Source organism: Ceratotherium simum, chromosome 35 (genome assembly GCF_057802395.1).
Source record: "Ceratotherium simum simum isolate JZ-2026a chromosome 35, ASM5780239v1, whole genome shotgun sequence".
NCBI lineage: Eukaryota > Metazoa > Chordata > Mammalia > Perissodactyla > Rhinocerotidae > Ceratotherium > Ceratotherium simum.
In genome coordinates, this window is record NC_141934.1 from 14149491 (window position 1) to 14434207 (window position 284717).

The window sequence follows — 284717 nt, forward strand, 5'->3', positions numbered from 1 at the left end:
CCCACTGACTGTGGGTGGTGGTTCTGTTTCAGGGAGGTGCTGCCTGACGAGTGTTGAACTCAGGGGGCACACGGCAGGTGCTCAGGTGGCGGCGATTTGTATCTGTCTCCCATTAGTTACCCAGCTCCAGAGAGAGCCTCAATGCAGCCTCCTTCCTCCCGTCTCTCCTTCCTGCTGCTTCTGGCATCAGCGTGGCCCCTGCACCTGTGGGGCCCTGGCTGTGACCAGAGCTGTCGCCTAGAGCTGTGACTCTGACCTTGGCATTTTTGCCTTGCGTCTCTGCATACCTGGCCCCAGTTGCCTGTGTCAGGAATGGCTGTCAGACTCATGTAGGGCACCCCAGCCCTCTCCATATGGTGACCCAGCTGCTCAGGCCTCATCCTCCTGGCTTAGCACCCCAGGAGGAGGGCACCTCTGTCCAGTAGCTTTTACAAAGTCCCCAGGGTGATGCTCGTTGGCTGTGACCAACATGGCCTGGGTCACTTGCCCCCCAACCCCAACCCATCACTGGGGGCAGCCAGGGGCTGTGATGGTCTTGTTGGCCAGGCATGGGCCCCAGGACCACCGTGGAGCCAAGCCAAGGAGGGGTTGCTGGGGAGAGAAAGGCAGCCTCTCCCTGCCGCCTGCCTGGTCTCCACTGACGTGGGGCCCATTCAGCTCTTCCCGATACCACCACAGCCCCAGCAGCCCCTACACCCCGCTCCTTGCTAATCGTCGCAGGTGCGTGAATCTGGTCTCCCCTGTGAGGCTGCAAGCCACTTCCTGGGTGGGCTTAAGAGTTAGTTTCTAATCAATAGACCCTTCTGCTGTTATCTTGGGTGGCAAGTCACCTGCTTTATTCCTCTGAGTCTCAGTTTCTTCATCTGCAAAATGGGTGTAATAACTAACTAGACACACCTCTTCGGGTTGTCACGAGGGTGGAATGAGCTAATTTACGGCAGTGACCCGTACAGCGTGCTGAAAAGGCTGTGTCTCCCTCCACCTTGTTGCCTTCTCGGACCCCAGGTGTGCACCACAGCGGCAGCCCGGAGCAGCGCGGCTGAGCCCGGCTCTGGAGTCTGGCAGACAGGGACTCAGTCTCACCTCTTCAGGTGACCCCGCGGCCTGCTCCACCTCTCTGAGCCTCCACTTTCTGAGGGTAAGCGGGGTTCACATCGCTGTCTGAGATAAGGCCTGCCAAGAGCCTCGCACTGAGCGACAGTAAACAGCAGCCGTGCTGATTTTATCGACAGGGACAAACTCCTCCCCGTTTCTGGCGCGATGGGAACCTGGCATCAGAAGACCCGGGTTCAGTGTTGCTGTGGTGTTGCCTCTCTGGGCCTCAGTTTCCCCGTCTGTAAACGGGGTCTGCCCTGTGAGGGGTGAGTGAGTGGTGTTCTCCTTTACCCCCTTCCCACCTCCCTCGGAGCCACAGAGCTGCGGTTCAGCCTTTATTGACAGAAGACAGTTATTCCACACTACGCTTACATAGTCTTGGGGTCGCCCGAATGCGGGGTCTGCATTAACACAACGCAAACGTCTGAACTCATCGGGGGTCACGTCACACGAAGCAGCTGCGCAGCCCCAGGCTGCGTCTAAAGATGGTGGATGCTGGGTGGAAAGTTCCAGAACTGAGAAGGGCTTAAAGATGGGCCTTCAAGACAGGCCTAAACACCCGGCCTCCCAGGTGGCTGACTGACCTGTTGATTAATCGGAAAATTCTGGCTCTGGGTTCGGGAACTCCCAGACACAGGGGCCAAGCATCCAGCTGGTGAAGAGGGGACGGTGGTGCCAGCCACTGCTGCAGGTGCTCAGTCTCGACTGAGCTGGAAGGCCCTATCTGCCTTCTCTCTCCCCCGACTCCCTCCCAACCCAGCTGTCTGCAGAACCTGCCACTTGGAAAGTCAGTAATTGGCAATGAGAGAAAAAAACATAAAAACGGTCATCGGGCAATGAAATAGGCCAATAAATACTCCGTGTTGCAGCTTCGTCAGCCCTGCTCGCTACGTGGGTCCAGCTTCCGTGGTTCAGTTTGCTTTCTTCCCATCGCGGGTGTCTCAAATTCCAGTACAAAAAGCCCCCACCATTCCCCGTAAGCCCGTCCCGATTCGCCCTTAGGAAGCTCCCTGAACCCCAAACTGTGGCACCTCCCCTCTCAGGGGCACGTGGCAAGAACAGTTAGAAAAATATCTGGTCTCTAATTTTAAAAAAGGAAATTTCGTAGCATCAAAATACTTGTTTGTTCTAAACAGCAGCCCAAGGCTGCAGAGGGATTAAGAGCCAGTTGGGGACGTGATGCACAGATAACTGAGGCGTGAGGATTGCCGGGACGCGGGGCGGGACCAGGGAGTCGCATTCCCGGCGGGCTGGTTTGAAGAGGTGGTGTGGACGGGTTCCAATAAATATAGATACGCGTGCACGGGGCCCCCGTGCCCAGCACGGCCCAGGGATCTGCGCTGTGAAGTTCTAACTACAGGCTACAGGAGGAGCGCGCCTGCAGGCCGGCGGCACGGGCGCGCAGTGCCGAGTGCAGCCTCCCGGGTCCAGGAGGAGGTCGACAGTCTGCGGGCTCCGCTCCCGGCCTTGGGGTCTGTCGGCCGGAGGCTGAGGCGGATGCTGTGTCCCAGAATAATCAGTTACAGAGCCTCTGCCAGGGCGTTTCCGTGGCTCAGCAGTGCGTCCCCGAGCGGGCGGCAGGTCCGTGAGGGGCCCAGCGGGGAAGCAGGCTGGAGGCACCTTGTGATCAGCCAGGCCAGGCCTCACCTCTGGGGTCTCAGGGGGCAGAGGGGGAGGCCGGGGTGCGTGTCCACTCTCCTCTGCCCTTCTTACTTGGGGAGGCCTCCTGCGGAGGTGTGAGAGGGCCAGGGGGTGCCAAGGGGAACTGCTCCTCTGTCCAGCCGGCAGCCCCACCGCAGGTTCAGGGGCCTGTGGGGGGGTGAGGGGCCTTTCTTCCAGAACAGCCGGCTCGGTCAGCCCGGGCCCAGGCTCCGGGGCAGGTGAGGCCGTCAGCTCAAAGCAGGGCTATGGGCTTGTTCCCCGGGGCGCCCAGGTACTGGGAGGAGGCGGCGGCAGCTGACGCGGCCACGCTGTCCGGAGTCGAGTACGTGGCGTAGAGACCCGTTACCTGCAAGTCTGGGATGGACTGGCTGCTGCCACCAGAGACGGGGGTCAGGCCAGAGGGCCCCAGCTCACAGCCGAGTGGGGAGTCTCCGAAGGCCCCCAGCGTGTCCAGGCTGAAGCCCTCGTCCTTCATCTCGTCCCAGAGGCTCCCTATCCAAGACAGAGCATCTGGGTGAGCCGGCTTCCGGTCAGACAGACTCAGTCCCCGTCTTAGGGAAGAGGCGAGGACCACGGGCGGGGTTGAAGGTCACGTGCTGGCGGAGAAGGGCATGAGGAGCCACAGAGCGAGCCTCGGCCCTCCCCTCCCACTGGGTGTCCTTGGAATGTCGCTTCCATCTCGTTGGATCATTGGAATGAAATAGAGATGATCAGAGAAGGCACCCAGGGATGAACCAAGGAGATGTGTGGAAAGCACTTAGCCCTCATTAAGGGGCACATGAGGGTCAAAGCCAGAGGGACAATGATCCCCCATTCCTCATGGCAGATTAATTACCAACAATCCGGGGGGAGGCAGGAAAGGTCAACACACCCATTTCACAGCTATAACTAACTTACTAACTTGCTGACTGACTAACCTGCTAACTAGTCCAGTTCCCTCGCCAGACATGGAACTCCTGAGGGCAGAGGATGTCTCAGCCTCTGGCTGGCACACAGTAGGTGCACCAGTGTTGGTGACTGAATCAGGAGCTTCACTGAAACTCGAACTTCCCTTGTTCCTTCCTCCCTCCCTCCCTCCTTCCCTCCTTCCCTCCTTCCTTCCCTTCCTCCCTCCTTCCCTCCCCGTGTATTGAGACTGACCGTGTGACAGGCCGCGGGTCAGAGCGTGGCCTGGCGTGAGGGGGGCACGTGCAAGTGGACGCTGTTACCAACTGAATGTTTGGGGTCAGACAGACCTGGGTTGAAATCCTGGCTCTGCCACTTACTAGCTGGGTCACCCCAGGCCAGTGACTTCCCTTCTCTTTGCCTCAGTTTCCTCATGGTCAGAATGGGGACATGAAATGGCACTGGCCTCAGAGGACTGTTGCAGGGTGAGATGAGATGATGCCTATGAAGTGCTTGGCATGGAGCCTGGTATGCAGTAGGTGCTCATTAAATGCTTGGTGTGATTCGCTATTATTAGGTGGTTGAAGGCATGAGCTGTGGGGGAAATGCACAGTCCTCCTCTCCCTTATGCTCCCCTGTCTTTCTGGCCCCCGGCTTCTCTCTCCCCTTCTCCCTCCCCCTTCACGTCACCCCGTTCCTCCAGCCTCACCCTGCAGAGCGAAGTCCATGATGCTGGGATCCAGGGCGTCCACCTCGGTGTTCATGTCGGTGCTGATGTTGATGAAGTCCACGGGACCCCTTCCCACGGTGGGGTGCGGGCGAGGGCTGGGGCTCAGGGCCGGCAGGGCATGCAGGGGTGGGGTCTGGGCCGGGGCAGGAGAGTCTGGGGCGAGCTGTGCTTGGGGCTGGACGTGGTGGTGCAGGGGGCCTGACTGCAGGGACAGGGTCATCAGTGGCTGGGGCGGGAGCCGGGAGACAGCCAGGCAGCCGTGGGCCATGGCCACCGTGGTGGCATGGGTCAGCACAGGGGCCTCAGGCTCCCCCGGTTTGCCAGGGCGTCGGCAGCTTTCCGGCCGGTCTGAGATCAGCTTGTCTAGCTCCTCTGCAGGCAAGTGGGAGAGGTCACTCAGAAGCCACCCTGCAGTTCCAGGGCCCCAACCCAGGCCTGGGCTCAAATCCCAGCATTATCACCTGTGTGACCTTAGCAAGCCTCTTGGACTCTCTGAACCTCAATCTCTTCATCTATGGAATAGCGTCATACACTCTGCACCGGGTTGTTGTGGAAATGTAATGAAATCACAAGTTGTGTAGGGGCTTTGGGGAAGGAGAGGAGCTTCAGCTAATAACATTAGTTCCTCTTGTTGGAACAGTGCCTTATAGGACAGCACAGTCATGCACCACATAACAACATTTTGGACAATGATGGACTGCATATGCGAGGGTGGTCCCGTAAGGTTAGTACCGTATAGCCCAGGTGTGTAGTAGGCTATACCATCTAGATTTGTGTAAGTACACACTAAGATGTGCACACAACGATGAAATCGCCGAACAGTGCATTTCTCAGAACGTATCCCCACCATTAAGTGACATGTGACTATACTGTAACTGTAGGGCTGCACTTGAACCTCAGAACAGCCCTGCAAGAGGGACCTGTGTCGGGGGCTGCAAATCTCGTGAGACTGGGACCAAATTTAACATGCAAGGGGTCCTAGCTGCTCCCCACTACTAAAGAGGCATTAAGAAGTGTTACTGTGGGTTAAAAATTGAATTTCCTTAATGCTCTTGGATAGAAACGAGACTGAAATTACTCTTAAATTATTTTTGGTTGTTGGCTTGCGTCTCATTGAATGTAACACAGTTTTGAGACTGGACCACTACGGTCCCAAGGTCTATGTGGGTTACACTCATTTTAGAAACAAGGACACTTAGAATCTAGAAGGTGAAATGGCCTGCCCAAGATCTCACACTAAATGTGTGTCAGGCCTGGCCCTGGGCCTCAAGCCAGCCCCCAGGGCTCTCTGTGGGGTGGGCGTCATGTGGTCCCCCCAGTTGAGAGCCTGTTGGGCCCTGCTGTGGTCCTTCTGCCGACTTATCGAATTGTTCATCTCTGAGCTGTACTCCCATCCCCCTTCATGCCTGAATCTTAAGCATGGTGGTGTCCACAGGGCCACACAGTCCATTTCACATTCTCCATTCCTATGTCCCTGGTATGCCCTCCCCTTCACATCTCTTAATTTTTTTAAAAAAGCAGAGGCAATATTTTTTTTCTAATTACAAAAGTGATTCATGAACAGGGTAGAAGATTTGGAAAATACAGAAATATGTGAAGAACAGAACAGTTATCAGTGGTCTCTCCATGTACAGTAAAGATTTTGGTATATTTCTTCCAGTTTCTCTCTCTCTCTCTGTTTCTCTGTCTCTCTCTCTCTATATATATATATAGTTATTTACATACATGTATATATGTGTTATATATGTATATACATATACACACGTGTATACAGATAAAACACATACATACATATATATAAATGGGTGTGGACAGAGATGCTTTTTAAAACGTGATCATGTGGTGTATATTAATTCATAACCTGTCTTTTCACTTATTGTATTAGGAACATTTCTTTATATTCCAAAAATATTTTTCTAATACTGGGATAGTATGACATTATGTCTATTTAATCCCCTATTGTGGGATGTATAGACTGCTTTCAGTTTTTTACTCTTAGAAATAATTTTGTGATGGATAACTCTTCATAAACCTTTTGCTCAAATCTTTGATTTCCTCAGCATAAACTGCCAGAAGTAGAATAACGGGAGCAATAAATGGGTACAGTTTGCAGGGTTTTGGTATATTCCTTTGCCCTGGAAAACTTGAACAAGTTACATCCCCACCAATTGTATACGAAGGGGCCTATTTCTCCACTTCCTAGCCTACACTGGGTGTTATCATTTTATTATTTTTTAAAATCTCTGCCAGTGTGGTGGGAAAGGTAAGGAAGCAGTGCGATCGCGTGGTTGTTCAGTTCAGCATTGCTGTGTGAGAAACCAGGGTTTGCTAGTGAGATTCCCGGCTTTTCCTGTGTTTCTGACCAGGCCCAGCCACTAGGGAGGAGTGGGGGGTGTGTTTCACAGGAGGGAGGGAGGGGGTTCACCGGGTGCGCGCCCGTGCCCCACCGTCGTGGCTGTGCGGTGCGTGTTGGCGCGGGCCCGGGCCTCACCCGGGTTGGCCATGCTCCGGTGGATAGCGGCCAGGTCCTTCCTCTTCCACTTGTGCATCTCCTCCTCCATCTTGTCGATGCGGGCCAGGTTCAGGGCCCACAGGCAGCCCTTGCGCGACGAGCCGCCCATCTTGTTCTCCACCTTCTCAAAGCACTTGTTCAGCGACAGGTTGTGCCGGACCGAGTTCTTCCAGCCATCGGGAGCCGTCTGTGGGGAGACGTGGGCACACAGCAGACCCCTTCAGACGCCTCCCCATAAACCCTTCCTCTCCAGGGGGATCACAAACTCAGGGGGGTGGGACGCAATGGTGGCCGGGGTAACATCACAGTGTCCAACACTCGACCTCGAGGTGGGAAGACAAGAGAGAGTGGTGGGGACTGTGGCAAACTGAAGGGCCCAGGCCCTCCTTAAAGGGGTGGCTGCACTTTAGCTCCAGCCAACAGTTACTATACGAGGACGAGGCCCAGGGCTGTAGGGTCTTCCACTCCTTCTCCGCCACTCAGGGAGTAAGCAAGTGAGATGATGCTAAAACATGGATAACCGGTCACGTGTATTAAATGCCAATCATTGTTAAATGCCCTTTTACTTTATTATTATCTAATCAGATATTACACTGCACCTGATACCTTACACACACACAGTGCTGCAGTATTTCTGCTAAGGACACCGTCCAGGCCAGGGACCCCAAAGCTTGGTACCCTCTCACCTCCTGCTCCTTTTTTTTGCTTTGATGCCAACAAGGATAACATTACTAATGGCCAACCATGTGCCAGGAGCTGCCAGGCCCTTTACATACAGAATCCTCACTAACCTTGCTAGCTGGGTATTATTCTCCCCATCTTACAGATGAGGAAACTGAGGCTCAGAGAGGCAAAGGCTCTCACCAGGTCTGTGTTTTGGATTATTATGTTTTACATAGTCTGTGTTGAATAACTGGGTTGGCCTTTCTACCTTTTGCCCCCAGGATGCCTGGTGAACTCCTCTTCATCCGTCAGAGCCCAGCTCAAATGCCCCCTTTCTGAGTTTCTTTGCCCTTGTCTGTGTGAGGCACATGTGAAGGTGTCTATGGACATAACTGGGGACCCAAAAGGATGGCCCAGTTTGGCCTGGAGCCAGTCCTGGGCTCTGGCAGTGCCAGGGAGAGGCCAGAGTAGCTCCAGCACCCCTCCCCTGGGCTGGGGCCCCTCACCTTGAAGTAGGGGAAGTGCTCCTTCATGAAGCTGTAGATCTCACTCACAGGCAGGCTGCCCGTCTTGCTGTTCTTCAGGGCCATGGCGATCAGACAGCTGGAGTCAGAAGGTGGGGCGGGCCCGGCGTGAAGGCATCTCAGGCTGACAGCCCAAGGTCCCCTCTGCCAGGAAGCCTGCCCTGGTTGACCCTACAGGTACCAGCGTCTGCATACTCACAGTGTTAGTGCTGGATACCTTTCCATGGCCCCGCCCTTCTCCTTGACCCTGAACTCAGCCCTTGGGACTGACTTGAGAAGGCTTGTCTTTATCCCCTCCCCATAATGAACTCCCATGGGCCTGTAGACTCTCCCTGGGCTGCTTCCCTCTCCCAGACTCCCGTGAGGTACACGATACTATCGTTTTGATGACTTTTTCTATCAGAGGGAACTTAGGCTCAGAGGGGCCAAGCCACTTTCCCAAGGCCTCACAGCTTGTGAGTGACGGAGTGGGGCACTGGGCTCAGTGTCTGGAGTGGCTGCTCAACCCTGGGGCTCACGGACCACGTGATGCTCCTTCCTGAGACCAGGCCCCCCTGGGGGCTCCCCACTCCCCACGCCTCCCGGTTGGGAGTCTGGGCCACCACACCTGGCTGTCTGAGACGCCCTGAGGGCCGCCCTCACCTCCTCCCCGAGCCCCCACGGCCCGCTCGCCCCGACCTCACCTGTATGAGTAGATGGGCTTGGGGTAGTGTTTGGGGTGCAGTTCCTGAGATGAATGCATGGCCATGCGGGGCTGGGGGTAGGGAGGCCGTGCCCCAAACGGGGGGCCATACAGGCCCACGGGAGGGTACTTCCCACAGGCAGGGACAGGGGAAGGTGGCAGAGAGAGAGAGAAGGTGAGACAGAGCGTGAGTCACTCACAATAACCCCACCCCAGCCCTGTCTCCGAAAGCGAGATGTGGGGTTTACAACCCCAGGAGACAACCTAGTCTCCTCCCACTGCAGGGTGTGGGGAGACTGAGTATACGACCCCATGCCGTGGGTATGGTGGGGAATGTTATGGCCATGTTCCAGGTGAGTAAACTGAAGCTCAGAGAGGTCCCTGGCCAGCCCAAGCCAGGGGTGTCTGCCTCTGAGTCCTGGGCCCCTCTGAGCCCCCGGTACCTGCTGGGTGCCTGGGGGGCGCAGGAACTGTTGGGAGGTGGGAGAGTACAGCTGTGGCGGGTCCTGCAGACCAGATGAGGGCTGTCCCCCCACAGGGAACTGGCTCATCTGCTGGGTCCAGGAGAGGAGGAGACAGAGGGTCAGGGTGGGGGGGCACCCCAGCCTCGGGGACACCCCTCTTGCTCCTGACCCGTGTGGTGGCACTTACGTTGGCTCCGTGGCTGGCCGTGGGCCCCAAACCCAGCACACCTTGGGGAGTCATGCCAGCCGGGCCGTGGAGCAGGGGACCTGGGGTGGCTCCCACGTGCAGGTCCACTGCCCCAGCCAAGGCACCTGCAAGAGGGAAGCACAGAGATGCCGCTGGGCTGGAGGAACGGTGGCCGCAGGCGGGGACAGCCCAGTCCCTGGGCACCTCCAGAGAATGGAACATTCCCCACCGTTGGCGCCAGGCGCATAGTAGGTGCTTGGCACGTCATCTCCCTGCCGTGTCATGGTGGAGAGTGGGTTCCTACCAGCTGTGTAACCTTGAGCCATCCTCAGTTTCCCCATCTGTACAGTGGGGCTGCTGATATTACCTACCTATGAAGTTCTTGTGAGGGTTAGGTGGGATATGTCTGTAAAGTGCTTAGCACACTGCTTGGCACGTGATAATATCTCAATAAATAGGAGTCACTAATAAATCATCGTGATGATCTAATTAGTACTTCGGTCCCTGTCCCTCATGAAGCTAGAACACGGAGTCATTGTTCACCTCTCCTCCTCAAACACATGCCTTGTTCCCCAGAGCCTCTAGGCTTAGGTCCAAATGCCTTTGTGCCTCGTCTCCCCTTTGCCAAGCCCTGCTCCTCTGCTGAGGACTAGCTCAGGATAGCAAATGTACACACACACCCCATCCAGTGCTGGGCCTGTGACAGACGTTGCTAATCTATCTCAGATTCTCCCTGCGCGAGGCTGATTTTAGGGAGCCACCTCCAATCCAGCAAAGTTGACCTACAAGATGAGCCTGCCCTGGGGCCCTCTTGTCCAAGAAACCTTTTGGGTCCCTCAGCTTTCTTCTGAGTTCTGGCTGCCACCTGGGTTCATCGTTTGTGCCTTGTCTGTTTGCCTTGTCCTCTCTGACCAGACCTTCAGCTCCCTGACAACTGGGACAGCATCTTATGTGACTCAGTGCTCCAAACCCCCAGCATAGTGACAGGCACACAGGAGGTGTGCAGTGACTCAGTGGAGAAGGAGGCGGCTTCCTTATTTCACAGTTATCATTTATTGAACACCTACTGTGTGCAGGGTGCTTTCTGCATTGAATGCTCACAACACCTCATGAGGGCAGTTCTTTTATCGTTTTATCACAGATGAAGAAACAGGTCTGCGGGGAAAGCACGGGTCCAAATTCACACAGCTGTCCCCTGGGGGTTCTAGATCAGAGGTTGATAAACTATGGCCAGCTGGCCAAATCTGGCCCACGGCCCGTGTCTGTAAATAAAGCTGTATGGGCACACAGCCGCATCTATGCGTTTACATATTGTCTGTGCCTGGTTTTGCACTGCAGTGGCCGAGTAGTTTCAAAAGAGACTGCATCGGCTCAATTATTTCCTACCTGTCCCTTTACAGAAAAGTTTGCTAACCTCTGCTATAGATGCTTTGACCAAGAACAGTTTGTCCAATGAAAGAAATGTTCCTAGACACTAATTTTTCAACCACTGGTACTTTTAATGTACTGCGATGACTGTTTTTGTTGATTGTTTTTCTTCAAGGCTTTGTGTGTCTCTAGGCATTTAATCCACTTGCTATAACTGCAACTAGCTGCTGTTTATTGAGCACCTACTGTGTACTGGCCCTGTGCTTGGCACTTTCCACGTATTCTCTCTTTGAATCTCTAGATCAGGGGTCAGTAAACTTCTGTAAAGGGCCAGATGCCAAATATTTTAGGCTTTGCCAGCCACGTGGTCTCTGTCATCTTTGTTTTTTTACAACCCTTCACAAATGTAAAAACCATTCTGAACACAAACGCTGTACACATACAGGCCCCAGGCTGTATCTGGCCCTGGGCCGTAGTTTGCTGACTGCTCTAGATGTTCAGGGTGTCCCAGGGTAGGGGCAGGTCTGTCTGTTCTTCACTGAAACCTGAGTTCACACAGGGCCTGGCACACAGTGGTGAGCAGATGAATGAACCACATCCCTTGGAGGAAGGTAGAATTAGTCACATTAACAGATGCAGAAACAGGCCGAGAGAGAGACAGAGACAGAATGACCTGGCCACAGCCACACAGCGGGTAGGGGGCAGTGCTGGATGTCGCCCCTCCCCTGCACCACCCTCCCACCGCCCCACCTTGCCCCTGAGCCTACCTGGGTGTGGGTGTGGCACACCGGGGCTGCCCAGGTCCACGCGGGCACTCGCCATCTGCTGCAGCCGTGGCACGTCCACGGCCGTGAGCCACGACAGTGACTGCAGGTCCCCAGGAAGGTCATCCTCGCCGGTGGTGGCCAGGAGCCTGCAGGGAGGGGCAGGGGCTCGGGCGGGGAGCTCAGTCCAGCTCCTAGGGGGCTCCCCTACCCCTGGAATCACCCCTTTGCCCCTCACCTCCCCAGGCCACCCTCGCCCTCCAATCTGCCCCTCCCCAGGGCTGCACACGGGAGCCTGGTTCCAGGATCCCCATTTGGCAGCCAAATTGCTCATCCTCAGATCATCCTTCACTCGCTCATTTCACACAGCTCACTTAGCCCACCCAGAATAATCAACCCTGATGTTTGTGGAGCATTTACTGTGTGCCAGGCGCCCTGTGAAGTCTTCACAGGAATTAACCCAGTTAACACTCCCAGTCACCCCAGGAGGCAGGTAGTATTATTATTCCCTGTTTACAGATGGGGAAACTGAGGCTCAGAGCGCTGAGCCACTTGCCCAAGGACACACAGAGCAGGAAGTGGTGGGTCTGGAGCCCAGGCAGTGTGGCCTGAAGCCCGAGCCCTTCGCCACGACCCCAGGCAGCCCCTGGGGCTCCAGATAGGACCCACGCCCACCACCCCTCAGCAGATTCATGAGCAGAGACATCGCCTTCCACGGGGGGACAAAGGCTGCCCATCAAGGATACCAGACAGGGACCCCGATTTGGGGTCACCATGACTCCCTGGCCCCCTGAAGTCAGCTCTCCACATGGCTCTGAGGGCCCTGGGCCCCACAGCAGCCTCTTGTTACAACGTGGCTGCAGACCGGCCAGGAGCCCACGCCAGACCCCACTGCATCTGCCATCCCACAGGCCGGGGCGTTCTGGTTTGTGGCCCAGAGGTCCATGGTCCAAATTCTAAGGTCCAAGTTTCAAAACTGGGGGGTCTCGGGGCCTCATGGAAGGGGCGAGAGAGAGGACGAATGCAGCCTCTGGTTTCCTATGCATCTGACGGCGGATCCAGCGAGGCCCTAGCCTCTGCCCTCCTCCTGCCGTCTGCGTGGCCGCCTCAAGCTGCTGTCCCCTCTCCCCGTCTCTCTCTCCCTGTCTCTCTCTCCCCGTCTCTCTTCCCCCTCCGTCCCATCTCTCCTGCTCTCTTTCCTTCCCTTTTAGGGCCACGGTCAGCGTTGCCATGGCCACCACTGCTCAGTTGTCGCCAGGCCTGGGCCCTCAGCCACCAAGCTGGCATCAGGTGACTGCCCGGCTGTCCCGGGGATTGGCTGCCTCGTGGGAAAACAGGGCCTGGAAATGATTTGAAAACTCGGCCAGCCCATGTCAGTGGTAGCAGTTGGCCCGGCTGCTGTCCCCCCATGGCCCATTGTGTGACAAACGACTGTTGCCCCTGTGGCACGTGGCACCCATTGTCCTGGGTCTCCATGCTGCCACCGCTTCAGCCCGCTTGTAACTCATCTGGCCGAGCGACAGCTGTGGTCCAGGCCTGGGTGATGCCATCTGTTCCCTCAGGCCCAAGGAGAGCACGGAGTGATGCCGAGGGGCAGGGCCTGGTGTGCCACCTGCAGTCACGGGTACCTGGACGGCCCCCACCCACCCCTCCTCACCCCATGGCCGGCCAACCTCCCAGCGCCTGGTGCTGTGAGTCCCACTCCTGCTCAGTAACCTGCTGTAGATCCCCAGCACCCTTGTCACTCTGCCTGGTGCTGGGGCTGTAGGGAGGAGTGGAGGTGAGCCTCTGCTGGCTGGTTTCTCAGGGCAGGGGGCCCACTAGAGCCCCCTGAGTGGTGGTGGGGCTTGTAAACAAACCAAATTCCTGGGCACCATCATGGAGCAGAATCTCAGGCGGCGGGTGAATCTGATAGGCAGTCCACGTTGTGGTTAAGAGCTTGGGCTCTGGGTTCTAATCCTGGTTTCCACTTACCTGTGTGCCCTTGGGCCACTAACTTAACCTCTCTGGGCCTCGGTTTTTCATCTGCACATGGGGATGATAATGGTTCCTAGCTCATAGAGTGTGGTGAGGATTAAATGTGTTATTGCAGGTAGAGACTCAGAGGAGTGTCTGACTTCGCTGTCGTCAATGTTAATACCAATATTAATGTTAAGGGTAATATTAGCCAGGCCCTCAGAGAACTGGAAGTACCTCGAAGCTTTGGGCTCTGGGGTCGCACAGACCAGCCTCTGCAGCTGCTCCCACTGGCGACTTCCATTTATTGAGCACTTCTCCCATGCCAGACCCTGGGCTACCTGCTATCTCCACTGTACAGATAGGGAAACTGAGACCCTCAGCTGTCACTCAAGTGCTCCAGACCTGGTTGCCTGCAGAGCGAGGGTCACACTTGTACCTGCCTAGCACGAGGCAGAGTGCACAGGAGGGGCTGTGTATATGGGCCTCCCCTGACTGGTTTATTATTACTTTTTCCTGCTGTTTCTGAGCCCCGCCTGCCCCCCATTCCTGCCCCCCACTCATGTGAGGAGCAGCGGCCGACTGCAGCCGCCGGGGTCTGTCCCGCTCCGGCACACGCGAGCCCCGGCCCGCTCCCATGCCTTGGCACCAGCCAGTCCCCCGCTAGGAATGCCCTTTTGGCTTTTCCTCCCCTCCGCCCAAACTGTGCCCATCCCTGGAGGCTCACTTCTGTCTTCTGGCCTCTTAATGCCCACGTCCCCTCAGACATCACCTGACACCCCCCCATTTTACCCATGGGGAAACTGAGGCAGAGAGAGGAGAAGCAGTTTGCTCCCAGTTTCATAGTCCGGAAAAGGGCCAGGGCTGGGGCTCCTTCCAGCCCCAGAGCGGCTCCTCCTCCGGGAAGTTTTTGCCACCCAGGGATGCCCGCTGCGTCCTGACTGCTCCCTGTACCTCCCCAGGGCCAGCGAGTCCTACATAGCCATCTCTCCGTCCTCTCTCAGCCTCTTGAGCTGGCGCTGAGCCCCGTGTCACTCTGCATCCCTGCACACAGTGGTGCCACTTAAATGCCTGCTGGGCTGCTTGAGACAGGCTGACCCCAGGCCACCAAGCCGGAGAACGGCATGACAATGACTGTCGTGCCCAACACTTTTAGTGCTTACAGAGCCATCCTCTGCCTCTGAGTCCTTGCGACAGCCTCAGGACAGGGACAGGGAGCAGGCGGCCCACTGTACAGATGGGGAAGCTGAGGCCAGATCGGTGAAAGCAAAACCATGACCAGAATCATCTCCCAGGAGCTGGTTCCAATGCAGAGTCCAAGACACAGCCCAGACCCTGGAGTCCCACCCGTGGGCTGCGGCCTGAAGCTGTATTTTAGTGCCTCCCAGCAAGGCTCTGGGGGAAGGGCAGCCCCAGGAGGTGTGGCAGGGGTGTGGCCCCAGCTCAGGCCTTGACTGGACGGATCTGGGTGCAAGTCCTTGCGACCCCCTAGCTGCGACCTTGGATAAGTCACTTCAGGTCCCTGAGCCCCCATTTTCTCATCTGGAAAATGGGAGAATAACCGTCCATATATCCCTGGTGTCAGGATCAAGTGAGCTGGTGTGTATTCAACTTTGGGCACGCGCCTGGCCCCCGTTCACTCTCCTCGGGGTCTGCTGCTCATTCTGGGGGTCGGCGGCCAGGGCCTGCTCCCCCTGCTGCCCCGGGCATCCCAGAGGTGGTCTGGTCCTCCCTGCCCGTGCCAGAGTATGCCTCAGTGTGCCTGACCCGTGGCCCCTGCCCCGCCCGCTGCTCTCCGGAGGTGGATGTGGAGGCTCAGGAGCTCCGCAGGGGGCGTCTGCTAGCCCCACAGCATGGCTCCTTCCCGCGCCTAACAGGGTCGTCTGGCATCCAGGCACCTCTTCACCAGGCGTGACAGGGACCAGGAGGTGACACGCCAGGGCTAACTGGGAGTGTCGCATCCCCCCTGCCCAGCCTGGGCCCTTGCCCATCTCTGTCCCCTTCTCCTCCGCCCCCTACAAAGAGGCGCATCAGGGCAGCCCCCTCTCCATATGTGGGTGGGATGTGAAGGCCCCCAGTGCCTGGCGTTCCCTCCTTAAAGATGCCCTGGGGACCCCATTCATTCTCCCCTGGCGCTGCCTTTCAGATGGTGTAAACCACAGGGCCCATGGCAGCTGTGACATGGGAAAGACTTCTTTGTTCCCAGCCAGACCCTCGGATTCCCAGCCTCGGTTTCCCCTCTGTAAAATGGACACAGATGATAATAATAGCAGCAACACCTGTATCCCCCAGGGCTGGCATGCTGGTGGGGAGGTGAAGTGGCTTTGTGAAGCATCCTGCCATCTGCTGGGTTTGAGATGACTCCCCACTGTGCAGGTGTGTGTGTGACCCTGTGTCAGTCTCCTGAGTGGGTGTCTCCTCTACTGGAAAATGACAGGACATTTGCAATTCAAAGGAAAAGGCAAAAAGCAGCCCCACTGCCCTGGTGTCTCCCAAGACCTGTCCTGCTCTCTCTCTCTCGGCCCATCTCCTGTCTCTGGGTGAGGAGGAAATCCAGCCCCTCCTCAGCCGGGTCACCGTGTCGCTGGTGCCTGCCCGCCTGGCGTCACCTCCAGAGGAGGCGACAAGAAGAATCAAACTTCCGAGACCCAGCTCCTCTGTCCACTCCCTCCACCCTTTCCCCAGTCCCCATGTCACCCGTCTCCCTCTGTCCTAACTCTCCTGTTCTGTGTCTCTCTTCCTCTCTTCCTCTCTGTGCCTCTGTGAATGTTCTGTGCTTCTCTCTCTGTGTGAGTCTCTCTGTCCCTCTGTCACTGTGACCAAGGGGCCCTGTGATGAAGTCCTGGCCCCACTCTTTCTGTTTGGGGACATCCCATGTGCTTCCAAACCTTCCTGAGCCTCCGTTTCCTCCTCTGCAGAATGGGGGTAACAACAGCAGAGGCAGAGCTGCCACAGGAGGCTCCTATAAATATCCCCCTCTCCTCCTCCCCTTCTCTCTCTGATGTGGCATCCAGGGCCACAATCTCCCACAGGTCCGTCTCCATCCACACACTCAGCAGTCCTGTGTCCCCACCACCAGGGCTGCCCAGAGCCACTGAGTCAGGCTTTCTGGGGAGGAGACTGGGGTCCTGCAGTTAACACATCCCCCACCCCAGGTGGTTCCTACACACCTGGTGCTGGGAGTGTGGCCCCCACCCCGCCCTCTGGCCAGCTCAGGTGGCCCCATGCTCTAATGTGGGCATAGTGTGTGACGGACCCTGAGGCCCAGAGTGCACTGTAGGCCCCAGGTGGGGCCAAATGTCGACCTTGCCTCCTCCAACACACCTCCATTGTGCCTTCCTCCACATCTCCGCACCTTCTGTTCCCTGACAAAGGACGCCTTTCCTTCTCCTTCTCCGCCCCTTTCAGCGTCCCCCCATCTGAGCCCCCATTTCCTGAGCCCCAGGCAGCACCCTAAGTGGCCACAAGCCTCCACCTTCTCCTAAACCCGGCTGGTGTCCCCAGGAGGGCAGAGGCTGCACCCCCAGGTCTCGGGGGCCCCCACGTTTGGCAGGGAGGAGGCCAGGACAGGGATGAGTCCACTGCTGGGTGCAGGTGGCCTCAGGAGACCCTGACACTGAAGTGGGGACCTCACACCCTGAGGGAGGAGCTGTACCCCTGGGGCCCAGCACAGGGCCAGGCACACAGTGGGTGCTCCGTAAGTCCTCGTGGATTAGACAAATGAGCAAACAGACCAGCTTTCCAGGTGCCCCACCCCCACTCCCTGGGGCCAGGCAGGGGCAGAAGGGCCCGCTTAACTTTATTTAATTTGTGGACACAGCTTGTGGTGGGTGAGCCCTAGATATGTGCCCGGCCCTGAGCTAGAGTGGGTGACAAGATGGAGCTCGTGTCATCCTCACAAGAGCCTGAGCAGGCCGGTGATGTTATCGTTACCATCTTCCCATTTACCAGATGGGGACACTGAGGCCAGGGGGAAACAGGCCTGTCTAGGGTCCCCAGCCAGAGACTGGGTCCGTTACAGCCCTACTGTGCTGTTTCCCTGCCCTCCGAGGAATGGGTGAAGAAATGTGCTGAATTCTACAAAATCCTAGCACTGTGCTATACAATAAGTAGCACTAGCCACATGCAGCTATTTAAATTTAATTTAAATTCATTAAAATTAAATAAAGTTACAGATTCGGTTTCTGCGTCACACCAGCCGTATCGCGAGTGCTCAGTGGTTCCTCATAGCCAGTGGCTGCCATATTGGACAGCGCAGATGCGGAACATTTCCATCATTGTGGAAAGTTCTACCAGGCCACAGCAGTCTGGAACCTTCTTTTCAATGTTGATGGAAAAATCTGTGGTGTTTTTACATTACCTTAAAACAACTGGAAATTTGATCTAAGTTTGGAAATTTCAGGAACTGATTTCATGGAATCTTGAGTTTTGGTATGTTTCATTATAAAAGATTGCCCCACCAGCGAGGAAGTTACAGGGAAGGGCTCTGTAAAAATGGGAGCCGTGTCCCAAGGTGACTCGCAAAGTAGTGAGCTCTCCGTCCTGGGAGCAGCCAAGCAGGAGCCGAGGGATGAACTGTCAGGCCCCTATTGAATGAAAGAGGAGCCCAGGTCCCTCCGAGGTCCCTTTCGATGCAAAGACCCTGTAAGTCGTGGGAGCAGCTGCAGGTGGACCCCCTGGTCGCATTTCCAAAGTTCTCTCCTCTCAGGAAGCTCCCTGCCCAGGCCTCAGTTTCCCATCTATGAAGCGGTGGTGACAGAGTAGAGGTTCCCGCAGGGCCCCCCGCCTCCAGGGCTCTAGGAGGCAGAGGAGCACAGTGGGCAGGAGCAGGCAGGAGCCCCAAGGCAGGCGGGCCTGGGCCTCGACTCTTCCTGGGGGTGCGACCGTCACCTGCCCTGGGCCTCAGTTTCCCCATGTATAAAATGGGAATCATAATAGCACCTGCCCCAAGGTGCTGCTGATGAGAATATGATAGCAGTTCATGTAAGCATCAGAGCAGGTGAAGCATCTAGTCTTCTGCTGAGAGAGCAGGTTAAACTCCTAGTTCAGGGGTCCCAAGGGTGACCCCTGACAGTGCATCCTTCTCAAACCAAGTGGGGTTGATCACCAACAGGCGGTCCTCATTAGTGAGTAGAGAGCTTTTTGGGCAAAAAGAAAATGAAAAGCCCTCTCTGGCGCTCCACGGTCCCCTTCTGAATTCAGTGGTTCACCGACAGCTCCCACCCCTCACAGGGGGCCCTTCTTTTTCTTCAAAGCTGGGCCACATCCATCTTCTCCTTATTCAACACACACACCCCTAGGGGGCATCATCACCCCTTTCACAGATAGGAAAGGTGAGGCTGAGCCAGGGGACTTGCCTCAGCAGCCTCCCGCTTGAGCCTCCCCTGGCCTCGACTTCCCATCTGGAACACAAGAAGGTTGAGCCCCTTCCATCTCTGTGGGGCTGCCACTGGGATACAGGCTGCAGGGCCACGCAGGGTGGGGGACCGCTAAGGTGGGCAGCCCACCTCTGCTAGGAAGTCTGGGGATGCTGAAGGCACGGCCCCATTTTGAAGAGGTCAGAGCATGGAGTGTCCGGGAGGGAGCAGACCCTAGTTAGGAGCAAGGTGGTACTCTGGGAGAATCAACACGAGAATACTACTCTCATCAGTGTAACAATCCGGCCACCAGGGCCGAGTGCCCACTCTGTGCTTATCACCTTCTGTGTGTTACTTGTGTCCTTGTGAGTTTTGCTCTGGGGTCCTCAGAAGGCCCAGGCCCCCGCAAATGCCACATTCTGAGCCCATCTCAGCTGGGGAGCCAGGGCCACGGGGCACCCCCCCTTGCTCTCTCTCGGCATTTCAGTGCGGTGGTCAGGACTTCAGGCTCCGGGATCAGCCAGGCTGCCTTTGAATCCCACCTAGCCACTTAGTAGCTGTGAGACTTGTCTGCAGTCAGCTGCTTCTGAGGCTCAGTTTGCTCATCTGTAAAGTGGGGTGCTAACGCCTGTACCCATCTCACAGGGTGTAAGCAGCTGCTTCATTCCACAAGCGTTGCCTGAGCTCCCACGTGCCAGGCCCTGTTCTGCCGAGCAGACAAAACTCCCTCTCTCCCAGGAGATCACTTTCTAATTAATCAAGGAACGCAAAGGGAGATCTGCCCCGTGGCATGCCTGCTTTCCTGCCAGCCCTCTTAGGTCTGCACCTGCCTCATCTCCCGACAGGCCACTTGTCATAGCCGTTTCACAGATGGGACGAGGCCCAGAGAGGGGAAGTGATGCCCCTTCAGCTGCACAGTGCTTCAGTGAAAGAGCTGGGATTTAAAGCACCCACTCTGCAGCCTCTTCGCTCGGATGCTCTGCCAGTCTGGCTGAAATAAATCAAGCCGTGAGCAGGAAGGGCAAACCATCATCATACTGGTTTTAGAAGGATCTGCCAGGTGCCTCCATGGGGACAGGGCCACGGTCAGGGGCCCCCGTGGTGGCCCTGGGCAAAGCAATACACCACTAGAGGCCATGGCTGCCATCCTACACTGGCCGGGGGACCAACCCGACCAACGCTGATGAACGACGCCCTTAATTCACCAGCCGTGTTGCTGGTGGGATGGAAGGTGCGCCAGCGAGCACGGCCCTGGACGGTGGGGCAAGGGACACCTGGATTCCAGGGCCGGCTCCACTCCTACCGGGCTCCTTGGGCAGGTGACTCAGTGCCTTTGAGCCTCAGTTTCCTTGTGTCAGAATAGAGGTGATAACAGGGCCTGCCTCTTGGCTTAGGGTAGATAAACCACAGGAAGGGTGCAGTACAGTGTGTGGCTCAAGTGCTAGACAAGTGTCTGTGGAATGGGTGGCTGTAACACCCAGCAGTCAGCATGACCTTTTAAAAGGAACGTACGTACCAGTCACTGTCCTAAAACCCATCAGGGGAGTAAGAGTCCAGCTCCTTGCAATGATCGGGCCCTTGGCCATCTCCTTCCCCTCCCCTCCTGCCCCCTTCTCTCCCATCCCCTCTGCTCTAGCAAACCTGTCTATCTTTCAGTTCCTCAAACATTCTAAGTTCTCTTTGCACATGTTGTTCCCTCTGCCGGCAATGCTGTTCCACACACTCATTCACGGCTGGCTCTCTCTCATGCTTCTGGTCTCAGCCTAAATGTTCCCTCCTCTGAGAGACCCTTCCTGGCCACCCAACCCTCATGGTCCTTTGTGTGTTTGTCTGCAGAACATTTAGCATTTTGCAATGAGGTGTTCATTTACATGTGTTTCCAGTCTTTGCACTCTAGGAGGGCAAGGACTGAGAGGCTGTCTATTTTGGTCAGCACCCAGCCCAGGGCCTGGCATCCTGTGAGCATTTATTATACACCTGCCGGAGTAGGAGAGGGAGGAAGGATCCCCCAGCCTAGCCCAGCTCCAACATATCTTGCATTCCCCAATCTCTATCCATTTCCTGCCCAGCTTAGACACCACCTCCCCCCAGGAAGCCCTCCCAGACCAGTCCAGCGTCTCCCAGTCTTTCTCCCCCTGAAATGATTACGCCGTTAGTGTCTACACACAGCATAGACTCCCAAGATCACCCATTAATTTCTCTCGGGTCTGTTCTGACACACCCTGCCTTCTAGACGCTAAGCTCCTGGAGGACAGGATGACTCGGTCTTACACCTGATTACAGACCCAGAGGGACCAGCGCAGGTCTTCATTCTTTCATCTGACAAATATTTGTCCACCCGAGGTGAACTGGACCCCACGGCCTCTGTCCTTTGCTGCTGTAAAGGCGAAATGTGGTGGTGCACTTGCTAAGGAGCTTAGCAGGAGCCTGCACAGGGCCACGCATATTGGTGGATGGATGATGGTTTCTGTGGGGATCTTTGCCTACAGAGCTGAAGTCTGGAGCCCGCATTTAACCCTTTATGTCCTATCTCGGGGTTCCTTAGAGTTGATACAGCAATTGTGCAGTGGAAGGAACATCCATTTGGGGTTCAAATGTCATGTCAACCCCTTGGTAGCTGTGTGACCCTGGGCAAGTCACTTCACCTCTCTGTGCCTCAGTTTTCCCATCTGTAAAATGGAATAATAGTAACAATTACCACCACAGAGGGCAGCTGTGAGGATAAGCTCAGACAACCTATAGGACAGAGCCTGGCACCCAGCAGGAGAGGTTCTCTCCTCTTGCTTTCACGGTCACTTGGAGGGGTCTGCCCAGCAAATATTGTCTCTAGGGGATCAGATCACCATCCCAGCAGTGCAGAGGCACATCTGGCCCCACCTGGGATGTCACTTCCACTCTGATTACAACAAGGAGGTTTCAGCTGCCTTCTGGAGGTGTGGTTAGTAAGAGACTGTTACGTCACCACAAACTGTTCTTGTTTCCAATCCAACTTTGACACAAAAGGGATTAAGCATTTCACGGAGGTGTTTATTTAGCTAACATATCTTTTGTAACCGTTTACAGGAAAAAGAAAATCAAATATAACTTTGCAAGCTCAGAAATTCCCAGCTGGGCCAAAAATGAGTGTAATGTGAAATGATGTGATTAGGAATTTGGAAAAGAGACTCTTTCCTTTCTAAGACTTGGCTTGGGACTTGATGTGTGTGTGTGTGTGTGCGTGCACATGCACGAGTGGGTGTGTGTGTGCACGTGTTGCTGGGGGGTGGAACGGCAAGACCCCAAAGGAGGGCTGGCCCCGGGAAAGCCACCTCTCTTCCTTGCCTGCAGGGTAGCCTGAGGAGCTGTTCTGGCCAGCCCGAGGGTGAGGGGTGTAAGGATGTGGGGATGGTCACCGCCCCTGACAGATGGAGCCCCCCTCCCCCCTGCGAGGAGGTTACAACTGATGGGCGGAGCCACACTGATATGGGGTGAAACCCCCACACGCAGCTCAGCGGGGGGCTTCAGAGGAAAGGCAGGTGGTGTCTGCCTACCCTGGTCCACACAGCAGGATTTTGTCATTGCTTGAGCTTCATGAAGCCCTCCTGCATGTCTGGGGATGTATTATTACTCATGTGATATTTATCCAACCATCCATCCACCCAATGAATATTTATTAAGTATCTACTGTGTGCCGGGCGCTGTGGTTCCCAGAAGAGACAACCACTGTCCAGAGAGAGAAAGGGTTTTGCCCAAGGTCACCTCATTTCTTAGAGGAGGGTCTGGCACAAAGATCTGTAAGGACAACCACTGAGCAGCGTGGCCCTGGGAGAAGGTGCCTTCTCTCACCTCTCCCGGCCTCAGTTTCCCAGTCTGTAAAAGGAGGTTGTTGCACCTGACCCCCAGAATAAGTTCCAAAAGTTAGGGCAGGTGGTTAGACTCTGCAGTTCTGCCTCTCCCTGAATGTGTGCCTTTGGGCAAGGCGTGTGTCTGGGCCACAGTGTCCTACTCTGTAAGGTGGGCTAATGCCCGCACCTGTCTCACAGATCTTACTATAAAGATGAAGCGGGATGGTGCACTTGCTAAGGAGCTTAGCAGGTGCCTGGCACACAGTAGGTGCTTAATAACTCTCTTTCTCAGCATCTCAAAGAGTGGATTTCCCTCCCGGCCTTTGAGCTAAGGGGAAACCGGCTCACCCATGCGGAGCATGAGCTGTTTGCCGTTGCCTGGGAGGTCAGGGCTGCCCCCACCCCCTGGCCCCTGGCCTCAGCGTCGGCGGGCGGGGAGGCTGCTGCCAATTTGCTGTCTAGGCCTGGCCACCGACTCCTGACAGCTCCCCGGGGACAGGGCAGCCACCTCCAGCTGCTTTCCACCCCCTCCCTCCCGCACATGGCCATTGAGAGTTAACGGCCAAACCGGCCCCTGGGGATGGAGGGGCAGGCGGCCGTGTGGAAGGCTGCATGGGGGCTGGACCCAGGCTGGACCAGCCGCCCGAGTGGTCCTTGGAGTGGTTCTCTGGAGACATGGGAGGGCAAAGGAGAAGCCCATAAACTTCCCCTGGGCTATTATTTGGGGAGAAAAATCAGTGCTTGGAAGGGGCGGGGGAGGCCCTGCATAACCGTAAGAGCTCCCCCCTCCTCCACGAGAAAGTGCTCTGTCCCAGGCCCGGCTCAGCGCCTTTTCTAGATGGAGCCACAGAATCCTCCCAGCCGCCTGCGAATCGGGTTCTCTCCTTGCTCCATTTCACAGATGAAGAAACTGAGGCACAGAGAGGGGCGAGGACTTGTCCAGGGTCACACAGCTGTAAGGGGGTGGAGCAACTTGTTCTGTCCCAGCACCTGTGCTCTTCACCAGTGGGGTGCCGGGGTGGTGGCCACGATACCCTCTGGATGCGACAGCCTCAGGTTCAAGTCCCCGCTTTACCCATAACTAGCTGCGTCATCTTGTTAAGCCATTTAATCTGGCTGAGCCTCGGTTTCCTTATCTGACAAATGGGCACAAGAGTGCTACTCTCAGGGGATGGTTACGGCACGGGACAGACAAGCAGTAAAGGGTTAAGAAACCACCAGCTGCTATTATCATCATCATTATTATTATTATTATTTTGTTATTCTGCCTTCTGGATATGCTAGCTGTTTAACACAAGCAACAGCCCTGAATCCGTGCCAATAGGAAAGGTTTGTGCCAGGCCAGGTGCCCGGGCAACACTGGATCCAGTGCTGATGCAGGTCTACTTCTCCTCCCTGTGCCCTGCCCCACCCCTGCCGGCTGGTCAGTGAGCTGGGTGGGCATTGCCAGGCCCCTGAGGATGCTCCCTGCCTGCCTTGCCCTTGCTTCTGGAAAGAGGCAGCTGCTGAAGGCCCCAGACAGTTTGTGAGCTGGGCTGGCCAACACGCGTCGGGCCGAGACCCCAGGGCATGGGGCTAGCGGGAGCCCCTGTTGGGCAGTAAGGCTGTATATGGGCATCTGGATTCAGGGCTTCCCCCCACCACGATCCTCCACATCCTACCCCCAAAGCCCTGCATTGCAGAAGGTCCGCTCTTGCAGAAAGCTGGACTCGTGCATGTAACTAAGTAAGAACAACAGCAACTAGTGGTTCTGCGTCTCCTGCTCTTCAAGCTTTATTGACTTAGTCCTCTGAGCAACCACACGGGGAGGGGCTCTCATTGTGCCCATTTTAAAGATCAGGAAGCCGAGGCAAGTCACGTGACCTGTCCAAAGCTGGACTTTGAACCTGCATACACGGACTCCAGAGCAGCCGCCCTAACCACATGACGCCCTGCCTCTGGTGCTCTAATGGGGTGCCTTAGGCAACAATAAGAATCTTTGGTTTTGGGCTCTTCCAGCTGGCCCAGCTCTCTCACAGGCTTCCAGCTGGGAGGGCAGAAGGACATTCACTCTGGATACATTGAGTGCCTGCTGGGTGCCGGATACTGTTGTAGATATTCCATCTGACCCTTGCGAGGCAGCTTTTATTCCCCCCACTGTACAGAGAAGGTTCGGAGGGGAAAGTGCCCAGGATCATGCACTTGGCAAGTGGTAGAATCAGAAATTCTTATTTCATCTTTATAAGAACTCCATGCAGCGGGCACAATTTCTATCCCCATTTTTTGGATGAGTAAACTGAGGCTCAGAGAACTTCACATGGCCATAGTAGCTGGGATTATACCTGACTCCAAAGCCTAAAATCCTCACCCTTATGCCGCCCCCCACTCCACTTGCCATGATGTAAACCCTTTCAGCACTGGAAGGAAGCCCGGAGGTCTCCGGTGGTGTGATCTTGGGAAAAGCCTCTTTGAGCCTCAGTTTCCCACCTCTACAATGGGGCTCCTCAGAGCAGCCTCCCAGGCTGAGGTGAGTGATGGGGAGAGGGAGGGTGGCATACAGTAGGTGCTTACAAACTGCCACATGCCCGGCCCACATGTGGTGTCCCTGCTCCACACACACAGGCTCTCGGCAAATATCTGTTTGAATCTGTAGCCTCGTTGGGCTCTCAGAAGGCAGCCTCCAGGCCGACAGCCCTAGGGAAGCTGGCTCCTCTAATTGGGGGCTGCGGTCTGCCCCAGAAGGCACCGCTGCTGAGTGGCGGTGGCCCCGGGGGGCCAGACAGCCCCTGGGTAAACATGGCTGATCCGAGGTGACAGCCTGCTCTTCTCAGGCCAGCCCCCGTCTGTCCGCACTCCGTAATCTGGGCTGTGCACCCTCGACTCATGGACACGGTCCTTGCCTTGGGGGTGGGGCCCTGGGAACCAGGTCAGACCTCCCTGACTCAATGGAGAGAGGCTGGGAGGGGACTCCATGTCTGTCCTTTTTCTTTTCCTCTCTCCTGTTTGCTGTGTGACCTTGGACAAGCCCTTTCTCCTTTCTTGGCCTCAGTTTCCCCATCTGTAAAAGAAGGAGACTGGACTAGTTGACTCCCTAGGGGCCTTTCCAGCTCTGAGGTTTGAAGACAAAAACATGAAGGGCTCTCCCCACCCCCAACTCACTTGTATTTCATTTCATCCTGTCTCAAGAAATAATTTATTTTGGCCTCAGTCTCCATCTAATTTATTCTTCAAACACGTGAGACCTAGAAGAGACTTTAAGATCATCTAATTCAACAGCATCATTTAACTGATGGGGAAATGAGGCCCAGAGAAGGCAAGGGACTTGCTGAAAGTCACACAGCCAGGCTAAGAACTCAGGAGTTCTAACTCATAAATTTTCCAACATCCAAGAAGAATGGAAGCCAATTCTCCCCCAGAAAGCTTTTGGGGGGGCATTTCCTGGACCCCCATTAGGGCCACTGGAGAGGAAGCAATGGCCGCTATTGTCATCTTCACATTCACCAGGACGCCCAGTCGCTAACGCAGGAGGGGACCTCTCTTGGAGGGGACAAAAGATGGGAGGCATTTAGTGGTCCCACTGTCCAGGCCTCAAGTCCCCCATACCCTCAGAGAGACCAACTTTGAAATCAAGACCTTCTAGCTTTCCTGCAAAATCACAGAATTTAATTTAACAATAGCCCCGGGGCAGCTTCAGAAACCATAAACAGCACATAAACACTTTAAACGATTAAAAAATACACGGTTTGTTATTGCTGAACCCTCACCTGTATTCCTGTGGGGAGAGGTGGTGGTTTTGCCCTGAGTTGCGGATAATTCCTGACATCGTGGATGGGATGTCACTTTCTATCATCTCCTTGGGGAAAAGAGAAGCAGAAAACAAAGCTACCATCAGCCACGATGGGCAGGACAGAAACCCACCATTTTCCCACAATTCACAAGGATGGAGCTCAAACAACTAACAACACTTTTTTTAAAAAGAGAAAAAGAAAAAAAAAAAGTACTAGAGGATTCCTGGGCGTCACAGGTCACTTTCCCAGGGCAATTCTACAGAGTTTTAGAAGCAAATAAAGAGAATGGAATGAAATTCCAGGTTCTTTCGAATTAATGAGGGAAGAGCAGAGGAAGACTCTAGAATCCAAATGTCAACTCCTGGAAAATGTGGACTCGCAAAATGGGAATCAGAAAAACCGGATTTCCTTCCAAGCCTTATCGCTTCAACCGCAGCTCAGTTATGATCACTTTGAAAATAAAAAATAAACAAAAAAGGATGGCTTGACGTGTCATGGATGTTTCTCTGGGGAGAGCCAAATTCCCACTTGCAAAGGGAATAATCCCCGCAGGGCTCCCGCCCTAGAAATGCCTTCAGAAATGCCACATGCCCTTGCTGGAAAACCAATCCAACCCCCTACCCCACCCCCGCCACATACAAACAGCCTTAAAAAAAAAAAAAAACTTCCCTAAGTTTCTCAAACTCCAAGCCTGAAATGAACACACAAACCCACCAAAGACGCTCAGATCCGCCCCCAAAGTCATGCAAGGATTCCTGAGAAGGAGAAAAGGGGAGCAGAGCGAGGCAGCCCCCGCAGCCCCTGCCCCGGGTCTCCACCCTGGAAATGCAATGCAGGGCGCTGCCCGGCCGGAGGGAGCAAAGCCGACCCTGCAAGGCGGTACCTGGAGCCGATCCTCGCCGGCCGCCGCTGCAGGCGCTCCTGGGGCGGGCGGGGGTGTCGGAGGGGGGCTCCCTCGCGCTCGCCCCTCGCGTTCCGCAATTTGGCCGCCGTCGCAGCTCGAACCGTTTTTAAATTTCCCTCTCTGGAGCTGTCCAGCTCAGAGCATGCGCAGTAGCCGTGCGGGGGGCTTTTCCCCAAGGGTCAGTTACAGGGCAGGGTCAAGGGGATTGCACGGGCGTTTCCCAGCAGCCGCGAGCCTTGCACGCCCCGGAGCTCCGGGTGGGGTGGGGTGGGGCGCAGGGCTAGGGACACCCCTCTTCCAACTTTGCCAACAGTGGCAGCCGCTGAATGCCCGCGAGCATGCGTTGAGGAGCAGTGGGAGGGTGATTTGGGCCAAAAGAATTAAGTTGCAAAAGGATGCTGGGTGCGTTAAAACTTGCAATCCGTCACTGCCCAAGGGAAAAGGAGGTGGGTGGGCGCAGAGAGCTGTTGCAATCCCCTCCGTCCCCCAAAGTGGGGACGGGCCAGGAGGCCGAGCCGGGGCCCCAGGTAGACGCGGATTCCGGCCACCTGTCCCTTTAAGAGAGTTGCGCCCGCGCGGGCTGGCGGCGGGAGGGGGCTGCGGGGCCCCGAGCGCTCGTCCGGCGCCTCCACCTGCCGGGGCCGCGGGGGGCGCCCGGGTCTGCGCGCCGCGCCCCCCGGCGCGCGTGGAGAGTGAGGCGGCCCGGGGCCGGCGCAGGGGTCCCGGCGGCTGCGGGGAGGCCGCGGCGCTCCGGGGCCCGCCGGGCCGTTGGGGGCCGTGGCCCGCCGGTGCGCCCGCGCTCCCGCCTTCCCCGCCGCCCGGCCCGCGCGGCGCCGCCGCGGGAAAGGTGGCGCGGACGGCGGGCGGCGGGGCGGGGCGCGACAAAGGTCTCCCAGCCCTCGGCCGGGGCTTGGGCTACTTGGACCCCCCGAGAAAGTCTGCATTTCCGGGCCCCTTCCTCTTGAGCCTCCACTGGAGTAATTTGCTATGGTGACAACCATAATAGTCACAGTCACCCTTTATTTATTTACTGATTTCTTTCTGCCGCCTCGATTATTCTTCACACCAGCCCCCTGGGAGATAGGATGGTTCCCTTTCTGCACGTGGGAAACTCAAACTCTGAGCGGTGATGAGCCGGCCCAGGGCGCATGGGCAGAGCCGGGATTCGAACCCAGGGCTCGGCGACTCCACTGCGCCTGCGCCTGCACGTGGACATTCGCCTCAAGTGTGCGCCGCCCAGGCCCGGCACCCCATGCTTCTTGAGTTTCTGGAGCTGTCCTCGCGTCTGACCGGGCAGGGGAACCACGTTTCCGCACCTGTGGCTGGAAGCCTTTCTTCTCCGGGGTTTTGTGTTCAGGAAGGAGCCCGGGCTCCCTGCGCTGGGTGTACCTGGATTGTATTTTTCATTCAGGTGGGCTGTGACCCTGGCGCTGGTCCACGTCCTCCTGAATGGTTTTCTTGTAGCACCTGGGCTCCCTTACTCTCCTCTCTGCCAGGATGAATACATCAGCTTGCACTCTCTGGGGGCGGAAATGTAGTTTACAGATGTTAGTTAAGGTCATGGTCGTGAAAGCTTCTCAGTTTTCATCTCTCTCTGACCTGCATATGTTTAAAAATGTGTATTTTGGGGGCTGGCCCAGTGGCGCAAGCGGTGAACTGCACGCTCTCCACTGCCGAGGCCCGGAGTTAGCTGGCCCGGATCCCGGGGGCGCACCGACACACTGCTTGTCAAGCCATGCTGTGGTGGCATCCCATATAAAGTGGAGGAAGATGGGCACAGATGTTAGCTCAGGGCCAGTCTTCCTCAGCAAAAAGAGGACGACTGGCCGATGTTAGCTCAGGGCTGATCTTCCTCACAGAAAAAGGAAAAAAAATGTGTATTTTGACCCGTTATAAAGGTAGTTTACATTGCTTTGAATGTCCCTGAATGACCTATAATTAATGCACGGGTTAAGTTGTAAGTATTCAAAGCATTTGGGTTTATTTCTGTTAATCCTTAATGGAGTTGTAAGTAAACAGGGTTACTTGACAACCTCCTTTTGAAGTAACAGTCCTTTCATTAAGGTATAATTTTATATCTGTAGAGTGGTTTGGAAAGAAAATCTCTCCTCTGAAAGCTGAAGGATTCAGGAAAGCTTTTTAAATAAAAAGTATCCAGTCTGTGAGTTCTGTAGACTCATGTGCTATGGAAAAAAAGAGCAAGGACCCTTCATTAAAAGACAAAAAAAAAAAAAAAAAAAAAAGATTCAGGATGTTCTGGGCAGCCCTTGAAACCTCCCTTTTCCTTGTGAACTTGGCTTCTCTGCATGGATTTATGGCTGGCAACTGTGACCATTTCGCTAAAGAATTGAGATTTTGAGTTCTTTGCTTCAGGTTTGGTTGGTGAAAATATTGCCACTCAAACATCTATTGTTAGAATTATTCAGAAAACCCAGGTAACTTAGCAGAAACTCTTCCTTTCTTAGATTAATGTATTTTTTCCCTTTTATGAATGTATGGGATTTCTGAAGCCTGCTGAATTGTAAGTCACCTGGAGTGAAGTTAGAACCTAGAACCATAAAAGGGAAGAGCTAGGAATCCTTATTTTTTAACAAGTGTCTCAGATGAGTCTATCATCAAGAAAGTGTGGGCACCTTGTACCAGGTGATCGCCTTACCAAAGTAAAGATGGCCTAGACCCTTTTTTCTTGTTTAAATGAAAGGATGTGAAGTTCACCTGTATTCTTATCTATATAGCATCTTATCATTTGCCTCTGTGTAGGGAGAGCCTTAGATTGGTCCTGATTTTGCAGATAACTTGCTTCCCCACTAGCAAGATTTCCAAAGGATTCAACAGAAATCCAGTTCACCGGACTCTGATTATACAGGAAATCTACGACAGGGAACAAAGCAACAGGTTTATGGCTTTTCTGCTTCGTCTCTGGTTCAATGTCATGGGAAATGCTGTAATCTGGGCCTCTGTATCTGAAGTTTTGATAGTTGAGCAGAGTAGTTATTTGCCTGGTCTGTTCAAAGCTAGGGTGCCCATGGCTATGTAAGAAATATTTGTTCATGGTGTTGATAATGAGCTTAAAACCAGCTCGGTCATAAGTGGGAAGACCAGTTCCTCATATGCAATGTAGGTTCGTACTGAAGGATTAAAAACTACTAACTCACTTAGCAAGTTTAGAGCAGGTTTTGTTTGATCAAGAAGCAGCTCGATTTTATTACAGGCCACGACCATTTCTTCTCTTTTTTCCTAAGTTCTTGACTTTTGCTTTGTTTATTCTGATTTTTCTGGTAGTGAGGAGGGAGGGGGAGGGTGGTCTGGAATATATGATTCGTAGCAATAAATAATCTGTTCTTTTCTTCCACTCTGACCACTGGCTGGTATAGTGAACTGCAGGGCATGTCTATGAAGCAGAAACATCCAGGTTTTTTTCATGAACGATTATACTTGAACAGCCCCCCTAGGCCGCAGTACCCTGGGCTGTGTCTGGCACATAGTAGGTACTCTGGAGATGTACAGGCTTTTAAAACATTTTTTTTTTTTTGGTTTGTTAATTGCTAAAAACTAGTCAAGAGGCATTTTCTTATAAGAAAGTTCTCAACGGAAAGCTTACCCCGTATTGTCTCCAAGGTTCATGCCACCTCTAAAAGTAATTCCTGATTCTGGCTTCATAAGATGTCGGTTCCGAAGCACTGGGAAGCCACTGTTGAGTGTCTAAACACAGCTCCTGAAGATGGGAGCACAGACCTGGTTCTTTTCTGTGGGAGACCCTGCAAGTACGCTGGCCGTTATCTCCTCTGCTCCTGTTAGCATGACTCATCTGTGTATTATGGTTCTTTGGAAGGGCGTTTGTAGAGGAACTTCCACTTATCATGGTTATACATCTTATTTAATAAAAGGATGCTAAACCCTTGGATGTTTCCAGGGAAGGAGTACTAAAACGATTTTGTGTCTTTATGATATCCTACTGTCTCCACCCAGCTCCAGTTCAATCATCATCCCATCCTCCTCCTCAGAAAGGTGGTTGGTAGCCGTAAAATTAAGCCCACTGAAGAGCATGACCCATGAATGTGTACCGAGCGAGTTGCAGGAGCTTTTATTTTTTCAAATTTTTCTTTTTCCTTCCTTTTACAATAACCTCATTAAGTTGTTGTCAGTGTTGGCAATATGGCCGGCTGTTCCTTTATGAAAATTATTTTTTCGAGTGGCTTTTTTTTCCTTTTGCATTTTTTTTGAGTGTCAAAAGAATAAAAACCAGAGGCCGTTTTCTCTGTGAATCCACAAAACTGAGCTGAGATTACCAGGTTGTAGGTTCCAGGGCTTATTTTAATCAGCATAAGGAAAAACTTCCCAACAATTAGAGCGATCCCAGGCCAGCCTGTCTCCTCTGATGGTGGAATTGCCCTCGACCCGGCTGTTGATGCTCCAGCACACGTGAAGGGGGATTCACAAACCAGAGACAAGTTGGGTTAGATCTCTGACGCCCACCCAGTGCTGAAATTCCACGGTCATCTACGTCTCCTCTTTGAACTTCACTGCCAAGTCCAGGTACACAAATAGCACATTTTCTGTTGAGTGTGGACACTCAAATTTCTTATGCTTTAACAAATATTATATTTACATCTAATTGTGATAATGCAGAGGAGTGCAAAAAGGAAACGCTTTGAAGAAAATGTAAAACAACGCTGTGTCACTTTCAATGTGTGTATCTTGGTGATGGCCACGATGAAACTATTGGACAGTTGTCTTTCTAGTTGGCTGAAGTTTAAAAGCACAAAATAAAGAATTTGGAGACTAGAATGGGCTCCTACAGTACAAATGTTTTAAAAAGCTGGGCCATGTCTTGGCTGGTATTACTGGTTACCTACACTATATTATAATGCCAACCAACATTCATCAGGCCCTGGAGAAACTCTGAGATAACTTCTGAATCAAAAAACGCATCAAATTGTTTGGCATCATCGTAACCTTAAGCATGTCTTATTTTTGGAAAGTGAATAATCCCTATCATCTTAACATAGCTATTCCATAAGAATTAGAATATTTATTCGGAACCACCCATTCCCTGCTGCTCACAGACTCTTTAATGTGGGGACAGCTGTCTAGGAGGAGGGCTTCTCGATGGCTCTCAGGTCTCAGCGCTGTCCCTCCCCTGCTCCGCCCTGGCTGAGTGGCTTTGGGCAAAGTTATTCTCTGGGCCTTTGTTTCTCCTTCTCTAAAAAAGGAATAACACCACCCATATAACAGGGCTGTCTGAGGCTTGGAGACAGCACCTGGTGCATAGTAGGGCTGTGTTTCTGGGTGATTTTCTATTTCTAAAGGCTCTTCTCGTTCTGTAGCTAGATTCTCCTGGAGAAAGGAAGGAATCAATTGCATGACTTTGGGAAGCTGTCTCAACTTTTTAAACCAACAGAATCTGGATTGACCAAACAGCTCTCCTGTGATCTGAAAGTTTCAACACAGCCTTTTCCTGGCTTCCAAGGAGAAGTCAGCTTACCCTCCGTCAAGACAATGCTGTTCTAGGTATTAAAAAATATCCAAGGTTCTTATTTTCTGCTGCAATCCATAATCTTACCCAATCTAAGCCCTTACCTTCATTTATCCACCAGGAAATCCCATTCAGCAATCACCAGCTGGGGAAAGCTGTGATGCCCTCTGAATTCTAGAATTGATTCAATCTGGCTATTTTGTGTATCTCCTGTATTATTTTGCCGTATCGTGCAGGGCATATTGCTCCAGACTCCACATCTATGTTATGGGTGCAATTTACCTACAATTCCACATCTCATCTGAGTCTACATTATTAGAACTGTGACCATCACTGTATTGAATGTTCTGTTTTCTTTGGATGGCTTTTTCTATTAGTTTCTACCAGGGATCCTGAACCAGGGGTCTGCAGGCGGCCTGCAGCCATGGACAGGTTGTGTTTGGTTCACAGGCTTTAAAGGAAAAAACAAAAAACTTGAATTAGAAGCTAGCATTTTAAAATCCTTCAAGTTGGGATTTCCAGCTTTCCTTGAAAAATCTGAAAAGTTGGCCATGCTAGGCCCCACCATCTCATGAGGTAGCCATCAGCTGGGACTGAATGCAGTTAGAGGGATGGTCGCCTGGTCTCTAGTTGGCCACAGGCCCCACCACTCCTTATAGCCCAACCCCAATGCTTAGGTCTTTGCCATCTGTCTTTGAACATATTTTTTCATTGGTCTTGGTTGTTTTCTTATAATACAGTGAAGAAAAAAGTGAAATGTTTTTCGTGCCCGTGTTGTTATCAGAAACCTCAGAAAGATTGTAGCTAATAAAAATAATCCATTTTGAACAACTCACTCTGCTCGACAATGTGCTCAGTGCTTTGCACAGCTTTCTCCGTCCTTACAAAGCTGTGGGGTGGGTGCGATTGCACCCATACGAGAGATGAGGAAATTACTCGGATTTGGCTCACTTCATCTGTTCTACCTGAAGGTGTCAGGGGATGGAGAAGACGTGGTATGCAGGACCCCTCCCTCCTTCTTTTCTGCACCGAGCGGTTGCCTCTAGGCAGCACATTTTAGGCATCTCTCTTTTTTTTTGCTGAGGAAGACTGGCCCTGGGCTAACGTCTGTGCCCATCTTCCTCTACTTTATATGGGACGCCGCCACAGCATGGCTTGACAAGCGGTGCGTAAGTCCGTGCCCGGGACCTGAACCTGCAAACCCCTGGCCGACGAAGTGGAGCGCGTGAACTTAGCTGTTATGCCGCCAGGCCAGCCCCTAGGCATCTCTTTTTGTGACGCGTGGCTTGGGACAAGGCAGGTCCCACCGGTGAGAATGCAGCTACGTCCCAGGGGATTGCTGGTCCCCACATTGACCCATAGAGGTCACACGTTTAGTTCAGGGGGTAGAATATAATAAAAAATGAAATTGAGCAAACTGGATGCGCAGACCACTTTATAATTCTGTTAAGTAACTGGATCTAACATCTCAGCCATCTGATTCATAAAAGGGAACATTTGAACCCACCTTAAAAGTTTGCGAAAATAAAATTGCTCTATTTCAGTCTAATGGAAGGGCTTCATTCTTAGTAAAGCAGGTGAAAATATCTCAATGTTTGGTATCCTTGCTTTGGTTAGACTTGATTTCAAATGAGGTATACTCTTGCGGATCATATATTTTGAAATTCATAGAGTTATAACTTGGAGTAATACCTTTTGTGTCATCAACTAAGACATGAAAAACGAGTGCTCCGTGAAAAGAAAGAAATTCTCTGCACGCTTCAAGCCAGCTCTTTTTAATTTCACAGACTGATTTGGGGGGTTCCTCCTTTGTTAAGCGCCTTTAACATTTCTTTGCTCAACAGAGAATCCAAACTCAGATTTTTCACTGCAAGCAGCTTTATCCTGCAAACACAAAACAACCCTCAGTGATCTTAAAAGGCTGCTCAGAGAACTCTCTTTCAGTCTTATCACCACTACACGTTCAGATCCTGTTCCCAGTAGCAAAAAGCAGTGTATTTGCTTAGTAAAAGCCCCTTCCCAAGGTTCGGGACTGGGTTTTTTTTTTTCCCCCATATCTCTTTCCATTTGTGTCTAAAATGAAAATGTAAAACAGATTAGCACATAAACTTGTTTGAATGTAGCGCTCCGTGGACACTTGCCGCTTTTTATTGCAAGGTAACAATCCAGGCTGTTTGTTTTAGAAATGGTAATGTTGTATCATTGTAACAAATTATACTTAAAAATCATTTAGTGTGAAATTGCAGATTAATCCCATAGGGACAGGGTATTAACAATCACCCAGCCCTTTGGAGCATACAGATGGTGAATCTGGGATTTACAATAGGAACAATCGCTGATTACATGCATGGGTGTAACGGACAAAAAGACCTCCAGAACTTCAGCCTGAGGATCCAGTGGAGGTCCTAGTGCCTGACTTGTTTGAGACACTCGTGTCCCTAAGAATGCCTGTGTTTCATCACCTAGCCTCTGTGAGATTTTGCAGTGCATTCTGTGTGCTTTGAAACCTACCAAGGGCATATGCATATCCTCAGTGTGCTTAGCTTTAACCGTTCTAAATTCCTTTAGAATTTGTTTAAAGAGCAACTTCACAGTGGGGCGTTTAGTGGGAATTTGGCAGATGTGCCTGTGCCTAGAGAGCTCATTATCAAAACCAGTACCTACTGTTGTTCACTAATCGCCAGGAAGAAAGTCGTCCTGCGCTGCGTGGATGGGGGGCTAGGGAGGGTTCTTTGCTTCAGAAATTAATCAGCACCTGAAATGAAAAGGACTCCTAAGTACAACGTCCCTGATTTTGAAACTGTCGTTCGGCCGAGCCACAGACTGACAACCCTATGACATGCTCAATGTTGGGAATAAAAATGGCACCCTCATACACACAGTCTTGAATACAGACCATGTTACTGTAAGTGACCAGTTGGTGTGTGCTTGGGATCGGAACTAAGCAAGAAAGACTGTTTTCTTTTAAACCATTTATATTTTTTAAATAATTATTCACTAAATTTTAAGATCAGAGCATAGCCACCTCAAAGGTAATTTAAGTTCATATGCAACTTCTATATGCACCCACATAAGTAAATTCTGCCCCCGAATCTCTCGTTTAATTTCAAATGTAAAGGTGAGAAATAACTTTACAATCAGGAGAGTAAGTTGTCTCTGATGAAAACCAAAAAGCCAAATGCTTAAAAGAATTTAACAAAGTTCTCTTGGCTTTTTAGGGCTTATTTCTAAAAACAAAACAAAATGAAAAAAACTTGTATCCAACAAGTGAACTGTTGTTTATTCCAAATATTTTCCAAACACCATTTTGTTATGGAGCTCAGAGCAGAAGGAAAGTACCAGTGTATGGTATGTCTGTGTCTGATTGTAGAAAATGTTTTGAGTTTAGGCAGATGCAGCCCGTGCTGGTTTTATTGCTTTTCCTGAACCCAGGGATTTGTGACAATGAGGGGCCAGCTGAGTGATAATGATCATGTCCTCTCTGTTGGACCAATTAATCACCCTCCCAGAAGGGTTTTACAGCCCCGTCTTGAGGGGATGCTTGTAAGCTTCTCAGGATTATTCCGGAGGTGCTTTGCAACTGGTCTTTATTTCAGCCCTGTCCTGCAGGGGCTGGGTTGGGTAGCATCTTGTTCAGAATGATCAATGTGGCCTCTATTGTCACAGTTACCAATGACGTTAGTAGCATTGAGGCAACACTCATTCCTTGGGAAAAGTCTGTTTCTATCAGGTTTGAAACATACCTTAAGGTCTCAGATGGAAAATATGTAGTTGTTGATATACTGGTTAAAAAAGCAAGGAATGGCCAAAGCTGAAAATTTTGGATTATAACCCAAAGTATAAAATAAATATTCATGAGTACGTACTGATATAAATGATTGAAGAAGTACATAAATGGGAGAGAAGAGATTCCTTACAGAAGAATCTCAAATAATGTATGTAGATACTCTCTCCTCCCCCCGCTCCCCTTCACTGTTGGGTTGATCTTAGCGACTCATCGCCAAATAACAGAGTATAGAGAGGGTAACAGTAACTTTATAGTGGCGCAGCCTGGCACACACGACCTTCACCAAGTGACGAAGGTTAACATCAGCAGTGATGCGTGTGGGTCCCGTGCACCCCTGGATGTGATGGGATGAGAAGGCACAGAGGCACTTCACCTCTGTGGAATTCTTTCTAAAAATCCCAAACTTCAGTCTACTCATGAGAAGAATATCAGACAAACCCAAATTAAGGCACATTCGACAAAATACCTAACTAGTGTCCTTCAATACTGTCAAGGTCATGAAAGACAGAGAAAGAATGAGGAACTGTCCCAGACCAGAGGGGACTGGTCAGGCATGACAACTAAATGCAGTGTGGTGCCCTGGGTTTGATGCTGAATGAGGAAAAGGACATTGGTGGAAAACTGGTGAAACCCAAATCAAGTCTGGAATCTCTTTAAGAGAAATGCACCACCGTGGGTTTCTTAGTTGTGACAAATGTACCATGGCAATGGAAATACTAACAATGGGGAAAAGTAGGTGAGGGGAATACGGGAGCTCTCTGTGGAACCTTTGTAACTTTTCCGTAAATCTAAAATCATTCCAGAACAGTTTATTTTAAATCAAGTAAATGACACATCCATGTTCATAGCAGCATTATTCTCAATAGCCACGAGGTAGAAGCAACCCAACCAACCAACGGATAAATGGATAAATAAAATGTGATGCATACACACAATGAAATATTATTCAGCCTTAAAAAGGAAGGCAATTCCATCCATGCTACCATATGGATGAACCTCGAGGACATTATGTTAAGTGCAATAAGCCAGTCACAAAAAGACAAATACTGTATGATTCCACTTATATGAAGTACCTAGAGTAGTCAAATTCATGGAGACAGAAAGTAGAATGGTGGTTGTCAGGGGCAGGGTGGGGGAGAATGGAGAGTTACTATTTAATAGGTACAGAGTTTCCATTTTGGAAGATGAAAAAGTTCTGGAAATCTGTTGCTCAACAATGTGAATATACTGAACACTACTGAACTGGACACTTAAAAATGGTGAAGGTGGTGAATTTTATGTTATGTGTTTTTTACCACAATTTAAAAAAATGTTTTTAAAAAATCAAGAAAATGAATATAACTATACAGATTAGGGAAACCTTTGCTTACCATGAAAAAGGCCTGTGGCAGAGTTCTTAGCCTTGGCACTATTGACATTTGGGCTGGATGATTCTTTGTTTGGGGGCCCTGTCCTGGGCATTGTAGGGTGTTTAGCAGCATCCCTGGCCTCTACCCAGTAGATGCCAGTAGCACCCCTCCCCCCATCATGACAACCAAAATATCTCCAGACATGATAATTGTCCCCTGGGGCTCAAGGGCAAAGTTGCCTCTGGCTGAGAACCATTGGCCTATTATAAGACTAGGGAAGAAAGGAAACAGATTTTTTAAAAATAATTGTCTAGACCTTCACTGTCTGATATGGTAGTCACTAGCAATATGGGGCTATTTAAATTTAAAATTAAATGATTACAATTTAAGTTTCAGTTCCTCGTTTATTAGCTACATCTCAAGTGCTCAATGGTCACATGTGGCTTGTGGCTGCCATATTGGACAACTCAGACTATTACCATCATCACAGAAAGTTCTATAGGCCGCACCGATCTAGATGTTCAGCGTATTCATAGTACTATCTCTTATCTCATCTATTTGGTGTGTGTGCTGATCGTTTAAGTGCTTTCCAGGCTCTAAATGTGCATGATGATGATGGTGAATGACAGAGCAGAGCCGCCATTAGCCATGCCAGTAACTGTTAACCGAGCTGCCCCTTTTTACCTGCTCACAACTGCCCTCATCAGAAAAAAATGGAGGGGGACAAAAAACAAAATAGCCTGTGAGTTGAGCTTACCCACCTGTCAATGATCATAGCAAACATCACGGTCTTAGAGATCCTTTACTGTCTCTCTCCAAATGTGGCTGAGCCCCTGTGCAGCTGGAAACAATCCTGGGGAGCAGTCCCTCCCAGTTCTGGGCATCGCGGTATCTTCCCCACCGAGCTGGACGTAAGGAGCAGAAAAGCAGGTGGAAGCCAAGGTCTGTTGGGCCCCAGGGCAGAGGGTGGAAGGAATGTGCATGTAGTTGGGTGTTGCTGGTTACGTTCTGTAAGCCCGTTGAAAGGGATTCTGGATTATCTACTGTCTGTCTACTCTCCTCTCTTAGTGAGACCAATAAAAACCAGTTGTCAATAGATGAACACACCTTTAGGCCTCAGAATTGAGAAATGCAAAGACTTCCTCCTCTTTTCCAAGACATTCAAGTCGCAAAAGTAGACGCAGTCACACTAAGGAGGGTCTTTGGTGAGAGGATTTTTCCCCTGGATCTGATACTCATCGAGATCCCCCCGTGGCCTGGGCATGAGGGAGGGCCAGTTAGTTGCCCGTTTTTCTCTCCAAGAAAATCTCTGCTCTGGTTGTCAGGGGTTGGGTGAAGTCATTCTTTTATGTTCTGTCTCCTTCCTTGTTGGTGTTTTAAAATTCAGATGTTAAATCACCAATACCTTATTTAGCCATCAGATTTTCTCTGGTCTGGAACAGCAAGCAAGGATTTGACTCCTGGGGGGTATGGGGCCTAGAGGGGTAGGGATAGAGGGTAAGGAGTTTGTACACCTTTGGCTGATAAAAAGGCCACCACAAATTAGGGCTTAAAAAATGTTTTTTAAGTACACAACATCATAATAGCAACAAAAACTAAGAAGTGACCCGAAATTTAGCCAACCCTGAGGACATTATGCTGAGTGAAATAAGCCAGTCACAGAAGAACAAACACTGCATGATTCCACTTTCATGAGGCCCCTAAAGTAGTCAGTTTCATAGAAGTAGAGAGTAGAGTGGTGGTGGCCAGGGGCTGGAGGGGAGGAGGAAATGGAGAGACGCTATTCAGCAGGTGTCAAGTTTCAGGTATGCAAGATGAATAAGTTCTAGAGAGTGCTGTGCCAAACTGTGCCTATAGTTCACAATACTGTAGTGTGCACTAAAAATTTAAGAGGGTAGATCTCATATTAAATGTTCTTACCACAATAAAAATAAATAAACAAATGTTGTTGTATGCCACTAAAAAGGAAATTAGCCAAAAGAATTCAAAAGATGGGGTTTTTTTCAGCTTTTTTTTGAGGTATAATTGACAAATAAACTTGTAAGATATTGAAAGTGTACAACATGATGATTTGATATATGTCTACACTGCAAAAGGATGTCCCCAACCAAGTTAATTAACACATCCATCACTTCACATATTTACTTTTTTGTGTATGTGAGAGAACATTTAAGTTTTACTCTCACAAATTTTAATTATACAATACAGTGTTATTAACTATAGTCACCATGTTATACATTAGATCCTCGGACCTTATTCATTTTATAACTGAAAGTTTGTACCCTTTTATCAATCTCTCCCTATTACCCCCACTGCACAGCCCCTGGCAGCCACTTTTCTATTCTATGTTTCTTTGTGTATGACTTTTTTTTTTTTTTCTAGATTCCACATATAAGTGATGCCATACAGTATTTGTCCTTGTCTGACTTATTTCACCTAGCATAATGCCCTTCATTTGTGTTGTCATAAATGGCACAATTTCCCTCTTTTCTAAGGCCTAATATATTCCATTGTGTGTGTGTATATATATATATATATATGTATATATATATACATACACCACATTTTCTTTATCCATTCATCCAATGACAGACATTTAGGCTGTTTCTGTACTTTGGCTATTGTGAATAATGCTGCAATAAACATGGGAGTGCAGATATCTCTTCAAAATGGTGATTTCGGTTCCTTTGGATATATACCCAGGAGTGGGATTGCTGGACTATATGGTAGCTCTATTTTTAATTTCTTGAGGAACCTCCGTTTGTTTTCCATAGTGGCTGTACCAGTTGATACTCCCACAAGCAGTGTACCAGGGCTGCCTTTTCTCCACATCCTCACCAGCATTTGTTATCTCTTATCTTTTTGATAATAGACATCCTTGCAGGTGTGAGGTGATATCTAACTGTGGTTTTGATTTGTCTTTCCCTGATGATTAGTGATGTTGAGCATCTTTTCATACACCTGCTGGTGTTTGTGTGTGTGTCTTCCTTGGAAAAATGCCTATTCAGGTCCTTTGCCCATTTTTTAATTTCTTTTTTATTTTTATTTTTTGCTATTGAGTTGTAAGAGCTACTTGGACATTTTGACTATGAATCCTTTATCGAATATATGGTTTGCAAATATTTTCTCCCATTGCATAGGTTGCCTTTTCATTTTGTTGATGGTTTCCTTTGCTGTGCAGAAGCTTTTTAGTTTGAGGTAGTCCCACTTGTTGATTTTTGCCCTTGTTGCCTTTGCTTTTGGTGTCAAATCCAAAAGATGATCCCCAAGACCAATGTCAAGGAGCTTATCCTCTATGTTTCCTTCTAGGAGTTTTATGGTTTCATGTCTTTAATTCATTTTGAGTTGATTTTTGTGTTTGGTGTAAGATAGTGGTCCAGGTTCATTGTTTTGCATGTGGCTGCCCAGTTTTCCCAACACCATTTATTGAAGAGACTGTCGTTTCCCCATCATATATTCTTGTCTCCTTTGTCATATATTAATTGGCTCCTTTTTTGTAGATTAATAAATGCATGAGTTTATTTCTGGGCTCTCTGTTCTGTTCCATTGATCTGTGTGTATGTTTTTATGCTAATACCATACTGTTTTGATTACTGTAGCTTTGTAGTGTAGTTTGAAATCAGGACATGTGATGCCTCCAACTTTATTGTTCTTTCTCAATATTGCTTTGGCTGTTCGGGGTCTTTTGTGGTTTTATACAAATTTTAGGTTTGTTTTTTCCATGTGAAAAATGCCATTGGAATTTTGATAGGGATGCATTGAATCTGTAGATTGCTTTGGGTAGTACGGACATTTTAACAATATTAATTCTTCCAAACCATGAACACAGAACCATTTATTTGTGTTTTCTTTAGTTTTTTCATCAAAGTCTTATAGTTTTCAGTGTACAGATCTTTCACCTCCTTGGTTCAATTTATTCCTAAATATTTTATTCTTTTTGATGCTATTGTGAATGGAATTGTTTTCTTTCTTTCTTTTTTTTTGTGAGGAAGATTGGTCCTGAGCTGACATCTGTTGCCAATCTTCCTCGTTTTGCTTAAAGAAGATTGTTCCTGAGCTAACACCTGTGCCAATCTTTCTCTATTTTGTATGTGGGACGCCGCCACAGCATGGCTTGATGAGCGGTGTGTAGGTCTGTGCCCAGGATCCGAACCCACAAACTCCGAGCTGCCAAAGCAGAGCACACAAACATAACCACTATGCCGTCAGGCTGGCCCCAAGGATTGTTTTCTTAATTTCTCTTTCTGATAGTTGTTGCAAAAGAATTTGATGGAGAAAAGTTTTAAAACTTGTAAAGATCTGGAAAGAAGACAGGAATAAATGGAGAGAGATATTTTTCATGGATGGGATAATTTTTTTATGGTGGTAAAAAATTTACCATCTTAACCATTTTTAAGTATACAGCTCTGTAGCATTAAGTACATTCACATTGTTGTACAACCATCACCACCATCCATCTCCAGAAATTTTTCATCTCCCCAAACTGAAACTCTGTCCCCATCAAACACTACTCCCCATCCCCCCTCCCCAGCCCCTGGCAACCACCAGTCTACTTTCTGTCTCTATGAATTCGACTACTCTAGGAACATCGTATAAGTGGAATCATACAGTATTGGTCCTTTTGTGACTGGCTTGTTTCACTTAGCATAGTATCTTCATCCATATTAAAGCATGTGTCAGAATTTCTTTCTCTACCTTTTGGCTATTGGAAATAATATTGCTGTGAACATGGGTGTACAAATATCTATTTGAGTCCCTGCTTTCAATTCTTTTGGGGTATATACACCCAGGTGTGGAATTGCTGCATTGGACAGCAGGGGACTACTCTTTAACGATCTGAGTACAGAATCTATCTTAGTCTGCTTGGGCTGCTGTCACAAAATACCATAGACTGAGTGGTGTAAACAATAGACATTTATTTCCCAAAGTTCTGGAGGCTGGGAAGTCTAAGATCAAGGTGCTGGCAGATATGGTTCTTGGTGAGGGCCCTTGCAGAGAGCCACTTTCTTGCTGTGCGCTCACATGGCCTTTCTCTCTCTTCCTCTTCTTTTAAGGGCACTCATCGCATCATTGAGGCTACACCCTCATGCCCTCCTCTAAACCTAATTGCCTCCCAAAGGCCCCACCTCCAAATACCACCACCTTGGGGGTTAGGGTTTTAACATATGAATTTGGAGAACACACAAACATGCAGTCCATAGTAGAATCCTTCTAGATTTTTATCCTACATCTTTACAGTTTCTCCCCTTCCCTAATTTAATGGAAATTAACACCCAGGCCACATTCTCTTTCTAAGACTTATGGAGAGATGTCTGTGCACTCGAGTTTCATCAGTTTACCTGATATCAAAATGAATTACTTAATTACAATAGCAAGTTTAATAAGTACGAATAGGTTTGGGAACAAATACAGGTAACTCAAGCATTTGGCTCAACTGGAAGGGACAGAAATGCATGGATATTCTAGAGATCCTTGTTTCTCAAACTTTATGGTACATGTAGGTCACTGGGGGAACTTATTAAAAGGCATGTTCTGATTCAGTAAGTCGGGATGGGACCTGAGATGTTACAGTTCTCAGTGCTCCCAGATGGTATGATACAGCTGACCTTATGTAGCAAGTTCTAGAAAGTCTCCTCCTGCCTTCAAGAGTTCAGCAGGCATTGGTGTCATTAGTGTGTTCAACAGGGTATGGAAAGCAATGGCTAGTCTTGGGATTTGGTTCATGAAGATCAATTAAGAGTATATTCCTCATTGTTTTAGTTACCACCCCAAACTTAGTGGCATAAAGCAACCATGCTTTTATTATGCTTACCCATTCTGTGGGGGATGAATTCCGGCAGGGCACAGTGGAGCAAGCTTGTCTTTGATCCTTGATGTCAGGGTCTTTGGCTGGGAAGACTAGAAGGCTAGGGTGGGAGTGACTTGATAGCTGGGCTCAAACCATCTGACTCTTGTGTCTGGCCCCTGGACTGGGGAGACTGGAGGACCAGGGCTGCAACCAGAAGGCCTACATACGGCCTCTCCATGTAGTTGGGCTTCCTCACAGTACGGCGGCCTTAGGGCAGCCAACTGCTGTGATGGTGGCTGTGTCTTTGACTTAGCCCCAGATGCCACACAGTGTTCCTTCTGCCACATTTGGTTGGTTACAAGCAAGTCACAAACCCACCTGACTCAAGGGAGGGAATTGGATTCCACTTTTTTTTTTTTGGTGAGGAAGATTCACCCTGAGCTAACATCTATTGCCAATCTTCCTCTTTTTTTTGCTTGAGGAAGATTAGCCCTGAGCTAACATCTGTGCTAATCTTCCTCTATTTTGTATGTGGGTTGCCACCTCAGCGTGGCTGACGAGTGGTGTAGGTCCACTCCCGGGATCTGAACTTGCGAACCCAGTGCACCAAAGCGGAGCATGCCGAACTTAACCACTATGCCACAGAGCCAGCCCCGTAGGCTCCACTTTTTGGTAGCAGAATGGAAAGGTCTAGAAGAGCAAATGAAATGGGAGATACTGTTGTGACCATCTTTGGAAAATCCAGTCTGCCAAACTTAATTTTTAAACTTTATTTTCTCTCTATGATGAAGATATTTTTGATAAAGTACAGCACCTTTCAACACACCTCTTATATAGATGTTAAAGTTCTCATTTTATTAGAGTTTAAAATCTTGCTCGGGGATCCAGAGGTGAAGACAATGGGTTAACCCTGAATTCTTTCCAAATTTATCATCCTATCTGAGAGCGCCTCCATTCTTTAAGGCATACACAAGACAATGGCATCCTTGATAACTATTCTTCATCACCGGGTGAAGGCATTTCTGTGCCGTCTAGGTCCTGTCATCTTGCAGCCGCCCTTGCCTGAAGATGCTAGTTAGACGCCTTGGGCAAAGCCTGCTTGTCTATCTGTACCTGTCCAGGTGTTCTCCTCTTCTACCAGGTGAGCAGTTCCATCATTGTCCTGGTTGCCCAGGGCCCCAAGAGTTTGTGTGTTTCTGCATTACTTCCTGCTGCCCCCCTCTCCCCCTACTTCCATCCCGTCATGCCATCTTGGTCTCTCTTCTCCCATTCCCAGGCTAATGAGTCTAGTTGACAGTAATGTTAATTTCATTTCTTAGTTGTGATAAACATGCCAGATTATGTAAGATGTTCAGATTAGGGGAAACTGAGTGAAAGGTTTCGGGTACTCTCTGCACTGTCTTTGACACTTTTCTGTAAGTCGACAATGATTCCAAATAACAAGTGTGTATATGTCTACACACACACGTAAACATACACACACATATGTGAAGTCAGCCACACTTTTTCAGTATTTTTTAAGCAATCATTTAAATGATATGGTCATTGTTAAAAAGTTTTGGATATCAACAGACACACCGTTTGGCTAACAACGTAGATCTGAATGTGGCAGAGTGTGAGTGGCTGATGCATGAACGTCTTGCGGGGTTGTCCCTACTTCCTCATTTGATAACTGGATTCATAAGGGCTTCTTAAGCCTCAGTGACCCAGGCTTTGTTGTCAGGCCTACCCCAATGACCCCTACCAAGACCCCTGTCCCAATTCGTCTATCAGAGAAAAATGAATCCATTTCAGGAGCTATCAGTCCTCATTACCTCTAATTGGGTCTGGCGGCTGCAGACAGGCCTCATTATTTTTAATTGGGGCCCATCATTCTAGAACTAAACGCCACCCAGTTTCATGCAGATCATGCCTGGATATTTGCTTGCAAGTTCAAAGTGAAGTTGCATTGTGGGATTTCCAGGAAATCACACTATTTTCTAGGCTTTTGTTTCACCTAGGTTTATAGTTGTGGTCTTGGGTTGCTAAACCAAAAATAATAACTGAATTGGGGCTTTCCATGTTATGTCAGAGGGTTTTTTTTTTTTGGCTTGTGGGTAGTAGGGGTGAAAGTTTTTCTTTCAAATTAATGAATATTATAATACTGGACATAATTTGGTAGATTGCTCACTTAAGTATCATTTAAATGCTGCTTTGGGCATGGCATTGTGACATGGATAAATTTTTCCTTGTTTAAAGGGACTCACTCTTCCTAATTATTCCAATTTACCCTAAAATAGATCATCCTTCACATACCATAAGCTTTTGTGTTTCTTTATGGTTCTCCTGATGTTGCTAAATCATCAGTTGGCACCTGAAGTAGGAAATTCATTCTAGAGAATCTGCAGGAGTGTCTGTCTCCGCTATTGATTTTTAGAGTTTTTGGTTGTCCCAGCTTTCATAATATTTTCACAATGCAGGATAGAAAATAATTCCTTCTTTGACAAGCTTGTCTGGCCTTCCAAAGGCTTTTGAGGACTTGTTTCCACTGGAGGTAGAAGTTCTGAGATTCAGCATGGGTCATATCCCTTGACAGCACGTGCCCACGTGGGGTGGGGAGATCTCTGAAGTTCCCAGATGCCTTGCCAAACATCTAGATACAAAGTCTGGGCCCTCCTTAGAGCCAAGAGCTTGTGAGCAAAGCAGACCACCCTAGAAAGAACTTTAGGAGCAGCTGTTACTTGCTCTGCCTCCTCAGGGATACTTTTTAGACATTTCAGAAATTATAAAAAGGGCCAGGGCAGGCCTTCTATGGAATGTGAAATGATCCTTATGGCAGGGGTCAATTTCTTCAGTTCCCATGTGATGATTTCTCCCTCCCACACTCAGTTTTATAATGTAGCTCCCGTATTAAAGCTGGAAAAGAGTTGCTTTTGTTTAAATTGCTCTTAATGCTTTGCTATGTAGTGTAGTTCTGTAGCATTCACACAGCTTAACCTGATAGAGATTTTCTGCCACTATCTCGTGTTTGAGATTCTTCCTGAAATCTTTTTGTTTCCAGTAGATATGTCAGAACTGGTGCTATGTCTTTTGAAGACAAATTCGCTGTATAAAGTCCAAGGACTTGTCACAGATCTTCCTGAGTTATTCCTGAGCAGCTGTAGACTTATTTCCTATCTTTTAACAAATGAGAGGAACATGTCTCTTGGCACCCTTTGTTCCATGCGTACTCAATGAATATTTACTGATGAAGAAGAAAGTATCGTAATGTCAGATGGTCAATTCTACAAGCACAGACACTATTTTCCCCCCATGTATATAGAACATGTTTACAGTTCCAGAAACAAGCCCAATGTGCCTCTTGACCTCTGCTTAAAGGAGGAAATTTGCCCCCTTCCAGTGTCAAGACCTGGACTTGTGACTTCATGAACCCTCATGCCAACCCTGGGAAGTAGATATTATCCACATTTTTGCAGATGAGAAAATAGAGCTCAGAAAGGTTAAACAATCAGCAAACCTGGGACCAGATCCATCGAAAACACCAGCTAAAGCTACTACACTTATCACCACCTCAAGCTTCCTCCTGCTTTTCAGCAGGATGTTTTCTTGGCCATGCGTCTAGAAGCCTCTGTTTCATTTACAAACATTTTCCTCTCTTCTTATAGTTAGCCTTCTGGTTAGTTCCATGGTTATTTTTCTTCCCCGCTTGTTGTTAATCTCTTGTTTTTCTTGATAACAGCTTTATTGAGATATTCACACACCATAAAATTAACCCCTTTAAAGTGTACAATTCAGTGGGTTTTAGTATATTCACAAAGTTGTGCAACCATCACCACTATTCCAGAACATTTTTGTTGTCTCAGAAAGAAACCTCATACCCATTAACAGTCACTCACCTTTTCCTTCTCCCCTCAGCCCCTGGCAACCACTAGTCTACTTTCTGTCTCTATGGATTGGCCTATTCTGGACACTTCCTATAAGTGGAATCATACAATGTGTGGCGTTTGTATCTGGCTTATTTCGCTTAGCATGTTTCCAAGGTTTATCCATATTATAGCATGTACCAGCTGAATAATATTGCACTGCATGCATGTACCATATTTATTTATCCATTTATTAATTGATGGACATTTAAAAAAATTTTTTCATGCTAAATCACTTAGTCCACAATTTCTACATGGTCTTTTGGAGGTTGGCTGAATGCAGAAACTTGGTGGCAAATGAAAGCATATCTTTTTTGTTTTTTTGCTGAGGAAGATTCACCCTGAGCTAACATCTGCGCCAATCTTCCTCTATTTTGTATACGGGTTGCCACTACAACATGGCCGCTGATGAGTGATGCAGGTCTGCGTCTGGGAACCAAACCCAGGCCACTAAAGTGGAACGTGCCAAACTTAACCACTAGGCCATGTGGCCAGCCCTGAAAGCATTTCTTATATCATTATGTACATATTCCTTTCCTTTGTTGACAATATTGTGCAGAATTTCTCTTTTCATAGTGTAAAAGGAATCAACTACAAATGAGAAATAGACCTACTAACTACATAACCTTATCATTATTCTGCAATATTTTTTTCTGTCACTTCTGATTTTTTTTAAAAACCATAAGCTTTGGATTTCAGCAGGGCTGGGACTAGGATGAGGTAAGTGAGGCACTCATCTCAAATTTCAGGGATCACCAAAAACCTCAATAATCAAGATAAACAATATTTTAATGCATCATTTTAAATTATCAAAATTAATGCAAAAAATCCACAATGAGTAAAATATCAAAAATGTAAATAAAGACAGCATCAGTATCTCAGTACACCACACAGTATGACTAAGCTCTTTATTGGTAATATGATACTTCTGAATATTGATCATAGTTTAGAGAACTTCGAACTATAAAGCAATATCTTGAGATTACTTCTGTGCCTGGGACTGCACAGTTTACTGTGAAGCCAAGGATGCAGGCAAGAGCATTTGGAGAGGAAGTAAGTCTCAGGTTAGTTTTGCATGGAAAAATTGGGAAGGAGGAAGGGAATTTTTTTTGTCGCCAACAAAGAAAGATTAAAATAGTTTAGGGTCTTTAGGAATTTCTTTAGAAATGTGATCAATATAATTAGCCTTTTAATGATCAGAAACATACTGAAACTAAACCTGGGGTCAAAAGGAAGAATGACTTTTATGTATTTTTTTCTTAATTTTTAAGCTTATGTGAAAAACAAGAATAGTACAAAGAAGACCTGTATACCCTTGACCCAGATTCACCTATTGGTAACAGCTTAGCCCATTTGCTTTACCATTTGTTCTCCCTTTACCCTTAAATCCTCTTCTTCCTGGTATTTTCTCCCCTCCAGTGCAGGATTCAGTCCAGGGTCAGGTATTACACTGAGTTGTCATATCTCTTTAGCCTTCTTTAACCTGAAACTTTTTCACAGTCTTCCTTGTCTTTATAACGTTGACATTTTGGAAGAATACAATCCCTCTCACCCCATTTTATTAATAGAACATTCCTCAACTTGTGTTTGTCTGGTGTTTCCCTGTGATTCAATTCTGGTTACAGATTCTTGGCCACAACACTGCAGAGGTGATGTTGCATCCTTCTCAGGAATCACATCTGGAGACTCACGATGTCTATTTGCCCCTCATTTGTGTTGCTGACTTTTGACACCCAGCTGGGGTGTTGTCCGATTTCTCCACTGTGTAATTACCATTTTTATCCTTTTTGTTAATATGCAATCTGTGGGAAGATACCCTGCACCTCATCAAAATTTTCCCATGGATTCAGTATCCAGGGAGGATTCTGGCCTGATCCAATTTTTACGAAGATGGTTGCAAAATGCAGGCTCAACCTTTTTAAGGTATAAAGACTACAGAGCAGAAAAGAAAAAAAAAATTTTAGTTCTGATTATCTCAGGACCTGCTAAGTGAGGACTGGCTATACTCTCCAGGATCCAAGGCAGTGGTTAAGAGTACCGGCTTGCAGGTCTAACTGCTAGCAGCACTTACTAGCTGTGTGACCTTGGGCAAGTTACTTTGTTTCTCAGATCTATAGCTTGCCCCTCTGCAAAATGAGGTGATTAATATTTTTTTAAGTGTAACTAGTTGGTTATTAATATTTGACTCAAAAGATTCTGATAAGGTGTGATGGTTTATTTTATGTGTCAGCTTGGCTGGATGGAGGGATGCCCAGATGGCTGGTGAAACATTATGTCTGGATATGTCTGTGAGGGCGTTTCCAGAAGAGATTAGTGCTTGAATCAGCAGACTGAGTAAAGAAGATCACCCTCACCAATGCAGGTGGGCACCATCCAATCCACTGAGCGCCTGAATAGAACAAAAAGGCAGCGGAAGGATGAATTTACTTTTTGCTTGAGCTGAAATGTCCATCTCCTTCTGCCTCAGACATTGGTGCTCCTGGATCCTGGGGCTTGTGACTCAGACTAGGACTTACACCATCAGCCCCCTGATTCTCGGGCTTTGGACTTAGACTAGGACTTATACCATTTAAAACCACCAAAAAGATGGTTTTAGGTATCAGACAACTTGAATGGCTTTTAATTTTTTTTTTTTTTTTGTGAGGAAGATCAGCCCTGAGCTAACGTCCATGCTAATCCTCCTCTTTTTGCTGAGGAAGACCGGCTCCGAGCTAACATCTATTGCCAATCCTCCTCCTCTTTTTTCCCCCAAAGCCCCAGTAGATAGTTGTGTGTCATAGTTGCACATCCTTCTAGTTGCTGTATGTGGGATGCGGCCTCAGCATGGCCGGAGAAGCGGTGCGTCGGTGCGCGCCCGGATCCGAACCAGGGCCGCCAGTAGCGGAGCGCACGAACTTAACCGCTAAGCCACGGGGCCAGCCCCTAATTTTTCTTTAAATCCGTATCTATCCATGTATCTAAAATATAAGTAGAATCATAGAAGACGTGGTCTTTTGTGACTGCCTTCTTTTGCTTAACGTGTCCTCCAGGTTCATCCATGTTGTATCATGTATCAGTACTTCATTCCTTTTTATTGCTGAATAATGTTCCATTATATAAATACATCACGTTTATCCATTTATCAGTTGATGGACATCTGAATAGTTTCCACTTTTTGGCTATTATGAATAATGCTGCTATGAACATTCATGCATAAGTTTTTGTGTGGATATACGTTTTCATTACTCTTGGGAACATATTTAGGAAATAGAATTGCTGGGTCATGTAGTGACTCTGTTTAGTTGTTTGAGGAATTTCCAGACTGTTTTCCAAAGTGGCTGCACCATTTTACATTCTTACCAGCTGTGTACAAGTGTTCTAATTTCTCTATATCTCGTCAACACCTATTATTATCTAACTTTTTTATTCTAGCCATCCTAATAGGTGTGAAGTGGTATCACATTGTGGATTTGATTTGCGTTTCCCTAATGTCTAATGATGTTGAGCATATTTTCATGTGCTTATTGGACATTTTTATATCTTGCATATATTTAATTTTTTAATTATTATTATTATTGGGTTGTAAGAGTTCTTTATATATTCTGGATTCAAGTCTCTTATCAGATGTGTGAGTTACAAATATTTTCTCCTACATAAGAGTGTTGTCTTTCACTTTCTTTTTTTTTTTTTTTGTGAGGAAGACTGGCCCTGAGCTAACATTGGTGCTGATCTTTCTCCACTTTATGTGGGACGCTGCCACAGCATGGCTGATAAGCAGTGCGTCAGTGCACGCCTGGGATCCGAACCTGGGCTGCCAGCAGCGGAGTGTGCGCACTTAACCGATACACCATGGGGCTGGCCCGTCTTTCGCTTTCTTGATGGTATCTCATCATGGATTTTTTGCATTAATTTTGCCATAAAATGTTATCTTGATTACTACTATGGACTGAATTGTGCCCCCCTCCCCCCAACAGTGCATATGTTGAAGCCCTAACCCCAACGTGACTGCGTTTAGAGATGGGGCCTATAAGGGGGTAATTAAGGTTAAATGAGATCGTAAGGGTGGGGCCATAATCTGATAGGATTAGTGTCCTTATAAGAAGAGACACTAGAGAGCTCTTTCTCTGTGTACATGCACCAAGGAAAGTCCACGTAAGGCCCTACGGAGAAGGCAGCCTTCTGTAAGCCAGGAATAGAGCTCTCCCCAGAAACCAAATCAGCTGGCACTTTGATCTTGGACTTCCAGCCTCCAGAACTCCTCTTGTATCTCCGTAGATACAAGAAAATAAATTTCTGTTGTTTAAGCCATTCAGTCTATGGTATTTTGTTATGGCAGCCCAAGCTGACTAAAAGAAAAGACTGAGTTTTCTGACACTCTCTTAAATTTTGCACCCGAGGTAAATGTCTCACTAAGCTCACCCCAATGCTGGCCTTGCTGGACTGTGAGCTTCCCGAGGGCAGACGTCGCATCTGTCTTGTTCATTGCTGTATATGTACACGTAGGCTCTCAACTATTTGCTAGAGGGTACACGAATTATTGCACATGGGCATCCCACCTGGGCTCTCTGGCCTTTCTGACCTCATGGTAACTGTTCACACCATTCACACAAGAACGGACATCTAGCGCCTGCCTCATCCCAGAGGAGGATTCATCACCAGACATCAGTCTCTTGTGAGTTGCAGTCAATATCCAATTTACATACCATACAAGTCGCCATTTTTAATTGTACAATTCAATGGTTTTTAATATATTCAGAGTTGTACAACCATATACGTAAACATATTATAGAACTATTATGGCTCTATAAGTTTTACTATCTTGTAGGACAAAGCCCCCTCAGTCACAATCTTTGTTCTTAGCTATTAGCATCCTAACCAATTGAAACCTGAATTCTCTAAGTCAGTAGAAAGTTGGGATGCATTGCGATGATTTTCTGAGATCTTCGTGAATATACACACGGATCTCTCCATAGATGACAAAATGTTCCCAACACTTCACAAGGGTTCGATTTAGGAGCAGTCTATAGCAGAAACTGAAAAGGGCATTCAAGCTGAGAAAAAAGGGAAAATGTCCCTTAAAGGGTAAAGTGCTGAAAATCATTTAAAATATCAACCACTCACTAAACATGAGCCACTTCTAAGCACTGTACTTTAACAATCTGGAAAAAAAGAGACTCTAGGCCCAGTATCTGAGTGTCTCTTTAGAGGGAAAGATCATAAAGCTTGAAAAGACAGTGACTCAAAGGGCAAAGCAGACAATGGCCGAGGGTTGGTCTTTGACTGCCCCCCTCTCTCCAATGCACGTTTCCTGTTTTGATGGGGTCTCTCTTGGATGTCTTGATGACATTTGTCATTATCTTTTGTTCCTTCCTCCTTCATATTCTGCTTCAAGTCCATCTCTTCCTTTCTTTCTCTCTCCCCTCCCTTCATCTGTCTCCTCCTTTCCTCCTGCCCTCCTCCTTCCTTCAAACATACCGGGATCGTAAGTAGCTAGTGGGGTTTAGGGACCTTTATGGGTAGAGGGACCTGGAAGGTAGTTTTGTCTGAGCTTCATAGTCACCAAGAAACACATGGTTAGGCTTTGGGCACCATCTCCAAGTGAGGATATGTGTATACTTACAAAGAAACACCAACAGGACTGAAAAAAGACAATTGTTCAACTTACGATATTTTAACCTGTAGTGTGCTAAGAACTAGTAGATTATAAATCCTGAAATTATCTTGGTAATAGCACACTTATATTACTTTATGTTTGGTTTGTGTGTTTAAAGTTATAATTTTTAAAAAAGTAAATATTCTATTGCACTTAGTGTGTATCTACACTTAATTCTAAAAAAATCCTAGGCTCCTAGGTAAACAATCTTCTTCTGTTCTCAGTCTTGCATTCAAACTCCTCCAACATATGTCCCAGATCTTTTGAATCTCATCTCTTGTTTTTTCCAATATGGTGGCCCAGTTGAGCTGAGCCATTTTCTTTACTTTCTTCTAGTCACCAATCTTCTACTTCTTCCCTTGAGTTTTGCTAGTGTAACTGTGCAAGTGCTCATTCTGCTTGCTGCAACCTGATGCCAATCAGTTGCAAAACGAGTTGGTGGTCAAGAAAGGGATTTATTCCATTAGCTAGTAAAACCAGAAGATGGTGGACTCGTGTCCCGAAGACTGTGTTATGCAAACACAAGATCTTGAGGCAGTTATATGAGGAGAAAAGAAGAACAGAGTGGGGGGTTAGGCTATTTCTGGCATCCATTCTCCAGACTTCTCGTCTTCTGTTCTTCCCAGAAGGTCTGATGTTATTTCCTTCCTTGACAATGGGTTTCAGTCTCAGGTGGCCACCTCATCCCTTTTGGTTCCTGAAAAATAACTTATTCCAATGTCAGCAAAGTTTCATGTCAGATTTGAGAACCTGCTGAAACATGTGAAAACACGTCCCTGTGGGGGACCAGCCCCGTGGCTTAGCAGTTAAGTGCGTGCGCTCTGCTGCTGGCGGCCCAGGTTTGGATCCCGGGCGCGCACCGACGCACTGCTTGTCCGGCCATGCTGAGGCGGCATCCCGCATACAGCAACTAGAAGGATATGCAACTATGACAAACAACTATCTACTGGGGCTTTGGGGAGAAAAAAGGGAAAAAAAGAAGGAGGATTGGCAATAGATGTTAGCCCAGGGCTGATCTTCCTCACAAGATAAATAAATAAATAAATAAATAAATAAATAAATAAATAAATAAATAAATAAATAAAAAAAACACGTCCCTGTGGCCTTTGTACAATAGCTTGGTTACATTATAGGTTAATGATCAGCAACGCATGATCAGCAGTTACACGATTTCCTTGGCCTTCTATGCCTACTCCTTCCTTTCCACTGGTATAAGGCCATGCGTCCCTCAGAAACCAGATTCAGAATTCACCTATTGCACAAAGTTACCTTCCATGAAGGCTACTGAGCTCTGGTCATTTCTCTCACTGCTCCATGTGCTCTCTTAGTACATGTCATCGTATAAATTGGCCACACATCACCTTTCTCTTGTTTAACCCTCTCCTTAAAGCATCATATATTTGTGATTTGTCTCTCTTTCTGGAGGGTACATTCTAGAAGCAAAAAGGACATGCACACATGAGATTTAATAAATGCCAAGGAAAAGAATGAATGAATGACTGATCTAAGGATTGTGACCCCAATCTAGTTGAGTCATTATTTACTTGAGTGAGGGACTTCAGCTTTTCCCAACTCCATCTAACACGTTACTTACTGGGGTTTGGTAATAGGAGACAACCTGCTAAGATCTGATACATGAATATAGAATAGGCAGCATTTGCTAAATATTTAAATTAGGCTACTGGCTAAGCTGCTGAAACATAGACCCCCAAAGAGTGGAGCCTCAAAGAAGATAGAAGCTGTATCTCTCTCTCATCACAGTCCAGAGGTAGGTGAGTATTTCAGTGTGGGTAGTGTCTCTGTTCCACAAGGTCATCCAGGGTCTCAGGTTTCTTTGTCCTGTTGCTCTGCTATCTACTAGGGGCTGTCCTTGTCTCCTGGTCAAAGTCAGCTTACCTCTAGGTCTGCAGTCCAGCCCATGGGGAGGGGAAAGATGGGAGATGAGGCTATACAGTTTCCTTTTAAGGAAGGTGATGCAGAATGTGCAGGCATCACTTCTGCTCACATTCCATTGGTGAGAAGTGAGTCACATGGCCACTCCTAACTGCAAGGGAGGCTGGGAAATGTGGTTTCTAGCTGGTCAGCCATGTGCCTGGCTAACAGCTGGGGAAGGGTTCTATTCCTGAAAATGAGGGGAGCGTGCCACATCGAGTCCCTGCAGTTTGCCATGTGAAGTTAGGGGAAAAGAGAAATGTGTGTTTCTATGTTTGAAAGACCTTACAAAGAACCACAGCAGGCTGACTACAGCTTACCTGTCTAGCCAACCACTTGCTTCTAGGTATCCTGTACTCCACCCAAATCTAAACATTTGCTGATTTTTCTGCCAATATTTTAGATCCCTTTGCCTTGAAAGAACTTCTTACCCCATCCTTCAGAGACCATCTCAAATATCCCTTCCTGCACGAAGGCTCCAAATGGATCTTGTACACTGATAGCTCTTTGCTCATCTCTTTCTCTTGGCCTCCTATGTTGGTTACTTATATTCTTGCCTCATCTGATCACATTGCATTTTATGCTGCTCGGTGGGTATTTCTGTGTCTCCTACCTCCTGTATAGTAGTTTCTCAGTAAATGAGAGTAGCAGACATCATCCCAACTTCCATTTAGTGGTGTTTATGATGAGCCAGGAATCATACTGGGCTCCATGGGCTAATTGCCTCGCTTAATCCCAAGACAACCCTGGGAGGTTGGGAATGTTTGCTCCCATGTCACATTTGTAAAAACTGAGGTTTAGCAGGATTAAAACACTTCCCCAAAGTTACTCAGTCAGGAAGTGGTGGAGACAGCTCGCAACAATGCACAACAAGCTCACATCCAGCTTATCGGATTCCAGAATTCTTAGGCCTCTTACCCTACAGCCTTCCCTGATTTCTTGAAGTGAATTGGATAAAACTTTGTTCTTTTTGGGGGGGTAGAGAAGAGAAGGGGGCAATACTGTTCCTGCCATGGAGCTTATGATTATAAGAGGCTTTGAAAATCCTGTATATTTTTCCATGAAAGAGTGGTTTGTTCATAGTGAAGCTGGGTAGCTGAGGGTTACTGTAAATATTAAATAAGAACATGATCACCCTTCAATCTTGTTCCCAATGCAGACACAGATGAAAAGAAGTTAATCTTGTTAATTTGCTGTTTTCTTGTTTAACCTAAGGAGTGACTCAAGGGTCACAAGGATTTATGAGCTTGTTTTGCAGAAGAAAAAGAATGCCTTTAAGGAAGTTACAATCACCAGATAACCAGCCCCCAGCTGCCATTGATCCCAGAAGTCTGATTGCCCAAGGGCTTATCTGGAGTGAAAGAAACACAGATTTCCCCTTTGTTTCTCTGAAACTCCTCCTCTCAAGCCCCTTAGCTCTATAAAGATCCTCTGCCTCCTACTTTCATTAAGGCAGATTTGAGAGAACCTATCCTCCTGCCTTCTCGTTTTGGCCAACTCCAACAAAACTTTCTCCATCTCTGAGCACTGGTGTCTCAATGATTGGCTTATTGCCCATTGGGCACAGGAACTTGAGATTAAGAGGTTCAGTATCAGTAGCACTTCATTGCTTCATATGTAAATTTCCAGGGGGAAAGAAGGTCTTGCCCATTAATAAATTAACATTTCCACATGGGGCCATTGTTGTCCCTTCAAAGACAAGAGTGCTTAGGGCAGCAAAGATCTTGATGAACAGAATCCCAACCCATAAACCATGAAGGAAAAGACTTCTAATCAAATTTAACTATGTTAAATTTGAAATTGAAAGCAAATTTTGAGAAATTCTAAATAATCTCAAAGGGCAAGAAAGAAACTGAGATAATTATTTGCAATATGTGACAAAGAGCCAATTTCCTTAAGTTATAAAGAGCCCTTACAAATCAATTAGAAAAAGGTCCATAATCCAAAAAAAGGGAGAGAGGAGAGAGATGAGGATTAAAGATAAAGACAGTCAAATGGCTTTTAAGCATAAGAAAAGAGGCTCAACTTTCCTTACAATTAAGGAAATGTTGCTTTTTTATCCCTGAGAGATGTGACAATCAAGACTTTTGATAATATACAATGATAGCCAGTAAGCCGTGTTGTGATGGAAACAAGCATCCTTGGGCCCTGCTGGGAATGTAAATTTGTGTATCTTGAGGGACCTTGTGGTATCATGGAGCAAAATATGAAATGCACATAAACCTTGACTTAGCAATTCTATTTATAGGAATTCAATATGCTACAGTTTTCCATATATGTGTGCCTCAAAGTCAGATGTACGGTATTTATAGTAGTGAAAAATTGAAACAATCTGAACACTAACTTCTGGGATCTGGTTCCATTTTTTTTTTTTTTTCGTGAGGAAGATTAGCTCTGAGCCAACATCTGTTGCCAATCCTCCACTTTTTGCTGAGAAAGATTGGCCCTGGGCTAACATCCATGCCCATCTTCCTCTACTTTATATGGGATGCCGCCACAGCATGGATCGACAAGTGATGTGTGGGTCTGTGTCTGGAATCCGAACCTGCGAACCCCAGGCTGCTGAAGCCGAGTATGCGAACTTAACCGCTACGCCACCGGGCCGGCTCCTGGTTCCATATTTTACGGTGAATCCACACAATGGGAACCCACACGGCCATGAAGAACATTAGACAATACAGTTGTGTACCTGGAGCATCTGACACCTGTAGAGATCATTTTTAACACCTGTCTCTTCTACACAACACAATTATTTGCAGTAATCAGGAAACAAATAACAATAATGGTCAGAAAAGAAACAGAGTGAAATTTGTTTTATTGAACTTTGTATATACAAAATTATACCAGTGAAAAATTTCTAAATAAATATTTTAGTGATGGATTAGTACTTTTTAATTACATTAACATATTTTTTGACAAAAGGGGAAAAGAGTTATGCCTACACATTTGTCTGTCACAGTGATGAATAATATTACAGTTTTCAAGCCTTAACTTCTGCAAATTTGTCAATGACTTCATCAGTATGGATCTTTTTTGCATATGCGTGTTCGATAGATGTGAAGCAACAGATACACAAATAGTTAGAAAAAGACTTCAACGTAAGGATAAATTTGGTAGAGATTCGTAAAAATTCCTTTTCACAATACATTCCAGAAATGGCAATATCGTCCATGTCTTAGTTTCTTCAGATCGATTCTTGCAGCTTCCAAATGTCTCCTTAGTTGAAAATTCCCACTATAGCAATTTTATTAGAGAATTCATTACATTCAGTACAAATTTCTGAAGTTTTTCTTCTTCTGCAAAAACCAGAGAAAATGGCTGAAGGACAGCAACTGTGGAAATAAATGAAGATCACCCAAATGAGAACAATCAAAGCCTATTTATCCAGAGCTTGCTGTAACAAAGGAGTCATTTGCATTTGGCGGAGACTCAAAGGCAGGCAGAGGAGGGGAGAGAAAGGGTAAGGCTTCAGGGATGCCCTGATGGGAGGCTGTGGGCCTGCGAAGCTAGAGGTGGCTACCTGGAAACAGGACATCCTCTGTGATTGGTTAGGGAAGCTTATTCGGCTCTCTCTGGTTGGTCCTAAGTTGGAAGGGGAAAAAAACTAGGGAAGCTGGCAGTTATTAATCAACTCCTGGCCATTTTGAGCGATAGATACAGTGGTTACTGTTTGGCTTTCCTGGATTGTTATTAGAGATAGACAGCAAGCTGGCTTCCTGGGCCGTTTGTTATAGGTAATGGGTTGGTTTCCTGGGCAGGATGCTGCAGGTTACAGGTCAGAGTTCTGTTTTTATATACGGGCTGGCCATTGTCCATTTGAATAGTCAACCTCTCATGACATTGAAGGTATTTCGTCCTTTGCTTTAGAACAATCCTCCAGTTGGTGAAAATGACTGAGGCATTTAAACGGTGTCATTTTGATTTCTTCTTCTTTTTTCCATATATATATGTACCCATTTCCTTACATTTTGCTGTTGCATGGTTAATGGCTTTCTCCATAACGAAGCCATATTTGACGGCTTTCAAACAATTTCTGTATGAGGATCTTCAGGGGACGATTTTAAAGGTTGGTGTTCAAGACTGATTCTGGCTCTTTGTAAATATTTTTATGACTGATTAATTTCATTTAAAACTTCACATAAGGGGCCGGCCCCGTGGCTTGGTGGTTAAGTGCGCGCGCTCCGCTACTGGCAGCCGGGGTTCGGATCCTGGGCGCGCACCGATGCACCGCTTCTCCGGCCATGCTGAGGCCGCGTCCCACATACAGCAACTAGAAGGATGTGCAGCTATGACGTACAACTATCTACTGGGGCTTTGGGGGAAAAAAAGGAGGAGGATTGGCAATAGATGTTAGCCCAGAGCTGGTCTTCCTCAGCAAAAAGAAGAGGATTAGCATGGATGTTAGCTCAGGGCTGATCTTCCTCACACACACACAAAAAAGAAAGAAAACATTTAAAAAATAAATAAATAAATAAATAAATAAAATTTCACATAAGAAAAAGATAACTCTGAAAAGAACAATTACATAAGCTATTGTTATTTCTGCTCTACTGTTTAAGCTCAGGAATATGTACTACGATGGGGACTAGAGACATGGACAGCACCCAGAGTGATCTCCAACAATTTTAACTCTACCTGATCTTGCTGTCAAAGGGTCACATGGAGGGACTGGCCCGCTGGTGTAGTGGTTAAGTGCACGCACTCCGCTTCAGCGGCCCAGGGTTCGCGGGTTCAGATCTCAGGAGCGGACGTACACACCGCTCATCAAGCCATGCTGTGGCGGCGTCCCATATAAAGGGGAGGAAGATGGGCACGGATGTTAGCCCAGGACCAGTCTTCTCAGCAAAAAGAGGAGGACTGGCAACAGATGTTAGCTCAGGGCTGATGTTCCTCACAAAAAAAAAAAAAGGAACAGATGCAGCTGAGTCTGTGTGTGTCAGAGGATGGCTACAGAATGAGGAATTCTCCAAATTAACTTCTATGTAGAATTCAATGCTTTTTAAAGGATAGTCAACAAAATGTGCCAATATACATATACATCATTATCTTACATATACATTATTAAAACTCAACAGAAATAGTTGAGCTATAATCATTTAAAACTTCGACCAACAAAAGGTTCTTTTGGAGGAGGAGTATTTTATCATTGGCATCCAGAATTGCTGGTGCCTGGTAATGATAAAAATCAGACTGACTTTTAGTTGGTTTTATTATTATTTGTAACTTCTCTGCAGACCCCGGATGTTCCTGCCTTTCTCCACCCCGCACACCAGCATGCCCCTGGAAGTGTGTTAAGAGAATGGAATAATCACCAAGAGAGACTAAGGGAAAAATTAAAAGCTAGGAGCAGAGTGTCCCTATGTTGTGCGTTCCCAGTTACGTGTATTTTTAGTGATACGTGTGCTTCCATATACCTACGTCTTTAAGCATGGAAAAACTCTGGAACATAGAAGAAATTGTTAAAGTGCTCATCTTTCAAGAAGTTGGGAAGCTAAGGGGTGAGATGGGAGCTAGTCTCTGTCTAGTTGACTCTCTGGTGACAACTTCTGTTCATTGAGGATCTAGCTGGATCTAGGCCGGGAGGTCAGAATTTTTATTTTTGTAGCGTAGCTCACTGAGGGGTTTGTTTGTTTTTTTTTTTTTTCTTTGCGAGAAAGATCGTCCCTGAGCTAACATTTGCCAATCCTCCTCTTTTTGCTGAGGAAGACAGGGCCTGGGCTAACATCTGTGCCCATCTTCCTCTACTTTATATGGGATGCCGTCACTGCATGGCCGGATAAGCGGTGCGTCGGTGCGCGCCCGGGATCCGAACCTGGGCTGCCAACGGCAGAGCGCGTGCACTTAACCGCTGCGCCGTGGGGCTGGCCCCTACTGAGCGTTCTGACTCTATCTGAATAGTCCATGACTGGTCAGGAATGTGACTAATCAAAGATCAGCAGTGGCTGTAACGTAATCTCGAGGGAGGTCTGGTTTCAAGTTCTTATCTCTCCCAAGGAGCCCAAGTGCCCACAGGTGGGTGGCCCTAGGGTGCAGTCACTGCCTCCCACCGTGAATTATTAACGCCGCTCCGCCCAGAGAGCTAGAGTCGCTTCATACCTTGCTGCTGAGCGACGGGCGTCCGGGATCATAAGGCAGTGGGAAGCAAGTTTTGAATGCCTCAGGTGGAATAATTGTTCACAACCCGCTCTCCCTCCGTGCAAGATGGAATCCAAGGTAATGTGACTCGAAAGTGGCCTCCCTCTGGCGCCCTCTCTTCTACCAGGAGCTGTCTAAATGGCAGTAACAGTTGGGCCTCCAGTAGGCGTGGAGAGAGAACTGGGCTCGAGGATAAGATGCTGAATTTGTTTGGTGAAAATTTTATTTAAGACGATGTTTAGATGCCCCCCTTTGGTTGGTTGGGGGAGGTATGATTGTTTAGAACAGAAGCATGGGGTGTTACCAATTAATTTCAAATCCGTCTAGAGTAGAGCTGTGAATCAAACTTTCTGTGGTTATGGAAATGGTCTATATTTTCAATCCAATGTGGTAGCCACTGGCCACCTGTGACTGTTGAGTGCCTGAAATGTGGCTAGCATGACTGGGGATCTGAATTTTAAACTTTAATTAACTTAAACAGCCACATGGGGCTAGTGGCTACTGTGTGGGGCAGTGCCAGCAGAACCTTAAATAATAGACGGTGACCTAATGGTGAAGAAAATCGTAGGTAATACGTTTGCCCTTAGATGTAAGGCTATTTGTAAATTTTCTTCTTTATCCCACATAAACTGTGTTTACTTTTAGACGTGGTAACTTCAAATTGTTCCAGGTAAGGTCACTTGGAGACGCTAAAACTGAGCTATTTTCATTGGCATGTAGACAATGGAAATATTCTCCTGGGACAATGAGAGAGAATTTGAGTGTCAAACCGATTGCTTTTCTCCAGGAATTAATTAAAAGCGTAACGATATAGGCGCCGGCCCTGTGACTTAGCGGTTAAGTGCGTGCGCTCCGCTGCTGGCGGCCCAGGTTCGGATCCCAGGCACACACCGATGCACCGCTTCTCCGGCCATGCTGAGGCGGCGTCCCACATACAGCAACTAGAAGGATGTGCAACTATGACATACAACTATCTACTGGGGCTTTGGGGAGAAAAAGGGAAAAAAAAGAGGAGGATTGGCATGGATGTTAGCTCAGGGCTGATCTTCTTCACTCACACACAAAAAAAAGCATAATGATTTAGAAGGACAATTTTTTCTGGTATTTTTTTCATAACCATCTCATGTATTGTCTATTTAGAAAACATTATTTGTTGAAGGATTATCTCTCCTTTTCTAGATGGCCAAAGAGGTCATATGTAGTTAGAATAATTTAGTAGCCGGCCACAGACACCTTATGCATAATGAAGAAACTCTAGCTACAGCCTGTCATCAATCCATTCAGTCAATGATCCATTTCTATAGCACCTAATACTGTCGCCTTGGCCACTGGTTGCTCAAAATGGCAATGTCCTTGACTGAAAATGGATCTGAACGCCCAGAGGTCCTGGTTTTATGTGCCATTCCTGCATCACACCTCAGAATAGTAACTCTAGGAGGCATGATTCACTGGGAGAAATAATTTGATTGATGGGTGGAGAAGTATTCACTGTGGAACAGGTCTTACAGAGGAAATGCAACAGGTAGGCCTGTCCTCAAAAGAGGTCACCCGTGGCATTTTCTATTGTCATGGCTATATGAAATTCACATAGAAGCATACATGCTGATTTATCTATATGTAGTTATACTTTTTAGCCAGTCTTGGTGGTCTAGTGGTTAAGATTCCACGTTCTCACCACTGTGGCCCGGGTTTGTTTCCAGTCAGGGAACCACACCACCCATCTGTTGGTTGTCATGCTGTGGCGGCTGCATGTTGCTGTGATGCTGAAAACTATGACACTGGTATTTCAAATACCAGCAGGGTCACCCACGGTGGACAGGTTTCAGTGGAGCGTCTAGACTAACACAGAGTAGGAAGAAGGACCTGCCCACCCACTTCCGAAAAAATTGACCATGAAAACCCTGTGAATAGCAGCAGAGCATTTCCCGATAGAGCGCCGGAAGACGAGAGGAGGGCGCAAAAAGACCAGGCAGGGTTCTGCTCTGCTGTCTGCAGGGTCACTAGGAGTCAGAATTGACTCCACGGCACTAACAACAAAGTTATACTTTTTCAAAAATGAAGGAAGCTATCCTTCCTAACTTGTGAATTAATTCCCAGATTCCCTTGGTAAAATATTATTTGAATGGAATACTACTCTATAATAAAAAAGAAACTACTGATACGTCCAACAACTTAGATGGATCTCAAGGGCATTATGCTGAGTGAAAAAAGACAACCTCAAAAGGTTCTGTACTGTATGACTCCATTTAAATACTAGTCTCGAAATGACATGATTTGAGAGATGGAGAATAGATTACTGGTGTCCAGGAGTTAGGGAGCGGGTGGTGGGTATGACCATAAAGAGCAGCTCATCCTTAGGGGTGATGGAGCAATTCTGTATCTTGATTGCCATGGTGGTTACATGAATCCATACGCGATAAAATTACATAGAACTACACACAGACACACGCACACGAGTGCGTGTAAAAACTGGTGAAATCTGAATAAAGTCTGAAGATTGTCCCAATGTCAATTTCCTGGTACTATGATTATATTACCTTTGGGAGAAACTGGAAGATTACATGGGATCTCTCTGTACAATTTTTACAACTTCTTATGAGTTTAAATTATTTCAAAATAAAAAGTTAAAAAAAAAACAAAACCTTATTTAGAAGTATTAGAGATGGAGCCATTTAGAAAAGACCTCAGTGGGAGCTGGCTTTGATGAACGAAGCAATATGAATAATGATGCTGATATGAACTGAGCACTGGTTTCATGCCACTTGATTGGGCATCGTCCCCATGTTGGCATATTTAGTTCATGGGTGATTCATTCAAAAGCTCACTTTGTGCAAATCATCTGGGCAGTGGCCTCTTCCCTCCGAGTTAGCTGGATGGTAGGGGCTTGGTCAGAAATCAGAAAGTTTCCCTCTCAGATAATGAGGAAGAGACACAAGATTTACGTCCATGTTTAATGTTTATAAAGGGAAGCTTCCACCACGTTTCAAATAATAAGCGCTTTGCCCTGGTTCAAAGGTATTTTCATGACTTTATATATTTTTGTGACTTTATATAACACATCAAAGAGTCAAAATGCAATAGATAATTTTTTTAAAACTTTTTATTTTAAAATATAGACTCATAAGAAATTGCAAAAATAGTACAGAGAGGTCCCGTGAACCCATCACCCAGTGTCCCTCGATGGTTACCTCTTACGTAGCTATAGGACAATATCGAAACCAGGACAAATGACGTTGGTACAGTGTGTGTGTGTAGTTCCATGCCATTTTATCATATCTGTAGATTCGTGGAACAAACCACCACAATCGAAAGTAATTATTTTTTACCCCGATTGTCTTAAGTGCTAATTAATTAAGCTCATTAAGCCTCTAATAGACTCATTCTCATGTTCGGTTAGGAGACAGTTTCGCTAGAAGGTGGAGTGGCATCCAAGTACTATGTTGGTTCAGAGAATACTTGGGTTAGATCAGCTGCCTCTTGGATCTTATTTCCAATACTTCGTTTGTAGTTCTGCCCCTGATTTTGCTATGGCTTATTTTCAAAGCAAAGCTGCATCTAAACCAGGCTGGTGTGTTTTGGTATTACTTCTATAAAAACTCTTAGGAACACTTTCCTCTAAAGTCAACCTCCACTATCTTACCTTATCTTTTGACTCACAAAATAAGCATTTTATTTTGAAATCTTGAAGAAAAGCAAAATCAGACACAGTTTTACAGCAGGAAATTATGACACTATTTGAAGTGACTTCCTCATTAACCGTTTTTTATTGGCATCTGTGTAAAAGCCATTTAAAAGGTTAGGCATTGGGCCGGCCCCGTGGCTGAGCGGTTGAGTGCGCGCGCTCCACTGCTGGCGGCCCGGGTTCGGATCCCCGGCGCGCACCTACGCACCGCTTCTCCGGCCATGCTGAGGCCGCGTCCCACATACAGCAACTAGAAGGATGTGCAGCTATGACATACAACTGTCTACTGGGGCTTTGGGGGGAAAAGAAAATAAATAAATAAAATAAAAGATTAGGCATTGAATCCAGGACTGTTGTCTTGTTCACTATTCCTATAATTGTGTTTTATTTTTAAAGAGATTGTAACTCCCTGGGGATCAGGTACTTCTCATAATGCCTTGCATGCAGATGCTCAGAAAATATTTGCTGATTGGTTGATCAGCTACTGTGTTCATTGGAAAAATAAGAAGAAAGCCCCCGTAATTATGATTTTGATTGTGAATCACTCAAATTTCCAACGTGATCATTTGCTTCTTAAGTTGACAATGCAGATTCTAGGGTGAACATTTCCAACAGTAGTTCTAGCAGATTCCATAAAATTATTTCATTTTATCTCTGCTTGACTCAAGCACCATCTAACACAGAAGATTCCCTGTTGGTCGGAGAAGCGGGCTCAAATTATGCTTTTTTTCATCACTTTCATTTAGAAAAAATGAAACTCCATTTTCCCTCCCATATAGTTTTCTGGATAATCAGAATTCTGTCAGATGAGCTTTCTTCTCTTTATTTGCTTCAGAATTTGTTTTACTCATGAGTGGAAGGTACTCTCAATATGGTTCAGAAAATGAAGGTTTTTCCTCTTTTTAGGGGGCAGATCCTTTGTCACAGAAGCCTGGCTCTGCTCATAATTCCACTTTTAATAGAGTCTTTAAAAGATGACACATATTGATGAAAATAATTCCTGTCCTTAGTATTAATACTTTAATCAGGGTTACTTGACCAGAAGACTCGTAAACAATACCACCGTGGTCCATAGAATTTATTGGGAAATAAACTGTTGCCTGAATTTTTATTTCTAACCTTATAATTCTGGCTGTTTCAAATCCAGATGATTTCACACTATATGATATTTTAAAGTGTCATTTTTAATTTATGAGCATTGATCATGTTATATATATGGTTTTATATTTTTTTAAATAACATTATCCCAATATTTTTACACACACACATATGCACAGGGGTGGGAAGAACTGGAAGGAATATTCCGAAATGAAAACAGTGGTAATTTCCGAGTGGTGGGCTTAGGGATGATTTTTATTCTCTTTATTGCATTCTTCTAGAATGTCTGAAATGAATGTGTAATTCTTTTATAATCAGACAAAAAAGAAAAAGACACCATTTTTAAAGAGCTGTATCCATGGGGGACTTTTAATAGTTACTTATTTAGTAAATAAACTTTTCCTCCTCATCTCCCTACTTTATCTCATCATAAACCATTCAGTGTTAATAGCAAAATCCAGAAAAGTACATTTTAAAAAATTGTACACATTTATCTTAATTTCTTACGTATTTGTCCCCAAGGGGAGACTGTGCAAACTGTCTTTCTCTCTCTTTTCTTTCTTCCCATAAGAAGCCATATAAATCCCAGCCTGAGATGCCCAGGGTACCACTTGCCCGGGCAGGTGCTCAAGAATTTAATCCTTTGTGGAGTGGATGTTTCCAATAAGTTTATCCCATCTATGGCTAAAGAGCTTGGACACTTTTCTTTTTATTATAAATTTGGGACAGAAAATGTATGTTTCTTTAGGAAGAAGAATCTTAAAGACTGGTGGTATCTTTTTGGTTCCGACGTCTACAACCTTTTATAGATTTGAGATTAAGCCTTTTGGGTTAATCCTTCCTCCCCAGAAGAAGGAAAAAGAAGGGAGGTTGTCCTGCCTGGCAAGTTCAGTATTTGGAAAGAGAAATAACCTGGCTGGCATTTGAGATGGAAAATCTCTAATTAACTCCAGTTGTAGGAAAAGAAAGAAAATTGGACTTAACAATTTGTACAACCAACAAGCCCTTATCTCCTGGTGGCTGGGGCTGGCGGGAGCCTGTCCTGCTGGTGTTTGTTCCTGCCTCCCTCCTCTGTGAGCCCCTTTCTTAACCTACCAGTGTTTGATGGAGTTTTCTGTCCTGTGTTCACATTCATACTGCCTCAGGGGAATGATGGTTTCCTCTCACTTTCAATCTCCCTTAACTTTAAAATTTCCCCTAGATCAGGGGGTCTTACTGACATGGGTGTTACTCAAACAGTAAAGTGCACAGGAATCATCTGAGGATCTTGTTAAAATGCAGATTCTGACTCAGTATTCTGGGATGGGGCCTGAGATTCTGCATTTCTTTTTTTTTTCCCTTGAGGAAGATCAGCCCTGAGCTAACATCCATGCCAATCCTCCTCCTTTTTTTTTTTTTTATCCTTTTTCTCCCCAGAGCCCCAGTAGATAGTTGTATGTCATAGCTGCACATCCTTCTAGTTGCTGTATGTGGGACGCGGCCTCAGCATGGACGGAGAAGCGGTGCGTCAGTGCGCGCCCGGGATCCAAACCCGGGCTGCCAGCAGCGGAGCGCACGCACTGAACCTCTAAGCCACGGAGCCGGCCCATCTGCATTTCTAACAAGCTCCCGAGCGATGCTGATACTGCAGGTCCACGGACCACACTTTGAGAAGCGGGGTTATAACTATGGTCCTGGGCTACCCTCATTGGAATGGCCAGGGGTGTGGATTCCTGGGCCCACCATCTGCATTTTCCCACGCTTCACCAGGTGATTCTCCTACATGTCTAAGTTTGAGAACCTCAGCCTCAGGTTTAAGTGATTTCTAAGTGTGCTGGAAGTCACAGCCATTTTTACCTGTTATTTAAACACCCCTTTCTGGATGGGAAGTAGTTAAAAAGCCACGTTGAAAAGTTGTCTATTGTATAAAATCTGTTAATTTCCTCATTGCCCCAAAGGGACATGGGCTGGGGTGGAAAAAAAAACCTAGGAAAATCACAGGCCATACTTTTGCATTTGTTGATCTAAACAGGTTTCAGTGTAATCCATGGTCAATATCCAGTTTCTGCTGAGTCTGCAAGGCTCCCAGATCATGAAATGTCTTTCGTTCCAGGGAAAAAGAGCTGAGGATGCCAGAAAGATTCTGCTTAAGCCAAGAAAATTCCTCTGTTATAGGTTCATCTGCAAACTCAGGGAAATAGGACTTCAGGAAACTTCCATAGACTTCAGGAAAGGCTAAAAGTAATCCTCCATTTAAAACTGCTATATTGGGCCGGCCCCGTGGCTTAGCGGTTGGGTGCGGGTGCTCCGCTGCTGGCGGCCCGTGTTCGGATCCTGGGCGCGCACTGATGCACTGCTTCTCTGGCCATGCTGAGGCTGCGTCCCACATACAGCAACTAGAAGGATGTGCAGCTATGACATACAACTATCTACTGGGGCTTTGGGGGAAAAAATAAATAAATAAAAAATTATAAAACTGCTATATTGCACCCGCACGTTCATTGCAACATTATTTATAATAGCCAAGACATGGAAGCAACTTAAGTGTCCATTGATGGATGAATGGATGAAGAAAATGTGGTGTATATATACAATGGAATATTATGCAGCCATAAAAAGGAAGGAAATCTTGCTATTTACGACAACATGGATGGACCTTGAGGGCATTATGCTAAGTGAAATAAGTCAGACCGAGAAAGACAAATTCTGTATGATCTCACTTATATGTAGAATCTTAAAAAAAAAAAAAAACAAAAAAAACTTAAGCTCATAGATAGATACAGGGAACATATTGATGATTGCCAGAGGTGGAGGGATGGAGGTTGGGCAAAAAGGGTGAAGGGGGTCAGAGGTACAAACTTCTAGCTATAAAATAAATGTCATAGGATGTAATGTACAATATGGTGACTATAGTTAATAATATTGTGTATTTGAAAGTTGCTAAGAGAGTAGATCTTAAAAGTTCTTATCACAAGAAAAAAATTTTTAACCATGTATGGTGACAGATGTTAACTAGACATATTGTGTTGATGATTTCGCAATATATACAAAAACCAAATCATTATGTTGTGCACTTGAAACTAATATAAGGTTAGATGACAATTATATCTCAATTTTTTTTTTAAAAAAGGAATGTGTATGAAGGGAAAAAAACTGCTATAAACTTCCAAAGATCTTTTTTCTAATATTTATTAATTTAACTTAATTATTTATTGTTGGGAAGTAGTAAGAGAAGTCTAGGCGTTGCATTCAGTATTTTTTAGTCCTCTAAGCTGAAAAATATAGCCATGTAACTGCAAATTTTTTCTCCACCTGCAACTCCCATGGGGCAATTAAGACTCCATGAATTGTTCTAATTCTTACTAGGAGACCATCTAATCCCTAAGGTAATTTAGAAACATTATTCTGTTTGCTGATATTCATAATTATACTCATTCCGTAGTGATTAAGAGGCTGCAGTTGGATAATAAAACGCCAACAGTCTTCTTGTCGTTAGATGAAAAGCTAGTCCCTCATTTCAACCGTTGAGCTGTCAGTGTTGAGCAAATCAGATACATAAAAACTTGCAATACGAGAATGCCTTTATCACTCGAGTTTGATCCTTGTCACTTCCACGGCTAAGACCCCTTGAATCAAAGCAGCGGACCAGGCTTTCTTTCTTGACGTGCATTTGGCTTAAATTTTAGCTGCCACTGAGTACTATCACTCAGAATTGCAGATGGCACCTTCAGAAGGGCTTCTTGAGAGCAAGACATGTCTGTCTGTCCATGCAGCAAACATTCGTTAAGTTCTATGCAAAAAAACTGCTACCTGCTCTTTGCACAGTTAATTTTTGGTTTCTGTTTGGCGAGCGAGGGAGCAACAATGGGTTTGGAAAGGCGACGTCTCCACTCGACTTCTAAATGACCTCATTTTTCAACATTTAACAATGCTGGGTGTAAAGAAGATCTTAATTAAGAAGTATCCCCACTCCAAATTTGAGGGATGTGTCATAGACCATTAAACATTTATTTGGAAAGGATTATATTTGAAATTCCACTTTGTTTCCCTTGGTGTGTGCAGTTTTTAAATACCATGGATTCAGAAGTCTGGTTGCTAAGGAAAAGAGAGATGTGTGGATGCAGAGGAGGGATCTGCAAACTTTTTTCTGTAAAGGTTCAGATAGTGAATATTTTATGCTTCGTGGGCCATACGGCCTCTGTTGCAACTACTCGGGACTGTTGTGGTGCGTACGCAGCCACAGACATAATAAGCAATCAGCGTGGCTGTGTTCCAATACATGTTTATGGACACTGACATGTGAATTTCATATATTTTTCTCATGTCATGAAATATTATTCTCTTGACTTTTTTCCCCAACCATTTAAAAATGTAAAACCATTCTTAGCTTGCGACAAAACAGGCAGCTGTCTGCATTTGGACTGTGGGCTGTAATTTGCTCTTCTTTATTAACGTAGAGCATCAAAACCATTTTGTTTTTAGAATTTCGTGGACCACTGGCCAAGCTTCTACAACTGGCTTCATTATGAATTTTGCTTTCTCCTTAAGTACCCGCTGATCTTATGTAGCATGGCTGTTTGGCTCTATGACTAGATGCAGTTTTCTATAACACATCATGATAATCATCAGAAGCAAGTGTAACATGCAAACATCAGGATTGCTATAATAGGAAACATAACGATACAGTGACATGAGCCATTCTTGAGAATCTGTGAAAGCCAATGTCACTTTGTGCTCACTGGTTTCTTACCAATGTGTTTTGGAAGCATCAGTAGGTGGTACATATTCTGCATGCAGTATGCAAAGTAGAAACCACACTAGAAATGTTTTAGATCTGTCCATGTTCCTGTATGATTAGTTACATCAGTTAATCTGGTGAGACTTTCAAGATTGATTTTTTTCCCACCACTTTAGGGAAGGATCCTCCAGTATTAAACTATTTTACACTGTTGAGTACCTTTTAAAAAGTGGCTATCAGATAAATATTTCCCAACTTCTCCTGCAAATAGCCTTCTAGGTCTTTGGGTCTGAGATTTTAGTTAACTTTTGAAATGGAGGCATTAAAGGAATATATATAGAGCCCATCAGGAATTGGCATGTGAGCCCTTGCTGATGTAGCAAATGTTTCAGACTGTTGTTATTAGAGATGGTTTTTGGTGTCCGAGGGTGGGAGGTGGCTGGGGACCTGCTCTGCTAACTGCTAACTGTGGGCCGGATTTCTGGCCTGAACCCAGACGTCTGAGCGCCTCATAGCTCATCGGGAACCTGACAGGCAGTTGTATTATGAAAGGTGACGTGCTGAATGGACTGCTTTTAACGATATTCTTTACCTGTCTCTTTGTGTTAAAGTGGGGACAAGCAAAGTAGCAGAGGAGAGAGTCGACGAAGGCGGGAGGGAGATGGCAGGTGGAATGAAATATTGGGCGGTTTCATGTGCGGAGCCGATGTAGACTGCGTAACAAGAAAGGGTTGCACAGAACAAATCTCTTTTGTTCCCTGTCATCTTTAAATGAGTGTCAAAGTAGGCAGGGGGCCTTTGACCGTTAACTGCACAATTTAGCCCGCCTGTTGTGTCCTGCGGGCCCCACCTCCTTGGAGTTTCTCAGATTAGAAAAGAAGGCCCCAGCCCCTTATAAATGGGCCATCTCTTGTTATTTGTGTCCAGACTGCCCAGTGTGAAATCCACAGTGACGTTAAATGTTTTCTAATGAATAATTACTGAAAGGAAATGGAGGACTATATGTGTAATGGATTGTAGCGCATTAAAATGTTTTATTTTGCGCACAAAAATGTTGTCCTTCACAGCACCGTGATTGTTGCAAAAAGGCCTTTGTGCCGGGCCTGTTTCAATGGATTATCTGCAAGCGTTTCCATCCCAAATGGGAATCAAAGGCCGCCTTTGGCAAACGAATGTTTTTCAAGATGGCAGCCATGAAACACATTTAGTATTTAAAGTTGTGGGGTTTAAAGGAGTGTTTGAACTCAGAAGATTTTCTCACTTACTTTCCCCCTTTTTGATTTGGGAAAGTGAAGCGGCTCCCCCCGACCTCTGTGCTGTTCCAGTGGCCGGATGGTCAGCCTTTACAAGGCTCTTGAAGCCTATTTCTTAGAAACGAGCAAGAGATCCCAGGAATGGGTGTTGGCACTTTCTCTTGACTAAGCTTCATTTTTTCTTATTTTTCTGGATGTGTGTGGACAAATATGAGACTGCAGGGAATTTCAAATGCCACCTTGTTGTGAGCTTATTAAGAATTTCCCAATGGGTTTTACTGGGGAAACAATTGGGATTTGAGTGGCCATTCAATGTCTCTCTAAGTACTGAAACTCTTGGGTGTATGTGCTAGCTTTCATCGGTTTATGACAAAAGTATGTTTCTTTCCTTCTTGAGTCAGTGTGAGGATGTCAGCTTCAGAGTTTCAATGCTATTTTGTTGCCAATTAGACAACCGCCATAGCGAGGTCTTCTTTCTCTCATTCTCTCTCTCTCTCTGGAACTTTACTAATAATATCAGGGAGCTGGAGACAAGAATAGCTATGGTTTGTTAATGCTCACAGGCTAAACTTTTCTGGAAGGTATAGTTTTCCAAACTCTTTGGTCATCTGCCTTCGTGAGATAGACGGCAGATGTGATTGTTCCCTGGAAAAAGTCTTTTGGTCCTCATACAGGGTGTGTAACCCGGACCCAAAAGCATCCACAGTCTTGCTTTTCTCCACAGCATCAGTCATATTGAAGTATTATACTAAGGAAAAAAACAGATAAGCATTTCTCACCTGTGAATTAGAGATGTCAACAGAAGTAGGTCTTGCTTGCAAGATTCTGCCTGAAATGCTTGTTGGTGTTTAAGTTTTAGACATGAGACAACCATGGGATTCTGTGTTAGTGGAGAGAGAGAAACAAAAATCCACACTTTTTAAAGGAACAACAGAGAGCAGATATAGTCTCCTTTCCAATACGTGAACATAACCCCTATCTACCAAGTTCTCTTTTGATTTATCTTCTTTACCTTCTGTCTCCACGAGTCTAACTAATTTTCCAGATGACAGAAGACTTCTCAGCGACTTGGCCTCCCCAACCACAATTTTATAGAGAATAAGTGAAAAACGGAAGTGTGGCACTCCTCACAGGGACTGCTGTCCCACGTTTTTTCCTTGAGAGGAAACACACCAGAATTAGGACATGCAAGTTTTAAAAAGGCTTTTCATTGTGGATTATAACCCACATACTGAAAAGTACATAAAATAACTATGCAGCTTAATGAATTATTATAAAGCGCACATCCATGTAACCTCTTTCCTGGTCAAGACACCACGATCTGGGTCTAGCATTCCAGAAGCCTCTCATGTGCCTCCTTCATTCAACTCCTTTCATACCCACTAGAGAAAACCATGATGTGGATATTCATGGCTTCTTTTTGAATCATTTGCTGAACATTTAGAAATAAAAATTACAGCTTTCAAAAAAATTAGACTAGTTTCACAAACTAGAATCATCTAGATGATTTTAACTAGTAGAGGATGAACATAGTTAGGTCTTAATGTGTATCATGTAAGATAACTAGCAAACCCAGTAGCACTGGGTTTTCCCAGTAGCGTTGGGAAATAGCACTGAAACATCAATGCCAAAAAAAAAAAAAAAAAAAACCGTCAAACATAGAAAAGATGAGACTTGGACACAGCAAAAATCACAAGTGAAATGTGGAGCCACAGGATGCATTAATAATTGTCTTTTGAGGGGCCGGCCCAGTGGCGCAAGCGGTTAAGTGCGCACGCTCCGCTGTGGCGGCCTGGGGTTCGCCGGTTCGGATCCCAGGCGTGCACTGCTTGTCAGGCCATGCTGTGGCGGCGTCCCATATAAAGTGGAGGAAGATGGGCACGGATGTTAGCCCAGGGCCAGTCTTCCTCGGCAAAAAAAAAGAGGAGGATTGGCAGATGTTAGCACAGGGCTGATCTCCTCACAAAAAAAAAATAATAATAATAATTGTCCTTTGAATTGGGGCGGATTGCTTTCTGTTTGAGTGTGAGAAGAGCAGGCAGACGATCCAGTAGCATTTATTACTCAACTACCAAAGGCTTTGTAATTCTGTCAGCAAAAATGAGAGTTTTTACCCATAACTGCAAGCCACCAAATAATCGTTGGGGATCATCGGGGTAATCTGTGTCCTGGATTATTTCACTGAGGGAGGATGGGGCTCCATTGACTGTGAGATTTGTTGAAGAGACCTATCCTTGCATTCAACATATGGTTTTACAATTTGAGCTCTTAGTGTGAGCCAAAAAATTATCTTTTTCTTCTGAATTTAAAATGTATTAAAAATTCTATCCGCTGCATTTTGTTTTGTTTTTTCACTGGTTGCAAGCGATAGAAACAACCCTAACTTATTCCAAGAAGGAATTACTGTTTTCTTTTCTTTTGCCTTTATGTAGGTCGTGGGAATGGAGTGTCCCCAGTTCCTGTCACGCCTTGGGTCTTCGTAAAGCCTCTCTCCTGATTTGTTTTGTTCCTTTTGTCTCTCCACTATTTACCTTCCCAACTAGGGGCTCCCTCCCGCCCAGTGCATTTGGTATGCATCCTTAAATATGGCTATAGCCAAGCGCAACGTGTAGCTTTGTTTTGCATGTGAATTAATTGCATGTTAGTTAAATGGTGCATTTGTTTCTTTTTCCATCATAATGCATTTCATATCTCCCCACAGTGCTGTGAGAGTATTTCCTGGGCTGCATCTCCCAAGCTTACCCAGTCCCTGATGGTAGACACTGAGGTTGCCTCCAAACTGAGCTGTCAACAATGGCCATTTCCTTCTTTGCACCCCTGCAGTCAAGATCTGAGTTCCTGGAGAGGGAAATCTGGAATTCTGAGCTGTGTCTTCTGCCCTCCTCTTGGCTAGAGGAGATGGGAGGGTCTTGTTGGTCTTTCCCACCTGAGACCTTCCAGTGGGAGAGAGGACACACCTCCAGGGGAAGTCAGAGGAGGAGGTACGGGTGCTGTGAGGGCAGGAACAGACACCTAGCACCACAATAGGAAAAAGAAAGAAAAATACTCTTGGACTCAGTGTCTGCCTGGTCGGTGGGGAAAGCAGACAGACGCTAGAAATGGGAATGGTGTGCGTAATCCAGTGCCTGCACCTGCTGCCTCACGTAGCTGTGTCTGGCCTGCGTCCCAGTCCAGTCCGGGTCTGTAGCATCCATATGCATCCATATTCTGTCATCTAAGTGCACATATACAGTTGTATGCTGCTCTCCCTCAAGAGGGAGAGAACATTGGTTACATAATCTTCATAAGCATTACTTTGATATCTACACGTATTCTCTCCAGTTGGTGTAATATGCTTGACTATTTACTGTTGTACATTTAATGTAAATCACCATTTTAGATAATACCACAGAAACATAGATAAATGTTTTAATTGTTTGAAATATTTCCTTAGTAGAAATTCTAAGGAATCGCATTAAGGGGCCAAATGGTGTCATTGTTTTAATGACTTTTCACATATGGCAACATTGCCTTCTGATTTTAAATATTTCTTTTTTTTTTTTTTTTGTGAGGAAGATCAGCCCTGAGCTAACATCCATGCCAATCTTCCTCTTTTTGCTGAGGGAGACTCGCCCTGGGCTAACATCTGTGCCCATCTTCCTCCACTTTATACAGGACGCCGCCACAGCATGGCTTGCCAGGCGGTGCATCTGTGCGCGTCCGGAATCTGAACCCGGGCCGCAAGCAGCAGAGCGCGCGCACTTAACCACTATGCCATGGGGCTGGCCCCGGCAACATTGCCTTCTAAGGGACAGTCAAAATGGATAGTGCTATCCACAGTACATCTAGGTTTCAGTCTCACCTCAGTCTTCCCAGTATTGTGTATTCTTTTCCTTCCTTGTCATTTTATGGTAATAACACAGTGCTGCTGTTGTTTTCATTTGTGTGCATTGAATTGTTATGGATGTTGAGCATCGAAAGGTAATCTTTGGCCAGGATGCCAGGGACCACGCTGGCAATAGCAGTCACACAGCTCAACACAGGGCATGTTTCCTTATTCCAACCTTGTTGCAAAACTGAAAATGATTCCCAGGCAGATAGCAGTATCTAGGCAAAACCCGATCGATCAAGCTTCTAATTAGAAGAATGGCTTTTGGGTTTTCTTCTCAGCCCTGTTTTTCCATTTCATGCTTCTTCTCTCTGGCACCCAGAGCCTCACTGGAGGTGGTGAGCTGGGAGCTGGAGCGAGAGTTCTGGAGCCAGGCTGTTGGTGTGAGTCCCACCTCCCTCCCTCACTGCTCGTGGGTCTTGGGTAGTTCAGCCGAAGTTTTCTGTTTTGAAAAATCAAGATAATAGCACCTATCTCACGGGGGTTTTGTGAGGATTAAATGAGATGATCATTATAAGGCCATGGGCCCAGTGCCAGCACGCAGGGTGCCTTTGTGGCCCATCAGCCACCATCGGAGGGGGATGAGATGCTTCTGTGAGCCCCACCACCACTCAGATGTGCTTTACCCGGAACTTCGCGGGCTTCTCTTTTTCAATTCGCTTCTTTTTGCCAAAACTTCTTAAAACCATGTCCCATCAACTTTAAGCACTACAATTTAGCCCAAACAAAGGGGTCTACTGGTGAATTTTCAGCCAATGCTACAGTTTATCCAAGATGGGGAAAGGTTTGAAGAAGTAAGGGGTCTCTTTCTATACCCCTCAAGTCTAAGCACCTAGGAGCTCTTGAAACAGCTCTAGAACTGGCTTGAGACCATTGCAGCTGGGGGTTCTATTTTGCGGTTTAAGTAGGATGAAGCAGGCTTCTCAACATTCCAGAACAATCTCCTTGCCACAGAACTGGAAGCTCTGGATGCAGGACAAATCTGTAGTCCTTCCTCAGATGCAGATAAACCTATTTATAAATTCAAAGGGATAAAAATTGAGCATTGAAACAGATGTAGAAAGACATTTGTGGTTGCTACGTAAGAAGCCAAACTGAGTAGGGAAATAAAGATGAATTTGGAGTGACAGATGTGGGTTGAATCCAGCTCTGCCCTTTACCAGCTAAAGGAACCTCATCATTTCTCATTATTATTACTATATCTATCATTATTTTATTACTATTTACTACTTTGGGGGGAGGGGCTACCTTTTATTTGGTGCTGTATCTATAATTGCCTCAGATCCTTACCACAAATCTGTTAAAGAAATGTTATGAATACCGTATGATCTCCCTCATTAAGTAGTAGATAATAACAACAACAAACAAACACATAGAGACAGAGATTGGATTGGTGGTTACCAGAGGGGAAGTGGGGAGCGCGGAGGGCGAAAGGGATTATTCGGCACATGTGTGTGGTGATGGGCTGTAATTAGTATTTGGGTGGTGAACATGATGTAATCCATGCAGAAATAGAACTACAATGATGTACACCTGAAATTTATACAATGTTATAAACCAGTGTTACTGCAACAAACAAAAAATTAAAAAAAAAAAAAAAGAAATGTTATGACCTCGCTTTATGAATGAAGAACTAGAGGGTTATATTATTTAGTTTCAAGGAACAAAAACCCAGACAAGTGAATTTGAGAGTTGATTTGTTATTGATCACAAGAAACTCTAAGGGATCTAAGAAGAGGTAAATAGTGCTGGAGTGCTAATGGAAAAATTCATTTTTGTACAGTTAACTTTATCAGCTATTTCTCCGCAGGAAAAATTCCATAAGCAAAATCAAAAGATAAATGGCAAACTGAGAAAAATATTCACAGTATGTGGCAAAGGGCTAATCTCCGGACTTTACAAAGAGGTTGTTCAAATAAAAGACAAAAATAAGTTCTCTTTTAGAATCTAAGGAAGGATATGAGTGGGCAGATCATAGAAAAAGAAATACAAAAGCCCAATAAACATGCAAATATAGAAAACCCAATAAATTTACAAAAAGATGCTCCCTTCTGCTTGCAATTCACAAAATGCTCACATCTCCTTCTATGTGACTGGTGAAATTAAAAAGACCGATGATACTAGCACTGGAGAGATTTGGGAGGGAAACTGCATTTTTGTACCCGGTTTGTTAGAGCGAAGTTGGAGTGATCTTTCTGACCGGCGTTTGCTAGGCTGGCTCTCCAAATAGTCTCTTGTTCCAGCAATTCCTCCACTGCAAATGCTTCCTGCTGGTTCTCTCGCAAGAGATGCCAGGTTGCAAGTGAGAGGATGCCCATTACAAGAGGTTTGTGACACTAAGAACCTTCCTGCTGGTTCTCTCGCAAGAGATGCCAGGTTGCAAGTGAGAGGATGCCCATTACAAGAGGTTTGTGACACTAAGAACTAAAAATAACCTAAGTGTCCATCTGTAGAAATGCCAGCTCCTCAAGGATGGGGATATTTTTCTGGCTTGTTCTCTGATGCGTCCCGAGCAGAGCACCTAGAACAGGACCTCACACCCACAAGGAGCCCAGTGAATGTTGGGTGGATAATTGAAGGTAGTAAACAATGAGATAGTATGCAGTCATTAAAAAGGATAAGGGAGTTCTTGCTGATATAAAAAGATATCAAGGGGGCTGACCAGTGGCCTAGTGGTTAGGTTTGGCGCACTCCGCTTTGGTGGCCCAGGTTCGGTTCCTGGGTGCGGGCCTACACCACTCGTCAGCCATGCTGTGGTGGCAACCCACATACAAAATAGAGGAAGATTGGCACAGATGTTAGCGCAGGGTGAATCTTCCTCAAGCAAAAAGAGAAAGATTGGCAACAGATGTTAGTTCAGGGCGAATCTCCTTCAGCAAAAAAAAAAAAAAAAAAATCTAGGCTATATTGTTAAGTGAGAAAAAAGCAAGGTGCAGTGTGTCATGTATTATGTGATTGTGTAAATAGAAAAATCAAATACTATATATGCATAAATTTTCAGGAAGGACAGTAATAAACCTTTGGAGAGAGGGACTGAGTTTTGAAGAGATGAGAGAGGCTTTTGCTCTTTTAAAATTTCTTTTTGGACTGTTTGACATTTAAAAATTGTACAGGTATTAATTACATTAAATTTTCGAAGTATCTCTTGTGTGCACACACACCATGTTGCAAAAAGTATGGCCAGATCTGATGGGAACTAGGAAGTTATCTGGAAGTTGGTGTCTGTCTGTGTCATTGTCTTTCTAAATTTTAATTGCATTTTAATTCTAATTTCTAATTTCCAATGGCAAATTGATGTCTTTGCATCTGCGTGGGCTGACGTGGGCAGCAGCACTGTTTTCACAACGTTGCAGTTCACTTCTCCACGAGAAGATGAACTAAGCCTCATAGGCTGCCTAACCCAGATTCCCGTGCCAAATTCTGTCTCGCCAGCTTAGATCTTTTCCCTCCCCAGTTGAGGCCAAGGAAGGGCCATGCCCTGGCCGACCTGTAACCGCTTCAACCCAGCTCTTCCGCAGGAGTGGGGAGGCAGCAGATTCCCTTGGAAGGGGTGTGGGTGGAGGGCAATTCCTGACACCTCTGCCATGCTGAGGTTCAGAGGGGGCGGTGACATTGGTCAAAGTCCCACAGCTATAGCAGTGGGGCTGGGCTTTAGACTGCTCCAAATCCTGAGCCCTTTCTACAGCCTCCCTGTCACGTCACTTCTCTGTTGCAGAGCGAGGAGAATACCATCTACCTGATGAGGTGTCATGGGGGTGACATAGACTGATAACCGGAAACTGCCAGTTACCAAGCACTGTGCATAGTACAAACTCTATAAATAGAAAGGGCTATTACCCATTTTAATGTTACATTTCATTGGCAGGGGATATATGTTTGGGTAAACTAGTGTTGATTATCTTTCTTTAGTCTGTGTTTTCTCCCAGACCAATGACTTTAGCTGCAATGCCTCCTCTTCAAATTCTCTAGATTGTTTCTCATAGATAGCTTCTCCATGCAGTTACATTCAATTGCTTGTCTATGCATGTGCAAGCATACACTATTGAATTAATATAGCTTTATGTTTAATATCTGCTAAGGCTGGTACCTTCTCATTAATCTTCTTGTTTCTTTCAGAAATTTTCTGGATATTATTTATTTTTCCAATATGGACTTTAGACTCAGTTTATTTGGTACCCAAAAAATCATGGCAGTATTTTATATGGGATTTTATTTAATTTATAGATGAACTTAGTTGAATTGATATCTTTATGATATTGAATCTTCCTATCCAAGAACACGGTATGTCTTTCTATTTGTTCAAATCTTTTGTGTTCTTCAGGAGTGTGTTGAATTATATAGATCTGGCACATTTGGTAATAAGATTTTTCCTATATTTCACCTCTTTTGTGATATTTTAAGCAGAGTTTCTTCTTCCATTACATCGTCTCACTAATAATTATTTGGTTACATTAAAGTTATTGATGTCTGATTGCTAATTTTGTATTTGGCCTGAATTTGCATATCTTGTATGATTTTTGGTTGATTTTCTTGAATTTTTCAGATAAGCACTGAAACAATCTGCAAATACTTTTATCTCTTCTTCTCCAATATTTCTATTTCTTATCTGATTGCATTGGCTAGTACCTCCAGAACAATGCTAAATAGGATGATAAAGAACATCCATGTCTTGCTCCTTACTTTAATAGGTATGCTACTATGTTTACTATTAAGTATGGTGCTAGCTTTTAAAAAAATTTTTTATGATGTTAAATAAGTATCTATTGTTTTTGATAAATTATGACAAATTAAAGTTGAATTTTATCAAATGCCTTTTCAGAATCTATGGAGAGGGGCCGGCCTGGTGGCGCAAGCGGTTAAGTGCGCACGCTCGGCTGTGGCGGCCTGGGATTCACCGGTTCGGATCCCGGGCGTGCACTGACGCACTGCTTGTCGAGCCGTGCTGTGGCAGTGTCCCGTATAAAGTAGAGGAAGATAGGCATGGATGTTAGCTCAGGGCCAATCTTCCTCAGAAAAGAGCAAGATTGGCATCAGATGTTAGCTGAGGGCTGATCTTCCTCACACACACAAAGAAAGAATCTATGGAGATATGTAATTTTTCACTCTTGATCTACTAATATGGTAAATCCTTTTACTAATAGTCTTTCTAATATTGAATTCCTAGAGTAATCTATTTTATTAACAGATTTTCTAATATTGAATTCCTGGAATAAAATCCACTTGGTCATGTTTTACTATTCTTTTATTGTTCTATTGGATTCAGTTTGCTAATCACTGACTGATGAATTTAGTATTGATATACCTAGGTGAGGTTGGTCTAATTTTTTTATATTTTTATTACACAATATTATACATAGAGAAGAGTATATATAATATACGTGTAACTTAAAGAATAGTAAATACCCAAACGCCTCCACCCAGTGTAAGATATGAAGCACAATCTTTGATTTTCTTGGTAGTTTTACCACCTATGAATGTATCCTCAAGCAACATATTGCTTAATTTTGCTTGTTTGGGGCCTTTATTAAAATAGAATCAAACTATATATACATGTATATATATATTATTATGTGACTTGCTTTCTTTGAACAATGCTGTTTTTCTGAGATGGAATCATGTTGATGAGCGTAATGGTGATTCGTTTACTTTCACGTCTGCACACAACGTAATAATTGAATTAAACATCTTTGTTGAATCTTCCTATCCAGGATTTGGCATGTATTTCCATTTCTTGAAGTCTTCTCCTGTGTCCTTCTGGAGTGTGTTTAAAAACGGCGTGGATTCTGGAGTTAGACTGTTTAGGTTTGAATCTTGGTCGACATGTACTAGCTACGTGGCCAGTTATTTCACCTCACTGTGTCTCAGTTTCCCCATCTGTAAAATGGGAGCTATAGTACCTATTACCTCATAGGGTAGTTGGAAGGTTTCAAATGCATTCATACATGAAAAGCACTTAAGGCAGCACCTGGTGCATTGTAAGCTCTGTATAACTCGTTGTGGTCTGACTACACCACTACTCAATAGTAATAGCAATGTATTCTATTATTGGTGGAAATTGAGGTTGTTGCAAATAATGCTGCTTTGTACTTCCCGTGCTTGTCCCCCACTGGACATAAACAAGAGAAATGAGGTTTCTTGGTCATAGAGTATATGTCTTCAATTTTACTAGGCTATTGCTAAATTGTTTTCCAAAGTATTTGTACCAATTTACACTCCTATCCACAGAGTGTGAGAGTTTCTGTTGCCCCACATCCTTTTGAGGAACTACCAGACTGTTTCCCAAAGTGGCTGTGCCATTGTACATTCCCATCATTAATGCATGAGGGTTCCAATTTTTCTGCTTCCTCACCAACACTTGTTATTATCTGACGTTTTGATTGTAGCCATCCTAGTAGGCGTGAAGTGCTATCTCATTGTGGTTTTGATTTGCATTTTCCTCTTTCATCCCTCTTAATATAAAAGTTCCCTTGCAGTTTTCTTCAACTGGTTATCCAGAAACTGGATAGTTTGTCCTGCAGAGTTTCCCCGTCTGAATTTAGATGGTTGTATCCTGCGGCATTGCTTAAAGTGTTTTTCATTCTTTGTCATCCTTTGAATTAGAAGTTAAACCTAGACCTGTACTTTCTAAACACTAGTCACTAGCCACCTTTGGCTATTTAAATTTAAATTAATCAAATTTCAGTGCCTCAGTCTCACTCACCACAGGTCAAATGCTCGGAGGCCACGTGTGGCTAGTGGCTGCTTTATTGGACAGTGAATCTATAGAATATTTTTATCATCTCAGAAGGTTCTGTTGGAGTTTTATCCTAGGGGCTTGATCAGATTCAGCTTTGTATGACTTAAATCCTTTGAAATTTGTGATTTGCTTTATGGCCCAGGCTGTGGTCAGTTTGTGTAAAGGTTCTATGTGCTTTTGAAAAAAAATGTATACAGTGCAATTGTGGGTACAGTGTTATACTCGTGTTAGTTAATTGTGTTGTTTAGATTTTCGATGTCCTACTGATTTTTTTCTTTTGCCATTGTTTTCTGTCAGTTTCTGAGAGATTAGTTAAGATCTTCCACTACGAGACTATTTGAATAAACTGCAGTATGGTGCATACAGTGGAGTACTTTGCAACTCTAAAAAGGAACGAGGACTGTCGTTATAAACAACTTTGACGTGATCTCCAACTCTGAAGATCTCTGAAGTGATCTTCAACTCTGAAGTAGATTTCCCTGTGAAAAGGCAAGATGGAAAAATAACGTGTAGAGTTTACAAGCATGCCTAAAAAATGAGGGACACAAATCTACATATGTATTTGCTTATATTTAAGAAAAGAAACAATTTTGGCATTTTGAAGCTTTTAAAATGGTTACTTACAGAAGAAAGAAGGGAATAGGGCAGAAGCGATAGAGATAAGAGCTAGTTCTTCAACTATGCCTTTTTTTGTTCTTTGGAATCACTAAATATTTTACATGGTGATAAAACAAAATTTGAAAATCAATCTCCCCAAATAAGGAATAAAACAACAGAAATCAACCTAAATGTGCATCTAATTGCTGGTATAAATTGCCACGTGGAGATCAGCTATTTCAAGGGAGCTTAAAACACAGTCGTGTGCCTATATAACCCCACTGAAGTACACTCTGAAGACACATAATTCAAAAAATTTAGAACTGGTGTCAGTAATCGTATTGGTGATAGTGTTGGTATTGCTATTTTGAGACTATTGTGTGTGTATTAAGGAATAAAGCCAATGAATAATTGAGTATGTCATTGAACTGGAATTTTTGGATAGGAGAAAAGGGAAGAGATATAAGAAAAATAAGGTTAATTACAAACTCCTTAGTTATGTATTTGAATTGATAGAATCAGAATAAACTCATGATGTATTTTATTTTAAAAATGCTTTCTTGTTCTCTCTACTGAAAAGGCTTAGAAACAATGACCAGCCCAGTGGCAATGAGCGCCCCTAGTGTCTGATTGTGGTATCTACCACCTTTCCCCTGAAAGAAACCAGAGCTCATTGGGCAGATTCAAGGTCTGGGTTGAGAATATATAAGGTAAATCTGAGACAGGTGGCATCCTGATAAGCAAGGAAGCTATCAAAGACTATTAAGGCCATGTTAAAAGGACTCAAGAGCCCACTTAATAGATTCCTACTGGCCAAAAGAATGGGATAATTTGAGCATCAATAAGGATAATAATTGGCATGGAGTGAAACACATCAATTACATTTAAACCCATGAGCTCGTAATAGTATTCAAAACTCATTGTCACCTTTGCAGGATGCTACAGAGCCAACTCATTCTTCTGAAAACTGGTAAATCAAGCGTTTATCCTACCTTTCCTTTACAAACTGTATCTCAAGGCAACTAAATAATTGATAATGAAAGTTTCTCTTTATAGAAAGGTCCCAGCTTATAATGAAGGAGAAGCGATAGAACTAGAATATTACCATTGTTTGTAAACTCCTAAGAAAACGCGGATTTAGGCAATGTGCACGAGAGCACTGACATCCTGAAAAGACAGCCAGACCTATGTGTCTTCTGCCGGAAGTACACTTCACTGCCTATGAAATCTTTTTGCAAAAGAAGTCAATCCTGTACCTGATGAAGCCCCTAGACCAAACTACCAAGTTTTCAGGAAATGCAGGAGAAAGAGGAACATGTTAAGTGCCCGCATAAGAATGCAATCAACAAAATCCAGAGTTTGGGGAATTCTCCAAGACAAATTGTCCAATCTCAACAAATAAATTACAAGAGAAAAAGGGGAGAGCCAGCCCTGATGGCCTAGTGGTTAAGGTTCCAAGCTCTCACCGCTTCTGCAGCCCCGGTTCGTTTCCTGGGTGCAGAACCACACCACCCATCTGTCAGCTGCCATGCTGTGGTGGCGGCTCACACAGAAGAACTAGAAGGACTTACAACTAGGATATAGAACCATGCACTGGGGCTTTGGGGAGGGAAAAAATCCTAAGATAATTAGAGAAATTTGAACACTGATAGGGTGTAATAATCAATATTAAGGAATTGTGAATTCTTTATGCAGGATATTGGTGTTGTGTACATATATTTTAAAAGAGTTCTTGGGCCGGCCCAGTGGCTTAGCTGTTAAGTGTGCGCACTCCACTACTGGCGGCCCCGGTTCGGATCCCGGGCACGCACCGATGCACCGCTTCTCCTGCCATGCTGAGGCCGCGTCCCACATGCAGCAACTAGAAGGATGTGCAACTATGATGTACAACTATCTAATGGGGCTTTGGGAGGAAAAAAAAAGAAGGAGGAGGATTGGCAATAGATGTTAGCTCAGAGCCGGTCTTCCTCAGCAAAAAGAGGAGGATTAGCATGGATGTTAGCTCAGGGCTGATCTTCCTCACAAAAAAAAAAAAAAAGAGTTCTTATCTTTTAGAACTACCTGCTGAAATATTTATAGCTAAAGTGATGATGTTTGTGACTTACCTTGAGAGAATGCAGTGTTGGGAAAAGTAGTGGGGCATAGCTGAAATAAGAGAGGCCACAAGGTGGTAGTTATTGAAGCTGGGTAATGGGTACATCAAATTTGTTGTGCTTTTGATACTTTTGTGTATGAACATTTTTCATCATAAAAGATTTAACTGTATATATTTATAGGAAAAGATATTTAAATAAATATACTAAAAAATAGTCCTGGTGGTTCACAGATATGACTATAAATATAAAGGAAGTCCTCAGATAATGAAACTTGGGGAACATGATTCAGAGGCTACGCAGGGTTTGCAAACTCTCCTTAGCCCTAGGGGTTCTCCAGACTCTCCCCATGTTTCCATGGGCAACCCAGTGAGACTTTCACCTTTAATCAGAAAGACTCTGCTTTCCTTAATTTTATATACTGAAGTTTCTTATGACTTCCCTCAAGTAAAGGGTTCTGAAGCATGAAATAAAATTCAAAGCTACAACCCTAGGGCTTATCTTCTCCCCTTAGAAAAAGTGCCCCTTCTCATCTTCCAAGCTGTAGGGTAGTAGCCAAAACAGTTGGCTGAGTTTGACATGTGAGAGCTGTGGCTCACATTGCGACTACTGTTCTCCCAAAGGAAAAGCCCTTCTCAGCATCAGTATTAGTCAAGATAAGCAGCCTTAGGCTGCAGTAACAAACAGCCCCCACCCCCCGCTCTCAGAGGTTTTCCATAACAGGAGTTTATTTCTTGCTTACACAAAGTCTACTGTGGATCTGGATGATTCTTTGGGTCTGGATGATTCTTCGGGACGTCTCTCCTCCATGTGATAACTCAGGAATTGAGGCTGTTTTGATCTTGTGGCTCATCCATTCAACCAGAGAGATTCTCAGTCATGGCAGCACTGAGGGAGTCCTGATGGCCCACAGGAGGGTGTGGTACAAAGGTCACTTCTATTCATGACCTGTTGGCCAGAGTGGTCATGGGAGTCCACCTAACTGCAGGGGGAAATGTGGGGAAGCCCATGGAACATCTAGCAGACATTTCTGTCTCTGCCCAGCATCTTCCCATCTTTACACACGTTGTGCCCACTCCCCCCACTGCCCTCCACCCCACACAGTCAAACACTAGATTATGTAGAAGGTGATATGGTCAGATCGTCATTGACTATTTGATGCTTCCAAAATAATGGTCCTGGTAGAAGCATCTTGTTTAATCCCTGGACTTCAGATGAGTGAAATATCTAAACCATCCAAGACAAAGAGGGGCTTGCTTTATTTTCCAGTGTCTGCTGCAGAGGTCGCAAACTAGAGTCCCCCAAGGCTACATATGTGCTACAGACCTTCACATACAATTCTACATTTCTGACTTTTCTTGAATAATTGGAAGGTCTGGCAACACAGGCCATATATTCACTCCTAGCATCAACCAGCTGGAGCCGAACAGTGGCTGCACAGCTTAGATGGCCATTCATTCCCTAGTCTGAGTCCCCGCCACCCAGCAGCTTGACTCAATTACAGTCCCTGCCAAGACCCTGGAGGCCCAGAGTTTGTGATCCCTGCTCTGTACATTTGCATAATAGTGTCTTCTACAGTCTTGTCACCCCAAAGACGGAGTTCTTTCTTAGGTGTCACAAAGACATCTCTCTCTTTAATCCCTCTCCCCTTATTTGGTCATTTGTGGATTTAATATTTTCTTCAAGATAAAGTCTCTTAGGGGGCCGGCCCCGTGGCTTAGCAGTTAAGCTTGCACGCTCTGCTGCTGGCGGCTGGAGTTCGGATCCCGGGCGCTCACCAACACACCACTTGTCCAGCCATGCTGAGGCGGCGTCCCACATACAGCAACTAGAAGGACATGCAACTATGACATACAACTATCTACTGGGGCTTTGGGGAGAAAAAGGGAAAAAAAGGAGGAGGATTGGCAATAGACGTTAGATCAGGGCTGATCTTCCTCACAAAAAATAAAAAATAAAAAAACAGATAAAGTCTCTTAATTATCTTCTTTTTCATCAAAGCTGAACTGCTTCAATTTCTTTACTACTCTTTCCCCTTCTGCTCCAATATTCATCCCTTTGACCGTTCTTGTCAATCTTACTAGGGCTTTCTAGTTTGCACACGTCCTTTTAAAGATATTTTGAAATGAACTAGATAAAAGGAATCCGGATATTAGAATGGAAATATTGCAGCAACCAAAACCCCTGGCTATAGTGGATGGAGTGTGTTTGGCCCTTGCAAGTTAAAATCATTGTCTCATTCCTTAATCTTTGAGGTTTTATCAAATCTCTGTGGGCTGCAAGTCACATAAGGCCCTGGAGCTGATGGAAGAACGCACTCTTGTAAGCATGCTGCCCTCCTCTCTCTGGGACTCAAATAAGACAGCAGCTCTGTGGGGCCCGCCCCGTGGCTTAGTGGTTAAGTGCGTGCACTCTGCTGCTGGCGGCCTGGGTTCGGATTCCGGGCGCGCACGGACACACCACTTGTCAGGCCATGCTGAGGCCGCGTCCCACATACAGCAACTAGGAGGATGTCCAACCATGACATACAACTATCTACTGGGGCTTTGGGAAGAAAAAGGGAAAAAAAGGAGGAGGATTGGCAATAGATGTTAGCTTAGGGTCAGTCTTGCTCAGCAAAAAGAGGAGGATTGGCATGGATGTTAGCTCAGGGCTGATCTTCCTCACAAAAAAAAAAGAAAGCAAGCAGATCTGTTAGTCTTGGCGCCCTCCACCGCAGAGAGCCGACTGCAGCAATATTTGTGGGTGCAGCTCCAGACGTGATTTCAGACTCCAGCCCACTCCTCATTTAATAGGGGCTCATTGGCTACTCACCAGCGGAGTTTTTGCTTTATTATGTTTTTGTTTCTAATGGTTGTATTATTAATACAAGTGAGGACAGAAGCAAGTGCTCGGAGAGCTGGCATTGGGCCTGGCACTGTTCCAAGTGCTTCTCTTCAAACCAGCATCCCTATGAAGCGGGTACAATTATGGTTCCATTTTACAGATGTGAAACAGAGACAGGGACTTGGAAAGATTAAGAGATTCCCAAGGTTGTACCACCAGGAAGCAAAGATGGGGTTTGAACCCGGATGGGCTCATGTTCCAAAATCCTTTGCACTTAATCACTATGCTATACTGCCTCTCTTATACGAAAAAAAAAAAAAAAAAAAAAACCACAAAAATTTAAAATGAGAATATTTGGAATCACTAAAATATTGTTTGTTCTAAATGCATTGTTTTCAACCTCAGAAAGCAAGTGATTCTTTTTATTCTAGCTCCATTTGGCTAGTGTAGGGAGACACCTGGTGGTCATTCTGTTTTTCAAAACTTTTTATTAAGGGAAATTTCAAATATATACAAAGTAAACAGCATAGTATAATAAATTTCTCCTCTACCCAGCTTTAACAATTATCAACATTCTACCACCTTGTTTTCATTTATACCTCCACCCACTCTCCATCCCCTCCCCCACCTGATTAAGTTTTATGGTTCTTTTTAAAGTAAAATTTACATATCTCAAAATGCACAAAATCTTAACAGTATATCTTGACAAATAGATACACCCATGTAACTCACAGCCCTATCAAGTTCAAGAACGTTTCCATCACTCCAGAAACGTCCTTAGCCAGACAATCCCCCTAACCAGGCAACAATTGTTCTGATTTTTCACTGTAGATTAGTTTTGCTTGTCCTAGAATTTCATGTAAATGGAATCATACGGCGTGGACTCTTTTGTGTCCGAGTTCTTTCACTCAGCATAATGTCTGTGCGAGTCGTCTGTGCCGCTGTGCGTACCAGTCATTTCTCTTTCATCGCTGTACCCGTTCCATTGTATAGCTGTTCCACATCCATTCTTTAGCTGATGGCAATTTGGATTGTTTCCAGCTTGGGGCCATTATGAATCAAGTTGATGTAAACCTTCATGTTCAGGTCTTTTTGTGTACATATGTTTACATTTCTCTTATGTAAATACTTAGGGATGAAATCGCTGGATCAAAGAGTAGAGGCGTTCATTAGAAACTGCCAGACCTTTCCCCAAGTGATTCTTCTTTTTTTTTTTTTTTAATAAGGCAGTCTCCTTATTTCATTTTATTTTATTTTTTTGTGAGGAAGACCAGCCCTGAGCTAACATCCGATGCCAATCCTCCTCTTTTTTGCTGAGGAAGACTGGCCCTGGGCTAACATCCGTGCCCATCTTCCTCCACTTTATATGGGACGCCGCCACAGCATGGCTTGCCAAGCGGTGCGTCGGCGCGCACCCGGGGTTCCCAACCCGGGGACCTCAGGCCGCCGCACGGGAGCGCGTGCACTTAACTGCTTGCACCACCGGGCGGGCCCCTCCCCAAGTGATTCTGTCGCCTTACATTCCTATCAGCAACGTGTGAGAGTTCCATCTGCTCCACATCCTCGCTAATATTTGATGTTGCCGGTCCTTTCCATTCAAACTGTTCTGGTGGTTTCTCATTGTGGTTTTAATTTGCATTTCCCTGACGACTGACGATATTGAGCATTTTTCTACACGCCTATTGGTCTATCTTCCTTTGTGAGGTGTCCATTCAAGTCTTTTGCCCAGTTTTTATTGGGTTTCCCTTTTTACTATTGAGCAGTAGGGCTCTTCTATTCTGGATACAAAGCCTTCACAGGTATATGCTTCATGAATATTTTCTGCCAATCTGTGGCTTGCCTGTTCATTTTCTTAACAGTCTCTTCTGATGAGAAGTTTTTATATTTGATGAAGTCTAATTTCTTATTTTTTTTCTTTTATAGTTATTTCTTCCTGTGCCCTAAGAAAACTTTGCCTTCCTCTGGATGCAAAGCTATTTGCCTCTGTTTTCTCCTAGTAGTTTTATAGATTTTTGTATTTACATTTAGATCTAAGATCCATCTCAAGTTTATATATAATATGACTTTTCATATATGTAAAACATAAATATATAAATATATTATAAAATATATATAATATATTTTATATGTAAAATATATTATATATATTAAAATAATATATTTTACATATAAAATAATATATTTTATATATAAAATATATATAATATTTTATATATAAAATATATAAAATATATATAATATATATTAAAAAATATAAATATATAAATATAGTTCAGTGCAGAAAAGGAGATCTTTTCAACCAATAGTGCAGGAACAACTAGATACCCATAAGGAAAAAAATTTCATTTCAACTCTTATCTCATATATATATATATAAATTTAAAAATATAAACTTATATATATTTTATATATTATTATAATAATATATTAAAATGTTATTTTATAATATGTATTTTATAAAATCTATATGAGGTAGGAGTTGAAATGAAATTTTTTTCTTATAGTATCTACTTATTCTTGCGCTATTGGTTCAAAAGATTTTCCTTTTCTGTACTGAACTATTTTGGTACCTTTATCAAAAATCAACTTACAGTCTTGATTACTTAAAGTGAAGAAGTGTGAATCTTCTAGCTTTGTTTTTCTTTTTCAGGGTTGTTTTGGCTGTTCTAGGACCTTTGCATATTCATATGTGCCAGTTGTCAATTTCTTGTGTCTCATGTAAATTCACCCTTCAGTGCCTGCTCTGCAGTAACTAACTGGACTCCTGAAGCGTTTCTCTTTGAAGTGAGCATGATGCTGATCTTTGTCAGTAGAGGGCGCTGGAGGGACATGGCAATAGCAGGAGGTTTCTCTTCCCGGCTCCGTCTGCTACGTTTTGCTTTTTGGCTGCACTGTCAGCTGCACAGGGGTATGTGGGTGGGACGTGCACTAAGTGTGTGCCCAAAACATATGTCCCTCAGTGACCTCACGGCCCTGGCCAGGCCTGGTGACCACCTTGCCACAGCCGTCCCAACACGGACATCACACACTCCAGGCCTCCTACCTACAGCATCACCCCCACTCTCCCCGCTCACCCTCCAGCCTCACCTTGCCTGAGCCCTGAGGTGCTGTTTCCCTTGGCCCTCCCTACACAAACAGTCTCCCGCCCAGCAGTGATCTGACTCCCTTTGTGCCCAGGAGGGTTGTTCTGCTGCCTGGTGACCATGGACCAGCTCCGGCCCTGGTAACCCAGCGAGATTCTCTGCCATCCAGTGAACGGCAACCACACCTTCTCCAATGAGGTCTAAAGCCCAGGCTTGGGGAGGGGACCCTCCAAGTTTGTTCTTCCTCAAATCCTGTTCTGTAACAAGCAATTTCCTTCCTGACCAAACTCCTCACTGCTCATCTGGGAATTACATAGCGAGTTCAGGCAACTGACATTTATCAAGTACATGATGGTCAGGAAAGCAGGCTCTGGGGCCAGGCTAGCTAGGGTCATATCCTGGCTTTGCCTTTTGGCAGGTCTTGGGCATGTTTTATACCCTCTCTGTCCTCAGTTTCCTCATCTGTAGAATGGGCATGGTAACAGTACTGACTTCATAGGGTCAGAGTGAGGATTAAAGGAGATAATACATATCGAGCCTTTAGAGTGGTGCCTAACCCAGTAAATGCTCAGTCTCTGTCAGCTGCTGCTGTTACTATTGTTAATGTTTTTATTATCATCCTCCTGTGTCCCTAACCAGATCATAAACTCACTGAAAACAGCATAATTTAATCTTGGCTCTCTACTCTCTCCAGGGCTTAGCATCTTGCTCTTTCCATGTTAGACGTGCAATAGGAATTACAGAATCAACGAGCTGCTGAGGGCTGTTCTGTTTCCCGTAGGAGGAAGATGTGAGGAGGAAGCACATTCGCCTGCACATGGAGGGCACGCTGACCGCCCGGGACAAGGTCGGCGTGCAGGATTTTGTGCTGTTGGATGCCCACACCAGCGAATCTGCTTTTCTGGACAATCTTCGCAAGCGTTTCAGCAAGAACCTCATCTATGTAACGTAACCCATTTCTCTGCTGTTTTCCTGTGATAGTGGTTCCCTCCCTGCCTTCACAGCCTTGATGATCCTGAACATCATCACCCTATTAGGACAGCCATTAAAGGGAGAGGTGGAGGGACCACTATCAGATGCACTTTGATCTTTTGTGTTAAGGTGATTATGGCCGCCAGTGACAGAGACCCAACTTAAAGGGGCCTAAGCCCCGAAAGGGAATTTATCAACCTACATCACTTTAGGAGCCAGGAATAGATCTAGGGTCTCAGATGATGTCTTTGCGTGTGTGTGTGTGAGGAAGATCAGCCCTGAGCTAACATCCATGCCAATCCTCCTCTTTTTGCTGAGGAAGACTGGCTCTGAGCTAACATCCGTGCTGATGTTCCTGCACTTTATGTGGGACGCCGCCACAGCATGGCCTGACAAGCGGTGCCTCGGTGCGCGCCTGGGACCCGAACCCGGGCTGCCAGCAGTGGAGTGCACGCACTTAACCGCTACGCCACAGGGCCAGCCCCACAGACGATGTCTTGATGACTCTTTCCCAACTTTCTGCTTTCTTTTGCGTCAATTTCCTTCTGGAGCAGCCTCTCTGCAAGGTGGCTAGGCGGTTGCCAGCAGAATCATGTTGACATGTTATCAGCTTAGAGTTGCTACTGAGAAGAAAACAAGTCTTCCCGGAGATGTAGACGTTGGTTGGCTCTGATTGGCCCATCTTGGGCCATGTGCCTATCTCGGAACCAACCCTCTTAGGTAGGAAAGAGGAATATTCTGATTGGCCAGGCTATTTACCCAAGCCTACCCCTGGAGGTGCGGGGTGAGCCCAGTGCCCCCCTGACTATATGACAAGGACTGAGGGCAGGAGAAGCAGGCTCCTCAAACGCATCTGTTGGAAGAAGGGGGACTAGAGATGCCAGGCAGGCAAAAATAAGAGATACCCACCACATCCCATGGATCTTCAAGGGTCAAGACTGCAACAATTTACCGGAACTCTTCTCGGGTTGGTCTGGTTGCTTCTAGTGGTAGTCAGTTTTTATTAAGTTCTCCATTTAACACCCCACCCTGATTTGATTAATCAATTTTCATGTAAATTCCTCTAAGGTAAACTCCACAGTGTCTCTCTGTGTGTAGTGGGGTGTTATTAAATTTAATTTTATTGAGATTTTATTAGAAATAGATTTTATGTATAAGCAAAAGAGAAACAGCATGGTATAGAGAAGTATAAATGGGATGACAGAATCATCATGAATAACCCATTTCCAGTTTGAACAGACAAGTTTCAGAAACTACATTGTACCCTGGAAGATTTCTACTGGTTGAAGCAATGCAAAACTTTAGTCAAAATACTCTTCTCTGTTCGGGTTCTCTGTTTGATTTTGTCCTAGAGTTGGAAACATTCGTTGGAATGATTTTAGCCTAATTTAACATAGGCTTGAGTACCTCCAGTATTTGAGAGCCTGAAATAAAAAGCAAAACAGACTCAGAATCTGAAAATTCCAGATGTATTTTCAAAGGAGCCCAAATATTTATTTTTCTTATGTAAGAGCTTAGAGCTTTGTTTATTCATAATTGTATTCCAAGAAGTTTTACATTGGTGGTTATATTGCAAATATAAGTACTTCAAAAACTTGAATATTAAGAGAATCCAGTGTTGAAATCTAGGGAGGTAAATGCCAGCAGTGGGAGCGTTTGCCCCGTCTGAGACGGCTGGTGTGCATGCTCGCCCTGCTCTCACTCAATCGCCTTTATGAGAGACTTTGTGAAACAGGAATCAGATCCTGGTGTTCCTCCTTTAAAGCCATTTCATGTAACCGTACAGGGCAGGTGTTTCATTTCAGTAGGGAAAGTGTCTCTGCCACCCACTGCATTTGGAATAAACCCCCAATCCCTCACACCCCGTGTGACCTGAACTCGCTTCCTCTCCAACATCATCTTTTACCATTTTCCATTCCCCTCCCCACCCCACTGGCCTCCAGTGCAGCCAGCCTGCTACCCTTGTCCCTTCAGCCTGAAATGCCCTTCCTGCCGACTTTTTGCGTGACTGGCTCCTCATCCTTCAAGTCTCAGCTCAGATGTCACCTCCTTAAAGAAGCCTTTCCTGGGCCGGCCCCGTGGCTTAGCAGTTAAGTGCGTGTGCTCTGCTGCTGGCGGCCCGGGTTCGGATCCCAGGCGCGCACCGACGCACCGCTTCTCTGGCCATGCTGGGGCCGCGTCCCACATACATCAACTAGAAGGATGCGCAGCTAGGACATACAACTATCTACTGGGGCTTTGGGGGGAAAAAGATAAATAAATAAAATCTTAAAAAAAAAAAAAAAAAGAAGCCTTTCCTAAGCCCACGAGCTAAGGTGCCCTTCCTTAGTCATTTGCTCTGTCATTTACCCTATTTACACCTTTCTTAATGCTCTGATTGAAGCATCTTGATCCCTTGTTTGTCTGCCCACCCACCATGTAAGCTCCATGACAGCAGAGACCCCACCTGTCTTATTTATCATGTTATATCCCCAGCACTGAAGGAACCCATGGGGATCATAGTATGTGACGGTCTTTTGCTGTAGCCATTTGCACTCTGGAATTCCTCATTAGTGCTTTGGTCCATTCCTCTAGACATATATTGGGACCCTCCTTGTGTCTGTGAATCCATATCAGGAGCTTGGAATCTACACTGTGAGCCAGATGGAACTTTATCAAGGGGTCAATTTCTTTGAACTGCCACCACATATGTAAGTAGCATCCATTAGGTCATCAACAGGAGTATTTTTCTATTTCTTTCCTTCCTCTCTTTTTCTTTTTTCCCTCCCTCACTCCCTCCATCCAATCCACCCATCCATCCACCCATCATCCATCCATCCATCCATCCATCCGTACACTTATCCATCCACCCATCCACCCATCATCCATCATACCTCCATCTACCCACCCACCCATCCATGCATCCATCCACCCACCCATCCATGCATCCACCCATCATCCATCCATCCACCCATCTGTACACCTATCTATCCACCCATCCACCCATCATCCATCATCCCTCCACCCACCCACCCATCCATCCATCCATCCACCCACCCATTCATCCATCCACCCACCCATTCACCCATCCATCCCCCCACCCACCCACCCATTCATCCATCCATCTAGCCATTCACCCATCCATCTACCCACCCATCCACCCACCCACCTATCCACCCATCCATCCATCCATCCATCCATCCATCCACCCACCCACCTATCCATCCATCCTGATCCTTGATGCATGCTCATTATGTTCTGTACCTCACTTAAACTGCTGCCTTCTTGTGAAATAAATCTTTCAATGCAGTAGAAAACATCAGCAGATCATTGTCGAATCTCAGCTTAAATAAGATGAGAGGTGGAATCTTTTGTAATTGCTGAGAAATCTAAGTGTGGCTGGAGAAGTGTCTTCTCTGGGAAGTGGCTTACTATCATGCCATCTACTAGTGCCCAGTATCATGGAAACTGAAAAGAATGCCCACTGGTAGAAACTTACCAGGGCTGCAGATCCATAAGACAAGCAATTTCCTGTCTGATCTATACGTGACTTGGGCTTCGCTGAATTTCTCGGTTCTTCTCCCTGGTTGACTCCTGGGCCGGTATTTAGGTTCTCCCTCCATTTTTCTTGGTGACTCATCTCTTCACTCCCCAAGGCATTTATAAACCTTTCTGTACCACCACCACCAGCGATTTCTGAAATAACCAGCTTTCAAACTCAGCCATGTATGAAGATTATACTCTTGGGAGACCTTCATGATTTGTTTTCTGATCTTGGTGATAAAGCCCTTATAATAGTTTTACCTCTTGTCCTAAAGATATCACAGAGGTTTTAAAATCATTTTGGTTTCCTGTCTCTACACTCTTAATTCTCCAGTTTGTGAGGGAAAGAGAAAACGTGAGATCTTATTCTATCAATCAAATTATTTAATATTTAGACAAGATGTTATTTCCATCTACAGTTAATAGAATGTCTCTTGGGGATATAATTTAGTATCTGGCTTATTCTTATAAGAAGTGTTGATGGATTTTTAAGAGTAAATTTGTTAAGTTATTTCCATTACTGCTCAAATTCTTCACTTTGTCTCTTCTACTGTTTGAGTTTTGGTATCTACTACACTTTATGTGCGATCAGTCAGTGGCTCGTGCTGGGAGTTTGCCATCTGACTGAGCCCAGTGTCCTTGTACCACAGTCTGGATGTGGCTTCCTGGAGGCAGCATACTTCATCCTTCTGATCTAGTAGGTGTCAGAGCCAAGAGAAGTATCATTATAGCCACTTCCCACTCCTTCCATCTCTGTCCCACTCCTTCTCCAGCTACGCCATTGCTGACAACGCTTACCGCATGATGTGCTCTGAGCTAAACAACCATCTTATCCTCATTTCTGGAGAGAGCGGGGCAGGGAAAACTGAGGCCTCCAAGAAGATTCTCCAGTATTTTGCAATGACCTGCCCAATGACCGAGTCACTACAGATAGCCCGTGACAGACTGCTGCTCTCCAATCCAGTGCTGGAGGTAAGCGCTCTTTGAGGACCTATAGAGGGATGTTCCAGGGAGGTCGCTAAGGAAGAGGACTCCTCTGCTTGGGCAGGTCAATCAAAATGGGCAGGTCACTGGGAGTTAAGAAGAGGGGTCTCATGGGTAGTGTTGTAGTTAAGGGCATGACCTTGAAGTCCAGTGGGCATGGATGTTAATTCCAGGGCAGCCCCATGTACCAGCAAGCTTCAGCAAATTACTGCATATCCCAGAGCTTGGTTCCCATCTGTGCAATGGGTCTGCTTATAGTACCTACCTAGGAGGAGGTTTTGAGGATTAAATGAGATGAAGGCATAAAAAGCACATAACAGAATTAGTAAGCACTGAAATAATGCTCTATTGTTTATTAATATTTTTCTTATTTAATTAAAATCATTTTGATTATTATTTCTCCTATTGCAATTCACTGACTTGCTGGATGATTTTGAATAAGTTATTTTCTCCTGTGTTTTTTGTTGCCCATTGTGTAAAAGATGTTTACGGCTGCAGGAATTTTCCCGGTAGAACTTTGGGCTGAAAATTTACCTCTTTGATATAAGAGGGGGTCTGGTGATGGGGCCTGTCAACTGGGCCTTCTAGAACAGCAAGGGGCTACGGTCCTATACTCCTCTCCTTGGGCCATTTCTTATCTATTTCTACACTGGATTCTAGGGAGAAGATATTTTCCCCTTCTTTTCTCTGGGTCCAATCCCAGTATTTGACATCAAATCCTCTGTAGTTAGTGAATCCTTCTTGGAAGATAAAGTATGGCTTTCATCCCTGGCTCCCCCCTCCCTCCTCCATTTTCATAATAAGCATGTTGTTTGGGGTCATGAGTATGGTAAGCTTAAACGACAGTGAATGACGGTTTGGTTCAGTCTCTCCCCTTCTCCTCTGCTTTGTATTCCAAGGCTTTTGGAAATGCCAAAACACTCCGGAATGACAACTCCAGCAGATTTGGAAAATACATGGACATACAGTTTGACTTTAAGGTACACTGAAGTTCCTATTACTGGTTCATGGGGACCCCTTAACTTGCCAACAACAGGAACCCAACCCAAGGCACCTTAACGGAGGAAGGGCAGTTATTGGCTCAAACAGTTGAAAAATCCAGGATTAGTGCTAGTTTTAGGAAATGCAAATAAAGACCACAATGAGATACCACTTTATACCTTCTAGATGGGCAAAAATTAAGTCTGATAATACCAGGTGTTGGCAAAGATGTGGATCATTAAAAACTCTTACACGTTGCTGGTGGGGTGTACATTGGTGCAGCGCATTTGGAAAACAGTATGCTGTGAAGTTGAAACCATGTAATCTAAGGAGCCACTCCACTCTCAGCACTGTTCCTACAGATGTGCAGGCGTGCCTACAACAAAACTGTTCAGGGTGGTAGAAGGATTGGGAATACCCACCATCCAGAGAGGACTGACTGTCCATCGACAGGAGAATGGCTAGTTAAATTACGGGATGCTCACACAATGGGGTGTTGTATGGCAGCGAGAGCAAATGAATGACAGCTACACATGACATGGACAGGTCTTAGGAACATGTACTGTGTGTCAATGAGATGCTATTTCTGATAAACCCTGGCTCAGGGTTTCCCGGGGGCTGGTACACGAACTTCTGTAGAGTGTGCACAGACGTTGAAAAACATTTAATAACTATATATATTTTAAGGCTTTTTAGGGGCCAACCCAGTGGCATAGTGGCTAAGTTCACGTGCTCCACTTCAGCAGCCTAGGGTTCACAGGTTCAGATCCTGGGCGTGGACCTACGCACTGCTTGTCAAGCCATGCTGTGGCAGCGTCCCACGTATAAAGTACAGGAAGATGGGCATGGATGTTAGCCCAGGGCCAATCTTCCTCAGCAAAAAGAGGAGGATTGGCAACAGTTGTTAGCTCAGGACTAATCTTCCTCACAAAAACAAAAAAAAAGACTTTTAATTGAAATTCAACATACATACTGAAAATGACACAAATCCTGAGTTCAATTCAGTGAATTTTTACCTATGTCTCTACTTGTGTAACCGCCACTCAGATCAAGATATAAAAATTTGTAGCATCTAGAAGATTCTTCCACTCTTCTCTGATAATAACCCCCTTCCCAAAGGTTGCCACTGTTCTGACCTCCAGAATCACAGATTCATTTTGCTGATTCTTGAAATTCGTATAAATAGAATTATACAGTATGTTCTATTTTGTATCTGGCTTCTTTCCATAAACATGTCTATGAGATTCATCCAAGTCACTGCATGTAACAGTTGTTCATTTTTTTATTGTACAACTTTTATCACCATTTGTCTGTTCTCCTGTTGATGGACATTTGGGTTGTTTCCACTTTGCGGCTGTTGCAAATAGTGCTCTGAACATCCTAACATGAGTCTTTTAGTCAATGTAAGCACTCATTTGTGTTGGGTATGTACCCAGAAGTGGCATTGCTGGGTTCTTACCAGCAATATTATGATAATTAATAACAGTTCCAGTTGCTCACACACCCTTGCCAACATTTGGTATTGTCAACCCTTTTAGTTTTAGGCATTCCGGTAGAGTATAGTGGTTTCTCATTGTGATTTGTTTGTATCTCCCTGAATATTAATGAAGTTTTGCTAACTGGCCACTTAAAAATCCTCTTTTGGGGCCAGCCCGGTGGCGTAGTGGTTAAATTCACATGTTCCACTTCGGCAGCCTGGGGTTCGCATGTTCAAATCCTGGGCGCGGATGAACACACCACTCATCAAGCCAAGCTGTGGCAGCATCCCACGTACAAAATAGAGGAAGATGGGCACAGATGTTAACTCAGAGCCAATCTTCCTCAGCAAAAGGAGGAAGATTGGCAACAGATATTAGCTCAGGACCAATCTTCCTCACCAAAAAAAAAATTTTTTTTAATTAAAAAAAAATCCTCTTTTCTGTTAAAGTCTTTTGCCCATTTTTAATTGGCCTGTTTTTCCTTATTGATTTGCAAGTGTTCTATATATGTTATGGAATACAAATCCTTTTTTGGATATATTATTAAAAATAATAATTAAGGGGCAGGCCCGTGGCGTAGCAGTTAAGTGCACGCACTCCGCTTCGCCTGAGGGTTCTCAGGTTCAGATCCCAGGTGCGCACCAACATGCCGCTTGTTGAGCCATGCTGTGGCGGCGTCCCATATAAAGTAGAGGAAGTTGGGCACAGAGGTTAGCCCAGGGCCGGTCTTCCTCGGCAAAAAGAGGAAGATTGGCATCAGATGTTAGCTCAAGGCTGATCTTCCTCACACACAAAACAAATAATAATAATAATAATTAAGACAGTGTGATATTAGCACAAAGATATATAAACAGGCTGATGGACTAAAATGGAGTCCAGAAAGACCCCATGTACATCACCTGACTTATGACAAAAGCATCACTGTGGTTCAGTAGGGACAGGATTGTCTTTCCAGTGAATGGTGCTGGTCCACTGGCAATCCATATGGATAAAAAAGACTTTTGACCTTCTACCTCATTCCACATACAAAAATTAAATAGTGATTGATCATAATCCTAAATGTGAATGGTAAAACAATCATGCTTCTAGACAAAAACATAGAAAACATCTTCCTGACCTTGGGGTAGGCAAAAATCTTTTTAAACAGAGCCCAGAAAACACTAATCATAGAAGACTGATAGATCAGACTTTGTGCAAATTCGGAATTTCTGTTCCTCAGAAGATGCCAGTAGGAGAGTGGCTTGCTTATTGTCATTGCCTCATTTTTGGTTCTGTTTTGAAGGGCATTCCTGTAGGCGGGCATATCATCAGTTATCTGATAGAAAAGTCGAGAGTCGTCTATCAGAACCAGGGCGAGAGGAATTTCCACATCTTCTACCAGCTGCTAGAGGGGGGTGAAGAGGAGCTCCTCGCTTACCTGGGTCTTGAACGAGACCCTCAGCTGTATAAATACCTCTCACAGGTGGGAAGGACCAGCACCTGGCCTTGGTGGCTCTTTGGAGGGGGGTCAGGGGTGTTTGTGGGGGCCCCTCTATGGATCTTCAAGAACTTGCTCATTACCATTCTAGAACTATCCTACTAGCTGTTTCTTAACACTTATCATAACCCCTCCTTTTATGCCTGGCAGGTGTATTATCTTGGTAAAGCAACCAATCTCTAGGTGAGTGGTTGTCAGCCCTGGCTAAAATTAGAATCACCCAAGGAGCTTTTTAAACACAAATGCCTGGGCTCTACCCTCCAGAGATTCGGATTTAATTGGTGTGAGTGGGACCTGAGCATCAGGGTTGTTTTAAACGCTTCCTGTGATTAGAGGTAATTCAGTTACTCCCCTGGTGATTCTAATGCACAGCCGAGGTGAGCAGTGCTGGTGTAGGTGTGATAAACTCACTGTCCGTCTGTGCCTGCCACTATGCCGCTTCATTCTGCTTTCACAACTAGTTCGGAAAACACTTTGTCCACCTCCCTGCCTTCCGTTCTGAGGATTGTTAGCTGCAAAACGAACATACACCCTTACAGAAATGGTCCAGACCATTCTCATAAGCAATCCTGGGATCTAGTGTTATAAAATGGACTTTCCTAGTTTAACTTCCCAGCGCTAGGGTTCTAGAATGCCCAGACTGTATCATCTATCAGTATTTGACGTCACCAGCACCTTTTTCCCCAAGATTTTTGGGTTTTTCTCTTCTCACTGGGCCTGCCTTTTAACAGAGGTCACTTGGCAGAGTGCGAGCAGGGACATCATTTGAGAAAGAGAACAAGGTCTTAAAAAGTGAATCTTGTAAAACAAGAACCAATATTTCATGGTAAATTATGGAGGAAAAGAAGATTTGGCTGAAATTTACCTTGAAAAATAAAACTAAATAATGAAGATAAAAGAATCTCCTTTTATATTTAGTAAGCTTTGTACTAATTCTTAGAACAAAGAATAAATCAAGTTTGACTTTTTTTTCTTTTTTGAGGACCTAATTTTTCCAACAAAGCTGTATGGTAGCATTATATTTGGCTTTTCATAGCCTGATCAGAGAGGATCAATGTGTAAAAATAGTTGAGGGTTTCATCCATTTTCCCAAGGGCTTCATCTAACCCTTTGATAACCAAATCATTTTCTTTTGGAGTGTATCATGTCTTGATCATTGTAAATTTTTTCTGGCCAGATGAATTTGGCCAGATCCTCATGCCGTAGCAGCTTTGGAAATGGTTCAAGCAATTCACCAGCATTATTTTGATCGATTTCATGATCTCCAGTAACTTTGGCAAACTTTGTGTCTTTATCAGCACTGCTTCCAAACCTCTAGGTGTCCTTGAAGGACTGACTTGCGCAGGCCTTGCCCTTGGGAGGCAGAGCAGATGCTCTGGTTTCGAAGGGAGGGATATTTGGGAGGCTGCAGATTTAACACTGGCCAGTTCACGGGTGAATATTTGCATGGTGTGAAACCTTTGGTTTCCCCATGCAACGACGAACTCTTTTAAGATAACAAATCTTCAGGTAACCAGGAAAGTAGGAATACCCTGTACTACAAAAGCAAAATAATAACCCTCATCTGGAATGTTTTCCCTTTAAATTGTGACATTGGTGGTCTGTTACCTGTTTAAAAGACAACTTCTAGAGCCAGCCCTGATGGCCTAGTGGTTCAGGTTCGGCATACTCTGCTTCAGCGGCCCGGGTTTGGTCCCCGGGTGCAGAACCACACCACTTGTCCGTCAGTAGCCTTGCTGTGGTGGCGGCTCACGTAGAAGAAGCAGAAGGACTTACAACTAGAGTATACAACTATGTTTGGGGCTTTGGGGAGGGAAAAAAGAAAAAAAAGAAAGGAAGATGGGCAACATCTTCAGGGCGGATCTTTCCCAGCAAAACAAACAAACAAAAACAAAGTCTGCCCTATCTCTAAAAAAAATAATAGAAGACAACTTCTAGAGTTAGTGGGAAAAGTCTCGACACACCACTGCTGGTGATCATTTCCGTATAATCTGTGTTTCTCTAAATGCCGAGCTTTTATTTCCTTGAGCGAGGAGGGTCTCCTTCCGTCTGGTCCTGCAGCGAAGTTTCTGCTTGGGCTTTGCTAAGTGCGTCAAGACTGTTTTCTGCATTTAAACGTTATTTCCCTGCACGTTTCAGCACGTGTTTATTGAGATAAACGTCTTCAATTTATTTAGCAAAAATGGCAAGAAAAACTATTTTTAAAAACAGATACGAAGAGATATACCACGAAGATATAACTTGGAAAGTTTTCGCAGAACAGAGATAAAATTCCAAATCAATTTGGAAAATGCAGGAGTTGACAAATTTCCATGTGACAGACAATTAGAATAAAACCTGTTCTTTCACAATTCAGAGCATTATAGAACTAGCTCTTACATGCTTGTAGAGAAAATTTTGATTTAGGAATAGGTATTCACACACCTGACTATCCTTGTAGAAATGCCATTAAGTGACCCAATTTTGTGTCCACAGGGTCATTGTGCCGAAGAGTCGTCTATTAACGACAAGAATGACTGGAAAACTGTTTCCAATGCCTTTTCTGTCATCGATTTTACTGAAGATGACCTCGAGGTGTGGGCCCCATCTCAAACCGGGGCTGGGAATCTAGAAAGATTCTGGTCTCTCGGTGATTGCACAGTAGGGTTGCCTGATTCAGCAAATAAAAATACAGGAGGCCTAGTTACATTTTAATTTCAGATAAACCATCCCCAATTTTTTAGTATAAGTACATCCCAACATTGCATAGGACAAACTTATGCTAAAAAAGTAGTCATTGCTTATTTGAAATTCAGGTGTTAACTGGGCATTCTGCGTTTTATCTGGCAGCCCTAAGTTTTCCCAGTGTTGTATGCGAGGAGGGGATCATGTTCCTTTTTCCCTCAAGTCTAATCTCAAATATTTAGATCTCATAGAATCTCATAGATAATTAATCCTCATAGAATTATCGTGTATGCTCCTATTTTGGAACAAACTAGAACAAATTGTAGGATTTATAAACATTTTCTTCTTACATTTGTCTTTTTTTTTTTTTTTTTGATGGTTAAAACTGCTGATCTTTCAAGGACCAGAATATAATTTAAACACTGCATGATCAGAGACGAGCCCGGATATATATATATCTGGGACCGTGACATTTGAACATTAAATGGGTTTTTTTGGGGGGTGGGAGATACAAAAATAAAAGTATCCTGTACTGGAGATTGAATGAGGCATCTTCCTACTCTCTGCTGAGGCTCTTTCACCCCCTTGCCGCTTCTGTAAGCTCGGGGCTGGAATGGGGGAGGGGGGTGGTTTTCCTTTGGGTATCTCTGATGACAGTTATCAATTAGGCGGCCACCATCTTCTCTCCCTGTCCTCCTCGCCACTTCCCACGTTCCTAGAACCTCTTTGGAATTATTGCCAGTGTCCTACACCTGGGGAACATTTGTTTTGAAGAGAACCACCACGGCTGTGCCACCATACCACACACCCATGAGATCAAATGGATCGCCAAGGTGATGTTCCAGTTTGGAATTGCACGGGGGTGGGGGGGGGCCCGGACCCTTTCAGAGGTGGAGAGATGGGAGGGGGAGAGAGGCAGCTGGATGCCCACATCCCAAATGGCTAATACCGTGTTCTTCCAGCTGATAGTGGCTAGGATGTTTAAAGAGCACGGGGGTACTGAGGGAATGGGCGAAAGCCAGTGGGTTGAAAGACCAAATGTGGTCTCTTTTGCGTTAAAGCACAATTATCAGTCAAGACAGATAACCCTGGGCCTGGAAACTGCAGGAACTCTTTATAAGTTAGCAAAAATAAAATCCAGTCACTGATGGCATTTTGGTTTCCATTTATTCAGCTCCTGGGGGTCCACTCATCGATCCTTCTGGAAGCTCTCACCCATAGAAAGATCGAAGCCAAAACTGAGGAGGTAAAAATGGCTCTAGGTGAAAGTGCGCTTGCCCTCCCGCCGCTGCTGCCAGCAGGATGGTGACCCTAGGGGAGGCCAGATCCCTGAGCCTGCCCACCAGGTCCTGTGTAGTCTAGCTCCTGCCAGCATCTCCTTCCTTAACCTCCCCATCCCCCACCATCACACCATCACTAGCTCTCCATGTCTCACACTTGCCATGCCTTCCCTCCACGGGGTCTTTGCACATGCTGTTCCCTCTGCTGGAATACTCTTCCCTATGCTTCATCTAGTTAACTGCTCCCCGTCCTTCAGTTCCCAGGGGTCACTTCCTCAAGGAGCTTTCCCTGCTCATCCCACCTCTACCCTAAAGCACCATATGTATCTCCTTATAGCACGTGTCACTCTCAGCTTGAGGGCAACATGACTCTTCTTTGTGTGACTCGTTGAATGTTCAGTACCCCCCACCTGTGAGCCTGCAAAGGCTGGAACTCTGTGTCTCGGTCACAGCTGTATCTCAGCAGCCCAGCACAGTGCCTGGCACATAGTAGGTCCTCAAGAAATTGCTACTGTGTAATCCATGCAGATGGGAGAGGCATCTTTCCCCAGCACGTATCTTTCTTTTTTTAAAAGTTTTTATTGTTACTTTTTTTATTGAGGTCATATTGGCTTTTAACATTGTGTAAATTTCAGGTGGACATTATTATATTTCAGTTTCTGTATAGACTGCGTGTTCACCACCAACAGTCTAGTTTCCATCCATCACCATACATATGTGCCCCTTTGCCCCTCTCGCCTTCCCTCCATCCCCTTCTCCTCTGGTAACCACTAATCTGTTCTCCTTATCTATGTGTTTATTTGTCTTCCACGTATGAGTGAAATCATATGGTATTTGTCTTTCTCTGTCTGACTTAATTTCGCTTAGCATAATACCCTCAGGGTCCTGATATCCATGTTGTCACAAATGGCATGATTTTGTCTTTTTTTATGGCTGAGTAGTATTCTGTTGTATGTATATACCACATCTTCTTTATCCACTCATCCATTGATGGGTACTAGGTTGCTTCCACCTCTTGGCTATTGTGAATAATCCTGTGTATCTTTCAATAGTCATCATTAAAGGCTAGTTTGAAAACTCAGAGGTTTTTATTTTTCTCTCTTTCTTTCTTTTTTTCCCTCTGTAACGATGCACCTGTCGTTCTTCTCAGGTGATATGCCCCTTGACACTAGAACTCTCTGTCTACGCTAGAGATGCAATGGCCAAGGCTGTTTACGGACGGACATTTATTTGGCTGGTCAACAAAATCAATTCCTCCTTAGCGAACAAGGTTAGTCCGCACGTTTTGGATGACTTGCTCTCACTGACATGGTAAGGTTTTATAATCATCGTTACTCGAAAGAATTTGTGAGAATTGACTGTAAGCTTGGCAGGGACAGTGTCTTTTCACGTCTACATATCCAGTGTCTAGCACACAGTAGGCTCACAAAAATGCACATTGAATGATTTTTTTTCTTTTTCTTTTTTTGCTGAGGAAGATCGGCCCTGGGCTAACATCCATGCCCATCTTCCTCTACTTTGTACGTGGGACACCGCCACAGCATGGCTTGATTAGCAGTGCGTAGGTCCGCACCCAGGATCTGAACCTGAGAACCCTGGGCTGCCGAAGCAGAGCGCGCGCACTTAACCACTACGCCACCAGGCTGGCCCTGAATGATTTTTTTTTTAACTCCTACTCCAGACTCCAATTTAAATGTTGTCTCTCACTTTTCTCCCACTTTCCCAGGAAGAGCTTGTTTCTCCTCCTTCTCTGCCCCTGATTGTAGTTTGAATAAATCTGTATTATAACAATTGCTCCAAGTATTTGTGGTATTTATTGTAGTTCTATAATTACAAGTAATTGTAATTATTTACTTATGTCTGTCTCCCAAATTAGTGAGAATATGGGAAACCCTGATGAGTTTTTTCTTTTTTTTTTATTTGAGGCATAATTGGCATATAACATTGTGTAAGTGTAAGGTGTACAACACATTGATTTGATACATTTCTATCACAATATGATTGCCATTGTAGCATTAGCTAACACCTCTATCATGTCACATAATTATCACTTCTTTTTTGTGGTGGGAACAATTAAGATCTAGTCTCTTAGCAAGTTTGATGTTTATAATACAGTCTTGTTGTCTATAATCACTATACTGTGCATCAGATCTCCAGGACATATTTATCTACTAGTTGCAAGTTTGTACCCTTAAACAACATCTCTCCTATTCCCCCACCCCCTAGCCCCTAGTAACCACCATTCTACTCTCTGTTTTTTTTGTTGTTTTGTTTTTGTGAGGAAGATCAGCCCTGAGCTAACATCCGATGCCAATCCTCCTCTTTTTGCTGAGGAAGATTGGCCCTAGGCTAACATCCGTGGCCATCTTCCTCCACTTTATATGGGACGCCGCCACAACATGGCCTGACAAGTGCTGCATTGGTGGGCGCCCGGGATCCGAACCTGCAAACCCTGGGCCGCCGAAGCGGAGTGCGCGTACTTAACTGCTGCGCCACCGGGCCAGCCTGTCTCTCTCTGGTTTTTTTTGAGTTCAGTTTTTTTTTTTTTTAGGTTCTACATATAAGTGATATCATACAGTATTTGTCCTTCTCTGTCTGGCATCTCGCTTAGCATAATGTCCTCAAGGTCCATCCACGTTATTGCAAATACGCTGAGTGATTTTTGCAGTGTGTCCCAAAGTGTGGGATGCACAGCATTTGACGTATGCCAGATGGCTTTCAGTGCACACAGAAGCTTTTCATTTTAACTGTAGTATATTTTCATGTATATAAGAAAAAATATAATGACTCCTTCTAACTCACCCAAAGATCTTGTTTCCTTTTTAAGCAGAATTATTTATATAAAAAAGAGAGTTTACTCAAAGTTAGAAATTAAGGAAATGGTATGAGAGGAGGAGTACACGGACGTGTTGAAATTCATGGAGGTAGAACACAAAGGATGGATTTGGGAGGCATCGACTCAGTACACTACACAGAATGTTAAACTGTGTCGCTTCCAAAAAAAAAAAAGGCATATTCTTTTTTTTCCCCCCACCAAAGCCCCAGTAGATAGTTGTATGTCATAGCTGCACATCCTTCTAGTTGCTGTATGTGGTACGTGGCCTCAGCATGGCCGGAGAAGCGGTGCGTCGGTGCGCGCCCGGGATCCCAACCGGGGCCGCCAGTAGCGGAGCACGTGCACTTTACCGCTAAGCCACGGGGGCGGCCCCGGCGTATTCTTTTTAAATATCCATCCTTACCTGACAGCAGGTGGTCCTCGATTTAAAGTGATATCCATACCACCTGTCTTCTCTCCTGGATAAGCATCTCCTTGGCTATTGTCTGTAGGTCTCTCCCTCTCTCCCGGATTCAGTGTGAGCTTGGGAGGCTGCGGAGGGCTGAAGCAAGAAAGTGAATCAGGAAGGGAAGGTCTCACCTCTCTGGTGATGGATGTGGAAGCTGGGATGGGATCTGGGCAGGCTACAGGCAGGAGGAGTGAGCTGGGAAGATTGTTTCCGTGGTTCCCTAAGGTTCTTCCGTGAGCCATTGTTGGAAAGAGAGAAGGCATAAGCTCTATAGCCAAGTCCCAGCTTTGGGGGCAGCTACTGGATTTTGAGTGTCACAAAGTAAAATACCTAACGATTAATGGTGTGTGTTATTTTGACTAGGATTTCACCAAGAAAACTGTGATCGGATTGCTGGATATCTATGGCTTCGAAGTCTTCGACAAGAATGGGTGAGTTTTTCATTACCTACCAGTCCTTTGCTCTTCTTTAAGGTCTGAGTCTGGTTTAAGGCATCTCTGATGTTATTGGAATTGATTTTCCAATCCCCAGAAATCCTCCAGATTTGCGTAGCCCCTAATTCGTAGACTGTTCCAGAAGTGGAATAACCATAAAAAATGAAAAGGTCTTTGAGCTTGACTCTTATCTATTTAGTAAATTATTTGATTAATAAGGACTTTGCTTTTTCTGTATTAAAAAGCACCCTTAAAAAAAAAGTAAATAAATTTTTAGAAATTGGTCTACTTGGGGCCGGCCCAGTGGTGTAGCGGTTAAGTTCGCCCGCTCCGTTTCAGCAGCCCGAGGTTCGCAGGTTTGGATTCCTGGCGTGAACCTACACCCCGCTTATCAAGCCATGCTGTGGCAGCATCCCACATATAAAGTAGAGGAAGATGGGCACTGATGTTAGCCCAGGGCCAACCTTCCTCAGCAAAAAGAGGAGGATTGGCATGGATGTTAGCTCAGGGCTGATCTTCCTCACAAAAAAAATATATATATACTGGTCTACTTATGTAGCTTTAGTTATTTAAATCTTTTGTATCTCTAGTTTTGAACAGTTCTGTATAAATTACTGCAATGAGAAACTCCAGCAACTGTTAATTGAGAGAACCCTAAAAGCGGAACAGGCAGAATATGAAATGGAAGGTATAGAGGTAAACATTTTGATGTTTTCTCCTTGTTTGATTTCTTCCTCTAGCCAAAGACATTTACTTGAGAAATATTGTTTCATTGGCGATTTTTCCTGACTAGTGTGAAGAAGTATCTTTCACTCCTTCTCTGCTTATTTCCTGGGAAATTATTTTGATATTCAGAGAGTATTATTTTTTAATGTTAGAGGTAAAAGTCAGATCTCGAAAAAAAAATTTTGGAAAATCAATTTAAAAGAAAGGCATTTTATGCTCATCTAAATCCTTCTTGGAGACTTCTTTCCTCTTTGTCATTTTAGTGGGAGCCGATTCAGTATTTCAACAACAAGATCATCTGTGATTTGGTAGAAGAGAGACACAAAGGAATCATTTCCATTCTGGTGAGGAAATTGACGTTGACTTAGAGCCCATTCAGACGGTGTTTACAACACGTGGAAGGACTTTTTCCCAGGCTGACAGATGGTTGAGGGCAGATCCACTAGAGTATGGAAGCTGAACTTTTTTCCTGAATTGTTGCTCGGAGCTTTAGGCCGAGATTTCTCCTCTCGTTTGGGTTCACAGACCTAAATTTTAGCCCATTGGGAAATGGCAAGGAAAGACCTTTGAAATGAAAACGTGCGTGTCTATCTTCCACAGACAAGGGAGGATGAGCCAGAGAACTGTAGGCGGGTGTTCAGAGCAACAGGGGAGGGGCTGCTTTTATGCTTAGAACGGAGCAGGGAGCCACAAAATGTCGAGGGAGGCTTTACAAAGACCGCCCATTGATCCTGAGTTGAGCCTCCTTGGGGTGGGCCTGTGACCACCTTGTTTTGAACTATTGCAACTTCTGGAACATCTGTGTCCTCGAATCCACAACTGTTTCAATTCTAACGTCAATTTTTTTTTAAATTTTTTAAATTTATTTATTTTTCCCCCAAAGCCCCAGTAGATAGTTGTATGTCATAGCTGCACATCCTTCTAGTTGCTGTATGTGGGACGCGGTCTCAGCATGGCCGGAGAAGCGGTGTGTCCATGCGTGCCTGGGATCCGAACCCGGGCTGCCACCAGCGGAGCGCGCGCACTTAACCGCTAAGCCACGGGGCCGGCCCTCTAAGGTCAATTTTTAAAATAAATCCTAATGGCCCATGAGAAATGATTTCCTTGCCTTGCTCTTTGTTAGGGATCTTCTGCACCACTGTTTGCCTTCCTTTTAATGAAAATAACTGGTCCCCTGGGGCTGGCCCCCTGGTGTAGTGGTTAAGTTCAGTGCACTCCGCTTTGATGGCCCAGGTACACAGGTTCAGTTCCCAGGTGCAGACCTATACCACTCGTCAGCCGTGCTGTGGTGGCGTCCCACATACAAAATAGAGGAAGATTAGCACAGACGTTAGCTCAAGGCTAATCTTCCTCCGGCCAAAAAAAAAAAAAAAGGAAGGTTGGAAACAGATGTTAGCTCAGAGCAAATCTTCATCACCAATAAAATAAATAAATAACTGGTCCCCTTCCTCTTCCTGCCTACCCCCCGCCCCACCTAACTGCTGTGTGAGCCCAGCATTCTAAAGCACGGCTGAGACCTTAATGGGAGGTGACTGTAGTTGCCAAGAACCTGGGCACCACCAGGATTCCAATCCCAGCCCCATTGCTTACTAGCTGTGTAACCTTAGGCAGGTGTCATGACCTCTCTGAGCTCCAATTTCATCATCTTTAAATGAGTACAGTGATAACAGCACTTACCTCAGAGAGGTGTTGTAAGGACAAATTAAGTGCGATTATACATGCAGAGGGCTTAGAACTATGCCGGTGCATGGTAAGCATTCAGACTCTATTCTTTCAACAAATACTTATCAAATGCTTGCTTTATGCCAGGGTTGTGCCCTGTGCTTTGGGACACGGCAGTGGACAAAACAAATCAAAACCCTTGTACTCAGAGGGGTTAAATTGTAGCATGGGGCGACTGGCGACAAACAGGTTAATGGGCAAAATATGTAGATTGTGCCATGGAGAAAACAGAAAAGATTAGATGTGGGGAGGGGATTCAATTTTAGGTAAGATGGTCTGAGAAGGCCTCACTGAGAGGTGAGGGGACAAGCCACATAGACATCTGGGGAAGCACATTCCAGGAAGCACGGACCGACATAAGCTGGTATATGTACATTCAGTGTTCATATGGATTGCTAGACTAGTACTTTAAATATTCTAGTAATAAATACTTGTTTCTATTTGTTTTTCCATAGATGGAGTCAGAGAACATAGAAATGCTGCTTCATAAGGGTTGTTTCACCAACCTTAACCCACTTTTGTTGTTGTTGTTGTTGCTACAGGGTTGATTCCTTTTTTAAGATGGTCAATTAAATGTTATCACCGTTGAGGACCCCAAATAGGAAATAAAAACAGCTTGAGAAATATGAAATGTTGGGCCCAACTGGCTCTATAGCTTTCTTTCCATGAGGGCTTTGCTCCTGGTGAAAGGGGATATGTGCTGGGCCGGCAATGAGTGGTTGGGAGCAAGTGAGGTTGAGAGTTTAGGTAAGCTGGTCTTGGAAGCTCCCAAGTGTCCTTGGGAAGACTTTGGAAACATTCATCAGGTGTGTGGGAGAGCTGCCTTTTCACGGCATTTCCAATCCCTCCGAGAAGCTGAGCACGTGTAATGGATTATTGCCCTCCACCTCCAATGTTCACTGAACTTGGGTGAAATGACAGTATTTTAGTCCAGTACATTCCGCTGTAGCTGGTGAAGGCATTTAAACTTGGAATTGATGGAGGGTGAGGCTATGGATTGAGGCTTCTCTTTTTCTTTTGAAGAATGAAGAGTGCATTCGTCCGGGCCCTGCTACAGACTTGAGTTTCCTGGAGAAATTGGAAGAGAAAGTGGGCAAGCACGCGCACTTCCAGACGTATGTACTTCATTTGACAAGCCGTTGTGTGGGGGAAGGTCATTGTAGATCCATTTTCTTGGGTATGTGGGCAGTGCTCCCCGAGAATACAGTTACTCCTTCACACATAGAAATATCGTTATGATACACGAACTCATATATGTGCATACCTTCCTCTAGGAGAAATCAAATAAACGAATTCCAAGGAGAATTTTTTTAGGATTTTGTATCTTGCTGTTTTCATGATCATTACATTTTGGACATGTCCACAGCCATGAAATAGTCTTTTTTTAAAAAAAGTCAAGTATAAAATACATACAGTGATGTGTGTAGATCTGAAATGTACAACCCAATGAATTTTTGTATTTGTTGTACCCACATAACTACCATGCAGATCAAGATATAGAGCATTTACAGCATCCCAGAAGATTAACTAGAAATTTAACTTAGTCTTCGAGACAAGGAGGAGAGAATTTAAGAGCATATAATCTGGAGTGGAAAAGACCTGGTTTTGAATCCCAGCTTGGCCACTTATTAAGCAGGTGACCTTGATCAAGCAACACTCATGAGTTTGAGTTTCCTCTTCTACGAGATGGGGATATTAATGTATCTGCCTTGTAGCATTGTGAATGACTACATAAATCACCTACTGCAGTTTCTGGCTATGGTACAGACTCAGTAAATGGTAGCGGCTTTATCCAATCTTTTGTAGAATATTACAAGGATAAGTAAATGGAGTTGGACAAGTAAATCAATCAAGAATGGAAAAATAAGTTGTGGTATATTCACAAATGGAATACTCTATGGCCATGAGAGTGAACAATCTATAACTCCATGCGGTGATGTGGGTAAATCGCACAAACATGTAATCAAGAGAAATCGGACACAAAAGAGTACGTACTATATGGTTCTATTTCTATAAAGTATAAAACCAGGTAAAACCAACCTACTCTGTTAGATATCAGGCTGTGACAGGAGACAAGATGGAGGGTTCTTAGAGACTGGTAACGTTCTGTTTCTTGATCTGGGTGCTGGTTACATGGATGTGTTCGGTTTGCAAAAAATCATTGAACTGTACATTTAGGATATGTGTGCTGTCAATGTATATTTATATAATTTCAAGGAAAAGTTATAAAAAATATATGAATCACGAGAATCTGAAAAGTTTTTCATGAGTATTTTAGTTTCTGAACATCATGAAAATGTAAGGTAGTAAAATTGCTTCTTAGTTATCACCTGGAAAAATAGAAACTGTTTCATCGTAGAAATGCGTGTGTTTTGGGGCTGGCCCAGTGGTTTAGTGGTTAAGTTCAAGCACTCCGCTTTGGCGGCCCAGTGTTTGCAGGTTCGGATCCCGGGCACAGACATACACACCGCTCATCAAGCTATGCTCTGGTGGCGACCCACATACAAAAAATAGAGGAAGTTGGGCACAGATGTTAGCTCAGCAACAATCTTCCTCAAGCAAAAAGAGGAAGATTGGCAACAGATGTTAGCGCAGGGACACTCTTCCTCACCAAAAAAAAAAAAAAAAAAAGAAACAAATACATGTGTTTCTGTGGCTCACATATGTTTTTTATTCCTCAGTTCTTATGAGAAGGAAAGGTCTACTTTCAGAGAGACCTTGGTCTATGGCCAGATGAAATACGTAGCCAGGCTTCCCGGGGGCTGCCATATGTGGTTAGCTTTCGGTGCTGGCCTTCAGTTGATTGTCATCCTCCTAAACAACTTGTCAAAGACTTCTCTCTCTCTCTCTCTCTCTGCTTTGTATATTGGTGCATTTTGTCACAGTGAAGTAGAAAGGTTCAGTTCGTGTTTATTTCCCTCTTGCTGTAGCCGGAAGCTGGCAGGTCCAAAGGGCAGAAAGAGGATTGGCTGGATGGAGTTCCTACTCCTCCACTACGCAGGAGAGGTCACGTACTGCACCAAAGGTGAGTACCCATGGGGCATGGGTCACAGCCATGCCAGTACCCCTGTATCCACTGAGAGAATGCTGCATGTCCATCTCGAACGTTCCCTGGCCTCACGTTCAAGCCTGCTGTTTGAAAAGTCTAATTTTATTTCTTTTCTATATGACTTTATTGAGAAATAATTCACATACTATACATTTCACCCATTTAAAGTGTACAATTCAACAGTTTTTAGTATAGTCACTATATAGTTGTGCAGCCCACCACAGTCCATTTTAGAACATTTCATCACCCCCAAAAGAAACCCTACACATGGTAGCAGTCTCTCCTCATTTTCCCCCAACCTCATCCCCCACAGCCCTAGGCAACAAACTAATCTGCTTTCTGTCTCTGTAGATCTGCCTATTCTGGACATTTCATATCAGTGGAATCACATAATATGTGGACTTCTATGTCTGGCTTCTTTCATTTCACATAATATTGTAGAGATTCATCCATAGTGCCATTCCTTTTTATTGCCGAATAATATTCCATTGTGTGGATAGACCACATTTTGTTTATCCATTCATCAGTTGATGGGCATTTGGGTTGTTTACACTTTTGGATGTTATCAATAATGCCGCTATGAACGTGCCTGTATAAGTTTTGTGTGGGTATATATTTCCATTTCTCTTGGGTAAATACTTAGGTGTGGAATTGCTGGGTGGCATGATAACTCTTTGCTTAGCCTCTTGACTAAGACTGCCAGACTGTTTCCAAAGCAACTGCACCATTTTACATTTCCACCAGCAGTGTGCGAGTTCCAAACTCTCACATCTTAGTCAACACTTGTTACTGTCTGTCTTTTGATTCCAGCCTCCTACTGGGTGGTATCTCATTGTGGTTTGATTTCCCTGGTGGCTAATGATATTGAGCATCTTTTAATGTTGCTTATTGGCCATTTGCGTATCTTCCTTGGAGAAATGTCTATTCAGATCCTTTGCCCATTTTTTTTAAATTGTTTTTTTGTCTTTTTATTTTGAGTTGTAAGAGTTCTTTATTCTAGAAATAAGTCCCTTTCAGATATATGATTTGCAAATATTTTATCCAATCTGTGGGTTGTCTTTTCACTTTCTTGATGGTATCCTTTGAAACACACACATTCTTAATTTTGATGAATTCTACTTTATCTTTTTTTACTTAGCATAGTGTTTTCAAGGTTCATTCATGTTGTTATTCCTTTTTATTCCCAAATAATATTCCATTTCATGGATATACCACATTTTGTTTATCCATTCATCAGTTGATGGGCATTGGGTTGTTTCCACTTTTTAGCTATTATGAATAGTACTGCTATGAACATTTTCTTTCAAAACATTTAAAAAACATTTTCTTTTGTCACTTCTGCTTCAGGTTCTAAATTATTTTTAATTCTAAATAAGTTTATTTCTTCAAGAATCTTTAAAAAGTAATATAACATGTATTAGGTTTTTTTCCTTAAAATACAGAGTGATATATAAAAGAAAAAAGTAAAGAATAGGATGAATTTCTCTATGCAGGTAATCTACTGATTTTTGTTTAAAGAATAAACGTAATCCACATGTAAGGCTAGAAATTGCTGACAGCACAGAGAAATACAAAAGGAAAACTAAAGGTCCCTCTTACCCCTAGACTCTCCCTGAAGTAACCACAGGAACCAACAGTTTCTTGTAATTATTTTCAGGAAGATAGAAATGTTTTATGCTAATACCTACATATGTGGGGCCAGACAGACAGACACACACATACACCTACACACACATCTGAATAACGCAGACTGTTATTCTGTGTTTTCTGTTTTGCATTTTTCACTTAATGAATAGTGGAGGTCATTTGGACTCCAACTCATGTTCCTGGAGCACTTCCTATGGGCTAGCCACTGCCCAAGTGCATTACCTCTGAGGTTCATTAAAACTGTGAGCTGGGGAGCATTATTATCCCCCTTTTAATCTGTGAGGCAACTGAGCTCAGAGAAGTTAAGTAACTCACTCAAGGTCACACAGCTGGTAAGTGGCTGAGCTGGGCTTCAGACCCAGGCCCTTTTCCTCCAGACTTGCCTCCATTCTCCACAGCAGCATTCAATTCCACCACAGTTCTTTTCAAAAAGCTACAGGCACTCCCCTGAGGGCCGTGTCCTGCTGTCTATTTGATGGACTCTGGTTGTTTCCAACTTTGTCTCTCGTAAATATTGCTGCATTTGGCATCTTTGTATATTTCACTTGGCCAATGTGTGCACATTATATACATAGGATAAATTCCCAGAAGTGGCATTGACAAGTTAAAGGTTCTATCAAAAGTTAGTTTTGCCCACTTCTGTGTATACCCAAAAGAATTGAAAGCAGAGACTTGAACAGATACTTGTACACCCATGTTCATAACAACATTATTCACAATAGTCTAGGGTGGAAGCAACCCAAGTATCCATCGATGGATGAATGGATAAACAAAATATGGTGTATATATATACAATGGAACATTATTCAGTCTTAAAAAGGAAGGAAATTCTGACACATGTTACAACATGGATGGACCTTGAAGACATTATGCTAAGTGCACTAAGCCAGTCACAAAGGGCAAATACTGTATGATTCCACTTATGTGAGGACCCTAGAGTAGTCAAATTCATAGAGACAGAAAGTAGAATGGTGGTTATCAGGGGCTTTGGGGAGCGGGGAATGAGGAGTTAGTGTTTAATGGGGACAAAGTTTCAGTTTGGGAAGATGAAAAGAGTTCTGGAGATGGATGGTGCTGATGGTTGCACATGAGTGTGAATGTACTTAATGCCACTGAACAGTATACTTAAAAATAGTTAAAATGGCAAATTTTATGTTATGTATATTCTACCACAATAAAAATGTTAGTTTTGATAACTTCAAATAATTATCTAAAAGGTTGTGTCGTAGACATTTTGATGCATGTCTTTTTTAGCTGGTTTTGACTTTATAATGCCATTTAGTTACTCATTTAATTATTAACTGATTAGGTGTTAAGCGAGCACTTATAAGCCAAGTTTTAGAATTGGAAATGACATGTCTTCCTTTGTATGAAGATGCTGTTGGGTACCACTAGCGCTGGTGCTTGAGTTTCAATTTTCTCAGTGGGGGGGAAGATCCTCTCATCCATCTACATAGTCTCACCTGACCGCCCTTGGAATTCAGTGCCCCCTCCTTTGTTTTGATGTCGTTCATTGTATGTGTAGTTCTTTGCTACTGGACTGGGGTACGTGTACATACTTAGTGCAAAGGCTCTACATTCATGAGATAGCTCTTTGGGGTTTAGAACATAGCATGTGGGCCATAAGTTCAGTTCTGAGAGGCTGGTTCTCAACCAGGGACGGGGGTACCCCCCAGGGACATCTGGCAATGTCTAGAGACCTATGTGGTTGTCACAACTGGGGAGGGTGCTGCTGGGTGTGTAGAGGCCGGGGATGCTGCTAAACATCCTACAACGCACAGGATGGTCCCCACAACAAAGAATTATTCAGCCCCAAATATCAGTAGTGCTGTGACTGAGAAACTCTGGTCTCATCCTAAGAGATTAGTTTTAGGATTTCCCTTTGCACTCAGTTGGGATGGAATTGCATTTTTAGCCAAAGCCATTGATTCAAAAATTTTTTATTTGATGTTTTACAGGATTCTTGGAAAAAAACAATGATCTCCTCTACAGACATCTGAAAGAGGTAAGTCTGAAGCTTAACAATATGTATTTCTGATGGTTATGCGATATTACCCATGACACTGATTTGGGGGTAGATTTGGCCTTCTGGATTTTTCTCTCCCGTGCACTATGTTAGAACTCCAGCATGTCATGGCTGGAACAGACATTTAAGGTCATGTATATGAACACTTGATTCAACAAACCTATTCAAGTGGGTGTGGTGCCCCTCCCGTGTGCCAGGCACAATGCTAGCTCTGGAGTTTCACCAGTGAACAAGACAGTCCCTGTTCTCATGGGGCTTACCATTGCGGGGAGATGTGGGGGGAGAGTGGGCAAGAATAAATATATACACAAATAAGTTATCCATTAGTGAGAGTTGTTATGAAGAAAATAAGCAAGGAACCGTGATTGAGGGGAATATTTTTAATTTAGTTTAGAGGATCAGAGAAAATACCCCTTGGAGGTGACTTTAAACTGAAACCTGAATGAGAATGATCTTGGCCGTGGAAAGATCAGGGATTACTCCAGGTAGAGGGAGCAGCATGTGCAAAGGCCCTGAGGCCAAGAGGAGCTCAGTGTGTGTTCATTGAGAGGTACTGATAGGAGAGGCTGCTGAGACCTCAGCAGGGTGCGGTCCCCAGGGAGAAGTAGAGATTTTGTCCTGGTGCAGTGGGAATATACTGGGGAACATGAGCTGAGGATGAGGAAACGGAGACCTGGAGAGATCATGACTTGCTCAAGGTCACATCGAGGAGTGGGGCTGAAGCCAGGATTAGCCCCTGGGGCTGCCAATGAAATTCCCAATCTCCTTCCGTACACCTCACTGATCAGAGAAATCTTGGGTTTTTAAAGCCTTTATTCTGTATTGAAATAGTTGACTGTTTTGTACAAAGTTGGATTTTATTTAATTAGCTTGGTTTGTAAAAAGCTTAAATCTAATGTCCTAAAGGAGACATTTTCAGAGCGAACACGGTTCATCTCAGGAGTGTTTTCTGCCCTTCCCCATCTTTCTCTACCACTTCTGGGACTGGGACGCCCAGGATTCAGGGTGGATAAGCAACTCCTGGCTTTGGGTCTCTGCTCTGGGTTCATGCTCTCTGGGTCTGAGTCCCAGCCTGACTCCTTCCCGGCTGGGGGTCTCGTGGCAGATTTCCCATTGGTGACGTGGGCCTGATGGTGCCTTCCTCTCGGAGTCGCCGTGAATGACACAGGAGTGGATGGGCCTGGCTGACAAATGGAAGATAGAATTCCTCTCCTGGCTCTCCCCTCTTCAGCCTTGCCATTCCCTTCACACACCCATCCGTGGAGGGTGCTTCCCACAGGAAAAATCTCTGAGTCTCTGGCTTCACCAACCAGGGCTGAAGCTCCTTGCACTTTTTTTGACTTTGAGATGGATCCTTTCTAATTTTTTCCTCTCCTGTCTCCTTCCGGTGGACGATTGGCAAATTACTCTTTCAAGCCACTGTAAATTTAATTTTTATTTTTTGATGAGGAAGATTTGCCTTGAGCTAACATCCCTTGGCAATCTTCCTCTTTTTTGCTTGAGGAAGATTAGCCCTGAGCTAACATCTGTGCCCATCTTCCTCTATTTTGTATATGGGATCCCACCACAGCATGGCTGATGAGGTCCACACCCAGGATTCAAACCCGCAAACCCAGGCTGCCGAAGTGGAGCGTGTGGAACATTAACCACTTGACCACGGGGCCAGCCCCATCCACTATAAATTTGGAAGTGAGATGAGTTAAACAAGAAAGAATTTGTTTATTAAAAATAATATTTATTTGTGGTAAAATATACATACATAACATAAAATTTACCATCTCAACCATTTGTAAGTGTGCAGTTCAGTAGTGTTAAGTACGTTCACACTGTTGTTACCAAACCAGGTTCATTTTACCCGTTCGATTTGCCCAGAAAACCAAGCACCAAAATGACGAGGTTGCAGCAGAGAAAGGATTTTCATCACAAGGCAGCCAAGCGAGGAGATGGGAGAAGAGTCTCAAATCCACCTCTCCGAAAATGGGGATTAGGGACATTTATGGCGAAGGGGGCAAGGTGGTCTGAAGCATGTGGATAGATGATTGGGGGCAAGGAGGAATAAGGTAGTTTGATGATCTGCACAGGTGAAGTCAAACTTCATGCCTCTTCACAGGACACATGTTCACAAAATGGCGGTGCAGGCATGATCTGAGGGTGGAGCCTTCAGTTCCCTGACATCAGGAGTTCACTTATCGGGCACGTGCGCAGCCCCAGTGGGTGGGTTGGTGGTCTTAACTGGCCTAAACTGGACAGGGGTCCATGCCTAATTTCTGAAAAACGACTCAAGCATCCATTACCATGGTGACCCAGGCACCAGGGAGGTGTCATCTATAGGAACCTGGTGGGAGTTGGGTAATATATTGCCTGAGCAGCACAGTTAACAGTGGGTGGGTGAACCACTAAAAGCTGCAAATAAAAACTTTAGTATGGGAGGGCTGGCCCAGTGGCTTAGCGGTTGGGTGCGCACGCTCTGCTGCTGGCGGCCCTGGTTCGGATCCCGGGCACGCACCGATGCACCGCACCGCTTCTCCGGCCATGCTGAGGCCACATCCCACATACAGCAACTAGAAGGATGTGCAACTATGATGTACAACTATCTACTGGGGCTTTGGGGGGGAAAAAAAAAGAGTAGAATAAAATTATCCTTTAAAAAAAAAAACTTTAGTATGGGGCCGGCCCAGTGGCATAGAAGTTAAGTTCTCACGCTCTACTTCAGCGGCCCAGAGTTCACTGGTTCTGATCCTGGGCGCAGACCTACTTACCGGTCATTGAGGCGGTGTCCCACATGGAAGAACTAGAAGGACCTACAACTATGTACTGGGGCTTTGGGGAGAAAAAGAGGAAGATTGGCAACAGATGTTAGCTCAGACCCAGGGTTCACTGGTTCTGATCCTGGGCGCAGACCTACTTACCGCTCATTGAGGCGGTGTCCCACATGGAAGAACTAGAACGACCTACAACTATGTACTGGGGCTTTGGGGAGAAAAAGAGGAAGATTGGCAACAGATGTTAGCTCAGGGCCAATCTTCCTTTAAAAAAAAAAAACTTTAGTAAAACTTTAGTCACTAGCTACCTAAACATTAATGGCTAGCTATTCACCACTTTCATTGTTGTGCAGTTGATCTCCAGAATTCTTTTCATCTTGTAAAACTGAAACTCTGTACCCATTAAACAACAACTCCCCATTCCCCCTCCTCCCCACCCCCTGGCAACCACCATCTACTATCTCTCTATATGAATTTTACTACTCTAGGGACCTCATATAAGCAGAATCATATGGTATTTGTCTCTTTGTGACTAACTATTTCACTTAGCATAAGGTCCTCAAGGTTCACCCATGTTGTAGCGTGTATCAGAATTTTTTTCCTTTTTAAGGCTGAGTAATATTCTATTGCATGGGTAGAAGGAAAAATTCTTGTCCAATTAAATTTTTAAAAAATATAGATTATTTTGAAAATATGTACACAAAGGGAAACAGATCAAACAGTACAAAAGCTGGTGTCATTGTCCCCATGTTGTTAAGTGTCTCTTCTGAGAGCCAACCGCTCTAACCAGTTCATTGTGTATCTTTCCAGGGATGGTACAGACCAGGGTGTGTGTGTGTGTGTGTGTGTGTGTGTGTGTGGGTGTATCTCCTCCTTTTTCTTTTCTCTTTGCACAATAATAACACACAATGCATGCAATCCTGTATCTTGCTTTTTTCACTTAACACCATATCTTAGAGATCATTCTTAAAGAGCCAGTTTATTCTGTAGCAGCGGGGCTGGACTAGGAACAATTATTGCTTCAACACATCAGAGGAAAAACAATCAGACGGCTTCACCAAGTAGACGGAGCAGTGGATATAGTATCTGAACGTTTCCTTCCACGTTTGATTGTGTTTTTTCCCCTCTTCTTCAAGCGCTCCTGAAGCAAATGGCTCTGGTCCATCGTGCACACTAACATGAGCTTTCCTGAAGACCTCTTAGTGAGTTCTGAAGCAGTGAATGTGCTGCTCATTTCTCTTTACTTACAGGTGCTGTGCAGGTCCAAAAACAGCATCCTGAAGGAATGCTTCCTCGTGGCCGAGTTAGAAAACCGGAGGAGGCCGCCAACGGTGAGAGGGAACAATGCCTGTGCAAAAGTGGAAAGAGGGTGCAATCCCCCAGAGGGTGGTCACCTCCGGTTAGCTACACTTTGTAAGCTGTCCTCCCCTTTTCTGGAAGTATCACTCTCTGGCAGGCTCTACTACATATGTACTTTCCAAGAGGTCCAGTGCATTCATTTGCAGACATTCATGGAGCACCTCCTGTGTGTCAGACACTCTCCTGGGCACAGGGAAGTTAGCAATAACAAACAAGGCCCCTGTCCTCAAGGGGCTTACAGTCTAGTGGGAAAGGATATAGGGAAATACCATCAAATAAGGAAAGAACTTACAGCAGCGCGAGTGACATGAAGGAAGCTTGGTAACAAGGAAACGGGGGAAGGTGGTGGAAGGTGACTGGCTCAACGGCGATGCTGGCTCCTACGAGGTGCTCACTGCGTACTTGCTGGGTGAGAGAAGCATCCTGGACAGATGCTTGTCCAGCTTTCGCTTGACCAGACCAAGCTTGGGCTTCTCGGGCCAGGACATCCAAAGCCTTCTCTTAATGAGCAAAATAGTCCATAACAGGTAACAGGTAGGACAGTCTGTCGAGAGTTTGGGTCTAAAGGGCTGGAGTTTTGTGCCCTAACCAACCTTCTCTGTATTAGTTGGGAACAGCAATGTCTGCTTAGCTCATTCTCTCTCTCTGCAGGTGGGGACTCAATTTAAAAACAGCCTGAGCAGCCTTCTGGAAATTCTCATCTCCAAGGAACCTTCATACATCCGTTGCATCAAGCCCAATGAGAGGAAAGAACCCAGTGAGTTGTGAATCGTTCTGAACACTGAACTCAGGGAAATAAGGCTGGAGGAAAACCAAGATGGCAGTGGGTTAAAATCCTAAAAACCACCACAGGCTTGCTTCTTGTCTTCTGTACATGAATTGCTTTGGTATTTAAATAACAGAAGGTAAATGGATAGGCAGGGGCTTCCTTTGGTGGTCCTGAGTGAGCATTGCTCAGAGCTTGGCCAGTTTCAGGAGCAACAGCTGAGCCAGGCAGGCATCAGAGGTGAGGGGAAACAATGTTGCTTCTCTCCAGCCAGTGAACAATCATTCAAAACAGTCTATGACTTGAGTATTTTCTAAGCTCATGCCCCGATCTGTAACAAAGTACAAAGGCTTACCAGAGGCCACGCAGGAAGAGCAAATGAGCGAAGCAGACTGGGTGTAAGGCAATAGGGAGTGGAGGGGACTGTGGCAAACTGGAGAGGGCACACCTTGTCTAAAAGGCAGGCCTACTTCCTTCCAGCCAGTTGTTGCCATGTGAGACTCTGGGCCCAGAATGGCCAGATCTCATGGTTTTTCAGGAGAAACCAGAAATCTAGATTTTCCTGTAAAATCCCTGCATTAAAAGAAACACATGTAGGGCCTGACAAAACATGTCTGTGGCCAGACCCAGCCCACAGATCATCAGCATGCAGCCTCTGGGCTGTCTTGGTTGGAACAGAGCCACAGGGTCCTTTACTCTCCCTCTGTGTTTCCAAAGGCAAGTTCGATGACTTCCTCATAAGACACCAGGTCAAGTACCTGGGGCTGATGGAGCACCTGCGGGTGAGACGGGCTGGCTTTGCATACCGGCGGAAGTACGAGCATTTCCTGCAGAGGTGAGGTTTGTTTTGTTGATCTGAAGCCTGTAAAGTCAAACACCTACTATGTGCGAGTCTCTGGGTGTGGCAATGAATAAAAGGCCACGCCCCGGGGAACTCGGTTTGGTTCTTAACTGCTGTAGCTGTGACAGTGATAAACACTAACCTTTCAGGGACTAGAAAGCCAACTATTTACACCTTCCCTTAATTTCACTAAGCCCTTAATTACTACCTGGAATGGAGGAAGCACAGGGCTGAGTGCATAGACCTGCCACCAGGGGGTGGACCTGGGCAGTGCGCCGCTGGGTCTGTACTTAGCTGGGGAGACTCTTACCATGGTGATGGGAGGTGCTGGTTTAGTGAGGTCAGTCTGGGAGTGATCCCCTTGTCCTCATGGGCTGTCAAGAGAACTGGATGTGATGGTGGGAACGTGGGCGTTGGAATCGCACAGACTTGGGTCGGAATGCCCATTCTATCTCTTCTAGCTGTGACCTATTTCATTATCTGTAACATGGAGACTAAATTGTCTGCTCTAAAGGAGTTCATAGGATTTAATGATATACCCCACCACCACCACTGCCATCGCCCAAATTGCTCGTGCACCAATATTCCATTGGTCGTGTGCTGCATGTGAATTTGTGCTAATTTGTGTGAATTTTTGTTGCCGAAATAACACATTCTCACACTCTCAAGAGAAGCATAATAAAATGGTCATTTTTGTAGGTCAAAATGGTTGAATATTGGTGATTTTGTATTTCAACTTAATATTAGGCTTCTTTTGAAGTACAACTTTATAATTATAAAAATCATATAGGGGCCAGCCCGGTGGTGTAGTGGTTAAGTTTGCACGCTTCGCTTCAGTGGCCGGGGGGTTTGTGGGTTCGGATCCTGGGCGCGGACCTACACACCACTCATCAGGCCATGCTGTGGGAGGCGTCCCACATACAAAGTAGAGGAAGATGGGCATGGATGTTAGCACAGGGCTGATCTTCCTCAAGTGAAAAAAAAATCACATGCAGAAGCTTACATTTTTTATCTAATTCCTTGCATTTTGCAGCTTACATCAAGATCCTACACTCTGAAACGTCAACATTTTCTTGTGCTCTTATTTTTAGCCCCTAATTTAGTGATCACAGATCTTTCTCTACCAAGGATCGTGCTTGTTTTTCTCCCATGAGCCTCGTGTCTTGACAATTGATATCTACTTATATGCATTTATTAAGTAATAATGCATTTCCTCACTGTTGTTATTTTAAGCATTTATCTACCTGCTGATCTAAACCTCTGATCAGCATGATCAGCATTAACCTTCTGAGTTGATACAATGTCGCCTAAACACACTTAGGATTTTATTGACCTGTGTGGTCCTATCTTGAGAAATGGCATAATTGTCTTTGGGTTTCAGAAACAGTGAAAAGACTTACAGACAATTCCATCCCAAATACTACCTTTGAAGGCTCCCTAGGGGGGCTCAGGACCCCAGCTTGGGGACTTCTGCCTGGCTTTACTCTACACTGTAGGTACACTTGGATAGGCATTTTCATCCCCAGTCCTCACACCATGAAACGCCATCGCAGGTGTCCGCACTGGAAGGCAGGGATGAAGAAATGCGGGATCCCCAAGCAAACTAGTGTTGGAGGCTGATTGTAACACCGCTTTCCTCTTTGTCCCCTCTCCTTTTTTCTTTCATCTGTCACCATTTTTGGATGACACTGCCAATGCATAGCCATGGTTTTCTTTTTAAACAGCTTTATTGAGATATTCACATACCATATGATTCACCCACTTAAAGTGTCAATGGTTTTTAGTATCCCAGAGATGTGCAAGCACAGTCCATTTTAGAACATTTTCATCACCTCGAAAGGATACCTTGTAGCCATTAGCTATAAGCCGTCTATCTCCTTACCACCTCTGCCCCAGCCCTAAGCAACCACTAATCTACTTTCCGTCTCTATAGATTTCACTATTCTGGACATTTCACACAAAAGGGGGTCATATAATATGTAGACTTTTGTGTCTGGCTTCTTTCACTCAGCATGATGTTTTCAATGTTCATCTGTGTGTCAGTACTTCTTTCCTTTTTATGGCTGAATAATATTCCATTGTATAGATGGACCACATTTTGTTTATCCATTCATCAGTTGATGAGCATTTGGGTTGTTTCCATGTTGGGCTGGCATGAATATTGCAGCTAGGAACATTCATGTAAAGTTTCTGTGTGGACGTATGTTTTCATTTCTTTGGGTGTATTCCTAGGAGTAGATTACTGGGTCATGTGAGAACTCAATGTTTAATTGAGGAACTGCCAGCCTGTTTGCCAACTGTTATTGTTTTGACATACCTCCTTTGCACACCATTCTTGCTCATCAGCTATTTGTCATTCATTCACGCTTATCACCTCCATTTTTCTGAATCTGACTTCTGGTGAAGATGGCAGGAAGTAGCAGCCACTGCCCACCCCAGCCCCCAGACATATGCAAACTTGATGTTCCCATCTTCCTGCCTTTTTTTTTTTTTTAACTTCATACGTCTTTTTTCTAATTTGCTGCTGTCTGAGGCTCATTTGTTCTTTGAATAAATACCAGTGACCGCCTGCTCTATACCAGCGCTGTCCTAGGTGCTGCCGTAACAGCGGAGGGCAGGACAGACCCCCATCCCTGCCCGCATGGAGTTTACTTTCTAGTGGGGGAGACCGGCGATAACAAGGAGATACAGGAGGTGAGGTGCGGATACATTCTTTGGAGGAAAATGAATCCGGGTAAGGAGAAAGAGTGGTGGTTTCTTCTTTAGGTAAGGTGGCCCGAGAGGGTCTCTCCGAGTGAGGCAGGGAGCCATGAGGATATTTGTGGGGACAGCAGTCCAGGCAGGAGAGCCTGGCGGTGGGAAGTGAGCAGGCTCGAGGACCTGCTGGGAGGCCAGCATGGCTGCAGGTCATTGGCCTGGGAAAGAGGCAGGAGAGGTCCATGGGACTGGGCTGGAGATGCCCGAATGTGTGCACCCTGCCTGGCACTGCTTTAACTGTACCAGAGTTGAAAGGGACAGAGTTACTAGTCCCTCCACTCTGTGGGCAATTAAGGCATCTCCCCATTCCCTCTGTGTCTGTCTAGCCCAAATTTGGGCAGCTTTGATGGGATGTGCTAGTGATGGGCATGGACTGGACAGGGCCTGAGGCTGCACTGCATTCCCTGGGGTTGGCATGAATCTGTGCCTTTGTGTATGTGGCTAGATAGAGGGAGGTAGTCGGGGAATAACATGTGACACTTAATGCCTGCCTTAGTCTGTTCAAGCTGCTATAACAAAATACACAGGCTGGGTGGCTTATAAACAACAGAAATGTATTTCTCACAGTTCTGGAGGCTGGAAGTCCAAGGTCAGGGTGCCAGCACAGTCAGGTTCTGGTGAGAACCCTCTCCGGGTTGCAGACTGCCATCTTTTCGTATCCTCACATGGTGGAAAGAGGGCGAGGGATCCCTCTGCAGTCCCTTTTATTAGGGCACTAATCCCAACCATGAGGCCTCCACCCTCATGACCTCCTCACCTCCTGAAGGCCCCACCTCCTAACACCATCACCTTGGGGGTCAGGACTGCAACATATGAATTTGGGAGGACACAAAGATTCAGTCCATTGCGATGCCTTTAATGGACTTGCTCGTAAAGTGTAGTCCCAGGAAAAGAAACATGTTTTTAACAGTTTAAAATTTGATTTTAAAATAACGCAAACCATATAATGACTATGCTAAGGGAAAGAAGCATAATAGGAATGCCATGGCTAACATTTTTTGAAGTCTTAGACGGTGCCAAATACTTTCCGTGGATTATCTCATTTCAAGCTCATGATGACCCCATTTATGCTGGAATCAGGTTCTTAATCAGCACTGAGGTTCAAATTACTGTGGAAAAACCCGTCACTTGCCAACCATATTCCTGTGCTGGACCACATTTGTTTATCCGTTCGTTTGTTCATTGATGGACATTTGGGTTGTTTCCACCTCTTGCCTATTATGAATAATGACGCTGTGAACATTCGTGTATAAGCTTTTTCATGGACATATGTTTCCTGTCTCTTGCATACAAACCTAGGAGTGGAACTGAGTTGTCTGATGATGTCATTGTTCTATGACGACAGGCCAAACCTCCCACCCTATTAAGTTTCTCTCTTTTTTTGTTTCTTGCCAAGTGTATATTGTTGAATTCAAGGCAATTGGTGGGATGAGTCTCCTACAGTATGCTGAGTGGCTGGCATACCACAGCAGAGAGGAGCTGGCCCCTGGGGGGCTAGTGTATTGTCCACGGCTTTCTAGATGTTCCTCTCCTTTCTCTCTAGGTACAAGTCTTTGTGCCCAGACACCTGGCCACACTGGCAGGGGCCTCCAGCAGAGGGCGTCGAGCGGCTGATCAAGTACATCGGCTACAAACCCGAGGAGTACAAGTTAGGGAGGTAGGTGGCAGGGAAATGGCCGTCAGAATGTTTTGGGCATTGATCTGTATCCACCTAGAGCCTGAGAAGTAATTTTTCAGGAATTTACACAGATTTACAAGCAGATACGTCTATCCACTCAATTTAAACGCAGCTCTGTAAAGAAAAAACTCTCCTGTGTGTCTCCTCTCCTCTTAATACTTGCCTCACGCTCAGAACCCTCCACACTCTCACCCCAGCTGGAGGGTCCTACAATGTAACTCAGTTCTGACACTGTCCGCCTGGAGACAGCATCAGATCCCACAGGTTAAGGGCTCAGTCCCACAAGACTGCCCCCTCCCCGCCACTGGCCACTTCAGATGCCAGTTGCAAATCCAAGTTGTCACCTGTGCTTCTGACTGACCAGCTATAAATTGGAGGTTCCCACGACCCGCTCCTTAGGTTCGATTAATTTGCTAGAGCAGCTCACAGAACTCAGAGAAACATTTTACTTACTGGATTGCCTGTTTATTACAAGAGGATATAACTTGGGAACAACCAGATGGAAGAGATGGATAGGGCACGGTATGTGGGAAGGGGCACGGAGCTCCCGTGCCCTCTTCAGGCACCCCCAGAAAATCTCCAAACTACATCCTTTTTGGGTTTTTATAGAGGCTTCATTACGTAGGCATGATTGATAAAATCATTGACCATTGGTTATCAATTCAACCTCCAGCCCTTCTCCCCTCCCCGGAAGTGGGGCTGCAAGTTCCAACCCTCTAATCTCAAGATGGGTTCCCCTGGCAACCAGCTCGCACCCTCGGGTTATCTAGGGGCTTTTCAAACATCACCTCATTAGCATAAACCCAGGTGTGGTGTGGTTGAAAGGGGTTTGTTCTGAATAACAAAAGACCCATTTCACCTCTATCACTTTGAAGCTATTTCAGGAACAAAAACTAAAATTCATATCAAAAGATGTCCCTATTGCTCTAATCACAGGAAATTACAAGGGTTTTGGGAGCTGTGAGACAGGAACTGACAGAGACCAAATATATATTCCTTATTACAAATCACAATATCACAAGCTCTAAATGGTTAGAAGGGCAATATTGCTGCCTATGGGAGGAGATTAAGTTATAAAGGAGCCCTGTGTTCTAAACCTGACTGGGGGCTGGGATGAGCCTCTTTGCAAAATGAGGAGGGAACTAGGGTGGAGCCCCTAACTCTTGTCTGCTTGAGTTTATTATTATTTTTTTTTTTGAGGAGGATTGGCCCTGTGCTAACATCTATTGCCAATCCTCCTCTTTTTCTTCTTTTCTCCAGTATATAGTTGTGTCTCATAGTTGTAGAGTTGTAGCTCTGCTATATGGGACACCACCACAGCATGGCTTGATGCGCGGTGAGTAGGTCCGTGCCCAGGATCCAAACCAGTGAACCCTGGGCCACAGAAGCAGAATACGTGAACTTGACCGCTGCGCCACCAGGCCGGCCCCACTTGAGCCTTCCCTGTTCGAATCTACGCAGGACCTCCCAGAGGGGATATTAGGACTTAGATGACGTAGAAGCTCCTCTGGAACCCTGCGTGTCATTGCTGCAGAGTCGTCGTCCTCCGTGAGCAAGACACGTACATGTTGAACGCTGTGAGGCAGGACCCGGGAAGATTTTAGTCTATTCCATTAGTCATTGTGGTCAGGGGTGATTTGGTTGCAAGGATCGTGCCCCAGTATGTAGAGGTGCCATTCCCAGGCCGCAGAGCCCAGCTTCAGGGATGTCTGCCTTGGATTCTGTCAATGGGCTTTCCCTGCCAGCTCCTAATTCTCACACGTAGGTAGCCCTCTGTGGCCACTCTGGCTCCTCCCCATCCTTACACTTCTGTTCTGGGCCCTGCTCCAAGAAGCAGGTACTTTTCCAAGCCAGATCCCTGAGGGGAATCAGGCTTAGCACATCCTCAGGGAGGTCAGAGGTGGTGTCTGTCTCTGGTTCCACAACCTGGGATGCGGAAGTGGGACCACGTGGCGTGATGCACTGCTGCCCCCAGTGGCTGCCCTGGGAAGTTTCCCTCAGAGGGTGGGTGGGTGAGTGGAGCAGGCAATGTGAGATCAGTATTTATAATTTATATATTCTGGCTGATGGGATCGTCTTTTAAACTTAGACCCGTATTCTTTGTCATCATGTTTTAAAGCCCAGGGAAGTAACTTTGGATTAGGATGGTGCCTTAGTTTCCCAGGGCTGCGTAACAAATTACTGCAGATTGGCTGTGCTTCCAACAACTGAAATTGATTCCCTCACTGTTCTGGAGGCTAGAAGTCCAAAATCAAGGTGTCAGCAGGGCCGTGCTCCCTCTGAAGGCTCTGTGGGACGATGCTTCCTTGCCTCTTCTGGCTTCCAGTGGTTCCTGACATTCCTTGGCTTGTCACCATGATGCGGTTCAGGGCAGGTGGCCCCAAGATGTGCCACTCTGGTATTCGGATTATTTCAAGCTGAAGACAATCAAGGCTGAAAGAAACTTTGACCTCTCCTCCCTACTAGCTGCCTAAAAGGATTTAAGATAGAAGGCCTGGCCCCAGGGCAGGCCATCACCATAGATAACTCTGGGTGTGGATAGACTGGGAGGGTCCTTGCTAAGCCCATTCTTATCAAAGTTCTGTTTACCAAACATTTACGTTTGTAAGGGAAATCTCCATTTGTAAAGGTACCTCCCTCTCTGTACCGGGAAGAAGGGGGGATGACCTCATACTCTTGTTTACTGTGCTTTTCTGGTAATCTCCCATAACTGACTCCCCCACCCCCAACATCCTCCTTTGTCTTTAGCTGAAGATAGTAGTTAAGATGAGAACCTCTGCCATTTTGTCAAGTTACTCAGTTTTCCCAGGTCTCTCCCATGTATACATGTTATAAAGCTTTGTTTGATTTTCTCCTGCTATTCAGTCTCATGTCAATTTAACTTGTAGCCCAGCCAGAAGGACCCAGAGTAGGTGTCCCCTTCAGCCACATCACTCCAGTCTCTGCCTCTGTCTTCATATGGCCTTCTTCCCTGTCCCTCTCTTGTGTCTCCTTTTCTGTCTAAGGACACTCATTGGATTTAGGGCCCACCCTAAATTCAGTATGATTTCATCTGGATGCTTACCTTGAGTACATCGGCAAAGACCCTATTTCCAAATAAAATCACATTCTGAGGTTCTGAGTGGATGTAAATTTGGGGGGGGACACTGTTCAAATCAATACAGATGGTATCTGACCGATTAATAATTAAAACATCCTTTTTTTTCACTTCTAGAACCAAAATATTCATTCGTTTCCCCAGAACTCTGTTTGCTACTGAAGATGCCTTTGAATTTAGTAAACATCAATTAGGTATGATTTTTTTTTTTTTCTGCCCTGATTTCAATAGAATGTGAAATGAATTAGCTTAGCCTGGGATACATCTTAAACATGGGTGTTTGATGTAATGTTAGAAGCTTTTGGAAACCAGGAACAAGGTATGGGATTATGATAAGATACAAGTGAATTTGTTACCAGTGCATTGGGTTCTTGTCCCCCAGGAAAGAAATCAAGAGAGACAACAAACGGGAGTAGAAAAGTAAAAGTTTATTAGCTTGTGCCCAAGAGAGGCACAAGGGAGCTGGTGCGGAAAGGAAAGGGGCAGGTGATTGGCTCGTTAGGGAGCAGGATTGTGGGGTTTTATTAGGCAAAGGCTGGGGAGGAGTGCCTTGTCATGGCATGTAGAGGTGGGGTTTTCCTTGCGCCTGCGCTGTTGTTCGACATGCCACTACACGTGATGCATGTATCATTAGCATGCTAGCTCTCCACCCCTGGGTGTGATTTTTACTATGGTAATGGAGCTAGGGTCACCTTCAGTGGACTCCTGGGTGCTAAGGCGCATGCGTAAGCCCGGGAAAGTCCCGAGGCTGTGGAATGTGGATCTTGGTGGTCTCTATCTGATTCTCCTAGCTTGCCAATTGGTTAGGGGCCTTACCTTGTTAGGCCAGGGGCCTTGCAGATGGCCCTGTCTTGTTAGGCTGGTTCCTGTCTCAAACTGATGCCTTAATGAGTGTCTGGAGGGCAGTCATGGATGCACATGGAACCTTGAATGCTGTAGGGCTGCCTCAGTTCTAGTCTAGACCCAACTTCCATGTGCCACACCAGGACCTAAATCCTCGAGAGTCCATCCTGCTTAAATGAAGAGTTAAAAAATTTTCATTTGTTTAAGTATCTGATGTTGGAAGGTACAGCTTCAAAGCCTATATAGCCAGGGTGTTTGTTGTGAATGGCAAATAAGGAAAGTTAGATGAGGGGGAGGCAAAAAATAAAAAATCAAAACTCCTCGGGGGAGAGAGGCTTCTCCTTTGAAATGTAAACTGGTCTGTGGAGAAGGACTCTGCTTGAGGAATCTGGGTGCTTGCCGTGTGCCAGGTGCAGGCTAAGTCCTTTGCACTCATGATCTCATTGTATTCTTAGAACAGACCTATGGAGTGATATCATCTCCGCTGTACTCTCGGTCCCAGACATGTTGATAACTTGCTGGAGGCCACGCAGCTAGTGAGCACCAGAGCTGGGGTTTGAATGTGGGTCTGTCTGGCTTCAGGGCCTGGGCTCCTAGCCACTGTGCTGGGTTGTCTCATTTTCTGACCCCTGCAGCAGTGGGCACCAATCCCTGGGGATCTGGTTAATGGGCAGGTGCTGGCTGCGGGGGCCTGAGCCAGCGTTTCTAACCAGCTCCCAGGGGATGTGATGCTGCTGGTGTGCGGGACCCTCGAGGAGCTGGGCCTGTGGTGGGACCTCAGTCACCGGGTAGAGGGGGTGGACGGAGAATGGAGAAGCTTCAGGGCAAGTGTGTGTGTGGTCCCGCAGCCCTGGGTTCATGCTCCTCCTCTGCCTCACGCCCGGGAAGTGTCTTCACCACCCGAGCCTGCGCGCCCATTTGTAAAATGTGCTGATGCCCGCCTATCTGGGTGGGGGTGAGGATGAAATATAATGCCTCACACGGAACCAGGGGCCAGCAGACCCTCCAGATGGGGGCTCTTACCACTGGCTCTGTTCCTTACTCTGGGAGAAGGAAGGAGGAAGGAAGGAAGGAAGCTCGAGTTACTGGACAGCTTCTGGCAAACAAGCTAATGTAACCGCCCCATTTCTGCCCAGCTGCTTGGCTTCCTCTGTCACTCTACGCTGCGTGCCCTCAGGGCCACTTCTGACATCCCCTCTCAAGGTCACAACCACAAAGATGCACAAATGAAAGCCATTTCACCAAACTTTTGTTCTATTTTAAGTTGCGAGAATCCAAGCCATATACAAAGGCTGCCTAGAAAGGAGAGCATACGTGAAAAAAAAACAAGCAGGTAAGAATTAAACAAACTTCCCAGTGTGCAGTGAGCCAGAACTCTGCAGTTTCCCTCTCATCCACGTGGCTCCTGGAGACACAGGCTCCTTGGCCCATTCTCTCCCCTGCCCATCCTTGAAACCTTGGTGGCCGTGGGGTCCAGTTCTGGGGTCCCTTCTCATTTTTACTCTATTGACTGGAGATTATAACATAGTGGTTTATGTATGTTCCACAGACATGTTTTATTTGATCCACAACATATGCATGTTTAAAGAATATTTTTTTAAAAAGGTTACTAACACCATGAGCCCCTGCCCTCTGTCCTTCCCCAAATCATCTCTCAACACCGCACCCAACACACACACAATTCTTGGAAGTAACCACTCTTCTGAATTTTGTATTTATCATTCCCTTGTTTTTCTCTATAGTTTTACCATTTTTGACCTTAAAAATAAAATAGTCAGTTACTTTACCAGCAAGATAGGTTTATTCGGGAATAGCAGAGGAATTGCAATTCGGGACAAGCCAGCTATAGCAGAAGCCATAGGCAAGTCCAGCAAACAAAGGAGAGGAACATTATTTTATAGAGAAAAGGAAGAAGTTGGGTTGTTTAGAACAAAAGTCCGTTGGTGGAAAGCAAGAGTGATAGTTTCTCATTGGTGAGTTGCCAGAGTAGTCAATTTCAGGAGATGCAATGCACATCTGTTCCTGTTGGGACCTGTAATTGATGAGTCTTTCCTGTTGAAGATTCTTCTGTTGGGGTCTGTAACTGACAGTCCTTCCTGTAATTGACAACCATGGTATTGCATGAGAGCTTCCCCATCTGGTCTCCTGACTCCATTTTAGTGTGGTTTCCCTTTATTAATTTTCATACCATTTATGGATGCATCACTAAATAATATATTTACATGCTGTCCTGTTTTGAACTTAATAAAATTAGACTGTTTGTATTTTTTGTGACATTTTTGCACTCTGAGGGGTAGATTTAGTTATTCATTTTTCATAGCTGCATAGTATTCCACTATATCAGAGGTCAGCAACTTTTTCTTAAAGGGCCAGATAGTAAATATTTTAGACTTGTGGATCATATGGTTTCTGTTGCAGCTACTCAACTGCCATGGTAGCATAAAAGTAGCTTTAGGGAAATACATAAATGAATGGGCATAGCAGTGTTGCAATAAAACTTAATTTACAAAAACAGGCGGTCGGCCGACAGGCTGCAGTTTGCTGACCCCCGTGCTATATGAGTACACCACAATTCAGCCATTCTGTTGATGGACATTAGGGTTGTTTCTAATTGTTTGTTTTTATAACAGAAACAATGCTGCTAAGAGGGATTAAAGAAAAGAATTAAAAAAATCTGAATAACTGAAAAAAATCCGAAAAGCATTTAAAAGTGGGAGAACAAACCAGAAATCCAATTTTTGTGTGTCCCAATTTGTGTATGTATCACAATTTCTAAATATAGACAACTAAATCAAAGTAAACACTGGGTGAGACACGGCAAATGCAGTGGAAAGACTAATCTGTACCATCACAAGGGCCAATCTTGTCCCTCAAAAGACCTTGGGAAACTGACGCCCTCGTGTAATTTCAGGGCTTCACTGAAGCTTCCCAGGCACCCTCTGTGTTCCTCTGTCGCCCTGGTTCAGTTGTCTGTCTGAGCACCCCCAAGTAGGAACTGATGACATTCATCTGATTTTCCATCTCTGGAGCTAGTGGAGTGCGTGGTGGGCATCCAGATGTTTGTGGAGTAGAAGAATGATTCTGAAAAAGCCTTTGGTATTTAAATATGATTGTGCTCACCTTCTAATGCCAGCAGTCACCTCTTTCAGCCATCAAACTTGAAGCCTACTGGCGGGGAGCCCTGGCTCGGAAGGAGGCCAAAAGGAGAAAGTGGGCTGTGCAGATTATCAGAAAGTAAGTTCTTGGGGACGAGGGAGGAGAGGTCCCTAAGTGCTGTTGCGCTGCAGAGAGTGGTCGTGGACTTGGTTGCGTTTCTTGGCTTTGTGTAGAAAGGTAATCTTCCCTTCAGGATGTCAACCCTTAGGCATTCAGTTCCATCTCTTCCTTCTGAGCTCCCTAATTTGATGGTGATCACAACTCAATACATTTATAGGCTCTCTTAGCCCAGTCCAAAAGTCAAAGTTAAATGCCTTCTGATGCCAGGTGGGTAAAGTGAGTGAGTCTCGTGAGCTGGGATAAGACAATAAGGTACGGTGGGGACTGCAGCAAACTGGAAGGATCAGTCCATCTCAGAGGAACAGTCACTACTCCACTTTAGCCAGTGTTGCCATATCTTCTGATTTTTCCAGGAAAACTCGAAATCTGGCTTTTACGTAATACCTCTCAATTTTCTTTGTTGTTGTTGGCAACTAATTAAAGATACTAAAAACAAAACAAAAAACAGTGTGGGTGAAATAGAACATATCTTCGGGGCAGACTTGGCCTGTGGGCTACAGTACTGGCATCTGGCCTACATGACCATCTAAATAATCTCTACCATTTTGGCCTCCTCTGAATCAAACAAAGGGGAGAGAACACAAGTCCCAGTGAAGAAATGGGCCAGAAAACAAACAAAACACTTTCCTGTTTAGGTTCATAGGGGGATTCATCCATCGCAACGAGCCCGTTTGTGCTGACAACGAGGAGTTTATTGTGTTCGTGCGGAAGAATTACATCTTGAATCTTCGGTATCACGTCCCAAAGAACGTCTTGGACAAGAGCTGGCTGACGCCTCCCGGCATTTTGGAAAATGTAAGGACTAAACTGGGACTCGTGTTGCAAGCAGCTCAGGCACTGATGGACTTGTTTGTCCGTGCTGCCTCCCTTGGCCCAAAAGAGCTGCCTTAGCAAAGCACTTCCTTGCAAGGGTGTCGCACAAGAAATTTCACTCCTCTGAATTCGTAATATTCTCATTAGAATTATAAAGTCAATGGAGGTCTGTTTTCATAAGGCACTTTTTTTTTTTTTTTTTTGGTGAGGAAGATTGTTGCTGAGCTAACATCTGTGCTAATCTTCCCCTATTTTGTATGCGGGACGCTGCCACAGCATGGCTGATGAGCGGTGTGTAGGTCTGCACCTGGGATCCAGGCCTGCAAACCCTGGGCCACCGAAGCGGAGCACATGAACTTAAGCACTACGCCACTGGGCTAGCCCCCATAAAGCACTTTTGAGTGGTTCCTATGCTTGACGTAGCCTTCCAACGGGTTTAGTGACTGTAACCCAGAACAGCGTTTCTCAAAAGATGGTCCCAGGACCCTCTGTGTCTGAAGTGCAGACTCAGGGCCACTGTAAGATTCCTGAGCCCCAACTGGGCATCTCCAGGAATCTCGTTTTAGCCAGGTCCTCAGGTGACTCAAACACACTCAAGTTTAAGAACCATTAGTTTAGCAGCAGCGAAAAGTTAGCGCACGACTGGAAGATCAGCTGCTTTCTTTGACTGTAAAATATTAATGCTGCACTTCAAATCAAACTGACTTCAACCGTGCTTTCAAAGCTTCTATTTTGGTGGCCACAGCCCAAGACAGGATGAGAGTGAGGCAGGTGGAAAAGAAGTGTGTTCTCCACACAGGCATCGGATCTGCTCAGGAAAATGTGCACGAGGAACCTGGTCCGGAAGTACTGCCGCGGGATCACAGCCGAGAGGAGAGCACTGGTAGGGACGTGGTGCACGTGCGGGTGGTGGGATGGTGGAGGGGCGGGTGCCGCGCTACAGTTGGACGAGGAGCATCAGCAGTCCTCACCCACCATTTCCCCTGTAAGCCAAGGGTCATGCTAGGCCCATGCCTCGTACACGTGCTGAGGATTAAACACCCGTAGACCACTTAGCACAGAGCCCTCGTTAAATGTCAGCTGTTACAATCGGCATCATACCTGTTGTTACCACGGGAACACAATCCAGATGGCCCCTGCACTGCAGACACAGGACCCCTTCTGTGCTGGAGGCCTGGTTTGGTTTCTGCTTATCTGCAGGTCAGCAAACTTCTTCTGTAAAGGGCTAGACCACAAATATTTTAGGCTTTGCAGTCCATACGATCTTTGTTGCAATTACTCAACTCTAGCATTGTAGCACGAAAACAACCAGAGACACATAAATGAATGGCAGGATGTGCTCTGATAAAACTTTACTTATAAAACTAGGCAGCAGGCTGGATCTGGCTCGTGGGCTGTAGTTTGATCTCTGACCTAGAAGAAACTGCTCTCTGAAATTCTGAAAATTCTACTTCCAGGAGGCCAGTGCAAGTAGAGAGATAAGCATTTAAGTGTCAACCTCAGTCTCAACAGTGTAATTTTTAGGACATTTTGGCCCAAGCCAGGAATGCGTTCTGACTTCCATGCAGAAGTATGACAGGGCTCCTAGTGCTTATCCAGGAAAGTAAGCAATACCGTGGACCTAAAACTCCTGTGTCCCAAAGAGCCCCATGGCTACCACTTTTGTACTTAAATTATATGTTACCAGATGCAGCAAAAGGTGGTCACAAGTGAAATATTCAGGGGAAAGAAAGAAGGCTATGCAGAAAGTTTAAATCAACCCCTTGCCAACAGTCGGATAGGTAAGTACATTTTTCCATCTATGTACTTACTTTTCCTATTTTAAAAAAAGTCAAAGGAATTTGCTCGACTCCGTAGCATTTCCTGACAGCTCTTCCCCAGTTGAGGTCTTGGTCACAGAGGGACATAAAAGCAGCAGATGCCAGTGGCTTTTGCACAGGGTAGAATTTAGTGATGATTCACTGCATTCTGGTTCCTTCCCTAGATGAAGGAGACATTAATCCCAAGGTGCTTCAACTCCTCAGCAATGAAAAAATCCAGGTAAGGGGACGTGTCCTTGCCTCAGACAGGATGCCCCATGAGGTCTGAGGACAGGGTCCGTTTTCTACATGCACAATGTCTGGAAGCACTGTTTCTTTTTATTTTTTTAATCTTTTTGTGTGTGTGTGAGGAAGATCAGCCCTGAGCTAACATCCATGCTAATCCTCCTCTTTTTTTTTTTTTTTTTTTTGCTGAGAAAGACCGGCTCTGAGCTAACGTCTATTGCCAATCCTCCTCCTTTTTTTCCCCAAAGCCCAAGTAGATAGTTGTATGTCATAGTTGCACATCCTTCTAGTTGCTGTATGTGGGATGTGGCCTCAGCATGGCCGGAGAAGCGGTGAGTCGGTGCGCGCCCGGGATCCGAACCTGGGCCGCCAGTAGCAGAGCGCACGTACTTAACCACTAAGCCACAGGGTCGGCCCTGGAAGCACTGTTTCGATGCAGGGGTGCGTGTGGGCGGTTGGGGCTCTCAACTGTGATGCTCTGGGTATTAGTTAAGATAATGGGGACCGCAGGACCATTAGAACCTGTTGCTGGTCCTGTCCTTAGCTGTCACCCTAGGAGCTGTTTGGTTTTCTATGAAATGCAGCATGAACTTAATCATGTAACATACCCTATTAGTGAGAAGCAGTATGACAGGGTGCCTGGGTGCCGACACGGGCTACGGAACTTAGTAGCTGCAAGATTCCCAGCAGGATGCTTAAGTTCTCAGTGCCTCTGCCCTTCTGAGAATGGGGATAACGGGGTTACTGAGAGGACGAAGGAGTCGATGCTGTGAAGTGTGTAGGCCGCTGCCTGGCAGGCAGCAGCTGGGGAGTGTGTCTCTGGTGTCTCTCTGTCACTTCTGGTTCCCTGGAGAACGGAAGCCTGTGTGACAGGATTGGATTACCCTCTGGCCGTGAGGGCTTTAACGCCCACAGAGCGTCTTCACCTCTGTTGACCTCTCAGAGCAGCCCCATGAGGCAGGTGGCCAGAGCCTTGAATTCCTCAGAAGGGCCATGTCATAGGCAGAGCTGGGAATCAAAATCTACCATGCGGAGAGCCAGAGGGCAGGAAAAAACTCGTTTCTGCAAAATCTGTTTGAGCACCTCTGAGCGCCTGAAGTAACTTCACCAGGGTCTGAGTGACAACTTGGTCCTCTGTCCCCCTCCCCTATGAAGTAAGCTTCTGCTCGTAGTGATGGTAACCTCCTTGCAGTATGGTATCCCGGTCATTAAATACGACAGGAAAGGGTTCAAGGCGCGGCAGCGGCAACTCCTTCTTACTCAGAAAGCAGCTTACGTGGTAGAACACGCCAAAATCAAGCAGAAAATCGAGTACTCAACACTCAAAGGTAAGAGGCAGGTAATCTTACGACAATCCAGTGGGTTGACTTAGCTCCTGGGCACGCCAGCACCGAAAAAGCCCTCGATTGGGAGAGAGCAGCCCTGGGCTGCCCGGGCCCGGCCCGTGTCTCTTATTCTGGCATAAATACAAATACTTCACTCAAGTATCCAGGACAATAGTCCTGGAGAATAGTCACCTTCTACAATGACCTGTTTTTTATTCAGAGCACAGACCTCCACAGCCCAATAGCATCCTGATTTCTGGAATATGCCTTCACCCTATGGGGCCCAGCTAGGAGGGGAAAAGTATGCGCTGGGGAGCCCCGAGGTGCACCTCTTCTTTTTTCTGTATTAATGTCGAGTTGTCCAGTCCTGGCCCCTAACTTTGGATCTGTCTTCAGGTGTCTCTACTAGCAATCTGAGCGACAGAATCTTAGTCATGCATGTTTCGCCAGAGGACAACAAGCAAAAGGTAATTGACGGCCACCAGTCTGTAACGGAGGAAAACGACACACTGCCGAAATGTTAAGTTGTCCATTGTGAAACTTCAGCATCGGAGAGTATTTTCTTCTTTTTTTTTTTTTTGGTGAGGATTGGCCCTGAGCTAACATCTGTTGCCAATCTTCCTCTACTGTGTATGTGGGACGCTGCCACAGTGTGGTTTGATGAGCAGCACGTAGGTCTGCGCCCAGGATCCAAACCCGTGAACCCCGGGCCACCGAAGCGGAGCGCGCAAACTTAACCACTACGCCACCGGGCCAGCCCCAAGAGTATTTTCTTTTAAACCACTACTACTGAAACTGCCATGTCCTCTCCACCTCAGGGGGATGCCATCTTACAGTGTGAACACGTATTTGAAGCGGTTACTAAACTCGCCATGCTGGTTAAGGAGGACGTTGTAAATGTTGTTCAAGGAAGGTAGGTGGCTTCATCTTTAGCTCAGGAAGGAATTCAGCGTTAAAAATGTTTATTAATGGATCAAGGAAGAGGCAGTGTTAATCATTTCACTCCTGTCTGCCTCCTCCCCCCAAAACAAGCACTGCCCACCAGCAATGGCTGGGGAAGAAGCCTCTAGTGGGGTACCCTCGCCCTCTGTGGTAAAGAACTTCCCTCCCTCCTCACCCCTATGATTCGGGGCTCTGGAGAAATGAAGACGTCAGTGATCACTTGCTGACTTAAGGGAACAGTGGTCTTACCATCCAGTTTTCAAAGGAGGTGCTTATGTGCCTGAGGGAAGCTGTCACCAAGTGAAAGGTGGCCCTCTGGGCCAGAGCAGGTGACAGCCACACCTCTGCTGTTGATGCCTGTTGTCTGAGACCGTTGGTTGAGCACAGTGGGCCTCAGCTTTGCAGGCTGCTTCCAGATCGATTAGGGAAAGTGCTAAAATTTCTTTAGGATTCAAAAGAAAACTACCAGGGACGTGGAGTGCTCTCAGTCAATTCTCTCAACAGCTCTGAAGTAGGCGCCACTCTTTCCATTTCACGGGCACAAGGTGGCTAACCAACACCCTCAAAGTCACGTAGCTGGTCAGGGATGGTGCGTGGTTCCTGAGGGCCATGCTTGAGTCTCATTTGCAGGCTGAGGCAGGCACAGCAGTGTGCTCCCAGAGCCCCTGTGAAAGCAGGATGCTCTAGGCAGTACTGTCTCGTTTCCCTCACACTTCTGCTGCTCCTAGTAGGGCTCACATCTTTATAATCTGATGAGCACAATCCTAAGTGGAATAGGGAGAGAAAGTTGGGTACAGTCATGTGCCACATAATGACATTTTGGTCAACGACGGACCACATATATGACTGTGGTCCCATAAGATTAGTACCATATAGCCTAGGTGTGGAGTAGGCTGTACCCTCTAGGTTTCTGTAAGTATACTCTATGATGTTCACACGACGACAAAATCGCCTAACAGTGCATTTCTCAGACTGTATCCCTGTCGTTAAGTGACGCACGACTGTACTTTTGGAGGTGTTGTTTCTGTTTTGCTGTACCTCTGAGAGAATACCTAGCTTTCTATAAGAGTTTCAACATGAAGATGTATAGGTAGTTCTTCAGACATCAAATTGGCCCCTTGAACTGAACGTGTTCAATTAATATGAGAATAATTACAGAAACAGTGGTAAGTTTCCCAGGTGTGGAAATGGTTTCTTTTGATTACTCAAATATGCAATAAAACTCTGCATTAAAACAGGAATTCAATCTTGAAACTAGTAAAGCTTCATAAGTGAATTTCTTTTGCAGACGAAAGGCTGAGAGAATAAAAGAATATGTTGGTAATTCACCATTTTGTGTATTTTAAGTTTACAGTTTTATATTAGTCCTGGAAAAGAAGGCACAATAGTTTTCAACACTGGAGCAGAAGAACAAATCTATAAAGACAAAAATGGACAGCTAACAGTGGTAAGTGGCTGGGTCTGGGGAGGGAGGTAAGTTGTAGATGAGAATATAGATTAAAATTCTACCAATTTTAGTCTTTCTGTTGATTGACTGGAATCATAACCTAGTTTATTTCTCCCTCTATTCCTGATTCTACATCTAAAAAACAGGAAAGAATTGATACTAGAGGCATAGATTCAAACACTGAATGAAAAGGGGAAAAAAGCAAGTTTACCTACCATATTTCATTGTCAGTGACTGTAAATACTTCTCAGCTTTAAATGTTGAAGCCCAACTTGTTACTGGATGGCAAAGGCCTTATGCCTTACATGTCAGTGGTTCTCAAGCTCGTCTCCGCGTTGGAATCTCCAGGCGAGCTTCCAAAGTACCAGTGCTGGTGTCTCAGCCCCAGACACTGTGATGTAATTGGCGGGGGTGGGGCCTGAACTTTGGAATATAAGCCACCTCAGGTCTGAGAGGCAGAGAGGTTTGGGAACCACTGTGTCTTACGAAGAGCCTGAGCCCTCAGTGGTTTGCCCTCCCTGCTGTCCCGACAGCCCTCACTGGCAAGTAGTACACAGAGCTTACCTTCATCTAATTTTGCTGGGAAATATTAAAAGCCAAGGGCTGAATCTTTAAGATGTATTTTGTATATATACTGAGTATTCATTATTTGATAACAAACTAATTAGAAAATAGTCTACCAACATGGAATGTCTCCAACACATTTCAATTTATATGCATTTAACTATGAAATTGTTTTGTGGATATAAGTAGTACACAAATGTCTTTTATAACATAATTGCCCCTAAACACAATTACCTCCTTCACGGACAAGTTAAAATATTTAAGCATCATTTTGAATGTAAACTATAAGGTGATTTTTCAGTTTCTATGTTGTCTGAAAACTCACACACCTAAGATTCTCTCTCTTTTGGAATTACACAGGCTCTCTCCCTGCCTGACCAGCTCAGGCTGAAGATGCTCACAGGCCTCAGTGAGCCCATTTCTAAATGTGGCTCGTCTTGTGGGAGGTGGGGCAGGAGATGGTGTGGGTGGTGGGGCTGGCTTCTCGCAGCTTGTCCACACCCTCCACGATGCTGACAGTGGGGTGATAACTGTCCTCACGAGTGAGGCAAGGTGAGACGTGGCCTCTAACCCTAAGCGTGGCCTCTGTCCCAGGTGTCGGTCCGCAAGAAGTCCTGATAGAGGATGACGCCTGACCTCTCCCATCGCCGTTTTTTCTCCGGCTGAGCAAAGTACCCAGGAAGTGGGAATTTGATCCAGTTAGCTACACCTTCAAGGAAAGGTCACAGCGGCTCTAGAACAGGGTCACATCTGAAGAAACGGAGTGGCATCTATGCCAAAGCCCAACCCCAGCTTCTCAGGTGCCCTGTGGCACTCAATTAAAATGTCCTCTTCAGGGAGCCAACCTCAAGTCACCCAAAGGGGTGGTTTTAAACGTCCCCCAAAGGACCTACACTCCAGGGGTACTTGAACGTGTCAGCACAGGGTGGGCAACAGGGTCTCTACCCTCATCAAGCTGCCCCCGAGGCACAGTGAGGTATGGTCTTGAGAGTGAGTAAATGAAATTTCATAAAGCTGCAAAATTTGAATTTTGCGCTAAATAGAACTTAGAAATATACCCAATTCCTTGGCATTTCTGAAGGGCTCTTTAGGTCCAGATGGTGAGCTGTATCTCCCATCGTCTCTCCAGTGTTAAATTGACGGCAACAGTAGTTCATTCATTCTGCTTTCTCAAAGCCCGGCAGCATTCCCACCCAAGGCTTCCTTTCAGTGTTCAAACTCAAACGCTACAGAGAAATGACTCCTCTTTCCCAGCCCAAGCAACTTTAAGGTGACAAAGTAGAATGTAGGATCTCTGCCTTGCTCTCTTTGCTATAAACTGCACTTCAGTTCAGTGGCTTGATTGTGCTGGGCGTTTCTGAAAAGACTCAGAAAACAGATAGAAACGAAAGGATTATATAACCTTTATTTTACATTTGTCCACAAACGCTGGTACAACAGACAGTGACTACTTCTAAAACTTGTAGCATTTTTTTCATAGCACAGAGAGACAGAAAGGTTAGGGACACAGAGCTGTGTTACGGTGACTCAGGCGAGCCCTAAAGATAGCACGCCTGCCAGAGGGAGGGCTGAGTGTTGGTCACGCTTCTGTCTGAAAGCTGCTGTCAGGTACAGGTGAGCACTCCTAACCAGAGGGCGGGGGTGCCTGCACAGCGATGAACCCGCTGATCCACCGCACAAGGCACCGGAAGAGGCTGTGCCAGGAAGTGCCTCAGGCACAGGCCCCCAGGCACCAAAATCCGACGACTTATTTGAAAAAAACTGAACTCAATTCCAAGGGACCAAAAGCTGTTCCACTTTTTTAAAAATTGTAAGCTATTCTGATATAATAAACTTAACGCTTAACCAAATCTTAGGCCAGTGTTTTACTTGGATGGTTCTGAAATATAAATATTGACTTTCATTTGCCCTTAGTGCTAACATAAGAAAAATCAGTTCTTTGTAGAATATATTGGCTAACAGAGCTTGGCCCAGCCACCACCCTGTCAGCTCATGGCTATTTGCAGTAACAGTCGTATTCACCATGGAATGTCTTATGAATCTGTTCATATCCCAGGGAAGCTAAGACTCAAAACTACAAATGCAAAGTTGGAGGAAAAGTGAAAGTAGAGAAACTGCCAGAAACATTAGGTCATAAAGTGTAGAAGCCCAAACAAATCGTTCCACAAACTTACTTTTCACGTAAACATTTAAAAAACAGTATTTATATGATGGCTTTTCCATTCCTACAGAAAACATCAGAACTGACATTCACTTTAACTTTCTAACAAAGTTCAACCCAAATGGCAGGGTTGGTGTTTACAACTTAAACAGTATAAAATATTTACGAGACATTATTTTCAAGCCCCCCCTTTGCTTAGCACTTAACAAAATCCAAACGGCCTAACGTGAAAGTTTCCCACACGACAGTTTAAACAGCAGCTACCCCATACATGATTTTTAGGTTCCGCCTTGATTGTTTTAACATTTTATTGTGGGCTTTGCTGCTGGATACAAAAGAAAGGCAGACACTGTCACAAGTAGGGCAGTACGTACAAAGTCCAAGCTGTAAAAACCATTTCAAAATATAAACGCGTTTTTTGAAATACACTGTGTCAAAGGCTGCCCACATGAATACCTTTGGTATAAAACGGTAACATTTCCCTTGAAAACAACAGACAAAACCCATCCATTACCTTCCACACATTCGCATCTCCTTGTAACTACTCTACCTAGTCTAGTCTCAACCACCATATCAGTCACAACGCACTTCTGTCCCTTCCGGGCGCAGAGGAGACTGGGAGGTAGGTAACCGAGCACATCCATCCTACACGAGCGCCGTGCAGACAGCCGGGCTCCAGTGCGGGCCACCTGTGCCCCACAAGCACACATCCCCGTCAACAGTCACACACGTCCCTTTAACAAACGAACACAGACACTAAGCAGACCCAAGAGGACCTGCACATCCTCTCTGCTCGCTGATGGCCACTCCGTACTGTGTAAAAACCAGAGGCAAAGATGTGAAGGGCAAAGACTCCAGGTGAGGGCTGCCCTGAGACAGGCAAGCTGCCCTGGGGCTGCTGGTGTGAGGGGTGTTCCTGCCTGGATGTCAGGTTTAGGACAGAGAATCTGGGGCCACATTTAAGTTCTGAGCAAAGGGCAGGGCATCCACCTGCGGCAGCAAGCCCAGCTTAACAGGGAAGGAGGCTGAGGAGGAAGGAATGGATCCCACGGAGCAGCGGGTTGTGAGTTACGCCTCTTACCAGGCCAGATGGCCTCCCTGGAATGGAGTGGGACAGCAAGGAGGGCAGGGGAAGGGGCAGGAGTCAGGGAAGGGGCCCTGAACAGAGCTGAGAACTTGCTGCCTGGGACAGCTCCGCCCTTGGCCAGACATGTGAGGTCCCAACAGGCACCAGACCACAGGGCCGCCAAGGCCCCTTAAACAGAGCTAGGCATCCAGAGCTACGCTAGGAACAACTGAAGGCACGAAGCTCAGCAGGTCCCATCTCCACTGCTACAAGCTGCAATTATTTACCAATAAGCTATAGGTGCAAAATCCTGTTGCAGAATGGACTTCTGGCAAGCTGTGGGGACCGTGCCCCGTCTGGTGTACAGGAAGCGGGAGCCGTGTACTGGGCTGGAGGGATATGAAATAGGGAGCTCGCAGACACCTCTGGTGGCCACCAACTGCAGCATCCCTCCTGGAGCTGTCGAAATGAACCCCAAAGGGAATACCACCCAAGAAGCTCAAATAGCTAGTCAACACCCACAAAAATAAATATTGCAAATCAAAGTTCTCACGTACACTTCATATCCATTCATACTTTTCCTCTGAGAACCAGGAAAGCCTGGCTCCAAGGATTCTCACGGAAAGTAGAGACCTTGGACATGTTCAACAATGGGGGTGCGTTCACCTGGGTCAAGACAATCAATCACCTTATTGAGAAATATCAAAATAATAATCTGGCTTGTTACAAAAGTATCTCCAGACTCCGGGGGAAGTGGAAGGTGCCCGGAAGCCTGAACACGATCTGAGTGTACAGCAGGGAGGAGGAGGGGGAGGGTGGGCGGCTCGGGTCTGCCTGCCTGCTCACTGGTGGAGGTGGGCCCGGTCGTCTGGGCGCTTGATGTGGATCCGCCGCACGCGCTCGATCCGCTCCCGTTCCCGCTCCTCATCCTCGTCCAGGTGGTGGGAGCGCCCGGCTGCCCCACCCGTGGCCTCCAGGAGGGCATTGTCAGGTCCCCGGCCATCTTGGGCCTCATACAGCAAAATATTCAGGGTTTCCTCATAAATCCGGGCTTCAGGGAACTCCACCTACGTCCCCACAAAATACAGGGCAGGTAAGTTAGCATCACACACACACTCCACCACCTCTGCCACCACCTAGTACTTCCGAGCAGGGCCATCCCGCTAAATCAGGCCCATTTAAGGCTGTCATTGTTATTTTTAAAGTAGTTGTTATTTTCAATAAGCAACGCTTACATATGGTGCTCAAGTCACAAGAGACAAAAGTGATACAGTCAAATGGGGACGAGAACGCTTCTTGTTATCTTGCCCTCTCCGAGGGATCCCATGCATATAAATATACATATATATTCAGACACTTTAAAACACAAAAGGTGGCCCACCACACAGACTCTTCTGCACCTTCCTCTTCTCCCAACTTAACTTGGAGATCATTCCACATCAGGGAATGATAAAGAATGTGACAATGCAATTAACCAGTTCATGCTGATGGACGTCTGGGTCATTTCCAATATGCTGCTACTAACAAACAAAGCTTGCACATGAGCCATCCACCCCTCAAAGCAGTCTCTAAAGCAGGCTTCTTTTGAACAGGGATCAACTAGGGGCCCTCAGGAAATGGACATGATGGCTCCTGGTTGGTAAAGCGCAGTGTTTGGTTGCTGCTCTTCGGGGTTAAGGTGCCATGAACAAGAGGAGGGCTGCACAAGTCAGTCCCAGGCACTTGACTCCCCGTGTAGAGACTCTGCTTTCAAGGGCAGGATTCTGAGATTCTGGTTCTGGAGACACGGAGTGGGCACACCTCACCCCGTCTTCCCCACTGAGGCTACAGAACCAGGAGAGAGTGTACACAGCAGCTATTGAGGACTCTGAGATGGAAAGAGTTGCAGGCGGATTGGGAGGAAAGACTAGAATTTGCAGAAATGCCAAACCAGCAGCGAGTTTACTGTTTTTCCCCCACCAGTATCCCCCAGCCTGAGCTCAACACAGCCTGCAACCCTGAAACAGGCACCAGGACAGAGAGAACTCCAGGAGAAGGTCTCTGGTGGCCAGAGGAACCACTAGAGTCTCCCAACATGCAGAAAATCGGGGAAGTTCCCTGTTTTTCTTTTCTCTATTTTCTCGCACCTCAGCCCCCGAGCAATCTCGTGGCAGCAATGGCCATGGTAGCAACCAGAGCCTGCGGGAGTGAAAACTCTAAGGGAGGGAACCCTCCTTTCCGATTAGAAGAGCTGTGGTCTCAACGGGGAGCGGGCAAGGGGGAATCCCTGCTGTTGTTTTTCTCTGTCTCCATGCCGTTTGGCTCCAGATACAGGCAAAGTCACAGGAAGTGTGTGGCAGAGCAGGGTGACTGAAGTCTCAGCTTTCTGGCCAGATGACGGGAAAGGGGCTTCTTAAGGCTGTGCATGAACTCCTGGGCTCACCCCCAGCTGCTGATCTGACCCTCAACAGCATGTGTAGACTTTAAGAACTGAGCAATGGGACAGATGGCTGCCCAGGACACAGACTGGCCCACAGCGTAGCACAGGTCTGAAGGCTTTGAAAACAACTGTCAATGGAACTACAACCCACAGAAGGCTGGTTGGAACTTGTGGCCTGAACGCAACTGGGTCAATTGCCTGTTAAAAAAAAATATATCAATGTTCTCCTTAGGATTTAAACAAAAATGTCCAGGACACAATTAAAAATTTCTCGGCATATCAAGAACCAGGAAAATCGCAACTCCTGAAGTGAAAGATAATCAACAGATACCAAAGCTAAGATGACCCAGATATTGGATATCTGACAAAGACCTGAACGCTGCTATTATAAAAATGTTCCAACAAGTAAGAGCCAACACTCTTAAAGCAAATGCAAATATAGGAAGTCTTAGCAAGGAGACAGAAGATAAAAAGGAAAAAAAGAACCAAATGAAAGTTGTAGAACTGAAAATATAATATCCAAAACAACACACACACACACAAAAACCAACTCACTGGAAGGGCTCAATAACAGAATGGAGATGACAGAGGAAAGAGTCAGTGAACTTGAAGACAGATCAATAAAAGGGATTGATCTGAACAACAGAATGAAAAAAGACCAATAAAGGACAGGACTCTGTGCTTAATTATCACCTAGTCCTCAGTGAGTCAGAATGAAGAATCAAATGGACAATGTATATATTAAACATCTGTTTAAACTTTAATTTCAGCAAGTCATACCCTTTCCAACTTAACCACAAAATAATAGTTAAATGATGATGAAAAGAATTAGTATGGAGACAAACGAAAATGAAAATATGACATGCAAAAATTTATGAGATACAGCAAAAGTGGTACTAAGAGGGAAGTTTATAGCAATACAGGGCTACCTTAAGAAACAAGAAAAATCTCAAATAAAAAATCTAACAGTGCACCTAAAGGAAATAGAAAAAGAAGAACAAACAAAGTCCCAAATCAGAAGAAGGAAGGAAATAATAAAAATCAGAGCAGAAATAAATGAAATAGAGACTAAAAAAGCAATAGAAAAAAATCAACGAAACTAAGAGCTGGTTCTTTAAAAAGATAAACAAAATTGACAAATCTTTAGCTAGACTCACCAAGCAAAAAAGAAAGAAAGCTCAAATAAAATCAGAAACGAAAGAGGAGAAATTACAACGGACACCTCAGAAATACAAAAGATTATAAGAGAATACTACGAAAAGCTATATGCCAACAAATTGGATAATTTACAAGAAATGGATAAATTCTTAGAATCATATAACCTGCCAAAACTGAATCAAGAGGAAGTAGAGAATTTGAATAGACCAATCACCAGTAAGGAGATCGAAACAGTAATCACAAACCTCCCAAAAATAGAAGTCCAGGACTAGAAACCTTCCCCGGTGAATTCTACCACACATTCAGAGAAGACTTAATACCTATCCTTCTCAAACTCTTCCAAAAAATTGAAGAGGAGGGGAAACTTCCTAACTCATTCTACAAAGCCAAAATGACCCTGATACCAAAACGAGACAAGGACAACACAAAAAAAAGATAATTACAGGCCAATATCACTGATGAACATAGATGCAAAAATCCTCAAGAAAATACTAGCAAACTGAATACAACAATACATTAAAAAGATCATACACTATGATCAGGCGGGATTTATTCAAAGGATGCAGGGATGGTTCAAACATCTGCAGAATCAATGTGATACATCACATGAACAAAATGAAGAAAAATCACATGATCATCTCAATAGACACAGAGAAAGCATTTGACAAGATACAGCATCCACTTATGATAAAAACTCTGAATAAAATGGGTATAGAAGGAAAGTACCTCAACAAACTCACAGCTAATATCATCCTCAATGGTGAAAAACTGAAAGCTATCCCTTTAAGAACAGGAACCAGACAAGGATGCCCACTCTCACCACTTATTTAACATAGTACTGGAAGTCCTAGCCAGAGCAATCAGGCAAGAAAAAGAAATAAAAGGGGTTCAAATTGGAAAGGAAGAAGTAAAACTGTCACTATTTGCAGATGACATGATTTTGTATACAGAAAACCCTAAGGAATCCACCTAAAAACTTTTAGAAACAATAAATGAATACAGTAAAGTTGCAGGATACAAAATCAACATACAAACATCAGTCGCGTTTCTATACACTAACAATGAAGTAGCAGAAAGAGAAATTAAGAATACAATTCTATTTATAATCACAACAAAAAGAATAAAACACCTAGGAATAAATTTAACCAAAAAGGTAAAAGACCTGTACACTGAAAACTATAAAACATTGTTGAAAGAAATCGAAGAAGACACAAAGAAATAGATTTTCTGTGCTCTTGGATTGGAAGACTTAACATAGTTAAAATATCCACACTTTCTAAAGCAATCTACAGATTCAATGAAATCCCTATCAGAGTTCCAACAACATTTTTCACAGAAATAGAACAAAGAATCCTAAAATTTATATGGAACGACAAAAGACCCCGAAAAGCCAAAGGAGTCCTGAGAAAAAGGAACAAAGCTGGAGGTATCACACTCTCTGATTTAAAATACACTACAAAGCTCCAGTAATCAAAACAGCATGGCACTGGCACAAAAACAGACACACAGATCAGTGGAACAGAATCCAGAGCCCAGACATAAACCCACACATCTATGGACAGCTAATTTTTTTTTTTTTTTTTTGTGAGGAAGATCAGCCCTGAGCTAACATCTGTTGCCAGTCCTCCTCGTTTTGCTGAGGAAGACTGGCCCTGGGCTAACATCGGTGCCCATCTTCCTCTGCTTTATATGTGGGACGCTGCCACTGCATGGCTTGATAAGCAGCGTGTAGGTCCACGCCCAGGATCTGAACCTGTGAACCTGGGCCGCCGAAGCAGCACGCGCAAACTTTAACTACCACACCACCAGGCTGCTCCTCAAGGACACCTTATCTTTGACAAGGGAGCCAAGACCACACACGGAGAAAGGAAAGTCTCTTCAGTAAATGGTGCTGGGAAACCGGACAGCCACACTCAAAAGAATGAAAGTGGACCCTTACCTTACACCATCACAAAAATTAACTCAAATGGATTAAAGACTTGAATGTAAGACCTGAAACCATAAAACTTCTAGAAGAAAACATAGGCAGTATGCTCTCTGACATCAGTTTTAGCAGCATCTTTTCAAATACCATGTCTCACCAGGCAAAGGAAACAAAAAAAAAATAAACAAATAGGACTACATCAGACTAAAAAGCTTCTGCACAGCAAGGGAAACCATCAACAAAAAGAAAACAACCTAACAATTGGGAAAAGATATTTGCAAACCACATATCTGATAAAGGGTTAATATCCAAAATACATAAAGAACTCATACAACTCAACAAAGAAACAAAAACAACCCAATTAAAAAACAGGCACAAGATATGAACAGACATTTTTCCAAAGAAGATATACAGATGTCCAACAGGCACATGAAAAGATGTTCAACATCACTATTAGAGAAATGCAAATCAAAACTACAATGAGATATCACGTCATACCCATCAGAATGGCTCTGATTAACAAGACAAGAAATAAGTGTTAGAGAGGATGTGGAGAGAAGGGAACTCTCATACACTGCTGGTGGGAGTGCAAACTGGTGCAGCCACTATGGAAAACAGTATGGAGTTCCTCAAAAAATTAAGAATAGAACTACCATATGATCCAGCTATTCCACTGCTGGGTATTTATCCAAGGAACATGAAAACACGAAAGTGTAAAGATATATGCACCCCTATGTTCACTGCAGCATTATTCACAATAGCCAAGACTTGGAAACAACCTAAGTGCCCATTAAGGGATGAATGGATAAAGAAGATGTGGTGTATATATATGCAATGGAATACTACTCAGCCATAAAAAAGGATGAAATCTTGCCATATGCACAACATGGATGGACCTTGAGGGTATTATGCTAAATGAAATAAGTCAGACAGAGAATGGCAAACACCATATGATGTCACTCATAAGTAGAAGATAAAAACAACAACAAACACAGATAGAGAAATTAGATTGGTGGTTACCAGAGGGGAAGGGAGGAGGGCAAAAGGGGTGAGAGGGCACCTGTGTGTGGTGATGGATGGTAATCAGTCTTTGGGAGGTGAACATAATGCAGTCTACACAAAACTCAAAATATAATGACGTACACCTTAATTTATATAATGTTATAAACCAATGTTACCTCAGTTAAAAAAAAAAAAAGAATTAGTAAAACACTTGGAATGTTCTGCCAAGGAAGATACCAATTATGCAAAAAACCCAAATGGAATATCTGTGCAGCTACTTGAGACAACAAAACATGGGTGTGGGCTCCGAAGCACAGCTCCAGAGGTCTGGCTTAGATGAAGGGGGAACCTGCTCTGTAGGAGCAGCCGTCCCCAACACCGACTCTCTGGAGAGCCAGTCACACGCTTCCCCTGGAGAAAGGAAGAAGGGCTTAGGGACAGGATGGCGGAACAAAGGCAGCCATGGAGAGGGGTCCTGGCCTCCCACCCTGGCTCTACACCAACCAGCTTCACAAACACAAGTGCAGGCTCGCTCTGGAACCCGGCCGCTAATCTGTAAATAAATGGTTGCGATTAGACCACCGTTAAGCTGTAAAAATGTGAAGTCAATATTTTTAAGCTTAATCAATGTGATGATTATCCTTTTAACATCCAAGGGCAGAGGTAACCCATGTATAGTGAGAAAAAAACATCTAGCCAGGACCAAGTGGGAAGTCTAGTTACAGGTGGAACTCACAGCCCTAAAAACAGTTCACAGGAGAGAGGAGGCGTGTGTCATGCAGAGGCAGCAAGAGGAGCAAACGATTCTGGTCCCCAGTTATCTAAGAAAGAACAAAGAAGCTCCGAGGTTTTCCCCTCTTGGCTATCATGAAACAATTATGTATCCTTTAGGATATATTCTGAATAGTAATGAAAAAATATATTTAAGGAAAAAAACCCACACAACTCTGGTTTCTACTTTGTGGTCTGCTTTTCTCTCATTTGCTTTTTGCTTCTGAAGCCAGAATTGTGTGCTCCTGGAGCTGGAGCTACAATGACAGTAATGACCTGAGCAGGTGATCTACAGACTTGCACACGGTGACCAGAGGCATGAAAATCTCCCTCGGCAGACCTACTGCATGTCCCTGGTAATCAGATTTCCCTTAGATGGCTTGAGAAGGAAATGATGGAGTGTACGGTATCATTTAAAAAAAAAAGGATGGGAAGCCCAGTTGCACAGGCCAAGAAGGGTAGGCAAGCAGAGGACCTAAAGGGAGGGACGTTCAGCTGAGAGATTTTTCTCACCACTGCACCTGTGGCCTGGTCTAGCCTTCCAGAACAGCACAGCGACAGAAGTCAAGGGAGAGGCCAACTCCATTGGTTTGGAGAGGATGATGTAAAAATGCATCCACAGAGTCCAGATCAGCCAGGGAGTCGTGTGCTCAGAAGAAAGCCAACAAGGTTGGGAGCTAAAGGATGCCAAGCAGGCTCGTAAGGGTAGAGGGCAGATGGCAAATAAGTAGTAGGTCGTGACCACGAGGCCAAGGCCAAGATCTTGAAGGTAGCACTGTTCCTCTGATGAGATGAGATGGGGCCATGCTGGTGGGAAACAACGTCACATGCAGCAGGGCAAGGAATGCCACAGGCAGTGTCAGATCACTGATGACAGAGGCAGCAGAGGCTGGCAGCAAGGTACACATGGGCATAAGGATACGTCTGAATCAACATTTGTGGCAAAGGAACTTAGGTGCAGTATGACCGTCTCTACTTGCTGAGTGTCAGAGAGGAAAAGCAATTCTGTTTTTCTAAGGCCTACATCTGGATCTTTCCAGGGCACAAAAGATAATGAATATTTTAACACTGATTATGCAACGCTGAGTCAAGGAAAGCATCTGTAAAGCCTTTCCCTCTTTAAGTTTATTTTGCTCAAGTAGAAAGGGAAGTTGTACAAGTATGTATTTCAGACTAGCCACTCAGAACCGTCCACTCGAAGGCCTTACCTTGGTCTGTTTCTTCTCAGTGGCATACACGATGGAGGTACAACAGACTTCAGCAATCTTGCGGCCCTGGCCGTAAAAGGACCAGCAGCAGATTTCGTCCCCAATGACATCCTTTATGAACAGGACCCTTCCGTTAAAGCGCAGAGACAGCTTATCAAACAGTTCAATGTTTTTCAACATATTGTCGTCAGAATTGCTGCAAAAGAGCATTTGATAAGGTGACCACAGCTGGCAGTAACTGCCACCGCCTGAGGAGTATTTCTACATGCTGGGCACATTATCTCCACTATCCCATTTCGACCTTACAATAATCCCAAGAGAAAGGCACTACAGTCTCCATTGCTCAAAGAAGGAAAGTAAGGGTCAGAGAAATTAGGTAATTGCCCAAGGCCAAAAACAAAAGACAGCTCTCCCCGCTCAGCCTGTGCTCCTAACCAGCGTGGCTAGGGTGCCGCTCTGTGACAGCCAGAGATGGAATGCTAAAAACACAGAGCCTGCGGGCACAGGGCACCAGGTCAGGAACGTGGAGTGGAGCCCCACTGAGCCACATGAGTGGCAGAATGGAACTGCCTAAGGGGGACTTTTTATCCTCGGTCAGTTCACAGGTCTTGAGTAAGCTCATCAAATTCCCCTACATACCTCAAGTTCTTGATTTAGAGCCACATGTTCCCAAGAGCCAAAAGGCACTCTAGAAACGCGCATATACTGCTGGGGGGAATGTAAAACGGTGCAGCCACTTTGGAAAACAGTTTGGCAGTTCCTCAATGACTAAACCTAGAGTTACCGTATGACCTAGCAATTCTACTCCTAGGTATCAACCCAGGAGAAATGAAAACATATGTCCACACAAAAACATGTACATCAATGTTCACAGAAGCATTATTCATAATAGCCAAAAAGTGGAAACAACCCAAATGTCCATCAACTAATGAATGGATAAATAAAATGTAGTCTTATCCACACAATGGAATATTATTCAGCCATAAAAAAGAACGAAGTGGTGACACATGCTACAACATGGACGAACCTTGAAAATATGATGCTAAGTGAAAGAAGCCAGCCATGAAAGGCAACATATTATAAGATTCCATTTACAGCAGTCCCCCCTTATCTACAGTTTCACCTTCTGCAGTTTTAGTAACCCATGGTCAACTGTGATCTGAAAATATTAAATGGAAAATTCCAGAAATAAACAAGTCATAAATCTGAAATTATGTGCTGTTCTGAGTAGCGATGAAATCTGACACCATCCTGCTCTGTCCTGCCTGGGACGTGAATCATCCCTTTATCCAGCATATCCACACTGTACTGTATAGGAAAAAACATAGTATATACAGGGTTCAGTACAATGCGCAGTCTCAGGCATCCACTGGGGTCTTGGAACACATCCCCCATGGATAAGGGGGGACCACTGTATATGAAATGTCCAGAGTAGGCAAATCCATAGAAAAAGAAAGCAAAACAGTGGTTGCCTAGGGCTTAGATGGGGGGGGCGGAGCTGAAGGGAAATGGGGAGTAACTGCTAATGGGTACAGGGTTTCCTTCTGGGGTGATAAAAATGTTCTAAGATTAGGTAAGTAGTGATGGCTTCACAACTCTGTAAATATACTAAAAATCACTGACCCTCAAAAAAAGACAGCTTTAGCTGTCTTCAGAATACTGAATTGTATACTGTGAAAGTGCATTTTATGATATGTGTGAATTACATCTCCAAGCTATCTATCTAATCTATCTATCTAATATAATCTAATCTATCTGGACATCCTAGAGGTACAGAAGGGCCACCCTCATCTGAAGGCAACAAGAGGGGCTGGGCCTGGCTGGTGTAAGCGGAAGTTTTCCCAGAGAGCGCAGATGTCTTCTCTGGCTGCGCCTTACCTGGTATAAGAGTATTTGTTGTTACTTCTGTTGTAGAGCAACTTCACGGCTGGCTGTGGGTTGTTTTAAAAGAGAGGAAGAGAGTTACTTGGAACGCAGAAACAATGAACCACTGGCTCCCCACAGGGCTGGGGCCCTGCCACCAGGCTATGAGGCAGACAAGCGCAGCTTGCTGGCTGGGGTGGGGCTAGAGACGGCATGACCCAATAGCCAGGGGAACACAAGATGAGCTGTGGGTTCCCATTCTTAACCCCTTCTCAGGCCTTGCTCAGGCAATTACACACGTTATTTCAAAACTTATTCAGAAGAAACTCCATCATTTCTGGTAGCAGAAAAAATGCCACAAGGGTCCCTCCGACGTACCTTATTTGAAGTCGCTATAAGTTTCTGTTCCTCCTTGGATGAGGTGATGACAGGAACTTTGCAGAAAGGCTCATAAGTATCTTTGTTCTGCTGGAACAAAACATGTTTCAGCCTAGGAGGCCTGCCAGCACTGGGTTATTTAAGCCGACCTGCTGGGCAAAGACGGGCTCTGGCAAGGGGAGATGGGGCAGCCACGCCTGGGAGGAGAGGAGGATTCTTACCACCAATGAATTAGGGGAGGACCAAGAGTCAAGTTCTCCAGGAAGTCTGCTCTCTGGCCAGGGCTGTTACACGCCAGGGTGCTCAGTAAACACTAACAATGATGACACATTTCCACAGCTAGGAAGCCACTCAAAAATAAACCCTAAACATGGCAGATGAAACACGATTGAATCAAAAGCTCCTAAAACCCCACTACAACGACTGTAGAGGGATAAAAAAGGTATAAGTCCACAAGGAGGAAAAGAACAGGAGAAGTATTTGTCAGCAGACAAAAGACGTCAAAAATTTAAGGCTGGAAAGCAGATCACAGATGAGTGATAACCAAGGAGAAGGAGAAAGCTGAAACCTAAGTCAGGAGATGGGAAAGACTCCTGGACACTTCAGAGAACAGCTTTGAAGGCTGTGCACAGGGCAAGAGCACAGGATTGCTCGCCAGTGGGACCCCCAGATGGATCCGCTTCCCCAGCCTGGAAGAGGAAAGATTCACTTTCCTGGAGTGGTCTGTACAGGAGAGGACAGGGTTGAGTTGCTATTCTGAATACAAGGGGATTAAGTGAACAGTCTACATACTAAATGGTGAGCCCTCCCCTACCCCTGGCCCCTTTCCCTACTCAGATCCCAGAAGGTGGTAGTCAGGCTTATACCACAGGCAAGAGAATGGACCATTTCTCCACAGGGAACCGACCTGTCTAAAAAAAGGCTTACAGAGTCTGACATCGGGGGTTCCCACTGAAAAAGTCAGCTGTATCATCACCACTAAGCCCACTGGACAACAAGGACCACTCATGCAGAATCAGCTTTTCAGACTCTTAAATTTCAGTAGACAAAGGATCATCAGATTATACGTGGAAAGCCTCTCAAACATGAGACTGAAACCAAAATAGGGGGAAAAAGTAAGGCAAGGAGAGGGACGATGTAGGCAGCAAAAAGAAAACTTCCAATAGTAGTATCAGACAGACGAGGGGAGCAGATATTGCATCCTATGAAACAAGATCAGTGTGCTGTATAAAAAAGAGCACTCACAGAACAAGAAAAGGCTCTTGGAAATTAGAAATATGATAGCAGAAGAGTTGAACAGATAAAACTGAAAAAAACCTCTGAGAAAGTAGAACAGGGAGATAAAAGAGACAGAAACTAGGAAGACGTCAGTCTGGGGGTTTAACCTCAGACTAACAGAAACCACAGAAAGGGAACCCAGAGGGGATGTCTCCTTCCCAAGACAAAGATGAAACAGAGATTCTCTGATGTGTCTGAACATACCAACAGGAGACTGACTTTTCTGAGAATTCAGGGCTGAATTAGGGATATGTTCTTAGAAAACCAAGCAAACAAAACGACGAAACAATCGCTAACTCTGGCAAACTGAAAAGTTACACAACAAAGAAAATAATCATTGTATAGTCTGTGGTTCAACTATTAACAATATTTAAACATCACAATGTAAACTCTGAATACTGATATAACCAACTGTGATAAAGTATATTGGGAGAACAAGAGAAGGAATATGTGTACGTAAGTTCAGTAGTGGTTGGGGATGGTGGTACTGCATGAGCTAAATTTTCATTTTCTATAGTAATGCCAGTAGATAATGTTGCAAACTGAAATGTCAATAAATAGCAACGTAAGAAATACGGAGGTAAACAGAACTGCTGAAAGAATTAAAAGAAGCTGCCTCAGGGGTGGGGGTGGGTGGGAGGCATATAGTGGCGTTTTTGATATCAACCTTGCAATACTATGTGACTTCTTAAATGATGTACATGCATTACTTTAATAAACACAAAAATGGAATAAAAACAATAAAGTAAAGGATACAACATTTAGTTAGATTTACAGTGAGTTCAGACTCTCCAGGTAGAGGTGGTGTGTGGAAATAACGGTTCCTCGAGGAGCTAGGCATTAAGGGTACTGCTCCAGTAGAGGCCCAGACAGACATGTGGCTCAGGGAGGCACAACAGCCTCACGTACACAGATCCGATGCCTGTGATAACCTGAAGACACTCTTCTGATTCTTTGTCACGTCTGAACTTCGCTTGAAATAAGTGGCTGCTATGTCTAGAAGCATTTCGGTTTTGTAGGGATTTTACTATCACTAGACTTGACCCCAGTGGTCCTGCCCCAGGTCCAGCTGAGGAGTGAGGGGTGTCTGTCTGTAGAGATTGCACTGGGCTCTCAACAATGACTCGTGGGGTGAGAACAAGTCCCAAGATGGGTCCAGAAAACTGATCAAGTTTTACAGCCCATGGCTCAGTACTGAGGGCTGCAACGTACACGAGATGACCCAACACCATGGGGACTGAAATAAGCCAGAGAGTAGTCAGGTGGCCTAAGCATTACAGGGCAGCCTCTCAGGGGTCACTCTGACCAAAGCGGAGAAGCTCCAGGGTTAACTCATTAACTCTCCCAACACCTCAGCGAGGCAGGGACTGCTCCCCTTTTGCAGAGGGGGAAAATGAGGAAGGCAGGTGGGTCTGAGGCCTCCCCACCCTTACGGGAAGAAAGAGTGATGCCTACTTGTAGGGCTGCCTGGCACTCTTCCACCAGGCCCTGGACCAGGTAGTACTTGGCTTCTGCCAGCAGCTCCTCAATCTCCCGGCGGCTCTCGGGCAAGGGGACCGCCCCATCACGAAGGTAGTTGAGTATCGTACCAAAGTGCTTCCCACACCGGTCAATGAGGATCCAGCCTGCAGTGGAAGGAAGAGGACAGGAGGGGCTGCTTACATGGGCACTCCTCTCTTGGAAGGCACTGAGGGAACTGGGGTGTCTCTCGGCTCCCTCCACCTCCCAGGAGAGAGCAGGACCGCAGAGAAGGTTGCAGCCCACCTGCCTAGCTACCAGCAAAAGGCTGACTGGGCCCTGCCAGGGCAGCACTGCCACAGCCTCCAGGCCCTGCTGACTGGAGACAACCACACTCTAGACTCCTCTGGTCTTAAGCTCCTTTGGGCACCAGGGTCCCTGAGGCCTAAGAGCATGTTTCTAAAGTACCCTCAAAAATCCCTTAGACAAGCATATCCCAAGAGGGGCCTAGTGCACCATACGCGGATAAAATGGGTCCAAATGACCACACTCCAGCAATAGGGGAAGGGCTTCTGGGGTAAAAATATCTACTCCCTCTTTGTACAACGCTTTCTTCACACTCCCAAATAACAAAGCCATTTCTAAGGGAGCAGAAGGCTCACTCCCGCAGACCGCGACCTCTGGTTCCCAAGGGTGACCCCCAAACACTCACTAGCACCACCACAGAAGGCCCACCCATAACTCCCCAGCGAGCACTTACGGGCTAATGGCAGCAATCAGAGGTAAAATGGAGACAGGCCCTGCCCTCAAGAAGTTTGGTCTAACACAGGGAGATGGCCCTTACTTTTATTAAACACGGAAAAACGTCTCAACTGCTAACGAGAAGCAGGCCTAGGGAAAAATTTGGGGGGGCGTGGGCCCAGAAGGCACCTCTTCAGCTTCTCCAGTCCTCTCCAACCTCTGCCCCGGCCTGCTATTCCTCCACTAGAGATCTGACGGGTTTTCAAATTCCTCTACCGAAATGCAAATGTCCCTGGGAATAGTATTTGGAGGAAGAAGCTGGACCAGCGCCGGGAAGAGAAGACGGGATGGAAAAGGGACGTAGGAATGGAACAAAGACCAGGTATGTCTCCACAGAAAACGTGAAGCGCTGGAAAGAAGCCAGACAGCTAGCGAAGCCCCGGCCTCCCAGAGCAGCAGGGCAGCCCAGGCAACAGGCTTCCCAGGTCCCGTCCGTCATCCATTACAGGCGAGAGAGCAGCCACGCACACGGCAGTCAGGAGGTCTAAACAGGAACCAGCAATTCTGTGCCCCACTTTCCCACTTCCTTTGCTCACAGATTGGGAGAAGGGGTCACACTTGCACTCCTACCACCACGGTGCCCTGCCCCGAGTCCCCCTCAAACCTCCAGGCCCTGGGCTGGCGGCAGAGGCCAACAAAATCCAAGAGCAGCAAAGGCACCTTTCTGATGTCCAGAGTCACGAGCCTGCTCACCTCCCCCACCCCCATCGTCCCCCAAATCCAGCCCAGCCAAGCGCGCTCTCGTGGTTTTAGTGCACTAGCTGGTACTCTGCAACAAGCACCAGGGGAGTTGATAACAAGGCCAATGCCAAGCTCCCTCCTGCCTGCAACTACCCCTCAGCCCATGGTTCCTGGGCCCTTGGGTAAAGGTCTGATCTTGCCCCTCCAGAACCTTCCTCTTGGCACTTCCACACCCCCATGGTTTCCTGAGTATAGTGGGAAGAATAATCCCCAATCGGGGCAAACGCACGGCCTAGAGTTGAACCCTGTTTCGAGGAAGGAAGAGGCCTTCCCAGGCGTGGTAAATCACACCACGCTGACAGTAACTGCTGGACATTATCCCACTGCTGCTTTCTGCATTTGACACAACAAAGGATGGACTTAGTCTCTGTTATGCAGCTCAGACGCCCACGGGCGCCTTGAGCAAGCAGGATAAACGAGTGCAGGTGGGCCGGGGCTAACCCAGGCTGACCAGAGAGCAGTGTCCCGCTCCCTGGGGGTGGGGGTCTTCCTGCTCCAGGCAAGACGACTGGGCAGGAATGTGGGCCCCGGGCTGCTTGAGCCTCTGCTGTTCTAAGCAAAGCCAGAAATGCAGATTTCTGTGTGAAATCTCTTGATTTTTAAAGAATGGTAAACTATTTTTTCAAAAAATCTGTCATTAACCTACTGTAGGGCAATCAAAACACACCTGCAGGTGGCACCGGACCTGCAGACCACCAGCCTGCAGCCTCTAAGCCACCCTGGATCCAGGGCTTTTCTTCCAGCAAGGTGACAAGTACGGAAAGATCATATTACCTTCCCAACAGTTCTTTCGAGGGAGGCTCATACCCCTGTATTTTCCACAGATTAAAACAGAAGCTCACAGAGGTTCATGACATTCCCAAGTCGGGGAGGCAGGACTAGGCCACTAAAAACAAGTCAGAACCTCATAGGAAAACTTCTTTCACCAGAATTGAGAAGACAAGTAGAACCTCTGTCTTTAAGAGAAATGGCAACCACTTCAACCCAGCTGCTCTGGAAAGAAAACGTCCTGGTTCTGCCTTTGATGCACAGATAACTCAGCTGCTCCGAAAGAGGGAGGGCCCTGAAATCAATTATCCAGTGAAGGTCCAGAGTTTCCGTAAATGAATAAGCGGCCCATGACACCAGGCTCCAGCTCAAGAATGCCGTCAGGAAATGCTTGTGGCGAAGGAATCATACTTTGGACAAATAAGGGCAAAGGAGCCGAGTGCACTCTCCGTGAGGTTTCAATTAGCATTTTGACTTTAAAATATTTTAGTTGCTTTCAAAGCAGGAATCGATCCCTTTGAAACACTCAGCTCAAATGCCTAGCAAGTAGAAAAGTGAACGGAAGTCAAGCAGCTCCTTGCTTGTGGGGAATCTTTCCGGCCGCCACGGAGCACATTTAGGAAGGCTGTCCAAGTCAGGGCAGCCTGGGGTCCGCCGGCCCCTTCAGCAAGAGAACAGGCGGGGCGCAGACAGGGGGCTCTGGGACGGTCTCAGAGACACAGCACAGTGGTTAAGAGCGCCGGCCCATGCTGGAAACCCAGCTCTGTGCCTACTCGCTGGATGACATCGGTGTTTCACTTAACCCTTCTGTCCAGCAGTTTCGTCTTCTAAAAATGATGCCTCATAGGCTCAGCATAAAGGTCTGATAAGAGAATGTACAGGAAGCATATAGCACGATGCCGGCTCTACAGATAGCACTCAAATTAGGTCTCTGCCGATGAGCCCTTCACACACCTCATCACCACTGCTGGAGAGCAAGCAGCAGCAGCAGTGTCCGGGGGTGGCCTGTTCCAGCCCCCGGGAGGGCGTCTGCACGGCTTTCAGGGTACTGGGAGGAGGCTTCTCTGGGAGTCAGGGGGACTGGGCCGCCAGGCTCACCTCCCAGCCCTGCCAGCACACCAGTACTTCCTCTCTCTTCTCCCTCCCTCCCCTCTTCCAGGGAGCTTTCATTGACCTCTCCTCACCACACTCTCTATTTTTGTGGTTCCCAAACTTGCCTGTTCCTAATTCACCTGAAGCACTTGTTACAAATTCAGATTCTAGGAAGCTCCCTCCCTCCTGAATCAGAATCTCCAGGGCAGGGTTTCTCAGCCCCAGCACTACTGACATTTTGGACCAGATGACTGTTATGGAGGGACCATCCTGTGCATCTCAGGGTATGCAGAAGCATCCCTGGCCTCTACCCAGTAGATGCCAGTAGCACTCCCCCGCAAACTGTGACAATCAGAACTGTCTCTGTACATTCCCAAATGTCCCCTGTGGGTCAAAAATCATCCCTGGTTGAGCACCACAGAGACAGATCAAAGAGCTAAATGTTAAAAACAATGTACTAACTTTGAGGTATCAAAAGACACCATTGAAAAGGCTAAGAAAATTCAGATTGGGAGAAAATATTCATAACATAAAACCACAGAGATAGGACCCAGAATATATACTTCTACACAAAGCAATAAGAAAAAAGGAAGAAAATGGGAAAATGTGTAAACAAGATGCTATCGGGCAGCTAAACAATGAAACACAAACGACAAATAAACATAAAAAGATGCTCAACACACTAGAAATTAGGAAATGTTTAATAAAACAACAGAGGACCATATGCTAACCATCAGATTGGCAATAATTAAAAGGCTTGGCAGTGCCCAGTGTTGGCAAAAATTCAGACTGCTATGGGGAATGTAAAGTGACACAACACCTAATCAAGCCCAGGATGCTATCCCCAATTCCCCTCCTGGAAATAAACTCTAGGACAGAGCTCCCAAAGGTTGGTAAGCTCTTAATGCTGCCCCCCTGAGGTGGCTGGCTGGGGTCTTGGAAGCCCAGAGCCTCTTCACTTACTAAAGTAAAAATAGGATTTTCTGGGTGTGCCATGATGTGGCAAAGGTTGGGAAGCACTGCACTGGAGAAACTCACATGCACAGGGAGAGTGTTCAAGAATGAAGATATTCCTAACAGTGAACACTGGAAACTATCTAAATAACCATCAACAGACTATGGATCCATAAAATGCAGTGTATTCCTAGAATGGAACACTCTACCACAGGGAAACGTCTCAACTACAGCTGTCTATTCACAGATTGCTCTCAGCAGTATAATGCTAACTAAAGCAAAAGCAAAAAGGCTACAGACAATATAGCACCATTTACAAAATGTTTGAAACACACCAACGAGACACTGTCAAGGCACATAAACAGTTGTAGTAAAAGTAATTCATGGAAGGATCCACAACAGTGCTTCTCAACCCTGGCTGCACATTAGAATCCCTGGAGAGGTCTTCATGGGCCTCATGCCCCACCACACCCTGCCCAGTCACATTTGGCTCTCTGGGGGGACCCAGCCAGTAGGATTTAGCTCCAAGGGTGACTCATTGTGCAGTCAAGGTTGAAATCTACCTGGTGACCCCAAAGTCGGCCTAGTAGTTACATCTAGAAGGGAGACAGGCAAACAGAGAAGGAAAAGAGAGGCCCCATCAGTCCAGGGAATGTTTTATTCCTTGTCTGAGTGGGGGCACAGGAGAATTTGTTATATTACTCACACTTTAAAAGCTCTCGGCATATTTCCAAATTTTACAAAAGGCAGGAGGCCTGAGATCTCAGGGAAACAGGTCAGCAGAGTTCCCACCTACTATACTGACTTCCCCACGAGTTTTCTAGGGAACGTGTGCTGGTAATAAGATTAATCACTCTTCTTTAATCTCGTTTATATACTCCCTCATTCCAAAAACATTAGCAAGAGACCAGAAATCATTTGAGGGGGGAAAGTACTATAGCAAGCAAGAGGGATGAAGCAGGCAACTACAGGTGAGTGCTGGATGGAACTCTTATTACAAAAGGTGCCACACAAATCCACGGCCAATGGCGACACTGACAAGGGCTCAGCTAAAAAGCCTAGCACTGCAAGAACTGAACCTTTCTGGTGAGGAGTCTGGGAAGGGCCTGCTCACTGCCACAGGGTCCTCTCTTCTCAGAAAAGCCACCCCTGAGGGGGTAATGTGGGACTGCAGCACATTCCTCCCTCAAGGCCAAGGCGGGCCACCTCTCCCCAACAGGCTGCTAAGACCTGCCTCTCCATTGCCCCTCCCAGCCTCTGCCCTCCACCTCCACACCCTGCCCCAGGCAGGACTACAGCAATGAAGAGCCTTCCCATTTCCTGAGTCTCCCAATGCGTCAGGGACTCCATCAAGTGCTTTCAAATGTCCTCAGTTAATCCCCATAACGACCCTGAAAGCATCAGTCACAACTTCGAAGCAAGGAAACAGGCTCAGAGAGAAAGTCACTCGCCTGATGTCACAGCTAACACAGCTCCATAAATGTTAGCTGTGACTGCTACCACGTGACAGAGCAGGACGAAAACTCAGGGCCGTCTCACCCTGACACCCATGTTCTCCTCTGCTTAGGAATTACAAGCACATGGTATGAAACTCAGACAGACAGAAGGGCAGGAAGCACAAGAGAGTCTGCCACCCACCCTGGACCCAGGTCCCCTTCCCAGAAGCAACCAGTTTCTCAGGCATCCTGCAGAGATTTCTAGCAACACAATACATCCACCGTTCTGTACTCGCAGAGCCCTTCTTTAAGCAGCACGCCGTACTGCTGGACTGGCATTTTGGCCTGTTTGTGGCAAGCTTCACTGCAGCTGACAGGCTTCCTGCCTAAGAGCCAGGGTGAAGCTGTGAGATGCAGGAAGGGTGTATTTGAGGCAACATTAGGCCATGGATCAGCCTGTGCAGTGTCCTCATCGGGGGCCAACAGGACTGCTCTACCTGGCACAGTGCTGGCTGGGAGACCAGACACCCAGCCTGACATCCCAGGCCTTCCGGGGCACCAAAAGGCCTTCAGCACTAAACCAGAGGTTGGCCCATAAGGCCGCCACACTCAGGCGACCTGGCCTGGCGGGTGGGCCCACATCAAACCTCAGACAGCAGATGGTAAGAACCACTAAGTCCTGAGTTCAGTAGCTTCACCTTTTCTAGCCTTGCAGCTTTCGAAAAAGCATTTCACCTCTGAGATGTGCATTTCTCACTCACCAAACGGTAACCACAGCACCCATCCCTCAGAAGGTTAAGGTGAGGTTTAAATGAAATAACACCATAAAATGCCATATTGTGAGCTTTTCATAACGCCACGGAGGGGCTGGAGCTCTCAAGAAAGGAAAACAGCCGAGGTCTGGAGTGTCAAAGACAGCACTGCCTCCCGGGGACGCTGGGCTTTCCAGGGAACACCAGGGAAAGGACATCCTCAGCAGCTGTGGAGAAGCCTGAGCAGGCCCACTGGGGGATGTGGAGCCCAAGGACGCTGTCTCTTTTGTGACATGGCATTAGGCCACCAAGGCGAGGCTTTCAAGGAGACGAGGCTTCCACTTTGCTTCCGAAGCGACTCAGCGGCTTTTCCTGAGCCCCACCAGAGACTGGGTAGGGCAGAAGAAAAGCCACAACAATCCCGGGTTCTCAGATAAGGTCTGTTTCCTTCCGCAGCTGGGGTGCTATTGTCTTGATTTCCATAAATACTCCCAGGCAGTGCTGGGTGCAGCACAGCAAAGGGGATCCTCCCACTCATAAAGAAGCTCGGTGTTCTCCGGGTGAGACACAGAAGGCAGCTCTGGGGCTTCCGTCTCATAAACCTGCTGCTGGGCCAGAAATCCGAGTTCATGGGAAGCCCAGGGAAGGGGACCTGCAAGTCCCGCAGCCTGGCCTTCTCCAGGACACAGAAGGCAACACCCCAACTAGTGGAGAGCCCAACCTTCAGCCCTCTGAGGATCGGAGAACGCACTGTACACGCCAGGCTTAGGACCCCCAATCCCACCTACTATGTCAAAACTCACCCACCCTCCCTGGAACACTGTCCTTGGAAAGGCAGGGGCATCAGCACAGAGGCCAGACTCAGGAACAGGTAGGGTAAGGTCAAGCCAGGCTGTGATCTGGCTGGGTCCTAAGTAATCTCGGGTCAAGGAATGAAGGAGGGTGCCATCTTTAAACTTCACGTGACCTGCCCCATAAACCCAGCCAGGTAAGGATGGTCCCCTTGCCAGGCGCTCTTTGATTATTCCAAGTAGGTAGGAAGTAGTTAAGGTAAGACCATTTCATTTTATTTTTGTTTTGTTTTGTTTTTTGCTTTTGTGAGGAAGATCAGCCCTGAGCTAACCTCCATGCTAATCCTCCTCTTTTTGCCGAGGAAGACTGGCTCTGAGCTAACATCTATTGCCAATCCTCCTCCTTTTTTTTTCCCCAAAGCCCCAGTAGATAGTTGTATGTCATAGTTGCACATCCCTCTAGTTGCTGTATGTGGGACGTGGCCTCAGCATGGCCGGAGAAGCGGTGGTCGGTGCATGCCTGGGATCCAAACCCGGGCCGCCACCAGCGGAGCGCGCACACTTAACCACTAAGCCACGGGGCCGGCCCACATTTCATTTTATTTTATTTATTTTTTTGTGAGGAAGATTGTCCCTGGGCTAACATCTGTTGCCAATCCTCCTCTTTTTGCTAAGGAAGATTGGCCCTAGGCTAACATCCGTGCCCATCTTCCTCTACTTTATATGTGATGCCGCCACAGCGTGGCTTGACAAGCGGTGCATCAGTCCTCACCCGGGATCCGAACCTGCGAACCCTGGGCCACTGAAGCAGAGAGTGCGAACTTAACCGCTATGCCACTGGGCTGGCCCTGGTAAGACCATTTAAAATAGTTCTTTGCCTTTTACTAACATGACTTTTTCCAAGAGAAAAAAAAAACATGCACTGAATATACATATATTGACTACTTACTATGTGCCAAGAGCCCCACGAGGTGGGTATCATTGGGCTCCTTCGCCAGATGGCTGAACAGGTTAAACAACTTGATTAAGATCACCAGACTAAATGGGCAGCTGTGACTCAAACTCAGGCCTGTGAGTCTCTCTCAAGACCTCACCCTAGAAGGACAAGGGTCCAAAGAAAACGCTCATGTTGCTCTCACACTTGAGTCTCACTCTGAAGTCACAGAATCATAGCTTAGAAAACTGGAAGGAAATCAACGAGGAGCTAGTCCAGCCTCCATTTTAGGAAGCTGAGGCCTGGAGTGGGGAAGGGACTTTCTCCAAGTCACACAGCAAATCAACAACCAAGTCAAGACTATGAGTCCCTGTCTGGCTGACTCCTACCCATCTTCAGGTCTCAGTTTATTTTTTTTTATAATTTTTATTTATTTTTATTTTTTCCCCCAAAGCCCCAGTAGATAGTTGTATGTCATAGCTGCACATCCTTCTAGTTGCTGTATGTGGGACGCGGCCTCAGCATGGCCAGAGAAGCGGTGTGTTAGTGCGCGCCCAGGATCCGAACCCGGGCCGTCAGCAGCGGAGCGCGCGGACTTAACCGCCAAGCCACAGGGCCGGCCCCAAGGTCTCAGTTTAAATGTCACTTCCTCAGGGAAGCCCTCCTTGACCACACCCCCCAGATTAGACCCAGTCTCTCAAGGCTCCCTGCACACGGTGATAACACTGAGCACAAGAGGAAACCCATCCCTGCATGTACAATTGCCCATTTAATGTTGGTCTTCTGAACTAGATCGAAGCCCTCAACCACAAGCACGTCCCCAGTGTCTGGAGGGCGGGCTTACCTTCACTGTCGGTGAGCACTTCCATGCGCCCGCTGAACATGGCCTTCAGCATCGTGTCCTGCTTGGTCAGCGTCTGCATGGTGGTGTAGTAGAGGGCTCCGCCCACGTTCAGCTTCACGTACTTGGAGCTGGGGCTTGTGCCCTTGAAGGAAGTGGTGCGGGTAGCAGCTGCTGGCACCGCTGAGCTCACCACACTTTCTCCTGACATCTCTTCCTGCCAGGGGAGAAGACACAGGGCACCAGGCCTGAAACACCTTTTAGCCAGTTGCCTGAATCTGGCCTCCAGATGTGTTCTGCTTTAGTCCAAGTATATACTGCATTTAAAAGTCTGCTCCCAACAGTGACAACTCAGGAGAATTCACAGAAAAATCTGGACTTCTGGCTTCTCTTAGAATCAGAGGCCAACTGGGCCAGCAGGGCAACAACTTGTGGGAGCTGGGGTATTGGCTGCCCCAAACTCTGTCCAGACAGCCTCATACACTGACCTCACCTGCTGACCCTGTAGGCGCAAGTGTGCCACTAATTCTTGTGTTACAAGGACTTCCTTTGTGCCTGCTACTCATTTACATGAACACCCTGCCTGCATTCTAAAGCAGCCTAAGACACTGCCCAGGTCTCTGTTTCTTATTGTCATGCACCGCTGAACAACTAAAAAAGTGCCACCTTTCAGGTGAATTACAGGTGAAATAAGCTTTTATGAAGTTGAGTGGGATCCCAATTACCATTCCCAATACTTCCTATAAGGAAAAAATGTTTCTGAGGACTAAACAGACATCAGAACTCTTGGAAGCAAGTTATTGCAAAATTAGAGACTTCCTGTACCAGCACCGCCCCAAACAGCAAGAGCCGATGACGTCTTCCTAACAGCACTGCCAGCTCTCGGGTAGATCTCAAAGAAACAGACGTGTCTGATTTAAGCAGGGGTAGCAAAGGAGACAAGCACCTGGCACACGTGTACTCAAAGAAAACATTTCTTGAATAGGTAAAATGCTAGAGCTGGAGAAGATGTCCAAGAGTGGGCTGACTCTTTACTGAATCTGGGCACAGCAGTGAGAAAGCAGCCCCTGACAGCAGGGACCTGGCCTGGCACTCACATCTGGGTCCATCTGGGCCTTGGTGTTCCCACTGAACGCGAACAATTTCACAGCACATCACCGCCAGACAAGGCCACTCAGGGGCTGACTGATCAAGACACAAATAAGACCGCTCCATAATTATGTCTGAACACCGATGAAAACAAGAACATCGTCCAAAACATAAAAATGAGCAAATATGCCTGTATCCTGGCTACTATGAGTCACTGTTGGTTCTTTACCAATTACAGCTTTAGCCCCATTCCATTCTTCCCGCCTTCAAAATTGGGATTACTGAGACCCAATCACAGCATTAGCCCTGCTTCCTGACAGCCTCCAACGCAGAGCGAAGCCCCTCTTCCCTGAATCCTCCCCAAAATCACCCAATGCAAGCCCAAATCCTCTGAGATGCCCCATATCCACCGGTAATAGCAGAGGCAATGGCCAACCCTCTTGATCTTCATCCTCCCAAAAGAGGGGCCTGGAGATCACCCACTGGGGCACTGGTGTTCCAGCCCTGCAGAGTGACACAGAGGAAGAACGGCCTCCTAGAAACAAAAGTGTTTTCTCAAGAAACTGTTCCTGCGTCATCAAGTGAAAACGTCAGAAGAAGGTAACTTTTCAAAAGCTCAGGATTAGCTCACCTGGAGTCTCTGTGGCCTGACACCAAACATACAAGAAAGAGGCCAAGAGAAGCAGCAGCGACCCCGCTCTTCCAGCTTTCCTGTGAAATCAGTCCCCAGAGACCCGACACTAACAGTTATCACTAACCATTTCCCCCAGAAAAACTCTGTCCATAGGATGATAGAAGCAGCTTATGCGAATGAGGAGTTTCTAAAAACTCTGAAGACCTGGAAAGGAAACAAAGGGCTTATAGTTGGGGTTTTTTTTTTTTTTGGGGGGGGTTAGTTAAGGAAATTTGCCCCAAAATGGAAATACTTTTTAAAGTACCCTTTGAGATCTAAATTTACACAAAAATAAATGTTTTTGGGAAATGGCGGAACATTTTTTAAGGCACCTACCGTAAGACAGAGAAAAAAGTCATCAAGTATATATTTTGTTCTTTTTTTTGCTTTCCAATACCTTTTTAAAGATAATTTGCATACAATAAAGTGTATTTTAAGTGTAGAGTTGGATGAGTTTTGGTCAATATATGCATCTGTGTAGCCCCCACTCCAATGAAGATAGAGAACATTTCCATGGCCCCAGAAAGCCCCTCCAGGCCCCTTTCCTACTCCTCCCACCTGGAAGATACCCTTGTTTTAATTTCTACCACCACGTACGACCATTTAAAAATCCGAACAATGCTGGAAGACAGCTATTGTTCTTTCCACTTTGTGGATTCAGATACCATGACCCACAGAAGTTCAGTCACTTCCCAAAGTGAGTTGGGACAGAGCAAGTGAAGGACGTGGGCAAGTCCTGGCTGGCCTGGAGCCCATGATTTTATCACCAGGAGCCCATGATTTTATCAATGGTCATGCTTGGTATATATAGAGCTATGACATAAAAACTGAGACAGGAGGGACCCACTCTCCTTCTTTAGAAAGTTCAAAAAAGCTCTGAAAAAAGATGGGAGGCAATGTGTGGCTAAGGGCTTGAGTTTAGAAGTCAGAAAGCCCCCAGCCCTGCCATTTACCAGCTGTGGGAGTCCGGACAAGTCGTGTGAGTCTAGTCCCGTCTATCAAATGGGGAGGACAGCTGCACCTTCCTCCCAGGGCTGCTGTGAGGGACACCACAGAGAGCACTCAGCACAGCGCCTGGCGCAGAGCAAACACTCAAACACGAAGCACTCAAACCTATGATTATTTGAGAATGCTCTCCAAGTCTCAAATTATCTTCTCTTCGGAGATCATTTCCAGCTCTACTGACATCCAACAGAATTACTACAAGGTAAAGGCAGAACCACCCTGATCTAGCTTGAGACTCCAGAACAAAGAAAGCTCTGAACCTCTCAGGAGCCCACTCTTTCAAAGGTCAGTCTCCTCAAGACTAGAAGAGGCCCTTGGAAAAAGCGTTCTGGCTGTGTTCACGTCCCTGAGCCCGAGTTACAGTGAGCTGAGGACACAAAGCAGTAGACAAGAAGCCTCTCACAGCAAACCTCTCTACGGAGGACTCCCCAGCCATCACCACTGGGATCCTGCTTTTTAACTTGTTTCAAAGGTTTGATTTCATTATTAATGAGGTTGGGGAGGTGGGGCAGGAGAGAGCAAAACTGGTTACAACAAACAGAGAGGTAATTAATACCAGAGGTATTGGTTACTGTTTCTATTCAATCAGAAAAGAAGTCTATTCCAGTTAGATGGATAACTCAAGGCTTCTCTCTTTTCCATCTCCCCTGAGTATACAGTGGCCCTCCACTTGGTGGCACGTCAGAATCCCCTGGGGAGCTTAAGAAAATACTGATGCCTGGGTCCTACCCATGGAAATCCTCATGTAACTGGTCTGGGAGTGTCGCATGGGCAACAGAACTTTTAAAACTCCCCCAGGTAATTCCAATATGCAGCCAAAATTGCAACCCACTGTTCTAGAAAGTTCTGTATGCCTTAATTAGGCTACAATTAACTGCATGATCTTGGAGAAGCTCCCCAACCTCTTGCTCTATTGGCCCAGTGAATTCCTGACTATGCATAAAAACAAACCAGAGCATCATAAACAAAAGCAAGCCCCTACTTCACAGCTTCAGAGCCACAGACAGGAAGCAACTGCACACATGCTTGAAAAATAAAAGTCAGCTGGAGGGGGACTGTTGACTTGAAAGGAGACCCAGGCAAGTACAACAGGAAAAAAGGCACCAAATCCCTCTCCCGTAGATGTTTTCTATACAAATCGCTGTAGACCTGTCTCCTGTGTGTGTGTGTGTGTGTGTGTGTGTGTGTGTGTGTGTGTGTGTGTGTGTTGGGGGAAGTGTATGTGTGGAAGGTTTGATGGGGAGCTCGGCAAAGCTGGACTGCAGTCCCAGGTCCACCCCTTCCTGTGTGATGCTCACACAAGTGGTTTAACCCAGTCTCAGTTTCTTAACTTGCAAAATGAAGTCAAAGCCATAATCTTCCTAATAACCCTCAGGGAACGAATGTTAAAGTACTTGGCACCCGGTCCTTAGTGTAGTTTCCCTTCTGCCCCTCAAGCTTTCCTTAAGAACAGAGGTTCCCAGCCCTGGCTGTACTAGAACCACCTGGGCCTGCTTAAAAAGTACTGATGCCTGTGCCAGCCCCATGGCCTAGTGGTTCAGTTTAGTTCCGCACACTCCACTTTGACAGCAGGGGTTCAGTTCCCGGGCGTGAACCTACACCACTCCTCAGTGACCATGCTGTGGCGGCGACCCACAGACAAAACACAGGAGGACTGGCACAGATGTCAGCTCAGGGCAAATCTTCCTCAGCCAAAAAAAAAAAAAAAAAGTAGTACTGATGCCTGGACTTTACCCCAGAACAAGTAATCAAATTGGGGAGGGGAGGGGCGTGGCAGCTCAGCAACTAGTTTAAAAAGCTCTTCAGGTGATATTAATGTGTGGCCAGAGCAGAGCCACAAAGCTAAGGTGTTTGTTTAACCAGCTAGATCTAAGAGTCACTGCCTTGAGCTAATTGTAAATCTTGCCCAAACTGAGGGCATTTCTACAACTCAGAAAAGTCTGCTGTCACCCCGCCACATAACTGTATCATTATTTTGCATCCAAGACTTACTTAAAGGACAGCTACTGCCATTTCCAAGTGTTCTGCTGAACTCCCTTCCCTTCCTGTGTTTAGCACACTAACTATTGGCCTATTTCTCTCAATGGTCTAGCGAGGAAAAGGTTATCATCAATCCCACTTTTTAGGGGAGAAAATTAAGAATCAAAACTATTAGGGTCCTCTGACTCCCACTCTCAGGCCGCTGTCATTACACAGCCCAAATCAAGAAATCATTCCTCTAATCCCCTGCAGGGCTTGTTAAAACAGATTGCTGGGCCCCACCCCCAGACTGATTCAGTGGTCTGTGGCAGGGCTTGAAAAGTTGGCCCCTTCTAACAAGATCCCAGGTGATGCTGCTGTTTTGGGGACCCCAGTTTGAGAACCACTGGTTTGTGCCTTTTTCTCCTCAGGTGATCCTTCTATTGCACAAAATGGAGCAGACCAAAGTCAGATACAGGTTGATCAATTTTTCTTTAGCAGCGTCCTTGGGACTGATCTTCCCTAAAGACTGCACTTTCTAGGGAAGAGACGGGGCAAACAAGTAAAAAGAGGGTCTGGACTGAATTTTGGTCATTCCCACCCAGGGACAAAGAGCTATTCAAGGAACAGACCCTTGAAGGAGTCCAAGCACACAGAAACCTTCCTTCCCACAGCTGGGAGACACCCTGTGAAACATCCCCAGCTCCTTAGGTGTGGCCACCTTGGGCCTCAAGGGAAGTGACTAGATAGGTACCCAGGCGCCAGTTAAGGAGCTGGACTCCGTGGTGAAGACACCCTGACCTCCAGCCCCTGGCACGCCCCGCGGAGTTCCAAGCACCGAACGCACACCCTCTCGCCGGCTCGCTGTTTCTTTCCTCCACTCGCCCAGGTGTTCAGACGCACCTGGAAGCCCCTTCCCCACTTCCCCGCTTTCCCGAAACCCAGAGACTCCAGCCGTAACTCCCCCCAAACACCAAACGCTCCGCCCCAAGGAATCCCACTTCTCCCTCTCATAACCTACCCATTCTCCTTCACAACCTCCACTAAATCCTCATCCCCCCGCCCCCCGGTCCTCATTTTCCACCTCAAATGTTCGTCTCAATGAATCTCTTTGTTCTCTTCAGAATCACCAATTCCCATTTCCAACAACCTCTCAAGGTTGGAACCTCTAAGAGACCGCCCTCCATACTCACCCACACACGTATCTACTCCCCAGGCCCCAATGCCCTTTCCCGCATCCCCCACAGCCAGGGATCCTCCCAATTCTGCACCCAAAGCCCTTCCCCCACCCCGGCCTCGCCCCCAACCAATCCCCCCACCGCCTCTCCCCTACGGCGACAGCTCCTCCTCGCGCCCCCTCCTCTCGGTCCCTGCCCCCTCTCCTCTGCCTCTGCCCCGCTCTCTCGGCCGCCCAGAGCCCCCAGTCGGGGCCACCGCCCTCCTTACCATGAAAAGTCGGAGGACGCCGGAGTCTCCAAGCCCGGACTGAGAGAGGCAGGAAACACCCAGCTCGCGTGAGCCGGGGGCGGAGGCGGGGCCGGGGCGGGCACTTCCGCTGTCCGCAGAGGGCGCCCCACTTCCGCCCCGCAGAGGGCACCTTCCTAAAGGGTCCGTGGTGCGCCTCGACGTCGGTCGCTTTGCTTCCAACCTCGGCTGCCGGGACGGGTTGTAACTCCTCTTGGCTGGGTCAGGGATTTATCCTGCTCCTGAATGCTCCGCCTTTTCAGCTTCCAGAGAGGAGGACAGGTGCGGGGACGTTTTCCTTCCCCGGGCGAAGAAACTCTGCGGAACTGTCGTTTCCCGGAACTGGATGGTTGCTTCCCGGCGGAGCTCTCAGAGCTAACACCCCGGGGCAAGATGGCGGTCGGGCTTCGGCCGCTGCCCCGGGTCTGGCAGAGCTCCGGGGTATTGGGCTGAGCCGGCGGTAGCTGTGGCGCCCACCCCGTGCGCGGGGGCCTGGAGCGGATAAAGGTCTACGGCCTGCGGGTAGCGAGTGGGAACAGGGTCGTGGCTTCTTCAGGTGGTGGGGCCGGGGACTTTGCGGGAGGTGGCCCTGGGGCCCGTCCCTGATTCTCCTGGTCGGAGGGGCAGGTACTGGGGGTTGGCTTTCGGGCTCCAAGGGGTCTCTCCGTGGCCTTTTCCACCACTTCTCATGTCTGGGGCGATAGGCCTTTGTAAACGGACTAATGCTGGGTGAAAAAAATGTGTTATTGTGGTTGTCGGAGGAAAGACGCTGGCCTCAGGAGTTCAGATCCTATTCACTCACTGTGTGATATGCGGTGGCTCCCCTCACCTCTCTGAGCCTCAGTTTCCTCCTCTGTAAAATGGAGTAATTAGCTCATTTCACAGAGGGTGTTGTGTAATACAAGTTTTGGTACCGTGCTTGACGCTCAGTTCTCAATAAAGGCAGCTGGTGTTAATGGTATCAATAAAGAAAAACTTGGTCATAATTTGACTCTGACCTAGCCCCACCGGCGGCTTTGCGTTCTCAGCTTTTCTTTGCCGTTCTGTAGGTGGGGGAGTCCCTGGATCTTGTCTGTTTCACTTAAAATAAATAATTGTTCTGGAGTTAGGCATGGGTTCAAATTCAGGAGTCTAGTGACCTCTGACAAGTCATGTCCCCTCTCTACATTTCATTTTCTCTGTGTGAAGCTGGGATTGATAACGCATCCATTATAGTAGCCTTCCATGAATGATAGCTATTATTGTTAATAGTCTAAGTTTTGATGCCTATTCTTAAAATATTAGACTATTGAGGCCTGATAGTATTGTTGGTTAAATATCTGTAAAGTGTCTGATACATGATCTGCCCTTAAGGAATGGTGGTGGTCGTTAAACCTGGCTGCCCAGCTATTCCCCCCATACGGGGAGAATCCTTTTGGGCTCAGTCAGCAGTTGGTATTTATGGTGCTTCGTCTTTGGACAATATTCTGGACTGTCGTGTTTTTTCATAGTTCTCCGTAAAGTTGGCCTCATCCAGAAAAGACTGATTTTGAGCAGGTTTTGTGAGAATACAGAAATAGAGAAGAGGTTGAGTCCTGTCTCTTAGTATTAAAATCTTGGCTCTGCCCCTTACTAGTGGTCTCACGTGGACTGTGGGAGATACTAAATGATCTCACAGGGTTGCTGTTCTTGTTAGATGAGATCACATAGAAAGGATTTGACACATAGTGGATACTCAGTCAATATGTTTTCCATTTGCTTTTCAGGTGACCTTGGTTATCACCCACTTCTTGTTTTTTAATCTTTCCACCTATATCATTGTTGTTTCCCTAACTGGATTGTAAGCTTCTTGATGACAATACAGTAGGCTCACTTACATGCTCTCTGCTTTCAGATACTCCTTATTAATATTTTCCCATTTAATCCTAATCACGGTGTCATGATGACTAAATTGAGGTATAAGAGGCGTAAGTATTTCATTTAATCCTTTTATTGACCCTAGGATGTAGGTACTATTATTATCCTCAATTTACAGGTAAGGAAACTGAGGCCTAGAGAAGATAAGTAACTTGGCCAAATGATGTAGAGTTGGAGCTAAAAAGAGCCAATCTGGATCATAACTTTGATCCAAGGCTTTTTCTACTACACACAGCCTCTTTGATTCTCCGTGGCGTTTAGCAGAGTAAGTACTTACGACACATCATGAAGTATTTATTTGATTGATGAACTGTAGTAGACACTAGGCAGGTAGAGGAGGTGAATAAAAAAGAATTAGAAAAACTGCCAAGTATAGACTGTTATATGGTGTAAACAGAAACCAACATATAGGGGGCCAGCCCGGTGGCTTAGTGGTTAAGTGTGCGCGCTCCGCTACTGGCGGCCCGGGTTCGGATCCCGGGTGCGCACCAACACACTGCTTGTCGGGCCATGCTGAGGTGGCGTCCCACATACAGCAACTAGAAGGATGTGCAACTATGACATACAACTATCTACTGGGACTTTGGGGAGAAAAAGGGGAAAAAAAAAAGGAGGAGGATCGGCAATAGATGTTAGCTCAGGGCCGGCCTTCCTCAGCAAAAAGAGGAGGATTGGCATGGATGTTAGCTCAGGGCTGATCTTCCTCACACACAAAAATAAATAAATAAATAGAAACCAACAGATAGCATTGCTGAGGGGATGATAATCTCAAGGAAGAGATCTTAACCTGCAAGGCCCCCTCGGAGAACTTCAAGTTTTGAGATAGTCTTAGAGTACTTAGTCACGGATTGCGTGCAGCCTCCTCATTTTCCATTGGGAAGAGGCTCCCTTTTCTCTGCCCTCCTGCCCCCCAAATGAGCAACTGTTTACATGTTGAGGAAAGAGCGTACCATTGTGCTCATGGCTTGGGCCCTCCTCATTTGCAGCTCTCAGAAGCTTGAAGCTGTTACCCAATCTAAACAGGGCCAAGAGTTCATAGTCCAAGTGACAGGACTGGTGATTCCTCGTGTATCCAGGGGTAGGAAGAAATTCAATGAATGCGGAGTGTAAGGGTCCCAGCATTATTTCCTACCCAAAGAACCTTAGTGACTGTACATATGGGAGCCTCTGCTGAAGAGTTTAAAAAAAGAAAATCTTTGTGTTTATAAAAATAATCCATCAATCAGATGTGTTGACTCGGCACTCTGTCAGCTACCTCAGTAGGTACTTGATGTACATCATCTCATTTAGTCCTCGTGATCGGCCTCTGAACCAATTAACAGATGAAGGCAGAAGGGCTCTGAGACGTCTCCCTGCAGTACATGGCAGAGCCAGGGACTGGCTCCAGCTCCCGGTGACTCCAAAGCACGTGTGCCTCTCACAGTGCCAAGTCACCTCACCACGGGCTTTCTATGGAACATTTAGAAGACAGACTAGTTAAGGAAGCAAAATTTCCCACAATTCCACTACCTCTAAACAGCCATTCTTAACATCTTGGTGTATTTTTTCCCAGTTTTGTATCTATGTGTGCACATGCATTTTTCTTTTTCATTATATAATTGGGATCATGCTGGTTCACAGCCAGCCCTTTTTTCATTTCTTAGGCGTAAACATTCTTCTGTATCATTAAAAATGTCAAACATGATTTTCAGTGGCTTTTTAACGCCCCATCCCCTGTGTTATTCTTGCTTGCTATCACAAAGCATGTACAGCTTTAATTCAACAACTTCTTTGGAATTATTTTCAACATATTCCCTTTGAACTGTGAGGACTGGGGAGATACAGTCTAATATTTAGATTGGACAGTGACTAAAGAGGAGACAGTGTTGTTTTTTTAAAACCAAAGTCACTGTTTTTATTAGTTTTACTCAAGGAGGAAGATGTATGATGCCCTACTTATAAAACTTAACCTTAAATCTGGACTTGTTTTCTTCTGTCTCTGACAGAAAAGACAAGCTCCTCTGAAGCGAGAAGCTGCCCTCAGCTGTGAGTCCTGTGCAAGATCACTAATGATTACCTGGCATTTCTGCATCACAGGCGGGTCCTCAGGTGAGTCTCCAGACTTCCACTGCTGGGGCAGAAAGTGTAAATGATTCAGAAGGCAGTTAGCTTTTTCTCTCCTGTCTTCTTACTCTCCCTTCTGTAGTCAGGAGGGCTACATTAATTTGTTTTGAGAATTTCTGATGAGAGACCCACATGTTAGAAAAGGCTTGTTGTTTAACAGATGTGAATCAGTGTTGAAAAGGGGCCATAGAAGTCCCCCAATATGTTGACATGGGAAGAGCCTCATGTGAGCTTTTTATTCTTGATGATGTTTTCATGTGGGCACTGCTTTGAGTGAAGTAACCTAATAAAGAGATTGTTTTCAAGAAGTCTGGATTTCTGAATAATTCATTTCAGTCCTTTTGTCTGCTGGGCTGATTAGGTATTTTGGATAGAATGACAAAGTTATCAAGCATCTAAAGAAGTCATCTCAGTATAGGAGGCTCCGTGGACCAGTGCTGTGTGCTCTAGGCTGATAGCCAAAACCATCTTTTGGGAAAAGACGATTGCTGGTGATTTAGATAAAAATATAATGGATAATTGAGAGCCTCTGTCCAAAATGTGCCAGTCAGTGGATGGGAGCAGTTCTGCTCTGAAGTGTTCATCAGGCCTTGGCAGGACGGGGACAGTAAGGACAACATTACAAGTTATACATAAAACAAAAAGTATTCAAGTTAGTGGGTTGTCTTGCATTCTGGAATCATGTGCCTTTGGCTTCTGTAGTGTTAAAATGGCCCTTTTTTGAAAAATGAAAGGCGTCTTTTGTGCTGGACACAACATAGATACCAGTAAATATTTGTTGACTGAACGGATAAATAAAATAATGGTGACAGTAAATAATCATGTTTGATATTTTCCTTCAGATCTTTACTTGGCAAAGTAAAAGTTGACTGCTCAGTTTTGGCATCTGAAATGTTGTGGACTATTCCAGAAAATGCAAATATCTAGGAAACTTTGACTTAGAGGATGCCTGGTTTGACTTAGAGCTTTGTGGATGAAATCGATTTGTGCTTTGTTCATTAGCGATTACAGAGCCTGTACCTGATGCCAGGTTCTGTGCTCTTTCTCCTAAGAAAATGTAATTATTTAATACAGGAAAAAGCATTGCTGGTCTTGGTGCGTTGCATGAAAGGAGCTGATAGGAAGTTGGGACTTGTGCCAGGAGAGCTATTAGCTCTTTGGAAGGTGCTGGAGGGTCCTGAGTAGCTCTCTGCTGCCACCGAAGTCCCTGCCCGCCCTTGGCTCGTGAACTCCTTTCTGTGTGTTTTTCACATAATGACCTACACTAGCCACTCGCCATTGTTCTTGCAGGGTTTGTGTGAGTTTGCAAACATGTTCACCGTTTCTCAGACCTCGAGAGCATGGTTCATCGATAGAGCCCGTCAGGCTCGTGAGGAAAGGCTTGTGCAGAAGGAGCGGGAGCGGGCAGCCGTGGAGATTCAGGCCCACGTCCGGAGTTTTCTCTGTCGGCGTCGACTGAGGAGAGAAATCAGGTGGGTACCAAGAACCCCTCTGTACGTTTTCTCTTGCTCCCAATTAATAGCAAGAAAGGATTGCATTTTTCACTTACAGTTCTTAAAAAGCCGTCCAGCTGCCATGAGCTCCTAATTAAAAATGCCTTTTTTTACCCTTCCCTCCTTAGGAGAGAGATTGATGAGTTTTTTACGGCAGATGACTCGGGGTCCAGTAAAAGAAGTGCACTTTGTATTTTTAAGATTGCCAGGAAACTGCTGTTCTTGTTCAGAATTAAAGAGGATAATGAGGTAAAATAATAATAGGAAACATACATCGTGCTTACTATCTGCCAGGTCTTTTTGTAAGTATTTTATGAATATTAACTCATTTAGTCCTTACAGCACCTCTGTGAGATAGGTTCTGTTACCCCTACATTCTGCCCGTTTTGTTTCCGTGGGATGTGTTTTATAGGGATTATGTCCAGTGCTTCTGGAAATCGTCACAATTCTTTTCACATTGCATATTACAAGCACTTGGACTCAGATGCATACAGGAGTCAGGCAGGTTAGGCAAATGAGTGAAAGAAGCCATTTATGAGACAAAACATAATACAAGTCATAATAAATGGTAACTGACAGGTGGTAGTGGGGAGGACATCAGAGGGAGTCATGGGGTCTGTGGTTTGCCCATCCAGGGCTGCTGCTGCTTGGGTCCAGTCAGTGATGGACTGATACTCTGATTTTGTAAAGAGATGCTGGAGATCTTTACGCTCAGTTTTCTAATTTGTGAAAATTGGTAGCTAATTTGAAATGTCTTTTAAAATCTGCAAACCAAACAAAACATGCCAGTTGTACCTTTGGGATTAGAATGATCAGCCTAGAAGATACAATGCCAGGGAAGCAGCTAGTTACCTGTAAAGTACTAACAATACCATTGAGGAGTGACTCTGTCACCAGGGGTTAGGCATTCTATTGCTGAGCTTCACATTGTGCCAGACCTGGGCACTGGGGCCCCAGAAGGAAACAAGATGGACAAGGTCTCTAGCCTCATGGAGCCTGTAGCCCAGTAGGAGAGAGAGTAGTGTGCTGGCACACGGTCAGGTAGATGAGGACAGGCAGGCACAGTGAGGTGACCCCTGTTTACAGAAGAGGAAACTGCAGCTCAGTGTGGTGGAGGGCCACCCAGGGCCACACCACTTTTAAGGGTGGATCCAGGGTTGGTAAAGCCAGAGTGTAACCCGGTTTCCAGTTTCCACTTTTCTTCCTTTTGCATTGCAAGATAAAAGTGATGATATGACAGTTTGTGAGGGGAAAGTCAGTGTCCATGGTACTTACGAAATGGCAGACAGGAGAGCATGGTTTAGGAGACAGCTGCTCGTCTGCAGAAAACCAAGCCCAGTTCACCAGATTGATTTGTTTTTCAAAAGGAACCCCAATCTAAACACATGCGTAGGGCCTACCCAGCCTGTGGGCCACCAGTGTGAGGGCCTTTCTTTAGCCTTTGTGATCCTCAGTTTCCACATCTGTGAGAAGGCATTAAGTATGATCACGTATGTGAGTCACCTGACATAATGCCTACACATGCCAAGTGCCCACTGAACATTTGCTTCTTTCCCATTTCTCCATTAGTTGTGAGAATTTATAACCCCCGTTCTGCCTCTTTGCAGAGATTTGAGAAGTTGTGTCGCTGCATCCTGAGCAGCATGGATGCTGAGAACGAACCCAAGGTAAGTGGGATGGGAGCTGGAAAGTCTCCCACAAGCTCTCAAGCCAGCCTATTTGGCTCCGAAAGATCCTGTTGAATGTTATGACTCTGTTAATTCACACACATACACAAATAAGTAATGGATCAAAAATACTAACAAAGTACAACTGATTACCTTAGTCTCTTTGTTATCCAGGAAGCTGTTCTGCTCTTGCCTCTTACTCAGAATGGTCAATTCCCATACTAGGCTATTTTATCTTTAGCTTTAGTGTTAAAATAAGTCCTCTTTGCTTGTTATTCATCCACTCATCCCCACTGCCTTATCTGGCACTGGACCTAGCTGAATGGTCCCATTCCAGTAGCTAGAACATAATTACATAATGTAATTTGATCCCTGTAACTACCCATTACATTTCTATTTTGTCTGCTTGTAGGTGTGGTATGTGTCCCTGGCTCTTTCCAAGGATCTCACCCTCCTATGGATTAAACAGATCAAAGACATTCTGTGGTATTGCTGCCAGTGTCTTCAGCAGCTCAAGGTAAAAAAAGACAACAACAACAAAAACCATAAATATATCCTTCCTATTTGAGGCCTTTAGAATATGTTTTCAGAGTCCTCGTGGTTCCCTCATAGGTGTACCTTTGGGGATCTATCAGTCAGAATCCAGTGAGGAATTATTAGAGCCCATGTCCTAGGAGAGAACAAGTTCGATACTGTTATCAATATGAGCCCTTCTTTCGTGTACAGTATTTTGTTTTTTGTTTCTTTTTGAGGAATATCAACCCTGAGCTAACATCCATGCCAATCCTCCTCTTTTTGCTGAGGAAGACCGGCTCTGAGCTAACATCTATTGCCAATCCTCCTCCTTTTTTTCCCCCAAAGCCCCAGTAGTAGTTGTATGTCATAGTTGCACATCCTTCTAGTTGCTGTATGTGGGACACGGCCTCAGCATGGCCGGAGAAGCGGTGCGTCGGTGCGCGCCCGGGATCCGAACCCGGGCTGCCAGTAGCGGAGCGTGCGCACTTAACCCCTAAGCCATGGGGCTGGCCCAACATGTACAGTATTTTGAACATTGACCTGCACTTACTGCAGTCTTGATGCCAGGGAATTTGTTGTCTTCCTTTCTATTCTTTTGATATAAAGGGTACTTTATAGTTTATGTTATTATGCTATTCAGGCCTCCTGTTACAAGTGCAGAAACCCAGCATGAGTGCAGCTAGTAATACCTACAAGCTAAGCAAGAAAGAGACTATTTTGTTATAGAATAGGCAGCTGGGGATGACTAGAGCCAGGGGTTTCTGGATTCCCCCTCTCATTCCTTTCTCTCGTCTCTGCTCCCTCTGGGGATCACTGTGTCCTCTCCTGCTGTAATCATGGTAGCCAGAAGTTCTGGCCTCACATTCTTAATCTGTCTTGACCAATGAGAAAAGGGAGGCCTCCCTGACCAGTTCAAATGTTTGGGAGGACTCGTAAAGGTTCAGTGGGATCATGGTCTCAAGTCTGAACTGGTCACAGTAGCAAGAGGGATGGGGTACTGCCACTGGTGCAGCCTGGTCCAGTGCCCACCCTTGTGTTACGAGAAGGTGGGCAGGGGTGTGAGGAGTTGCAAACAGCAGCCATTTCCACTTTGCACCTAGGGAGGAAGAAGTTTCAGGGGCAGAGGCTTGGCAAGGACTCAGGAAGCAGCTGAGCGATGGAGCAGATGTCCCCAGAGCCCCTAGTTATCCATTCCCCGCCATCTCTCTTGAGATTGTCTCGGGAATGGCTCTCTTGGCCTTGACTGCCACCAAGCATGAATTATAGTCATGATTCTGATAATAACCAGTATTACATAGAGTTATCTATGTGCCAGGCACTGTTTTTAGTGCTTTATGTACATTAACCCCTTTATTTCTCACAACCCTATGAAGAAAGCAGTGTTACTATCCCTAGTCAACAGATGAGGAAACTGACGTGCAGAGAGGTTAAGAAATTTACCCAACATCACACAGCTAGTTAAGTGGTGAAGCCAGAAGTCTGAGCCCAGAGTCCCTGTTATGTTCAATTGCATCTCTACTCTGTTGCTCCTGCATACGTACATACATACGTACACGTACAGCAAGCCAGCCCTGGTCGTCTTGTTTGCCAAGAATTCTCAAATCCCATGAGTGTTTCGGATTCCATGGTCAAGCACTAGTGTCCCGAAATCGCTGTCATTTAACTGCTAAAGTGGTCATTCCCCAAGAGAAAAAGAATCAAGACTTACTTATAATCCCGACTCACTTATTTGAGCCTGAGTGCACTCGGAAAAGTTGAAAAATGGTTGCTCCATTGTCTGGGACTGGAGGGCGTGTGTCTTAATTTTACTCTCTTTATTGTTTCCAGCCTGAAATTTTACAAGACTCCAGACTTGTCACGCTGTACCTCACAATGCTTGTCACCTTCACAGACACTTCAATGTGGAAAATTCTCCGGGGAAAAGGTTTGTGGGACTTGTTGCAAAATCTTTCCTGAGTAGCATTTCCATAGAGAGCTTGGCGACCTTTTCTCCTTTTTCAGAAGCATTTCCACTGCCACAACCCTCAGGGAAGGCCCTGAAACCTTATAAATGAAGATGCTCTCAGCGTTTTTCATCAGATTGCATTACAGTATCCAAAATATGTTCAGTCTTGTGTGTTATACTCTCTCCCTTCTTGGGATTTGTGTTTTAAGGCACAGTCCCTCTGATCTCATATTTCCCAACTCTCATAGCACCTTAGCCTCCAAGTGATAATATTCCCTTAAGTCTTGTCGTTTCATTTGGAGACTCATTCAGCAGCAAATAATTATTTCACCCATAAAATTTGCATTGTAAAGCTGCCTTCTTCCCTGGATATTGTACTTAGCCTTGGGTGTTTCATATATTCACTTCATTTATGCATTCAACAATAGCCTACTTTGTGCCTGGTGCTGTGCAGACCCTGGAGATGCAGAAAAGGTCGCTTCCCTCAAGGGCTTTTGGTGCTGAACTGCTGCTGTGTGCCCGCCCTTCCTCACAGAACTGAAATAGAAGTCACATATATGTGAATTCAGTCACACGCTGCACAGTGACATTTCGGTCAACAGTGGACTGCATACCCGACAGTGGTCCCGTAAGATTAGTACTGTGCGGCCTCTCCTAGGGGAGAGGAGGCAGCCATGGAGAGCAAAAGTGCCAGGCCCTGCAAGGAAATTAGAAGAGGTGCTACAGGAGCTCAGAGACCGGGAAGTGACTTCTAGCTAGGGAAACGATAGGACCCAGCACCTAAGAGGTGACACTAGAATACCAGAGAGGGGGCATCTCCCTGTAGTCTGGTACCAGACCAAAGGGGAGAGGAAGGCCAGCCAGGGAAAACCATGTTTCCTTGTGGCCGTGGGCCGGGAGCACAATGTCCTGTCCCATGTAAACAGTTCACATATGGCCAGGGGCTTTTTTCTCAGACTCTTTTCTTCATTTAGGTGAGAGTCTTCGACCAGCCATGAACCACATTTGTGCAAATATAATGGGACATCTCAACCAGCATGGATTTTATTCTGTGTTGCAGGTCTGTGACCCCGTCCCCTAATATGTGACCTCATCCTTCAGTACTTGAACTTGGATTTTTACATCTAGGGCCCTCCTCAGAGAAACACTTTTTGCAGGAAGCGTATAATGCCTGGCGTCCTCTTCTCCCTCCCCTGCCGTGATTTGCAGTGCTTTGTGGGAGGGGAGGACAGTGGCCTGGGGTCCCTTCATCTCACTGCATTGTTGGCCACAGGGATAATCCACTCACATGAGATTTAAACTCGGGAAGGAGGCCTCAGGGCTTGTTCCCTCAGCTTCCTTCTTGGTTGGTGTCTGGAATTACCTTTCTGGCTCTGTGTCCTCAAACAACCTTCTATCCACACTGCACCTGTTGTGCCAGTTGACACATCCGGGGAATTATCAGAAGCCTCATCGCTGTTTAGAAGTACTTGGGAATTCTTGAGTTTGAGAGGCAACATTGATGTGGCCCTTCCTTCTGCCTGGTACTGAGACGGGCTCTTTCCTGGTTGTGTCATTTTCTCCTCACAGCAGCCCTGTGAGGGGGTGTGGCAGCCGAAGGTGATGTTATCAACAGTTCCTCTCCGTGAGGAAGCTTCTGGACACCATAACGCTGAATGCTTCTAAAATAATGAGTGTCCTTGAAATTTTAAGTCTGGTATTTTTATTGGCTGTTAATTTTTTTAACTTTATTATTTTAAAAATTTAAACATAGTATTTAAAGTAGAGAGTGGTGTGATGAACCTCTACACCCGTTACTTTTCTCTCCCTTCGTTTTTAAAAAACATTCCAACACAGTTTATCTAAAGCACTCATTCCAGTTTTATACTTGCTTTCTACACACAAATGAATATAAAGTTGGCGTCATCTGCTGACCAGTTAAAATGTTCTTTTCAGATATTGTTGACCCGTGGCCTGGCGAGACCCCGGCCTTGTCTGTCGAAAGGCACTTTAACTGCAGCCTTTTCTCTAGCCTTGCGGTAAGTAGGAAGTCATAGCTGGGGGCTGGCATGCTTCTGGAGGCTTCTCCTCTTGCTTTTCTTCTCTCATGTTACTCGTAGAAGGTGTTGGCTTGCCCACTTTGTCGGAGTTTACAGGAAGTGTTGTTCTTGGTGAAAGTGAGACGTGTGATTGCTCTCTTTCTTAATCTTCCTTCTCTACCCTGAGTATTTTTGCATCATGATTTGAGGGAAGCTATTCAAAATGAATTGCTTTCATTCTGCCAGGGGCTAAGATACAATCAGTTTTCCTCTTGAGCTTTTAATTGATAAAATAAAGGAAACCTAAGAGCCGGAGGAGGCCCAGCAAAGTGTTGTGAACCTGGGTTTAAAATGTTAGAATTTGGAGACCAGAGAGGATGTGATATTTGCCTTCACTTAGTCAGTTGGAAGATGTAAAGTACGTAAGAAACTAAATATTTCCTTATAGAAATTATACCTGCAATTCTGAGAACCACCAAGTGTAAAAAGCTATGCTTGTTAATAGATCCAGAACATTCTTGAACTGTTGAGAGGAACACTAACTTGAGATATTAATAAGATAACTTGATAATCTTAATACCTAAGAGAATAAAAACTTGGGAAAGAAGGAGTGTGTGGTCAAACCAGTTTGGTAAAGCTGCCTGCTCTGCCCTCTCCTGCTAATCCACAGCACCTTACTGCTGAAAGCTGTGATAAGTCCTGTGGTAGCAAGGCCCTTTGGGCTCATTTAATCTGATGTTGGCCTGAATGTATCTGAACATGGAATACCCTCACCCAATTTTTGGATGGTGGAGCATGTCTGTTAATATCCCATGTTTTCCATGGTACACCTATTTGGAAAATGATGATCTAGAGCAGAGGTCGGCAAATTTTTTCTGTAAGGGCCAGCTGGTAAATATGTTCGGTTCTGTGGGCGAACGCAGCTTCTGTCAAAACTACTCTGCCATTGTAGTGCAAAGCGACTGTAGACAATACATACACAAATGAGAATGGCTGTGTTCTAATAAAACTTTATTTACGAAAATAGGCAATGGGCAGAATTTGGCCTGTGGGCCATAGTTTGCCAACTTCTGGTCTAGACTGTGCTTTCCGCTAACCACTGGCCACATGGGGCAGTTTAAATTGTAATTAAGAATTCAGGGGCCGGCCCCGTGGCTTGGTGGTTAAGTGCGTGCGCTCCACTGCTGGCGGCCTGGGTTCGGATCCCGGGTGCGCACCGACGCGCTGCTTCTCTGGCCATGCTGAGGCCGCGTCCCACATACAGCAACTAGAAGGATGTGCAGCTATGACACACAACTATCTACTGGGGCTTTGGGGGGAAAAAATAAATAAATAAAATCTTTAAAAAAAAAAAAAAAAAAAAAAGAATTCAGTTCCTCAGGGTGCATTAGCCACATTTCAGGTGCTCAGGGGTCACATGTGACTAGTGGCCACAGTATTGGGCTGCACAAATACGGAACATTTCCATCATCACAGAAAGTTCTACTGGACAAGGCTGGTCTAGAGCAGCACTGTCCAATAGAAGTATAATGAGAACTGCATTAAAGTCGAAAGAAAGGGGAAATTAAGTTTAATGATATATTTCACTTAAACCAGTATATCCAAAATATCATTTTTACATGTAATCAATATTTTAAAATTATTTTAATGAAAATTAAATAATTTATTAATTATTCTTTTCATCCTGAGTCTTCAAAAACTGGTGTATATTTTACACTTCCAGCATATCTGAATTGGGACTAGCCACGTTTTAAGTGCTTGGGAGCCACATGGCCGGTGGCTGCTGTATGGGACAGCACACGTCTGGATCTCTAGCATACCTCATAACGGAGGAACAGGATTCCGCCGGTTATGCTATAATTAGTTACAGAAGTAGAACAAATTATCCAGTGGACACTCATACCTCCCTTCCATACTTTGAGAGAAGTCACATAGAGCTGTATTTGATGAGCTGTAGTGTCCAGGTACAAACAGGTTTTCCTGGTAGCGGGCTTACTGCCACTCCTTCCTGAGTCACCTTCTAGGGGAGCTCGTTCCAGCAGCGTCGCCCGCTCCTCTCTTCTTTGCGGAGGCAGAGAAGGGCCAACACGCAGACGCCTGAGCTCTGGGGCACAGGAGCAGCTCTGCCGCCTCCTCCGCCTCCTGAGAACACAAATCCTTTTCTCTGTCGCAGCCTCCCTTCCCTGCCCCAGTATGGCTGTCACTCACAGTGTGTTGCACCAAGAGGGTCACATCTAAGTATTTCACCACGTTTCTTCTCCTTTAGGATTAATAGCATCCATCGTTTTAGGTTTTTTCTCTATATATGTTAGAATCCATTGACTCACTTATTAAGCCTGGGCTGCTCTAAAGCTTTTGTCTTAAACGATGCACTTTTTCTCCCTTCTGAATATTTGTGTGTAATTGAACATGACCAGGACGTTTTAAAACAAGATATTCAGTGGTTTTCTCATACGGGATATACTACTGAAAGTCTATAAAGTCATAAATGATATGTTTAGACATGATCACCAAACCCTATAATACAAATAGCTAACATTCAAATGCTCTAATACACATTCTCTTATCTCTGTTTTATAGATGAGGAAGCTAAGGCCCAGAGAGGTTAAGCCACTTGCCCTTGGTCACACAGCAGGGAGTGGCAGGGCCGGGAATTAAACCCAGTCTGTCTGATTCCAGAGCCTATACTCTTTACTCCTTATTCTTTATAGTTGCCTCACATATTGGACACATTTTTGTATTCTAAGTACAATATGTGTTTCTTGAATTAATGGCACATGGGAACCTTCCCAAACTCACCCTGTTCCGTTTGTTATCTGGACCTCTTGTTTGCCCGTACACGTCTGCCTGCTAGCCCTGGTTTCTGTCTTTCCCTGTGTGCCTGTCCAGCTCACCGCTGCAGCGTGAGCTGTGTGTTGGCGGGGACTGTGCACTGACTCTCTCTCACCCTCCTCCCCTGCTGTGCCTAACACCAAGGTCTGGACAGAACGTGTGCCCTGTTAAACTTATAACTGGCAGTCCATTTGTAGAATTCGTCATCTGAGGGGCTTCAGTGCAGCAACTGTAAGTAAGCTAAGAAAGATTTTGATGACTTTGTGCTGGGGAAATAGATAATAGGAAATTGAGGGAAATGGAGTGTTTGGGGTGTGTGTGATCTTTTGAGACTGGCCTCCTGCGAGGCAGCCCCACATCCTCACTCCTGGTTGGTCAGGCTGAGTTACTTGGGGCTGTGGCTCAGGGTGGAATCCTTAGATTCCATTGAAAGCCCCAGAGAAGGAAGGCTCCTGCCCTTCCTGCCCCCATGGCGATGGCAGTCGTCCCCTTGGAAGTGGGAGGTGACCAGTGACAGTTTCGGTGGCATTCTCTTGTCGTGTGCTTTTCCTCTATCTAGGGAATTGTTTAGTCCTGATATAAACCTCTTTCCGACATGCAGAAAATAACTTGATTCTCTTTTAGAGAATTCTCTTTTGTCCATCTCAGCTCAGTGAGTTTAGCTGAGTTGGTCAGCCTCCTCTAGACAAGTGGTTAATGTAGGCACTGATATTTTGAGCATGTCTACCTTGTAAAATTTTCTTGTCCCAAAAAAGGTATACTTGAAAATAAAAGTTTATGATATAAATTCCAATAGTCTAAATCCCAGTAACCTATCTGCTCATTGCTATTCGAACACATTAGCTAGAAGAGATCATTTTCCTCCTGTAAGTTGTTCGCATTGTCTATTTTTTTTTTCGTCTTCATGGCCTCTGTTTTTTTAAATAACAACTTTATTGAAGTATAATTCACATATCATACATTTCACTCATTTAAAGTATACAATTCGCTGGTTTTTAGTACATTCACAGAGTTGTGCAACCGTCACCACTATCTAATTCCAGAACATTTTAATTACTGCAAAAAGAAACTCCATCTCCATTAACAGTCACACTTCTTTCCCCCTCCCAAAGCCCCTGGCAACAACTTTCTGTCCCTTTGTATATGCCTGTTCCAGGCATTTTGCATAAATGGAATCCTACAATATGTGGTCTTTCATGACGGGCTTCTTTCACTTTGCATAATATGTTCATCCATGTTGTAGCATGAATCAGTTCTTCCTTCCTTTTTATGGCTGAATAATATCCCATCATATGGGTAGACCATGGATAGGTAGATTTGGGTTATTTCTACTTTTTGGCTATTATGTGTAGTGCTGCTATGAACATTTAGGTACAGGTTTTTGTGCGGACATGTGTTTTCATTTCTCTTGGATTTATTCCTAGAAGAGAATTTCTGGGTTGTGTGGTAACTCTATGCTTCACTTTTTGAAGAACTGCCAAACTTTTCCAAAGCAGCTGCACCATCTTCCATTCCCACCAGTATCATACGAGGATTCCAGATTCTTCGAATTCTCGCCAACGCTTGTTATCTTTTGTATTATAGCGTCTTAATGGATATGAAGTGGTATCTCACGGTCATTTTGATTCGCAGTTCCCTGGTGGCTGCTGATGTTAGTCGTCTCTTTGCGGACTATTAACCATTTGTGTATCTTTCTTTGGAGAAATTTCTATTTAGATTCTTCCCATTTTTTAATTGAGTTGTCTTTTATTGTTGAGTTGTATGAGTTGTTTATATGTTTTGAATAGAAGTCCCTTATCAGATACATAATTTTCAAATATTTCCTCTGATTCTGTGGGTTGTTTTTTCACTTACTTGATGGTGTCTTTTGAAGCACAAAAGTTTTAAATTTTAATTGTGATTTTGGTGTCATATCTAAGAAATTATTGCCTAACCCAAGGTCACAAAGATTTACTCCTGTGTTTTCTTCTAAAACTTTTATACTTTCACTTATAAAACTAGCACTTAGGTCTGTGATCCATTTTGAGTTAATTTTTACATATGGTGTGAGGTAGGTGTCATTATCTTATTTTAATGTTTATCTCTTTTTCTGATTCTGAAAGTAATATATGTTTATTGTAAAAAAAAAAAAAAAACCTGGGTAAAGCAGAAGAGTATAAGGAAGAAACAATGTTTCTCACGATTCTACAACCCAGACTTACACTGTTAACATTTTTAAATCAATTTTCCTGGTCTTTTTTTTTTTTTTCATTTATATATATTTGTGTGTTGATATATACATATTTAAATATTAAAATCATAACATATGTATTTTAAATTGCTTAATTGAAGTGTGAGTTATTGGTGAATTATCGCATAGTAAACACATCCGTGTAGCACCACCCCAGTTGAGAAATAGTCAGAATTCCAGAAGCCCCTTTTCTCCTCCCCCCAGTAACTATCCCCTCCCTCCTCTTCTGCGTTTTTTTAAAGTTTATTATAGTGTGAGCATTTTCTCATGTTAGTAAAACTTCAAAACTGATCTTTCCTAGCTGCGTCATGAGACTGTACTGCCATTACCTAGTGGATGTCTCCATTTTCAGCCTTCAGTTTTCCCAGAAGTCCTGTGAAGCATAATTTCAGGGGATTTGGGGGCGTTGGTAGGGTTGTTCTCTTGTTCCAGGTTCATGTGCAGACCTGTCTGAATCAGGTGATCTGTCTGTGTCTAGCCCTGTGATTGCTGCACAATTTTCAGACAATCTGATTCGGCCATTCCTCGTCCACATCATGTCCGTGCCTGCTCTTGTGACTCATCTCAGCACAGTGACCCCTGAGGTAAGTGGGCTCTGTGCATTCCCCCCAATTCCATTTTTGCCTTCCTACTTAGAAATTAGAAAGTAAAACATTTTCTCTGTTCATTTCCGCCTCTTCTGATATTTCTTCCAAATCAGTAGCCGCTGTAGACACTCATGTTAGTAGCAAAAAGAAGCAGGTTCTCATCTTCGTTAATTTTCTTCTTGGTGAGCAATAGCACACTTGGCAACTAGGAGGCGGTCTCCAGGTGGTCAGGTTCATGCTCTAGAGGGAATTCTTCCTGTGAGCTTCCACTTTAACTCTCTACAACTGTTTGCAGCGCCTCACTGTTTTAGAATCTCATGACATGCTTCGTAAATTCATCACCTTTTTAAGAGACGAAGATCGATGCCGTGATGTATGTGAAAGTTTAGAAGGGTGCCATACGCTTTGTCTAATGGGTGAGTACCTGGCTGGAATTTGATTGTATTTTGGGCATCAAGAAAAGCCCAAGTGCTTTGCCTTTCACCCTACTGGAGATCACAGCTGTTTTTAATAACAATTGGAAGAGCTTACGGTAAAAGACATGTGATCAAATAGTTAAAATAGACATGTAAAATTGAAAATCACGTGGAAAATATATCAACCTGACAAACTGATTGAGTGACTGTAAATGAATGTTAAATTTCAACCCTTAGCTTCCTGGCAGCCAAGGAAAAATGAAAATGTGATGAGTTGCCTAGATAACTCTTATCTCCAGGGAGCAGGGAGGGCGCAGTCAGGTGGGGCTTAGATCAGACCAGGGCCTGCATTATCTGTTTCACGGTGTTTTCATTGTAGACAAAGAAAGGGTTTATGGATAGAAACATTTGAAAACAGCAGAGGTACATAATTCTTATTGCCTAACTAGAAGAAATTTATTTTACATAGAAAAAGGTTCTTAGGGCTAAATTTTAAGGGAGTTTATAGCAAGAGTCCTCACACAAGGCATATTAAACAACTTGGGTGAACACTGAAGAACAGTGATTTCCCAGGGCATTCAGATATTCTTCAAAAGGTCATTTGTTAGTTGACCCTTGATTTGAAAATCTTAGTGTAGTATTAAGGTGTTGTACTAACTAAATATCACATATCTCTGTGTGCCTGACATTTTGCATGTTATTTCATATAATCCTCACATCAGAAGTGGGGATCATTAGTCCAGTCTTACAGAAGAGCAAACGGATTTGAGAGGTGGGTTGAGGGTCACACAGCTCGTCTGTGACAGAGCCAGGATTTGAAGCCAGGTCAGCCTGTTTCTTAGCCTGCACCCCGCTGTAGCCCCAGCACTGGCAGGGGCCTCTACATGGAATTTCTTCCCGCATGTGGATGTGGCTGCCTGAGCCTCAGGCAGAGAGCAGGGCTGGGAGGTGACGAAGCGTGTCCGTCTGAGCCCATTGCCCTCAGCCTTCTGTCTTTGTAGGCAACCTCCTGCACTTGGGCTCCCTCAGCCCCCGAGTGTTAGAGGAGGAGACAGACGGGTTTGTGAGTTTGCTCACCCAGATGCTGTGCTACTGTCAGAAGTACGTGTCTCAGAAGAAATCCAACCTGACCCACTGGCACCCTGTCCTTGGCTGGTTCTCCCAGTCTGTGGACTACGGGTGAGTCTGGAGGCAGAGCGCTGTCTCTGCTGCCTCCTCCTGCCTCTCCCTCCACCTGCCTTCTTCCTGCTTTCTCCCTTCCAGCTTCTGTGGCTTTGTTTCTTATTACAAAAGTAATATATACTCATTGTATAAAATATACTTAAGAGCAAAAGAGAATAAAAACCATCCCATAATGCTACTAACCCAAAGACAGCCTGGGTGAACATCCTTTCAGTCTTTTTCCTATCTATGAATATCAACAGTTTTTTCACAAAAATGGCATCATATTATCTTATATTTCATTCTTTTCATTTAGTATATTATGAACCTTATCTATCAATATTATCTTTTCTTCTTCAGTATCACTTTTATTGATTGCCTAGACTGCCATATTTTGGGGATGACTAAAATAAGACACATGATTCAAAGGGAATAAAAGTCACCCCAGATCCTTTTCAAGAGGTTGAATATAAATTTAAATTTTTTTTTTTTTTTTTTGTGAGGAAGATCAACCCTGAGCTAACATCTGTCACGAATCCTCCTCTTTTTGCTGAGGAAGACGGGCCCTGGGCTAACATCCATGCCCATCTTCCTCTACTTTGTATGGGATGCCGCCACAGCATGGCTTGACACGCGGTGCCTAGGAGCGCGCCCGGGATCTGAACCTGCAAACCCCAGGCTGCCGCAGTGGAGCGCGCACACTTAACCACTACGCCACTGGGCTGGCCCCTAAAATTTTTAATGAAGAACTCAAAAATATTAAAAAACGCTAGGCTAGAAGATAGAGATTAAGTAAGGTGCATCACAAATTTAAAAACATGTACCCTGGGCTGAGATGAAGTGGGTCTCAGGAGCTAAGGCAGCTGTGATGGCCAGCTGTTTTCTTGTTAGCTCTCTGCCTGAGGCCTGGGGTCCCTGGCAGGTGCCCTTGAGGCAGAAAAGTGAGGGCTGGGGGGGATATCCCCAGATTTTCTCCGTTTTCCTTATACCTGAGTGACATCCAGTTAAAAAGACTGATTGCCAGCTGATGACTGAGTGTGCTGCCCCAGCCAGAAGGGGGTGGGGCCTTTGTGTTGGGGAGTCAGGAGGGATGATGTGGGAGGAGGCTGGGGCAGAAGAGCACAGTAGTGAACAGCCTGATCTGAGCTCCACTCTTTGGGGGACCTTGGACAAGTCGCTTAACCTCGCTCTCCTCGTCTGAAATATGGGGATGATTTTCACAGTCCCTCTGGTAGGGTTGTCTCAAAGGACTGAATGAAATGATGCGTGTAAGCCTGCACAGGCCTGGCCCACACTCAGTGGGCGGAGGCTATTACCACTGTGATGCTGGAGGACCCTGGGAGCTGTTATAGAGTCTCCAGCAGGGAGGGGATGAGAGCGGATTTCAGGGCGTGATTCTGATGCTGGGGTGCAGTGTGGAGTGGAGAAGGGGGCACTTGAAGGCAAGGAGACTCAGGAGGCTGGTGAGTCAGCGAGATTTGTGGGCCAGGCCTGCAGGTTAGCTGTGAAGAGAGGGCAGCACAGTAGGCATAAGATGGCTTTTGTTGACTGGGTGGTAAATAGAATGGAATTAGGGGGAAGAACAGAGAGCGCGCGTCTGGGAGATGGCTGTGACATGTGGAGCCTGGGGACCTGGGGAGAGTGGTAATGGTGTTGGCGGCACAGGAGGTTTGGGTGGAGCGACAGGGGATGAAGAGGTCAGTACCTGACACATTCCGGCCTCAGCGGCCGTTTGTGGATCCCATTTTTTTCCTCGTCTTATTTACCATGTTGAGTTGCAGGCCCCAGCTCCTCCTCCAAGTGGAAGGCCCCTTAGGGAGTGGAATGGGCTTTCCCTGGCCATCCATCAGGTGGAAGTGACATGCCTGGTCTCCTGCTCTCTCCTAGCCTTAACGAGTCAATGCCGTTGATCACCAAACAGCTGCAGTTCCTGTGGGGGGTGCCTCTGATCCGGATCTTCTTCAGTGACATCCTGAGCAAGAAGCTGCTAGAGAACCAGGAGCCAGCTCATGTGCAGCCGGCATCCCCACAGAACATGCTTCCCGTGAAGAGTGAGTGGCTGGAGCAGGCCTGACCCCACGGCTCTGCTTGGCTGAAGTGCAGCTCCTGATCGTCCCTGTGTGCCTGGCCCCCTCTGTTGTGTTATGCTCTAACTTCTTGAGACTGCCTAAATCAATTTTACATTTAGCGAAACAGTGACAGAAAATCCTTAGGAATAGAAAACAAGGACCAGGGGAATATAAATAGATGAACAAAATCAAGGTTGTGTATAGAGAAGAATGTCCACAGATAGATGTTCCCTGAGAGCCACCATGGTTATGTCTGAACTTCCATTTGGCTCTGAATTTCTAACAGCCAAAATGAAAAAGGGATTTGTGGACCCTTTCTTACTTCTCATTAACAAGAAGACGACTCATTTCTTAGGGGAAGTAGAGCTTCCCTCCTCAATTCCTAATCATAAAGGCAATCTTCCATGTGGGGCTCCTTATAAAGGGGACACTGGGTCACTGACAGGCTACCACTTCAGCAGGGCCCCCACTGCAGGGTCAGAAATGGGTTCCATGGAAACGTTCTTGTTGCTCTCTCTAATCAAAGTTAAGGAAATGCTGCTAACATAGTTGAGTGGAGTTACCTGCCTGTGGTAGATTTCCAGGTTCAGGGTAGCTTTGCTTTTGCCATCCAGTGTGTTGCAAAGCTCCATCTCGTAGCTGTCAGTGAGCACAGGCTCAATGTAACTTCAGCAGGATATAGATGGGAAGATTTAAAACTAAAGTTGAATACAACCCAAAATGATTATCAGTACTTGAGATCGATGCCCCTACTTCCACCTGACAGCACAGAAAATTGGGAATCAGCCAGGCCCCCCGCCTTTGCCCCTCTTACCCTAATATAGTTCTCAAAATTTTTACCTTTGTGGATCCTGAAGATAAGTCGTACAGTAGAAGAATCCCCTGTAAGAATTGAATGTGCCTGGCTTGTTCTGAGAAATTTTCTGATGTTCTGAAGAGGTCTTTGGGTTTCGTGTAGAAACTTATTGTTAATGCTTTGCTAATTTATCCCAAGGAGATGACTTGAATCAAAGCAGCAGCCCCACCGTCTGGCTCTGGGTGTAAATTGGGAGCTTTTTGGAAATGCTCTTCCCTTTACAGGGTGGAATTTGGCAGATGGCTGAACTTCTGCTCACACATTCCTTCTTCTCCCCGTGCCAGATCTCCTGAAGCGTGCGTTTCAGAAATCTGCATCCGTTCGGAATATTCTCAGGCCTGTCGGGGGTAAACGTGTTGACTCTGCGGAGGTGCAGAAGGTTTGTAACATCTGCGTCCTCTACCAGACCTCGCTGACGACGCTAACCCAGATCCGGCTGCAGATCCTCACAGGTTTGGAGCCTGAAGCGGCGTCTTCCATCCCTCACGTCTGGCGGATAATTTTTCTTAGAAAAAGTTTATTTTCTTCTGGCTTCCTTGACTCAGAGAATAGATGTGAAGGAAGGTATTTTTGAGCTCTTCTTAGAGGTTGGCACACCTCAGTTAAATAGCTCAAACTAACCTCCATCTTAGCACTTCCAGTTCATTCCTGTGGCTGGGCTCTTATTTTCATTGTGAAGTACAATTTGCTTTTAAAAAGTTGTAATGTTTTTCTGTGTAGAAAACTAGAAAAGACAAAGAAGCTGAAAAAAGAAAACTTAAACCACTCTTAACCCCACAGTCCAAAGATAACCACCTATACCTGAGTGTAATACATATGTGTGTGTGTGTGTGTGTGTGTGTGTGTGTGTGTGTAGATAGATTGAAATATATAGTTTTATCCTTCCCTTTTCATTAATCACTTTATAAGCATTTTATCATGTCAAAAATTCTTCCAAAACCTTATTTTTATTGGCTGCGTAATATCTCATTGCATGGATATGCCCAACGTTTCCCTTTTTAGCTGAGCAAGGAAGAAAGTCCCCTCTGTGAGCACAGAATTGGGCATCAGGGGCTTTTATGTTGTAGCGCAGAAGTTGTTAGTATGAACTGGTGTTATGTAATCCATGAGGCTGTTTACTACGTAAAGTAATAAGAACTTCTCTGTTGCATTTTAAAGTTTTGTAAATCATAAATTGATGCTGCTTCTCTCTTTCACACTTATTTATTCGTCTTCAGATATTTATAGAGCACCTCTGTGTGCCAGGCACTGAGGATATAGAGGTAAATAAGACAGCCAAGGTCTGTGTTCTCAAGGATTATATTCTAGCAGTGGAGAGACCAATAATAAGCAAGGGAAAAATATATTTAATGTATTGATGGGCACTATGACAGTGAAAATCATGAAACATGGTGTTGGCTTGGACTGGAGCAGGGTTTCTCAGCCTCAGCACTGTTGACATTTTGGGCCAGATAATTCTTTGTTGTGGATGCTTGTAGAATGTTAGCAGCCTCTAGCCCCTACCCACTGATGCCAGTAGCACCTCCCTCCCCTCCTCCCCTAGTGTGACAACCATACATGTCTCCAGACATTGCCAGATGCTCCCAGTGGGGCGAAATCGTCCCTGGTTGAGAACCACTGGACTAGTGTGATGGAGATGGAAGCAGGAGGATTATCATGTGTTTCAGAGGTAGGGTCTACGGGTCTTAGCGGGAGATTGGATTTGGGGGAATGACGACTCAAGGTTCCAAAGATGATGCCAGCTTTTTGGTCCCATCATCTGTGTGGATGGCGGTACCATTTGTGGAGCTGGGCTGACCATCGGAGGGCAGGACTTGTGGGGCATCAGGAGTTCTGTTTTGGCTGTGATCCGTGTATGGGGCCTGCTGGACCTACAGCAGGGATGGCAAGTGGGCATATGAGTATACTGCGTGGGGGCCTGGGGAAAGGGTTGATGTGTAAAGCCTTGAGCCTAGGGCACGTTCCCTAAGGAGAGTGCAGAGGGAGAAGAGAAGGGGCCAAGACTGAGCTTGGCTGCCCCAGCACCCAATGTGAGGGTTTGGGAAGCATACTGAGTGAGATGATTTTGAGGTGACGGCCTGTGTCCTACTTTTTAAAATGACCACAAATTTAAGCATCCGCTGTTGTCCCAATGAGAGAATCTGAAAAGAAGCTTTTTGGCTAACTTGAAAATATATGCTTTTAAGAATGAAGATAAACTAGTCTAAAGTGTATGTATAACATTCAGTCTATTAGTTTAGTGATACACAGATTATAGAAAATAACATACTTGTTTCAGAAATACTGCTGTTTTTCTACTCTCACAATTTATAAAGCTTGTTTGTTGATGTTCCTCACGTGCATGGGCTGGCCCTGTAGCCATGTGCTGCTCCTCTGACAGCTCTCCAGAGCACGGTGTCTTCATGTCCTTCTCCGTTACTTGGGCTGCAGCCCTTGTGGAATTGGTGTATGATGCTATACAAGAGTGTTTTCATCTAGACCATGAGTGCCCGTTCACATAATGTGAGGGCAATTACTTTTCGTCTTTTGTCCTATAGGAATATATTTGTGATCTCCACAGCGTTACTATTTACTCTGTTTCTTTTTTAACCTATTTTTATTTTTATTTATTTTTTTTTTTTAAAGATTTTATTTATTTATTTTTCCCCAAAGCCCCAGTACATAGCTGTCTGTCATAGCTGCACATCCTTCTAGTTGCTGCATGTGGGACGCGGCCTCAGCATGGCTGGAGGAGTGGTGCCTCAGTGCGCACCCGGGATCCGAACCCGGGCCGCCGGCAGCGGAGCGCACGCACTTAACCACCAAGCCACGGGGCCGGCCCTTAACCTATTTTTAAATTGTGACATTTCCGCATTTTGTAACCACATCCTCCTACCCTTCAGAATGTGAGGTCAAACCTTTAGGAATAATAACTAAAGGGGTATTACATTTCTTTGCCTCCTTTACAGTTCCCTCAGTTCACCCTCTAAGCATCCATGAGTACCATTGATTGTCTCCCCACCCCTACTCCAGGCTAATCTATCTTCCCCAAATAGTTCTTTGTTCAAAATTAAGTAATTCAGAGTGCCTGTAAAATGAGAGGTATTATAAAGACTCAACATAAGGTGACTACCCCTTTTCTAAGGAATAATTTGAGGAACACATCTTACTATTTATTTAGTGACACATGGAACTTCAGAGCCAGACTTCCTAAATCAGTAGTGTATTAATAGACTTAAAATGTAACAGTGATATAGCTTGTGCGTCTGAGGCCTTGTAGCCGTCAGGAAGCCAACTTAAAACGTCCTCTGCTTCACCCGAGGTTAAATTTTTGTTGAACACTTCAGAGTATCTCTGAATTCATTGCTTTCTCATCTTTATCATAGAATAATAGAAGTAGATGAGAGGAAAGCTTTGCTAAGTGTAGGTGAGCCTGCAAGATGGTGTAAAGCAGAGGTTGGCGAATTATAGCCACGGGCCAAATCTGGCCCACCGCTTACTTTTGTAAACACAGTTTTGTTAGAACACAGCCACATCCATTCATTTATCTATTGTCTGTGGCTGCTTTTGTGCTGTAATGGTAGCATTGAGTAGTTGTGACAGAGCATCAGGCCCACAAAGCCTAAAAATATTTATTCTCTGGCCCTTTTCAGAAAAAATTTACTAATCCCTGATTTAAAACATAAACGCTGAGTCAGACAGACTTGGGTTCTGGTCTTGGCTGTAGCACTTATTGGCTGTGTGATTTGGGCCGATTACTCAACCTCCGTGTGCTTGTTTCCTCCCTTATAAAATGGAAGTAACATTGGGTTTCACAAGGTGGAAAAGAGATGATGCGTGCAAAGTACTTAGAGTGGTATCTGGCACATAGTAAGCACCCATTAAATGTTAGCTGTTATTATCATTGTTATTCTCACGGTGATAATGATTTTCCTGGTAATTGTACCTTCTTTCTCTCACATGCATTAAATGTTCACTAATAGGTGTAAGTGTTTTGTTTTCCCAGTGGATAGGAGAAATGATGGACCGGACGGAGCCCCACCTGAAGCTTAGGTTTCTCTGTCTCTTTCCAGGTCTCACTTACCTTGATGACCTGCTGCCCAAACTTTGGGCATTTATCTGTGAGCTGGGGCCCCATGGAGGGTTAAAGCTCTTCTTGGAATGCCTAAACAATGACACTGAAGAGTCGAAGCAGCTCTTGGCCATGCTGATGCTGTTCTGTGACTGTTCCCGGCACCTAATCACGTAGGTTGACTGCTGTGGGGCCGAATTCCTTTCCTAGAATGTGGAGAGACCAGATTACAACGTCAGTAAGGAAGCAGTTGCTGATGTGATTACTACAAATGTTTGGACCTGTGTGGCAGGGTCATTAGAAGAATTAGACGAGAAAGCAGTGACAGAGTGGGTGGCACGTAGTAGGGCTTCCACAGTTGTTGCTTCCCATTATTTCAGGGGAGCTGGGTCAGCACCACTGAGTGTGAGCTTTAGAGTCTCCTGGAGCTGGGTTCAAATCACCTTGGCCATTACTCACTGTGCTAGGTAGTTTACTGGAAAATTCCAGAGCCAGGGAGCCAAGGTGCAAAACCTGGCTCAGCTACTTACTAAGACACTCTGGGCAAGGGGGCAAGAGGCTCCACCTCTCTGAGCCTCAGTTCCCTCATTATAGATTATAGGAATAACAATAACCTCTTAGCACCTTATTTGTTAGCATTAGAAGAGATAATGTACACAAAGTACTTAGCACGGTCCCTGGAATATAGGAAGAGCTCACTACGTGTCGGCTATTATTCTTATCATTACTGTCAAGCTGCTCCCGGGCAAGTTGCTTAACCTCTCTGAGCCTCAGTTTCCTCATTAGTAGAATGGAGATAATATTACCAATCTGATAGGAGTAAATGAGAAAAGGAATGTCAAGTACCTGGCGCAGAGTGAGAAATTAACAAAATGTTAGTCCCATTCATTTCCTTTGTTCTTTAAGCTTATGCATCTGCTTGCCTATTTAGTATTCTTTTAGTTCCACTTTTTCCCAAGAGATTGGGCAAAGATAGATGATAGAATGGACCTCAGGCAGTTAGGTTCAGGCTAGAGGACACTGGGGATCAGGGACATGTAGGTGGCCGACTGGGTAAGAATCATGGAGGGAGGGGCTCAGTGAGCAGCTAGAAGCAAGAGCAGGGGTCTATAGCTACTGGTGAAGACACCCTGAATTGCTGGGTCACAGGTAATCCAAGAATGTGTCATATTCTACAGTGAATGGAGCAGTTTTAGGATAGAACTGTATCTTAATTGGCTCGTTTATTTATATATTCTTTCAGACATTTATTCACTCATAAATACTTGTCAGTACCTACTAAGTGCCACTAGTGTCTGTTGTAGATGCAGAATAGGATTCCACGGCTTTCCTCAATAGACACAGACTCCCAATCAAGATTCCTGATGTTCAGGCGTGAATTAAGAAAGTGTCTCAGGGGCCGGCCCCGTGGCTTAGCGGTTAAGTGTACACGCTCTGCTACTGGCGGCCCGGGTTTGGATCCCGGGCGCGCACCGACACACTGCTTATCCAGCCATGCTGAGGCGGCGTCCCACATACAGCAACTAGGAGGATGTGCAACTGTGACGTACAACTATCTACTGGGGCCTTGGGGAGAAAAAAGGAAAAAAAGGAGGAGGATTGGCAGTAGATGTTAGCTCAGGGCTGATCTTCCTCACAAAAAAAAAAAAAGTATCTCAGAGCCTTATGAATAAGAAAAATATAGAGTAGAGCTTATTATTTTTTTCTTCCTCAACTGTATTTTTTAACTTTTTACTATGGACAATTTCAAATAAATAGAAAATGGAGAGACTAGTATAATGAACCCTTATGTGCCCATCACCAGCTTCAGTAATTGTCAACTCATGGCCATTTGTGCTCCCTCTATACCCCCACCCGCTCGCCTCTCCCAGGTTATTCTTTTTTTTTTTTAAAGATTTTATTTATTTATTTTTTTCCCCCCAAAGCCCCAGTAGATAGTTGTATGTCATAGCTGCACATCCTTCCAGTTGCTGTATGTGGGACTCGGCCCCAGGATGAACGGAGAAGTGGTGCCTCGGTGCGCACCCGGGATCCGAACCCGGGCCGCCAGCATCGGAGCGCGTGCACTTAACCACCAAGCCACGGGGCCGGCCCTGCCCAGGTTATTCTGAAGCAAATCCTAGACATCGTATCATTTTATCTATACATTTTATCTAAAGGATGGAGCTTACTTAACCTTATTTTTGTCTATGAAGCCTACACATCTCATTTTTTTCCCCTTTTTCTCAATGGGAAATGATGAATAATTTTCTGTCTGCTTTAGGATCCTTGATGACATTGAAGTTTATGAAGAACAAATTTCATTCAAACTGGAAGAGCTGGTCACCATCTCCTCTTTTCTGAACTCCTTTGTGTTTAAGATGATCTGGGATGGAATTGTAGGTAAGGTGAAGACGTCAGCCATCGCGTAATTGAGCCTACATGTAGGGAGGCCACAGTCTGTAACATCAACTGGTTCTTAGCTTTATTGTCTGTCAAAGTTAATCAGAAACGCACCTTTATTCACATAATTGGAAGCTTTATTTCTTCACTTTCTATCTGTGACCTCCTAAGATAATAGTGTGGTTATGGAAGTCTTAATCTCCCAGGCATCCTTCAGGATTTACATGTATGTGTGAAGGATTGTTAATTTTGCCCTGAACCTCCTTGTGATTCTTTGAGTTGATTTCTGTGAAAATAAAACATGTGCCAGGTCACACTTCAAATTAGAGTTCACCTCCTGCAGTGTTTCCAGTTGTTCAATACAAAGCTGCTTAGATTAAAAGGTCTTTTGGATGACATACTTGTGGGAGACAACGTGAGTGATTCTAAGAGATACTCAGGTCCTGCAGACACTTGGAACATACCCAGGGTGCCTTTTAATTCCATTGGTTCCAAGTAAAATCCAGAGTGAAGGAGATGAAGATCTTGATGGGACTTGATGATGACAATGGAAGGAGACAAGAGGCTGTCCTCCAAACTCCCCAGTTCTGATCAGCTCCGTGAGTGACCCTGCCATGTGTTTGCTCCACAGAGAATGCCAAGGGCGAGACCTTGGAGCTGTTCCAGTCCGTCCACGGCTGGCTGATGGTGCTGTATGAGCGGGACTGCCGGCGGCGCTTCGCCCCCGAGGACCACTGGCTGCGAAAGTGAGGACCGGGGCTGGGAGAGGGATTCATGGAGGCCAGAGACCCCTCCGCCCTCTGCCGGCAGCAGAGCTGCCCGAGTGCTCTGCACTCATGTTCTAGGGCACGAGAGGGGTTTGTCCCTCTCCTGCCTCCTCCTTCTGCATCAGGAGAGCTGCTGTTCCTATAAAGCACCTGTTAGCACAGGTCACCAGCAGTCGCTTCTGATAAGACATGCTTACACTGAAGATGATTAGAGCTTGTTAGTGGTGACAAAGCCAGATCACATTTAGCAAATGTTTCTTACCCAAACTGGGGAGAAAAGTTCTTTCAGCTGAACTGAACAACAGGTTATGATTGTTAAATGGTAGTTTTCATCAGCAGAATTAGCAGGATAAAAATGACAGCTAGGTTTTTTAGGGGGTGGGGTGGGGAAATCCTCTTGCAACAACTAAACATAAGATCATGTCTGCATTTTTTTCAATGACACGTCAACTCTTATGTAACTCTTGAAGTTGTTACACTAGAGTGGGGACTGGCCAACTTTTTCTGTAAAGGGCCAGACGGTAAATATTTTAGGCTTTGCAGCCCAGACAATCTGTTGCGACTACTCAACTCTGCCAGTGTAGTGTGAAAGCAGCCGTGGTCACTACATAATGAATGAGCTTGGTTGTGTTCCGTTAAAACATTATTTACACAAACAGGCAGCAGGCTGGATTTGGCCTGCAGGCTGTAGTTGCTAGCCCTGCACCAGAGAATGGTTTTCTTGTTTTAGTTATCCCAAACGCGTGTCTTTCTCTTTAAGGGACCTCAAACCTAGTGTGCTCTTCCAGGAACTCGACAAGGACCGAAAACGGGCACAGCTGATCCTGCAATACATCCCTCACGTCGTTCCTCACAAAAACGTGAGTGGTACTCAGGGCTGGGCTCCTGGTGCATCGTTCTGTTCCACCACATGGTTCCTGACTTTCCATCTTTTTATAGCGATTGGAAATAAATCAGTGAGACCATTCATTCAGGAAATGCAAACGGTGATTGGATCTTACTCTGTTAGGTATTTAAGCTAAGTACTTGGGGTACAGAGATTGCAGACGATATGAACTGGCAATTGGGGCAGAGTGGGATGGACACTACAGGGATGAGTGCTGTGGGAGCCCAGACAAGGGGACCTGACCCAGCTGGGCATGAGGGGAAGGGGGTCAGGGGAAGGCTCTATAGGCAAAAGTGGACAGTGTTTAAAGGCCTGGGGTGAGAGAGAATATGGTGCTATTGGAGAGCCAGACGTACAGTCTGCCTGGAGAGAATATAAGGGAGGGAGTCAAGAAGCTGGATGGTTTTGAGGAGCTGGAACAAGAAGGGCCTTGTAAACCAAGGGGAGGAGCTTAGATTCTGTCCAGAGCTGTCGGAGAGTTTTCAGTTTTGGAGACACCTGGTCAGAGCTCTGCTTGAGAAAGTTCCTTCTGGCTGTAGTGTGGAGGACTGGCTAGAGGCAGAGACAGTACAGCAATCTGTTCTGGACTCCGGTGAGGCCATGGGAGTAGAAAGACAGTAAAGTCAAGAGATTTTTAAGGAGGTAGCACCTACAGGCCTTGGAGAATGATGACATTCAGAGGAGAAGGAAGGGAGGAATTCAGGTGATGCTCCGATTTCTGGCTTGGGCGCCTGGGTGCTTGGGAGAGCCGTCCCCTGAGGTAGGAGCACAGGCAAGAGCAGGTCTGAATGCTGGTGAGTGACCTTTGAGCAGGTGGCATGTGAGGTGTCTGCTACTCCTCGAGGCCATTGGACACTTGGGTCTGGAGCTCAGGGGAGAGGACTGGCTGGAGATAGACTCTGCACGTGGACAGCACCCACATCTCCTAACTGCATTCCAGGCCGTGGACGAGGTGGTCAGGGAACCAGGTGGAGTGAGAGGACCAAGGGACCGAGGCCAGAGCCCTGTGGGACATGTCCCTTAAAGGGCCAGCACAAGGGGAGGAGTCACAGAGGAAGAAAACCAGCAGAGTGTGGTGTCCCAGCCCCGAGGGACATGAGAGACTTGGGAAGGGTCAGGTACTGTGGCAAGAGCGTTCAGGACATGAGGGAAAGCACTGCTCACTCCCTGGTGTGTAGTGGTCCCCCCAGAAGTGTCTGTTGGATGCTGGGACAATACTGCGCTCCTTTAAAAGAGGCCCTTACAGGTCTAGATATGCCCTCTTTTCCTTTCCTTTCCTTTTTTCTTTTTTGACAAAATAGACATTTTTAGAAAAGAGCATAAGTCACATCTTTGTAAATTAAATCTCGCTCTTCAAGGATACCTACCTCTCACTGCTCTTTGATATTGTTTTGATCTTGACGTTAATACTTATGGTTGCCATTCTTTACCCTCAAGCAGTGACTCGCATATGGATGGGGCTGTTTAAATTCTTATTGCGCTTGACAGCAGAGCCTCTCAGAAATGAAGGACCTTGTGGAGATGACTTAGTCAAACGTGCCCTCCGTGAGGGAGCCCCTCACAAGATCCCTGACCTTGCCTCAGATAGAAAACACACAGCTTTGCAAAGCAGGCCACTCTGTTGCTTTACTCTTCCCAATGGTGGAACATTCTTCCTCCTCTTAAGCTGATCTGCTTCTCTGTAACTTCTACCCTTTGGTCCTTGAACAGCCACTAAAAGTGGAATCTCTAATCTTCTGAGATTTGCAGACAACTCTCTTTTGCCTTCTGAGTCTTCTGTGTCCAGGGCTAGCATCCTTCCCTTCTCCAGCCTTTCCTCGTTGAAGTGGTTCCCAGTCCTTCATCCGCTTGGCCTAGTCCAGTTTGCTGGAGTCTGACTTAAAATGCACGCCTCATCCTGGACCTGTATGATTATGAACTCAAGCCCGGACCGTAGCGTTCCCGTATCCTACAGTCTGGACTCTCCGCGCTCTGTATCTGCAGTTCACGAATGGTGCTGCTGCACCCTGGGTTGCCATAGGATATTTTAAGGGTTTGAGGGGAACACAGTGAAATCTGTTGGACACTACATGAAGTACTAGCTTGAGTCCAGAGTTTCAGCATATGATGATGTCATATTTGCTAAGCTGGATTTTAATAATGAAATTAGGGCCGGCCCCGTGGCTTAGCGGTTAAGTGCGTGCGCTCCGATGCTGGCAGCCTGGGTTCGGATCCCGGGCGCGCACCAACGCACCGCTTCTCCGGCCATGCTGAGGCCGCATCCCACATACAGCAACTAGAAGGATGTGCAGCTGTGACATACAACTATCTACTGGGGCTTTGGGGGAAAAATAAATAAATAAAAATTTAAAAAATAAATAAAATAATGAAATTAAAATAATTTTTATTTCAGTGTATGTGTATTTTTAAATACAGTTCTAAGTTCTTAGCACATAAATACTTAAGTGGTTAGGACCCTGACTACCTAGTAATGGAACTGGTAAGTATTTCTTTTGACCTAGGAGTGCTATGAAAATAATCACTGAGCCATTAGGGGTGCCTTGGACAAGAAAGGTGAGGAACCCCTGAGATTAGTTGGCATGACTTGTGAGTCCAGGCTGTCTTCTAATTCTCACCATTTTTTTTCTTTTGGGAATTGTGGTTAAGATTGCCATCAAGGCTTTTTGTCCTTGGCTCATAAAATCTCTTTTCCCTCCCTCGAGCCCTCTTTATCTCCTGGCCCATCCTGCTCCCTGTGATGGCACCAGTAGGTCTGGGAGGGTGTCGGAGGCTTGGAATGTTAGAGTGGCGAGGGGATTCACGTTGTCCCCTGTCTCGGGCTTCACTTCCCTCTTAACTCTCCTATTGACATGTTCTTGCTGGAGCACGCAGGAGGGTGATAGGCTCTCTCCAGTCCTGCCTTCTTTCTTTCCTCTTACTGCTGTGCCATCTGCCCTAAATGCTAAACCTCTCTCTCTCCCTTGTTCTTGAGCTCACTCCAGTGAATACTTATAGTGCCTTTCTTGCTTTCCTGAACATTTTTTAAAGCCTCAGCTCTGCCTGGTTCACACACACAGCACTTCATTCTCTGTACTCTCTTAGGTCGCTTTTACCCATTTGTGCTGTCATCTCCTGACTGAGACTTAAGGCCTCTCCCTCGTTTTGGCCTAGAAGGCCTGGCACCATGTGGAGTGGGCAGAGGCTGTGTGGTGTAGTGGTTCATGCGTGGGCTCTGGGTTTGAATCTGGCCCCCATGCCCACCAGCTGTATGACATTGGGTAAGACAGTTTCCTCATCTGCAAAATGGGAACAATGATCCTTACCCAGATTTCCACTGTGGTTGCTGTGGTCTTCCCAGCCCTTGAGAGCTGGTTAAGGTTGCCCCAGACCTTCTTCCACGCCCTGTGGAAATCCAGGCCCCCATCCAGTCTTTCCTTGATTCCTGAGACCAGCATTCTCGTGGTCGCCTCTGCAGTTTTGCTTGTGTCTGCCGTCTCTGCCCCATGCTGGATTAACCTGGATGTTAAGCTCGTCTCTGCATTGTGTTTCATAAAATGACACCCCTTGTTCAGGGGATCGTGCTAAAGATCTGGGGTCACAGGAAGCAGTCATGCCACATGGCCCCGTACAAGGTAAATACTCGTTTCTGAAAGTCTCCAGTTCCCCCGCCATAGAAGGGAGAGGCAAGAGTGCCCCTCATCCACATCACGGCCTCCTCTCCTGTTCCTCAGTCTGCTCTCACCCTTCCATGTTCCCTGGATCCCCAAGATCTTTTGATATTATTCAGAGCACTTTAGTCCTTGTTCTAGACTCGCGAACCAGCCATGTTGAGCTGCTTTGTTCAACAATAGCCCTTCCACCAAATCCATCCTTCCTTCTTGAGAGGATGTTGGCAATTGCTTTTACTGTTAGAACCATATTTATTTCATAGAGTTAATATAAATGATCAAATGAAAATGCACTAGCCTCCCCTCGTGTATAGTTGTTATGACTGTACTTATTTGTATTTAACAAAGCTCTTGATTTTCGGGGGTAAGATAACCCATTTTTTAAAAAAACAGCTGGGTTGGATTTCTTTATTCATTCAGCGGACATTATTTGAGTGCTGTTGCGGCAGTGATTCTCAAACCCAGCATGGGGTGGAGGGTCGCACCCTCCTGAAGGGGCTTATCAGAGGCTTGAGAATGGGGAGAGGGTTGTCTTCAGAAGATAATTAAGAAACATTACTACGGTGTACTTGAGGGCACAGAGGAGGCAGATGAAATGTCAGCGACCTTTATTCTGTAGGCTCATTTTTAAAATTTCTGACAGTGAGAAAAGTTATCTTTGAAATGTTTCTGTTTTTTAAATTCATAATATTGATTTTCTTTAAAGCAGGCACGACTACATAAAGCAGCCTCTGTAGCTTGTCTTGCTGCCAGGTTTTTATGGTGGATTGTTGACTGAATGAGGAGAGTGATTTTCTCCTAGACTATTCTTAGCTGGACTCTAGCTGCAGCCAGACCACTCTTTCTGGAACCTTTCTTCCTTGGCGTGTATTCAGCTATATTTCTAATTCCCAAGAGTGTTTTGGGGACTGTTTACTGTTCCTCCAGGTTGCTTCTCACCTGTAGCACATGTTGAAGTGTCCTATTCTGGTTGCCTCTCATGTGACTTAAATTTCAGTAATTTTGAGCGGTGTGTTTTAGGGATTCATGAGTTTTTGACCCTGTTTGTGGTCTCACCTTTGCTCCTTCCAGAGAGTTCTCCTGTTCCGAAACATGGTTACCAAGGAGAAGGAGAAACTGGGCCTCGTGGAGACCAGCTCGGCCTCCCCTCACGTCACTCACATCACCATCCGACGGTCCCGGATGCTGGAGGTGAGAAGCCTCTCAGAAGGAGGTGTGCTCTCTGAAACGTGGGCTTTTGTGGATGATCTGTTGCCTCTGAGCGTTCTTGTCACTCCTTGATCTAATGACACTGAAATCAAGGTTCTGGGAGCAGGAAAGCGACCATTCGTCCTGTTTCCTGCTCTGAGAGCTGCTTGATTAAACACGTCCTCATGCTGGAGACCCGCGGTGCAGTACTTCTCTGCCTTTTCCCCGTGAGGGCCCCCGGCTGGAGCAGCAAGCACGTGGTGCCTCTTCGAAATGAGGACAGGAACTGCCGTGTACAGACATTCTCCTGCTGTGCAGACTCCGTGTGTCCTGGCGGGCACTTTGCCCGGCTCCCGACTGTGAATGTGGAGGCTGGAGTGCAGGTGTGAAGTTTACTGAGCCATACTGGGGAATGTGTTTATCACAGCGCTAGAAGGTCTCTGCGGACATAAACTTACCAGATACAAGGGAAGTGGCCACCTCGGCCAAAGCCAGTGTCCAGGGTTACCACTATGTGGTGACTTCATGTGAATTAGAAATAGGTGCCTGTCCTCAGAACACTTTACTTCCATATGTCAGAAAATTGTCATAATATATAGATTTTGTTGGAACAAGACCCTGACTACAATCTGCTGGAACATTATAATAAATGTATGTACCTGTGATGTCTGTGTTATGTGTGCCACACCCTCCCCAGGGGTGGTGCAGTGCACAGCCTGCCCATACGTGCTAGTCCTGCCAGTGGTAGAGTTGGTGACTGAGCCCCAAGTCCCCATTCCCAGGAGAGGCTTGGCTTGGTTTATTTGCCCATGCTTGCTCTTTAGACCTTTTATCCCACTCTAGCCACAGTTCCATTAGCACGTTCTGCAGTGTAGGGCAGTCATGCGATCCCGGCACAGACATGGCCACACTGCCAGCCACCAGCAGATGGCAATGGCAGCAGCCCTTCCTCCCCACACGTCTTCATTTTCTGCTTTGAGGCATTCACACTCCTCCTGGAGAGCTGCTTTCACTTCCCCCGACAACTGGTGACTGACACTGGGGTCTGCCGGGGAAGGACAGCATGTGGTCAACAGAGGATGTTTTTGAAATTCTTAAAAGTAGGATAAGAAATGTAAGTGCCTGCAGGGATCCTGCAGGTCGTAGGAGTGAGTAAAGCTGGCTGTGTGTGTCTCAGCAGAGGAGCACCTTGTTTGCATGCTGAACAAGTAGGAGTATTCTTCACTTCCACTGCTCTCTGCTGCTTTTCTTGAAAGACAGCCCTCAGTCTAGGTAGCTCTGCTGAAGGAAAACAACCCCATGAGTAAGTTGGTAAATGACAGTTGACATCCAGCCTCAGTGTTGGGAGCAGTAGAGAGGGGTAGGCAGGTGGAGAACACTGACCCCCTAAAATAGGCCCTCTCCGCTCAGCTCCACCTGACTCTTGCCGTGTGGAGATTTGGGCGCCAGAATGCTCTGGTTTTTTAAGAGAAGGCCAAAATTCAGGATTCTCTGTGAAATCCCTAGATCTTTTTTATGTTGTGAATTAATGAAATTGTGTAAAATACCTGGAAGGTCAGATAACACCGTCTTCCCAGTGAATTCATCCTGTGGGCCACCAGTTTGCAACCTCTGCTTTGACGCAGAGAAAAGACAGCCTAATTGTGTTGTAGAAACTCCCTCCTCCAGCACTTTCCTCATCAGAGCTGGATGCCCCTCTCCTGTCTCTTCAAGTCCTCAGTCCACCGCCCGTCGTACCCACTCAGACATGGCCAGCACCAGTGGGAAGGCTGGGCTGGCAGAGACTGGTGTCTCCTGAGAGGGAGGGAATCCCCGACTCCCTCCGCAAGTGTCCTTGCTTATGGGACATTCACTTGACATCCCTGTTACCCTGGGCCTGCTTTTGAAAACACATCCCTCAGGGATGTCAAAGGACGGATGTCTGTCTGAGGTTTTAAGCAAAATCCATTTCCCTTTTTACATCCACTAGCATACATCTTGTCATGACATCGATCCCTGGTCTTCCTGTTGAATTAGGAAGGGGAGAGCTTGTTTGTTCAGTTACCCCAGTTGTTCTCAGGATTTGGTGGTTTGCTTGTAGAACATGAAAGCCCAGTGGCCTTTGCTTGATTTGGACACAAGGGGGCATCAAAAAGCTGATATTAGATTCATGTGATATCCTGGGCTTTTACTCTGTTTCCTTTTTTGTGGTTTGTATTGAAGGCAGTGCTTCTGTGTCAGGCTTCCAGGTGTTCATCTAACGTCCTGCAGCAAGGCTTCCTCACAGGGGAACTGGGGCTGGAACTGTAGTATTTCAGAACTGGAAGGAACCTAGACATCCTCTTGTCCAGCCGTTTCCCCTTACCTTGTCAAAGGCAGAACTGAAGCCAGAGAAGTTTAGATTCTCAAAGTCACTCGGGTACCGGTGGCAGAGCTGGGCCTGGGAGCCAGCTCTCCCAGCCCCAGGTCAGGGTTCTCTGCGTCTGCTCCTTGAGATGCAGTAGAGAAGAGCAGTGCCCTACTCCCACTCACCTTCCCAAAGGGCACAGATAGCATCCTCATGTACCAGCCCCACTGCCCAGAAGGTAATGGGGTGCAACAAGAAACACGTCTGAGGAGGCAGCTGGCAAAGTCCTCTCTACAACTTTTCAAAGAGGAGGCAAATGTGGGGCTGATCAGGCAAAATTGAGATCTGGCTCCAGCAAACATTCCTTGAGCACCTGCTGTGTGCTGGGCTGCGTGCTAAGTGCTTTTACACACACCATCTCGCTTAATCCGCACAGCGCTAACACACCTCCCAATGTGTATTATGTATGGCTAGGGAGGCATCGTTTTAAAGCAGAATGGAGGAAATCCTACAGGCAAGCAGGAGCACGTTGGAATTCTCTGCACTTCCTCACCTCAGTGCCAAGATAATGATCTTAAATTTAGGCAGAATGGTTTAAATGCTGCAGGAGCTGCAGGGTGACTTCCTGTGTTTTCCCTTCTTTTCACCTAAGGTTTTCAGCTTCATGTGCATAAAAAGTACTTTTCAGGACTATGCACCCCAAACCATGATCCCGTTCCCTTCGGGTGACTTAGGGGACTTCAGAGGTAATTTTTCCCTTGCTCTCCAACTTTGGAGCCTAACCCCTGGTAAGATTGAGAGCCACTAGAGGATGGTCCTTCAGATCACTAGGTGAGCACAAGGCAAGTGTGATCGGCAGGAAGGCAGCAAGAATTCCCCAAAACAGATCTTGCCAGACTGGCCTCATTTGCTTTGTGACAAGGGACCAGACTGGCAGACAAGCGGATGCTGTGGAGATGGTCTCTTACATGTTAGCAAACGTCTGACAGCACTGCACTGTGACTGAGAGGGTGAAATGTGGGGTCACCTCAAGAGGATACTGCATTTGATTTGCAACTTAGTGACAGCCTCTAAAGACATCGGTTTCACCCTGGTCACGGGGCCTCGCATGTTGGACCAGAAGACTCCTCCCTTGGCCCTGTCCTGTTCGGCACTGTTTTTTACAGTCACTGCTCGGAAATGAAAACCCAAGCTGCTTGCTTATCAGCGCCCACTGCTAGGAATACATTAGATGACAGAATCAGCAGCCAGGAGGGCCTCGACAGGTTGGAATCAGGAGACAAACTAAACCAGCGGATTTAGTAGGAGAACTCTGAAGTTGTGTCCTGGAGCTCTGGATGGGGGAGACGTGCTGAATGGCTGCATGTCTCTCGAGAGCTGACTACAAGCCAGAGGTGTGCTGAGGCTTCTCTTCCCTACTGCTCCTGCCCTCATCCAGGCTCAGCATCACTCCTGCACCCCCGTCTCCCTGCTTCCTTCCTTGTCCCCTGCCGTCCATCTGCTCTCCTACCAATAGAAAGATCTTTCTAAGACAGAAAGCCAGCCATGTCGCTCCCTGCCTAAACTCTTCTCTAGCTCTCCATTGCCCTCAGGATAGAACCTGAATGCCTCAGCATGACTGACAAGGCCTTTCATGATCTGCAGAAAGGTACCCAGAGTTGAGGGGTGGGAGGTACTCTTACGTGTCATTTTGTAGCGGTCTGGAAGTTTGATTGATTGATTTACCATGAGCTAAAAGTTATTCTTAGCATTAAAAGAGAGAGAGTGAGATCTTGTCCCAGGTTTTTTCCATCCTTTGTCTGATGTCCGAGAGCTCATCGTGACTCGTCTAATTTCCCCTTCTCACTGCTTTTGTCCTCTTGAGGGCAGTCGCCCTTTGCCAAAGAGCAGTGAAGTCACGTCCCCATGAGGAATTTTCCTTTTAAGACTCGTTTAAAAGCAGGTGAGAACTGCTCTTCTCGTGCACGTGCCCCATGCGTCCTTACTTGCACATTTAGTAGTTACACTGGGAAAGCTTTGCACAGGGGAGAAGGAGCCTCAAGGAGGGAGCCCTGAATTATGCAGGAGACCTTGGGTTCCTAATGGGCTGTGATTCCGCTCTTGGCAGGACGGCTACGAGCAGCTTCGGCAGCTCTCCCAGCATGCTATGAAGGGCGTGATCCGCGTGAAGTTTGTCAATGACCTTGGGGTGGACGAGGCAGGGATTGATCAAGATGGCGTTTTCAAGGAGTTCTTGGAAGAGATCATCAAGAGGGTGTTCGACCCGGCCCTCAATCTGTTCAAGGTATTTAAAGGGAGCGAGAGCAGGATTGACAGCAGCTGAATGTGAGGTGACAAATGAGAAGTGAAGGACCGGGCTTGCTCGTTATAGGGATTTAACCTCTCTGCCTCTCCCGTCCTTTTGCCTTGCAGACAACCAGTGGGGATGAGAGACTCTACCCTTCGCCCACGTCCTACATTCATGAGAACTACCTGCAGCTCTTTGAGTTTGTGGGCAAGATGCTGGGGAAGGCTGTGTATGAGGTAGGTGCGTTAAGGAGTGTTGAACTGGAATGGAAAATAAAATGTTAGAAGTGCCGTGGGCTTCATATAATTCATGTGTTCAGGCCCAGCCATGTAAACCACCTGTCATTAGGATCAAGTCAAGGAAAGAGAGACAGGAGCCAAGATTACTGGACGTAAATACTTGGTCCTTTGCACGTGTTAGCTCATTTAATCCTTTCAACAGTCCTGTGGCGTGGCCTCTGCTGTCCTACGTACATAAAGAGGAGAGAACCAAGCCTTTGAGAAATCCCTTGTCCAGAGTGTCATTGCTGGTTGAGCAGTAGAACCTGAATTTGAACCCAGGCTGGCTGGAGTTGTAGTCAGCCCTCTGCTTCCCTGAGGGGTTGGGAGTGGTGTGCAGAAGCCAGGTCTCCCTGTGGAAGCTTGGTCCCAGGTGTAGGTGGACAGCATTTGGTGGGGTTTGATAGTTGTTACGGTTGTTTTAAAATCTGTCGTTATTTGAGTGAGTGCGTCAGTGTGAGCCAGAGGCGCTTAGGAGGTGCCTGCAGACTAGAGCCTGAAGGTAGGACGTAGTCCAGATAACTGGTCAACAATGGTCTCCCCAGCCACTACGTGACGGTGTGTACAAATCACTTTACTTCTTTAGGCCCCTGTTCTCATCAGTAAAGTGGGGATAATAAAAGCTACGTTCTTGGGCTATTGTAGATGGTAAATGAGGTAATACTGGTAGAACACCTCCTGTGGTGCCTGGCATCTGGCCACGGGGAAGTCAGAGCTGCCGTCCTCCCTGTTATTAGGAGGAAGAGTAACTGAGCTTCCGCTCCTCGGCCTCATGGGGTCAGGGCGGTGTGGATTTCTGCAGGCTCCGGGTGAGGCCCACACAGCTCCTGATCCCTTCCAACTGAGAGCCGAGCCGGCAGCACTGCCTCCAGGTGGCACTGACCCTCCACTCGGAGAGTCCTGCTCCCCGGGAAGGAAGTAAAGCTGCAGCATATTTGTCATCGGCTAGTTTTGGTGGCCTTCACAGTGGGCTCCAGAGCCGCAGGGGGCCTCGTCTGGGGCCCGGGCTCTGCCGAGCTGCTCACCAGGCGCCGAGGAAGTGAGCCACCGGAGCAGCACTCATCTCGCACCCTCGGGAAGCCAGGATGCCTGCCAAAGGCAGAGAGCCAGCAGCTGGGAGCGGTTGAGGGAGGGAGGCCGTCTGGGGCGAACGTACTTGGATCCGTCGTTCTCCCCGTGTAAGCAGCCTCTGTCCACGGCCTCAGTCCTGGCCGTGACGGAGTCAGGTGCCCCATCTGAGTCCCTGCCTGAACACCCTCCAGTCCTCCTCCTGCCCTGGACTGGTTGAGTGGCCTGGGCTCATTCTCTGTGCTTCTGTTTCCACATCTGCAAAATGGAGACAATTTCTCAGTTCATTCCCATTTAAAAAGAAAAAAAAAAAATCCCATGAGGACCTGCCTGGGCACGTACCATGTTTTTCCTTTAAACGTGTAGCTGTGCTAGGACCCCGCAGAGGCTGGGCCAGCTGGAAAGCCTGACTTCCCGGCTTCTGTGAATGTCCTCCTCCATTTCCTGGGCCCTGTCTCTCTCTCCTCCCTCTCCAACAATAGTACAGACTGGAGAAATTAGGTGTGCTGGGCCCTGTGTTAGGAGCATCGTGTGTTGACTCACTTAACTCTCCTGATCCCCTGGGACAGGCCATCACCGAGTTTGGTTGACTCTCCCTTCTTGATCTCTCCAGTCTGCACACTTCTCTCCACCTAGTGCAATCTGTCAGCAGTTCCTGGCATTATGCTGCAGCTTCCTGGCTGTATCCCTGCCTCCTGTCGTCCTCTTCCAGTCCATTCCCCACAAAGTGTACAAATCTGGCACTTCCCTGCTTGGAGCCTCCCCAGGCTCCCTGCTGCCCTCAAGATAGAATCCAGACTCCAGAAGGCTTGTGGGGCCTTCCTGATTTGGCCCTGCCTGCCTCCCTGGCCTCTTTGCTTGTCTCCCCTCGCACACTGTGCTGTAGCCGGATAGATCTGTGTTCCATCCCTGGAGCACGCCTGTGGGCCTTGTGCTCCTTTAGGTCTAGCTTAGATAGCGCTTCCTCCTGGAAGCGTCCCCTGCCCTGCCCTGGATCTGGGTGAGAGCCTGTCCTCTGTGCCCCTCCACACCCTGTGCATTTAGTCCTTATAGCTGAGATGCTGTGCTGATCCCCATGTATGGATGAGAAAGCTGATGTCCCATGGCCTGGCAGCAGCAGTGCTGGGATTTGATCCCTGAGCTGTGCAACTCCACAGCCTGTGCCCCTGACCACTGTGCCGTAGTGTCCCCCCAGGAGGCACTCAGTTGTGTTTGTTAAGTGATGGGGAGGTATGGCTCTCCTGATTGAAACTTTAGGACGTGCCTAGAGATGCCTTTGGCACCCTCAGGGCCCCCTGTGCAGCCAGAGCCACCTTTGATCACTGAGCCCGAATCCTGGATGGTGGATGGCAAGCTTCTGTCTCTCCTGTCTCCCAGGGAATTGTGGTGGACGTGCCCTTTGCGTCCTTCTTCCTGAGCCAGCTGCTTGGGCACCACCACAGTGTCTTCTATAGCTCTGTGGATGAACTGCCTTCTCTGGACTCGGAGTTCTATAAAAACCTCACTTCCATTAAGGTCAGTGTGGAAACGGGGGAGGGCTTACCTGAGTGCTGGTGTGGACTCACACTGGAGTGCAGCCCCGCGGGGTTCACACTTCACCCTGTCAGGTGGTGACATAAGATTTCCTGCTGTGTCGGGCCAGTCCCCTGGCTTAGCGGTTAAGTGCTCGTGCTCCGCTGCTGGCGGCCCGGGGTTCGGATCCCGGGCGTGCACCAACGCACCACTTCTCCGGCCATGCTGAGGCTGCGTCCCACATACAGCAACTAGAAGGATGTGCAACTATGACATACAACTATCTACTGGGGCTTTGGGGAAATAAAAAAAAGGAGGAGGATTGGCAATAGATGTTAGCTCAGAGATTCTCAGCAAAAGATTTCCTGCTGTGGTAAAGGGACCCACCTGTAGCCACTGCAGGTCCCCACGTCCCCTTCTGAGCACTCCCTCTCAGGACTGAGGCTCACAGCCTCCTTCCTCGATGGGATGGGTGGCCTTTTCCTTTGCTTCAAGCTGTATGGCAGCCACAGTGGTCACTGCCCAGGCAGACCTCATAGGAGGGGAGCATTAAATTCTTCAAGGATGTTGTGCTCCTTGGCCCTTACCCTTTCTATTTCTCTGTTGCATTAGCGCTACGATGGGGACATCTCTGATCTGGGCTTGACGCTGTCGTACGACGAGGACGTGATGGGTCAGGTAGGTCGGCCTCTGTGCCTGAACTCTCCTTTCCGTCCTCCGTTGCCTTCCTGAGACCTGCCCCCCTCTTGGTGTTTTCCCCAGGGGTCCACAAACTGAGGCTCTGCCTATCTGTCTGGCCTCTCGTCCCCTCCGTCTCCCTCAGCCATCCCCCTTCTCCCTCCTTGCCATGAGAGAGGGCGGTCTGCCTTCCGTTCCCAGCTGACCTGGCCTTTGCCTGCTTGCCCCTTGGAAAGCTCCCCGCAGAGACCCTGCTTTGCTTAGATTGCACTTTCTGGTCATTCCTGGTGGAAGCTGTAACTCCCATCTGTAACATTGCTTTTCGTTCCCACGGTGAGGATTAGCTGTTACAAATGGAGGATTGTGACTTAAAGGGGAGAAGCCACCCGAGAAGAAGTGCCTCTCACAGGGTTCTGTCCTTGTTTGTAGTCGTCGTAAAGAGCGGAGCAGGAAAAAAATGACCTTTGAAATCGTGGCGGCAGAGGTGTTTCCTCCCAGAATTTTTCCTTTCAGCTCTTCTCTGAAATGCCCTCAGCCCCCTCCAGTTGCGTCCCAGTGGACACCTGCCTGAGCCTCTGTGTGCGGGTGCTCTGAGGGCTGCTCTGGGGAAGCCACACCATGAGCTTACTGTTAGTGCAGGGCTGGCTTCTTGGAGCTGTGCCTGTGTCGCCTCAGAGTGGTTGCTCAGTCTCTCTGAGCCACTTTCCTTATCTCAAAAAGTACCATTTGCCGAATGCGAGTGCTTGCTGGGACCGGTGTCACTGGACGCGCTGTGAACGCCTGCATGCCCTACCTGCCTGAAGAGCCACCGAGCACCCTGGCATATAAGGGCTCTGAGAAGCCTGGGAGAAAGAAACCTGGTATAGCTGTGTTAACCTCAACTTTCCCCAACTCCTTTGATCACAGAACTCCCCTTTCAGAGAAAGAATGACACCTCGCAGAATGATTCTCTGAGTACTAACTCACAGACAAGGTGTTACCTATAACCCTTGATGGGAAACCCAGGCTGGGTGATTCCTAAAGGCCCTCCCTGCTTTAAAATCCTCCGATGTGCCCCGAGATGTTGATAGCAGTGGGACTAGAGGCCACTGTTCTTCCTTTCTATATCTTTGGAGTCATATTGTATTAATAGAATTCCTTTTTAAATTAGCTTTAAAATTATGCATTCTTTGATTTTTAGATGACCCACAGAAGTTCTTAAATTGTGAAAAGCAGAGTTGATTTTATAGTTTTCAAATCTTTAATCAGATTTTTAGCCTTCCTCCTGACATTTTTAATTTTCCTCTCCTAATTATAAAAATAATGCAAACTTCTAACCAAAAATTCAGCTATAATATGAGCATAGAGATGAAAATGAAAAGCACCTAAATGCCAGTGCCGGGAGAGTGCCGCTGTGAACGTGTTGCCTGTGTCCTTCCAGGTTTTTCTCCCTGGGCACATATATAACTTTTTTTTTTTTTTTCCTGGAAATGGTACCATACCATGAATGCTATTATATAATCTGCTTCTTTTCTCACCTCTTCAATAAATATATGTTTTCATCGTATTTTTTAATAGCTGCACAGTATTCCGGAGTATGGTTGTACCAACATTTACTTAACCTTCCTACTGTGCTCTTAAATGCTAACACATTCCCCTCCATGACATCTGAAGCCTTAATACAAATGTTTGAACAAGGGTTGGATGACAAGAAACCTTTCATATTGATCATGCAGGGTGTGCTTGTTGATATTTAAGCCCTGGCTTTTTGTGAGAATGATTGTTCCCCAATATGTCCCATCTTAAGTCTGTTATTATTATGGCTGTTGGTGACGGGCCTTTTTCTCTTCAGGAAGCTTTATTTCCCCATTAGAATTCTCGAGTAATTGCTCCCCATCTTCTCCCCCAGCTTGTTTGCCATGAACTGATTCCTGGAGGGAAGACCATTCCTGTTACAAATGAAAATAAGTGAGTATAGCAATTAGATTTTTAAGGTCACCACTTGAAAAGACTTCATTCTAGCTCTCTGGGCTTACTTTGAGAATTTATTAAGATGGATTGAAGTAGAAAGAGGCCATAAATATCATAATGGAATTTACTGGTTACAGTTCATAGGCTGAAATCGTATTAAATTCTATTTGCAAAATAAGAATTGACAATTTATTTTTTGCAGTAGCACTTCTAAGGTCAGAGGCACCCGGGCCGCAGTGTTCCTGGGAATTTATTGATGGCTTTGGATGCAGGCGGATGGATTCTGAACTGTTCAGACACGCAGGCCTGAACCCAGAGGGCACGGAGGCAGAAAGACACCTTGGAGGGGCAGATCATTTTAGAATGATAGCATGTGGCAGTTGTATAAAACACTGTTCTTGAGAAGACACAGTGATGAATTCAAATGCAGCAGACAAGTCCTTAGACGTGGGGAGACTCTGAGGCCTGGCAGCTATCGTCACAGATAACAGGCTTTTAGGAATCTATCATAAATGTCAACCTCTTTGGTCCCTAGAAGCAAAACCCTTCCATGCACTGTCTCCCCCGGCCCTATTCTCACCTAATTAAAACAGCAGAACCTGGCATGAGGAGTAGATATTGGCCCTTTTGTCAATCCATCAATCTTCTGCCATCAGGCTCAGCTGAGCATCTGAACTGTTAATCTAAGCATCACTCTCTTCAATGACAAGTGAGAGCTCAGCGCCACTCGATGAGTCATTGGGATCAGATGCACATTACAGCCCAGTGTTCCTGAGCATCATGTCCCTCTCAGGTCGAGTGGTTCAGTCAGTCTACATGCTTGGGGAGCTTTTATTTAGACTGTCAGAGTCGCCGGAAGAACAGACCCGATTCTCCTCGTGATTGAAATACCCTGGTTGTGACTCTTGGCCACGGGGCATTAGTTTGACAACTGAGAAAGAACAGAGAGCACAGGTTGGGAGGGGCTGCCTGGAGGCGGCAGAGAGCAGAGGTGGCTCCTATTCCTGCCTGCCATGTGCCCTGTACCACCCCTTCAGAGGGCTTCCTGTGAGATAACACATGTAAAATACCTTCTGGGATGTCTGGCTCAAAGGAGAGCCTTAATAAATGAGAGCAGTGATGGTCACTATCATCGCATATGTGACATGTCACGTAGAGCTGGCCACCCTCAGATGGGCCCTGTTTTGCCGGCATTGTGGCACAGGGGTGGTGGTAGAGGCTGTGTGTGTAACAGCCTGAGGAAGTGGGTCCATGCAGCCTGTGTTGGAGTGAAACTCCTGTCCTGCCTTGAAAGCTCCTTGTGGAAAGTCATTTCGCAAATTCTCACATGTTCTTAGCATAAAACCTCAGAATAAGGCAAGGGTATTCAGTTCTGCAGACTATCTGAAAAGGCCTGGCAACACCAGTTTTCCCTGCCTTAGGGGTGATGTTTGATCTTGCACTTCCTGGGTGTTAAAGGAGAAAGTCTCCCACACTCCCTCTCTTTCTTGGTAAAATGGAACAGTATTAGTATGCTTCAAAGAGTTCATGAAAGGAGTAACAATAATAGAAAAAGTCATATTTATGTGTATTAATGGGCAAGTTTGCAGCTGGAGAATTTTTTTTAAATAGGGATATTTTCAACGTCGGTAGTTCAAATCTGAGCATTGTGGGGTAAAACAGATTTATTTGGACTCCACTATTTTGGGATTTTGAGAGTTCTGTCTGGGCTGGGCTCAGGTTCTTTCATCTCTGAGTAAATGGTTTGCTAAGAAATCAGCAATGGTAACAAGCCTCTTGAATGTATTTAACCTGTTCAAAGGAATTATATTATGTTCTACAGTTGTAGATGAGGTCATTTTGTTCATAAAAGCAGACCCAGAAGACCATCTGCTAGGAACATTGTTAGTGCTCTGACTTCCCACTGAACCTAAACATAAGCCAGCTGTGTTTGGTGAAAACTTGCTGCAGGCTTACCTTTTCATGGCCTAGACTCTTGGTCCAGATTAGCAAGATTTTTATTGAAGTTTTTTGTTTTTTTTTTTCTGAGGAAGACCAGCCCTGAGCTAACATCTGCCAATCTTCCTCTTTTTTCCTGAGGAAGACTGGCCCTGGGCTAACATCCATGCCATCTTCCTTTACTTTATATGGGACGCCGCCACAGCATGGCTTAACTAGCGGTGCGTCAGTGCACGCCCGGGATCTGAACTGGCGAACCCCGGGCCGCTGCAGCGGAGCAAGCGCACTTAACCACTTGCGCCACCGGGCCGGCCCCCGATGATTGAAGTTTTAACAGGAAACAATTTTTCTCTGCTTCAAAGCTTGTTGGAGGACTGAATTATATCTTAATTGGTTTATGTCCAAAACAAATAAAATAAAGGTCCAGAAATCACCCTTTGTGCTAAGAAAGGTCCTCTCCTTACCTAGAACATGTCTTACTTTGGTTCTTGACCTAGTAGGGTGTTATCCTGATGTATGACGCACTGGCATTTTGGGAGGGATAAATGAGGTAATGCCCTTGAACACTTGTCGCATTCACAGTGTCACGCACGTGCCCTTCAGGAGAGTTATCATCATCATCACCATCGTTCTAGTGGAATGCTGTGGTGTTAACTTGTATTTTTGTAAAATGGTTCAGAAGTAACCAAACTCATGTTTCAGCCCATTGGTAACAGCCTGCCCTGTCTTATTAATTTCCCTTGTTTTTTCTTGTTGGCCACAGAATTAGCTACATCCATCTGATGGCACATTTTCGAATGCACACTCAAATCAAAAACCAGACAGCTGCCCTCATTAGCGGATTCCGTTCCATTATCAAGCCCGAGTGGACCCGGATGTTTTCAACCCCTGAGCTACAGCGTCTCATCTCCGGTGACAATGCTGAGATTGATCTGGAAGATTTAAAGTAAGGGGCAAGTGAGGAGGAAGGGTGAAATTCTTAGGGCTCCTAAAGCAAGCTGCTCCCTTCCTGGGTTCCTCTGGAAAGTTGTTTCAGGAGCCCGTCTCCAAATGTCCCCCTCCGCCCTGAGCACGGGAGGAGTTGCCTTGGAGTGAAAGCACAACCACTTGTCTGCCTGGAGACTGAGAAGCGGCAGGGATCTTAAGGACTGCTGGGCTCTAGAGTTCCAGGAAAGGGTATTGCAGGATCTCCTGTCGGCCTCTGCTTGGGAACAGCAGGCCAGCTCTTGAACTCTCCACCCATTTAGCTTCCAGGGCTGTGGGGTTATTAAGGCTTGAACCTCTGGCTTTTACAGAAGTTAGTTGTTACCCAGCCTGCCAGAGTTTGCCGTGCTGCTTGTCTGAATTCCGTGCCTGCCTGTGTATGTGAGCACCTGTTAGCATGCGTGGCTGAGCCCATTGTCTGGCTTGTTTTCAGGAAACACACGGTGTACTACGGTGGTTTTCATGGAAGTCACAGGGTCATTATCTGGCTCTGGGATATTCTGGCCTCCGACTTCACACCCGATGAGAGAGCCATGTTTCTGAAGGTATTTTATATGTTACCTATACATATGTTCATGTGTATATAGATATTCTCATGAAGCTGGAAGGCCAGTGATGGAATAATTTACACTGGAAAAAATAAAATTATCAAGCGGACCTTGTCTTGTCAGCATCGTCTGCCATAGACGGGCCTACCCAGTCAGTCAAGCAGTGACCAGAGAGGAGCTCGAGGGGAGGCTGAGCCTGTGAGCCTGCCAGCCCGCTGCCTACCCCTCTGCAGAGACAAGCCTGCGTGGACGGGCGTGCTTGTGGGGCTCAGCACTTGTCGTCCCCTTTGCTGCTGCTGGTTGTGCTAACATCTCGTTTCTTGCTTTTCATTTCATTATAGAAGTAAACAGTATTTATTACCGTAAGGTAACTTAAAATACAGACAAGCAAACTTTGTTAAACAATCTCCTTTCCTACAGTGCAGGATTTAAACAATCTCCATTCCTCCTCACCGGGGACTACCTCTGTGTGCCCTTTTTCTCAGTAGTGTGAAACATACAGTACCACACACACACAATGTTCCAGTGAAATTCACGATCAAGGAAGCTGCTGTCAATGTGTATTTTTGAAGTAGAGTCACTGACATTAACCAGTGCCCCTGTGCTGGTGTCTTTAAAGTTGTAAAGGTTCAAAATGTTCCCCCCATGCCACCGTGTTGTTTTTTGTTACTGACATCCATGAAGTGTTTTGTAGGTCACTGGGTGACACACACTTGTCTATGTGTTATATGTGTGTATATTTTTGTAAAAATAGAATCATGTCACTTTGCCACCTGCTCTTCTATTTGATATTTTATCATGAACACTTTGCCAAATTGGGGGGTTAAATTGAAGTGCCTTGCAATATTTTCCTTTGGACACTTGGGTTCTAGAGTGGTCTCGTGTGACCTTAGTTGTTGAGTATGGACCGTATCATCACCAGTTGAAATGGCAGCGGCTTTCTTTCTCCTTGGTTTGTCATTCTGAGGAGAGATCATTCCTGTCAAGGAGGCCCTCACTCCAGCCCACAGAGGCAGAAGTGTGCTGGTCATCCCTGCGGGTCTCAAGGGACTTGGGGTGGGCAGATGGACATAATTCCAGAAGTTGCTTCTCAAGAGAATCAGTTCACTTTTTCCAGCAGTGCTTCTTGTAGGCACAGCAGTCTCTGCCGACCTGTAAAACCAGTCACCCCTGCCTCTCCTAGGAAGAGAGGAAAGCCAGTGTCTCTTAGCCATGCAGTCATTGCCCCTCACAGCGGGCATGTTTGTGTCTTTGGATGGCCTGTCACCAAATCTGCAGTTCTTCCGTGTGCCTGCCCTTTTCCATGCCTTCAGACCGGCCCCCGAGCCAGGTAGAAGACACGGAGCTGTTGCACAGGAGTGGCTGTGCCTGTACCTTCTTTAAATGTAATGACAGCAGAGCACCTGGAGGCTCCCGTGCCCTCCATTCCTCCTCCTGTCCCAGGAGGCTGACAGTGCCCCTCCCTCCTTTGACCAGCCCTGGCTTGCAGCAGGCAGTGGGTCTGAGTGGCCTGAATTGGGATGTGCACAGACTTTTCTGGGTCTGTCTCCTCATCCTTAAAACAGGTCAAGTCACACAGCATCCATGGAGTAATTAGATGAGATCAGCTTCGCAGAGCACTTGGCATAGTATGGAAATGCAGTGCTTTCTAAGTGGGAGCTGCTGCTATGGTTTTTATGGTGGAAAATAAAATATATTAGGACAGTAATATATGTTGTCGATTCTTTTTGTAAAAACTGTTTTTGAAGCATGACACACGTAAATGGTCTTTGGATGGTCTCAGGAATCTCACAACCATTTATAACACTGTTTAAATGGTAATATTTATTTTAAGATCCAGACACTTAACTTGCCACAGAATTTTGAAGTGCAGCTTGGTGTTGTAAGTAGCAGGTCCCTTTATTCCCTAGAGAAGGGAGAGCATTTTTGGTTAATGTTGAATTAAAGAAAGTGAGTGATTTCTTGGGACTTCCCTGTGCAGGTTTATCACTTGGGTTTCCAGGTTGGTCAGATGCTTCTGTCCAGGCATGAGGTAGCATATTTGGGGAAGTGATACAGGTGCTGCCATCTAGATGGAAGACGCAAGGAATTCTAAGAGTGTAGCAGGAAAGTGTGGCTGGCTGCCCATAGGCCCCATTTGGGGTGCCCGGGCCCTTGGTCTGCCCCTCAGCTTCACTGGCTCCCGAGGCCTGATGTTTGTCAGTGTGCTGAGAGCAGGTTGGTCTGTCAGAGAGGGTCTCCCAGGAGCCGAGCTCACAGAGACTGCTCTGTAATCCAGCAGGCCAGGGTGCTCAGGTGAGCACACCCGCACATCCTCCCCTGCATGGCTAAGAAGCTGAGCAGGAAGCCAGGTGCAAAGCGAGTGAGTGCAAAGGTCGTGTATCCACACCAGGGCTCCCTGCGTCCTGGCTCCAGGGCCCTCAGCTCTTGGCACGGGCCTCTCTCCCATGCCACACTTCCTGGGCTCCACCAGCGTCTACCTCGCCCTCTCCTCTCAGGTGCTGTCACTGCATGGTGTCTCTCTAAGGAACGGTGTCAGTGAGCAGCTGTGATTCCTGCTGCCCGCATGATAGTCCCACTGGAGATCAGTCCCTTGGTGGGGAGTTTTTGGGGGTCCTGAACTCTTCAGCCACGCATTCTCCACCAGCCCCTGGATTGACTCCCACAAGTGACTAGTCGTGTCCACTGGTGTGGATTTCATGTGTTTTAGCCCCAGAGAGCAGCACCCTTAAGAGAGATGTGAGATGTATACCAGTTCTTGGGCCAAATGCACCCTCTGTACCACCCTGCAGCTGAACAGCGGTTAATGATACAGTGACTGGAGAAAGCCCAAGAGCACAGCTCGGCTGTCCAGGGCCCATTTCTGAGGGAGCGAGAGCCCCACTCTGTCCCCCGACCCTGCCTTGTGTTGCAGTTTGTGACCAGCTGCTCCAGGCCCCCGCTCCTGGGATTCGCCTACCTCAAGCCTCCTTTCTCCATCCGCTGTGTCGAAGTGTCGGATGATCAGGTACCACTGCTGAGGGGAGAGTTGGCCCCTCTTGGGTGTCGTCTGCTGTGCCCACCAGGTGGGGCCTTCACCCAGGCTGTGTCCGCAGGGCGGACAGCAGGCTCTTCAGAGCCAGGTGAGAAGGTTTCTCGGTTCTCTGGCCAGGAGAGCAGGTTGGGCCCACAGAGGGTCCTCCTGGACTCGGGCTGCTCTGGGGCCTCAACACTCTTAGAGGTCCCTTTCTCTTCACTCCCGCAGGGAATGTACCTGGAGCGTGTTTAGTAGCTGCTGGTCTGGCCAGGACTCCAGTATGGGAGGCAGTGTGGGAGAGGGGTCAGGCTGTGGGCTTAGGAATTGGACAGGCGCAGGCTTGAATCTAAAGCCTCCACCCTCTGGCTGTGCACATCTGGGCAAGCTGCTTCGTTCCCTTGTCTGTAAAGGGAGAAGGGATGCCTTAGGGGTTGTGCTCTGCGTAGGGGGTGCTCAGATAGTAGCTGTTGTTGAAAGGGTCTCGCCACCCTCCATAAAAACCCAGTGGCCTCTGAGTGTAGCTGCCTTTCAGGATGCTGCATTCTGGGCTCGGGATCCCTCTGGTATGACACTAGGCCATCCTCAGCCCCTTGACTGAAGGACGGCTGCCCCCAAGTTACAGTCTGCCATGGGCACAGTGCTGCCAGGTCAGGGAGGAAATGTGAGGCTGCATTCAGAAATGTTTTGGCACCTAAAGTATTTTTACAGTATTCTGGCTCTTTGAGAATTGATTAACCAATAATTAGCAGCTAACTAGAAGGCCCCATTTCTAAGCACTTACTTAATACAGAATTCCCCTGTGCAGGACCTGAGGAGCCAGGGTTGCTTCTGTGCACTCACCTCCCAGGGCCAGCTGGCCAGGTTGGGGGCTGGCCTCAGGCAGCGGTGTCTGGTCACAGGCCCAGCTGTGCTAGGGCAGCGCCCCGCACTCTGCTTAGCACCCGGGGGCTGGCCAGGCCCTCTCCCTGTGCCACCCTCTGTGGCACCTGCCCAGGCTCCCATGCCAGGCTCCTCCTATCCTGAGGCTGTGCTGTGTGCTTGCAGGACACCGGGGACACCCTGGGCAGCGTCCTCCGGGGCTTCTTCACCATCCGCAAGCGGGAGCCAGGCGGCCGTCTGCCCACCTCCTCCACCTGCTTCAACCTGCTCAAGCTGCCCAACTACAGCAAGAAGAGCGTCCTCCGGGAGAAGCTGCGCTACGCCATCAGCATGAACACGGGCTTCGAGCTCTCCTAGCCCCCGCCCCGCGCCCGTCCGCCTGGCCTCGCCCACTCCTGGGCTGCAGGGACCTTCAGGCCAGGAGGCAGCCTTCCCCGGGGAGCGTGCCCGACATGCCAAGTGACAGCAGCCCACAGACACTCTCTATAGCCATGAGACTCCCCTGTGGCCTCCAGAACCGTGGATGCACGTGACGACTCGACACAGCATTCCCCAGGTGACACTAATGGGAAGGGGGTGTTGAAAATAAACCTCCAGATTCCGCCAGCATTAGTCCTCCTCTCCTACTTGCCGCTGGCCTGAAGCCTGGGCCGGGAGTGCAGAGGAGCTTCTCTTCTTGGTAGTCCGGTCTGTCTGTGAGTCTCTCTCTCCTTAACTTTCTGAGCGAGCTGTGCATGAACAAGTCCCAGGAGCTGTAGGAGTCCAGAGTGGTTTCGTGGCATGGGCCTGAGAGCACGAGGCCTGCTACGCGTGAGACGCTCTCCTTCCGTTTCTGAAAACTCTCCTCAGGTCTGGCCTGTCCAAGCCTCTATGCACCCGACAGTCTCGGCCTCCACTCCGTCCACAGCAGCCTTGCTCCAGGCAGCCAGGCCCGGCTGCTCCCCAGGGAAGCAGAGGCGCCTGCTGGGGAGGCCGTGCAGCACAAAAGTTCAGGGCACTGCCCACACCTCGAAGCCACCCCTTCCACCTCAAAGTCCCCCTTCCCCACTCTCGCCTCAGATGCCCTGAGTCCTCAGCAGGGTGAGCTGCCAGGGGACCTCCACTGTCTTGTTCCCGCCTTGTGCATGCACATTGGCATCCTATGTTTGGGAGAAAATAACCTGTTGGCCCTTAAGAGCAGCTCCATTTCCAGAAGGCACTGGCTGGTACTCCAAGCCTGCTGATTCTCAAGGGGGCAGCTGCCTTTCCCCTGCTTGTTTGCCTCACCTGTTATCTAGGCAGGAGCAAACACTAGTCGAAGGTACCTATCCCGTCTGGGAAGTGGCTTTACTCCATAGATTGTAGAATCCCAAGAAATTTGGGTCTTGCTACCCGTCCTTCCTCAGCACAGGGGATCCGGAAGCCCTTTGCACTGACGGAGACTCATGTGGCTGAGGAACCTCACGTGCCCTCTGGGTTGGGTTTTTTTGTTTTGTTTTTACTTCATTTTCTCTTCTAACCCGTTTTACTCCTTTGCCCTCATTCTTCACCTTTATCATGAGAACTTTACTCTAGATCCAGGGAATTGAGGCAAAGGCCGTGTTAGTGGTCTGTATTGACAGCCATCCACCCTCGCCCACCTCATCACATTCCTTGTGCATCCCCACCGCCAAGATTGAAACCAGAAGAGAAGCCAGGAGCGCCTGGTCCCTGCTCCACTCTGTGGGGCCAGCATAGGGCGTGCAGCTCTCTTCCAGGCAGCAGAACCCCGTCCAGCAAGAACCTTCCTGTTGGCGGCAAGGAGGGCAAGACCCCTCTCCATCCTCCATCGGATGGTCTCAGCTGGGTGCCAGTGTCCCGCCCGGGTCCACACCTGGCCATGTTAGAGCCCCTGGACCTCTGGAGGACAGAGTGTGCATTTTCTGATGGAAGGGTGGCAAGGAATTTGTTATTATTATTTAAGATTTGTTAGTAACCTCTGATTCCATGGATTTGCCACTTTCTTTAAATGCTCAGTTCCTTTGAAGATCTCTTCTGAACATGTGTGGGTACACTGAGCAGGTTTGTACATTTATGCTGGGGTCTAAATAATCATCAGCCTGCACAAGGAAGTTTGATCACATCTGGATTTTCATTACCTGGGAATCAGCCAGTGTGGGACTGAGGGGAGAGTGGTTTCTAAGCACCAACATCAACTTTGTTTTTTGACGAGGAGGGGTAGTTTGTAATTTCATTTAAATTCCTCTCCAACAGCTGGAAATGTTGCACTATCTAAAACACTGAATCTGTACTTTTATAGCTGGTGTTCATTGACACCTCGACGGCTCTTGATGGCTCTAAAAAGTTGTGGGTTTTTTTGTTTTCATAGATAACTTATGGATTAAAACGTGTTAAAGGCTTGATTAAATTTGTACTTCAGCACATGATAGCTGTGTTCTGCTTTTTATCCAAAGAAGGAGCGCTTTCCCACTGCATGCCCAGATAGCTCAAAATAGGGCAGCTGGGGCTTCAAGAACACATCAGCTCCCACAGGGGATGGAAGATGCCAAGGACAGTAGAACAGGCATTGAGTCCCACCGACTAAGCAGAGTTAATAGCGGTTGACAGTTTGTCGTATCTGCTTCCAGCTTTGTCTTACGAAGTAACACGTTTCAGATAAAGCTAGAGTCACTGTAAGCACCCTCCGTGCTCCCGCCCTTCTCACCTGCTTTTCAGAGGCAGCCATCACCCTGGATTACATGTTGCACACAGTAAAGTATACAAGTGATAGATGTTCCCTGAAAAGAATCCAGCTAATTCAACAGTGTATGAAGGAACATCTTACAGCTACGCCGGGGTATATTCAGCTTTTCTTCCTTACTGAGGTTCGTACTTGCAGGACACACAGCCCTGTCTCATTCTGTTAAACAAGCCCAGATTTACATGCAGCAGAAATCCCATCTCAAACGTGCTAGTTTTTCCAGCCCCACCTTGGGTGACTTTTCCCCTCCCCCATGAGTTCTCACTGCCTCCCCTGGCCTGGGGCACCTGAGGATCTGAGCGCACCACCGGCCGGTTGAAATCCGGGGATTCAGGAGAGAAGTCTTGAAAGCCTGGCAGGCCCTTCTACGACAGTTGGAACACCTGGGCACCCCAGAGGGATTCGAGCATGCCAGGCTTTCTCACCTGGAACGTTTACAGCACGAAAGGAAAAAAATACCGCAAAGCCCCTGGTGTGAGACACTCCCACCTAAAAACCCAGTGCCTTATTCTGTGACATTTTGGCATTCAATTACAAGTTATCACTGCAAAGAGAAAGTTTGTCTTTATAAGTAGGAAAAATAAGTGGGTTTTTAAAAAAATTATTAAAATGAAGACAATTTTAATACACTGACAATTTATAAGTGCGTAATAATATTTAGGACGAACACAGTTTGAGAAACACCAGTCTTCACTGTTTCTGACTGCAGCAAAGCCATCAGCCCTTGGCCTGTTGGCTTAGCTGATATCACGCTGCTAAAGGTATGTGATAGTTATAAACTATCACATACCTTTAGGTGGGTTATTTCTAAGTTTGGCTAATGTGTAGATCCAGGGCTCCCTTAGGCCTCAGACTGATTTCCTGGAAACTTCTTAAAGTGATAGGAGCAGCTGAAGAACTGTGGAAAGTGGTTGGTTCAGCGTACTTGTCCAAGAAGCAGAGCGAGGGCTCTAGACTGCAGAGACGGGTGTGCGACCCCAGTCCCTCACTTCCTGACGCTGGGTCAGCCTCTGTGTGCATTTCCCGAGAGTCCTGACGCCAACTGCAGGGGGCGCCAAGAATCCAAAGGAGTCATGTGTGAAGAGCACCGAGGCAGCACTCAGACGTCAGTCTTCTTCCTACATGTCCTTGCCTTGCACTTGAAGAAAACTGGGCTGCCCAGGCTCTGGCCGGGCTTCCAGAGTAGCTTCTGCTGCTACTGACAGTCACAGCGGGCAATGAGAAATCGCGTGGAGCAGGGTCATCTGTGAGCTCTGTGGAACTTCTGCAGGCTGGGGGGATAGGCACACTCCCTCCTCTGCGCTGCCCATGGAATCGGCTAAGAGGAGCAGTGCATGAGCAAAGGGTTCTTCAGCCAGAAGCCTCTGGGCTGAGGCGTTTCCAGGCGTGTGCAGGCCGGGGGCACCTCGCTGTACTCACACTCACACTCGGTGTTAAGACTGTGATGGAGAAGAGGCTGCACAGAGGCCCAGACGGGACCCACGGTTCTCTCCAGCCTTGGGAGTGCCGAGTCCGAATGAAGTAGCCTCCTCCTTATACTCATCGTGATAGCTAACATTTGGTGCAAGCACGTGCTTAACAGATTGCAGCCGACTCCAGAGCCTGGGCTAAGCCCTCCCGGGTCTAACTGAGGGCACTGGGGAGAGCAGGGGCTTGGGAGCATCTGGAACTGGGTTCGCGTCCCAGCTCAGCCGCTCCCTAGCTGGGAGGCAGGGATGAGGCCCCGTGCTTGTCTGGGCTGGAGTGTCCTCTTCAATAAAATAGGGGTGGCCGCACCCACCAGGCAGTGTTGCCTGAAAAGCCCCAGCGGGCCCTCAGTGGACAGCCTTGTGGCTGTTGTAACTGCCGACATTATTTTGTTCTAGGGACTGAACTGAGGCCCTCTCTGGAGTTAATCTTTGTTTCTCAAAGTCCTTGCTAGGAGGCATCCACTGACATTACGACATTCGAGGAGCTTCGGCTGGGCTTCACTTCAGCCCCAGGTTTGCGGGGGCTCCTCTGCCTGAGCCCTGGCCGTGCCCTGAGCTTCCACCGCGCCCTCGGGCTCAGCGTCTCCCCGCCTGGGGCCAGCAGCCGCATTCCCCTCATGGTTTTCTCAGCCCTTGGCAGTTGGGTGGTTTCTGAGCCGTAGGGAGACTCAAAGGCGTGGGTGGACTGGGGTGGGGTCTGACAGTTTACAGACCCTCCACCAAGAGAGCCAGACAGCGAGAGTGTATTCAGTAATGACAGAAGAAACCCCACTGAGGATGTGCCCCGCATCTCTGACCCCAGAGAAGCCTGCAGAGCAAGCCGAAAGCATCAGCCCAAATCAGAGCTCCCCAAACGTTGGTGTGCACACGAGTCAGAAGGGAGACCCTGATTCAGCAGGTCTGGGTGGGCCCGGGCTCCCGTACCCTGACAGGCTCGCAGTCACCGCGGGGCAGACCGCACTCAGGAACAAGGGCAGGAGCGCATCCTCTGCCCAGGCCCTGCGTTCAGGCGGGTGGGATAAGACCCTGAACTTCGTGTCAAAAGCTGGCTCAGGTCAACCGAGTGACACCGGGCAAGTTTCCAACTCCCTGAACCTTCTTTCCTCATCAGGAAAACTGTGCCAGGAATAGTAATACCTGTCCTGATGACCTCACAGACAGCTTGGGGCAGTGGTGGAAGCATGGGCTGAGTCGGACAGACGTGGGTGCCGAGCCCAGCCCGGCCATCACTGGCTGCAGGAGCCTCACTCTCCTCATCTGAGAAATGGACATGAGTCGCCTTAGAAAGCAACTCCATGGCAATGGGACAAGTAGTGCATGGAGGTCAGAGAAGAGGGGTCACATGTCTAGGGAGAGGGAGCCACAAAGGATGTGGTGTTTTATTTTCACCTGGAACGAGGGTTTCCATTTTGGAGATGGGAAGGGAGGCGGAGGAGGCAGCCAGACCGAAGGTGTGGAGGCGGTGAACAATGGGAATTAGAGCACGTCTGTCCCCGAGGACAGGAGTGGGGGCATCATACTTCAGTGGTAATGGCAGCAGCTGCCGTCCCCTGGGCCAAGCACTATGCTCAGCCCTCTGCACGAGTGTCGCATTTAATCCACCCAGGGGCCCTGGGCACTGGGAGTGGAACTGGTCTATTCTGCACATGAGGACACGAAGGTTCAGAGAGGTAGATTCACTTACAGGAGACCACACAGCTAAAAGCACCAGAGCTGGGTTTCAGCCCTGGAGCTGTATGGCTCTGGAGGTCCCCCTTCAACCTCCACTAGCTTTGCTGCCACAAAGCTGTGCTGGACACCCCGTGCGGTGGGGAGCGCTGGGGGTGGGGGAGCCGGGGAGGGTTAGAAGTCGTTGGGTGCAAACAGACCAAGGGGGGCTGCTGGGGAGGGGTCTCCAGGCAGAGGCAGGGGAGGCTGAGGTCGGGGGCAAAGAGAGATGGGGAGGGACACAGTGCCACTTTGTCCCCTTGACAGTTTTGCCTGCTCTGGGCACCTGTACTAGACATCAGGCTCCACGATCCTTTCCCCACAGGGTCCGGCCCCACTCACCCCAACCTGCTTGTGTCCCACCCAGGGACAGTGTCCAGGGAAGGGGGCATCACCCTGCGTGGGGCGGTGGGGGGCTGCATGGAGTCTGCCATGCAGCCAGGGTGGCTTTGTCACCATCACAGATGGTACCAGATGGGCCTGGCAGCTGGCAGGTGTCCCAGCCAGGAGCCGGCCCAGGAAGCCAGACTGCCAGGGAGCTCAGGCTCGCGTCCATTCATCCAAGAAACAGACACGGGACCTACTGTACTCCGAGCTGAGCTGGTGTTGGGGGTACGGCCGGGAAGAATGTGGACACCACCCTGCCCTGCAGAGCTCGCTATTGGGTGGAGGAAGAGGTGTAATAATCCGAGGAGGAGACATGTGACCACGTACTGTGCCTGGTGCCACGCTGTTAGGATGCCCACTTCACAGCTGGGGAAACTGAGATTCGGAGGTGGTAAGGCCCCAGAGTCAGTAAGTGACAGAGCCAAGATCCGAAGCCTGGTCTGCTCTTACCCAGCTTGCGCAGGCAGAGGAGGGATGGGAGAGCCCTCTAGGCAAAGGGACCAAGCTTGAGCAAAGCCCCAGGGGCTGCTCTACCCCTTATCCAGAGCCTGCTGTATCTGCTGCTCATTCCTCTCCCATCTGCTCTTGTGGGGGCTGCAGCTGGAAACAGACAAAACCGTGCCCACTTTGCAAATAAGGCCCTGTAACATTTTTAAGGACCTGCTGAGAACCCCAGAGCTCTTGTCTCCCCGAGTCCTGGCAAAACCAGGAGAGGTGACAATCTGCAGAACAGCCCTGGTCCCCAGCTACAGAACTGAAAGGCAGAGTTGGATTTGGGAGTGTACCTGAGCCGAGGGCGACCTGCTCTGCTGTCTTACCATCCTCGCCTCCCCCTCATCAAAGCTCCCCAGGTGGAGGGAGGCTGCAGGAGTTTCCGGACCCCCAGCGCTTCCTTAGCTCATTACTCCTGTCCCAACAAGCTGCAGCCCCCTCCTCTGCCACCGAGGCAGAGACCCAGGCGGGACAAGGTCTGGGCCCGCTCCAGGAGCGGCTCCTTCGTGCATCTGGAAACATGGTGTATTCGGGACTGTTGTGTCTGCTTTTTAAGGCCTTGTTCCTCAGCCCCCAAAACATCTTAATAATGTTGGTGAACTTGGCACTGCTTCTGCAGCAATGGCTGAGTTCCCTGGTCTTCTTGGTTTGCTGTAACAGTGGCCCCCGGTAAACAAGCCGGGTGGCTTGTCCCAGCACGTGTTCACACTGTGAAGCCGGAAGATGGAAACTGCCCATCTCCAACCACCATCGGGGTAGTCTCTATCAGCCGGGGTTCTTGAGCTGCAAGCACCAGAAGCCAGCTCTGCCTCACGTAGACAGGAACGGAATTTATTGGCAGATATTGAGGGCTGGGGGACCAGGCCTGCAGCGGGACTGGAGCCAGGCCAGTTCAGGGGTCCTGGATAGCAGCTGGAGCTCTTCAGGACTCTGGGCAAGAAATGATTCGGCTCCAACCAGGAACCTACCCTCTTTCAGTGCACGCAAGAGTCTTCAGGGAAATTCAGAGCAAAATTCAGGGAGAGAAAGTATATGGGGCAAGGCGCTGGTGTCATTCTTTCATTTATTCATTCAGTAAATACTGTTGGGCACCCGCTCTGTGCCCAGCTGTTCTAGACACTGGGGTACAATCTGCTTTGGGAGAGACAGACACCAAATAGGATAATTTCTGGTGTGTTGAAAATAAGACAGAGAGTCCCCTGGAGGTTGTATCCCATGGGGAAAAGTAAGTGCCCCAAAAGAAATCTAGAGAATGGACGTTGGGTTCCCAAACAGCAAATATCCACGAGAGGGTTCCTGCCATTTTCAGGAAAGCCTGCCAAAGCCTGCTCTGGCCTCCAGGGCGTTGGTAAGGATTCAGATTCTGGAATTAGACAGACTAGAATTCAAATCTAGCCTCGGCCACTTCCTCACTGTGACCTGGGGCAAGTCACCTCTCGGAGCCTGCAAAACAGGGATGACGATTCTTCCCCTGTAGGGTTACTGTGACATCACATGAGCTCATGCACGCCGTGCCTGGCCTAGAGTGAGCATTCGGGTCACTTCCTATGCCAAATGCTTGGTCACATCTTATGTGTGTGTGCACACGCATGTGCACACACCTGTGCAAGGTGGGTCCAGGTCCTTGAGGGTGGGGCTGTGCCTGCCAACCCTCCAGTGTATTTCATTACAGCTTTAGCCTCATTCATTCCTCCCTCCTTCTAAGTAAGATTTAGTAAGATACCCAATCACAGAACTACCCCGGCTTCCTTGAACCCTCCCCGAAAGCCCCCAACACAAGTCCTTTCTAACACCCTCTTCCTAAAACACCTGCGGTTCCCCGTGGTGTGGTGTGCGTGCTCTCTCCTTGTAACAAGACTATCAATCCCACTTGGTTCAACCACAGTGGTCTTTGGCTGGAGGGCATTGCAAACGTAAACCCAAAAATGTCCCCCTGAACAGAGTTTGCCTCAACTATATGCAGCACCTCAGGGAAGGGGCCTAGCACAGCAGGAAACAGCACCAGAGAGAACTTAGAGAAAAAGCAGCCAAAGGGGTGTGGCTTCTGGAACTGTAGCCCCTGGAGACCTGCCTGCTGGCAGGAGGACGGATGACTGTGCAGAGGTGGGAGGGGAGGTGGGGCAGGAGGTGTCACGCCATTTTTCACTGGCTTTAATCTTAACTCTGCATGCTTTGATATGAAATGTAATTACAGATTCTGAATTGTGGTGGTGAGCTCATCAGGGCTGACTAATTAATTAGTCATATTTATAAGTATTTGCTTCTCGGAGATGTAAGACCCTGATGTGTTGCCTCAAAGCTCTGAGAAATCCCTGTCCTGCCAGTTTGCTCTCTTGGGCAGCTGTGGCGTTGGGAGAGCTGCTTTTAGGGCTGGCTTGGAGGGAAAGTCTGACCACTCTCAGGCAGCCTGGAGACCATACCTGCCTCTGAAGTCCCCTCCCTTTTGAAATCTGTGAGGGCTTTGGCCCAGGAATCCAGAAATGTCAAATACACCCCATTCGTGCCACTGCCTCTATCAGAAGCCATGGCAGACATTACTAATGGATTACCAAACTCCTTCCTGCTGAATCTGGATCCAGCCTCAGGCTCCTTCTGAACACAGCCCTCCAGGCAGCCACTACCAATCAGTTGGAATCGGCATTTCTTTCCCACCCCTGGGATAAGCCCTTCCCTGGCCTCAGCAGCACAGAGCTGGGAAAGGAAGCTGGATTTTGATACATGAGGCGTGAGTTGAGTGCTGGTTTTGCGGGTTTTGGCTGGAGGCACATTGCTGATTGTGGCACATTGGACTCATCACTCTACCCGACGGGGCACCAGTTTGTCCCAGGAAAGTTCGGGTGATAATCCAGGATGGAAATCCATACAAGGTAATATGAAAGTTCTGTGTCTACGCTCAGACCCTGTACAAGATAGAGTTGCAGCACAACGGAGGAGAAAGAAGCATGCCGACATCCTTGACGTCCTGTGAAAGGCTGGCATGCTTACCCCCTGGGGCACCCCAGTGGGGCCCTGATTTTTCTTCTTCCCTCCTCTGTTGCCCTAGAATGGAAGCCAAATGTCCATGTTCAGGCTGCATGGGGCTGCACTCCAGACAACCAGCTGTCTCCGCCAGAACGAACACAGGGCGTGTTCTCCAGGCTTCTAGACTTCAGAGAGGCCCCGTGGCTTTGCTACTGGAGGGCGCCCTCCCCGTGGGCATCTCTCTTGGCTCCAAACATCCCAAGGGAGGTAGACAACTTATCACCAGCAGGGAAAGCAGCTGTCAGTTTCTTTTCTGCTTTTCACTCATGTTTATCACACAAGTAAGCCTTTGTCAAATCCAACCCAAAGTCATCGTTAAAAAAAAATTAGAAAATCCAGACAGAAATGGAAGTTACAACCACCCATAATCCCACGATTAAGAGGTAAGTATTATTAACACATGAAATGGATCCTTGCATTTTTTTCTATGGTGTATACACACTCACATATATTTCTTTTATAGGATTTAGATCGTTCGATATATACTATTTTATAATTTGGGGTTTTTTTCACTTAATAGATTGTGAACACTTCTCCATAGTAATAAATAGACACCATCATTTTCAGTGGCTTTATGATATTTCTTATAGTCCCATATTGTTAAATATTTTACTTATTTAATAATTAGCTCCCTATTGTTGGACATTCGTTTCCAGTTTTTCACTATAATGAGCAGCACTGCACGGAAAAAAACACGGCTTCACAACGTATCTATTTCCTTCGGAGAAATTCTCAGACACGGATTTGCTGGACTGTAAGGACGCAGATTTCTAGGACTTTCGTATGCATTGCCAAATTGCCCTCCTGAAAGGTCGTACCTGTCTCCAGTCGCCCTGACAGTGGAGAGTCAGCGCTTCTGAAGTCTGCAGGTGGAGAGCCACAGGCTCAGAACTCTCCCAGCTGCCTGGTCCTGCCGCCGGACCCCTGAGGGCTGCAGGAATCAAGTTCTTCCCTCTCATTCCCCAACCCAAAGGGTCTCGAGAGAGCCCATTGCTAAGCGGGGCAGGGGCCCGAGGCTGCCTGGCATGGCCCCCCGCAGACCCTCACCTCCTCCCTTTGCACTCGGGCGCCTGGGTGTCTTTTCTCAGGCCTGCCGCCCACACCTCGTGACGGGACAGCGAGCTTTTGAGTTATCGGCAGGCTTATTTCCCTCTACAGCTCCCACGGAGTTAACAGATGTACGCACGTCTGAGGCAGTCATGCGGCAAGAGGCTTTGGGGCCAATCCTTCCCGTTTTGACAGTGTGTAATCGAGGTGAAGCCATAAATTTTATAAACAAGAATAAACGACCCTTAGCAACATATGTCTGCTCGACCCTTCCAAGGTGATCGTAAATAAAGGCACCTGCTCGCGGGGGAGGGACGTGGGCGCTGCAGATGGCCAGTGACGAGGGCCAGAGGATCTGTGCCTTGGGAGCATCTGGTGCGGGGAGAGGTCACCCAGAGACTCCAGGTCCTGAGTCAGCTGCGTGCCTTTCTGCCGTTTATTCAGTCAGTTCTCCAGGCTGCCTTTGCGCCAGTGCCACCCTGAACCGGGGCCTGCTCGGAAAGGCCGCTTGTATTGGGACCAGCAGGGTCATTCGGGTTTATGGGACCCTCTTCTCTCTCCTGCCCCACATAATTGTCAATCACGTCCTCATTGCCACTGTCCCAAGATGGCCCCTCCTGGGAATCTGAAGAGGGGAGTCCTTGCCCTGGCTCTGCTGCTGCCCACAGGGAGACCTCGGGCAGCAGGAGTCACCGTGGAGAGGTCAGGACGCGCTGGAGGACCGTGTGATTTCAAGCAAGTGACTTTGCCCCTCTGAGCCTCGATTTCCTCACCTGTGAAATGGGGAGAATAACTGCACGTACCTGGGAGGGGTTCTGAGAGATAAGAAAACACACAAAAATCTCAGCATTGTGGTACAATCGAGCACGCAGCCAAGTGCTGAGTAAATGCTAGTCGTGGTGTCTGGAGGCCTAGAGCCCGGATTTAAAGCCCAGCTCCACCTCCCAGAGCCGTGTGACCTTGAGAAAGTCATTTCTCCTCTCTGGGCCTCAGCGTCTTCACCTGATGTATCATCAGATACTATGAACAGTACCACCTTCACGGGCTGTTGAAAGAATTAAATGAACTCTTACATGGAAGGTGCTTAGCAAGATGCCTGGACACAATCAGTGCTCAATTTGTGGTCATCATTAACATTGACTTACTCAATTCTCCTCTCTCCGCCTCAGTTTCCTCATCTGTAAACTGGGGGCAATGAGCTCTGCAATGCCTTTCGGCTCTCATTGCTCTGTGACGATTCGCCTCTCCCGTTCACTCTGGCATTGTGTTCCTGGAGCCGTGTCCCCCTGGTCTGCCAGGACCAGCACACTCTGGAGGCCACCTGCCTCTCCCCCAGCCCCTCCCCCAGCAAGTCTACACAAACCAGAGGCACTGCTCAGTGGTCCTCTGCGCTTCACCTGTGCCCGAGCTATTTGAAAGTGCTCTGAAAAGGGTAAAACAGGATTCAACAACAATAGCTACATTTTTTTTGAGCTGCTGCCGTGTGCCAGGCCCATGAGCTTATTCCCTGAACCCTTGGAAGTTGGTATCATTATCCCCAGGTACAAAAGATGAGGACTGAGGCTCAGAGTGGGTAAAGGATTTACTCAAGGTGACTCAGCTAGGAAGTGCCAGAGCTGGAACTTGAACTCCAATAATAATAATAATAACAGCAAACAACTATAATAATAGCAGCTAACATTTGCCAGGGGATGTGCTAAGCCCTGTTAAATATTGGCTCACTAAACTCTCCCAATGACCCCATGGGGTAGGTATTCCCATTTTACGGATGAAGCAGCAAGTCCGAGAAAGAGAGAATGATTTGCCCAGTCATGAAGCTAGGAAGTGACAGAGGTGGTCTCGAACCCGGGTCTGCCTGAGGCCAAGGCCCGAGCCGTGCGTTTGATTGGTGTTCACACAGCCTTGCAAGCGTCACAGGTCATCCAGGTGCTCCTTCCCACCCTTCAAGGCTGGAGCCACACACACCCCACGATGAGGCTGCTGGAGCAGGCAGCTGTGAACCCCACTAGCTCCTGAAGAGGGGGCCGCTGGTTATTTCAGAACTGGGATTCTTACCTCTGGCTTCCACGGGCTTCCTCAAATTGTGTGCAAACTGTGAACACGCGTGTGTGCATCTACTCAGGGAGAGGGTGCATGTAGCCTTCATCAGAAGCTTCTGATTCTGTGGAGTGGGACAATACAAGGGACATCCTCAAATTTCCCGGGGGTCCCCTGCCTCTGCTTGGGTTCAAGCATCGTCTTCCCCGAGGGACTGACTCCCAGAGAAGAAAAGCAACAGGCCAAAGCAAATGAAAACTGTCCCCCTAGCCAGGCTGCCAAGGTGAAGTCAGCCCTCTCGACAAGCAAGATAGGGCCAGCCTGGGTCCCGCATCACCAGCGAGATTCCAGGGCCCAGGTGAAGGGGGAGATGAGCCACAAATCCTTCCAGGCACAGATTTATGTTGCATTCATGCGGAATTTATTATACAGAGAATTTTATTCAATTAAACTTGAAATGCGTCTGGATTCTTAAAGGTTCAGTAGTGATAACTGGGACAGAGTGATCATAAAACTGGACGGGCTGTCGGAGGCAGGTGTCGGGGAGAGGGCGAGGGTGACATTGCAGCTGACGTGAGATTCGGAACCGGGGACGTTTGTCATTGGGATGTGTTACAAGTTGGGGCTGTGGAAATTACTCGGTGAAAAATGCACATTAACAATAGCCATGAAACCTCAGTTAAGGGAAACTAGGTTGAGAAATGAGACAGCGGAATCTATTAATGTCTGACATTGTTCTCAGCGGCCCAGGTCGTAATGAAAATGACATCAGGTGGCAGTGGGGGGAGGCGAGGAGCACTGGGCCAGGGGTCACAAGGCCACGTCCTGGGCCCAATTCTTGCCACTGACTCCGAGACAAGTTGGTTCCCCTGAGCCTCAGTTTCCTCACCTGCCAAGAAGAGTCCACAGAGAGCGCCTGTCTCAGGGCTGCGGTGAGGTGTGACTGAGACAGTGTCTGTGGGGCCCCCGGCTCAGGGTCTGGCGCAGAGCAGCCCTTTCACGACGCTGGCTGGCGTTACCATTATGGAGGGGCGCTCTCCAATGGAACAGCCAACCCCCAGCCCATCTCTGGCAATGGTGCTAAATGCGTTCCCGAGACCTGGACCCAGACTAGGGCGAGGCAGGGAGGCACTTTCTTGGGTGCAAAATGTATGGGATTGCCAAAAAGCCCAGGAAGCAAGATAAATAATATTTTCATGCAATATTTTAAAAAATCAAAATTATGCAAAAAAATCTATGTCGGCAAGGTGTGAGTTTTAAATAAAGCAGCCTGCTGTTTGCTCCTGGACCCTGTGTCACCCTGCAGTGGGGACCATCATTTCCCAGGGTTGATGGTGGAGTGCAAACAAGCTGGGCGACATGTGCTCTATACAGTCACATGGTTTGATTGTGGTGCTTTCATTAACTTGTCCCACTGGGTTCAAGCTGTGGGAGGATATTCTGAGAAGTGTACACAGGGGTACGCGTTCTCCTCTGCCTCAGGCTCCAACATGGCTTCTGAAGGCCCTGCAGAAGAGCAAACGTTTCAAACCACCCCATCCTCTGGGCCCCCAGAGCAGGCTTCTCCGTTCTTCCCAGGTTGGCGGCCCAGGAGACACCTCCAGAGCTGTCGAGTCTGCCCTGCCCCTGGGCCGGTCTAGGGGAACGTTTGCAGGTGAAAAGGAGGACGCAGAGGCCGGGCCTGGGAACCTAGGTTAGCACCGGGCCTGAGACAGCCCCCCCCAGCAGGATTTGGCAACAGGCAACCTCCTTGTTTCAAAGGTCACTTTAGGACGCTGTATTGACTCAAAGAGCTTCTCTCCGTCCATGTGGGATATGTTCTACCGTGGCGAGGAGTGTGGGACTGTTGTTTCATTATAAACGTCCTGCTCCTTCCTGAAGGTTTTGAGGAGTGGGCAGAATTGAGTGAATGAAGCAATTTGCTGCAAGCCCTTGGGACCGACTCCTCCCTGGCCCGGCCGGGCGCCTGCACCGCAGTTAACCACCTGTGCTGGTGCTTCTGCTGTTTCCAGTTCAGCCCTGGCGCTGACCACTGGGCCAGGCGGGGGAGGCGCTGGACGCGGCCACTTCCTGGTGGGTTTCCACTCTCACTCACGGTCAGTTGCATCTCAGCCACTGTGCCACCACCGCCTGCCAGGAAGGAAATGACCCAGGAGGGATGAAATGCACCTGTTCCTCCAGCAAAATTAGCAGGCGAGGTGGTAAGAATGACAGCAAAAATATGCAGGAACTGATCACTTGAATGTCGGCTGACTTGCCACAAGGACAGCCGGAGTGAGCGGCCTTCCCGCCCGGCTGGGGCCGCCGGCTAAGCAGGTCACTGACCGAGTGCTGAATCGAGTTCACCAGGCATCTCCGCCCTGACGGTTAGCAGCAGGCTGCCCTTCCGCAGTCATTTCCTGCAATTAGCAGCTGGAATCTTCAGGTTCTCAGGGCTGTCTCCTCGCCCTTCATCAATATCTCCCTTCCCAAGGACACAGCTGGCAGTGACAGTGTCGTTTCACAGCGGGAGGGAGCAGTGCTGACAAGTGAAATAAAATACAGCCGCGGCCCCCATCTCAGAGGCACAAACTAGCCAAGTGCAGCATCAGAGAAATAAGTCGGCCTGTGTCAGCCTCACCGGAAACTGGAGATCTTATTGTCTCCAGCAGAATACCCTCCACCTCAGACCCTTGACGCCACCCTCCTGGGCAGGACGTGGCCTCCTGGAAGCGGTGGTGGTCCTCTCACCAGGGTCTCCGGCCCTAGATGGGGGAAGACTCCCCTCCAAGAGAGGATTCTCCAGGCTGCACCCCGCCATGCACACTTTAATCTGAGTCCAGTGTTTCCGAGGCCTCGCCTGTCAATCTGCAGCCATCCTGCCCCCCACCACTTGGGCGGCGATGGGCGGCTCAGAGGTGCCAACACTTCCAAATCCTGTCTGCCTTCCCCTTTGTAAATGTGACATTTAAAGCCCCTTTGGCACAGGTAAATCACAATGACATTTCCAAGGGCCTCTGGTACCACTCCAAATCCTTGCGCAACCTGAGCCAGCAGTGGAAGGGCACACGCACACGGCTCAAGCCTTTCTCACTTTTATTTTTTTTCCTGCGTGCCCCCTCATCGCAACAATCACTTCACCTTTCTCATCTGCAATGCTGAATTCCTCCCACTCCTCTAAGACCAGGGAGAGCCGGGCCGAATCCTGACGCAGCCACAGCTCCCTGAGGGAAGGGAGGGGTCTGAGAGGAAGCCAGTCTGCACAGAAGACCAGCTCCCAGCCCCTCCGGGGAGACCGGCGGCGACCAGAGCACCAAAGGGCAGCCTCTTCTCTTCACCGTGGTCACCACGGAGGGGTCTACAAACCCCCCTTTCCATTATTGCCAAGTGCCTCAGGCTTGGTCCACCGGGTCGTTTTTCTTGTATATTTTTTCTTGATTCCCCTCCTTCATGGCTGCGTATCTGGCTACCGTGAAGAGATAGTCGCTGAGTCTGGAGGAGCAGAGAGAAGCAAACGGAATGAGTTGAAAGGGGAGATCAATGCTAACTGGGTCCTTCCCACATTAGCCTTCAAGGAGGAAATATAAGTCACGCACGCCCAGTAGCACCAGGCGGGACAGCGGGTGCTCAGCTAACTTGGGCTCGATGGGTGGCTCTCGAGGCCAGCTTCTGTGAGAGCCACGCGCCCAACCTGGTGCCAGGGCTGGGGCGGCTCCTGCAGGACGAGGCCACTCTCCCCGCCTGACCTCACAGGGCTGGTGACTTTGGGCCACTCCCTGGGCTGGCTTCTGCACCTGCCATGCTGGAGCGTGCACACGGTCACTGGGGGATCAGGGGGAGGTGCAAATGCTGATTCAGGAGGGCTGGACGGCACCCCGGTGATGATGCACTGCAGGTCCGAGGACCCCACTCTGAGTAGAATCTCAACCTCGGCACTGCCGACATTCTGGATTATTCTTTGTGGTGGGGCAGAGGGGGCTTCTCTGTGCATTGTAGGACACTAAGCAGCACTCCTGGCCTCCACCCACTCGACGCCAACAGCACCCCCACCCAACTATGACAACAAAACATGTCTGCAGACAGTGCCAGAAGTCCGAGTTGAGAAGCTCTGGCCTGGAGTACTCTAGTGGCTAGACCACAGTCCCTCTCTCCCTTCTTTCTCTGACCCACCAGTGATGGGGCCTCTGCGCAGGGGTGCGGTGGCAAGAAATACAAGAGGAGGCACGAGCCTGCCCTTGAGGTGCTGCCGTGCGGTCAGGAAGCTGTCCACCTCTCGGCTGTCCCCCACCTGGCCTTGTTTCCATGCCCAGCACCGACCACCACCCGTCTCCATCTCTCCCTGCCCACTCCTACCCTCTGAGGCCAACTCCATGCCAGGTCCTGCTGGAAGCTTCCCCAGCCCATGCCGCCCCTGGGATCAGGTCCTCCTCCTCCTAATGCCTGGTGGCCCCCTGCTGTCCCTCTGGAGTAGGGGGCAGTGGAAGAGATTCTGCTCTGGGTGTCTCCTCCTCCTGGACCGTGTGCTCCTGCAGGGCAGTGACGCCTTCCTTGCTGAGGGAAGGCATTGACTGGGCCCCACAACGCAACAGGACTGTCAGGGCTCCCTGGGGTCGCTGCTCTGACGACCAATGGAGTGTTCCTCACTCCCCTCAGGCCCACTCCCCTCCCAGGAGGAATGGAGCCCAGGCCATGTCCCAGCGGGAAAGTATCCACAGTAAGGGACCAGACCAGACCCTGGCTGTGAGGTCACTTTCTGGACACCCCAGGACAGCTCCCAGGGGTCCCCCAGCTCTCGGCCTGCCCCTGGGCCTTGGCCTTGCCCACACTGGAACTGCATGAGCCAAGGCTGGACGGGAATCCGGTGGAGCAGGCCGTGGGCCAGCTGTGGGCCTGGCCGCGGAGGCTGACCAGCCCCGCCCACTGGGGCCTGCACTGATGGTCCAGAGCTGGCTCTGCCTGGCTGTCTCCTCGCAGTTCACACGGCCCCAGGGCCTGGCAGGGAGGGGACTGAGAGGGCCTGACTCCTACCTGGGCTCCCTGGTCAGTCACCACGATTCCTTACATGGCCTGCCCGGTTACCCAGCCTCAAGGCAGGCCCCCTGCTACTGCATGGCTGCGTTGTTCTCATGTTTTTCTTTGCTGGTTTCATAGCAGCCTCTCCCGGCAAGGTCCGCACCTCACTAGGGACAGGGACGGCACCCATCCCGTTCTCGGCTGTATCCTGTGCCTGCACAGTGTTGGCACCCAGCAGACCCTCAGTGAACACAAAGTGAACGAGCAAGTGAGGCCCGTTCCTTTGTTACTTCCCACAACCGCCTAGTTTCCAGAGGAGAGAGACTCCAAATTCCATCCACCTACCTGTTTAAGAACTTGGCCACGTTTGCATCCGTCTCGCCCATCTGGACAAGAGGCACCACGCTGCAGGGGGAGGAAACACAGCATCACACTGCACCACAGGGTCAGCACACCGTGGGGCCCGGCCGCGTCCCAAGCCAGCACTCCGCAGCCCGCTCAGCCTGACGGGTGCTCTTGCGGTCCGTGTGCAGACATTCTAGACAGGGGACTGCTGTCTGCCAAGCACCATGCGCGGCCCTCCGTGCACGTCACCTCTGCTGCATAGCCCTTGCTGGGAGACGGGTGTGCGTCCACCACCCAAGGGCTTTGCACCCGGTGGTGTCCCACCGGCACGTCTCCATCTCCTCATCTGGTGTCCTGAGGACCCATCCTCTGCGTGGCCATTCCCACTGCTGGGCCTGTGGGCTGTCTCTGAGCCTTGCTGATGTGGATGGCTTTGTACAAATGACTACTTTTTCCTGTAAAGCCGAAGCTCTTCCAGGATCCCTTTAGGAACCACTGGGGCCCAAGAGCCTTTCATGAGGATGAATCCGTTAGGAGGGGGGCGGTGGGCGGAGCTCAGGTTTGGACCAGGAAGACCTGGTCCTCATATCTCAACTCTGCCATGGACCACTTGGGTGGCCCTGGCCACGATGTCACCTCTCTGAGCCCCCGTTTCCTGACTCCTGTAAAGTGGGGGCTGCCACCACCTCTCTCCCAAGGTTATCGTGAGGAATCAATGAAACAATGAACATGAAGTGCCTGGCACTCTCCTGCCTGTTGCATCAAAGCAGGGCGTTATTTCCATTTCTCTGTAAAGCTGGGTGACACCCTGGTCTATGGGCGGTGTACGTGGAGATTTCCCAATTACTCTTTTCAAGTTTCCTCAAAAAGGCCGCCAGTAGCTTTTGGGGGTCCCTCCTCTCCCTGACTCTGACTTGTGGGGGTTGGGGCAGCGGTGATTGGTCTGCTGACAGCTTCCACCTGAGCCGCCCACAGCCATGTGGGTCCCTCCGGGTCCCTCCATGTCACCCATGGCCTAAAACCCACCAATGGCCTCCTGCTGCTCCCAGGATAAAGGCAGACAGACCCCTCGGCTCAGCCTCTGGCCTCGGGCCCCACGCCCCCTCACGCCAGATCCAGACACCTGGGCTCCTTTCTGTCCCTTCAATGCAGACTGCTGCCTCTGCCCTTGCTGTCCCCTTGCCCTGGACACTATATCCCAGCCCCTCTTGTCCCCCGTCCACCAACTCTTGGCTGACACAGCGTGACTGGGAGAGACCATCCCGGTGCCCACTCCCAGGCTGGGGCACGCGGGCTGAGCACAGCCCCTCACAGCCCTTGTCCCGTGACAGCCCGGCCCATCTACATTACCCGCCAGGAGCGGGGAGCTGGGCCTGGGGAGGGAGGATTTTCACTGAACCCCCTTTTGAAGGTCATGCCATGTGAGTGTTATAATTACAAGTAACCCGCCAAGCCCACCAGGGCCTCCCCCACCCTGTCCCCTGGTAACTGCTTGTTTCTCCACCAGCTCTGATCTGGATGTGCAGTTACACCACCTGTCATCTGTCTGGTCGTGGTCACTGTCCCCCCTCCACAACGTAGGCTCTGAGGACAGGGCCCCGGTCTGGCCTGGAGTGCGCCTGGCACGGTGAAGGTGCCGAGAGGCCTGCGGACGAGGGGCTGGGTGGCACGCAGCCGACCCGCTGGCCTGCCCTGCTCCGACCAGGCTCCCTCTCCCTCTCGGGCCCCTTACCGTCTCTCCGCTCGGCGGCACACGGCCCGACAGAGATGCAGCGCCGAGCTGCTCTTGCCTCCCGACTGGAAGGAGAAAGCAGAAAGCGGGCGTTGGCGGAGCAGTGGGGTGGGCGGCGTGCCCAGTGCAGACAGGGAGCGCCTCGGACGGCTGGATCCGCAGGCCCCGCCCCCAACGGGCAGTGTTCTGCCTCCAGGGGCCCTACCGAGGCCCACCCACTGGGCATCCCCCTCCACAGTAGGCAGGGCTGGGGAGGGACCAGCGAGGGTCTGGAGGGGCCTGGGGGACAGCTTCTGTCACTGTTAAAAATTAAGGAGGGGGACTTATTCAACGCCCGTGTGTTTTTGTCAGGACACTCGGCCTGCAGCCACCCCCAGGTGGAGGCGGCCCAGTACCTACAGGCAGAATGAAAGCCGTGAGAGGGGGGAGCTGGCTGGAGTACTTGTCGATCCACTGCTCCAGCTCCAGGACGGGCCCCGCCCCGAATGCAGCGTGTTCTGCGGAGTCAAGGAGCAGAAGGACACTGCCATGAGGCCCATCACCCGCCAGATCCCCAGGGCAACCGCCCCCACGTCCTCCTGCCCAGTGCCCGCAAACGGCTCACTGGCCTGGGAGGTGGCTTCCCTCTCAGGGTCTACAGGCCAGGCCAACAGGGGTCCCAGGTGACACCCAGGAGAGAGTTCCCCGCTTGGGCCCAGGCCCCCTCAGGGCCCTCTGAGCACACACAGCGGGTTCAGAGAGAGAATTACTTAAGTGAGCCTCCCGGGCCGAGGAGTGCGGTGTCGCCAGGGCAGAGCCAATGTCCTGCAGCGAGCACTGGACCTGGGGAAGCGAGAGAAGGCACGAATGAAGGTCTGTTCATGGCGGGCCACGCGGGGATGACGTGATTCCAGGGGCATAGGTGGACCCGACATGCCCACGAGGCATGCGGGGGCTGGCCGGTTGGGGACTGTCAGAAGCTTTCATTAGCTGGCATTTAAAGGCTAATCAGCAAACTGTCTGAACCTTCAGCACAGCGGCCCTGTTGAGAGGGGCTCTGGCTCCTTTGGGGACATCTGGGTTACGCAGGCGATGGGCATCAAGCGCCCAGCGATGGTCAGGAGGAATCTTCTTGCCCCGATCCTCGTCTCCCACGCGCCTGGGCCCTGTGAGGTTTCTTCTTTTCTCTAAACTGTAACAGCTGGGCCGAGAGAGCAAACGTGACCGTGCTTTCTACACTATAAAGGACAAGGAGCCGTGAGAACACGGTCAGCTGAGGCCTGTGGAGTGGTCGGGGCAGGAAGCACGGCTGGGTGAGGCCTGTGCTCTACGTGAGGGGTGGGAGGGAGCGGGCTGGCTTGGAACAGAGGTGCCTGTGAAGCTCTGCTGAAAGGACTCCAGGCCCGTGTGACAAATGACCAACGGGCTCCCCTGCCAATGAGACCCACCAACACTGCCCGACTGTGCCCAGCCAGGGTCCACTGGAGCTGGATGGCAGGCTCGGAGCGGGTGGAGGTCTGTGAGCTCTGGTAAGATGGCCACTGTGACCGTGCCAGGAGGAGGACACGGCAGGGGAGAGCAGAGGCTGCCCGCCCAGCAGTGGACTCGACCCCTCCCTGGGCCCCCAACCGGCAGAACTTGGGCGAGCTCCTTGAGCGCGTGGTGTCTCTGTGGCCTGGTGGAAGGGGAGTGACAATACTACCCCACTGGCTGGCCAGCCGCAGCAGTTACCCCCAGGGCTGCAGCGAGTTGGCCCAGTCTGAGAATCGGATCCCAGCTCTGCTGATTCCTGGCTGTGGGGTATCGGGCAGGCGGCCCTGTCTGAGCCTCAGTCTTGCCCCCTCTAAAACGTGGACGTTAACCTCACCTCCTGGGCTTCTGCGAGGATCAAGTGGGGTGACGCGAGGAGAGCCGTGAACGGGTGGCCTGGCTCTCCTCCCCAGGCCCGGGGCGCAGCCCTGGGGCCAGGCTGGGCGCCCAAGTGTACAAGCCACAGTCTGTGCCCTCAGGGTGTCCAGCCTGAGGACACCGAGGTTTAACACCTGTGTGATGCCTGTTGCCAGAGGCGGAAGCGCAGCTGTGGAAACCTGGAGAGGCACCTAACTCAGCGAGAGGCGGGGTGGCCGGGAAGGCCCTGGAGGAGGTGATGTTGAAGCTGGACCCAGGACGGGGCCTAAAGCACAGGGCTCATCACATCACTGCCCCTTTGCCCTCTCAAACCCCGCTCAGAGACAGGCACACAAATGACCACTGTGGGCGTGAACGGTTCCTCATGACGAGGCTGGAAACCATCCTCCATCACACAGGAGGTGCCTCGTTCACAGAATGTTCCAGCAGGTGAGGCCTTCCACCCTCTGCAGCCCCCTCACTGCCCTCCGTCTGCTCCCAGAGCCTGACTGGAGCAGCTTCTAAAGACTCAGGTCACCATGGAGACGGAAACCCTGGACCCGCCCTGCGTGTTCTGCGGGGGAGTCCCTGTCGCCATTTCTGAAGTCCTCTCTGTGGGTCCGAGCACCCACTGCTTCTTGAGGAACAGAGCAGTAACACTAATAACCATCAGCCCCCCGGCTGAGGGCTTACTGCAGCTGGCCTTCTGGGGTTTCCCAACCACAGGGCTACCGACAGCTGGGGCCAGGTCATTCTCCGTTTGGGGGCTATCCTGTGCGTTGTAGGACATGTAGCAGCATCCCTGGCCTCTACCCACTAGGTCCCAGTGGCACCCCCACCCCCAGCTGTGACAACCAGAAAACATCCCCATACATCCCCTGTATCGCTGGGTTAAGACCACCGCTTTCTCCATTTCCCCCGTAGTGTAATCCTCACCACTCGCCTGTGAGGGAGGATCAGCTCTGAATGTCCCCACATTACAGATGGAGAAACTGAGGCTCTCAGAGGGAGCGTGACTAGCTCCAGGTGACACAGAAAGGAAGTAACGATCGGATGGCAAATCCAGTTACGGCCACCAGGCCTCGGGGATGAAAAATCCCAATTTGGGGTGAGCCAATGTTACTCACTTTCTGAAGCTCTTCAGCAAATGGGTGCCCTTTTTCCGCAATTAATTCTATAGCAAACCTATGAGGAAAAAGAAAAGAATGTGCCTCTAATGTAACATCCCCAGGCCACGGAGTTATAACAGCCATGGTGTTATTTTTCTTGCTGACAATAAGAATGTCATGACCTTCCATTTGGGTAAGGCTACTTGTTTCTCAAAATGCCTTTTCCTGTAATCATTGCTCATCCAGTCAACAATTCCTTTTCCAGTGCCTACTCTGGCCAGGTCCAGGCAATTCAGTCGTGAGCAGAAGCAACACAGGCTCTGTTCATAAGGAGAGGGAGACGTGAATCGGATGTCACATGACTGAAGATGCAGTTTCAATCTGAGGTCAGTGCTCTGAAGGAAGGGTGAGAGTCCTGGGAAACTTGGCCTCGGCTACGGTTCAGGGAGGGCTTCCTGGAGGAAGTGATGCTGGAGGTGGGACTTTGAAGGCTGAGTAGGAGTTCTCAGGTAAGGTGGCAGGGAAGTGAAGTCAGGGTCCTAGCAGGGAAGAGACGGTAGTGCATTTGAAGGGTTCCCGGGGAAAGCTTCGAGAAGGGACTATTCACAGAGGTGTGGGAAGAGTTATGGGAACTGACAGTGGATGGCAAAGACTAGCAAAAGCAGGAGCCTCAAGGGGCAAGGGAGGCTCAGGGTGCTACCAACCCTGGAGAGAGCTGGGTTCTCAGTGGGGGCCACTGCCAGCCGGGAGAGAGTAGGTGCAAAGTCCAGCTACCAGCAGAGCCACACTCAGCTGGGGATGGGTAATAAACACTCCCACGCCTCTCTGCACCACTGTGCCATCTCCTGCTGGTGCCTCCCACTGGCTGGACCCACCCGAAAGCCAGAGGACAAGGGAATGGGGTGAAACGGTCAGCAGGTGACAAAGGGCACAGAGGCAAAGAGAAGGGTGCAGAGTGGCTTTGAAAGGGCAAATGAAGAACCACCAGTGCATCTTCCCAGGCCATCTTACAACCAGAACGAAATAAACGAACATGTAATTCATTGTCTAGTGTTGGTCTTCCCCGCTGGACTGCAAGGAAGGACCACGCAGGCCAGGACACAGTCTCTCTTCATCACAGCACTATGCCTCGTGCCTGGCACATAGTAGGTGTTCAAATGTCTGCTCACTGAGGATGTTCCCATGATGGAGGCGAGTTGTAGGCCCCTCCTCGTGCTTGCTCCATCCCAGCTCCCACCCCTTATAGGTGCCCCTTTAGTGTCCATCTGCTCTCCTGACTCCCTAGACTGTGGGCTCCACGAAGGCAGGGCCGAGGCTCTCTGCTTAGCAGCGCCTGGCACACAGAGATGCTGGATCACTATCCGACAATGGAAGAATCCACAATCGAGGTTTCCCCAATCTCCTGCCCCAGGTCAAGTGAGATGATGGCTCGCTGACTTGCTCATTCTACATGGCTGATGCTAGAACTCACTTACCCTTCCCTCTGCCCACTTCATCTTGTGTCTGCCTTCCCCACTCCACAACCTGAAACACGGAATTATCTCATTCAATCCTCACAAGAACCCAATGAGGTGGATACTATCACTATGATCATTTGACAGAACAGGAAACTGAGGCTCAGAGAGGCCAGGTGATTTGCCTGAAGTCACACGGCCAGTCAGCAGCAGTAGAGAATTTGAACCCAGGTCTGCTGATTCCCATGACCTTCACCCACAGGGCCATGTCAGAGCTCGTGAACCAGCACTTGAGATAACTGCCACTCACAGTCAATGTCAACAGCCGGCTGAGCATGGTGGACTGTGCCATTGTTCTCAAATATTTGCTGCCCCTTCCACCCCACTGCTGTCAGGCGTGTCCACGTGACTGGCTCTGACCAATGAAATGTGAGCAGACATGATGTGTCACTTCCATGGAAGCTTTCAGAGCCAGTGGGAGCTTTACCGTGATCTCATCTCTCTCTGCCACAATTACTGGTATTGTTCCAGACAGAGGCTGTCCTGCCAGCCTGAGTCACGCAATGATTTCATGTGGAGCAGAGACACATTCAACCCACAAGGGCTTGAAGAAAGAGCAGGAAAGACACGTTTGGTATTGTAAGCCATGAGGTTTGGGGTTGGCACAGCCTGGCTGATCCTGACTGAGTCACCTTCTAAACTACAGTGGATTCCCTGAGTCCATCTTTTAAGCTCTGGCTGTGTCAATGCTTATTTTAAAAACAAGACTTACAAAGGGGATCGCATCTGATGCACTGTGTTCTGTGCTCAACTCACCTCTTTCACTTAATCTGTGCACCTCCATGGCACACACATACTTACCTCAAGAGCAAGGGAGCCGGGGCTGGAGGGGCCTGGCAGCTTCACATGGCTGCTCCACGTGCCAGAGCAGGAGCAGAGGGAAAGGCATCCACAGCCCGGCAGCCTTGCGGTGCCGACCAGATGCCCTGTGCTTCCGGGTTCATCACAAGGTGGCAGCCTCGGGGACCAGCCAGCAGTGCCCGGAGAGTGGCATGAATCACATTCCAAATGCCCAATTCAAACTCAGCCTCAAGGCCCATCCCGACTTCCTTACCCAATGGCGGAACTTAATTCATCTGTAGTTCCCACGGCTTCAAACACTTGGTCATCTTTGGGTCTCCTTTCTCCAGTGAAGGTGCTTGAAAACCCTGTGAAGAAATGTTTAGCCACCCAAATTAAGATTTTTTTCCAGATATGCTCTTTTTAAAAAACTTTCCACTTGCAGTATAACATATACACAGAAAAGTGCTCAAATTGTAAGTGGACAAGTTGATGAATTGCTACTAACTGCATATAGCTCTATGATCCGAACCCAGATCCAGACATAGAAAATGACCAGCACCCCAGAAGCCCCCGTGTACTCCCTTTCAGTGGCTGCCCCCCAAGGGTAACCACTATCCTCACTTCTTTCCTGAGATGCTTTTATTTTAAACTTAAAAATCATGTACTAACCACCCTGCTCAAGAAATAAAACATATAGGTACTTGTTATGTATATATTACAATTATATTTCACATGAAATCAAAGTCCTCTGCCTAGGCCACATTTCCCACCTTTCTCCCCCAACCACCAAGAAAGAGAAGACCTGCTTTCACAGCCAGGACTGGCCTGGCACTAGCAGCCAGGCTCTGGTGTTCTCCTACTGAACACAAACGATTTCACAGAACGCCATCAGACGGGCCACGCTCTGACTGTGACGGACCCAGACCAGAAGAAGACCACCCTGTCATCACGTCTGAGCAGAGAACGCTGTCCAAATTATAAGAACGACCACACATCCCCCTTCCTGGCTAACGTGAGTGACTGCTACTGCTTTATCGACTATAGCTTGAGCCCCTGTTTGTCCCTCCCGCCTTCTAGATGAAAATGATTAAGATACCCAGAATCAGCCCTGCCTCCTGACAGCATCCGATCCAGAGCAAAGCCCCACTTCCGCGAACTCTCCCAGATCACCTAACACAAGCCCAATCCTATAAAGTCCTTTCCTGCACCCTCTTCCTAAGCTGCCCCACAGTCCCATGGTGTGCCCTCTCCCCAGCTGTCAGGAGCCAACTGACCCAGCTTTACTTGACTAGATTGTCCCTGGAGGACATCAACACTCCCTTCTGTTTGTCAACCCTCTGCATATTTTCTTTTCTTTTTTTAGCGTAGTAACATAATATATACATAACATAAAATTTACCATTTCAACCACTTTTCAGTGTACAGTTCAGTGGCATGAATGTTTTTATACTTTCACTATGTAAGTTGATACCCAGAAAACAATATATACTAGTGATCTGCATGGTTTTAAACTTTAGAAAATATATCACAATGAGATATTCTTCTGCATCTTACTTTTTCTGTACAACATTACGTTCTGGTATTGGTTAAATGATCAAAGCCATATATGCTCATTACGAAAAATAACAGAATAGAAGTATGTACAGCAAACAATGAAAGCCCTCTGTTCACTCCCCTCTCCCACAGCTCAATCTCTCTCCCAGGTAATAGTCCAAGATGTCACCTTTCAGACTATTCTATGCATATCTGAACACACACACACACACACACACACACACACACACACACACACACACACACACACACACACACACACACACACACACACACACACACTTTTATCCAAACAGATTCCAATTATTTGGATTGTTCTAAAACTTGCTTTTATCATTTACTATATCTTGAGCATCTTTCATTTCACATCACATTTTGGTGATGTACATTTGTCACATACGTTTTAATGGCTGCAAAGAATTTGGAGGAACATTAAAATGAAGTTGGCCATGTCTTTCTTTGCATTTTTCATCTGTCCCCACCCTACCTTTGTCTCCTGTTTTGGTATAAATCTTGGGGAGGTTGGGTGTCTTCGAGGAAGGCTGTGGCCTAATGAGAAAGAGACATCAAGAGGTGGTGAGTGGGGATAGCTCACACATGGGGGCCCCTCCTTCAGTGGTCCCGGCTTGCTGCTCGTAGCCTCATGGGCGACACTTACCCCCCTCTGCTTGGATCTCTGTTGACATCTCCTCCATCCCTCTCAGCTTTAAGCCCTTTGTGGGCTCCCAAGCTGTGCCTTGCCCACATCCGTATCTGCACAGTAGCTAATGCAGTGCACTGCTCAATAACTATGTGCTGAAAGAATTTATCGGTCACTTTCCACAGTCCCTACACTGTGTGCATTACTGGCATTATCTCCCAGAATTATCCCTAGACTCTTCCCACAGCCCCAAAGGTAGGCACTACATAGGATGTTCATTTTACTGCTGAAGAAACTGTAGCTCACAGGATGGGACTCATCTCCCTAGGTCACCCAGGGAGGAAGTGGTAGGGCTGGGATTCATGCCCAAGACCATCTTACTTCAGGCCCCAAATTCTTAGCTCTACCCTACCCAAACTCTTTACCCTCTACTCCACCAAGTCAGGCCTCTTTGAGGGAAAGAAACCTGGCCCTCTTCCTTTCTTGGAGGCTCCAAATATACTCAGAAATAAAAAATTGCCAAAACAGCATTCAAAACCTGGCATTTTCAAATAGCAACATAACACCTTTAATACAGACCTCAAAATTAAAATGTGACTCTGTGGACAGCTAATTTTTGACAGGGGAGCCAAGAACATATAACGGAGAAAGGAAAGTCTCTTCAGTAAATGGTGCTGGGAAAAACGGGACAGCCACATGCAAAAGAATGAAAGTAGAACTTTATCTTACACCACACACAAAAATTAACTCAAAATGGATTAAAAACTTGAATACAAGATCTGAAACCATAAAACTCCTAGAAGAAAACATAGGCAGTACACTCTTCAACCTCAGTCTTACCAGTATCTTTTCTTTTTTGTTTTTGGTGAGGAAGATTGGCCCTGAGCTAACATCTGTGCCCATTTTCCTCTATTTTGTATGTGGGACACCGCCACAGCATGGCTTGATGAGCAGTGTATCTGTTTGCACCCGGGATTTGAACCTGCAAACCCCGGGCTGCCAAAGCAGAGCACACGAACTTAACCACTAAGCTACTGGCTGGCCCAGCAGTATCTTTTTGAAACCACGTCCACTCAGGCAAGGGAAACAAAAGAAAAAATAAACAAATGGGACTACATCAGACTAAAAAGCTTCTGCACAGCAAAGGAAACCATCAACAAAACGAAAAGACAACCCAATAAATGGGAGGAGATACTTGCAAATCATATAGCCAATAAGGGGTTAATATCCAAAATATATAAAGAACTCATACAACTCAACAACAAAAAAACAAACAACCTGAACAAAAAATGGGCAGAGGATCTCAACATTTTTCCGAAGAAGATATACAGATGGCCAACAGGCACACAAGAAGATGTTCAACATCACTAATTACTAGGGAAATGCACATCAACGACAATGAGATGTAACCTCTCGCCCGCCAGAATGGCTATTGTTAACAAGACAAGAAATAACAAGTGTTGGAGAGGATGTGGAGAGAAGGGAACCCCGTACACTACTGGCTGGAATGCAAACTGGTGCAGCCACAATGGAAAACAGCATGGAGATTTCTCAACAAATTAAAAATGGAACTACCATATGATAAAGCTATTCCACTTCTGGGTATTTATCCAGAGAATATGAAAACACAAATTTGAAAAGATATATGCACCCCTATGTTCACTGCAGCATTATTCACAATAGCCAAGACTTGGAAGCAACCTAACTGCCCGTCAGTGGATGAATGGATACAGAAGATGTGGAGTATATACACAATGGACTACTACTCAGCTATAAAAAAAAAAAAAAGGAAATCTTGCCATTTGTGATAACATGTATGGAACGTGAGGGCATTATGCTAAGCGAAGTCAGTCAGAGAAAGCCAAATACCATATGATTTCACTCATATGTGGAAGATAAAAACAACAAACATACACACAGACACAGAGAATAGACGGGTGGTTACCAGAGGAGAAGGGATGAGGGGGGGAGGGTAAAAGGGCACATGTGTACAGTGACAGATGGCAACTAGACCTTGGGTGGTAAACACGATGTAGCCTACACAGAAGTCAAAATGTAACGATGTACACCTGAAATTCACATAATGTTATAAACCAATGTGACCTCAATTAAAAAGCTAATTAAAAGAAAAAAAATTAAAATGTGACATTACAAAGTTATTCAAAGGTTAAATTATTGGATCTATGAAGTATATTAATCCATGGTACTCCACAGGTTCTGAGGTCCGGGAATGGGGTGCAAGTTTCAAGGAACGTGATGACAGCCATCTTTAGATCGCGTGGGTGTATCTCTGTGTCTTAGGGTATACACTGCTTTGGAGATAGGTCAAAATCTGAATTGAGGCACCTCTGATGGTGAGGCCAGGCGAGATGGCCCTCCTGGCCCACACGGAACATGCCCTGCCCTGATGGATGACAGCTGGGCCTCATTCGACTTGTCTTGTGCCAAGAAATCTTGGTTTCTGGCTTCCACGGTGCCCACGTTGCCATGGTGACGTCACGACTAAGACAGGACGTCACCTGGAGGTTGCTGCAGTGACCTCACAGCGGTGTGACGTAACCATGGCGACGACGCCACAATTCACGGCAGGCGTCGGAGTTACCCTCCCAGCCAGGCACTCACCTGTCCCCGTCATCCACGCCCTGGGGGCCGCGGCTCTGGAAACGGGGACGTAGTCCGCTGGCCCCGAGACACCCGCGCAGGCCCAGGCGGCCTCCCAGGCCCCACACAGCCATGCGCCAGGCCGCGGGTCGGGGGCTGACCCCACCAGGCTCCCGTCCAGGTCGCGGGGTGACTCCACCTCCCGCCGGCCGCGCCACCGCTCAGCCGCCATTTTCCATTGGCCCGTGGCTCTCGCACCAGGGCGGGACACTCCCAGGGACTCGTTTCCCATTGGTTCACTGAAGGGGCTGGGCGGGGACACCCGTGACGACTTGGTTAGCAACACCTATTGGCCAATGCTCAAGCCAATTGGTAAAGAGACTCCCGGGTCGCGCGCTCTGATTGGCTGGGCGGAAGGCAGAGGCCCACTCCCCCCGTGGCTCGGGCGCTCGGGGATGGAGTCCCGGAGCGGCTCGGGCTCGGGGCGGAGGGGCAGCGGCGGCAGGTGAGGCCAGGGGCGCGGGGCCGGGGGGGCGAGGTCCGAGGCCGAGACCCAGGATGACCCCGGGGCGGGCTCCCGGCTTTTCTGCCTCAGTTTCCCTAACTCTGAGAATCCGTCCTGAGGGTTCGGGGACTTGGAATCTGACAGACATGACTGAGTTTCGGACAAGCAGTGGGTTTCCCTTCTAAGAAACGGGGATCGCGACAGTACTTAGTTCATAGTGCAGTTCAGGTCTTATTACTGTGTTGAGGTAAGGCACGTACAGCCTTAAATGGATGGTAATTTTGCGGTATTTATAAAAATCTAAAATTCGCACACCCGTAGACCCAGCAAGTCCCTTTCTGGGACTCTGTCTTGTAGAGATCCTCGCTTAAGTGTGCAAAAAGAGATGCGACAGCTGTTTTCTGCAGCCTGTTTATAATTGTGACACTTTGGAAACAGCCTAAATGACCAGGAAAGAGTTCTTTCTGGTCCATGATTTTGTTTAAATGTCTACCTTTAATAGTAAAAGCTGGAACGAAGAGCAGAGCCAGTAATAAGTAGCTATCAGTAATGAAGTGATTACCATGTACCAGGCACTGCTAAATGTTTCCCTTGCATTAATTTAACCTTCCCAAAACCCGTTGAGGTAAGTACAGTTATCATCCCCGTATAACATGAGGAAACTGAGGTTCAGAGCATTTAAGTGAGTTAGCTAAGATGACATCCCTGGAGAGCAGAAGAGCTGGGGTTTGAACCCGGATCTTTCTGACGCGTCTAGTTGACTGCTGCCCCGCACTGCCTTTGTGGGACGTAGCAAGTCCTGAATGGTGCTGCCTTTTTTGTTATAATGCTGAGCTTGAACTAGGCATGCCCGAAGATCTCTACCATCTGGGGACCTTCCATCCTCTCTCTGGCTTTCCCTTTCAGGATTCCCAGGAGCCATGTTGTCAGAAATCCTGCTGGTGTCTGCTCCAGGGAAAGTCATCCTGCATGGAGAGCATGCGGTGGTCCATGGCAAGGTAAAAGGCCCCCAGAGCCTTTGAGGATTGGCACCACTTCTCCCTGACACTAATCATGAAAGAGGCTGGAAGGAAGCCTTGAGGCACAGTCTGGAAGTAGATCAGAGAGGAGGTCAGTTTCTCCCCAGCCAGGCAGAGAAAAGACAGGTCTTACGCCCACTGAAGGCTTCTCTGGCCCACTCAGGGAGATAGCAAATGATGATGGGTAAAGCCCTGCCAGTGGAAGGGGATCACCTAGGAAGTGAGCTTCGGTGGAAAAGAAAAGAGGTTCAAGGACTGGGCTCTGAACACTCCAACGTTTAGAAGTCAGGAAGGTGAGTAGGATCCAGCAAAGGAGTCTGAAGCATGCATTATCTCATTTAACTCTTACAGTGGCCCTCTGAGGTTGAGCTTTAATTATCCTGTTTTACAGATGTGGGTGCTCTGGCTTAGGAGAGGATTGGTAACTTGACTAAGGGCCCATACAGCCAGGTAGAGCTAGGAGTGAACCTAAGTCTGTCTGAACCATTTAACCCAAAGCTCCTGCTTTTTCCGCTCCTCCACTTTGTCGTTCTTTGTGTTCTTAACTTATATTTACCTTTGAAAAGATGGTCATTATGGGGAAGCCGTTCCTGGTGTGAGAACCACTGAAGTTTTGCATGGGGCAGGCAAACATAAGAGATGTTAACTTCTCATTGGTGGTGGTGGCTGTGCCCAGGCGTAGTGGGCGAACATGCCAAGGTTGGTCAGCAGTGTCTGCCAAGGGCGTGGGTGGGAGTGGCCTTTGTGCTAGTATTTGCTTTCTTCTCAACACATTCACATTGCCCCCTTTTTCCCAAGACAGGAGCTATGCTCCTTGCCACCCACCCTCAGGCTAATTGCTTTTGGCCTTTATTCTGCAGGTAGCACTGGCTGTGGCCTTGAACTTGAGAACGTTCCTCCGGCTTCAACCCCACAGCAATGGGAAAGTGGGCCTCAACTTGCCAAACATTGGCATCAAGCGGGCCTGGGATATGGCCAGGCTTCAGCTGCTGGACACGAGCTTTCTGGGTAAGTGCAGGGAGGAGGAACCAGATGTAGGAAGAGCCGGGACCCTGAAGAGAGGGGGAAGGAGGGTGGCTGAGTAGTCATTCCAGGCTGTCCTGGAGAGAGCCAGAGGTCAGCCACTCTGAGGGTGTTTTCTCTCCTGTGCCCATAAAATTAGCTTCACTTGTTTATTAATTTTTCTAAATTTAAAAGCATAAAGTGATGCACTAGATCTATGTGAGCTGTTGTGGACAGATCATCAGAGCCTGCCATTGAGTGAAAAAACAAGGTGCAAAACAGCACATATAGGATGATGAGGAGTGACCCAGACTAAGCATCAGTATGTATGTAAATGCAGAGAAAAAGGCTGGGAAGGTATACATCCACCTGACACGGGTGATTCATTACCTTGGGAGGGTCCTGCGGTTAGGGAGTGGACACAGGGAGCCTAACCTTCTGTGATGTTGTTTTCACAGGAGAACGTGTTAGCGTTTTATAGAATTAAAAATCATTAAAAGTAAAAGTAACTCATGCTTATTATTGGAAAATACAATTAATACTGGAACAACGTGAGTAAAAAACAATCACCTATTATCACCACCTCCCATCTCACGCACCGTGACAACTCTTAAGCATTTTGATGTTAATCCTTCTGGATTATTTTCTGTAGATGGATTGTTAGATTGATGTAGGAGATATCTTGGTGGTTTTTTTTAACTAAAATTAGATCAGGTTATATAAACTCTTCAGAAATGTGTGGTTCTTTTTTTTTTTTCTTCAGTACATCAGGACGGTCTTCCCATGCCAATAAACGAAGGCCCCCATGCTAATTTTTGATAGTGTGAGGAATGTCCTGTCGGCTCATAAGCAGGCAGGGTTTCCATCAGCAGAGTCACCACCTGCCAGAGCTGGAGTGTTTGCTCAGTTTGCTGTCTCCTCCCGGGGCTGCTGCCTTATCCTTTGGAATAGTGTTTCTCAGCCAGAGGGGGACCTCCTCCGGGGTGTTTTCCATTCATGCTCCCTGTCGCTCATGAGAATCAGTCCACAGCAAGCCACTCCCGCATACGGTCGGGAGCTGGAGTGAGAGTTGAAAACCACCGTTTTAGAGCAACCACTTTCAACCTCAGTCATGCCCTGAGAGCCCCTGGGGAGGTTTTTTTGCTGGTGGTGGTGGTGGTTGTCAACAATACAGATGGATTCTTGGCCCTGCCTGTCTCCTACTGAGTATTGGTGCTGGTGGTAGGGGACCAGGCATGTGTATTTTGAAAGGAGACACCCTCGATTAAGAGCCACTGCTTTGGAGCATGCGTCTGACAACAGCTATCCAGAGCGACCTGGACCTTGCTTTCCGTGGTGCACAGGGCTACCCAGCCAGGCTGGAAAAGTTCCTTGAGAACTGGCTGCTGCTTCTGTATGTCAGTAGCACGGATGGAAGCAGCCAGGTGTGACGGGACGTGTCTCAAATCACCTCTGACTCCTTGTTGAGCCTGGGCAGGTCACTTAACCCTCAGAGCCTCCATGAGCAGAGTCATGTTGCCTGGGAGGCTTGCTGTGAGGATACAGCAGGATCAGAGGTGGGCACAGAGCTGTGATGCAGAGGGCAATCCATACGTGAGGGCTTGTTTGTCTGCTTCTCCAAGGAAACAAGGGAATCCGAGCCTTTTGGAGATGTTTTCTCCTAGGTTGCAAGGATCTGCCATCCTTTTGTTCCCTCCTAATAATAATAAACACAGTGAACATTTGGGCGTTTATATGTGCCAGGCACTGAACCGCTGTGTTATGTATGTTAGCGCTCTTATAATTCTCCAGCCTTCTCTGGAAGTAGGTCATGTTATTCATCCCCATTTTATGGATGAGAAAATTGAGGTTCAGAGGCCAAGGGGCTCAGGTCACACAGCTTGTCAGTGATATAGAAAGGCTTCAGACCCAGATCTTTCTAAACCCCAATGCCCAGACTCTTCACGAACCATCATCTCCATCACAGAGCTCTGAAATGTCTGGGCTCCCAGTAGCACTGCCGTTGGCATAGCTGCCTTTAATGTATCATTAATTCAGTCAACACATAGTCCTCAATACGTGCCCCACCCTGAAGTTTCCTAACGCAGACACACCCAGCTCAATTTCACGTTCTAGAATGTGCCTCGGGACTCAGGGAGAGATTGGTAAAGGTGAGCTGGTCAGACTTGCTCTGCCTCCTCGGCCTCTAGAAGAAAGTGGCCAGCCTGCTCCGTGCCCTGAAAGAGAAACTGCTGCCTGGCCTCTTCGTCTTGCCCAAGCGAAGCACAACCTTTCACCTTCCCTGGTTTTATTTGAGTGTCTCATTCTTGCTAATTATGTTTTGGAAGGGGGAAATGTTTTGGGAATAACGTAATACCACCTTTGGTTTTGGTTTTGTACCATGGAGGTCACACCGATGCCTTTGAATGATTGAGCTGGCGTTCTCTTTGTGTGCGTGTGTGTTTTAAAACTACTGTTGACCAAGTGCTTACTGTGTGCCAGGAGCTGTGCTAAGGATTTTATGTTCCTCATTTAACTTCATCTTCATGACAACCCTCTGAGGAGGTACCGTTGTTATCCCTCAGTATCCGAGGAGGGAAACTGAGGTTCGGAGAGGCTAAGTCACCTGCTCAAGGCCACCAAGCCAGTAAATGGCGCAGTCAGGCCCCAGATAGGTCTGCCTGCTTCCGCAGCCTGAAGTCCCCTGGCAGACTCAGCCGTGGTGCTCAGACCGTGGATCCATGTCCATCCAGATCCGCATTGCCATCACTGCCCAGTTTGTTGTATTCTGCTGTCTGTAAAGGCCCCCGAAGCCCTCTTACCCACCCGTGTGTGCTTGTTTGCCTGTGTGGCAGAGCAAGGTGACGTCACAGCGCCCACCCCGGAGCAAGTGGGGAAGCTGAAGGAGGTGGCGGGCCTCCGCGAGGACTGTGCCGACGACCACGAGCGCCTGGCTGTGCTGGCCTTCCTTTACTTGTACCTGTCCATCTGCCGGAAGCAGAGGTGAGTGCGTGGTCTGGGGAGGGGGTCCTGGTTCAGCCTCCCCGGACAGTGGGCAAGGCGTCCTGTCGTTGTGGCTGCTAGAGAATGCACGTGCTCCCTTCCAGGCGGCTAATAACAGCAACCATCGGCCGTCTCACCCTGTGCCGGGCACCGTGCTAGACGCTTTATATGTGGTCTGCTTTTATGAGTCACAACAACCCGGTGAGAGAGGTACTCTCCTCGTTTTGCACAGGGGGAACCTGAGACTCAGAGAGATAAAGACACTTCAGGCCGTGCAGCTAGTTCGTAAGTGAGAGAGCTGGGAAGTCAACTCAGGTCACTTTAACACCTGTGCTTACGTTCTTAACCCTCCCCTGCCGCCTCTGGCCTCTTCCCTTCAGTAGAACCGAAGCCAGATTCCATTCTTGGATCCACCGGGTGGCTCCTGTGCTGTGTCCATGGAGGCACCTTGTTTCGCATCCCATAGCTCCAGGGACACTCCGTGATTAGCAGAGTGAAGCCTGTGTCCACCTCACCCCTTAAGATGAGATCTGGGTTATCTGCCCTCAGGGAAGCCAGCTCCCAGAGGGTGACAGTACTGTTGAGGCGGTGTCGCATGGTGGTGGAGAGCATGGCCTGAGAGACCACGTGGGTTCAAACCCAAGGGCAGCCACTTACTAGCTTGCTTGAGGTTCTTACCCTTTCTGAGCCTCAGTTTCCTCACTTGTAAAATGGGGATAGTAATAGTAGTAGTACCAACTTCGTAGAGTTTTTGTGAGGTTGAATGAGTTCATTTATCTAAAGTGCTTGACACAGAGCCTGGCACATCATTTCATAAATATTAGCTATTATTATTATTTTCCTCAGGAAACTATTGGAGGATTAGAAATATATATATGAAATGGGCCTAGCCCTGTAACTGACACACAGCGATGCAGCTTGGAGGGGGCATGTCCCCTTCCAGAGGGGGAGGCACATTTCAGAATGTCCTGATTTGGGTGCATTGGGCATGTGTAGTTTCAAAAGGCAGATTCAGTAGTATTTTATATTTGGGAAACAGGAAGAGTGTTTACTGGAAATTACAGAACATGAAGTTTGACAGCCTTGCTTGGGAGAAATACTTGTCAGAGGCTGGGATTCTGAACTTTCCAGTGATCCAAAGCAGGCCTGTGTTACACGCGGTTGGGAATCCTGGCTGGTGGGAAAGACATCAGTGAACACACGGTCCGCATGCTGCGATGAGGCCGGGGTGGAGAAAGATTGTGTGCTGGCGGTCGTCGAACGGGAGCTGGGAATGGCCTCTGTGGGTGGTCAGGGGACGCTTCCCTGTAGGAACGACATTTGAGAAGGGTCTTGCAGGATGGGTGGGAATTTCCCTGGGGGATAAAGAGGTGCAGAGCTATCCCAGGCAGGGGGACCATGGGCTGTGAGCAGGGCCATGCGGTTGTGTGGGGAACAGGAAGGAGTTTAGAGAGATGGTTGGTGGTTCACGAGGCACTTACAGGGTGCCAAGCTCTTGGAGGCAGGCGCTGCCAGGGTCCAGTCCTGGGCCTCAGCCGCTGGTTCAGTGTTGGCCCCTCACCGCCCTTCAGGAGAGTCACGCTCTGCACCTGCTGTGTTTCAGGGCCCTTCCCAGCCTGGACATCACCGTGTGGTCGGAGCTGCCCCCCGGTGCTGGCTTGGGCTCCAGTGCCGCCTACTCCGTGTGTTTGGCAGCCGCCCTCCTGGCCGCGTGCAAGGAGATCCCAAACCCGCTGAAGGATGGCGAACCCACCAGCAGGTAATCACGGCCCTCACCCGGCTTGTCCTTCCCGTGCGCCACGGCCCGAGCTCAAGTTCTCCTGCCGACAGCTCACTGCCACGTGTGAGGTGAAAGCTGTCATGTGGCCATTTTACAGATGGGGAGGCTGAGGCACCGAGAGGACAAAAGCCTGGCCCAGGCTACGCAGCTGCTTATGGCAGAGTGGGATTTGAACACAGGCAGTCTGAAGCCAGAGCCTGAGCTCTTTGCCCCTGTCCTAAACTGCTTCCGTTTCCCCACCCCGACTTTGCCTCTTTGGGCTTCAAGTGCCTATGGTATGGTAGGATGAACCTGAGCCCAGATGTAGAGGGCAATGGGTTAGACGAGCCATTGGGCCCACCTCTGCCATCGACTCGCTGTGGGGCCCTGGCTGGCCCACTGCACCCCTGGGAGCCTCAGGGTCCTCCTCCGTAAGTGGCAATAGTAATACCAAGGGGGTATTGCCGGGTCGTACCAGACAGTTTTGAAAAAAAGTATAGCGTGCCAAGAAATGAGCACAGGAGGTGTCTATCAGATTAGGGCATCTCCCCGCCACGGGTCCTCGACCTCGTCCCCACAGAGGGAGCATCGCCTCTGCGGTTCTCCCTGTGAGGCGTGTCAGGGCAGGGATGCTGGCAGCCTGTCTGTGTCACTTGGAGAATGCGCCTTGAGAAACCACCCGAGCACAGAGGTGATGCACTTTGCCCTGGGCGTCCCCCCGGGAGTTATGGACGCCAGGATGAAGCTGGCAGCTTCTTGGTGAGGCCTTTCCCTGGGCCCACAGGACTTGGGGGAGCCCTCCCACTGGGGGCCTTTGGTACCAGCCCCGTGGAGCCCAGTTGTGCTGTGTCGGGTGGACCGCTGGCCTTGTCCATCTCCCAGTGTAGCCAGCGGAAGGGAAAGCTGCTCAGACAGTGCTGGACGCCAGCTGGATGTAGCCGTGTGTTTCCACCTGCGCAGAGCAGTGGCCCCGCGCCCTCCACCCCCACTGCAGGGGCACAGAGGGGAGCAAGACGCCGAGAACACAGTGCGCTGGCCTGCAGCTGAGGAACTCCATCCTCTTCCTGGGTTTGGTTTTGAATTGAGGTCTTCTTCCTCTGCCCTGAAAACGCTGTGGTTTTTCTGTTTTCCCAGACCCCACTGCGTGCCCTGTTAGAGTTCTGTCATGGCCCGTAATTCCTCTTCTGATACCTGGAGGTTAAAAGACAGTTGAATTCAGGGGCTGGCCCGGTGGCGCAAGTGGTAGGGTGCGCGCGCTCTGCTGCGGCGGCCCGGGGTTCGCCAGTTCAGATCCTAGGCGCGCACCGATGCACCGCTTGTCAAGCCATGCTGTGGCGGCGTCCCATATAAAGTAGAGGAAGATGGGCACGGATGTTAGCCTAGGGCCAGTCTTCCTCAGCAAAAAAGAGGAGGATTGGCATTGGATGTTAGCTCAGGGCTGGTCCTCCTCACAAAAAAAAAAAAAAAAAGTTGAATTCAGACTAAGCCCAAAGATCCCTGTGATCCTCGTGGCCACAGCCTACCTAGAGACTGTTGGTTGGTGTTGCATCTCTGTCGGCATTCCCAGAGTCACTCTGAGTGGTTCCTGTGTGGGGAGAGAAGTTGGAGGGGTGGAGGAGAGGCGGCTGTTCGTCAGGGGAAGATTCCTGCAGGTCATGAGAGACCGCACCTATAGGTGACAGGAGGCAGCGGTCTTCAGGAAGTTTAGTAAGGTTTGCCTGTGAACTCACTGCGTGGCCTTGTGCAACCCCTTCTTCCCTCTGGGGCTGTGTTTTCTCACCTGAAAGTGAGGGGCTGCACCCCATGATCCCTTGGGGGGGTCTTCCAGCCTTGATATTTGGTGATCCTGTGATAAGATGGTGACTCAGGACAAGACTTCGAGACACCTGCTCATTTGCATGTGCTAATCACTGATTAGAACCCAGATCAATGGGGACCTGGTTGCCCTGGGTCCTCCGAATAGACATCTATCTACGGGCCAACAGACTGGCTCTCCTTTCAGAAGGCAAGGGTGACTCTTGTGTGTGCGTGTGCATGGCGTCTTTCTCGTGTTGCTTCCTTCCCACCAGTTCTCCCACCTCCCCTGAAGACCTAGTCATTCCTTCTCAGAACCTTTGGGGAGAGCAGGCCCCAACGCCGGCCCCACCCCCAGCATTTCCAAATCAGAAGGAACTGGAATCCAGCCTCCTTAAAGACTCAGTTGGGAATCCGAGCCCCTGAAGAAGGAACTGTGTGCAGAAGGGAAGGAGACTCCCGTTTGCTGAGAGGGCCGGGCCCTGGGCTGGGTTCAGCTGTCCCTTGCCCATCTCGCTGACTCACGTTTTGGTTCCAGGAAAGGGCCAGCTCTCGTCCAGTTCGAGGCGCTGCACAGCCTGGAATGCTCTCCCCACAACGTCTTGCCTTGCTGACCCTGTTGTCACTCAGCCCCCCCTGATTCAGATTGGGTGCACTCCATCCAGCCTGCATGGCCCTTCCTGGGGCTGTAGTCAATACTACTTGCTTACTGACACCCGCTCGCTCTGTTAGACTCCAGGTTTCAAGCAGTCAGGGCCATGTCCGCCCCCTGCCGTGAGCTTAGTCACGGGCACGTTGTAGATGCTCAGTAAATAACAAACAGGTGAGCGTGTGTGTCTCATTGGCACCATGAAGTTTGGTGTTAAGAGCTCGGGCTCCAGGGCCGGCCCCGTGGCTTAGCGGTTAAGTGTGCGCGCTCTGCTGCTGGCGGCCCGGGTTCGGATCCCGGGCACGCACCGAGGCCGCTTCTCCGGCCATGCTGAGGCCACGTCCCACGTACAGCAACTAGAAGGATGTGCAGCTGTGACATACAACTATCTACTGGGGCTTTGGGGGCCGGAGGGGATTAAAGAAAAAAAAAGCCCTGGCTCCAGTCAGCAGATGTGGCTCTGATGTAGCAGTGATCTTGGGGGTGCTAGTCACCCATCTGGCCTCAGTTTCCTCTTCTGTAGGAAAGGGGATCGTAACTGTACCGTCACTGTAGGGTCACTGTGAGGATTGTAGATGGTCCATTTGACCAAGCCTTGAGCACAGTGTCTGGTCATCAGTAGCACTGAGCGGTGCTAACTCATTACTGATCAGAGCCTCACAGTCGCTGTGTGAGTTGTAGGTCCATAAAATCCTCATTCCTCAGATGAGGAAAGAAGCTCAGAGGGGGTGATTGACTTGCCCAAGCCTCCACAGCGAGTGGTTGGACTGGACTTAGAGTGAATCCAAGAGCTGTGATCCCAGCGGGCCTCTGTTTTTTGGAGCGCATGCTTTCTCCCAGGCATTTTACAAAGCACTTGCGTGTTCTACCATCTCACAGTATCCTCTGTGAGGCTGACGCTACCATCCCTGTTTTACAGATGAGAAAACTGAGGGCTGGAGGTGAAGCAGCTCAGGGAGGCCCAGTGAGTCGGTGGCGGAAGAGGGTAGAAACGAGGCTCCCTGCTTAATCCACGGTTCTGCCCCTGAGCCATGGCACTCTCAGGCCAAAAACCACCGCTGGCTTCAAATAGACAGAAAGGAAACAAGCCGAGGAAGGGGCGGGGGAGTGGGGATGATCCTCGATCCTTGTTCGATGCTCATGTGTTTCGCCCGAGGAAGTGCTCGGGAAAGATCCAGAGATGGTGCAGACCTGGCCCTCCCGGGTGTCTGGGGCACCTGGAATCCAAGTTCCTATTGGTTGTGCTTGTGACCTACTCGCAGGGACTCTCAGGGCTTTGGGAGACAGCCACACCTCGGCTCCTCTTCTTTTTTTTGCTTTGTGAGGAAGATCAGCCCTGAGCTAACATCCATGCCAATCCTCCTCTTTTTGCTGAGGAAGATCGGCCCTGAGCTAACATCTGTTGCCAATCCTCCTCCTTTTTTTTCCCCAAAGCCCCAGTAGATAGTTGTATGTCATAGTTGCACATCCTTCTAGTTGCTGTATGTGGGACGCAGCCTCAGCACTGCCGGATAAGCGGTGCGTCGGTGCGTGCCCAGGATCCGAACCCGGGCCGCCAGTAGCGGAGCGCATGCACTTAACCGCTAAGCCACGGGGCCGGCTCCTGCTCCTCTTCTTAAAGGCAGGCCTGGCTGAGAGGCGGTGCTTATGTAGAGCTCTGTTAACTAACAACTATCACCTGCTGCTTACAGACACCTTGGCGAGCGCTTTGCCAGTGTTCGATACACCTGCCACTAGCCCTCAGGGAGGGTGGAACTACCATTCTACAGAGGAGGAGAGTGGGTCTCAGAGAGGTTAGGTAACAGGCCCAGATCACTCAGCTGGTAAGAGGCAAAGCAGGACCATGTGTACCCAAAGCCTTGACTCTTGCCGCTGTGCCAGGTGGGAGGGTTTCGGAGGGACGGGAAGGTCCAGCACACTCTTGAGCCAGACAGGTTCTGAGCTGTTTTCTTTTTGAGTTTGAGGGCCCAAGCCCTTTTGCCTTCTGGTCTCCACCAAGCCCAGCCTGTGGACCCTGCCCTCTGCTGCCCTCGGGGACCCCTGGCCCCCATCCTCACCACTGTCAAGATGACTTCCTGTGTCTTCTCCAGGTGGACCTCGGAGGATCTGGAGTTAATCAACAAGTGGGCCTTCCAGGGGGAGCAGGTCATTCACGGAAACCCCTCCGGAGTGGACAACGCTGTTAGCACCTGGGGTAGGTGCTGCCTCGGGCTCGTTTTCCTCATTTTTAGTATTTTTAAAACTCTTATGACAAGCACAGATGCCCAAGCTCTGTTGATTTGGGATGAAAAGAATCGGTGGATTCTGAGGAAAATAACATTTTCCTGTGTGGAGGGGAATGGAAGAAATCTCAGGGCTCTGCCCAACACCTCCTGAATCCAGATTTCTGTTGTGGGGTGGGGGCTGGGGCCTGGGAAACCACGGTTTCAGTGAGCTCCCCGCAAGGGGTGAGGGGGTCCATACGTTAAAGCTGCAGAACCGTTGCTGTGGAGTGTGGCTCCCCTCTGCTGAGGACGCTCGCTTATTGGACTTAGAGACCGAACCCTGGGCCCCACCTTCACCACGTGGCCTGTCGGAGTGCAGCTGGGCAGCCTGGGGGGAAGGGAGTGACCCCTGAACCCGAAGCCTGGCGAGAGCTCGCCAGCAGAGTGTGGAGCACCTTCGTGCCCTCCGGGGCCTTTTGTAACTGAAGCTGAGGCGGCTAGTTCTGGTGTTGAGTCTCTTCCCTGGATGGGGCAGAACTGGAACCCCACCCCAAATCCAGCCTCTCGTGAGAGGCAAAAGACCATAGGTATTCGGCAGCTCTGACCCACTCATTCTTCTCCTTAGGAGGGGCGCTCCGCTACCAACAAGGGAAGATTTCCTCCTTAAAGAGGTAATTCTGGGGAGGAGCAGCACCTTCTGGCACGGCTGCGTCGATGCATCCGGTGGGGGGGCTCTGTTTCTTTGTGACAAAACATGGGGCGGGTGTCGCTGGGCTTTCCCCACCCCTGATGTGGCCCTCACAGACCGTCGGCCACGAGGAAGCCCTGCTCTTTGCTTCTCCACTTCAGCTCTTAAATGGCCAAGAGATGAGGGGGGGAAGTCATGCATGGCTGTGCCATTCGCCTTCCAGAAAGCGGCTCTTCCCCCAGACCCTTGGCTGCTCAGTCCGTTATGCATTCGTTCATCTATTCGTTTAGCAAACAGGAACTGATATCATCCTGTGTTCCTGGTGACACTGTGCCAGGAACTCGGGGTATAAAGATGAATCTCGGACACAGTTTTGGGTGTGTGGGGACAGACCTGCCCCCAAAAGCCACTACCAGACTATGTGAGGGTTGACATGATGATGGCACGCAAGGCAGGGCCAGGACTGGAGCCCGTGGGCGGCTTGTGGGAGGCTCAGAGCAGAGGTGACATTGGCCACTTCCGGCCTGTTTTGTTTCTTGACCTCCTCCTTCTGGAGTAACTGGAATTGCAAACATCCTCTGTTCCCTTTCTCCCAGGGTGGAATGGTAGGTGCAGGGAGTGAAGTCCTCAGCGAGCAGGAGCAGGTTCCTCTTGGCTGGTCTCTGAGCCCTCGATCGAGGCGGGTGGTGGCGGTGTCACGGGGCGCTCTGCCGCCTCGGTGGGCCTGTCGACAGCTGGGAGGGTCCCACGGCTCTCTCACCTTCTTTACCCAGCCCAGTCTTCTTTGCAGAGGGGCAGCAGGTCCTGGGCCACTCCGTCAGTGGCTCGGTGACCTGGTATGCCATGTCAGCCCTCCTGCTTCCGCCTGGACCCCTGGGGGCTTCCTGTCCCTGCTCTGTCGGCTTCCAGGAGCCAAGCCTGCCCTTCTGAGCTCTCCCTCAGGTCTCTTAGCCTCAGCACTGTTGACGTTTTGGACGGGATAATTCTTTGTGGTGGGCTGTCCTATGCAGTGTGGGGTGTGTAGAAGCATGCCTGGGCTCTGCCCACTAGGTGCCAGTAGCACCTCCCCCATCTCCCAGTTGTGACAACCAAAAATATCTCTAGACGTTGCCACATGTCCCCTGGAGGGCAGAATCCCCCTGGGGTGCCACCCACTGCCCTAGCCAGAGGAGGAAGCAGAGCCGTCTAGAAGCGTGGGGCAGCTGCCTCTGGCTGCTCGTGGAATCGGCGGCCGTGGAGCCTGGGCCCAGGTCGGGGCAGGCTCTGCCGGGTAGACTGAATCCATGTGCAGTGAGAGCTGGGGCGAGTGCTGACAGGCGAATTCAGGAGGGGATGCTGAGGTGTCTGGACCTGGGCCCGCCCTCGGGGCTCACGGTCTCCTGGAGGAGGCGGTCACGACTGGAATCCTCAGAAGGAAGGCCTCCAAAGGTTCTGAAGCTGCTGTGGAGGAGGGCGCAGGGCGTCCTAAGTCGGGCTGCAGATTGGGGCAGGCCTTCGGGGGGCCGTGGCATGTCATTCATTTCGTGTTTCCTGAGAGCCAGTTGTATCCTAAGCACTGAACTGGGCCCCAGGGATAGGAAACCAATGAAGACGTGGCCTGGGCACGTGCATAGTCTACTGGGGGATCAAGATGAGCGATGGAGGGTCTCCAAGGCGTACACCGTGGCCAGTGGTGGTGTGTGCTGGGCAGGGGCTCTGGGGTCTGCAGGCCTGGGTTTGAGCCCGGTGCTGCCACTTGCCGGCTGAGGGCCCTTGGGTGAGTCACTTCTGGAGCCTCTGTCTTCTCATTTATATAACGGGGATCTGGAGCATGAAATCAGAAACGGTGTCTATAATGCACTCAGCTCTTTGCTGACCAAATTTATTCGTCTGTTCCATGAAGGTTTTTGAACAACTACTGGGTGCTGGGGCCTCAGCAGGGAAGAACATCCTGCCTTCCTGGAACTCACCTTTTGTGAGATGGCTCTGCAAGAGTGTGTCCGGCAGTCCCAGGTGCCTTTAGGACATATAAAGCAGGGCAAGAGGGTGGAAGGTGAAGGAGGGATCTAGTTGGAGGGATGATCAGGGGAGACCTCTGATGAAATGACATTGGAGCAGGGGCCTGAATGAAATAAAAGAGTGAGTCATGGAGCTATCGAGGATGGGGCGGATCCCTAGCAGAGGAAATGCAGTGCAAAGGCCTTGAGGCAGGAGTGTGCCTGGCGTGTTGAGCAGTAGCCTGAAGGCCAGGGTGGCTGAGTGGAGTGAGCACCCCTGGGAGGGTGGAGTTGGGATGAGATGAGGTTGGGGAGTTAGCCAGGCCGAGGCTGCACAGCGTTTCCAGGGCATACATAGCCCTGTGGGGTGGTCTCTGGATGTCGTAGGAGCCCTGGGTTTAGTGGGGCTGGCAGGGCTGGCAGCAGGCCCGTTTGCAGAGGGCTTGTCTAAGAAAGATGAAGATGCAAGACTCAAACTCCTCCTGCCCCAGTGGATGGGAACACAGCAAACAGACCTTGGCTGCCGGCTACAGGGCGCCGCGGTGAGCAGCTGGCGGATTCCCTGAGAAGCTGAGAGGCCAGACTCCACGTTAATCCCGCGAATGGCTTAAAGAGGAGCCCTTTCCCCCCACACTGCACATGGTGCTTCTCCGTAAAAAATGCATTGTTTGCGAACTGGATCAAGATGCGGCCTCCCAGAACGCTGCCCTTTTGAGGAACGGCTTGTCTTTAAAGGGAAGGGAAAAGCCAAATAGAATGTTCATCCTTTGTAAAGTTAAAAAAGAAAAAACAAGCCGGGCTCCGAGGCTGGGAATCGATATTAATTTCATGGGCTCGTGGGCGGTGAGGTCAAGCAGGTTGCCGGCAGCCTTTTCCAGCTCTGTCGGGGTTTCGGTCTTGAACTGTGAAAAGAGGTGAGTGGAGATATGAGGGGTCTGCCCGTCTCCTGCTGGCTCGGGCCAGATCCTGCACCCTCGGCCCGGCCTGCGGTGCTCTCAGAGGCAGGCAGGGGGACAAGAAGGGGTGGCCTGAGTCCCCAGAGACAGCTAACCTAAGGACAGCTGGGCTCGTGGCTTCAGGAGGGATTATAAGGCTCAGTGGGGTCGTGCTGGAGAGCCGGCTGACTGCGCCCGGGGCCTCTGTTCTCTTCCCTGGGACAGCCGAGGGGCTGACTGACTCCTCTAACCGCACCTGGTTTTGTGCCCGGGCGGCTGGTCTGGGCACCACTGAGGCCGGGCAAGAACGGGTTCAGTGTGCTGGGAACCCCGTCCCTCTGAACCCTCCCCTCGCACTCCTGTGTCGACGGCACCAGCCAATCGGGGCATCTCCCCTCCCCACCTGCCCTTCGCGCCTTCCGTCCCAGGGCCCATTCCTTTTGCTTTCTAAATCTCCAGACCCTTCGCCTCCAGCTCCCTGGGGTGGCCCACGTGACAGAACCCCGGCCCCTTCTTGTACTCTTTGCTGTAGCTGCTTTGACTCCACGAACGTGCTGTGCTCTCCCACTTCCAGGCTGGGCTCGGCTCCCTCTCCCGAGCCTCACACATAGTGCCCAGTCCAAGTCGAATGAATGAATGAGTGAGTGACGGGCCGAGGGAAGTGTCGGTCCACCCAGGGGCTGGCACGGAGATGCAGCTGTGGTCGGTGGCAGGAGCCCTGTGCTCCCTCATCTTGTCCCTCCAGCCCGCTGTCAATGTCACCTCCTTGGGCCTCCCTGCCTCCTCTGTGTCAGAGTGGGGTGGAGGCCAGGATCGCCCCTGGCCCTGCCCCAGCTCCTCCGTCCTGAGCTCACCATGGACCCTCTTGACCCCGCAGGCCACCGGCTCTGAAGATCCTGCTGACCAACACCAAAGTCCCCCGCAGTACCAAGGCTCTCGTGGCCGGCGTCAGGAAGAGGCTGCTCAAGGTGCTGCTCGTCCCGCTCTGGGGGGGTTCTGCAGGGCCACATGTCACGTTTGGGTGTTGGGGCTTTCCCTCTGCCTCGTGGGTTAGTTGGGGGGTGGGACGGGGTGATGAGGACTCAGGGAGGTGGTTTTGGCAGAAAGGGAGGTGCTGTCTGTTCACACCCCACCAGGAGGTGGATGGGGATCCTTAGACACGCTGGCTGTGCAGTGAGAATCCCACGTATGTAAGGGGGGCCGGGCAAGGCAGAGACAGGCCGGAAGGAGAAGAGGGTCCCCTGGAGGGTGGGTGTGGGCCACGGGGACACCTCCTCCCTCTGCCCTGCTGCCAGGGCAGCTGTCCAGTGTCTGCGACCCCTAGGCCTCACAGACCCTCGCTTCCTTCCCTGCAGTTCCCGGAGATCGTGGGCCCCCTCCTGGCCTCGATAGAAGCCGTTGCCCTGGAGTGCGAGCGAGTGCTGGGAGAGATGGCGGTGGCCCTGGCCCCGGAGCACTACCTTGTGCTGGAGGTAAGAGTGCGTTGGCAGGATCCGGGGTCACTCGCCCACGCCACTGTCCACGGCAGGGCTCCCCGGTCTACACTCAACCCCGGGGAGCTAAGACACAGAGGCCGGGCCGGACCGGGGTCCCGTGTGTGCACACACCAGCAGGCAGGCCTGGTTTCCTGCCCCTTCTCGGTGATTCGCAGGCATGGAGAGAATACAGGGAAGTGCTGAGGGCGGGGCCTGGCGTGCTCAGTGCGAGGGGCCAGGTGTGGGGTCACACGTGTCAGGAGTGCCAGGATGTTGCTGACCCGGTCTTCATGGGTCCAGAGCGATTTCTTACCCGCCGCCTCTTTCTCGCTTGTTTTGCGTTTGTTCACTCAGTAACTGTCGCGGGCATGCTTTGGATCACATGTATTCTAACATTGTCTTTTCATCCTTGTTACCCCGGCCACCACCCTTTGCATGATTCTAGTGTAGAGGCTGAGACCTCACGCTTGGATGTGATCGGGCCGGGCTCTCAATCCTGGCCCTGCCCCTGCTGGCTGTGCGGCCTCACTGGAGTGCCTTAAGAATGCCGTAACCCACAAGCACAATGCCTGATGAGCCACCAGTTCAGTAAGCCTGGGGGCCCAGGCTCATGCTCAGACAGGTCCGTCTGGCCTGGTGATTGTGGGCTGACATTAAAAAGCTATCTGGCTTCCTTTGAAGAATCTGAGGGCCAACCAGCCCCAGCCTAGTGGCTGTCAGCTGGAGGTGCCCCCTAAGAGAAGCCCTCTGGTCTCCGTTTCTCCACAGTCCCCACCACTCCCTAATTATTACCCACAGCCGCTACAATCTTTGCCTGGTGCCTCCCTGTCCCACTGTAGGCATTTGAGTCTGCAGCCCCTGGAATGAATGGAAGCTGCTACTCTGCCAAGTCTTTCACAGATAATTTCTCACTTGATCCATACAACAGCCTACCTGTGAAGTAGGTATGTTGCCCCCATTTTATAGGTATAAAAACTGAGGCCTAAAGAGAACGACTTTCTCCAAGGCTTTCCAACTAGTGAGTGGCGGAGCTGGGGTCAAATTGTTGATTCCTTTAGTCAAGAAATCTTTAATGAGCACCTACTATGGGCCAGGCACAGGGACTTCATCTAATTCCCGCACTTATGTCCCCATTCCTCCAGCCTTTGCCTCGCTGGCTCTCAATTCTTTTCACGTAGAAAGGCGGGAACACAGTCCTCCTGCGTAGGAAATTAATAATGATAGAGTACTGCCTAAAATACACCCTATTGAGCCCCCAGAGAATGGCACGGCACGTTGATTATACATTGTGTATATTTTTGGCTGTGGCAGCCGCTGAAATGTGCAGCTCGGCTCCCGGACAGCTTTGTGCTCAAACCGGCGAGCTGTTCTCCTGTGTCACCGCCTGTCATCTGATCGTTGACAGATTTTGGATCAGAACGTGACAGGTGTCTGGAACCTGCCTCGGCAGCGTGACACCTGGCGCTCAGGTGCAGACAGAGGCCCCCCAAGTTTCCCCTCACGTCCAGCCCTTGGGGCGGGTGATAGGCACCCGGGGCTGCCACCCGGCCATCATGCCTGTCTGCTCGTTTGTCAGAAGTGCGGGGGTGTGAGGGGGGCTCGGGAAGGGCTGACCCGACCCTGCCTGACAGCCCTGGGCGGAAGAGCCAGGTGGGCATCAGCAGACAGCCCGGTGATTGGCAGCCCTCACCGCGCACAGGTGCCCCCGGTTCCCTGGAGCAGAGCCGCGTGCCGTCGGGCCGCACACTGCGAGAAGCGGGTGGTGGCAGGAATGCTGAGGGCGCTCTTGGAGGCAAGGCAGATGTAAGCTTCACGTCAGGCAGACCCGGCTTGCAGTGCCAGCTTGGTGACCTTAGGCAAGTCGCTTTCCTCTCTGAGCCTCGGTTTCCCCCTTTGTAAAGTGGGGACAAGGGTGATGTAACCATAAACGTGCTAATGCAGCTGGTGTTTGCAGAGCATTAGTCTCATGCCAGGCATTGTGTGAAAGGCTCGCTTCGTCCTCACGGCAACGAGGCAGATACTCTGACCATCCCTGTTTGACAAGGGGGGAAACTGAGGCCCCGAGTGAAAGACCTCACCCCAGGACACACAGCCACGTAGCGGCAGAGCTGGGACTCAGCCCTAGGCCTGCCTGACTCCAGATCCCGTGTTCTCAACTTCCCCACGACAGGGACCAGAGCCGGTGATCCTCTGCAAGTTCCAGCCTCCAGCTGAGTGCCCGGCATGTTGTGGGTTTTCAGCAAACTCGGATGGAGTCACGAAATGTGAACAGTGGGTGCCGGGCGAGGGTAGCTGTTAGTTTTGTTATTTCGTCAGCCTGCAGCTTGCTTGGTCCTCAGGAGAGCAGAAATTTTGTTACGCACAATCAAAGAAACCTAGACAAACGTTTAGCTATCTCCTCCACTTGTAACCTTGCTAGAACTGCACACCGGTTCTTATTCTGAAAGTCGGTACCTGAGGTGGCTGTAGCCTGGCATATTCCTTGAGACTTCTCCTGCGAATGACAGAAATCCATCTCAACCAGGCTTTAGCAGAAAAGGAATTTATTGGCTCATGACTGAAAAGACCAGAGGTAAACAGCTTCAGGCACAGCAAGATCCAGGGGCTAAAACAATGTGATCAGAAATCTCTCTCCCTCTTCCATGTAATCTCTGGTCAGGAGTGGGCGGGGCAGGTAACTCTGGTGGCCTCCCTCTGAAGTCAACCAGTTGTAGCAGCTCCAGTGGAAAGAGGCCGAGAAAACCCTGGGAGGGCCCTGGTTGGCCCAGCTTGGGTCACATGCCCATCCCTGACCAGTCACCACAGCCAGAGGCTTCTGTGGCCAGGCCTGGGACCTGTGCTCAGCACCAGCTCCATCCCAGCCCCATGGGACATTCTGCAGGAAGGAGAGGTTCTTTTACAAGCGGAGAGGGACAGTGCTGGGTAGTCACAGCCATTTGCCGTCCTAAACCAGCGGCTGTCAGATGGGTGGGCTGGCCCAGGACCTCGGCCTCAGGCAGGCCAAGCAGGAACAGACTGAACCTTGTCTTCTAGGAGCTCATCGACATGAACCAGCACCATCTGAACGCCCTTGGGGTGGGCCACGCCTCGCTGGACCAGCTCTGTCAGGTGACCATGGCCCACGGACTGCACAGCAAGCTCACTGGCGGGGGCGGCGGGGGCTGTGCCATCACGCTCCTCAGGCCAGGTACCGGGGGTGGGCGGGGCTGCCAGCCTGGGTTCATAAAAAGCTTCTAACTGGGCAGTTCCCTTGGGAGGAGGACGAGGCCTGTGAACAAGTCTCATGTCTGCTGTGTGGCCTTGGCCCAGTTAATTAACCTCTCTGGGCCTCTGCTGCCACTCTTTGCCCGCTCCTTTCCATCTCTTGCTCACCATCTCCCTTCTCTGTCTTCTCCTTCCTCTCGCATCCTGCCTTCTCCCTTGGCTCTGCATCAGGCCCACCAGTGGCCCCAGGCCGCCCCTCCCCCTCAGTTAGCCCCATTGCCACATGAGGAGACTGAGGCCCAGAGAGCAGAAGTCACTTGTCTGAGGCCCCACGGCAGATCTGTGACAAGGCCAGGTCCGTGTGACCCGAGAGCCCGTTTTTGACTTGCTGCATAACCCGCCCAGGGAGGGCGCCCGGCTCAGCCTCCCAACAGGAAGACCTGGTCCCTGGGCCTGGTCCCTTGAATGGGGAGGAACATTCTCCAAGGAAGCAGACGGTTATCGGGGTGACCTGCTGCTCTCCCTCCCGCAGATCTTGAGCGGCCAGAGGTGGAGGCCACGAAGCAGGCGCTGACCGGCTGTGGGTTTGACTGCTGGGAAACCAGCATCGGTGCCCCCGGCGTCTCCGTCCACTCAGCCGCCTCCCTGGATGCCGCCGTCCGGCAGGCCCTGGACGGCCTCTGAGATGAGCCCCACCAGAAGCCCCATCCTGGATTACTCTGGGTGCTGGAATTCGCCTCTGTGCTGGCCAGTGGGCGCCCGGCTCTCTGTGAGTCCCTTGCAGTCCCCGCAGTGGGACCAGGGCCTGCAGGGGGCCGGCCTGCCTGGACGATCTGTGTTCTGCGTTCTCTCCAGCCGGCTAGGCATCTTCTGAGATGGCACACCTGAGACGTGAGGGCTCTTTCCCGCCCTCCCTGAAGCTCCCACAGACCCGGCGGCTTTGGGCCTCTGCCTTCTCCTTCCACCTCTCTGTCCCCTTGGCTGGATGCTCGGATGCAGGGGCCTGATTCCAGAGTGGCCGTCCCCCTCCCTCTGCCTCTGCACTTCCACCTGTCCCTCAGGGCCCAGGCCCCTCCCACCTCCCCCAGGAAGCCTTCCCTGATCCCACCTCCCTCCCGTCGCACCTTCAGTCTGTTTGAACCTACCCATCCAGCACTTTGCCGGGCCTGCTCTTCTCTCCACCTAGACTGTGGGCCTCCCTAGGGGCGTCCAGATGGTGGTCTTTGCCTTCTGCCCTCCTGCCCAAGGGTCGGCCGAGGGCAGGTCCATCTGCAGTTTCTCCCAGTCTGTACCCGAGGGGGTTACAGAAAAGTGGCGAAGGGGGAATAAAAAGATCTTGAGTCAACAGTGCTTCACTCCGCGTGCAGAGGGAGGGTGAGGGTCTGGAGTCTGCAGCCCGCCCACGCCTGCGTCCTCTGTCCTCGTCCCTCCTCCAGCCACTCTCGGAGGAGCCCTTCAGCAGGCGAAGGGAAGCAGAGCTCTGGGTACTCGGTTGTGTGTCTCGAGTGGGGTGGGGTTTCCCAGGTGGCCCTGGCTGGACAGGGACGGGTGCCAGGACTCAGGCTCAGTCCACCAGCGCGGCTCCAGCCTGCTTTTCCAAAAAGGGAAATTTTAAGTTTCCTGGTTCCTGGAATCACGAGCGCCCACTAATTCCCAGACCTTTGTAAGCGTAGAACAAAATCTACCGTAGGTCCTGGAGTATTTCTTTCTGAAATTAACTGGCTGGGTGGGAAAACAGACTCAGGTGGTCACAGCCCACTGCCTGGCGCCTCGCTGGCCCTACTTGAACTTTATATTACAAGTCAAGGCTTCTTAGCTATCACACTGCCACCCGAAGCTCTGGGAGCCCCAGGGCTGTGAGGCGAGGCAAGAGAGTGGGGGCTGGGGCAGGATTTCAGGACTTGGTTAAAATGGCTCTGCGCTTCTGCCCTCGGCCACGAGGGGGCAGCTGGCGCCTGTCCCAGCGTCCTCACAGGGCCAGGGGGTGGGAGCTGGCCTGGAGAGCAGCATCAGCTCTGCCCCCGGTTGCCAGGCCTCTCTGGGCTCTGCCGGGGGTCACTGCCGGGAATGTGAGGACAATAGGAAGGAGGCCTGCTCCGGCTTAACTTGTAAAAATGGCCCCAGCAGCACCGATGGGGAGTTGCCTGACCCTGCCCTTCAAAACACAAATAGTACAGGAAACAGTAGTGTTAATACTGAGCACTTACCATGTGCCGGGCGCTGTTCTAAGCACTGCACATACATCACCTCTTAATCTACCCCAGCCTTGGAGAGGAATCGCTAGTCTCAGCCCCTTTTTACAGATAGGAAACTGAAGCTCAGAGAGGTTGAGTAACTGATCCAATATCACACAGCTAATCATCAGAGGCAGGATTCCAACTCAGACTGTCTAACTCCCGCGCCTGCCTCAGCCCCCAGGTGCTTCTGCCTGGACACAGGTGTGTGGTGATTCTTGCTGCTGTCCACACTTGGGCTCGTCATCTCCTCTGGATTCTGATATACTTGGTCACAGTGGGGCCTGGGTGTTTTTCTCAAGTTCTCCATATGATTTGGATGAGCAGCCAGCGCTGAGAGGTGCTTTCTCCGGGAAGCTGCTGGTTGCCATGTTTCTAGGCTACAGGAGGCTCCCATAGACGCTCATGGAATCCAGGGAGGCGCACCTCCAGAGACCGTCCCTCTTCCTCACTCCCTGGGGACCAGGTGTCACTCCTGGAGCAGCGGCCAACCCGTTACTTTTGCCCCAGTGAAGCAGCCACCTGCATCATTGGCCAGCACAGCCTGTCACCCTGGCCACCACCCCGGCCACCATATGGGCCTGGTGGCACCTCTCCTGGCCACCTGTCTGATATGACATTTGCAGACCATCTGCATTTGCAGCGTCACCCCGTCTCATCACCCACTGCACTGGGTCTCGCCCCCAGCTGCACATCAGAACCACCCGTGAATGCCCAGCCCCACCCCTGATGCTCTGATTAACTGAACTTGGGTGGGCTCCTCCACTGGTAGTGTTCGGAAGCTCCCAGGTGATTCTAATGCTCAGCCAGGGCTGAGGACCCCTAAGGTAATTTCTGTATGCCATCATGGCACTTGACGGCCCTCTTCTGCCTGGGCTCCCGTCAGCTCTGCCACCCACTAGCCATGTGGCCTTGGGCAAGCCACGCCCCCTCTGGAGGCCGTGGTCTCCTGGTCTAGAAGATGAAAATAATACGAATAGTAATACCCACCTGGTAGAGGTTTCATGAAGATTGAGAAAATGCATGGGACACATGAAGCTCTTAGCACAGGCCTGGCACAGAGTAAGCACTTAATGAATACTCATTATTATGACTGCCCTGTGCTGAAAGGTAGGGTCTGTCTCAGAGCCCAGAAGGTACAGAATGGTGCACAGAGCTGGTGAAAAGTGCCCAGCCCCGCTGGTCCAAACCCCTAGGCTGAGACCCTGGGCTGTGTTTCAGAAACAGCTAATGCCACTGGCTTCCCAGCCTCCCGGATCCCTCCCTGAGGAGGCGGTCACATAGCCCGGCGCCCTCTTTCAGCCGGAGGACAGCAATGTCTCAAGTCAGCACTTGGAGCCACTCCCAGCCTCTGCTGCGGATTTAACACGCCCCTCACAGCCCGAAGTTCGCAGAACGTTTCCCCAGTCTGCCAGAGGTCTTGTGTTGGGAGACAGGCAGCAAATATTGTGACTCACACCAGACAGACAGAGTGGCTGCCGCGTGGCACCGTGTTCTTTCTGTCGGTGAGGATGTTTTCTTCCCAAGAACAGCTCCCGTGGACCCCTGGCGGCCTGTTGAGTCAGGTGGCTGGCTGGTCCGCAGACAGGGTCCAGGCCCAGCCTGCCATCCCCGTGTGCTTGGGCCAGGCCCTGTGCCCCTCAGGGTCTCCATTTTCATTCTTATTCCCCAGCAAGAGCTTTCTGTAAGGCACAGAGCTTGGCATCCAGCCCCAAGGGGGCACTCCCTTCCCCAACCCTTCCTGGCTTCCGGCTAATTTGGGACCATCCCCTTGGCTGTCCGAGCACCTACTGTGTGCCAGACCAAGTCGTTGTCTTAGGTGAGAAAACCAAGGCCCAGAGAGGTTAAGCAACATGCCTAGGATCACCCATAGAGCTGGATTTAAATCGAGTCATCTGGTTCCAGAGCCTGGCCTCTTTAGTTTTAAAAGTATTGTTTTTACTATTACAAAAACAGTATATATATGCTGTAGAAGGAAAATACAGATACACAAAAATAAGAATAAGAAAGTACCGGGGCTGGCCCCGTGGCTTAGCGGTTAAGTGCGTGCTCTGCTACTGGTGGCCTGGGTTCGGATCCCGGGCGCGCACTGACGCACCACTTTTCCAGCCGTGCTGAGGCCGCGTCCCACATACAGCAACTAGAAGGATGTGCAGCTATGACATACAACCATCTACTGGGGCTTTGGGGAGAAAAAGGGAAAAAAAGGAGGAGGATTGGCAATAGATGTTAGCTCAGAGCCGGTCTTCCTCAGCAAAAAGAGGAGGATTGGCATGGATGTTAGCTCAGGGCTGATCTTCCTCACAGAAAAAAGAAAAAGAAAGTACCATGTTTTCCCACTCAGATTACTCTGTTAACAGCTCCCACCTCTCTCTGTGTGTGCATGTGTATGTGTGTGTGTACCGGCTTTTCAATAAAACAAGATTGTAGTGTAAGTGCTGTTTTGTTACTGCCTCTTTTTGTTAATGATCACCTTTCTGTGTCAATATGTTTTCATCCCTAATGCATAGGCCGTAGTCACATTTCCTCCCAATTGTCCCCCAAAATGTCCAGAATCCTGTCGAGGACCACGCATCTGGCTGTGAGAGCCCTAAGTCCTTACACACTCGCTTTTTGCCTCCATTATGAGACCCGGCCGGTCGTGCTGCAGTGTCCCGTCTTCTGCGTTGGTTGTTCAGATCAAACCCCTGCCCTCGGCTCTGGCGGTTCCTGAAGTGCCAGCGGCCAGTCTTCCTGAGTGCCTGCCACAGACCCTGCATGGCGCCTCGTTCTTTATGCGCCTCCTCCCCTGAATCCGCTCAGTTCAACGAGATATGTCTCGTCTTACCCCCATTCTGTTGATGAGTAAACTGAGGCCTAGGGGAGAGAAGTGACTTGCCCAGGTCACAAGGCAAGCAAGTGGCAGAGTGGGATGTGAACCAGGTCTGTGTGACTTCAGGGCCCCACTGGCAGCCACTCTTCTGTACTATCTCCAGGACGTGACCCGTGACCTCCCACAGCCCCCTCTCCAGTCCCTGCCTCATTGTCATGATGGAGTTGTCACATCCACCATGGCAGCTCCCGCTTGGCTCCCCGCTCCTGCCCCCTTGGCCCTCATTGCTCCCCAGACCTTGGACCCCCGTGGCTCTGCCAGCACAAGGAACGGGCAAACTGACGGCACTGCCGAAGAGCACGCTGTGTCCCCTCACAGGACTGTGCCCGGAGCCACCGTCTCCCCACGTCCAGGGAAAGCCTGGGCGCCGGGTTCAACAAGCACCACCCCTGTGTCTTCTCAAAACTGAAACAGGGGCAGTAGTCTCCGGTGTCAACCAGATGGATGTTTCGGTTGCTTGTAATTAGAATCCAAAATGTCAGGGTCAGGAGGACCCTCGGAGGTCACATGGGCCGAAGTCTCATTTGCCATTGATGGGGAAACCGAGGCCCAGAGAGGGCAGGAGACCTGCCTGAGGTCACACAGCAAGCCGCCTTTGGGTTCTCTCCCCACAGTCAGGGCGTCCCAGGAAGAGCACTGTACTCAGAGTTAGAGACCCATCTCAGGGCCTAGCTTCCGCACCTGTCGACTGCGTGGCCTGGAGCAGGGACTCTCATCTGGGCCTCAGTTTCCTCAAACGGAAAATGCCAGGCAGTGTGCATTTAATTCCCTCGACAACTCTGGAGCAGGTCTCTGTCCATCGGGGTGAGAGGGCTCTGCCCCGGCCAGTGGGGGCGAGACGCTGTCCTGTACACTGTACGCTGTCCTGTACACTGGCTCAAGCTGGTGAGTCAAACCTGAGTCATCTCTCTTATTTATTTTTTCCCCACCATCAAGCTTGTAATGTGACAAATAAGGCTGCAGGAAAATGGCCCGGTGGTGGCCCCAGGCCTCCAGCTGCTGGGCCCCTTGGGGCTCTGCAGCTTCCTGCAAATCGGGGGCAGGAAGGGGGAGCCACAGCCCCAGGGAGAGAGAAGGGGCCTCCCTCTCCCCCCGGGCCACCGCCCACCTCCCTCCACGCCGCAGGGAGAGGTGGGACCCCGAATGCACCGATTCTCACCACGCTCTCGGGCTAGCAGCGGGCAGCAGCCTGGTTACACACACGGGGACAGACAGGAATCGGGCCTCTCACGGGCTGCTCTGCCAAACCCCCCTGGCTCGGGAGATTGACTGGGTCTGTTCTCATACAGTGTTTAGAATCTGATAAGGAAGACATCCATTTCGAGGCATGTGCATAATCTATTGGCTGAGGCCGAGGCAGCCTCTGAGTGTTGAGGGCGCCCAGGCTTTGCTGGCTGCCCCTGGCCTCCTGGGCACCCTCCCTGCTTGGAGAGAAGGGAGTTGCCCTCCTTCCCATGGCCGCCAAGGGCTGCAGGCAGATTGGCCCTCAGCTCGTGGATGCCATTCTTTCAGCAAAGGTGCTAAGAACTGGGCTGGGCCCTGGGGAGGGGAGGTGACTCACAGCGTGCTCCTGCCCTCGGGGGGATGCTGGCCTGTGGCTCTTGGTGAGGAAAATGTGGTGAACCCCATGTGACAGATGAGGAAACTGAGGCCCAGACAGGAGTCCTTGCTTCAGGCCACACAGTCAGCAGGTGCAGAAGCTAGGCCCTGAGACGGGTCTCTAACTCCGAGTACAGTGCTCTTCCTGGGATGCCTCGGCTGTGAGGAGGAAACCAAAAGGCAGCTCACTGTGTGAGCTTAGGCAGGTCTCTTGCCCTCTCTGGGCCTCGGTTTCCCCATCCGTAGAAATAACGGTGCCTGTTCACCGTGCAGGAGCTTTGCCCTCGAGCCCTTGTTTTGTCTTCCCAGTGATCACTATCTCGTGGGGTCTGTGACCCAACAGGTCTGGCTTTGCTCGGTGGCCCAGTCACCTCTGGCCGTGGGACTTGGGCTGGCCACAGGACCTCTCTGAGCCTCAGGTTCCTCGTCTGTAAAGTGAAATACTAGGTGACAGTGAACATCGAACACAGCCTGGAGCCTGGTGCGCAGAGCGCACGTCCAGTAGATGGGAGCCTTGTTATTATCAGAGACGGGAAACTGAGGCTCAGGGAGGGGCCGGGACCCCTCGGAGGAGGCCACGCTGGGATTGGAACCCAGCGGCGTCTGACTGCAAAGCCGGGGCTTCCCCTGCTTTCCTCTCCAGGCTGGGCTGGGTTTTGCTGACGCGTCCCGCACCAGGAGGGAGAAGATGGGCGGGACTCCCGGCGAGGAGGAGGGTTCAGCTGAGCAGCCTCAGACGCTGTGGTCCCCGAGACCACGGTCCTGCCAGTGGTCATCACAGGTCTGGGAGAGGCGGGGTGTGGCCCCGGGGGAGAGGCTCCCCTGGAACGGAGCACCTGCCTTCTGTTGCCGAAACAGTAGCCACACCCGCTCTGCGTGTGCCCCCTTGACTCTCACGGGCCCGGGGAGTTCTGTGCCGCAGCCAAGCTGGAGGTGGGGAGCGCATGGAACAGCCCCCTGTAGGCCTGCACTGGCACCCCTCGGCCCAGCGCCTGGACTTGTGCTTGGCGGGCCTCAGAAGGGCTCTCACTTACCCTCAGGTTCCCAGGTCCTGCCATCCGCCTCAAAGAGGGGAGTCCTCCATTTGAAAAGGGATGTCCTTCCATCAAGAGCATTCCCTGAGAGAGCCCCGAGGACCTACCCTCTGCGGATGGGGAAACTGAGGCACAGAGAAGGGAAGTGACCTGCCCAAGGTCACACAGCGTGTTTGTGGCAGAGCTGGGACTCAAACACAGGCTTCATGGCTAACTGAGGGCTGGGTCAAGACGGGGCACTCCAGGGCCAGGAGCAGAGGCAGAAGGGTCACCGACGTGTCCTTGCTTGTCCTGGGTCAAGCAAGGTACCTCCGCTGATGCCCTTAGGGAGTGTGGACCAGAGCCTGCTCCCGGGAGGGCTGATGGCACATGCACAGATACAGGAGTCTTAATGGCTTTGATGGGGAGCAAGGTGGGGAGCCATGTCTCAGCCAGTCAGGACTGCCCCCCATCTCCCTACCTGCCTCGTGTGGTTGAGGAGAGCACTGTCCAGGGGTCAGGAGATTTCTGAAATGCTCTGTGACTTAGGCAAGTGGCTTACCCTCTCTGGGC

The 284717-nt window shown here is 47.9% G+C and overlaps 6 protein-coding genes across 18 annotated transcripts; 3 read left to right on the forward strand and 3 right to left on the reverse strand.

The window, feature by feature from the left end:
• Positions 1 to 1424: 1424 nt before the first annotated feature.
• Positions 1425 to 27399, reverse strand: FOXN4 (forkhead box N4). The gene is made up of 10 exons (XM_004429874.3): positions 27324 to 27399; positions 26417 to 26505; positions 11540 to 11685; positions 9405 to 9529; positions 9197 to 9307; positions 8755 to 8882; positions 8054 to 8150; positions 6864 to 7071; positions 4352 to 4744; positions 1425 to 3249 (listed from the first exon to the last, which is right to left on the reverse strand). The coding sequence occupies exons 2-10, from the start codon at positions 26500 to 26502 to the stop codon at positions 2990 to 2992; spliced, it is 1554 nt and encodes a 517-aa protein (XP_004429931.1). The 5' UTR covers positions 26503 to 26505; positions 27324 to 27399; the 3' UTR covers positions 1425 to 2989.
• Positions 27400 to 92085: 64686 nt separating this feature from the next.
• On the forward strand, positions 92086 to 142677 carry MYO1H (myosin IH). The gene is made up of 31 exons (XM_014787042.2): positions 92086 to 92241; positions 94845 to 94960; positions 96566 to 96764; positions 97676 to 97756; positions 100518 to 100697; positions 103188 to 103286; positions 104096 to 104209; positions 104551 to 104622; positions 105807 to 105926; positions 108304 to 108371; positions 108965 to 109070; positions 109364 to 109444; positions 111846 to 111937; positions 113753 to 113847; positions 117477 to 117523; positions 121557 to 121637; positions 122317 to 122422; positions 123149 to 123266; positions 127573 to 127686; positions 130922 to 130998; positions 132912 to 132980; positions 134797 to 134881; positions 135559 to 135718; positions 136536 to 136619; positions 137424 to 137517; positions 137721 to 137776; positions 138974 to 139109; positions 139503 to 139573; positions 139925 to 140019; positions 141396 to 141495; positions 142654 to 142677. Exons 1-31 carry the CDS (start codon positions 92116 to 92118, stop codon positions 142675 to 142677), a joined length of 3066 nt encoding a protein of 1021 aa, XP_014642528.2. The 5' UTR covers positions 92086 to 92115.
• A 768-nt stretch (positions 142678 to 143445) lies between these two features.
• Positions 143446 to 174140, reverse strand: KCTD10 (potassium channel tetramerization domain containing 10). 3 transcript variants are annotated; one of them, XM_014787043.2, is made up of 7 exons: positions 174028 to 174140; positions 167859 to 168072; positions 158743 to 158912; positions 156010 to 156096; positions 155647 to 155699; positions 153769 to 153964; positions 143446 to 146353 (listed from the first exon to the last, which is right to left on the reverse strand). In XM_014787043.2, the coding sequence occupies exons 1-7, from the start codon at positions 174028 to 174030 to the stop codon at positions 146129 to 146131; spliced, it is 948 nt and encodes a 315-aa protein (XP_014642529.1). In that variant the 5' UTR covers positions 174031 to 174140; the 3' UTR covers positions 143446 to 146128. The 3 variants fall into 3 exon arrangements, with proteins under 3 accessions (XP_014642529.1, XP_087280205.1, XP_087280206.1); XM_087424079.1 differs by lacking the exon at positions 174028 to 174140 and adding an exon at positions 168953 to 169040; XM_087424080.1 differs by lacking the exons at positions 143446 to 146353; positions 174028 to 174140 and adding exons at positions 146366 to 147903; positions 168953 to 169040.
• A 162-nt stretch (positions 174141 to 174302) lies between these two features.
• Positions 174303 to 228624, forward strand: UBE3B (ubiquitin protein ligase E3B). Of its 8 annotated transcripts, none has more exons than XM_087424075.1 (29): positions 174303 to 174327; positions 176060 to 176206; positions 177927 to 178029; positions 179335 to 179516; positions 179666 to 179786; positions 181145 to 181204; positions 181617 to 181721; positions 183548 to 183644; positions 184640 to 184725; positions 185601 to 185683; positions 191224 to 191329; positions 191628 to 191748; positions 192750 to 192927; positions 194797 to 194960; positions 196119 to 196286; positions 199887 to 200058; positions 202149 to 202267; positions 202899 to 203013; positions 203795 to 203894; positions 208639 to 208758; positions 213189 to 213365; positions 213494 to 213604; positions 216092 to 216229; positions 216839 to 216904; positions 218793 to 218851; positions 221556 to 221738; positions 222210 to 222321; positions 225239 to 225331; positions 226385 to 228624. In XM_087424075.1, exons 4-29 carry the CDS (start codon positions 179356 to 179358, stop codon positions 226574 to 226576), a joined length of 3207 nt encoding a protein of 1068 aa, XP_087280201.1. In that variant the 5' UTR covers positions 174303 to 174327; positions 176060 to 176206; positions 177927 to 178029; positions 179335 to 179355; the 3' UTR covers positions 226577 to 228624. The 8 variants fall into 8 exon arrangements, with proteins under 8 accessions (XP_087280201.1, XP_087280198.1, XP_087280200.1 ...); XM_087424074.1 differs by lacking the exon at positions 174303 to 174327 and adding an exon at positions 174418 to 174552; XM_087424073.1 differs by lacking the exon at positions 174303 to 174327 and adding an exon at positions 174419 to 174601.
• A 10854-nt stretch (positions 228625 to 239478) lies between these two features.
• On the reverse strand, positions 239479 to 256402 carry MMAB (metabolism of cobalamin associated B). Of its 2 annotated transcripts, XM_004430118.3 has the most exons (9): positions 256256 to 256402; positions 253481 to 253542; positions 251711 to 251804; positions 249161 to 249218; positions 246917 to 246989; positions 246567 to 246664; positions 246168 to 246232; positions 244436 to 244495; positions 242344 to 242569 (listed from the first exon to the last, which is right to left on the reverse strand). In XM_004430118.3, exons 1-9 carry the CDS (start codon positions 256366 to 256368, stop codon positions 242470 to 242472), a joined length of 723 nt encoding a protein of 240 aa, XP_004430175.1. In that variant the 5' UTR covers positions 256369 to 256402; the 3' UTR covers positions 242344 to 242469. The 2 variants fall into 2 exon arrangements, with proteins under 2 accessions (XP_087280207.1, XP_004430175.1); XM_087424081.1 differs by lacking the exon at positions 246567 to 246664 and having other exon boundaries at positions 239479 to 242569.
• A 266-nt stretch (positions 256403 to 256668) lies between these two features.
• MVK (mevalonate kinase) lies at positions 256669 to 277771 on the forward strand. 3 transcript variants are annotated; one of them, XM_087424083.1, is made up of 12 exons: positions 256669 to 256739; positions 257646 to 257737; positions 258619 to 258766; positions 261595 to 261742; positions 263346 to 263501; positions 268035 to 268138; positions 268774 to 268819; positions 269127 to 269213; positions 272625 to 272715; positions 273103 to 273219; positions 276256 to 276409; positions 276959 to 277771. In XM_087424083.1, exons 2-12 carry the CDS (start codon positions 257660 to 257662, stop codon positions 277108 to 277110), a joined length of 1281 nt encoding a protein of 426 aa, XP_087280209.1. In that variant the 5' UTR covers positions 256669 to 256739; positions 257646 to 257659; the 3' UTR covers positions 277111 to 277771. The 3 variants fall into 3 exon arrangements, with proteins under 3 accessions (XP_087280209.1, XP_014642531.1, XP_087280208.1); XM_014787045.2 differs by lacking the exon at positions 269127 to 269213; XM_087424082.1 differs by lacking the exons at positions 256669 to 256739; positions 257646 to 257737; positions 269127 to 269213 and adding an exon at positions 257763 to 258051.
• Positions 277772 to 284717: the final 6946 nt, after the last annotated feature.

Bases quoted from the DNA above. Each gene is read 5' to 3' on its own strand.
- MMAB (XM_087424081.1), bottom strand. From the start codon at position 256,368: ATGGCTGTGTGGGGCCTGGGAGGCCGCCTGGGCCTGCGCGGGTGTCTC. The intron at 253,543-256,255 runs GTGAGTGCCTGG...CTTTCTCATTAG, and splicing joins GGCGTGGATGACGGGGACAG to GCCACAGCCTTCCTCGAAGA. The intron at 246,990-249,160 runs GTGAGTAACATT...TCGCTTCCCCAG, and splicing joins TTGCTGAAGAGCTTCAGAAA to GTCCAGTGCTCGCTGCAGGA.
- MYO1H (XM_014787042.2), top strand. From the start codon at position 92,116: ATGGAGGGCACGCTGACCGCCCGGGACAAGGTCGGCGTGCAGGATTTT. The intron at 97,757-100,517 runs GTACACTGAAGT...TCTGTTTTGAAG, and splicing joins ACATACAGTTTGACTTTAAG to GGCATTCCTGTAGGCGGGCA. The intron at 137,777-138,973 runs GTAAGGGGACGT...ACCTCCTTGCAG, and splicing joins TCAGCAATGAAAAAATCCAG to TATGGTATCCCGGTCATTAA.
- MVK (XM_087424083.1), top strand. From the start codon at position 257,660: ATGTTGTCAGAAATCCTGCTGGTGTCTGCTCCAGGGAAAGTCATCCTG. The intron at 257,738-258,618 runs GTAAAAGGCCCC...TTTATTCTGCAG, and splicing joins ATGCGGTGGTCCATGGCAAG to GTAGCACTGGCTGTGGCCTT. The intron at 276,410-276,958 runs GTACCGGGGGTG...TCCCTCCCGCAG, and splicing joins CATCACGCTCCTCAGGCCAG to ATCTTGAGCGGCCAGAGGTG.
- FOXN4 (XM_004429874.3), bottom strand. From the start codon at position 26,502: ATGATAGAAAGTGACATCCCATCCACGATGTCAGGAATTATCCGCAAC. The intron at 9,530-11,539 runs GTAGGCTCAGGG...TCCCTCTTGCAG, and splicing joins TGTGCCACACCCACACCCAG to GTGCCTTGGCTGGGGCAGTG. The intron at 3,250-4,351 runs GTGAGGCTGGAG...TGTCTTGGATAG, and splicing joins CATGGACTTCGCTCTGCAGG to GGAGCCTCTGGGACGAGATG.
- UBE3B (XM_087424075.1), top strand. From the start codon at position 179,356: ATGTTCACCGTTTCTCAGACCTCGAGAGCATGGTTCATCGATAGAGCC. The intron at 196,287-199,886 runs GTTTGGAGCCTG...GTCTCTTTCCAG, and splicing joins CCGGCTGCAGATCCTCACAG to GTCTCACTTACCTTGATGAC. The intron at 202,268-202,898 runs GTAAGGTGAAGA...TTTGCTCCACAG, and splicing joins GATCTGGGATGGAATTGTAG to AGAATGCCAAGGGCGAGACC.
- KCTD10 (XM_087424079.1), bottom strand. The intron at 156,097-158,742 runs GTAGGCATCACT...TTGTTCCAGCAG, and splicing joins AGTGCCAGGCAGCCCTACAA to AACAAAGATACTTATGAGCC. The intron at 146,354-153,768 runs GTAAGGCCTTCG...GTGGGGACGTAG, and splicing joins CTGAGAAGAAACAGACCAAG to GTGGAGTTCCCTGAAGCCCG.